This window comes from Ooceraea biroi, chromosome 3 (assembly GCF_003672135.1).
Source record: "Ooceraea biroi isolate clonal line C1 chromosome 3, Obir_v5.4, whole genome shotgun sequence".
Lineage (NCBI taxonomy): Eukaryota > Metazoa > Arthropoda > Insecta > Hymenoptera > Formicidae > Ooceraea > Ooceraea biroi.
This window is the reverse complement of record NC_039508.1, coordinates 5,406,892-5,645,428: the sequence shown is the minus strand read 5'-3', so window position 1 is coordinate 5,645,428 and position 238,537 is coordinate 5,406,892. Positions and strand designations below refer to the sequence as shown.

Here is a 238,537-nt window from a genome sequence, read left to right as displayed (position 1 = left end):
ATTTAAAAATATTGCCCGTTAATTTAAAAGAAGAATAACATTTCGCTGATTATTCGCATCTTTCGACAAGCGTATTGTACATTATTTCAATTTTCATCACTAATTATTGCGAGAATACACGGGTTCGCGAATCTCATGAACAGCCTAGCAATGAGTTTAGCGACCGTAAATTATATGCGTAAGCCATATTATGCTGTTGGTAATTCGAATCATCCGGTCGAATGGCTCGGGACTTTTTATCAGCTGCCAGGATTGCTGGGAGGTAGGATCGGAATATTGGAACATTTTCAGGAGAATTTCTTCGCTATGGTGACGACAATTGCACCCATACTACCTCAGTCCGGATCCTTAGGGATCACCCCCGGTTCGAAAGATTACGGTCGACATCTCCGACTACAGTATTTCGATGAAATCTTTCCCTCTCCGCGGTGAAAAACGGGAACCCCGATAAGATTGCATCCGACCGGCGGAGTGGGCGCCGTGATATATGTACCTTGTTCACTCCAAGTCTCTTGATTAATTATTATGAGAATAATCTCAGTAAGATTATCGTTCCTAGCGTCTCACGGTTCGATGTGCTTGCATGCGCGATTTTATCGCGTATTTCGTCGAAATTATCTCTCGCCGTACGTCCCACATTATAAAAGAGGAATGCGTTTTAACCGATGGCAATGAGGGATTCTCTTATAGCTCGCCGTTTAAAGCAGAACGCGATATCCGGACGGTCTATTAAAGTACCTGCAAGATATTGATGTATCGACTGGTACTTGTCGAATATGTCGCATGCGTGACACATATTTTAAACGTGACTGACACGTACACACACGGGAAGAGTAAAATTCTTACTTTGCGTGTCGTAAATAAAAAATATATATGTTTCGCGTTGTTTCCTTCCCCTGCGGATTCTATCATTCGACCGTGAATGCTGCCATTTTTAACCGGAGGCAAACAGACGGATACGCTCTAGACATTGCCAACAGACTGGGCCAAACTATTTTGGAAACATGATTTCAATGCTCTCTAGCTTCGTATTTGAATAAGAATCATAAAATGAGAACATCTCTCATCGCAAAGGTATGTTGATGAGCATTCCATTAATGTGTATGTGCGGTGATCGTTTATTAAATAGCAAATAGAATGTAACTCATTAACAACTATTACGCGGAAACATACGCCGAATCTTGCACGTAGAAACTTGCTTTAATTCGTTTAGGAAGATTAGGTCAGCGTGCAGCTCGACTGTTGAAAGTTCGTCTGCAAACTATCTGGGCACAATTGCCGGACGTCCTGCGTGTTCACATTAGAATTATGGTGAAATAGTTCGGCTCTCTCGCTCGCGATGGGGACGTAAATACTATTGTGCAGTGCACGTTCGAAAAACCCTTTATATAAAGCCGGAGAAGTAGAAGATGGAACGGCAAAAAGGAACAGCAAAATCACCGGCTCTGAAAGTCGCTATCCTGGCACGTGTTTGTCATGATTGGCCTGCTTTTTCTTATATACGTATTTCCTGCGCCAAAAATATCTCGCGCTATGATTTTTCTGTTACAACAAGCGTGAAGATATCTGGATCGGTTTTTACGGCGCTGTAATAATTCTTTATGCGCAAGAAAACGTTAAACTTTTACCTAGTCTGTATTTTGCAATTTCACTTTTAATCTTTACAAAACACTTTAATTACTACAATAATTTAAAAAGCTACGGAAATAACATAGAAAAAAAGGTGATTCGATTTAAGAGAATAATTAATTTTTAATATTATCATAAAATATCGTGCTTCTAAAGACGCGCTATTTTAAATAAGAAAAGGAATAGTTTGATTATTAATGTTCTTATATTCTGCTGGCGTTCACGCAATGAATCGAGTAATAATTAATAGTATGGAAATAAAATTCCGCTTACAAAATCGATTTATCGCCAAACGTGTCGTCCATTTAAATGTGCATGGACTGCACGTGCGAATTGCATATCAGAATATAGATAATTAACAGACTTCATTCAGAGGATGCAGATCGTCAATAGCATATTTTTACTACGTGCCTTATTATTATCAATATAATAGCTTGTCCTTATATTTTACTGTGCATAAGTAAGTAGCAGAAAATTTAATTTAATTTATTGTACCTTGGAAAAATATTCAATACGACAATGAAGAACAAATACCTGCCTTATCAAGTCGGCAATTAATCAATTTAATCACTATGGCAAATATCTTTTGTTAAATAAATTTGCATATTTCTATTTTTTTATTGCTTCCAGAAATACAAAAGAAACAAACAGAAATAAAAGTGTTTATCGAAAATGTACTTGAGTGAAGAGAAATGTCCACTTTATTTTAGAAACATGCACCAGGACACTTCGTCTTGTATATTTCGTTTCGCGCCAAACGTGGCACGAAAATATCTTTGTTTCGGACTTTTAACGTTTCCAAACAATACCTCAACGGTTTATATACCGCCGTGAAAGCATTTGAAATACAGAGAGCAGTTAGTGTCGCAAGAACGCAGACGCTATTTTGCGCAACAGTCCAGAAAGGGGGTATCCACGGTTGGATGCACTTTTATGTGTGGGTGACGTCCGATCTTCTTTTGCTTTAGCAATATTTTTCAGTGTCACAAAGCGTGTCACGCGAAGCACGTATACCATTGTATCCGGGCCAGGATACATCTTCACACGATCCTCAGTATCACGCCCAAGAGTTTCATTTAATTCTCGCGGAAAAGCGTACAAATCCAATCCTCATATCGTCCATACGCGGCACGTTGCTTAAAATCGATACGTTTAGCTGCTTACAAATAGGATAATGCTTTTATCGGCTTTTATAGATTGTTTACAACTTTTGTTGTTTCGATATGCTCATCGAGAAAATGGTGTAAATAACTGGAATCATCAAGAACGATGTTCTTTATCAAAGTTTATTTGATTCAAAGAACAAAACAAAAGTTTATTTGATTTACGAGAACACGTTTGAATTTAAGAAACCTTCTTTTATTGGTGAAATAAATTGCATTTTTGTATACGAATGTAAAATCTATTTTCAACATGATAACGCAACATCTGTTAACAGTTACGTTCGGTTGGAACTTTGTTTCCCACTTACCAATATCAATATCATTTTTTATAATTAAACATTTACATTTTATAATTAAATATACTTTTATATATGCATTGACATTATAATATATCATATTCTCGCAAATGAAACTTATATGGACATTTTTGAAATTAATCTATATGATTCATTAAAAAATAGTTATTAAATTCTCGACTACCGTTTCTCATAATTTCAACAACGACTTTGTTAACTATATTAATAATAGCAAAACTAATAAAAGTTAAATAAAAGGAATTACATTCATTTCTTCTCATTACAGTATGAAAATTACAGTATGAAAATGATTAGATAGAATCATTAAAAATACTGATTATTAATTAAAATTAGTAAAGTAAGCATTTTATATTTACTACATGTGATTGAAGTGAACAAAACTTTTCATTCTTGGTTTTTATTAATAATAACTTAATAATTAATCAACAATAACGTTTTAATGTAATTAAAAACGTTCTTTCTCGTTAGAGATCTAAAATTTATATTGCGGCCAAAGCGTAATTAAATAATCTCGAAAATGCACCGCGCTCACGTGCTACCATTTATCGAGAGTATTTCAACATTAAAAATAAACCTTTCATCCCACATCGTTATATATAAAAGTAATTTAATCACGTGGCGTGTCAAGCGCATCGCAATCACGCCGACCTCAGCCTCCGCATTCGTACCGCGCCCCCGTACGGTCGTACGATCTCCGAGTGCGAGCGCGACCTACCCCAAGTCCGCCCTTGGCATCAATCGCTCGACGCCGAGGGATGAGTCAGACAGCAGGGTGACTTCTCCGCGCACTCGAGTGAAGCTGAATCGTACGGAAAATCTTAATTTGGCGTCCTTTGGTGCACCGGCATCTTCGGTGTCTGTAAGACGCGTTCCGCCACCCCGCCCCCCCGCCCCCCCCCCTTTCCACCATGAGCAACCCTACCAGTGCCCACCCGATTGCATCTTCCCCCGCGTCTTTTCCCACCTGCAGCCGCCCGCATCCCCCTCGGGGTCGGACGAGCTCCTCTGGCAGCCGGTTGTCGGCTTCCCTCGGTTAGGGACATGCGCAGCGACCCGCAGAACGACAGGTGCGCGCCGCGCCGTCGGCCGCGGATCGCTTAGTTTCGGGTAAGCGCACGATTCGCCTCTGCCACTCCACCTCGCCTCGAGACGAGCCGACCCGCCAGTCGCTCGCGACTCTGTCTCTGGCTCGGTTGCACGCTCCCGTCTGACAGCCGTCATCGTCGACCTCCCTTCTTTCACGACCGCCCACGAGTCCATCGTAGGGAGAGAGATCGGTTCCGGCGAGAGATCGGAGGCGGTCTCGCGTCCCGCGTAAAATCGTCCTCCGTCACGTCGTTCTCGTTCTCGTCATCGTCATCGTCGTCGTCGCGAGAGGATCAACCCCGCGCGATCCCGCTGTCGACGCCCCGGAACCGTCCAAAACCGAAGTGGAGAATTCACCGTTGCTTATCGAGCGCGCACGTGTTCTCCTCTCCTCCGTTCGTTCCGCCGTTCTCTTGCTACTATCAGTCTTGTCTCCCTCGGGAAACCGACCGCGGGCTTCGATCCTATCGGAAATACTGAGTGTGCTCCTCGCGTTCTTCATTCCTGTCGAAGAATCGTCCCGCTCTCATCCCTTTGACGTCGATCGATTTTCGCGATCATCCCTCGCGATCGTACTGACATCACGATTCCGGAGTGCTGGTGCGGGTTCCCACGCGAGTGGTGGTCCACGTTTGAGCTGACGAAACAGTGAATCTGCCGGTTTCCGGTCATACGCGCGGTGATTGTGGATCGCTGTGGCTATATTTTGGTGAACGCCGTCGTACGGTGCGCTCTTGATGAATGTGGTGCGCTAGGAAAGTTTAGACCCTTCGACAACCAACCCGGCAATCCCCAGCTGGATTCCTCTCGATCATGCGTCGGGCACAGGGTCCCATCCGCAGGACCGCGGCGATCGTTCTCCTGTTCCTCGGCGGATCCGCCGTTCTGCTGCGCGAAGCCAAAGGTGAGTTCTACCGTTCCAAATTTTCCGCGCCTGATCGATCCGCGAATAAATCCGGGATTATCGGCTGGGAGGGTTCGGATCCGGATACACGCGTGATGTGTAGCACGCGTGACAGCTGCTTGTCCAAACAGGCCGCGCGATGTGGCCCAGGATCGCAGGAAGCTCGTGAGCAGAAAAATTCAACGTGTCATCTGAAATATCGCAGTAAAAGCGAACGTGCAGAAAAATTCGCGCGCGCGATTGGTGCCAGCTTTGCTTCCATCAGGTTCTAGAATCAAAATTACGCCCTCCGAAAATCACGATCATTGTCGACGTGAAACTTCTGCCACCATAAAATAAACTGTGCCGCGAAATCTACTCCAGCGAACCATCTAAACGACGTTTTATCATCCATAAATAAACGAACGTAAACGGTTACGATGCTATTCGCGGAGCGGGTTTTCTCGGTAGCTGTTAGTCACTCCGGACGGCACAGTTTTCGAACGCTGAAGGCTACGAACTGCCGTAATACGTATCTATGAATACTTTGATATATATTTAATGATGAAGCAACAGAAAAGAACGGTGAGAAACGAAGTTACGCAAACTCATGTATCTAAGCAACAAAATACTTGGAACGTATCAATCTCCGCGACATTCTTGCAATTTATCTTTCTAACGTGTTTTGTCAACGTGGTTAGAATTATTTGAGATGATTAATCACAATACCTTGAATCATTCGTTATATTCTATTATCGTATTTCATTATTATTACATATTTGTGTATCGTTACGTTACAAAGATAAATAAAAGAGCTCACACTGAAAAAAATCTGGTTGCTTTAATTAAAAATCTGATAAGTTTAATCAGACTATCTGTTGGAAAATGGACAAATCAGAATTCCTTTAGGTAATTACCAGATTATAGTAGTACAGTCTATTAAACGTTCTAGTTATAAAATATCCAGTCCTATCGTGATAACTAGAAATTCTGCTTGGTTTAACCAAACTGCATTCTATCATGTATACGTCTTGTTGGTACAACCAAACCATTCTTCTCAGTGCACTCACGACTGGCACTGTTGCAAGAAACAGGACGAAACGGATGTGGATTTATACAATACATGACATAATATTAATCCTGTTCGCGAAAATGGCCTAGAATGAGGATAACAGAAAATGCACGGCAAGCTTAACAAACAAGTTGGGCTCCTTAATGTCTCCCCGAAGAGTTGAGAAAGCCAACGGAAAGAAACGGGCCGACGAGCTGGGAAAACAATGACGCTCGCCGAGCAGAAATTCAGAGAAAAGCGCTTTTATGTGCACAGAGTATAATTTCCCTCGCGGAAAAGCGGCGTCCGTTGTCTCACCTGCGAAACGAGATTTTAATGTTGCACGAGTGGCGGACGCGCGCGCGCGCGTGCGAGTGCAGCGCGAGGACGGACCTCGCGTGTTCAAGGCCGTGGAATAATAGTCAACGTTGTCGCATACAACCCCCGGATGTATGCGCGGCCATTGAAAATCAGATGAAAGGGAAAGAAACGGACACGATATCTGCACATCTTGAGGGGCTGCGGAAAAAATTCAAGCCGCACGTAACGTCCTACGTCGGCATTCACACGTGCACACATACACACATACCCGTATGCACCCGTTATTCGATACGTCCGCGCGCATGCATGCGTATGCACTACCGCGCTCGTAATCAAACTTCTGTATCGACCGAAAAAAAGCTGTCCGCGATCGCGCTTCACCGTGAATTCCGATATCGCGAGAAAGAGCGGAAAAAAAAAGGAAATATTTTCGCACTCCGTTTTCCCCTGTATTCTTCGGTATTTCCTCGAACGTGTCGTTACACCACTCGACGCGCCAAGGTGCGGATTGAGATCACGGATTTCGCGAATATCGAACTACCCTCTCCACCTCCCCACATCCGGAGCGAGGCATCATTCCCCATTGGAATTTCGCGTACAAATTTGCCGTCAATTTTTTCCGTAAGACTTGCTGTTATTCTGGCCGACTTTACATCAATGTTTACTCATTCGTATTTTGTGTAGATTTTCTTTTTCGTACCTCGCGAAATTACCACTTTGCGCTCATATACGTGGCGAAAAAAGCATATCGCAGGATAAAAATTAAAAATAGGGATACGCAACTAGCACGTCAATATACTGGTGTGGCGATGAGCGAGCTATTTAAATATACCCGTCGAGAATAAATTTAGCGGACCCTTTCTACGTTATTATGCGATGCATACATAGATGTTATCTCGTGTGAAAAAATGTATAAATCGTCACAAGTTGGTTTGGCCGTTGATGTGTATCTTTGCATATAAACGACATCCTAAAAATCACTTAGCGATATTCCACGGTGTTAGTTCTGTAACTTTCGTTGCACGAAACAATTTGGAACTATGTGCGCATGAGCGATATATCATCGCGTGTCGCTCATGTGTTTAGAGAAGAGTTGTAGGTACCGTATAATTAAGTCACGGCTAAAATTGGGAGTAAAATAATCCGCGCAATTCTTCAAACATGGAAAACGTTGCACAAATGATGGAAAAGTTATAATAAAAAATTGATATTTTAACGAGTAATATTTAATTTCTTATAATCGGCTTATAATACAGAATAACATTTAATCTTTTACAGTCAACTTAATGAATATCACATAGTGTATAATATGAAATAATGTAATATTTTACACAATTCAATAATTGTGCAAATTCTAATTATAGATGATTTTGCAATGAAATTACGTATGAAATATGCCGAATTTAACTGTTTAATAACTGTTTTGCCAATGCTTAATGAACACTTGCACGAAAGTTTACAAGCGGTTCGTAAGGATGGTGCCTCAAAATAAAGTCTTACAATTAGATGTGCATTGCATATGATCATCTGCGCTGCACTTATGCACCGTGCGCGCAATTATGTGCGGAAATACTTGAAATTCTGGTAATCTGGAGGCGGGTCACGTGTTGGCCAAGTCCCAAGCAAGTTCTAAATCCGTGTGGCCGTTCTCGCTCGCGAACTAACAAATATAATACGATAGGCCCGTGAAGCGCATTCGCGTGCTAATGCGGCAAACGCGAGCGAGCAAGTGCAACAGAGGCTTTCTAAAAGCGGCGTCGACCGCTTGGAACGCGATATGTCGCATCCGCATAGCGATAATGCACAAATGTGTAGAATAATGCAAATTACGGGAGTTGTATTGCTTGTTGCTTCACAGCGCACAAAATTAGAAGCTGGAATCCGCCCGACCCGATGAAAACGGGTCCCGATTGTAAAAATGTATTGACATAATTTCTTTATATATGATAAATTATATTTTTAATTATTTCTACTCACTTTCTTCTTCCTGCGAATATACAAACTTTACTTAGCAAATATATGACGCAGAGGTACAAAATGTTTAAATCGTGGCCGATTTAATTGCTTTAAAGTCATGTATAAAATAGAGATTTTGTTGCCTCATACTATACGAATACACACGCCTCTATTAAATTCGGTTTAAAATAAACCAGCAATCGAGAAGGGATGTCGAACTGGATATATTTAATACGCATGTTGGGATAATTCCAATAATGGGTACGCGCACATATTACACAATCAATAAAAACTGTTACTCAAAACGAGATTCAAATATATATATATATGGATTTACCATTGTAATATTCTTTTTTGTTTGTAGTCATGTCAAATATTTTCCACGTAGTTTTCTATACGCTTGCAATATTATCATAGCACTCTATAAAATAGCGGAAAGCATTTTGTTTATCATTCTCCAATTGTGAGCTTTCTTATGGTAACAATGCCATATTTCCATTTTTACAAAAACGTAATATGCAATTGTTTTAAATTTTATTTTTCAATGTCTTTATATAAATTTCAATTTAAGATTGTTACATGGTGGCAGGAAAAAAGTTTATAAGCTGTAAATGCTTATGACGATATGGGAAAAATATAGTGGTCGAAGCGTAAACTTGTCACAAAGAAATGTCAAAGTGACGTTGCTTGCATGTACGAACATATGTAAATTCCACATTTCACATTTTCGATGCATGAAAGTTTCCTGATATTTTCTGATATTTTCTGGACGACCACACCCAGGCTGTACTGTCGCGGAAACGGGCGAGCTTAGTACAGCAGCCACAAGTGCAACGGATACTTGTTTTAGAATACGTCTGAACTTTTAAGTTTCATAAAAAATATAGCAAGAAAAAGCATTATTAAATTTAAGAAAAGAAAACTTTAAGAAATACAGTATCGCATCTCGATACAATTGTTTCATTGATTATCGTTGAAAAAATGCACAATGAGAAATGGATAACATTTGATTAGTCATAAATCACAATTAATAATTATCATATCGCAGCATGTTTGAGAAGTTTCCAAGTTGTTTTAAACTAAAATAAAACAAAAATACTCTGGTATAATGTGTCAGATATATGTGTTAAATCGATAAATATGAATAAAAGTACTCGTTCGCACATAATATCGCATTCGAACTTCCGCAACAGATGTTTCCTCAAGTGCAAGCTCTTAATTAATTAGGAATGTCTGATTGCAAATTGTTAATATCAAATCTCTCCGGAGTGTACCGTGTAATGAGACATTAACTTGTCTATAATTACGTAAATTACAGCACATCTCGTCACATGTTCTCGCGACTAACATGATATCATTGCTGTCTCTTGTAACATTATTTCGGTTTGCGCGATACACGTGAAATATGATATAACGGAATTCTCATCAGAAACAGTTTGTCAGAAATTTCGTTCCAGGCTTTGTTTCGCGACTATCAAAAGCTCCGTCAGCTCGTGCAAAGTTTTATCGATTTACATTCAGAAGGGTGCTGTCAGGGAATATTTAATGATAGTCGCACCACCAGAGGAAACCCTAGATCTCTAAAGTACTCTCCTTTCTTGGAAAACTTTTGCATGAAAGTAAGCAAAAGTACGAATTTTCTTAACAATATCCTCCTGCACTCTTTCGAACATTATTCTTATAATAGTAATAATAAGGAGACAGTATCTCAGTATGGAGATACTGTCCACTCTTAAGAAAATAGCGGAACGGTCGGAATAGCTACACGAATCAACGAACCGTGAAAAAGTGGGGTCTGAAAATAAGAGGTCTGGATTCCTCTGTATAGAGCATTCCACACGTTTCTTTCTGATCGCAAATACCTGGATAAAATTACAATTTATTCTTCCTTAGCAAAAATTTCACAGAAGCTCATAATGTTTGCTTAAATAATGTTTTAATAGTTACATCTGAAGATTCTACATACAAAACCTTTGTTTTCAAATGATTGAAAAGTTTAAAACTCATTATTTTCTATCTTAATTATATGCATACATAAATTTACGTATGTCAGAGAAGAAGCGAATAGTTCTTGCACTTAAAGTTAACTTTAGTTTCTCCTATTATGTCATTTACGTCAAAGAAGTTACGAAACTGGCGACAATAACAACGGATACGATGTAAATTATCGCACTTAAGGAGTTTCCTCGAAATTTTCAGAGATAGAAAAATAAGTACACTTTCCTCTCTCTCTCTCTCTCTCTCTCACGTTTTAAACACACACCGGCCGGATATTCCTGGTTCGTCCGTGATAAATTCGATCGCAGTACTTTCCGGGCATATACTGTACATTAATCAAACTGACCGCGTGCGAGCACTCGAACGAAATAATTATATCTCAGCCGGTGATCCCACAAGTTTTCCCGCTCGCTCACGTGCCCTTACTTAACAACAGAAATACGCGAAAACATTGTTGCCCTGTTTCACGCTTATCAATCCCGTTAGCTTGGAAAGTTTAAATGAAATAAGTTTTCGGGCGGATGTAGCGTGTATGTGCCTTACATAACTTTGGCGTCATCCCCGGCTCCGGCGCCAGCTCGTTTCGCGAGAAGCGCGCTGCTGCAGACGGAAATAATTACCCTTACCGCAGGTTCACACGATAATAATAATTAGACGCGTACTTTTCGCACCCGGTACTCACCAACGATGCCGGGTATCGCGCACATATCTTCATACACCGAGTATCGTTCAGTAAAAACCGCGAACTTCCGCTATTCCAAGGGTCTTTTTTAGTTTCATCGTGAAAAACTGTGACTTTTACCTCGCGAAATGCACGGTGGGTCCGAATGGCTTCGCGAATCGTGCAATTTAACAGCAAACGCATTTACCTTCATTTACAGTTGCGCCACTTACGCGAACGATTGCGGTCTTTCGATTTTCTGTGTAAATTTGCACTTAGAGGATTATCCTTATCGAGACGTATCAGGCAGGCGATACCAATTCCGGTCGATGCAAATTGTAGGTAAAGCATCGATAGAGAGAGTTAGTTCGCAAATTCGATGAATAGTCTCACTATACATGTCTATTCTGAGATAAGAAGATTACATCGACGTATGTGTACTCTATCCATACGTATAAAGTGTACACCACATATTTCCGATAAACCAAAGCACTTGTGCACAAAACTTCACTGCTTGTAAAGTTCCCAAAAAATACGAACGATAATCGCGAATTCCGTGGGAAAAATTGTGATGTAACTAATGAATTATACATTTATCAAAGAAATATGAAAATCGGTTTGTCTAATATTCAAAAAATGAGTGTGCCATCTATTTTATTTCAAAGAATTTGTAATTCCATGAAAGAGGTAGGAAAGGTTACGACGATAAAAATCAAAAGATCGAAAACACGGGGACAAATTTATATAATAGAAAATTTCCTCCAGAAAAAGAACTAATGGTTCGCGAGGCATTGCTCCCGGATTTAGTGTGACGCCATATGTACGTGCGTATACTCATGTGGAAAGAATTTCCGGTTCTCACGAAGGGTTGTCTGAAACGGGGAATTTTCATCGGAGCATCATATATCCGTAATGTATGTATGTGCCAGCCGTGAACGGTCGGGCTGAAATTCCAGGTCGTAAGGCAAAAAAGTATCACTTAGCCCGTAATATTAGGAGATGATGAAACATGGCTGTTGCCTGGCGAGAACAAGGCGGTTAATGCCGACGAGAAACGACTTAATTAATAACATTAACACGTTAAGGATGCAGCAAGTCGGAAGTTCACGCATGCGATGCATCGTGAGGCGCGCAAGACCTGAAAGAATGAGATCCATGACTCGTATTTTCCGCGAAAACGGGTGATGTCGAAAGGGATTTTAAAAAGAGACTTTCCGAATAAAGCGGTTTCTGAATGACGGATCCTGCTGTTCTCGTCGCGCAAAAAATCCGAAGAATCTTGATTTGTTTGCGCAACTGCATGCAAATCGCGTTGACTGTGAGATCTCCAGCATCCACGAAATCACCATAGCCAGAAGATTCTACCTATTGCTGGACAAGAGCTGCGGCCGCGCCTTGAGAACGTTCGTTTCCCTGAAGTATGCGGGACGGACTGAACTCGTCCGCGTTACCTCAGTCGAGTTAAGTTGCGTTACGAGCAACTTTTCGCATTTTAACAACGCGAACTATTCCAGCGCAACACCCGACCGAGTGAAAAATGGACTTACTTCGACGGGATACAAGACGAGTTAATTAAACATCGCAATGAACCGTTAGAGAAAACCGTAACATCGCGAATTTGCTTCTCGTTCGCCTGGCCAAACACTTTCGAAAGTTCAACGGTCAATTGGCGCATTATGACGTATTTTTTTGTGTGTTAAAAAGAAGAGAATAAAAACTCTTCAAAACTGGAATAACTGACCGTTCTGCAACGGCTTATCACACGGAATTAAAGTTTAATTGACGTGTAAAAACTCATCCATTCGCATCGATATTTCATGTAAAATGCAATGTAAATAACATTTCTCGCACTATATGATTTACGAATGCATTTCTAATTCTTTTATGAGTTAATGAAGGAAATATAATATAACGTAATTTTCGCGGATTTGTCGCTCATATGGCGAATTACTCGCTGAGGATTAATACGCGAATGGTGAGTTACTCGTTGAAGATTAATACGCGAAAGTGAGAGCACACGTTGCGCGATGAAGAAGTTATCGCGCACATTATGAGCTTGATATTATGAATCACAATATTTATCAGCATCACGTCGGCACGTAACTATGAATTAGACGTGCAGATTGTGATACGTGCATCGTATATTATTATCATGCGCGGATGTGTATCGATCGCATTTTGTAACGATGAAGATGCAGATTACGAGCGTCAGTGTATTGGCCTTTACATTGCATTTATCGCATACGAAGATAGATATACATATTCTCACGCTTTCATGACGCAGCGTAACGATATTATGTCACTCGACTCGTAAATATATGCGCGGTAAATCAGATTATTTAAATGTTTGATTTTTCTCCATGATTTGCGCCCATACTGCATCATGTGTATATGTGCATATATGCTTTCCTGATTATTACTTATTACTGATATTATTTTTCGACAATATTGTACATCGATGAGAGTATTAATATATATATATATATATATATATATATATATATATATATAATATTAAAGCAAATAATGGGCATTAGTTCATTATTCGCTAGATAGTAACGTGCATTCGTGCATATTACATTTGCCCATCGATTTTTATTATTATTAATACACGATGAATTAATTTTATCCATTTATAAAAACTCTCAAAAATGTTAAAAATGGAGAGACAAGTGAATGATTGATGACATGGTTGATAAAAGCATGTTCACGTCACGTCAGACCATCCTGATATCGAAGACAAATGATTATTAATGTTATGACGTTTCATGTCACGAGAAACAGGATCTTAATATTGGCGAGGAAACGTTACAAGTATAATGGATCGTTATTCTTCGAATTTTGACGACGCGCTTACATAAATTATAATTATGAACAGGAGAACATTGGACTCTTCTGTTATGCCATTTTCTTATTTTCATCGAGTCTCGTTACACTGAAATATGGGCTTGCGTTCTCCAACGCGTAACCAAGTTAGTTGATTCAATTATATTCAGCGATTTATATACTGATAGCTCAAAAGTTTTTCTTATGCGATCGTGTTAACACGAGACGTATTATTTTTGCTTCAATCATCGTTGAAATACGCAGTGAAAAGTCAACACGAGAAGAGATTACATTGCAAGCTCACTTCACATTTACTTGAGTGAAAATTGTTATGGACTTTCATCGTGTCGTTTCTCAATTGCTGAAACAAGATATAGCACGAATAACAACGAATTTACATATGAACGTGGACAATTTTAATCTTTCTTTTTACAGTTCTTTTTACAGTTTATAAATAAAATATACGAGCAAAATGCCATAATAAATAAATATTAACTATATGCCATAATAAATATTCTTCGAAATTCCTCTTGCAACATGCTCTGCATAAAAAAAAGGAGACAGAGAATACGAGAGCGCGCAAAAAATGCAAGATAATGTACGTAAAGTAACAAATCTGCCGAGATTAGTTTCAGGAGCGAAAATAGTAAAATGTGACTTGATGTTCTTTAAAGCGCTGGTTTGCTTTATCAAGATTTCTGGAAATCCAATTGGAATATTTAAGATATTTTTGAGATGTTTTGTTTACTTGATACTATTTTGTCAACAGTAGCAATTTTTATTTTTCTGATAAATGTGACAGCGTCTTTCCAATTCTTCCATAATTTCATAATTGTTTAGATACGAAACTGTATCGTAATCAAAACAGAATACTTCGTCTTTAGTTTTATGATACAAGAAATTGGATCTAAAGAAGTGGGACCGAAGCAATTATAATGTTAATGTTATTACGCCATGGCAAAGTCCTATATCCTGGTTTTTGATCGAGTTATTGGAACATCGTTACATGCCGATGCACGTAATTGTATTGGTTTTCGTCGCTTTCTCTCTGCGAAAATAATGAAGTCGCATTCGTTAAACCATTCATTCCATTTATCCAATTTTTATTGACGCTGTTTGCCAACTATTTTTTGATACCGTTAAATTAGCTTATTACTCGCATATATGCACGGATTCGCATAAATTCCAATCCCAAGTATTCTGCAGAATGTTATTCGAGAATAATGCGTTTGTTCAATTACCAGAATTCCATAAAAGTGCACTGTTGCTGAATATATTCTGCGAGCTGATAGTAAAGAGAAGCTATAAAAGAAAAAATAATATCTCGTAAAAATAGAAACAACGCAATAAATGCAACTATATGAAATTTTTAAAATTGACTCAAAGCAGAAGCAGAGATATCTGAACGTAAGTCATTTGTACGAGGAAAAGAGACTAGACAAAAACGACATAATGTTACTAGCATTTATACGTTTTTCGAGCACCATCGATGAAGAAAGCCGCGAGCGTCAGAAAGAAATGCGCGTGAAGCAGCGTAGTCGCGCTCATCCCTGGCGAGCATGCAAATTTGCGTCTTTGTCGTGCTATTTGTCGGCGTTGCTGCCGCTCGCGCGACGAGGAAGACCGTTCCATCCACCTCCAGGAAATTTAAACCCTTCTCTCCGCCATTATCGTATGACGAAAATCGGTATCGAATTTCTATAACGCGAGTTATTCGTATTCAATCGAACGCACCGCAATACCGCGCGCTCGGAAACTCGGAAAACTGCAACTGCGATCGTGGCGATGTAGCCGATGTACGCATTTTATTCCCGGGCGCTCGGTATCGACGTGTATGAAATGCCGTTGCATTATTCTCCCATGTCCCTTAAAATATACGGTATCCGTAACAACCTGGCGTTATGCATCGCTGAAAATTTTTGTATGTCACGTGCCATGCACGCGATTCCATTTTGCTTGCGTCGGGGCCGCATTTCTCGGCGCCCGGCTGACACGTTAATTTGTAAGCGTGTCAACCGTGGCCCCGTTCGTCTCGTGTATGCTGTTAATTGCGAGCTCGCAGCACTGTCAAGTGTGCTGAACGGCCTGCTTAATGATTATATTAATAGATTGCGCATTCTCCGAGAGTGTCGCGTAAATTAATCACACACCACGAGTCGAACTCTCTCTCTCGTCTGTTACGAGATCGATCCCTCGCGACGAGCCGGAGGATGCTGACAGGCGCACGCACCGCTGCGCCGTGCGTAAAGGATAAAAAAATCGTAGACCTTTGTCCTTCAAATCAGACAGTTTTCTCATATAATACGGACCGCACGATCTAGAAATAAAATTCTGTTGCGCCAGAGATAGAAGCACGCGTGCGTACTTTCTGGATAAATTTCTCCCTTCGTTTCGCACGCAACTCGTCACGCTCAAATGCGGTTAACGCATTAATCGCGAGCTCGCGCGTGAATATCCCAGCCGATGTATCGCGCGATGTCGACTGACAGATTTAACAATAGATGTGCTTTTCAAAGGAATACTGTTACACTACCGCTCGCGCGCGAGCCGAAGCCTTAGGCAAAATTTTATTATTGATAGCCGTAGTCTTCAAAGCTGTTGTAAATCCGACATTGCTTTTGTGCACATTGCGCAAGCACGGATAAAGAAACGCTTCATAAAGCTTCTCTGAATGGACTTAGTCGAGAAGCTCTTCTCTCTTTTCCATCGCGTAGTCGCCTTGCAGACGGAATTATGAAAGAAGCGGGAGACAAGTCTGCAAACGCTCTATTTCTTCATTAATTTTTAATGTCTTAAATACGCAGACAAGGATTAAGGAGCAATCTCAAAATAACGAATTCTTTATTATACATATTCACGAAGCTGCAGTACGCAGCATGGGATTTAAGTGATAAATTAGCAAAACAATTAAATTGAGAGAGAAGAAGAGAAAAAAGTAAAGAGGAAGATAGAGAAAAGTATAATATTACATTACATAAATTTAAATGACATTTCGTATTTCGGAAATATATCGAGAGATATAACATTTTTTCGAAACGTATCTAATTCAGAGCATCATAAATAAGTGCGATCAATTGTTCAATACCTGTTTTCAAATTCGCACAATTAAAATATCGTAAAGCAGTGTTTTGAAGAATTTAATTAAATAATACTTTGGAAAGATAACTAATTATTAATAATTCACGAATATTTGATAAAATGACCGCAAAGCGTAACAACGTGACTATTTCCAGCTGTATTGTGAACATCTTTCGTCGCAGTATTCTCGGTTTCTCTTACTGTCTTTCTCTCTCTCTCTCTCCTTAATTTACACTTCGTTTTCCAACGTCACCAAAATCAACGGTTAGAAACGTTCTACAGGATGGTCTAATTAACATGGTCTGCGCACAGAACGGATGAATTTGGTGAGACAATAGGAAATGTTACCCTCGACGGTAAAGGAGACACTGCAAAGTACATAATGTGTGGGTAGACATACTCGATACTCGTGATGTACGATTATACGATTGCTAGTAACGACACTGTAGCTTTCGAGGATTAAAACGTCGATCAATATTTCTCTCTTGCACAATGTATTTATTATTTAGATTAACGTAAACAATTTGCCATAACGCTTACTGAAATAGACAGATACTATAAAAAATATAATACGTGACAAACCGATATGTCTCTTAAAATTAAATAAATTTTTTATTTCGAGATATTGATTGACACGAAAATATTGCATGTGCTTTTTCTTTCTGTTAACTAACTTGTTGTATTACACATGATACATGTTAAAAACTACAAAAATAAAAACTAATTTAAATGAAACGAAAGTTTTCATTTCGGAGATACGTTTGTTTCGAGAAATATGATATTGTAAAAAATGCATTTTTTGGGGAAAAAATGCAAAACAGTACATTCTGTGGAATCGTATTGGAACACATTATTTTGGACAAAAGTTACTACTGAGACTCGCAACTGTCGCGAAGTTGAATGCGTAACCGAGTTTCCAATAGTGACCGATATGAGGTCACATAACTTACGCTAGTTTAGATTCAGCCAAACTTTGTTATGTGAAGTTTGCCCACGCTCAATGCAGGCTTAGAGATTGCGATAACGACAACGAGTCGTTAGTGCGTGGGAGAGGGATAGTTACCGAATCGCTGTGATCGTATCGATTCATAAGTGGAATAATGCAGTGTGCTCCACATAACGTATAGATATCATGTATATTTCGATTTGAAATTTTGATCTTCACCGATTCGCGTCACGATGACATACTATATGCAAGAAGATTTGACCTAGTTTTGACAATCCGATCAACACTGAGTGCAGAGGACACGACAGATATGCCAGATGTCTACCGAAGTAATGCGACACGTTCCACAACGAACACCGTAATCGAATACTGTATTAAAATTAAATATCCCTTGAAAATCATATCAAATTTTCCAACATCCGGATATCAATTTATCGAGAAACAATATTCGAAGAAAAATGATGGTTAAAGAATTATCAGATTTTCGTCAGATAATTCCTTCATCAAAACTGTTTAAAATGTAATCAGAATTAAAGTTGGTGTTACCAAAAACTCGAGTACTCTTAACAAAAAAAGTGCAATTTGCACACCACTGTGAGTGCAAACAGTTAGTGTAGAACTCCATGACAATTACTGTTCCATTAAATAACCTCGACGCATTCAACTGATTACCTGTGCGCGTTGACTTCCGGGAGATGGAACCTGGAACGACGAGACGTTGAGGAAACGATGAATCTCGAATGGCGAATCTACGTGTAATGAAAGACCGGGTTCCCAGTGCGGCGGTTTGCTAACCTACACAAGAAAAGCAGGATTTGCTAGTTAACTACTTTGAAATATATATAGGTATATGTAATTCTCTTGGATTGTCTCTTGCGAACAAACTCTCCACACTGTGTGTGTGAAACAAATACGAGTAGTCGCTTGAACATCACAGCTGCAGCACAAAGAAAAAAGCTAACTGTCATATGTCTATTCTTACCGAAATCCGACATTTATAAAGTAACAGTTTGTACAAAAAAGTAATAATTTTATTAATGAAAATTATCGTGAGATTCAACAGTTTCTTAATTAACTTCCAGTCAGAAATTCGATTATGAACTAACATTTTATAACATGTTTTTATACTAAAAAAGACTAAAACCTTCTTCATATTAATCCTGAGATTAATTTTCAGCAACATAGTTTAAAGTAGCAGATTGTGCATATTTAATTTTTATAATATTACAAGAGCGCTGTTTTTGAAATTATGTCAGGACGGAAATTTTTTGATGGAATAATTTTTGACAGAATGATTTGACTGATTTCGGAGCGTAACGTTTTAAATTAGATCGTTTTGCACGATAGCGCAGATTTTGCAAGGCGCACTCGTTATTTCTGCACTATAAAGCATGCGCGCTCAACGTCGAAACCCATATATCGAAAATTTGTCAGTTAAATTTCCAATGATTTATTCATCGTATATCGTATACTGCTATATATCTCGGCGACGAAACGGAAAACATCGATTTTAACGATTAAATGTATGATGCGAATAATCCATTACAGCTTCATGATGAGATGGAGCGTGACGAGTGCATTCATCACACGTACTTAGTCACGATACCCCATTTCTCGTTTTTGATATACTTGAAAATTTTAATTATTATATAGAGCAAAAATGATATTTGTCTCGATCGACATTGTACATAACATTGTGAAATAATTATCATAAATTTATCATAAATTTACACGAAACTAAACGCCTCGCAGGTTAATTATGCAAAATGCAATTTAATACGTGTAAGAATAAATTAATACATTATTATTTTCGTTCTGCACGAGTGTTACGCCATCGCGTGCATGGCGCCATGTAAAAAGAAGCGCGACGTAAAGTTTATGCGTTTAAGCAGCTTAACTCATTAGCGTTAAATCTCGAGACTTCCAGCATGACCGTGTTTTTGCATAATGCTATCAAATAGTGTAAACACTATTACGATATACTCTGCTCATAAATTCTTCTCCATGGCGTGCATCCGTAATCCCATTTTCAACGTCGAAGTTTACTTATGTTGCATACTTATTTATTCCCATAATATCCCCGCGAATAAATCGCTTTCCAGACGTACCGTGCTTTTACCAAACATGCAGTCGGACGTCATTTCATTCCAAATGGATCGGAACTTGTAGAGGACGTAGAGAAATACTCAGAAATAAATTGCACATTATTAATGTATGAGTCTTTTTAATAGCAGCTGGATATCATCGTCGGTCAGTAAATCATTTAACTCGCTTGTTCCTAATCCCCGTTACTCAATGGCGATATAAACTTTCCATGAAGAGTTGATTGCTCCAATAATGCCGCATCCTCGATAATTGAACCTTTTCTCTCGCGTGAGAAATAAGAGAGGAAACCGACGGTGAAGTATTGAGAGAAAAGTTTGTGATCTTGCACACGAGCAAAGAAAAAGGCGATGACGTTCATGAAAGTGGCCATAAACCGCGAACGAGGAGACGCATAGAAAGATGTATTTTTCTCTCTTTTTTTTTTAATTTGACACAAATGACGATGCGCGACTTAGCGCGAGTTCGGTCATTTTCTTGCTGTAGCAATATTATCCATACGGAAATGTATAAACGTACGACGCGGTTGAATATCCAACAGGGTCTCGATATGGACCGTAGTATGGTGCGGTACTTTAATGAAATCCGGCACAGACCCTTTCCCTCGTCCAACGCCATTTATCCCGCAAGCAATGCGGGGAATTCATGATATGTTTGGGCTCGAAATATCCATCATTCACGTAAATAACTTAAAGCCACAAAATAAAATGACATGTCAAAATTTGTTTTTTGTAACAAACTGACGAATAATTCTGCTGAACAAGAATGTGGAATAGTATAGGAATAGTAGGAAAAGAATAATTAAAAGCATTGTCAAACTGTGTCAGGAAGAGGATCTTCCAAACCTTTCCATCACTATTCCCGACGGCGTTTTAACCCCGATACGAAGCACGGAATAAAATGTTGAAGATACGGAAGCCTGAAGAACCAGTCACGTCGAAGAACAACGACAAGTTGCGAATACCTTAGACACGACTATTCGACGTTATTGCGCATACTGTCGCCAGCTCGCCGTCAGTTCTTGCTTTCGTAAACACGTCCCAACAGCCATGGACGTAAACATCGTTCATGGCATTTACCGTAAGTGCATCCTTATTTACGGCAAGTCGTAATTGAAGCCGAGGCAATAACGCAACGCGAAATAGAACTCCGGGTGTGCGTCTTTATTCAAAGCGGCGATCCACCCCTCCGATCTGCTGCACGGTGAGCCGGCACGCTATCGGAAATCTAAATATTTGGTAAACCGCCGGTAGAGACTGTGCCAGCATGCGTGGTAGATGCGCGGATGCAACCCCCATCGTAACCTATCACCCCGGAGCTATCAGCCGTCGGCCGATTCTTGCTCGGTTGGGACTCAAGACACGAACTCAATTCTAGATCGCTGCGAGCACTCCGCCCACTTAGGAACAACGGCCGCACTCGATCGCGCCGGGGCTCTACCAAATCCAGTACAGAGTGTCCTGGAACTCTCGCCACCATCGCGACCATTTCATTTATGTATTCCTTCAGCGATACGAATTCAATTCTTCCGTGAGACAAATATCGACGATCGAGCCAGTCATTCCTGAATTATGAATGACTGAACGCGAAAGGATCTCGAGCTTTAAGAGACGATCTGTGATGCGAATAAGTGCGATCGAATGGACGGAACTTACCCGGAATTTCAAAATTTCATCAATTTGGAATTGAAAATGTGACATGGTGCTAAAAGCGAATTTTATTAAGCGAACTGTACCTCGAGAGACATTTAAGGAAATTTATGGTGAAAGATGCGTATATATAAAATGACGGTAGTTCTGGAACACCGCGTATGTCGACTAAACGGAGACTTATCGCTGTTGGAATTAGGTTCGCGTAGAATAGAAGAACGCCGTTACATCATTACGTTAGTTCGTTGGTCGCTACAACTCGGAATCTTCCTCGTGATTGTTTTTGATGCTTACACAGATAGATAACGTAAATGATAGTTACCGTGAAAGATACCCAATATTGATCTTTATTTTTATGCCTTAGAGGTAGCTAAGGGATGATGTATGCCGCAAGGGCTAAAGCATATCGCATTAAGAACATGTTTGAACATGTGATGTGTGCTTTTTCAGATAACTGCAGAAACAGTTAAAAAAAGCTTACATCTCTCCAGGATAAAAATAGCAGAGAAATTAATACGAAAAATTAAAAATTTAATTTACGAAACAATTTTCTTCTTCTTCTTGAAAAAATAATTGTTTCACCTTTCAGTCTTTTAGTTTAGTAATTTACTCATTAAGCTCTTTGCATTCTTTGCATAAGTGATAATTGCAATGTTATAACAAGCTGCTTTTTTAGAGTTAGTTTAATAACAAACGCACATTCTTGTAAACGCAAACGGTTCCATACAAGTTAGTACAGCAAAGTAATTTTATCCTCTATCGAACTACGTCCATGACAGGATAATGAGTACGGCGTACTTGTACGTTATCCAAGACTGAATGTCGTACTTTGGGTACAGCTTGCTGAGGAAATTCAGGCGTAACGAGCAAACGTTTGTCTTGACAAAAAACAAAGTTCCCACAATTAGAAAGTTTTGTCCGCGAGAAAGCGGAGACTTTGCACACGGTAGCCAAAGGTACACTCGCCGTTGCTTAATCCGCTATTTGCCGAACGCAAGTGGACGTACGTATTCCCGACGCAAGTAAATTTTCTGATCGAGATCGCGCTGGATTAAAATGCTCCCCGCGGAGCATATAACTTTGGCGATCGTGCGAGTGCGATGAATCGATCGCAAATTTTTCACGCGTTTCTCGCAGTTTTTCCCTCGTGCACTTGCGCCGTATAAGTCGACTGATGAATGGTGCCGGTCCGTAAAAACAAAACGAGAACGATAACCCGTTTACGTGACGACTTTTCACGTGTGCTCGACGACGTATATCTATACGTAGGCATGTCGATCGAACGTTCGATCCAGTTTTACGATATATTTTTATAACACATTCGACGAAAGTAGCACGTCTGTACATGATTCTGTATTTCTGTATATCCTTTATAACCGCTGTTTCGCGGTCGCGATCGTCCGCATTCTGCGAAAATTTAATTAGCTTAACAGAGTTTCGTGAATATCTGTAACGGTATCCGGGGATTATATCGTTGAACGTAAATCGAATTACACATCGAAAGTTACTCGAGCGGTTGCCTAAACCACCGGTGATTATCGATCGATTTTAATCCGCCCGCGACCCAGTTGGATTTCCATTAAGAAGAGATGTTTTATTTTCCTTGAATAATTTATGCTATCAAAGTTTCCTAATGGGTTTCCATTAAGCCTCTCGTTCTCGGCAATATTTTTTTCCAGTCCTGCATTGTTCTCTCACGAATAATAAACTTTCGAAATGTTTTAATAATGAATACGAAAAGATTTATTGTTCGTGTAGCTGCTTTTCTCATCCGACCAAGTTAGCGAATGGCGCGCGCAAAGACAAATGATGAACGAGAAGCGATGGCTCAAAATCGGTTCTCTCTATTGTCGGAAACAACGGAGTTTGAAGCGTAATTCATATCTTCGGGAAAGTTACGCTGGAAATGTATCGCTGCGAAACTTAAATCGTCCCGGTGCTAAGCTTAAAGATAAACAAGCCACTTTAGCGCAAAAGTGATCTCCTCTGTCATAAAGATCAGAACGCAATTTGTCATTCCAATGTTCGATTCGGAGCTTGCCATTCCGCGCTATATTTCGGTTAGATACAAGCGCTTCTCCTATTTCTCGAAAAACGACCGTTATTGGGGAAAACTCGTTCGCGGACAATACTCCGGACAAGTGCGCTCGAGCAATCAGCGCTATGTCATTTGTGCGCCTACTCCATTCGTTTTACTGGGAACACGAAACAGACACGCGACAACGTGAACGCAAAATCCCATATTCCGACACATACAACCAGGCCAGTTAGCAGAGAAACGCGTTTTGTTACAGTACCGGAAGACCGGAGCCAAAAGTAGCGTTAGTTACGACGAAGTTATTCGTCGTCGTTGTTCTCGGACGTGACGAAAGTTGCTTCGCATCTGGGTGCTCGATCCGTCACCCTACCACGAAATGTTCCTATCTATATAGAAAGGCCGCAGAATCAGCGTCCTTGAATATCAACCTGGCGAACCGGAAATGTAATATCCGCTACGTATCTCACGGATGTCAGTAGATACCTGCGCTCGCACGGGGTTACGACAATGGGGCGCATATGTTTTCCGCGTGCCGGAGAGAATCGTTTTGCGCGGAATGGCAGATCTGTTTCCACGAGAGGAGCTTGACGGCGGGCTCCAAACCGCTAATGCACAATGGAATTTGACAGCTAGTTTATCCGTGCAAGATAGAAGCGATCTTTCTTTATCATCGAGGACCGAAATGAGCGTGCATATCATCGCGCGTACGCTCGAGAATCAATTTTTATCGCGCTTTGATCATCCACCGAGGTGCAATCTCCGGAGCTCGTCCAACCCACACGCGGTTTTATCCGCGTTAGTTCTTCTCACGAAAAATTGGAGCGCGAAATATTATACTTATGTCTGATATTCTGATTTCTACCTTGCTATGCGAGAATCACAAGTGCTGTTTCCTTGCCACGTTAGAAACGCTAGAACGCTGGTCGACTGCTTCGAATATTTTTCGCGACGAATCAGCGTGTCAGAAAGACGTATAGAGTTTCATTTGCAGTGCAACTGAAAGAATTCACAAGATGACGGAACGCGATTACCGTGCAGGGATATTAATTCACCACACTTTGTATTATGCAAGCAAGATTAATGAGCAATTAGTCAATATAATTATTCGCTATAATTCGTATATAATAAATTGTAAGACTAGATAGTTTAATAAATTCGTTGTGGCATAAATTATGTATAATTATAATTGTTCTTTACTAATGTACGTGTTAGTATTGTTATACATACATTAATTTTAAAGATAAATACTAGATGAATTCTATAAATGTATTCTGATGAATTGAATGTCTTTTTCAATCGCGACATATCATTTATTCATGATTCACAGATATCAATGATTCTAACGTGGATTACATGGATGGAAAGAATAAAACATTGTAGAAATTATTGATATGTCACTTACTCGATTCCTATTATTCCATTTTGTGAAATGCGGCTATTTGTAACAAGATAATGATATATCATTTTATTATAGGAGAATATAAAATATTTTTATAATGAAAGTGCATTAAAAATTAAAAATACAAATCATTTCCGAGTTTTTAACAGTGGCGATTGATTCATGAGGTTTCAAAGTACCATATAGTTGGATTGTTACTGTTTGATTAAACTTGGTGGTATTTTGTTTGCGCGTGAATATGACAGTGCCGATTTATATCATTGTATCATTAATATTAATAATGTTTAAGCTGTCATCGGAATAAATGACTACCATTAATAAATGATGTGACACACTCGTGCAAGCAATATACACGAGCGCACTCGCTCGTTTGCTCATTCGAGTCTTTTTATCGTCTCTCATTACACTTAATACTGCTGAAATTCGCTTTTCCAAGTTCGCACAAAGTATAAACGATAAAAACGTTTTGCACCGCTCCTTTGGTTTGCGCGCTTACGAACTTATTACACGTTTCAGACCGTTTTTTAGTCGACGTTACTTCGCTCAACTTTTCCTGCGATCTTACTCGGCGAAAAGTCCGATGTAATCTCATAACATCGATGTCCAGTCGTATTTCAGGATCTGCGCGTTTCCCGGCGTGAGTATTAAATGCAATTACATTTACGGTTTGCGCAATTTGATTCGGCGACGAAACTTCGCGTGTATAACGGACGGATATGTCTCTCGCAGAGAATAAATTACCTATTTCCGTAAACAAACGTATTCCTCATTGAGGCATCGCTCGTTTTCTCTCTCATCTCACTTCCGGGAAACCTTTTATGGTTACTGCCGTGATGGGAACATCGAACGATCTCGCTGGCGAGATTTCCAATTGTGTCCCATAAAGGTTCGGAAACAGCGTTAACAAGAGTGAACTTCGGTCAGGTTATCTAATTTTCTCTTTATCTAATTTCCCGCGTCTTTCCCGTGGACGATTCTCAAATCCCTAGCCGTTCGCGAACCGTAAGTTCGTTGATCTCAGTTTGGAATAACATACCAACGCGTCATCGAAAACGTTCAAGTTTCTCGGTCTGCCAGAGGGAGTGAAGTCGATGAAGTATAAATGCAAAGTCGAAAGTGCTATAAAACGCTATCGTAATAACATTACGAGTTTCAAAAAATATACGGAAATTAAACTTGCTCTTTCACAAATTAATAAAAGTAAAGATTAAAACTTAACTACTTTAATTTTGATACCAAAATTTACTAACAAGTAAACCTACGGAAGTGTCACTCTCCGATTTTTCTGAAATTTGGATATGTTATAATACATGAAAAACTAAGGGACACGTATTTTTTTTTAGCGGCGGAAAAACATATTTAGGGGGTGAAACGACCCCCCAAAATGGGGGGTAAAATGGAAAAATTGCGATATCTTTGAGACCAGTGAAGCGATTTTAATAATTTTTGGTATGAAAGTATCTTTTGATAGAAGACGAAAATCGGCCTAGGTATGTTGGAAGGGGAGTGAAAATTAGGGGGTGAACTACCCCTAAAGTGACCAATTTCTTGCTGCAAAAAATCAGTTTTGATCTGATCGAAGTAAAATCTATTAAAACTTTAAGAGGAAAGCTAATTAAGGAACACGTATTTTTTTGTTTTGTTTTATATAAATATTCAGGGGGTAAACAATCCCTAAATTGCCGCGTTCGTTTGGCATTGCGCATGAAACACCTTGTGAAACTATATTTTTTAACTGTTCGATCTTTTTAATATATTGGTTTTTTAAGTCGCTGAATCCGAATCTGAAATCAAATTTTCAAAATTCAATATGGCGGATCCAATATGGCGGACGAAAACTCGAAAAATTACTTTAATAGACAGTAACTCGACATGCGACTTTCAAAATACAATAAAATCAACTTTTGACATTTATTGTTAGTTATGTGAAGTGAATTAAACATGTTAAAAATATTAATCGTTTATAACAAAATTGTTTAAACAATGTAGCTAAAAAATTAAATGAAAAATGATTAGAGTGAATCCCCTTGCCTCTCACTATTTTCTGTAAGGGGACTCACTCTAATCATTTTACATTTCATTTTTTAGCTACATTGTTTAAACAATTTTGTTATAAACGATTAATATTTTTAACATGTTTAATTCACTTCACATAACTAACAATAAATGTCAAAAGTTGATTTTATTGTATTTTGAAAGTCGCATGTCGAGTTACTGTCTATTCAAGTAATTTTTCGAGTTTTCGTCCGCCATATTGGATTCGCCATATTGAATTTTGAAAATCTGATTTCAGATTCGGATTCAGCGACTTAAAAAACCAATATATTAAAAGTAAGATTAATTAATTCAGATAGTTTATAGGAGATATCTATGATATATTTATTCACGAAAAAAGAATGTTAATAATAATCCTAATGTAAATTATGTTATATTTTACACTTTATTACTTTATATAGCGCACTAAATCAATGCACGAATGCATCTTTTAAATTTTAGTATATCTCATACGTTACGTTCTTTTTTATCTCCGCGTAACGAGCTTGTGAAAGGGTACTATCCATAGTACACATATTAATCGATAAATTCGCGTATTGGCAAATTTAAAACTGACATCTATTTAACAATTTATATCGCGAAATGTCAAGTGATCAGAATCTGAAGATTTAGCGCACATTAATCATTTCTACAAATTAGAAATAAGAACATATTTTGACGCATCAATCTGAAATATTATGTGAAATAATAAGAACGTTATTTTATAATTTGATGTTTTATAAGGCTTTGGAAACAATATTAAAAACTTTTATACATTTAAATTAGAAAAAAACATCGATTATAAGAGTTAATTATTGAAGCAAATTAGCTATTATAAATAATGTATACACTGAGCAGTATATCATTCTCCACGCTTGTCATACGCAGAAATACATCCGCTAATTTTAGACCGACAAAATTATCGATGAAATCGGGGTGCGCCGCACCCCTGATGTACGTGAAACATAATCGCTGAAGTATGCACGGGCAGGTTATTTAATCATTATGGTGAAATTCAGTAGAGATATGCACGTATATTATACTACGTATATATGCTACGTACATATGTTACAAAAATCTCTGTCGGATAATGGCAGCTGATAATAACGGCCGAATTTTCTGAAAATTCTTACATGAGGAAAGCATACACACACACACACATTCCTAGTAATCACAAAACTCAGAGCAAGCACTTTCTAGCATATCATATTCACCGTGACGTATCATGCCATCGACCATTGCTGCGCGATGTGTCGTGCAGTTTATTTCTTCTTTTTTAATCAATTTGCTACGAGCAATGCAACACGCGTTGACAAAAAAAACGTCGCTCTCCGTGACGGCTCCGGACGGATACAGCGCACATATGTACGTATGTTTTAGCGGGCGGAGACATATGTTTCACTATTTCTATTTTTGAAAACAGCGATAAATAGCGTGACACAGAAAAACGTGACTTTTTATACTATTTCTGCATGTAACGTGCAAAAACATGTTTAATCTGGGTTTCAGAGAATCCAGCAATGTCATAAGCACGGTTATCAAGAATTTTTAACGAAAATTCTACTGGTAATAGATTGTTAAATATCTTATTATTAGATGAAATTTATTATTTTAGTTGATCCGTATTTATTAATATCCTCGGAGTAACTAAATTACTCACTTCATCTACTAAAAGTCATTTCGCTTGCTTGGCTCGTGTCATGATGGATAAGCCGGCAAGCTGTAAGAGCAGCGATAAAAATCTTATTTAGTGTTACGAAGCACTAGACGACACGGAAAGATTAGCTACAGTTCATATTGCAGTAATTATGAAGATGACGTCTCGTGCTAGAAAACTTTCTAACGAAGCCGAGTGTAGATGTTGAACTTTGAGATTCCTCGAAGATGTATGCATTCGCACACCTGTGCATAATGCCGAGCGACGGACCACGCGGTAGGTGCAAATAAGCGAGGAGCAACGTGAAAATGTATGAACTTCAAGCCGAAGTAATCACGATTAATTAGAACTAACTAGTTGCTGCGTCACCAAGCACTTGAGCGAGATTTCTTCCCGCGACAGAGAACAGTTAATTAATAGATGAAACTATGAGTAAAATCCGCTTTCATTTAAATGTCACTAAATAATTCAATATTAATCGAAAATCGTGCAACTGGCAAAGCCAATTCACCAATCAACGCGAAATTTGTTATGCTATAACGATTCAGCCTGATCAAAGTTAGAACGCGACTACTGTAACGTTCATTACAATCCCTCGCGACAGGGATGCACAAGTTGGCAAAGGATCGCATGTATATCCCAGATTCAATCCCTAATTGTAACCGCGTAATCCTCGCATCGTGCTGAGTGTGAATGTCATTTTAGATAAACGCGATTTGGAAGCACGGGCGTCAATTAGCTATAAAGGAATATAGAAATACACAGCTGCACCCAGACGCTGCACTAACGTGGACTAGGGTCATTATAGAATTTATATCTTAGAAATTTATTCAGCTTTGCCGTGTTATTCAGTTTCGCGGCTGCAATGAATAATTAAGTAGGTAATCGCAAAGTGTCATCGAAGCTCGTTTACAAATCTGATGAAATCATTCTCCAAGCATATTCCGCATACTCGGGTCAGAATAACGTTACGTGTCGTTCGCCCTTGTAATCCGCGCAAGCGGCGCGCAATAGGAAGAGCGAATTTCGCAGTTCGCACGCGATGGAATTTTAACTGGCCGCTCCCAGCCCCAACTACCACGAAACATAATCGCATTTGCTCGATTGTCTGGACGGTAATCGGCAAAAGTGCCGTCCGCTACGCCCGGATTAATCCCTACGATCTCGGGCGAAGACACGAAAGCACGCTGTCGCTGAAATAGCGAAACGAATCCATTTACCCCACGATACACATCCCGTTCGACATGAGCGCCAGGCAATCCCGAAACGTTCCCACGTGGGAATCATTATCAATTCCCGCGCTGCCCCCTCCCCCGTAACAAATTTCGACCGGAATGAAAACCGGTCTCGTCGATTTCTGATCAAACGATCCCGAACGATTCCTGTTATCTATTTCCGATGCAAAATATCCTATCGATGCAATTCTGTCTTGTCGCGCTTTTTACTGTGAAAAATGGATATCAATTTTTCGGTAAGATCTGAATCTCTCCCTTCTCGTTTTCCTCTACGTGATGTGATGATGCACAGATTACCCGCAATTCCCGTGAAAGTTTCATAAGACGGAGCGCGCCGACCATTTAAATTTTACGCACTCGACACACACTTACGTCGGTCTCGTTTTAAACTAATTATAAGGACGGTACCTCGCCAATGCACTAACAGTTATCTCTGGTCGGAGATCCAGCGGTCACGACGTCGGACATCGTCTACGAATTTTCACTTTGACGTGACATCGGCTTTCCTTGGCTGCTGCCGTACTTACCGCATCATAGTTGACTTAATGGAGTGCCTCGTCGTCCTCATTAGCGAGACTGTAATGAACAAGTGCTCCGTTCGCATACATTTCCCGCATGAGGGCTCAATCTAACGCACGTATTTTTACACGACGTTGAACAATCTCCCTTCCATGTTAAATTATTCCGCAACCTTCATCGAGCGTACTCTCGATGAAGGTTTACAATAGAAATTTTGAACGAACGATATTATATCGGGAAGAATCTCTCTTAATTTCTTGTTTATTATTTTATATGTTTTCCGTGCCACGGAAATGAGAATAATAGTTTTTTGTGATGCAGACTTCGTAACAACGTTCGTTCGTAAACAATATTTTAATGATTTTTATTTTATAATAGTTTGATTAACACTGCATGCTAATCTTATATTTCTATCTTTCATTTCAGTCAAAAGCTTTTTGTCTTTTAATCTAAATTGCACAACATAAATTCTTTCCTGAGGAATAAAGTTTTAATACAGTTTAACAAGTTTCATTAAGTTTTAGCATACGTCTTGCTCTTTAATGAATTATTGATTGACATGAAAGAGCGCATTGAATTAGTGGCATTACTAATGGAACGGGAACGGCGGCAAGAACATTTCTTTAAAATGGTCACTATACAGATTGAGCATTTCGTGTCGATAGAAAAAGAAGAACGATTTCCCACAAGCACTCGTACACCCTCTCTACTTTTGATATACGGCCACACTTTTCTCGCCACGCTTTTCATCAAATCCCGCTAATCTTTACCGTGAAGCTTTTCAACCATCCAGTGAACCTTTTTTTATTCCTCACCTCAGGCAGTAACATTGTAACGCTGTAAAGACATTCATTCATTCCGCGCTTATTCAGATGGTAAGATCGAAGCTGCATTGCGATTTTACGTCACTGCGATTGCGCTAGAGAGAAATTCAAGACAAGAACGGAACATTTGCGCGTGAAAGCTTCGCTATGCGGCTGTGCACATTTTTATTGCTCATTTTCTTGTGCGGAAGCAATTAAACCCACACTCGAAGTAAGCGGCATACAAATTTCATTATGAAAATGTCCGCCTGCTATTATCATTTTGGGAGTCTCTCGATGTGAAAGCAAACATCCTTTCTAATGGATTTCAAAAGTGAGACATATTTTTTGAATCTCCCGTCCTGCGCATTCGTGCAATGTGATTTAATAAAAAATTCAACAACGCACGAAAATGGGACCGGCGCGTTATCAAGTTGCTATGGCTGTTGGACACACGAATATTTCAACGTGAGAGAGGCGCGACGTTGTTACGAACCCATTTTCAATTTATGCAAAGCAATGCATCACCACCGGTCTGCGGATGGTGCAAACGTTTTCCATCAGCCTCTGCCGATGCGTCAATGGATATTTAAGAAATCTGCACAAACTATACAGAAGCGACAACCGTGCAAAAACCAATTTTGTGAATATTGTCGCGAAAAATTGATGCTTCAGAACGACATTAAATTGCACTAATGGTAACTTAATTTCGTTTTGCAACCATTAAAAATCGCAATTCTATTGGAAGCGATTATTCTTTAAAATTTCCTTAAATTATGCGTTCCAAAATTGTTAAAAATGATTTATAATATAAGAGATAGAAAAGTATTTTAAGTTTTTCAACTTTTTTATAGTTTGTTCTTTCTTATTCTTTTAATAATTATGTTAATAATATTACATACGTAAATACATTATATAAAATAAGCCTGTTCGTTTCGAAAACTGATACATAGATAAGTAAAATTTGAAAGGTTAAACTTTGCCGACAATGAAACGAATTGAGTGATATGTTTTAGCACATTTATTGTTTTTTTAGACGAAAAACTTTGTGTTGCAGTTTGAATATTCACAACGCAATGCAGATGTTTCTTTCAAATAAATTGCTTATATTAGCTTTTTATATTTCTGTCAAATATATTAATATTCGATTTATGTATTTCCTTTCAGCAATTCTCTCTTCGACATAGTATACATTATTTCATAGTATGCATTATTTTATAATACATGGATTCATCTCGAATATAAATCAACCCGCGGGAAATATTCAAATAGTTTCGCGATCTCTATCCGTTGATGATTTTCATGACTGCAATTCCGCAATTCCGCGAAATTATTCCCATTTCCAAGCGTAACTCATATTTCGTCTTGAATTTATGTAGGAAACTTTTGGTATCAGTATGAGATTATAATTGAACATCGCAGTTACTTATAGCTAGGTGCAATATAATGCGTCACGAAGCCTTTAATTAAAACAATGGAGGCATAAAATTTACTTGCTAATCCGGCCGGTAAGTGCAACTTGCTCGAACGATGTTACTTCCGGAAGGAAATGGTGGGAAATGGACTACATCGTGGACTGATCCGGTTGAGAAACACATGCACAAGATATATGCATTTCGCCGACATCGCAATTTTCATTCCGTGCAAGACATATCTCTCAGCGATACTCAGCAAGATTAATCCAGCATATCCTGCGTCGATATGCAAACTAACAAAAAAACAAACATTAAAAAATTACATAGAATATGAACAGCGATAAAAATATAGTTATACCATCTCTTACCGTACATTTCAAGTTTTGCATATTTATAAGTAAAATGGAATTCATAGATTGTGATGGATTGCAATTCACAGATTGCAAATGGCTCTGTCACTTCGCACGTATGTACATGGTAGCCTGCAACTACGTGCGAATTGAATTCCATCGCGCAGACTCTATTCAGCCGTAAACGCTACGCCTAAATCATACCAGACCGTTATTCAAGTGCCTCACTTCGTCTAGAGAGAACCATCTTTACGTGTCGACATCGCACAGGAAGGGCGATGCAAAATTTCTTTTAATTACTCGGCTGAGCGCGGAATTAAATATACCGTTGAAAAATACCGTTATAGGTACAGCAAGGCTAAATATACGTTGTTCTAGACCGCTGTTTCCTGTCAATCACGCCGTTTGCGAGGTTCATTTATTTATAATCAAAACGATCCTTGAAATTGCCCCGCTTAAACGCACATCATCGGAAGTATTGTCGGAGAACGGCGGATGCGTGTTTCGATGAATATCGCAAGCGATCGTTCAGGAATGATGTTTAACAGGCACAGAATTTTAATCGCTTGTGTGGCACGAAATTACTCTTCGTTCTCCCCTCATCCGATATCTATCCAACCAAATCCTGAGTAGGCACTTTAGCTTAGCCGGTTCTTCCTCGTCAAAATGCTTTTTCTTCTCGAGCGCGGCCGGCTCGCGAAAAACGCACGTCAGCAATGCCGCGAGATTCAGTAATATTTAAGGTTTACTTAGAGACTCGACTCGGTGCAATTTTTATCGGGCCGGCGATTGCGGGTATAATTGCTCTTTGACGATTCGGCTTTGAGTAGCGAGCGGGAGATTTTCACGTCAAAATGTTCGGAAACAGGTATATTGCGAGGCAAAAATTTAATATCGGATATGGAGTACGGTGATTTTGCGGCATGAAACTAACGATCAGCGACAGACTGGAAGAAATTCATTTCAAATGTTAAATAACGGCAGATGGAATTTGTCCGCGTTGGCTCGAATTTCGACAGAACACTGTTATTTAATTTGAACGAAGCGCGCAGTCACTATCGGCAGCGACTGCATTTCACCAAAACGAGCGTAATGTATTATACGTAATGCACGTGTGCCGTTTCATAAATAGTATACGTGTTCGGTAGACAATGCATCCCCTACGCGAATCAAACAAATGGTCCCGGGCATTCCTTGCAACTGCGAATTTTTCGCTGTCTCGTCGCTCTTTCGAGCGAGCGCATCTTGCACTTATCTTGGTGAACGATATTTTTAACGTGGAACGTCTGCATTCTCCCCTGGTTCCTCCGCGATGTCACGCATTTTTCTTGAGATTCTTCTAGCAAATAACGTAACACGTAACAACATGTCCGCGCAACGAAAACGTGGAAGATAATCCCCGGCGCTAACGTAATATTATAATATTAGCCGTGCATCAACTAACTTGATAGGAGCAATTTGCTTCGCGAGAGTATCACAGACGGTGCATTGCTACGGATCAAAACCGGATGAGCGCGATTCATTGCCAACTCGATCGTATTGTACAGACTCCGCACGCGCGTACGCCCGCGCTTTGCCTTCAGTTTTAGTTTATTCAGAGACGATGATGCAGCTGCGTCAAAGTGCATTCGCGTGTATACCCAGCTTGTATCTTTGGTCGACTGTTCGAGAATCTAAAGCTGCTGCTGTTGCTGCAGCAACAGCAGCAAAGCGTATCCGCGAGGAAGGTGGTATTACCACTACCCACCTTCGTAAGCACCCAAGAAATCACTAACGAGGAAACTCCGTAAGCGGCTCGCCCGATTCGGAGATGAAGATTGCAAATTTGCGGAGCGTTACTGCACTTCGTGCCTAGTGAAAAACCACTGACAAACGACCATTAGATATTTTTTGCAGAGGATTTCGCTTTTTGCCGGGATTGGATGGCAAATATGTAACGGCTACTGAAAAGCAGGAATATTCCGTGATGAATTACGGCGATCATTTACATGGGGAATATTTTATTTTAAAGTTTATTACCGCGTTCGCGCAAGCTGCGCGCTTGCGAACTAAATAAAAATAGAGAATTGAAAAAGTGAGTTAGTTGGTGGAGCCATTTTTTAATCGTCAAACAGCGTTTATTTCGTAATGGATTACTACCAGGGAATGTCTACCCTGCGAGATATAAGGGACGCAATTTTTCGCGTTTATTCCGCATGTTCTCGCTAGAACGCAGACATGAGCTGAATCCTCGCTTTTACGTTATCGTTCGCTCGATGAGACACGCCGCTACGCTCGTTTATACGTACTCAGAATTCCATGATGTAGCAGCTTGTTACACACAGCTTTGCGTAATGCTTCACCCGCGTAAGGTAAACTTTTCCCCGTTTGATCCCCAAAATGTTCAACTCGCAAAGATTCCTACGTCGATAACCCGTCGTCAAAGTTACGGAGAGAATTGCAGGTTGTTCTGCGTTCTCTTTCGAGAAACGCAAACGTGAAATAACAAAGCGTAATTATTTCAAGTGCGACGGGGATATTGAGAAACGTAATATAGTAAGTTTACGGTGCTGCACAGTCACGCTGATGCATATTTAATAAGTCTGGTTATCTCGGGTGGTAGTAACGCGTTGAAACTCTGCGTGGGTTTTTATTTTTCATGAAAATACGTTCTCCCGTGGCTACTTAAAGTATTGCTCTTTTTCCCAGAAAACATAGAATAAACCTTCCGGCTCTTCGTTCTGCGCTTTTTTCTTCTTCTCTTATTTTGCCAAACGACTCTTTAAGATGGTCGCTCTCTGCTCGAGGGGAGGAATTCCCTCGAGAATTATGATCTGGATTCTTTTTGGTGCATCAGTATCCGGCTACCCCGTGCGTACCTATATCTAGATCCAGTTGAAGCACGCAAGAACCACAATGCATACATGTGTAAAGTACATTCTTGTCCTCCATTTAATATTTTTTGCGCGGAATTGTCTCTACGATTGTGCACTTTCTACTAATGAATTTTAAGATCGTTGTCAGCGTGTGGTTATCCCAGAGATGGAGCGTCTAACTAAGCGAGCCAAGCGATCTCGCTCGGTTATGTACGCTTTCAAGAGTCAAAATGATTTCGTGCCGTCAATTGTGCGGTCAGACGCAAATTACTGCCTTCAACAATCGCTTGTTTGTTGGCAGAAAGAGGGAGAGAGACAGGAAAACTCGTTAACATACATTTTATTGACGTGCACTGCTCGCAAGTGCTCGCGTTACTCACATCTGACTAGAACGCGTCGTACCAGTGGGCAAACGTTCTGCCTGCGAATTAGTAATTTACGCACAGCATTAAGAGCTACGGACCACGTATAGCCGCACAGTAAAATGTCAAAGTGCGCATAGCACCGACTGCAGTTGACTCTGCCATGGTTTCACGCTATCTCTCTCTCTCTCTCTCCTCTCTCTCTTTCCCTTCCACCTGTCCACTGCACAACCGTATTCCTTCCGCGCTCTAACGATTGCGTGTCATCGAGGTAAATAGTTAAGCGGTGAAACAGTTGAATCGAAAGATCAATCAGTATTTGGTGGTTAATTCATGCTAATGACTCCACCGCAGTCGGCCGGTGCCGCTCGATTGTCTAGGTTGGCCGGTATATCAATTGGACGGAGCTATAGCCGGATTAAATGTATTCTCACCCCATTGTGACGCGCTTGTGCAGCTATGTTAATCGAATATCGGATGGAAATGCAAAGTGCTGGGTATATTTTTGCGCGTGGAGGGGCGTTGCGCGCATCAATACGGTATATCAATTGCACGCGGGGGAGAACCGTATCGCTGTTTTCCAATTCCGAAAAATATAAATAAAATTGAACGCAACGATGTGTGTGCGCGCTCGTAAAATATACGCTACCGCGCGTGTATCGTGCATTACATACCATCGGGAAAATCACGCCGGAACTAATTTCCTCCATCTCGTCGGAAATGCGAATTGCCCGCTTTCTTTTCATCGCGATTCGATCCTCCCTCTCGACGTCGCTTGGACAAGGGTGAGAGAACGCGAGATGTCGAGTGCCAATGACGAGTGAAACGTTTCCATTCAATTATCTCGAGCAAGCCTGGATTGCGGCTTAATCGAAAAAGAAGAGACGAAACTTTGCTTGGCAGGGCTATTCTATCGCGCGAGCTCGTTATAATTTCGTATGACAAACTTAATTGGCCGACCTAGATAACCGGCTCGGATTAATTTAAATTTTCAAACTTCGCTGCCGCTGCATTTTCGTCGTCCTTCCCGTTATCATTCATTTTTCTTTTCTTCGTCGAGAAGTCGCTGGACGAGCTCTCGGCGCGCGTTAAAACCAATAAACGCGTTATTAATTAAATATCGATACACAAGACTAATGGCATACCACATGCGTCTAATGCGCGTTGGCGTAGTTCTAGGAGCGAGCTGTTATTGACCCGATTAAGTTATAGACATCCTAGAGCCGGAAATTGGAAAATTAGCACGTCTATGTTGTATCTAACACGGACGATTTAGAATCACGAGGATTACGTCGAATGCACCTTACCCAACGATGAGTAATGAGGCCGATTCGATACTGACGTACTCATTGAGTACGACGGAATTTGGTAACATCGGTGCTAATCGAAGCACGAGAGGCTTCCACCATTGATACGTGATAACGTGAAGTTCCGATCAGAGAACTACTCGCTTTTCAGTATTCAATTACATTACTAGAGTTTAAAAATATCACGGATTAAGATGTTAAAATTAAAAGGAAGCGTATGCGAACACTGGCATTATTCTAAAAATTATTATTTACGAAGACTTGGACGAGCGACAGATAAAAAGGAAAAAAGTAGCGCGAGAAATACAGAATCTCCGAGGTGTAACCGGGTTAGCGAAATATTCTCTCTCTACAAGACCGAACGCGCCGTTGAAATAATGCATAACAAACATGCAACTTGAATAATATTAAAATGCAATGCGAGCGTGGCGGCATGGCCTGCTCCAATTTACATGCGGTAAAAATTATGCTTAATGCACATGCCACTAATCTAATATAGAATCGCGATTGTTATCACGGCGGAACAACGTAACGTAACGTTGTAACGCCGCATTTAATAAAGTTGATAAAAGCCTTGCTGAAGAAAATGCATTCGAAGCACGGACTAATCGGTTTTTATGATTCGACACCACTAACAGCAAATCCTGAAAGCAAAGCCGGCTTAATTATATGACAGGGTGTATAGATGCGATTCTCGAAGGATGCGAAACTCTACGCGTGTATTGGATAATTCAAAGGGTGGAATGATCCTGGCGGAGGACGGGCAGTTAGGCACGATGTTTCGAACAGAAAACGTAAGCACTCTTTTCCGATTCGCTGCCGCTTTTCAGTCACAATGAAGCGAAACTTTTAAGACGATTAGTTCAAGACGGTCTCCGCCAGCGAGTGCAAGCGGTTTAACTGTTTGGACAGTCGTAAAACTATCTGTATATTTGAACTCGTACTACTCTCATGTATAACGTCCACTGACAGTGATCATCAATTCAATTCAAGAAATGATCGTAAAAGAAAGACGTGCTCAGCAATGTTCGACAATAAGAGTACCGTCTACTAAGTAAATGCTATAATAGTAGTCGTGAAATAGTATTTCGTGTCTTTTAATATACTATACACACACGCACATATATATCGATATTTATACATGTCAAGATTTGACGATTAAGTGCTTGATATGACTCAAAAGCGATAACAAGAAAATTCATAGTGATATAGAGAAAATTCATGTTTATTATAGTGTAATCATTTTTATAACCGTATTTTCTTATCTTTTACATATATATACATATATGTAAGATATAAGATATATAGATTCCTCTCTCTCTCTCTCTCTCTCTCTCTCTCATTCACTTTGAGATAGGTGTTCATATACATACATAATCGTGCTACGTTAGTAATTCTCCATTAACGCAAGCTTATCGCATTAGACATCACGTCCGTTGATGGTAAACACGTAGACCATATTGTTGCATAATGTGTTGACATGCAGGAAGATGGTTTTAACAGCAACAGTGTTCCAGTAACAATCCCTCACGTGGGCGTAGCCAGGATGTGAAAATACACTCTCCAATCATCCGTGTAACTTTATATCGTATTGTTGATGCGCGAATAAGAAGTAGACATTACATCACGATAGATATATATTTATGCATACATACATAAATATAATAGCGTAAAATGACACATAATTTTTCATTGCGTTACGTCGTTATGCATTCCATTCGTTCTCCATTCCATTGCGCGTCATATATTTATTACATTCGAAATATGCGAAATATGAAATCCTCACTCTCCACCCGAATTCCCGGCTACGCCTCTGCTGCATCTCAGACCGCGACTGCATCCACATTACAAACGCGCGAGTGTCACCAGCAGTTGCTGCCGCAACTCGGCGCGAGTATGCATCTCTGATCGTGTCCAGCAAGTGTATTACGTTACTCTCACTGTGAGATATAAATATCTCGTTGTTTGGTACACGCGTCGCTGATCGCCCGGAGTTTGTCCGACACAACTTATGACAATTTTCAGAGTTCTCGGTCCGCTAAGCGCGCTGCATAAAAATCGAGCGCAGTCGATCAAGCTTCAACATGGGAGAGTACGCGCTCATCGCGCCCGCGGCGTACGATCCTTTAACTCAATTTCGTAACTGCATACATTTTATTTCCGGGTGTGTTAATACCCGAGCGCACCCCGACATGGTTCGAAACCGAATATATTGTGCCGGTCGGAGGTACTTTTTTCATGAATCCAGTTCGCGAGATTCATATCGAATGTGGCATAAAGTGACTCGCAGACACCGACGTGAGACGCATAAAAATGTGGCTGCGACCTTTATGTAAAACCCCCCGGGGAGGAGGCGGACCGGGAAACGAAGTGGAAATTGGATTTAGGAACAACCGTACTAACCTGCTGTAAATAGCGGTTTCCCCTTGCCTCCGAGATACGGTGTGATTACAGTGATTCAGATTTATGATTCCTGCAATTCCCATTCAAACAACGGCACGCAATAACGATATACAGTGAGCGAACTTTTACCACGACGCTAAATAACATTTCTTATAAGATACATGAAGCGGCTGATACTTGGAAGATACTTGAAAATATACCGCGATGTAATTAGAAAGCGATCGCTCGACGGCGATAAATGCGGCGCGAGCTTGGAGAAACTGAAGAAATGGGTCAATTATGGGGGTTAATGCCTCAGGAGGATTCGAATGGAGGAATCCTGTTTGACGCGCTGATTTATTGCAGCACCAGCCAAGAATCCTAAAAACGATTTAGCACCTGAAATACCATCCTGTCAGCGGTAAATCTTACTTTGTCGAATGGGTGAAATTAGAGATTCCTTTAGATTAATGTCACTCGCTGCAAACGTTGTTACAAGTTGCAGGGGTCACGGCCATTATTAAATTCCTTATGTACGAACGGAAAATAAAAGCAGAAAAAGATGTACCCTATCGAAGAAGAACTCCTGAGATACAAATTATGATTCTTATATCAAACTTTTCGGCGAAAAACGTACACGTCGCCGCGTTATTGGTCCACGAAGGTACGGAGTCGTGGACCTTTTAATGAGAGGGAGGAAATGTACGACGTCCCTTCGCGATCAATCCCCCTGCGCAGGGGCGCAGTCGGGAGCGCCGGGTCAATTGTGCTAGGTCAGTGTCTCGAGAGGAAGGAATTGTAACGGTGACATATCGGCCCACTGCAGTACAGCCGCAGTAAAGCTGCGCGCACTCGAGTTGGGAGACCAATTTTGGAAGTTCCTCGCATCATGTTCCATGCATACGAGCGGCGCGAGTGCGCGCACGGGTCAGCGATCGCTTTCTGACGATTTGGCACCTCGACGTGGAATTGCATTAACCCGAACTTCTTTGTCGCCTGGGCGTAGACCAAGGTAGTTGTTTTGGAGTGCACAACGATGCGAGGACCTCGTAGCTTTGTATTTCTCTTGCAGCGTGCAGAGAATGAGCTTATTTTTAGCATTGTTAATTATTTTCGTCTCATTCATGCGGTTAAAAGGTATATAAAGATAAATCTGTGCGGTTTTGCGGCTACTGTTATATTTATTAATATATAAATGACTCGTAATATAATGTGCACTTAAAAGAGATTAGTGTTCTCCTACAATTTCCTCGTTATACCAAACAAAATTTAATTGCAATGTAATAAATGTTTGGCCTCTGTTATCGGGTGCACGCAATGGAGTCTACAAATGTGTTTATTTTACGCTACCGATTATTCAACTCGTCCAATCAGGTTTTTTCCACTAGCGCCTCATTAACTTAAATTGCAAATGGATTACGACAAACGTTTCGCGGCGATGATAATTACTTTATCTAATTTAGAATACAAAATGGTTCACTCGCACGTTATGTCCATTATAATTACTGCTTTGCATTCAAGTATTACATAAATTTGGTTACGAAAATTAATGAATATTAATTCAGTCAGGTCATTTTCAGAGAGTAAGAAATAAAGGGATTTACATCATATGCGATCGCTTAATAATTACCTGCAAAATAATAAATTTTCGTAATGCACGATATAATAATAAAAATTCATTACTTGCAAAAATGTAATTTAACATTAAAGCAAAATACATCGCGGTATGGGACTGTTAGACTGAAACCTCGTGCACCGAAATATCTGCTGACCAAATATCTTGCTAAAATAATATTGGCACAGCGTATTGCTTACTCTACTCTGAGGAGATTAATGCTCGTTTACCTAGAACGTGTCTGAAATTTTCTTCATTCAAGTTCTCGTTCGCTTTAGGTCCTCAAGAATCATCCACGTACCTTAAGTTATTTGAATTCATGACACAATGGTTTGATACAAACGAAATTACTTATGTGCGTACGGAATTTACGGACTCATTTTGAACATTGTAAAATGTTTCACGTTTTTATTAATCGAATGATCAAATTATTGATTCCAAGTTATGCTATTATTCATAATAATCATAAAAATAACGAGAGCGTTTGCGTGAATAATAAACATTCCATTTTAGAGAATTGACATTACGTTTGCATTCTGATCGTTACTTGCGACCTGCTCTCGCAGTCTCAAACAAATCGAGGCCAATATCTCACACGATTAGTCGACGGTTTTCGCTAATTCAATTAGGTTCTTATGAGACCCAGGCCGCAGCCATTTGTTATTGCGGAAAGCAGAAAAGGCGGAACTCTCGAGGTGGATCTCCCGAGCGCACAGCCCGTTTGGCGCCGCTCTGTCTGGCAAAGTTTCAACCCCTTAAACGGACTGGGAAAGAACTTTTCCGCCATATTGCATTAAAGAACTGGCTCTGTGATGAATTCATTTTGCCCGACAATTTATGATTATGAATACCAAAACGATAAGAGGAGCGTCTGGATGTTTTCAGCCGAGCGTTTCACCCGGAAATAGCTTGCGCGATGCAACACGAGGGGGACGTCAGTTCCCATGGGGGGTATTCGCATTGAATTATTGTCTCGTGCTCGCAATATAATCAGCAAATTAATAGATTTAATTCATCGCATACGTACAGTTAGTTATATCACAGATCTATATGGATGTACACGTGATCCTAAATATATTGTGTAAATATTACTATACTCTTAATATAACATCATAAAGCGTTATATATAATATATGAAACTGTGCGCGCACACTGCCTTAGGCGTTATCCCGATTGCGTATGCAAGCCAATAATGCAACGCATAAATTTAGATGGTGACGTTAACGTGCTTTCGACTTGCATGGCTCGGAGTATTTCGCGTAGAACGGTTGTTTAATCGTTTAGGCGACGTTAATGTGATTACAGTTGCGAAGCAAATCCGCGTACAGTATCCAAGTAACTTCGACCAATCACCTTTTGCGTCGACAACATTAAATGATTGCGTTGCGCATACAACCGCAGGTGTGTTTCTGATGCGTGCACAGCGATTGCATATCCATCTTTTGGGTTTTTCGGCTAAATCGTTTATTTATTTAAGCGCATCGCGCAAACGGGCCGCGTTAACTTCGAGGACGTTCTCATATTTACGCACATAAATCACCTCCTCTTTCCGCTTGGTAACATTTTTGATGCCGTGAGCTTGCGCTAGATACGCTTTACGTACGGACTATACGTGACTGCCGCTGCAAGGATTCTCTCCGAAATACAAGATTTGCTGGCGGTGGCGGATGTCCTTTGAGATACGGATAGTGAGGCCAACCTCGAGAAAGTCACATATATAATATTTCAATGTCAGTACATTGACTATCAGTATAGTCGCGGACGTATTCCACGCTGAAAGCTTGGTCGCGAATCAATCAACTGTCAATCAATCATCGGATCTCTCCGGGTTTTATAAGAACCGTATGTTAGTTTGTGTTAGCCTTATGTACCCATTTATCCTGTTGCTGCTTTCCTAGGCGCCATGCTGACTGCATTTAAAAGTCCGAGCACTCATTCAAGTGTCAACGTTAAAAGCGATGCTACGAGTAGGAACCGATGGACCCTAAAGAGAAGCAAAAGAATCGTAATAAGGAAGGATCTGCGAGCGGGGTGAAAGCACGCCTCGTGTGTCTGCGAGATTGTCGTGCTGCACTGTGATTTGTTGCAGTCTCTGGGGGACGATTGTACTCCATCTTGATGAATAATTCATCAGTCAAGCACACACCGAGACCGCGCGTAAGTTCCGCGATTGGACTACCCGGTAACGTGTCCCAAAATGTTTCAATAAATCCTCCGTCGCGCCGCTGCCGTTACCGGCGTTACTGCCATTGTTCCCGTTCCGAAACCGACGGCTGCCACACCGTCCTTAAATCTCAAACAGGATTTTATCTCCATTGATCGCGACTTTATGATGCACTTACTCATAACTCGTCCTCGTTATTCGTCGCGCGAATTATAAATAAAAAGTAAATAAATTATTGGAACGCGCCATGCGACGATGCGGTGCAGTGTCAGCTGGAACTGGAACGTCAACGGCTACGCTTTCCCGCTTCTCTCCATGCGTTCCACAGAGAGCCATGGCCATCACGGTTTCACCGTTAAAATCCTACGATTTTCGCGTGTCTCGTAGCGACTTCTAATGCCGCGACAAACAGCCATTCACTTCACATAGTACCCACGCGACAAAAGTCCGAGCGCGTCCCCGCGAGTGGATGTCGTCGGGCAAACGTTGACATCCTGTAAATCAATCTCTCGTTTCTTTTGCGCCCGTCTTCTGCCGCACGGAAACTCGTTCCCTCCGCTGTTTGCGGAACTTCGTGCAGGAAAACACTCCGGGAAACGTCCTGTGCGCGCATACACCGACGGATACCCCCGTACTCTCCACCTGCATAGTACTCCCCGCAGCACCATTTCCCATTTTCGAGAAGATTTGTATCCTTGGGTGTGCGGGAGACTCCTGTTCTGAATTTCGCGATGTACTTTATGTGTGTTGTCGCGGATAAACGTGTAACAGCGTAGACCCTTAACTAACGCGGGGCCGATTCTCTTGCGGATAGGGTGCGCATAGGGAGCTTAACGAGAGGAAGGAGAGAAGAGTTTCGCGCGATTAATCCGTGGCATACCGGCCACCTGTACTGTATCGTAGTAGCACGAAAGAGGCACTAAAGTTGAATGCTCGTCGGCGTACCAGCAAGAAATTGCACGAATACGTGGAATAACTCGTCGATCGCTTTGCCATTTGCGCTCGTGTGGCTTGTCGATAATTACGTTCGCAGGCAGATTTTAATCGGTGAATTCTGTGAAATATAGGAAAATTGCAAAGTATTTATCGTCTTCCTTTATTTGCGCGAGCGTACTGAATCGCCGTGGGCAGACACGAAATGATTTAAATATCGAACTGATAGGATGTAAATCGAAAATGCCCTCCGATTATCGAAATTAATCCTTTTGTTTTTGTTTGTAATATTGTACTCTCGAAAAATTGCTGCAAAAATTTCGCATACATAATCCAATCTGGACTGATCTGTGATTCATTTCAGTTACATGTAAAAATATTCTTCTTGTTATAATCAAAGCAATCAATCAATGAAACGTGTCGCGATTAAGTATTTATCGATATTCATGCAACTGAATACGCATGGAAAAGAATGCGTACAAAATGGTGATTTAATGCTCTCTACGATAGCGTGATATTTAACGAGCGAATTAAGTAATGCTGAACGTGAGATTAGGTTATTCAAGAAATAAATTACGTTCCCTTCGTCACATAAACCATAAACTCAACGTACATCCATGAAATTCTGCGAGGTCATTTCTCTTCGTGATGTACGAATATATTCTACGAGTGAAGGCCTTGAGGCAGTAACACGCTAAACCACGTGAGGGAAAGCCGTGCGAAACTCTTACTTTACCTTAATTTACGAGTTCAGAACAGCAGCAAGCAATTCGAAAGTTCCTGAGAAGAATACTACATCTCATTAGCCCTAAATTACCAAGTCGATGCGAAAAATATATTTAAACATTCATTCTTTAATGTAAACTACTTTTCCCGAATTTTCCTAATGAGACCTATGACATATGTCCATAATATCCATGTCAAACGACATGATTTTGCTACATGGATATTTAATGAACAAACATTAATAATTCATGATACACCTTGCAAATGTTTGCACGCCGAATTTGCTCCACATAATTCTGCCTCTGTGCTGTTGTGTCCGAAATATCCTTCGATCTTTTAAAAATTCATTTCGTTTAATGACAAACACACAAGAGATTTCGCAGCGCAAATGAACATTTTCGAAGGACCATATGTAAACGTTGGCAAACAATATCTTCGACGAGATTTCGTATTTTTTGCAAAAAAGCATCTGCATCAATGCTAAATTAACGCTGTCTTTCAATGTTCGTAGTCGTGCAGCGAAGCACGCACGGTTTTATGAATCACGTGCAATTTGTTGCATTTAATCCAATGGATGCAACATTCTTCGACGTTTCCTCGCGTTTTTTTGCATAGACTGGAAAGTTTCCTTCCCGTGCCGATACTCGACGGACACGCTTAACGACTCAATAAATGCTTCATTATTCAGGAGAAGGTGAGAAAAAACGCACTCTGCTCTCGCGAGTTTCTTAAACTTCCATCGAAGTTAAAAAGGTCTCGCTGATTTATAAGAAACAGTCACTGAATATTAAAATTTCCCCATTCAAAATTCATCGTTTTACGACCAATGAGTTTCCTTTTTCTGCAACTGGAATCCGCGTTCTCGGATTAATCCTCACTGCATTACTGCGATGCCTTCTCATTAATATCAGCATCCTGTATTTTTTCACGCGAAGGGGAACGCACGGAAACTTACAATACTAGCAATCGAGAGTCAACGAGAGGGAGAAGGAAACAAAGATGGCGAGGAACGAGACACGAGTGTGATTTCAAGCCTGATATCAGTTGTGAGACGATGACGCTTAAAAAGCCCGACGCTACGCTCGTGCAGCCGTAAGTTGCTCGCCTCTTCGACTTGGTTTGCCGACGCGATGTGCGATACCATACAAAGCGGTGGGAGCGGTAATTGTTCCGATGCAACGGGCCTTCCTAAGCAGAGGCGACGTGCGGCATGCGAGGTTCCCACGTGCAGGCTTCCTGTATATTCGGACGCAGTCAACGACACGTAAAGTCGCGCGCGTCTAGGGTCAGACCGGCGTTCCCTCGAGCGTGGTTCCTTCGGCTCGGTTCTCATCGACCGGCCGACATACCTTTCACGGCTACGCCCGAGCTGCTTCCGACGGCCTCGAACGTGTCCGCGCTGAAACTTTAAACCGGCAAAGTGTCTCGAGGCGGTTTTGACACGGCGGCGTGCACCGTAAGTCCCGGCCGCGAAATTATACATGCAATTTGTTCACGTCTTAGGCACCGGCGAACGACCGTAGGAAACGCGGTAGGTGGACAATTGTAAGACTCGCTATCTTTAATTCGCAGCTATGACTCGAAATCAGGAAAAGAGAACTATTAAAGAACGCTCGAACGATTATATAAATATAGATTTGATAGTAAATGATTGTAGGATATAACGCAATAAAGTAAAGATTCTTTTATAATCGTGTACTGCTGAGTTAAATATTTAAGGCTAACTAAAGGTGGAAGTAACTCGAAGTGGAAACGAATGGAAAACGAGGCGAAAGGAAAAGGAAGAGATTTATTCTGTTCTGGGAATTAAATTTCCTCAAGAACAATAAGAGACACTGAAAATAAGAGAGATTTCAATAAGTACAAATGAATTAATAATGCAAAAGAACAGTCTACAGAAAGAAAAGTATCAAGAAAGCAATAAACTATGATAATTACAACGATAATTTGCAAACTAATTGTTTTAATAATGAATTCAGCAAAATGTATTATTTTTGAAAATATCTTTCTGGAAAGTAGGGATAGATCCCTGTTAAATTTTGCTGAACCGGAATTTAAGGATAATGAGCTAAAAAGCGGCTATTATACGATTAAGAAGGTGGTCGGAATTGTCGCAAACTTTCTGCATTCCGTTCCTATCTATTTTCTCCCACGTCACTAATAGCGCCGTTTCTTCGTTTCTTGCTCTTTTCGGGAGTTAGATCACGCCGCATCGCCGAGGCGTGAAAAGGGTAAGAGCTAGAGAGAACGAACCCATCTAAATTACTCCTGGGACACTCGTGGAAAATTTATACAACCTTGATTACGTGAGAAATTTATGCAAATCGGAGATAGGGAGTCTGGTAGAAGCCGTACGCTTTGCTACGGAAAATAATGTTACGGAATCAGAAGCAGAATATTGTATGTCAAGCGAGTTTCCGGATTAGACAATGGTAGGACGTCTTTTTGTTCGTACGACAAAAATAGTCACTCATCACGAGTGGATTTATAATGGAATAGTTAATAAGGAAAGTTCCCATGAAGAAAGATCGCGAGAGATCATGCTCGCCATTTCACAGCAAGATAATAATATTGTCCTGAAAATTAACAATTTTGCAGTCGGATAAGATTTCGTCGCCTCGGTGAAACGTGAAATCATGGCGCGGTTACCATTGAGGAAACGTGAGTCACACCGAACAAAGCTGGAAACTTGCATGAACCGCGAGGGTGCTCAAGGCATCTTATTAAAACCGCCGGCTTTGATTAACACCTCCGTCGATATTCACCACGCAAACCAGAATAATCACAGTCGCGTACCTTGAGGCAATGAAACAATGCGCGTGTGGTTTCCATCAGAGATTAATTCTCGCGCAACTTCCGTAGTGAAGACTATTTTTGTGTCACAGTGTGCGTGTGCGAATCCACGTGCTGTGCCATCGCAACAGGCAAGAAAGTTTTCTAATAAAAGAGAAATTCGAACTGTATTTTGAACGACAATAGTTTCGCCATAATAATTCTTTTCACGCGTGTATCTGTGCCTCGCAACAACGTAACAATAATAATGAACTAATGTTTCTCGTGTGTGGGAGATGAATCTTCGTAGCACAGAAGTAATGAATCCTAACATGAGTCATAGCACTATACATTATGAGTAAACGTAAATATCTGGATGTTTTACATTAATTCAATTCGCGTAGAAAAATTGCACAACTGCGTTTATTCGCAGACACAGCGGTTCGTTGTTATGACGTTCATTTATTGCGTTTTAAGTTTAATAAGGCAACAGATAAGCGACACGGAAAATATTTCTTTCTCATCGATCATTGCAGCAAACCGAGCAATCCGAGACGAGAAACTTACTCGCCGCTGATCTCCGGACGATTTCCACACGAGAAACAATGGTGCTGATTTTCTCACGATACCAGCTGCGCGGCAGGATGCAGCTTTGAATTTAATTCAGATCGGGAACGTGCGAAGTGCAATCTGTTATCGTCGCGTATACCTCACCTCAATCGCGAACAAAGTAACGGTCCATTTACCTCCGTAACAATGGCGATGATATATACATAAGCCCGTCGAACAGCGACGAAGTACGATATAACGAACACGCTAACGTTACAAATGGAATGAAAAAATGGACGTTAATATATCCGCGTGACGTTACTGCAAATAATTGGAGAGTTAAAAGGAATTTAATTACTTCGTACTCGCCGGGATACGCGGAAATTTTCAAACGTTCGCTTATCACGGAGAGATATTTTATGCCTGAGGAAAATGACTTTGGCCACCCGGTAATACTCCCGCGGTACTTTCTTAGGAAGTTTCTTCGGAAAGTTTCGCGACTGCATCCCGTCCAATTCGCATCGTAATGAGGCTGTCAGACTGGCCATCGCGCGGTGTTAACTACCAGCCCGACCCGTGATCGCTCTTGTAAAAGACGTACCCCACACATAGGAATTAGCCGAAAAAAATTCGAATTTTTTTCATTGCATTTTCCTACTCCTTAAAATGTAATTGCGAACCAATTTCACCGACTAGAGATTCTCTTTAAAATTTCAAGCAGCTTGTGGCTTTATAAACTCTCACCAAGTGTGCTGGCCCGTTGGGAATATAACGATTAAATTTTTTCCTTGCAAAACCAGCATTTCGTTCAAAGAAGCTTGGATAACAGAGAGACGTCAAAGGAATAGCTATGCGCGAGATGGCCATATTTGTGAGTCGTTTTCTCGTGTGTGTGAGAGATGAATCCTCGTAAAGTATAACAACTTTTGAGATTCGGGCATTGCGTTTCGGCATTATATTATTCCGACCACGCTTTGAGGTGATGCACACAGGCAATTAAATAGCGATCCCTTTGTCAGAGAACATGTTGATAAGATTACACTCGGAAAATGAGCAAATAAAATGCTTATGAACATTACGACTGTCAAAGAAAAGTCGTCTCAGCTCTTATAAAACGAATGTAGAGAGGACGTAAACCAAATATTTTATTTACAAGGATATACACCACAATTTTTCGTAAATGTGAAATGTCAATTTCAGAGAGAAACAGAAAAAGAAAAAGAGAGAGAAAGAGATAACTAATGCATCTGATGCAAAATGGATAAAAATACTATCCAGTTAACTTTTGAACATCAATCGTAACAGCAATTTAAAACTTTCGATTGAAAACCAATCATCGAAACTGCCTTAAATTCGATATGATTTTTAACGTATGTTGCCCATAGCGATCGGAGCACGTCTCACACAGAAACGTAAAATCACATCGAATGATTGTTAGCAAATGTTGTTCAGAGAAGCTTGTTTTTCAAAAGAACTTTTATTTTTTTTGTAATGTAATTTCATATATTGATTTTAGGATCTTAAGATTTTAAGATTTTATTCACTAATTATTGATAATATTTTTCTACGTTAAATGAACTTCAATATTTCAGTAATTGAAGCTCTCATAATTGAAGTTTAATCAAAACGGTTCTCTAGTACGAGGCCCTCACTAAAGGTTTTAGTGCACCGATTATTAGTTACGGCCGTCTAAATGTAGCAGCAACGATGTGGTAACTTCGTTTTCACCTTTGAGCGTTAAGCGAATATAGAGTGTTCGTCCTGCAATTGCACCTTCGGGAATTCAGTGCCGACTTAAATTAGACTTTGATATCACTTCAACTTGAAACTTGGCAAATTTAAATTGAGAGAATGTCGAATTATATTGTGTAAAAGACATGAAGATATAATAAAAATATTTCTAAAATATTTCAGAAATTCTTAGTTTTATATAATGCAATTTTCTTTGAATATCGATGTACATCGACTTGCGTTTCGTTCGCGGTATCTTGCGTCTCAACTTCTTAAAACGTATCGACGCTCGTTCACGTAAACGGCAACTCGTAGAAATTTCTTCTGGCGGCGAGATAATCTCCGAGATATTAACGGTAATGTTCACTTACGAGATATAAGCGCATCGATATTAACGATAATGAGTGCATAAAGAATTTGTATTATTGGAATTAAATGCTCGCGAAGAAGGCAGTGAAGTGAATTCCCGTTACGAGAATTTTCCAGTTATTGGAATTAATATATCACCCAGCTGCTTCGGATAAATAGAATTCTCTGGCCTGGATACGATTGTGTATAAAAACATAGAGCAATATTTATGCTTTACTTGTATGAGTTACCATCTGCATGCTTTATGATATCATAAAGGTGCAATTTACATCGCAATGATATGCAGAGCGATATGACACAAAACTCAATATTCTTCAATTGAAAACATGTCTGTTAAATTAGGCAAACGTACTTTTTCGAAAAATTATTTAATAATGTACTCAAAAAACTAGTTTTTTATATCTTTTTTATACTTAAGTCTAAATCAGTATAAAACGCAGCATACAATTAAAAAGTAATTTAAATCATGTAATAAAAACTATAGTTTTATAAAACACAGCTGAATCAATAGATTTTTATCACTTCTGAATTTTTTGTTAAAATAAAATGTGAATATTATTGCATTTCGCAAGAGTAAAAATTTTAAATTGTCTTTTGTCTCGAAACATTTCCAGTGAATTCTTCAACGATATAATCAATTTTTCATTTCAATGTTCTACATACATGTACGATAGATTATGTAGAGAGCTGCTGCATACGTGTCCAGTTTTACTTCAGTACATTTAGAAATCATTTTATTACAACACATATTTCTTAACTCTTTGAAGCACAGGATTTTACAACAACAAAAATGTCTAGGTGCACAGGAATTTTATTTGTATAAAATGTGACAAAATAGTTTTATTTTAATTATTTAGAATACAAAATTACACAAAATAATAAAAACAAAAATAATTGACATCTGACATCTGTTGAGAGTCTCTAACTATATTAAATAAGTGGGACAAAATGTAAATCTTTATGCTTCTAGTAATTTCACAATTTAAAGGTGATATGAATAACATCCCATCATGCACGTTCAAGCACTAAAAAAAGTGGAACATTTTTCATTTTACTACTATGCTTCAAAGAGTTAAACTGCAAATATTTTATAAAACAAGGGGAAGACTATATTTATTCGAATAGATCAAATAGATCAATTTCCTAAAATAAACTTGGTTCGCTGCAAGAAAATCATCGTAAATATATTTGATTTAGTTGCTCTCTACATGATAATTTGATATAACAGTTTTTGTCTGTGTTTCTTTAGCACAGAAATAAAAACTGTTATATCAAATTATCATGTAGAGAGCAACGAAATCAAATATCGTTAAGATGCATTTTATATTTAAGAGCCAGCGCTATGTGATACATCTCTCTCAGTTTCAGTGCAACCGCGTCAAAGTGAATGCTATAATTATATGCATCGACCATACCGAGATGACAGCATTTAATTATTTACATATAGTTAAATTACTTAGACATTATTAAAAGTAAATGCAATCGCGTAAGGCCGCAGTTGCTTGCGTGTAATCATCTTACTATATTCACACAAGGATTATTAATATACAGTGAAAAAATATGATAACAGGCAACAAAATAAATATTGTAATACGATCAATCGTGTAATACCATAATTTTGTAATTGATCTCGTTGAAAATGTTACAAACACGAGTTATTTATATCTTTAAAAAAACTATGATTTCTAAAACGCTACGATTATTTGAAATAAAAGATAGAAAAAACGATGACATTTTATTGGCAAATGTGACACCTTAACATTTTTAGTAGTACGACATACGTAGCAAATTTTTTCTTCAGTTTGCATTTTATTTATATACGTATATCAGTTTGTCAGTCAATTAAAAGTAATAAATCAAGTTGTATGTCAATCAAAAGATATTGCATGTAAATAGAACTAATAAAGATATAGCTAATATAGCTTCAAACTTTCTACTTCATTTATATAAACTTTACTATTATAACAAAACTAAACGTAAATTGAAACTAGATTGTAAGTTACAAATATTCATATGAGTTCGTATCTATTATTTAAAAAATCTGCTATTTTTTCTTTCTTAAATTTTTTTGTGTTGCCAATTTCTTTGTGATGTTTTAACCGCTGCTCGAACAGCAATAAAAATTTTTGAACGTCAGTAACAGTAAATAGATATTTGACTACAGAATTTTACCACGCTATTGAAAATAATTGCCGATGCAAGCCCTAGCGCGCTTGCTTTTTAATATGAATTCGCAATATCGATGGACTAGTGATGTATTTCATTTAGGAACTTTAGGATTACTTTGATCGGCACGTGCGTACATTTCCATCAATCCATTTATATAACTTTCCGAAACTTCTAGGATGCGCGCCGACAGGCAGAAAACATTTATAAAAATTTATAAAAATAGAATAAAAAATAGAATTTTAATAAAATAGAGTACCAAAAATAAACTTGTCAAATCTTATATTACCAGTTTTTATACCTTCGCATGGTGCGCAATCTACAATACTTAATTGTGAGGAAGATTAAAAACTTTTATCCTCTTTAGAAGATTTTTTACGTCATAATACTTCGTGAATTAAAAAGTGCTGAAGGGGTTTGGCTATTGATTGATACTTTCTTAAGTTAGATTAATTGCTCTTTTTTGCAAGACATCCTTGAGTACCTTGACTCGACCGACTTCTTTATTTAGCTACATCAGTTGTACGTACTGGAAGTGGAACATTTAAATTGCTAAAAGGTAGACCTCTGTTTAATATCGTTAGCAATTGAAGAAGTTAAATATTTTTAAGTTAACAATTACTTCAGTATCCATTATTTCATTTCTATTATATATATATGTATATACGTAATTTCATTTTTATTCAAGAGATTTAAGCGGAAATAGAAAATCAGTACCTTGCACATACTTTTCTTTTGATTTCAAATATTACATTTTATACATTTTATTAATTTTATATATTCATTTTACATTTTCAGAGGATATTTATCTTTTTTGCCAATTGATATAATTTTCGCAAAAACAATATCCGTCTATTACAAACCGTCTCAATAATATTATATTCCTAAAGTCCCAATATCCTAAAGTGAAATGATATTCGTTTTCCAATAAAAGCATGAACGTTTTACTGGATATATCGTAACATGAAAATTGACGGACATTTTAAACCCTGAATCTCTATTTGGTGGAAAAATTATTTAACAATCGTACAATAAAACATACAATCAAACATCAAAAGATATTTAATACGTTGCAGAATATATTATACAGAATTATAATCTTGACTAGGCTTTTGAAACTGAATGCTTCACGTGTAAGAGCGTAATACCTATAAACGTGGAACGCGTCTCAATTTCGACCAGAAATGATCTCGCCTAAACATCCGCCGCGGTGCACCCTGCATTGCATTCTGCAGCGCATCGCTGCATTTGTCGAGCAAAGGAACGGAGACGTAGAGCATCGGGCACACGCAGATTAGCGGAACATATCGATCGCTCATTTATGCGGTTTCATGGCGGTCTACTGTGCGACCATCCCCGGAACGGGAGACCATCTCTCCCTTTCTCTGTTTCTCTCTCTCTCTCTGCCTCTCATCCTTCTCCATCTCTCTCTTTCGATCTCTGGGTCCGCGACCTCCACCTATTTTCGTATAGCAAGAAATTGGCATGCCGCCACGGCCGCAGCGCCTGTCGGTCGCTCGACAAAGCCACCGTGGCTGACATCTGCTGCCGTTACGTCGATTACATCATGTGTCTTTCACGTCGCCGCCACGAAAATACATTTGGTAGCGCGATTTCGCATGAGGCCGCGGGTGGTCTTATTTGCGCGATCGCAAAGCCCTTTGGGGACGACGACAACGACCATGACGACGAAGATGTCGATGACGACGATGCGGACGGGACTTCCCGATTCGCCTCCTCGACCTCGCAATGATCGTAAACCGCTTTTTCGACGGAACGGTTTCGGCTGCCGGGGATCGATACTCTCGCGTCTCGTCTCTCCAGGTTCCAGGTTCGAGAAACGCTCTGGAAATTCGAAGAGATTTACTTGGGCTGCGCACCGAAGGGTTCGTTTTATGCTCCGTTCGATGCGCCCGTAGTTCATGGATAAGTTCACCGTAACCGATGCAAGCTAATGGATGCGTTACACTTGGACCATTATGTTATCGCGGGGAAAATATTTGTCCTGAAGTCAAGCGAGACTTTCAGCTTCAACGATTTTTAGGATTACGGCAAATTATAGAATTACTGCTCATCGATATCGAAAAGAATATTGAACGCAAATGTTACTGAGATGTTGGAGATCTTACGTTGAATCTTTTTCTAATATTGCTCTATAAATATATTAAAAAATTTGATATTTGGTCAACTTCCTCTAACTATTATTTAGAATATTGTAATAATTTTTTTCATGTTACAACTCCAATTGATATTTTAGAAATGAATTAAGCTCACATTACATTATGCGGAGAAATGTATAATATTATCTATATTTTCGCCAAAAATATATTTTTAATTTTTTATCGTCGTAAGAAGTGAAAGAAAACAGATTCTACTTTAATACAGAGAAATAATTTTTATATCTTGTTAAAGTGACGAATACCATATCCGTTTCCATGACAGTGATAAAGTAATAACCAAGACGATAACGGATTATGTGCAAAATATAAATCTTTTCTATTAACATTTGCAATTAATACATATTACTTATATATTACTTCAAGTAGCAGATTTCAGGAAAGAAAATCTCCAGAAAAAGTACGTTTTCATAAATTAGATTGTATTATTACATTATCCTTTAGATGACGAAAGTCTTTTATCACTGAAGTTATTTGGTGTCCGGATTAAACAAAATGTTTACATGCTTTTCATTTGCAAGCAGAATTAATATTGAACGAGTTGACCATTATGTGGCATTTGTGGTAAGCGAAAGCTTTCGCAAAACACGCAGATATGTATGTATGTATATTACATTAATCCACTCCAATGTAATCAGCAGTCCCCGCGTTACCCAACAATTTTCCGAATATTTAAACTGTTGCAAAGCGGGAAAGCAAAAAAATTAGGACGACTGCGTCGACATTTTTATTAGAGCAAATGTAAAATCTCGAAAAACGTACAGATGAAGGAAAACAAGAATGCGCTCCGCGCATATATTTTCCTCGACGGAGTTAATTCAACTTTCATTTGTCTCTCTCTCTCTTCCACCAGACAAGAGACAGTACGTATAAGCTTCTTTCAATAGGGACGTTTTCCGATTTTTCGTGAAAGTCAATAAAAGGCGGCGCGGGCAATACGCGTGAGTACGGCGGACTTTATTTTTCCTGAGCAAATTTCATTCGAAACAGTCTCCGTTATCCCTCCAATCCACGACGTTATTCGTGCCGATCATATGAGCTTGCACAGCAGGTCTCATAAGCAATTCATGTAGAATGGGTATTTCGACAAGACCGAGATACTCGAATTTTGATTTTTCCACACGCTGTCCGTGACATGGAATAAGCAGGGTGGCGTCACGCGCTGCATCCGATGCGCCCTGTACCTCTGAATACGTTTATTAACGATTTTTTCATTGCCGGTAAAGGCGTTGCCCGCGCTGCGCCACACGTTGTGTCGAATAGCGAAATCGCGTGAGGATTATCACGAGCGTAATTTGCGTGTGCCGTTATCTTTCTCGTCAATAATATCCACAGGAGCGCACATAAGTGTAATGAGAAAACGACTTGCTTCTGCGTCTATCACAGGGCAGCGAGATCACGATAGCTGTCCGTATTATGAGTATAATTATAAAATAATTACGAATGTTTCGTTTATCTGTGCCATAAAGTCCTAAGAGCCACCGTTTACTGCCACAGATACCAAAGAGAAGAAGCTTAATTATACTTGTACAATATCACGAATTTTATAATCACTAAAAATTAAATTAAGATAACAATACATGACGCATGACAAATGCAGAATTAATTTTCTACATCTCGTTGTAATAATGTAAGAATGAAACGAAATACCACGATGAGTTCTTCCTGTGTTATACCTGACTTAAATACATTCCATTTTCATTCGCTTTGTCCACATTTGCCACGAAACAATAGCTGGAATATTAAGCTTGGAAGAAAGAGCTCGAATTGTAAATATGCTTTGTCTGATGTAAATGTGGATGCAGAGAAACTATATGAACGTATCATATTCGTTGAGCCGTTATTACAACGGATATGCTCTTGCATAATTTTTTATGTAAATGTATCGTCAGAAAAAAGTTCTTGCCTTTTTAATTATATATAACTTCAATTATAATGAATATATGAGATGATATGATCTTTGAACCATTTTTATCTTTCGCTTGTTATTTTTCATTCTATTTATAAATGTGTTACATTGAGCTACGGAGGGGTATCTCCTATAATTTTACAGAGTTATATGTATACAATACTCGTCAATATGCATAATTATACACAATAATGCGTTGCATTAAACTTCTATCTCCATTTCCGGTTAAACATGACTGGAATGTAATATAAGATGTTTTTCTTTCTTTCAAGAATCTCTCTCTTCCCATGAACGAGGAAACAAAAATCAAGTTGCATGCTTGCCTGAATTAATAATTCAATAAAATATTTCAATAAATGTGCGTCAATCGCCCTTTCAAAAACGTTGCAAATTTCGTTTTCTTAAAAATCTCAAAAAGCTTTTTCCTTCTATTGTCGGGTGGAGGTGCTCAAGCGAGTAATCGCGGTTGCGACACACGGTCGCTCAGATAGAACTTCATCCGCTTTCCTTCTGCCAGCGACACGGTATAGATCTCTTCCTAGCCAACCCTCTCGAAGCGATGAACACTCGGCATTCCAACTTCGCGTACGCATCACACGACTTTACGAATGTGCACACGGCCGATCGAACGACCGACCGATCGGACACATGAATTTTGGACATCAGCCAACGTTGCGTGACGCTACATCTGCATTTCGCGGATGTGAAAATAGCGTAACCCCCGCTAATTCGTGTCCGCGTGACATTGGTGACTCCGATCCGCATGGCACTTTCCTAATCCGGAAACGGAATGACGTATCCATTTCACGGCGTGTATCGCGTGTTCAGGCATCACTGAAACGAGAGCGGTGACCGAATAGGTATAGAAATTGAGATATCGGAAAAGTTCTTTTGCAGTTGGCGATATAAGTCGAACAGACTGTAATTTTTTGTGTGTTTAAAGCAAGCCAGAAAATGTTGATATGTAATGTAATATGTGATCGTTAAATTTATGTGCGCCTAAAGATTATTATTCGCGGTTTTATAATGTACTGCATATAATATAAATAACATATAAATTTGCATTGTTCGCAATCTTTTCCAGTTACATAAAGTTATATGAAGCTTATTAACTATTAATTATAAAGAAAATAACTATTATAGACGTCTTAGTATAATCTCATAAAAATCTAAATGAACTTTTCGATGTCTCATGTAATCGCAATTCAACCGACTTTCCGCGACTCTAAATGCGCAAGTTTGCTTCGTTGTTATATATAATCTATGCACACGGTCGTCAGTGTTCTCTTTGTATCCTTGGTGTTTCTATGCAATAAAGATAATAGATCAAAGAGAAGCATATTCACTTTTGATATCGGAGAAGAGAGGTCAAAACAAAAAGAGATCCCATTTTACGATGTTTCAGTATGAATGAATATCATAATATATGTATACTAGTTGTGATACATTGCTCTTTCTTTTTTTCTTTCTTTCCCTCGACCTGGAGGAAAATGTTCTTTCTGCGATTTTCTTCGTACGGTCGACATGGCCACTATTCACATATCTCATTGTCAGTTTCATAACTTTGCATCAATGCCATGCTATGCACAATGAATTGTATAATAGAAAAGTTAGTTAAATCTGTATCATCTAAACTTGACTACAGCGTTTACAAAATCATTTGTGTTACTTAATTATTTCGTATATATTGAATGCAATATACGCAAATGTTCCTGTGCACGTAATGAAAACATGAGCTTGGTTCGATAAAATATTTGCCCATAGTTTTAGTGAAATATTGATAAAGCAGACTTCTTCGCAATCTATTGAAAAGTTTACCAAAGAGTCGAACGACCTCATTTAAATTATCGAGCAACTCAAAGACTCTCGAGAGACTTGAGAATCGTCAAAGAAATTTTATCGAAATGTGTTCAGAAATTAATTTAAAGCGAATCGGAAAAATATGCAATAATTTAGTTGGAAGTCGACGACATCAAGATATGATTTGCGCCGTGAAGAAAAAGACGAGAATCAAGATACGATTCCCATTTTTCTTGTACGGCAATTTCAAACGGAATATTCTTTCTACTACTACTACTACTACTACTAACGAACATCAAGAAATTAATATAAGAAATAATTCAAGTTGATGGTACATTTTATTCCATTGTTCAGCAACATAGGCAAGTAATTCTGAAATTTCGTGCGAATTTAATAATGTACCAGCGTGTGTTGGCATAAGCGATGAAAGTTACTATTTTACGATAATAAAAATATACGCGATGCGGGCGATTTTAATAGCGACCATGAGTTTAGAACGGTCACATTGTGAAATTAAGTAGATTACCGAGGCAGACCAACATACCAATTAGATTTGCGAGAAACTCATTAAAACGTTAACAATTTCATGGCCAGACGCGCGTGGCGCGTAAGCAAATTGTCGCGCAAGGGACCATCGCGTTAACTTATTTAGCACTTAATTCGATACAAAATGCGCCTTTCAGCGCGCGCATATGTCATCTCAGTACGTTATTCGCCTGCAATAAAATTTGTGTGCTGCGAGAAGGATTTGCAGAATCCAACGACTCCGACGATTGCATGGATTTAATGTTCCAGTGCATTCGCAGCAATGCCGTTCTCTTTGAGATGTTGCTTTTAATAAAACTCGTTTTCCACGGACATCTCGCGATATCCGCAACGTCGTTCGACGCAATACTGTGTCGCACTATCGGCATATTGCACTTTTCGTGACTTTATTCGATTTATTTGAAATATTAACGCATCGCCGTCTCAATTTTCCGACTTCGACATTTTCCGTAGCCGCCAACGAACTGATATAATCGCGACTTGGCAACAGCTTCTCGCGCACCGTGGCGCACCCATTTGGAATCGGAAGTACCGCGACCGGACGGAAAGAAATATTGCAATGACAGACAGAACGATGGCTTAGATTACGGCTTTCCGGGACATTAGATACGCGTGAGTCAAGCAAGCACTTAAGAAGCCGAGAGGAAAGGCATATTCCTCCGATCACGTTATATATATCGTTCGAAGTATTGAAGCATGCATATAGATTGATGGCCAATATCGGAGAACATTACTTGATGCAATTTTTCAACGCAATAGTCTCTTTTCCAATCAGTCCTGGTGAGCGTGTCTGCACAATGCATGACGGATCACGCGCGAAGAAGCTAGTGTCACGATAGTGTTCGTGAGCACCATGCAAAAGTTTGATAATAACGTCGTGGATGAAGGAAGATCGAGCGCCTATTCGAGTCACGCGCTGCTACATGCGCATAATTTTCTCTCTAATATCCTATCGAATTCCGGTCAGTTGCAGTTGCTCTCTCGATGAAACAACCGATAGAACTTGAGATTGCTATACTCGCAGCACCGCTGGGAATGGCCAGAATTGTATCCTAGATCGTGCGATCGCCTAGACCTTGATAATAATTCCACGAGATTGGTCTCGGACTCGCAATTATCCAAGTCAGAAATTAGTCGTAAGACTCGAGAGTCACGGTGGTGCGCAATCGACAAGAGGGAAGACGTGGATGGTTCGCGATCGATTGCTTGAAGTAGACATGTCATAATTCAAAGGAAGTTTATTGCTCGAGCACTGAAAAGTCCCTCTGCGATTTCGACGTGAAAATACTTAAAATGCAAGTATTAGAGAAACCGAATATGTAATCTCGCGTTGATGTTGGCATGTTGCGTGAGAAATCACGCACGGCGCGTACACGGGGGAGTAAAATGTTACGTTGATCACAAACTGCTTTACACGCAATGTATCGGCTTGATGAAAACTTTGCGCGAAACCGCGTCTCATCCAATCTGTATTCGAAACATCCCTTTCGCTATATCACTTTTACAAATATGATGATTGATGTGCGGCCTTGGTCCTTAGGTCACACGCTATTTCCAGGCTTGGCGTTACCGTATAATTTCCGGCGCGTATCCTTTTATTCTATGTCAGCGTTTGGATCCCGGCAGCGCCCTATACATCGTTCTAAGATCAAAGAGCGTTCTAACGCGAAATATGCCTTTGCCCGAGAAGCTACATCATGCACTTCAGATTAATAAATCTTTCAGACCTTTTTACTGTATGTGGATTATACCTTATCAGGCTATATTATATACCAACTATATATGCTGCTTCTCTATATACTTTTAGCTAATTGAGCAAGTTATTATCAACTTTGTGAAGAATGGGATTTAGGAGAAACATTAACTTTGAACGTTTGCGAATTAATATTTCACTTTGATGAATTTTTGAAACATTTTAATAGCTGCTCTTCCTCTGAAACGAAAACACTCGTAATTATTTCAGAATCTTTTTGATCGTAATTACAAGTATAAGTAATATTACCTTCAAATTCATTAACTTTAGAACTATCCAAATTGTCGCTAATTTTACACCGGAGGAAACCTAATCTACCCGTAATCTTTAATCTATATGTTAATCGTCTTCTTTGCTTCGGATTAAAAACATTATTCTATTCTCTCTTTCCGAGAGCATTTCCGCTCTCGAAGGCGCGGAGTAATAGAACGCAGCCGTTTTAACGTCTAGATTAACATTATTATTTTCTGTTCGATATCAGTGCCCTTTTATATCACCCGATAAAATTGGCAAATGCGAGACGGAAAGGCATCGGGCGTAAAAATGTAATACACGAATACTGGAAAGCACCAGGGTATTCTCACTCTGCCCTTCTTTCTCGCTCTCTCTCTCTCTCTCTTCCTTCGGTCGCGAGATCGAAACTCGAAATATCGTTCTGCTCTTTAATGGCGGTTCATCGGCGGTAAGCGGTGGAGCAATATCTGCCAGTTGACTTTGAAATAAAGCGATGTCTCCACCATTCGGCAAATGGCATTTGGCTTCTGCTTCGACGTTCGTTCCCACGCTGGTAGTCGCGTATCCGTCCTCTCGCTCGTTCTCTCGCGCGGTGCAATGTGCACCGTTACGGCTTCACGCATCATATGCGCTGCCGATCTGCGGAAGAAATTTGATATATCGCGGCTGCTCTCGAGCTATCCGAGTTGCGGTGACACGGCTCTTGTAGGACTTTTCCCGTGTATCTTTCCTGACCACCATATTTTCGCTCCTCTGCTGCCGCGACGTGTAACGTTACAGGCAGCCCGATGACATTGTGCTTCCGCCGGCGACTTTTAAAGACGTATTGACATTGTGCTTCCACCGATTTTAACACTGCTAATCCCGATGTAATACGTAATATCAATTTTGTTTCTTGCATTAATATGTAAGTATTGTGCAAGTTGCTTTATTTTATTTGCATTCAGCACTTCTATAAATAGTTAATAAAATCATTCCTATTTATGTTTTTTTTCTAAACCGTCTCCCATGCGGAAATTCACCCGTATATGGGTGACACGACAGTCCAAGTGTTAAAATGTGTGCCAGTAAACTGGCGTAAGTTCTCGCTAATTTTAATGACGAGTTCTTTAATCTTATAGTCAGATTTTTCTCCATGAAAATAGTCAGATGTTTACAATTTTCCGTTAGTAGATCAAGGAAAACAATTCTGGGATATTTTACTTAAATGAAGAAAATGTCTATATAAAATGAATTTGAACTTCGTACATTTCACGGTTGATTTAACGACGCGGCTTTAACGTAAGTTCGCAATTCCAATTTCGATACTCCAACATTCCTTCGGAACGATCGTAATTAAATGGGGTGCAATTTCAGCAAGGAGCGTAACACGATATGTAAGAAAATTTTAGCACGCACTGCACAATAAAGATATTTTATCATTACGATTTTTGCGGTCTTTGATACTTGTTTTGCATGGTAGTGCAGTTTTAATTTTAATCTCAACTCTTTTTTGGTCATCTTGGTTGAAATTTTGTTATCATTTTGCTTTTCCCGTGTAAGGCAAATACGATGAAGCAATAATCCTGTGAAATTACTGGCTAATTAGCAAAGTTGAGGATTACTAGCTAGTCAAGCCGCAAAGGATTTGGCCTGAAGAGTTGCCTTGCACTAATATCGCGCCAATCAATTATTTACATATTACATAAAACTTATAATGATTTAATGAAACCTGAATCAACACAATTCGACGTTAGTATTCAAGTTTTATACCAATAAGTAAACATATAACCAGCTTTAATGAACGTGATACGTTTTTCATTTACGTTACTCGTTGTGCGGAAATAATCTCTCATCTTGCAAATGTGATTACTGCAATATTTAAAACATTCATGTTACGGTAGTAATTGATATAATAATTGCGATGAAACAAGTTTTGTTCAGAAAATTATATCGTAAACAAGTCATGTATACGATTATTATTTCACTGCATGTATAAAAGTTTAGAAACATAAAAAATATCTTTGATCAATTGTGTAGAGAAAAGAAATTAATTAATCAATTTAATTTTTGCAATTAAGATAAAAATGAAAATTACGTTTATTATGAAATTTATTAAATTTAGATGAGAGAAAATTAAGTAAAAAATATATAAAATTCTTGCAATGTAATAAATATCGATTTTTACGTTGCAAGTAAAAATGTACATAACATTTTTAAAGAAAAATACCTAAATATTTACTTGCTCTCTATGTAATTCCTATATGTGACCAGAACAATTCTTAATATGAAGAGAAAATTATTCCGATATAAAATCTATGATTGTAAAAGAATATACAAATCGTATTAGTACGGAACATTTTTTTTTTAAACTATCGACGGTAACATTGCGCGGTGAACAATAGGAAAAACGATACCGCGATTGATCACTCTCTTGATAACTGTGCACGTTGATAACCGCATGCGAAAAAACATTGTAGGTTTGTACCTTCAACACGTTTTACACAGACAACTGTGATTTACTGTATAGAGACCTAGGCGCGTTGCTGTCGGCTCGATCTGCCAGCTCGATCGTTTTAATCCGAAATTTCGGCGAACAATTCGTGACGGTATTTCACTGCGTCACAACGTATTTTTACTCCATTATTAAACAACGGATTATATAATCCGACCTGGACGCTCTTAAGCCAAGACTAGGTTGAAAAGCACAGCGAATTGTTCTACAAAAACAGACGTAGCGAATTGTCTTGATATTTTGACAGTAATATGGACATCACAAGACGGTAGCTGGAAAGATAGCTACATGAATAAAAAGAGGAAAGACGAAGAACGAAGCGGAACATGGAGGAAAAAGAAAATGTCAGCTGTCGCAACAGTTATGATTGAATAGGTAACATTATATAGATTAGTAATGCGCGATGTTTTAATAAAAACAGGATTTGAACGCATAAAGCCAAATTAATTTAAAGAATAACGAAATCGGAAGATACGACGAATTATAATTGATAATTGGCAAGTGATTTTCCCATTGCAGTAAATTTGATAAAGTGTTTACGTTAATTACATCAAGTATGTTTAAAATATAACGGGCCTCGTTACATAACACGCGGCTTATATACGGAAGACAGTTTGTTCGTATGTATAGCGGAAGTAATATTACGATATATGTATTTGTGATATTTATTCAGAATACATACTGTACATACTATACACCTCCGTGCAATAATATACTAATACATTAAATTTGCCTAAAGTTATGAGTAATGAGAAAATAACAGCCGTAGGGTATCGTTGTGCATCTCATCTCTCCCGCTACATCTTAAACATAACGAAGAGGAGCAAGTCGTCAAGTTGTTTGTGCCCTACATCAAGCCATTGATAAACAACGATGTTCTCGATATCACGATATCACGAAACAAGGATATCTTGAGACAGTAATTTATTAATTTATTAATCCAGAGTTTGATAAAATCAAAATGTTACAGCAGAATCAGCAGTCATACTAACTTCGCGATATTACGTGAGCATATCTGGCAAATACTTTTGTTATAATTTATTCTGTAACGTTGCTAGTGACCATGACGTTTCAGGTAGCTTTTACTTTCCTCTGAATTTTCTGAGATATTTCGAAAATGTCACCACAAAGCAAACGTAATGTATGCGAATTCGATCTTCTTTTAATTGCATTTTTGATGAAGGCTAACGTTGCACATTTAAGAGAGTACTTCTATGAATACGGAAAGCTCAATCATGAATTGTAGCACATACTTCTACGGTACTCGTGCTCGATTGGAAAGAGGTGCAACGTAGAGATCCTCCACTTGGATGACCTTGAACGATTCCTTTTTTCTTCCCTTTATCCTCTTTACCGATGAATTGGTACCACTCGATAGTTCCCCTTGTTCTAATTTTTAAAAAGCATTGAAAGAACGGAAGAGTATGACGATTTCTCCTCTTCCATCGGGAATATAAATTTGCTGCAGAATCTCGAAGCGTGATTCATTGACTAACGCAGAATATTTTATCTAAAGATACACCATTATCTTTTTCTATTGAGAAATTTGCGAAATATCTAGCTTTATAGAATTTTATAAATTTATATTTGCGTGTATATAATTTATAACAAAATGTATCTAGAAAATATCCAAACTTTTAACTATCACAGTGTTGTCGGAGAAGATGAAATAAAAAATAAAACAAGACTTTGTAAATCGATCAAAAATCACTTATTTCTTATTTATCTAATGATGATGATCTTTTCATATAATATTCATGTATAATATTATAGGTATATGCATTGCTTTAAATATTATACATTTTATAAAAGTTTTTTACAAATGTAGCACGAATTCTAGGTGCAACATAAGCATATCCCAGATTAAAAGAACGAATGGTAACCGGTATGAAATGGTTTCTACGTTACGAGAAAGCTCTTTCCACGCTCTGCGTTCTTACTTTTCTAACTACTGCCTTCTAATGTACGTTACTACATGCGGAAATGGAACTAAAGAATAAGCCTGCTATTTTTCCCTCCGTGACAGAGCAAACTGCAAACGCAATTAATAATGTTGTGTGGTCGTAAACAAATGTATAATTAAACGCAGCTCCGATGGAGAATATTTGCAACAATACGATATATAATTTGTAATGCAAATAGTGAGACTAAACGTCATTCATTATTTGATAGATTTATACTTGTATGATAATCCTATAAATTCAAGCAATGAAGTAGCGGAAAGAAATTTAAATAAAACGCGAGAACAGACGATAAAACATTTTCAAGAGCTTTGCTTTACATTATTCTTTTCTCCCGGAAACTGTACTGTCGGTGTAAAACAATGTGGGACTTTAAATATTTCATGCTTCATATTTCTATATGCATATAAGAGCGAAAGAGAGAGAGAGAAAGAAAAGGAGATTGGTAACGTAATTGAGTATATCGTCAATTGCCAATCATGCAACCGCAAATTCATCCTATCTCACATACACGGACGCGACATCGCGTATATAAAATATATAACAGCGGTATCGAGAAGTGTACAGCCATTTAACCGCAGGAAAAAAACGCTGAAGTAGTGATATATGTGTGCATCGGAATAATAACTACCGCACAACAGCGAGTCTAGGGGAAAAAAAGAGAGCTAGAACGCCAAGCCGCGCATACATTTTTTGGTTAGAGATGTATGCCCGTGTATGAGCGTGCTGTTGCGAAACGCGTAGGTTATGAAGCTTAATCAAATTTAATTGCCCGTTTCCTATGCGGACATACGTTAACGCTGGCGAGGAATACGCGCGGTATAAACTCCGGTTAAATCTGCCGCTTCGCATGAGGATAGCCGGCTTTAATATTAACATTGTTGAAACGGTTGCTTTGACCGCAAAGTATGTACTCAGCTGGCACCCTTTTAATTAATATTGTCGATGACTTGTCTGAGAATTTCTTCTTTGAACAAAAAGATCCTTCCTCCACAGATTCCTTCACACAATAGACTAGGCAGTACTCTTTCTTAAATACGCACAGACTTCCGCCCGTTTTAATCATTAGAAGAGCCGGTCTGTTGCGCACGAATCCAATTATCAATTACGCGATTCCGATAAACGATTCAGAACAGACGACGCTAATTTCGTTACTCATCATCGCGGAAAAGACGCACGAAGAAATTAAACCGTACCGATTTAATGTAAACATTATTATCTGCTTGAGTCTTTTTCCGGCTTCACCAACACGAGAATGATGATAATCGTTGAAATTATCTCAGGAGTATTCCGCTCGAGCTCGAGTGATCTTATCGGCTCGAGAAGATAAACAATGCTTGAGAATGTTATGCTCAGAATTTGGCGGAAGGACTTTCCTCGTGGCATCATCCGCGTCATTGGAAACGTCACGTTATTGATCACGACTGCCATCGTTCCAAGCTATTCGTCCAACCCAAGCAGGAATCTGCGTTGCACCGTTTACTTACACCACTTCGGGAGATCTCGCGGTATACCTCGACAACAAGGCCGTCGCACTCGCTCGACGTCATCGTCGCGACGCTCAAGTAGCCTTAACCGACAACTTGGGATGGAAAAGTTTTCCCTGTCGTGGACGTTTCGCGCTATTGAAAGGGGCGAAGGGTTATTGCAGATTTCACAGACGCTTCCTGACGATGTCGCGACACGATGCGACACAAGTGTGTCTGCCGTTACAACTATTTCTCAAGATATTTCTATTTTCCCGGCGCGGGAGATAGAGGAAACAGTGACTTGACGAGTGTCGACTCGCGGTACAGAACAACGATTGTTGGCCGAATCCCACTGGTTCTCGGTAACGCGAAGAGGCGTGCTTGATGCAAACGTCGTTATTCAACGATGATCGATGAGCGCACGAGCGTTTTTCCCGGCTAGACTCGATAGACTTGTTCCAGAACGAACTAGTGAGAGAATCGAGTGTCTGTCGGTACTCGCATCTCTGAGCAAATCGTCCAATGTTTTCGCAGTAGGTATTCGAGTGAATGCGATTGAATCGACAGCGCATTGAGCACTGAGAAATTAATGAGAGACCATTATAATGAAAACTAAATTCCATGAATTAAAAGTGAAGAGGCAATACACAAGCTAAACGTGAATGATGACAGAGGACGGATGACAGAGAATGTTGAAATCAGTTTCAACGATCAATAGAATGAAATATATTGAAACTCACAATATACATTGAAATTTACATTTTTGATTAATCGCTCTGCCAAAGATACATTTTTAGAAACATTTTTAAAAACGTTTTTTGACACAGAAAATTACTATGCTGTGAAATTCCAGCAGTAAATACCTAAAGGATAATGCTCTTTTGCGGAAAATTCAGCAGCAGTTTAATCATTTATTACGTGCTTTTTGCGCTCGGCTATTGAATTTTCATTTACTTGCAGCGTAATTTTTTGTGACGTACATTCACGCGGAAATTCGCAACCAAAAGCTAGCCGCGATACGAACAAATGTTGAAATAATACTGAACTTTACAAGAACAGATTAAACGACGGGGTGTAAATGCCGCGGTGAAATTCGCCGCACAGTCGTCCGCACAGTTCGCCGCGAATGGTCAGTGGTGACTGTTCCGCGCAACAGAACAAATAAACGATCGTACGGAGAGAATAGGATGTGCGTGAATTTCCTGATTTTCTCGTAAATTGTGGCCGCTCATAAACGACCCGAATAGTGGAGCGCCTTTAGTTAATTATACGATTAGCCTGTGTTGCACTGCTAATGATCCACTGAGATTTTGACACGGTTAATCGCGATTGGCAATACAGATGGAAATTATCGCGTTGAAAAACAACAACAATTTGATGACTATTGGCGACGTTATTTTTTCGCTGTTACGTGTTTTTCAAGAAATGAGGGATTTCATAACAATGAGTTTTGGAGAGTTGCAGGATGAATGATCCCTCTGTCGGTTATATTCTATAAAAATGGGCCATGCATCGGACTCTGGGAGCTTTCCAATCGGCTGCAGTGGTACAAGCGAGCTTTTGGTGCATCGCGGTCTCCTTTGGAACAATGGATATTCGCAGCGGTATGCGGTCGACATACACAACGAAATGCACATTTCATTATTACTCCAACACGGAATCTCTCGGTTGCAGCTCTGAATCCAAAAAATATTACGCAATTATGAAACGTGTGTATGTGTAATATGCAAGAAAATTACAGTTCTTGGTTTATCATCGCGGCACACCGACAATGGTTGAACGTAATTAATTAACAAAGAAATACAGAATTATCTGCTGTGTTATCTGTTTCGATACATTATTAAAGTTCTCTCTCTCTCTCTAGATTTTTTAATATAATAATACACGCAAACATAAATAAGTACTTTTACATATCGTGGAAAACCGAGAAATATAGAAGGCATTTTCAGTTCAGATATTATTTTATATAATTGTTTTTTTTACCAGGATTTATCGTATTACACTCCATATAATTCCGTGAAGAATATCTAGCAATCAAAAGAGATATGATTCTTCGAGGTAACTTCGATGGCATTAATAAAAATGCTATTGGCATCGGAATTAATAATGCACGCTATTAGCACAAAAGGGATACTGTTAACGGTAGATCTTTCGAGAGAGAAAAGTTGGAGATGCTTGTACAATAATATCGAGTATTCAAGGCAAGCCGTTTGATAGAAGCGATTGTATTTAAATGAGAAATGATCGACGAAGTCGGGCCATCGGAGCGCATATATAGCGAGTAATTCAGCACAATGCTGTAAGCAGTGTGGTTGCTGCATCCTTTATCGAGCAAACAGACCAAAGCGGACTATAAGAGACAATGATTATTTCAATATCGGTTCTTTATTGTACGCAAAGGCGTATAAAAATGTTTCGATTAATTTCTCTTGAAAGGTGCCACTTATGCCTATTTAAATCATCATTTTAAATTCAGCGTGCTATTTGCAAAAGATATCAAAAAGCAACATGTAACGTTTTTTTTTAATATGCGTTGTTAATATGCGATGTATACTCTGCATTTTCCATATTAACTTACACTTGTGTGATATTGCACGAGAAAACATCGAGAAAAAATATGCGCGTCGCGGTTTGGAAATTTTATAGATAGACAGATAGTAAAACTGTCCTCACGAGTAAATACCTATCGTACGGATTGTATTTGTCCATCTCCTTTTCACGCGTATATTGGGTGGACCGGAAAGTGTGCGAATTTTTTTAGCAAAATTCAAACGCAAAATTTTGTATTAAGAATTGATTCTATTTAACTAAAAATATGCATCATTTTTTCGATGACTCATTGCCATCTCTCAGCTAGCTGTATTATATCACTCTCATAAAATGCTTGAATTTTATCGACGAGAAACTGGGCCAGATAATTTTTGAGGTCTTGTGAGAATGAAAGTATGAAAGATTCTGCAGAGTTAATATGTACAAGTTTTGCATTTGAGTTTTGTTAAAACCATCCATACGAATCTTCCAATCCATCCAATAAATTGCTGTATATTGACTTTAAAATAATTTTATTATAATTTTTAATTATTATTTTCAAGCTTATGATGCACGAGAGAGAGAGAGCCCATTTCGCAACATATTTCGTTGCAAATCCGGAATGTAGGTCGCCCGGCCGACTCCGCTCAAACAGAAGCATTTGGGAAACCATTCAAAATTCATTCGTCAAGCTGGATAAAGGGGACTTAGAGTCCTGATAGCGTGATATCTGGAAAATGGCTGCGTCGGGGTCGGGATAGAAAGAGCGAGCTCCGAGTGCAAGCGCTCATTATCCCATTCTCGCTGTACGGATATGCACAACTTTCGTTCGGGTATTTTTCACGTTAATGCTTACTCCGGGCAACTGTATGGTCTGATGAAACAGTTCAGCTCGCGAGCACGCTGTATCGCGGCGAATCGCATCAACGTCGATAACGTGCATGATCAAATCGTTATAGACTATAGAGTCCGTATTTGCTTTTAAACGAATACAACAATATTTATATGTCCATGTTCGTTCGTATCGGGTGCTAACTCATGCGGCATGCTCTTGGCTTTGCGCTGCTCTCCGCAACCGTCGAACCGTGGCTTCCAGTTCTTCCAATTGCGATTTTAATTTTCATGACAAACGAACGCGCTCCCGATCTCACGCGGGGATCGCAAAAGTTCTGCTGCTGCTTCTTCTGCTTCCATTCCGGATCAGCGATAAGACGACGCGTATTATCGCCTAACGCCCGACAAGCGGGAGGCGCTTTTCCGCGCGGTGAAACGTGGCGGCGCGTTAGACACGCTCGTCCGGCGAAAAGTAATCGCGGCAGGATTAAATGAAAACGGAACGGCCGTTTCGCGAAATGAGGAATTCTGCAGCGGAGATAAGGCGCTGGCCCGCTCCCGTTTCATCGAGATTGCGAACGTAAGACGGTGTCGATGTCGCACTCACGACAAATGTGCAGCAAACGTTGCGCCGCAGCCAGACGCGGGAGCGCACTTACTCATTGTCAGTCCTCTCTCTCTCTCTCTCTCTCTCTTTCTTTCTCTCTCTCTCTCTCTCTATTTCTCTCTTGCTCTTCGCACGTATATGTGTTATACGGGCATAACGATCTCCCGCAGGAGAGAGGCCATGAGTACACGCGGTTGTGCCAAAAGTGCATTGACCCAGCGGCCAGCGCAATACTATTCCACGCGCTAATACTTCGCCACGACACCGAATATCGCTCTATAAAGCGCCATTGGATGCGCCGCGGAAGTTCATTCGGCAGCGCAGCATCGCGAAACGCTGACGCGAACCAAATAAAACGCCCTACAACGCATAACGTATACAGGGTGTCCTTCTCTTCCAACATCCCCGAGCACACATCCGGAAATGCATAATCCGCGAACCGGGCGATTCCGAAAGCTTCCACGCGCGCTAGATCGACCGCGTTCCGTAGGATTGACGCCAGCTCCGAGCCGACATGAATTATCGCTAACTCGGATTCACGAAATTTTATATCGCCTTTATGTTAAAACAGATTTCAAAAGAAATTCACAAATCGTAAATCGGGAGTTGATTAATCAGACCATTAGTGCAGCCATGTATAGCGATCAATGCGTAACATTCATTTAATAACTTAATAACTCGACGTGTATGATGTATCCCTTTCAGGAAAATAATTCTGTTTATTACGAGGACCTTTGAAGTGACACAAATATTTTTCCCATGCGATATTTGCATCGAATTTACCGTCGTGTAAATCTCGCTTCATGCAAAAAGGAATCGAAAAGCTATTGTAATGCGACATCAATTTCTCGTGATTAAACAACATGAAATTGGAGCGTAATGTAAATCCATCTGGGTTAAAATGGCTTCAATTATACATCGAATTACACGCATGTTGTTTCGTGCCGAAATGAAAGTCCAAAATTAATATCGTCAGTGAAACCAAAGAGAATCCTTCGAAAGAGGGCTTTATAAGCGTAGCTTCACATTACGTACAATTAAAATAATAAATACGATAACGTACACATACGTATAAGATATATTTAGTTAACATAATTGCTCCACTCCCCCCGTCCCCACACGCAATAATCACAGGCGTATGTGCGTTCACGTACACGCAGCGTTATGTAATACTTGCATCAATCCAAGATCACTATATTGGGATGCGTTAATTACGGAAACATGATCAAGCTCTCGTACTTTGAGTGTCGCGCGGAATGCACAGAGCGCTTGGCAGAATACATCTTACGACATTGTTGAAAAAGGAAACGCACACAGCATGCGTCGTGCATGTCACACACGCGCGCGAAGTACTTCAAAGTTATCCCTCACCCTCGCGACGCCACAAAACGCTGGAAGTTAGACGATGCTCCCGTGAGGTAATTACTTCCCCTTATGGGATTAATGGAACTGTATATCTCCAGACTATGTAATTGCTTTGTCTCGTACGCTAAGCAGAGAAATAATACGTGTGACGATTACAAGATTACCATTACTGATCATGATGTTTTATAAAAACTTCAGAGCGAGGTACCTTTAGCAAGAAAAGCATGTTATTTTATCTTCGAAATTTGACTGTTTTTTTTTATTTGATTTTATTAATGGATAATTAGTGATAATTAGTTTAAAAGTTGGACAGATATGTTACAATTACTATTCTAATAATTAATTCATCAAAATGGTTATATAATTACAATATAATTATGCTTCATTAATAGATCTCTAATTCAAGAAATATTCTCAATGCTTTATGCTTGATACAATTAATGAATTTCCTATATTTCTGCAGACAGAAATTTAAAACGTTAAAATATAAATATAATTTAAGATTAAAAATGACATTAAAAGGCGAAGTTTGCGATAGGGAGCGCAGGAAGCGAATGTATTAAATAAGATTTTATGAATCACCGAACTTCGCTGAAACATCCATAGTAGACGAAGGCAAACTTCTTGTAAGGCTCGGAACAACTTATTTCGGAGGACTTCGAACAAGATTTGATATCTCCCAGTGCGAGCAAATGTTGAGAGTCCGAGAACGCACTTCAGGCTCTCTTTCTCGTATCTCAAGAGAGAGAGAGAGAGAGGATCCGTTGATATTACTTGCTGCCAAACTTCTCTTTCCAACCGAAAACAAATAGTCCTTCTGTCACAGCGTATCCAATGTGCTGCGGTGCAACATTTAATCGGATTATACTCAAACGTATGCCGCGGAATATAGGTCAGGATTAAATCATATTCTGAACAAATCCGTGCGACGTGAAAAACACAGATTCAATATACGACGGTCTTAGCTATTGCAGTGCGCAATCAATCTGATTAATTGATCATCTCATTGCCATGTTAAATTTGAAATTACATTTTGTTTACCAATACAATTGATTCGGACATAATATTGCGAGAGATTTGTTAACCGATTTTTAAGATCGTATAGCTAGCATTTTGATTTTTCGGATTATGAATGAGGAATGTTGCAGGTAAATACTGCGCTATTTTTACGCGCAGTTGATTTAATAATGGATCAGCGCGAGGATAGTATACGTGTACATTCTGCAAAAAGGGTAAGCGAGATTAATGACACTCGATGCAGCCGAGCATATTTCGGGCGACGAAACGGTATTTTGAGTAACTGAGCTAGTGAAATGATTTTTAACGCGAGCTTACACATTCAAGAGCGGAGGCGCTCAGCATACTGTTCAGAAAAACTCGCAGTTATATTTTATATATGCCGGAAATAATTATATATTATCACGTTCATAATTCATTTCTCATCCTGCAGCATTTTAAACCGTGAAAGCATCCTCTGGCCGCGATCGATTTTCCGAAATCCGGGCCGCCCGCGCTAATCGCGCCGACATCTTCCGCGAGCGCGATTTGCATTTATATAAAAACGCGCTTTTCTTTTTTTCTCCAGAATCTACAACGTCGTAAGAACGGCGATATACTCTACCGGGCTCGTATCCTAACTGTTGTATTAGCTGACAGAAAAACGCGGCGCCGTGAGAGACGAAGGACGAAAGGAAATGAGCGTTCTTTTTCGGAACGGAAAATCTCAACTCGATACAATAACCACGCGCGATATTTGCCGTGATCGCAATACTCGCAATATCTACCCGAAGTCCGCTCTCTTGCAGTTTGAGCTTTGATGCACCTTCCCGACTCGCTCGCGAATATAGATCATGCATCATTGCACCGTATCATCGTTCCTTTTACTTTCTCATTCTTTCCGCGTCGTCGCGAGAATGTATGCACGAAGGAATTTTGCCGAACAATTTCGTATAAGGTTAGTGACGAGCATTTCATGACAATATTTGAACTGGATAGAAAGAGAGATAGGAACGTATCGGACAAATCGTGGACTTTTCATTTTGACCGTCTTTAGAGACGGATGCGAACTATAAACTTACGCGTCTATAAGCTTACGCAAAGAGCGAAACTTGTGCGAGCATCTCGATAATGCGTTAACATGATAATCATAATGTAACAAACGTAATCGTATATTAATTTTCGTACAATTTTTTAAAAGAATTCAATATATTTTCTTGATTGGCAGGTAAAAGCATAGTCGGACACATTCTGAACGCGAAAGCGATGCGAAAAGATGCGGAAAGATGCGGAAAGACGTGAAAGGAAGATTTTTTAATTTTCGACAGTTTACGGCATCTGGGTATGCTACAAGCTACAAAGTATCTCGCCAACGAAAATTCCTTATCCAGGAAACTATTTCATGGCGCGCAGGTGCATGCAACGATCCTTTACCATTTTACTCTCGATGAGTTTCGCTCGTTACACGCCGAGCGACGGGATATAATACCAGACTGTTCGATTCCGTTGTAACGAACGCATCGTTCTCATTTAATTTTGATTTCCAATCGATAAGAGAGACAGAGACAGAGACAGACAGAGAGAGAGAGAGAGAAATGTTCGTGCGAGTGTTTCAATCGTTGGAATTAGTTCAATCAGTATTTTCAAACGATGCACTGTCAAGTTATTCATGATGCGATCTACGTGACAAGTGATCCACGTAACATTTGACATTTCCAATTATATCCACGCAATGTTTAAAAAACTGAAATAATGGAGATACATGATAATTGCTGTTTTTCCATAAAAAAAAGAAAAAAAGAGGCATTGCATCATAGAAACATGCAGTTCACGTGGATGTAATAAAATATTATTCCCTCAGATAGTAATAAGAAAATACGTTCTTATTTTAGTTCTGCGAGAAGTTTGAAATTACTTTTCACGACTGTGAAAGGCGACTTCCGCCGTGAAACGGAATAACTTTATTCTCTAAAGAGGCCGAGCTTCAAATCTTATAAAAGAATAAGTGTTATATCAATGTGATATATGGTTTTATATCGAGTTCCTATTCTACTTCTTTTATGCAATGTATAATTCTAAACTTCAATATAAAATTGATTTATTCTTTTAAAACTGACTTTTCATAAAAATGACTTTTGTTCTTTTTAAAATATAAATACAATAAATTTTATATTGTGTGTGGCTTTCTTTCCTCAAAATTTATTATTTATTTGTTAATTGCGAAATAAATAATAAGTGTAATAACAATAATGTTCTCACACTACAAAGCCACAATGCTTGCAGCATTAACATTTTTGATACAAAAAATCGATTGAAAAATAAACTGTAGCTATTACAAACTTTGCGTTTAAATATATTATTATATATAATGGAATAATAGTTAATCAATACCTAATTCCACGTAAATTATATAATTTATAATTTTATAATTATGCAATTTTTATATTCTATTATTACGAGCAATATAATAAAGCTATTAATATAAATCATACATCAACCATTTATTACATTTACAAATTTAGTATCCGCGTACATTTTACGATTTGTGTGTGATAATGTATATTTCCGCAAATAAATAAAAATAACACTTAATATACTTGAATTGAAAGCAACAGGCGAGAAAAAGAGGCGAATAATGAGATCGACCGCGAAAGACGTGGAAAATAATAGGAATCGTGCTTTGTGATTTACGAGCCACTACACAGTCCCGAGAAGTAACGTCAGATTTACTATATAAAAGCAATATTTCTCAGAGATGCTGCGTCTCGAAATCGAAGCGATGAATTTCCTCGGATATAACGGTCAATATTCTGAAATATCGTTGTCGGCGCGGCACTATTCTCTTCGAATTTTTAGCCGTATGTAAACGAAGTTTACGTAGAGCTGTAGAATATTGCCATTGTCAACGAGCATCGAGTGAGATCATTTCGCATTGAGCGAAATCTCGATTAGCACTTGAACAATGCACAAACAACTCTATAATGATGCGCTAATAGTTATTCCTCGCGTGCTAAATCGCACATTGAATTCATATTTGTATATTCGACGTACTACTGTGAGAATTGGATGCATCAAGAATTGATTAAATATTAATTTAGTCCCTATTACATTGCACTCGCATGCGACATCATTCCCATTATCATGGTAATATCGTGATATTGAAGAATTACAATATTAACGCAAAATGACCACACACTTGGCGATCCAAATTTATGGACGACATTGCGAGTAGTGTCTGCTATAATCCGAGTTAGCATTGCGGCAATGTGGGACACGAAGATCGAGGTGCGGATTACACGGCGCAACACAAGCAACGTTCCTCCAAGGAGAGAAATTTATTACGGCACGGGCGTGTTCCATCCGTGATGCTAAACCCGATCGAGGCTCAACGCGACGTTGAAAATTTAAAGCAGATCTGTTCCGCATGACAGTTTTTACACTTAATCCCCCGTACAATGGCAATGGTTTTAGCCCTCCCGATCCCACCCATTCTCGCTTTGTAAATGTTTCGCACGGGCTTTTTATCCCGGTCGTTCCGCGCAAACTATTCTCGCGTATACATGGTCGTTTGACAGAGGAGAATACTAAGAGAATACTAAGAATAATGCCTTCGTTTGTTTGTCATGACTCATTTTAAATGCCTTCGTTCCATCATCGATTCAGCCCGCCGCTATAATGAAGCAAACAATGCGGATAATTGCGCATCCGCTGCCGTTATTGAACGCGCTAGTCAGAATGTCGCGAAAATTGCATCGCGTTTCTCCCTTCAGCGGCCAATCAAAACAAGATGGAAATAGCTCGTTTGAGAAATTACTTCGGTCGCCCCCGTGCCATTCAAAGAAGAGACGAAATCGATTCGCATTTCGCGCGAAGCGTTTTTATCGAGGGTCTTTGCGCGCGAAGAAGACGCGGCGAATTAATTGCATACTTATAGCAGAAAATTGTCGATCAATGCGCGCACGGATACAAAAATAATATTAAGTCAAAAAAAAGATAGTCTTTATGTGCAAGTAGGGGTGACATAGCATTGAACCAATTTGCATACGTAAAACTTTTCGTGTGTAAAATAATTATATGATTTACACATTTATACATTATACATGATTAAGTATAATATATTATTTGCGCAAATCTAATTTGCGGAAAATCTAATTTATCTGATGATAACGGGCACACACAAAGGAGCATATAACTAATTTCAGGGCTGACACTCGGCGTGTTAATTAGCTACACTGCGCCGTATGAGACAACCGCAGCCTTGCCTTTTTCGGCGCGAAACTGGGCTGGCGCGGCCGCTATAATATCTCGCAGCTGTTACAACGATGTTAGACTGGTGTTTGCATCCATTTACTGCTTTGTCTAAACGGGGCCTTTGTGTTAGCTGATTATTTTACTAATTTATCACCCGTTATAATGAACGAAACATATAATCGATAAATAAACAAATAAATTGATTACGAAAATAATTAGAGAACAGAAGCTGATTGAATATTTTTTATCTAACCAGTGTGGCAAGAGAAAAGAGGAAAAATATACTTGCGACAATATACGCGCATTCACGTACATGGTTATTAATTTTCCGTAGAATTGCTCGCTTTGAAATGTTTGAAATTTCTCGCTCCCGATGCTCCCTCTGATAACAAACAGGATCAAAGCCCTCCGAAGGCTTATTACCTGATCAAGCCAGCAGGATGTTTGTGGTTCCAGTGAAAAGCCGAGCCGAATCTTTTGCATCGTTCTATCTAATACATTCAGATATATACGAGTATATGATGTGCTCTATATACATGTACATGTATCTACGTACTCTATAAACATGTATGTACATAAATAATATCTGCAGGAAATAATATCTGGTAACAATATCCATTATCAACATTCAATAATTAACAATATTCAATAATAAAAAACCTATAAAAACTTTTTCTAATTTTTATACACATAATATTAATATATAATAGTTTTATACAAGCCATCTCACGTAATTAAAAATATTCCGGAAGACGAATTTATGTTTCAATAACGCATTTAATCTGTCATGTAATTTCACAAATGCGATTCTCCTCTACATGTAAGAACCTGAAGTAAATCCCAAAGAGATCAGAATCTCACCGTGTTTTTCCTATAAAGATTGCAAGAGTAAGAGATACGTGTAACTCTTAATGTCGCGCTATATTTACGTGATAAGACTGAGAGATTACGCGATTAAAGTCGCTCGTGCTTCCGGAAAAGAGTGGAGAAGAGATTAAACGTGCTGAGCCAATCTTCCCTTTTTCGCGATCAACACACACGATAAGACATACATTTTAATTGAAGTGATTGACTTAGCCGGAAGGCGGTCGACGACAGGCACGCCTGTCATCGGTCTTGCGGTTGCAGTCGGTTCTCCGATATCGCATTGAGCCACATCAATCGAATCGCACCGTGGATTTTGTTTTAGTTACAAGCGGGAACGCGCGGGTGCGAGTGGATCTTTCATGTCCAGCCCTCTCTCGCTCGAGAGCGAAATTGGATTGTAGCGAGCCCGAATACCACGTGGCTAGAAGCCTTTGAAAGGATTCCATTCTGAACGATCGATGTGACTCCGTTCACCTCCAGATCGTATGGACCATGTATGAAAGAATCACTAGCAATCGGCGTATGTTATATGCAGGCTCTATGAAGGGTCAGAAACTTCCGTGCAAACTGCGCTCGTCATATGGCGGTAAAAGGAGAAACCTATTTTCGCGCTGCGTGTTCGGCTAGATTCGTATTACGCATGGCTTCCGACTGCGACCGCTGCCATGGAGAAGTTTGCGTAATAATCAGAGTCATGAAATATCTCGGTGTCGCGCAATATGTGCAAGCGTAATGCACTCGATTGGCGATTTAATAATAATATTACGAAAATATACGTGAGGATAAACGGATTTTCCGATTATTAAGCGAGACAAATTCTCTCTCTTTCTTTCTCTCTCTCTCTCTCTCTCTCTCTCTCTCATCTCTTTTTCTTGCTTACATAATGTTTTGCTAAATCTTGGCGCGTTGCCTGACAGGCAGATTTTCGCGAGTATTTTGTTGCCTACTAAAATACGAATCAACGATCGATCGCCGCGTTGGCTCCTGTCCAAATACAGTTCTGTAAGAAATCAAATCATGGCGGAAACATATTATTCTCTTGTTTATTACGTAAAATTATTATAACAATATAATCGCAAAATTTCTAATATCATCGTAATAACTATAAAAGAAAGTAATAACTATAAAAAACATGGTGAGATTCTGATCTCTTTGGGAGCAGTTATTTTGGGTTTTTGTATGTAGCGGAGATTCGCAATTTATGAAATTACATGACAGATTAAATTTGCCAAAATCCAATAAAGCTAGCTTTCGTGACTATTCTTTTATTGTTATTTATTTTAATGTCATATCGTTTCTCATCGCTTTCATGATTCGCAATATCGATATTAAAACCTCTTTTATATAAATCGTATGAAAATAATAGCCTATCATATAAATTGATTACTTTTCGTGCAGAAATTTTTATTATTGTTTATCAGTGCAAAAAAGCTCGATATATAAATTTGCCATTCCTTCAGTGATCTATGATGAAATCTGGGTAACATTTCTGGAGCCATTACCTACTGGATATGCACGAAATCAGGATGTCACTGTCACTATGACAGGAATGCGTTAGCAATGTCGACAATCTAGCGAATGGATCACATACGCGCCACTTATGGCACATGCAACATCAATTTGTCAGAGCAAGCTGATGTGTTAACACATTATTCCTGAGTATCACAAGATACATACATAGTACTTTTTTGAGAAAGTTTATACTTATCACGCAAGGTTGCACACGCGATAGAAATTAAAACTTAGTCTTTAAAAATCTCTTATCTTGCGCGTCACACCATACAAACAAATATTACAAGAAAATGTTGGCTAAATAAAATATCTCGTGCTGACGAACATGCATTTAATATTTGGGATTTATTTCGTCACGCGGGCTATTATCCCGGTCGCGGACAGATAAAACTTCACGTCCGACATTAAAGAACAGCAAGGCCGGGTAATCAAGCGCTGATTCGGCGCTTTATATTTGTCCGGATTGCAATTTGCTTTTACGACACACGGAAAAGCCGATACACCCATCGTCCATCGACGATTGTGCACGCGCTCATTTCGTGGGGGGGCACGTACCGTGACTGACGTCACGGCTTACGCATTCGCAGATTAAATTTCAAACGATATTGAAATTACAATAATTTACCAGTAAATACAACGATTTGCAATTTGATCGTAAGTGATGTCAGTTAAGCGAATGCGGAATCCGAGAATCGATGTTAACGATGCACAACATATTACATCGTGCTTTAATTTCCTTTCAACAGTCCCACATAACGATAGTAGCCTCCATTAGAAGCTGCAGCCCTTGTTTTCTGAGATCCTTGCGGATTCAGGCGTGCGATGTATAGCATAGTATTCCAGAAAGGGAGGCGAACGCAGCACTACCGTGCTGAATAAGAAATTCCGTATTAATACCAGCAAAGGTACATGGCGCTTCTGACAAAGGACGAGGCGCGAAAGCCACAGAAGACAGCACTTAATGCGGCAAACTTAATATACCGTCTCGTGTAATTTTCTGAAATGCTCTCGAACGTACATATATATATATTTTACGCGCAGAAATCCGTTCGTGAAACTAACATCGCTCATGAGAATTTACGTGGGACCATATGGCCGGGATCGTGGGTAGAACGGAATAATTAACGGTGAACCATGAGGGGCTACATCTTTCTTGACGATCATGAAAATTGGATCGTGACGGGGTGTGCTCGGAGCTTGTCTACGGATGCGGATACAATTATAAATAATACAAGATAAGAGAGCATATTTTGGTCTTAAATATGGTAAAAGTATTTTTCCTCGCTTCTGAGTAAGATTTCCTTCGCTATCGTAAATTACACACTTCCGTACTCCACGAACAATGTGTTAAAATTAAATTTCGGTGAAATAAAACTCCTATGGCTGTAAGATGTTGACGGGAGTACGGATTTCCGGAGAAACAGAGGCGAAAAGTCAAAACGTAAAAGCTGCGAATATTTGCCGAATCCCGAAACTCGGCCGTACAAACGGGATTCCGAGACAAGAACGCGGTTCGATCGCGGCGTCAGACATGGATTTGCTTCCTCCGGGCTATTTCAGGGATGAGAAGTTGCATTTTCAGCTCGCGGAGACGAGCGTGAACACGCATTTGAAAGTCGAAAATGCATCGGGAGAAAATACAAAAGCTGTATCGTTTTATACCACGGCCATACTACACACATGACTCCCAGCGAATGTAATAACGAAAAAAGTGGTTCTTTTCCGAAGAATGTGAATATCGCGTAATATCGAATATCAACGAAACGGTGGAAACACTTGAAAGTGAATCGTTGCAATTCTCGCGTCTTTAATGGAACATCGTCTGCATAATTATATGATATTTCGGTAGGATCATGATCTGACGTCATTTACATAATCGAATGACTTTCCGCGGAATCAGGCTCAAGATCATAATCTGCTTATTACAGATAATCCAAGTTCTGCACTCTCTACGATGCTTATAGATAGGATGTAGAAATAATTTTGCGCAACATCTTACCGTACTTTCTCTGCTGGTCTTCTTTCACTTTTCTTTAACTGTTCTTTCACTACGTCCGTATGAATTCTGAAACAAATATATAAAATAATTCAGACAATTTTATTACTGATTTAAAAGAAGAAGTGTTTAAAGTGCCAAGTATAAAGTTACAAGTAAATGTGCTACTCCTGAAATGTTTCTTCGCGTACTTTTATACGGTACACCTTAAAAACTGTATCCTATTGCGAGCTAATCCAATCACGCTTTAGTAAAGCCGTGCCTCGTTCATAGCTCGACCACGAAAACGTGAAAACCGTATGGTATCGGATGGTTGGAAGTCGTAACGCTCTGCGAGAAGTGCCGTCTCTCTCACAAGCCCGAAGGCGCTAAAATATCTGCCTGATATGCTCATCAGGCATATCTCACCAAGTCACTGCAGACCTTAAAGCTGAATTTTCGAGCCTGAGATATATGTGAATACAACTCATGCACTTCCGCCAGCGCGAACGCATCTCAAAGAAAAAAAGGATAAAGTAGCGAAATAAGTAGAAAAGATCAATCTTATTCCGACAGACTATTGCGATAGCGTTAAGGTGTGTGGTAAAATATTGAAATAAGATTTCCTTCAATAAACTTATTATATACTTACTTTTTATACAATTTTACATAATTTTTTTCTATAATATCTATATGACTGATCTATGTAGTTGAAGAAATATTCAATACAAACTATATACAAAATCAATGCTGTTACTTTTCGCATACAAAATATCGTAATTTTAGTAAGCTAATTTGCTGAACGTAATACTAAACTTGGAATATTTCGTTTAGACTGAAGTACTAATTTTACGTCTCTTTAAGTGAAGTTTTAACGTCTCTTTCATTCTGTCGGGTATAATTTTGCGTTTAAAGCTTTAATCCACCTCAAAGCGCCGCGTAAATATACTAGTTCTAAAAAGAGACAAATTAAATGAGTATTTCGCCACAAATTATTAGTGCCAGTAAAAATCGTGGTACAGTCACGATATAAAAACGCGTTCATTGTTTTAATGCAGAATTGTATTTGATCTGATCCGACTGAATAAACAAATTATATTTTCCCAGAGATATTTTAGGTGAGGCTGCTTTACAGAAAAGCTTTTTAAAAATATATATTTTATTCAAAGTAATGTTGAAACAACACTACCATGTTACCAAATATAATATTTTGCACATGCAAAACAAATGGCATAACTAAAGTTCATAGTGATTCGGATTACTGAAGAAATATTATATCTGTGTTGCAATTTTCATTGTTTTCATATTAATAATGCAAAGCAAGTTAGGAGCAAGACTGTTATCTGAGTCCAAAACAAACGATACTACTTCCTTTTTCTTGACAAGACCTCGTCTTCTTACGTCTCGACTCATCAGTCCAAAGTTACGTTTTCGTCTTGAAAGTTCCCTTCGAAAACAATTCTTCAAACCGTGTTCGTAAACTTCCCGAGTTAAGAGTCGAAGCCGTATGCTCCGAGCATCTTCAAATCTTAATTAATTCCGAGGGCATATATTATACGGTTCTGGGACTTTCTGCCAGTAGAAGTTCCTCGGACTTCAGCACTGCGAAGCAAGTTGTTTACGTGTGCGTTCTTCAGAATGGTCGGTTTTCTCTGCACAACGGCATTCGCCCGTAAAGTTTCCTGGGATGCGTACAGCTTTAGTGGAGAGGCAGGGCGAAGCTTGCTTCTCGAGGGCACGTACCATAATTTTTTTTCAAGTCCCAGAGCTGCGGCGTTTCTTGAAACCGAGGGGACGCTAAAGTTTCGCCCTAATGCCATAAATGGAGCAGGATTGCCTCGACTCGGCCACCGCGTTGCCGTAAGATCGCCCGATGTACGTGCGACGTTACCCCGAGATCAGACGGATAGCGCGAATGTATCCGGCAAATTGCCAGCGTTAAGGAATACCGTTATATTTCATTGAAAATTTCATTGGAACGCCGTATCGCCGAGTGATACGCCATGTGTTGATGGTTCCAACGCTCGGAGGATGATAAATTGAATGTGTTTTAACGGCCCGTGCGTATTATCGACGGCTCGTGTACACAAAACCGAATCGATGTATAGCGGGTGTGCGTACACGTCGGGGTGAATTCGATGCAACGCGCGTCCGAGCGCGTCATGCGAATGGGCCGTGCCTATGTACGGCTACCGGTGAAAACACGCGTCGATCTGTGCCGATGAAACATTTTGACACTCGTCCGCGCACAAAGAGCCACCCAGAACATGCTAATTACGCTATATCGAAATATCGTTTACCATAAATGTTTCGCACATTGCGTAACGCGTATTATCTTGATGATAAATTGATTGATATTTCCAACATATTTGATGGATGATGAAACGTAATAGCGAACAGAATGGCGATCTCATCAATTTTTCAGAATGATGTGTAAAGTGGACAAGGAGAGATGGACGCTATTGAGTTTCGATGATTGTTCCAAATTACGGCGCGCATAAATTTATCGCGTTATTATATCACATTTGCATTACGCAAATTGGCATGTTATATAAGCGTTCATTAAAAATGTCAGGATATTATGCGGACATTATAATGTAAGTTCTCATCCGGATTGCGTTCTCCGGATTTCCATTAAACTTTGTGATTTTAATATATTGCTCTTGTAGAAATTACGCGGAAGAAAATTACGAATTCACCGTGCGAGACGTGCACGAGGGAGGAGAAAAGTTGATCGATTAACGCAAGACGTTGTGAGTTAAAGTTCGTGCACATTGTGCAAGACAGTTTCTGGACACTTACGTGACGTCGCAGTATTATTGCGGAAAACACTAGGCGAAACCGCTTTTGCGGTGCGCCGCGCTTGCTGCGAGATGTACTACCCATGAGGAATGCAAATTAAGCATAAAATGAACCGACATTTGCGATTTAAAACTGGGTCGTTGAATCTGTAATTTATGCTGCCACACATTTTGCCGAAAAAGAGAAAGAGAGAGAAGAGAAGGAGAGGGATATTTGCAGAAAGCACCCGAACGATTCATTTAAAAAGAACGATATACCATTGTCGCTGATATCGAATTTACGTTATGCGTTTACCGCGTTCGTGCGTATGCACATTATTGCGAACGTCACGTGTAACAAGAAAGCTCTGTGACATTTTCCAGTGATCCAGAGAGCAATTATGCGTACAAAAAGTAAGCAAATAAAATCTATTATTTTGACGAAATATCGCGTTTTGCTCTGCCAACTCTTTTATCATATCTAACTTCTTTTGTACTAAGGAAGAAAGCACCATCTAAGCTACTGATCGGGTCCCCGGGAACCAGTTTTTCCGCCGGAGCTTAAGTCCAAGCTTAAGGGACTTCTCGTTCAAGCATATATGTGTACGCGTCGTTGCTTGAGACGCGTATCCTGGTGTGCGTTAAGCCTTCGCTTTTAAAATGGCGGAAAATTGATGTTCCCGCACAGATCGATAATCGAAGTTGGTGCAACTTCTCGCAGTACGTGGAGGTCTTTTGGGAACAATAAACTTCGCGAGGACATAAGGAACGAGATGGGAAGAGCTTCAACTTCAAAAGAAACGGATACGCAGGAAACTGTGTTATATTCGAAAAATTTAAGTTGGTCAAACAATTGAAAGAAAAAAACAACGCTTGGACGTGTGTAAAACTATGAACGTTGTTTTACGACGTGGTATTATAGTGGGGAACCAAAAGAACGCACGATAACAAGCGTGAAAGTACGATAACTAGTATGAGAGTCTGATTATCGCGCTCGCCACACAGTGGCTGCAAAAAAGTAGTTTATTCGGTCAAACTATAATTGTCACACTTTATTAAGTGGTCCCAATTGCACCGCGCGATAAACAGGAACCTCTATCGCCACTTCCGCGTACTGCGTATTTCCGCATTTCTTCCACAAGTTTCGTCGCATCATCGCTAACAGCCGCAGAGGCACCATTATGGAATTGTTAAAGAGATTCCACCGTATTACGCATTACCGTAAAAACCGCAAAATATTTTACGAAAATTTTTAGCGTTATTATTATTTTTATATAGTGCATCTCGCATAGGCCGATTAAAATGAAATAATGTTCAAAATGAAATAATGTTGCAAAATATGGAAAGATTTTTCATTAATATATACATAATTCGATATTAATCTTTTAATGTAGGACGTAAAAGGAAATTGTATGTATGCACGTAGCGTTTGTAGTTATTAATGTATATTAATGTAATGCATCCATATGTTAATTATGTCTATATATTATCTATAGATAATGTTCGATAACTGTGAAACTCTGTATCGCAGCGTTAACAGCTGTATCACTTTACGATCATTAATGGGGTAGAATTGAATTCATCAGCACTTCCAGTGATATTATATATATATTATTAGATATGTTAATACTATCACAGATGATAGGCCAATGTACTCAAAAACCAAAGCACATCGTGATGGCGGAACATAAATCGTAACGTTCACGCTCCGTCGCATTTCGTTAAATCGCCCAGCTCGGATTTATCTCGATACCATTGTTTTAACTTCTTCGAGACCTAATGCTTTTCCGATAGAGCAAAAATATTCTCTATCTTTAAAGGTCGCTCAACTTACGCATGAAATGTAAAGAATTGAAGAGAGAATATCTTGACGTCAATAAAATGGACATTGCATTATTACGTATATAAGTATACGTATCGATAAACATTACGAACGTATGACATGACGAGCGAGTATATAGAAACTATGATTAGAATATCGATATATATATCGATATCATCAATTTACGCTCGCGTAAATATATATATGTAGAAATGTTTACACTGTTTATACCGCGAGCGTAAATTGATTGTAGATACCAATTAAATTTCAATTCATCTCCCTTTTTTCTTTTTTCTCTCGGTTTTCCATCGTGAACTTGCCAATTTTATGTCGCGCCTCCCCATAGAAATATACATTAATAAAGAGCTTTTACGCGGGCGCAGCCTTTCACAGAGCGCGTAAGCCAATTTATCCCAGAGTAGACCGTAATGTCTCCCCTTTGAACAGCAATTTTACTATTAATTTCCATTATGACAGCAATAAACTCTTTTTGCGAAAGTACGCACAGCCACTTAATTCTTGCTGGCACTTCGGCCCGATGCGTACGCACTCTACGTGTGACTAGTTGCTTAATGTAACACAATAATAGACCCTTAACGCGAGTCTGCACAAGTTCAATGATTAAAGACAAGGAAAAAGCGTATGGCGTGTTATCAAAGGACGTCTCGTAACTTTTTTCATGGAGTAAAAGGTCACGCAGCTAGTCATAGCATATACGGGCGCGATATAAAGTTATTCTGAAGTGATATCCTTGACCTTATATATGCAGTTAATCGATAATAAAAGAAAGAATTTAAACATATATGGATATTTTCTCTCTCTCCGATCTCAAAAGCATGCGAAATCGGGCGGAATTAATTGGATTCATTGCCTTTAAAACATTGTATTTGAGAAAAGAATGACAGGTTCTCATTACGATGTCTATCAACCATGTCAGAAATTGAATTTCTTGTTCGGACACGTTGCCAAAAAGATTCATGTCTGTCACGTTCCAAATTAGTAATCCGTTACGCTTCCAGCTCATATCCCCGAATCCCCGAAGGCTTTTCGAATGTTAATTCCAATAATCCTCGTAGCTATCACAATAATAGTTCGCATGAATGAATACGAACAAGTGTTACTGTATGTACTGTGAGCATGCTTCCAAATTTTCGTAACAACTCACTATAAAGATAAAACAATTTTATCCGATATAAGCAGCTTTGTCATTACAATCTCCACAGACTTTTAGCTAACTGAAAAAAAAACGCAAAACTGTATTAACGACTTTGCGAGTGATGAAAACGTTGGAACATAAAATTGCAGCTTCGGAAGTTACGATTGGTACACGTGGTGTGCCACGAAATCGTGCAACAGTAATATAATTCTCCGAGATGTTATATATAAACTGTTTTCCCGAGAACTTCGTTAAAACTATATGTCGATACGGTGTATCATTAAATTAATATGAAACGAGAAAGTTATACAGAATCCTCTCTTTCTATATAAGAAAGGGTCTAACGAATTTTATTGAACAATATCGAAAATTAGGATGCCTTGCAATCATGAACTTGTAGACTTGTAGAACAAAATATATATTTCTTTGATATTTTCCTCTTTACGAGTTTTATTGTTTTATTCAGGTTTTGAACGTATTGTCTGTGTACGCTAGCCTAATACTATTATTTAATTTTTCCCTGTCGGCACATCACGTAGCTTTGTTCTGGAGCAATACGCGGACGCGGTAAAGGATACCGCAGACTGACGTGGAATGCGGGATGCGGGAGAGAACAGATGGTTCGCGGGGAAAAATGTTATCTAAGGCAGGGAACCATACGCGCTGATATTTACGATTCATCGTCGATTCCGGTAGAGATGCTTTTCCGGTTCAAAAATGCGCGTAACCGCGGATTTGCGTTATCATCGAGGTCGCGTAATCACACGCGGGACCAAAATTTGCTGCATCCGCTAACAGGATCCGCGCACTGGATGCCTCATCAGACGCAATGTACAACCATACAACAGTATGGTGGTGTGCAAAACGCGCCTCATAAATTTCCCGTTTCGATATATTTATATGCGCATCGTTTGTTCGGTCCGCGACGCTAAATCTCCATCTCGGTTAATTCCCGTCTCCGGTCGTCTCTGTCTCCCGGCATCGGTTCTATGCTAATGCAGCGTGCAATTTGTATAATTTCGAAATGGGTTAAGCACGCGTCGGAGCATCCAGAGGTCGATAACTTTTTTCTGCCCTCCCCGCGATAGAACGTCGTTATCTGCACGTGCTCTTCCGCAACGGCGCTCGTTCCAAAGCATAGTGCTTACTTTACATTTTAATGTCTCCGGAGTCACGTCGACATCTCGAAATGCTACTAATTTCATGGGCCTTTGACTGTAAATTCCCGGTAACATTCGCTACTTCGGTAACGGCATGGCGAGTAAAATCACCTGGCGATAAACACGCGTGCTCGCACTTGCATCGATCCCTCAGAAAATCGGGAATAGTCGCAAGCTGGCTTTGCACTCAACTTTGATGTACAATCCCCTGTAATCGCGTGCGATGACTGAACATCGTAGAAATACGATTGCGATTCCAATTGGTTGAATTTCAATGGCCGGTGGCTTTAGTCATGAAACATAGCATTAACGGTATTAACCCTGGTTGTTGAGGCGTTAAGATGCCACGATATTCAGTCGATTTATTTTACATCTATGTGATTGCCGTTTATCTCCATTTGAAGCGCGATATTTATCTAAGAGAAAAAATAATTAGCAGTAACTCTCCAACGCACTCTATACATGGACAACGTAATGAAGAGATGAAAATTCTGCTCAAACAACATGCTCAGGAAAAACATGATGTTTTCCATTATGAAAAGATATTTAAAATAAAGTAAAAACACGCAGAAACAAATCTGCCAATCCTTGTTAGTTATATATCTCGGTGCAAAATATATAGAAAAATAAACTCCAGAGAAGAATGCATTTTACGCTTGTGTGATTTTACACATCTACGTAACCATCTGTAATTTTCATTATTTTCTTTAGTTTTTCACACTATTGTGCGGAATGACAACGCAGTGCACGCAGACACAATACTGTCGAACGTTTCATTTTATTCGCATCTAATTCTCTGTGAAATTATTTTTATTTAAAACTTGAAAAAAGTTTTCATTAAGATTATTATCAAAGATCTTGTCAAGCCCACCGTCAGCAGTAGTGGGAATGTTATATCAATTATTTAGTTACTCGGCTAACGAACTTGAAAGACGACAAAGTGCGCGTGTAGTATCTCGCATTATCGTACTTGCGTGGTTTCCTTCATGCAAGAAGTTTCAGTCAACGGAAACTGAAAGTACCATCAAGTGTAATAATTATCGTTGTTACATTCCGTTTCCGCACTCGTAAAAACTTTATGCATACGTGGCAAGATCCAACTGCGAGAGCTACTAATTAGTAACGTTAAATGCAACGAATGCTTTACAAACAGTGTTTGCACCGCGATATTTCAAGCTTTTTAAGATATATATCTTGTTCAGCATTCTATTTTTGCACAAATTAAAAAGAATTAATAGAGGATAATTAATACTATATTTTCTGATAAGATAAATGTTTCATCATTCAACTGTGTCGCATCAAAAAAGAAATTTTTTGAGAAGTTTTATAAAATCAGAACTTGTGATAAGATATTTATTATAATATTGAGCTTTTTAATTTTACAAATATAACAAATTAAAAATAAACCTCGAATAAAATTTAGATAAAGTGACATTTTATTAACTTCCGCATTTTTTCGCTTCAATCTTTTTTTTTACTAACGCAATATCTCGTAAAGTCTCAACTCCGGTCAATCTCTTTATGTAATATTCATAAATTTGCATAGTCGCTTCGCGTGTGCTGATGCAAAAAGTTTCGTGAGGATCGCTATGGGGAAGCAAAGACAGAATATAAACGACACGTTAGATTAATCCGGCACAAATTTTTGTATCGATTTTTCGTAATGAGTCGCGACACATGAATACGTAAAGCGAAACTTAAATTATAATACTAAGACCATGGGGATTCAATCGACAGTGATGGACATCCATGTTCGGCCGATAAATCACAGCTTGCAGATATTCGCGCAAAGCCCATAAATCGTAATCCTTCCGTGTTCGAACGTTCATGCGCCATATGTTCTCCCGATCTTGTGAGCAACACCAGCTGTTGCGAAAAGTCACTGCGAACGCGTTATCTATATCTCGTTTTAACTATCGCTGTAAATTTTCACTTGTTACATAAACCTCAAATGCATGTAATTATTTTAAGAAGATAAAAAAATATCTGGAAAAATTTCCAAGAGCAATAGCAAACTACATCGTGCATCGTTAAAAAAGTGCTCGATAGCTCGTGTTTATCAGGACTAAACGACGGAAAATGGGCTTGTTTTCTCTGCGCCTTGCCACGATTATTTTTCCGCGGCACACAATGCGTCTGGTTTTAGCGAAAGGGCCCGTGATTACGCAGCGCATGTAATATCACTAACATAGAGCGACTCGTTTCTCTCCTCTCAGCAACGCTTTTAAAACTCAATTTCGTACCTCGGCAATGTTAATCGCGACCGCTCGCAAGAGAGAAGAGCGACGTTATTTCCGGAAGAAAAGCAGCTCGCGGGTTTTCCCTGTGACTTTTGTACGGAGTTTGTGCGCTCAGCGAGATGGATTTTCCCTTGTCGAAGAAACACTTCGGAAAAGAGTAAACGAGAAAGAGTCATTTTGTAATATCTATGCTTGAAAGCGGCTAAACAAACTTCTCACACGTACGAGAGAACCGTAATGCGATTCCCTACGACATTCTCCATTATTCCCCACTTAGACGTAATATTTACCGTGTCATACGATACGATATGGCTTCAGATTTCGCGGTCCTTACGTGAAGTAATCCGCCGCGCGCGCGTTGATCTAAGCTTTTCCGCTCTACGATATCAGTTATCGTATCAATTAACGTGCATTCTCTTTCTCTCTCTCTCTCTCTCTCTCTCTCTCTCTCTCTCTTCCTCCTTCTCTTTCCTTTTGCCGACCAACAAAGACTTGCCTGCAGTAGCGTGCCTGAGCCACGATAAACTTAAGTCACGGGTACAGTAAATAACAAAAGAAATTACCGTAATGGCTCATATTCATTTCTCATCGAACGTACGATCTTAATGCTAACGGCGCACGAAGCGCCGTTAGTAAAATCCCTCAGTAAAATACGGCATCGCGTGATGAAACAATTCGCTCGCTGATTGCGTTTTTGTCGAGCGTTGTCGATACATTCGGCACCGCAATTGCGGACGCAAGTATCGTCATTAAATCCGCATAATGCGTTCGTTTCAGGAAGCGGCGAGCCGTGGTTGAGGAGCGAGAAGCACGCCGAGTTGAGTACGGAGGTTCTACTGCCGTGCGTCTTGAAGTCACCGCAATGCGAGGGCCTACACAGCATCAAATGGTACCGCGGACCCACGCGAATTTTCATATTCAGCGAGGATGCCGGTATAATACGCGGCAACAACGATATCGCTGCCAGGTAATTAGACCGCCATATCGAGGCGATTGCACAAGGCTAAGTGGCTTCAGCTCATGCCTCGACTTAATTAGGCGACTCTCTTGTATTTTTCCTTTTAAAGTAAACAGGCAGCATCACGGTGCTGCGCGGTGTGTCGTATAAATTTGCTGAAAATCGCGACACAGATGACTAGCAACACCGTAATCTAACTGACAGTTTCAATAAAAATATTTTCGCGCGTACTTGATGATGGGAAAAATATAATTTATTCGATGCGCATCGTTCATAAATTTTTACGTAAAGTTTGGATGCGTAGAACTGTGAAATTTTTTACTTTGATAGATATTTAAAAACTTTCTCGAGAGCGTTGCTCTCATTAAAATTTCTTTCACAAATGGTGTGAAAAATTTCACAGAGCATTATTTGTACACGTAACTTAGCGCCTTTACAGGCGACATAAAATATTCTCTTACAATATCAACGGTTTTGGTTTTGGTAATTTCCTGTTTACACGTGGGATTGTAACTACCGCGATTATGTCCGCTCCAGGATTATCATCATATAATTGCATATTGTGGTTCACGGTCTATATTTGGGAAACTTGGTTGGTGCCTTCTAGTTCCGGTATATGTCGCGTGTTAAATATGCACATCCGAATATTTAGAGCGCGAAGCCACAGATTATAGTGATTATTATCGCAATTGATTTTCGTACTGTTCACAATTATGTCGATAATTCACTTGATATTAAATATTTATTTTTGCGCGTAGAGTGAGTATGTATCAATATCTGACAATGATATCAAGTAATTTTGCGAAAATTGTTATACTGAATTCATTTAACAAATTTCGTGCTGTGCGGAAAATTTGTATGTACACTGATTTAACCGCAAATGAAGAAACTTCGTTAAGGCATTAAGCCAACTAGCTACATCTTTCAATTGTGATTCGCCCTGCCAATACGGGCATTTACTTGGAGCATTATTGCCTCGCCTCACGCTGCAATTGGCGTGCAAACACGAGCCTGAAGTGCATCTACAATTCCTTAGAGATTTCGTTCAATAGCCGAGAGACTGGGAATAGCGCTGTCCTATATCTCAATTCGTGTAAATAATTAAAACGGATTCACCTTGATTAATTAATAATAAATGCGGTAATCGTCATCAAGTAGAATAATTTGCAAATTCATGTTCATCCATCTTTATTTTAATTAATATCTTAATGAAAAATTGGATACTATTCTACCTCTTCTGTATTATAGACAAACATTTAAGTTGAACAAGAATAATTTTTCTTTTAAGAGAAAAGACGCGGAGGTATTACGGGATATCTCGTTTTTAGATATTTATAGTTAAAAAAATATAGGCATATTAAATATATATCTCTGGTGCAATTAGCACCGGACTATCGACATCGTGAAAAGCACAGATTAACTGTCAATAAACGGAAGCTATTATTTAGACGGTCAATTAGCACGTTTAACGCTTCAATAACCATTATCGCTTTTTCTCTTTGGCCATGCATACATTGTCTGGCACGACGGCACGATGCGAGGTAAATTTGTGCAGAGCGCACGTAATTGCCGTTTTTTTTTATTATGGAGGAATAAAAGTATTATACGTAGGAAGCTTATTTTTTATGCCGGAAAGATTCCCAACAATATGCGAGAAAATATTCGGTCTGCGTTGCACGTTTCACTTGTTTGGTATAACGCGCTCGTTGTATTCGTCAAAAAATAACGAGGTCGTCTACGGTGACGCGATGATAAAAGGCAAACGCGATTCATACGTGCGAAAGACAATCCCTGAAAATCTCGTTTCGAGATACGCGCTTCAATGTAACGTAGCTTTTCTTTCATTAAAGAATACATGAATTTGCGGAATTTTTATTTGTTGACCGGTGATCGCTTGTTTTCGAGATTTTATGCATTTTCCCTAATAATCTTTACAATCTTTTTGTGACTCAACGATGTCTTATATTGATTTTTTATTTCAGTTAGTGTGATGGGTACTAATTGGATATTGATTTATAATCTTGTGCGGTAACTTCATAAAAGCCTGTTTGTTGCTAGTTGCCATTATGGGCTCTTTAATACTCTCACTTTGCGGCAAAGATCTTCAAGAGAAGCGGTCTCCTTTGACGAGCATTAAACTCTTGTTACGATGTATTCTGTAGGCCTCTCAAGGATTTAATGAAATGTTACAATGGTCGTTAATCGTCAAATGCAATACCGCTACAACCACAGCTAAATGCGTTTTGCGCAATTGCATGATACTTGATTAAACTGTCATGTCGTAATTAAGCTACATATCATAGGCTTTTATGTATCTATCTGTTGCAGTGAAATAATTTAATGTTTTACATGCTGTTATACGTACTTGTAATTGTAGTTACAGCTCTCTCCCATTCGCTTGGATACTGTAAAAACAAACACGATATTTCCTGCATAAGTTTTCTTCATCGATAAACCACGCATCACTGGCCCTGATAAAATTACTGTTCGATAGATAACCGTTGCTTTTGAAGAATTACGGGAAAAACGGACATTATAATTTTCCGTGAAAACTGTTTTCTGCTCGTTAGAGCGAAACGATTATATGTTTTTTCAATAAATTTGTTTCCCTTGCTATTTCACGTCACATGGATTTAAAGTAATTTGAGGCAATCTACTCCTACGCATCACTCGCGCGGGTAGTACGATAGCGAAGCAATATCCAGTAATTATGCTTCTGAATTATATACACTCGCGGTATGCTCGGTCGTTCGTACGTGGAAATTGTCGGTCGAAACTGTCCGTAAAAAATTCCACTTTATTGCCGTAGAAAATACATTTAGTCAAAACACGGAACGTGCTTTTCATCAATTCGATAACAGTATGTTACAATATGTGCGGAGTTTAAAACAAAAGTGCAGTGCAAACAGTTTGAGAATATCGCGTGATTTAATGTACGTGAAGTAAGCACCGCCATTTTGTAAAAAAAAAGAAATGAAAATTGTGCTATGTTGTGCTATATTGTGCCGCAAGAATTAATCGAATATCACAAAAAACAAAGCGGTAGATCACAAAAATCACTTTTTTGCCACCGCCGTCATTTTGTTTTTTTGACAAAATAAAAATTGTGCTGGATACAGCTGTAATTACTGTATATTGTGCCGTAAAAATTATAAGCGCATTTCTTCTCGTTTAAAAAAAATAAAACTGTTAATTTTTCAGATGCAAAATTCGTAGCCTTGTAACGTTGAAACCGCGACAGATAATCCAATTCCGCAACTTGTGCTGAATTGTGCTAATCGAGACGAATAAAAATCATACATAAAAAGTCTCGCTACCCACGAGGGTTAGCTACAGATCGTTTCAAAAGGGGGTGGAAATAAACAAAAATTGCACATTTGCGCAGTTTCTCCACTTGTGCCAGATTGTGCTGAGCGAGTGTAACATCTTTTCATAATGACAAAATGTCCTCAGATCGTTGGTTTTCGCATTACGAACGTCTAAAGAGAACGTCTAACATTTAGAAACTCAAAACTTCATACCCCTATAACTTTTGACCTGTAGCAGGCAATCGGATTCTGCGAGTTGTGCCGAGTTGTGCTAATCGAGTGCACTAAAAAACAGTCAAAGGTGTGTCGAAATATGCAGAGTTTTAAAAAAATAGGCCAAAAGTAGTGGGAGTAAAATAAAAATTGCACATTTTCGAAATTTCTCTATTTGTACTGAGCGAATGCCTTATGTCATATAAGCTAAATAAACGTAATTAAATAAACGTAACTAAAGAAATTGTATTGCATTCTATGACTTAGCCATACGCTATATGATTAATAAGCATTAAAAAAGAAAATAAAGAAAAATATTATTTTTAACATCTGGATTATGTGACCACGCTCATCAATTATTGCATCTATTTATGCTCTATAAATATTTAAAAAAATAAAAAGGTATACGTAAAAATATAATTTTATATTTAAGTTGTAACGTATAATTATTATTAATAGAAGATCATTTTTTTATTTTTATATCTATTTTTTTATATAAGTTTTTTGTCTATATATTCTATAAGTTTTTTTTAATTTTTTAAACTTTTTTCTGCTGCAAGAAACACGTCAATGTGAGATATCTATATATACTAACCATTTTAAAAATTTTTATTTATTAACATTTTTTTATATCTTTATATATTGGGTCGTCCGGAAAGTTCGTGCCGATTTTGAAGGAAAATTCAAAGGCAACATTTTTTTATGTCGATAAATATTTATTGACTTATGTATGCACCGTTTTGTTTCACAACCTTTGTCCATCTTTCACGCAACTGGAAGATTCCATTCTCCCAGAACTTCTTAGGTTTCTCGGCGAAAAATTCCTCAAGGTGGTTTTTTATGTCGATCAAAGAGTTGAAGTTCTTGCCGCTAAGAGAATTTTGCAAAGACCTAAATAAGTGAAAGTCTGAAGGTGCAATGTCTGGTGAATACGGTGGGTGAGGTAGCACATCCCAGCCAAACTCCAACAATTTTTGTCGGGTAGTCAAAGAAACATGAGGTCTGGCATTGTCCTGATGGAACACGACGCCCTTCCTATTAGCTAATTCTGGACGTTTTTCCTGAATCGCTGTCTGTAATTCGTCCAGTTGCGAGCAGTACTTATCTGCATTTATCGTTTGGTTGTGTGGTAGGAGCTCATAATATAGGATTCCTTTCCAATCCCACCAGACACAGAGCATGACTTTTTTTGGATGAAGGCCGGCTTTCGGAGTGGTTAATGCTGATTCATTTCGCTTACCCCAGGATCTTTTTCGTTCTACATTGTTGTAAATGATCCATTTTTCGTCACCCGTCACTAATTGCTTCAAAAATGGTACGTTTGCGTTGCGCTTGTACAGCGAGTCGCAGATGGAAATGCGATCCATTAAATTTTTTCGGCCAAATTATGCGGAACCCATACATCATAGTGACTTACGTAACCAAGCTTCACTACATGATCGTGGACAGTGGTTTTCGATATTTTCAGTATCTCTGCTAATTCACGTGTCGTGTAGCGCGGGTTATTCTCGATCAGTGTCTTGATTTGGTCATCATCAGTAGTAGAGGGTCTGCCCGAGCGTTCTTGGTCTTTAAGGTTAAAATCACCAGCTCTAAACTTAGCGAACCACTTACGTACGGTTCTTTCAGCTAAAGCGCCTTCTCCGTAAACAGAACATATCGAATTTGTTGCTTGTGAGGCATTTTTGCCTTTCCGGTAATAGAAAAGCATCAAGTGTCTAAAATGTTCTTTGTTTTCTTCCATCTTCAAAAGAGTACAAAACTGACACGAATCAATTTATCTGAAACAACTTTTTTCCTAAAGATGCGTTGAAATGTCACCTTTAAGCATATGTATATAAATCGTATGTTTTCAATAACATTGATATATTGAGACATGTTCCAACACCATCTATTAAAAATCGGCACGAACTTTCCGGACGACCCAATATTTTATATTTTTTATATAATTCAGCACAATTCGGCACAAGTTGCGGAATTGGATTATCTGTCGCGGTTTCAATGTTACAAGGCTATGAAGTTTTGCATCTGAAAAATTGACGTTCCAATTTTGGCTGTATTGCGAAATCTAATCATCTGACGTCATTTTGCCATAAGGAAAAGTTGTGCTCGACTAGCACAATCTGGCACAAGTGGAGAAATTGCGCAAATGTGCAATTTTTGTTTATTCCCACCCCCTTTTGAAACGATCTGTAGCTAACCCTCGTGGGTAGCGAGACTTTTTATGTATGATTTTTATTCGTCTCGATTAGCACAATTCAGCACAAGTTGCGGAATTGGATTATCTGTCGCGGTTTCAACGTTACAAGGCTACGAATTTTGCATCTGAAAAATTAACAGTTTTATTTTTTTTTAAACGAGAAGAAATGCGCTTATAATTTTTACGGCACAATATACAGTAATTACAGCTGTATCCAGCACAATTTTTATTTTGTCAAAAAAACAAAATGGCGGTGCTGGCAAAAAAAGTGATTTTTGTGATCTACCGCTTTGTTTTTCGTGATATTCGATTAATTCTTGCGGCACAATATAGCACAAACCTAGCACAACATAGCACAATTTTTATTTCTTTTTTTTTACAAAATAGCGGTGCTAACTTCACGCACATCGTGATTTAAGGTGGTAACGATAGGTTTTATCGACGCGGAATACGTGTCGCAAATTACGTGAGTAAGACGCGTAAACTGTAATGCTCTTATAAGTTAATGAAAAACATGTCCGCTATTTGTGGAATACCTTATAATGTGGCATATACTATTATCCGGATTAGTTCAGAGCCCCGGTTAGAGTTGGAAAATATAATGCAATGTCCCCGTACGTTGCGTTCGCCGTACGTATGCGACTTTATTATATCCCGCGTGCCACAAAGAATACGTAACGACCATCCTACCTCCGACAGCGTTACTAGCAACGTGAATACGAATTCACGGTATTTTTTAAATTCTAAAAATAACGCAATTTCATTTAAAGTCGCGCATACGAAACCGCTTGTGACTGTAAAACCATTGGTGCTTCGGTATTTTCGACATTTCCAAAGAAGTGTCAACTGCAGACTAGTCGATGTGATTGCGTTCGTCATATAATTATCATGTGAATCATCATATGTTACGTTAATTGCGTGCAATTCTTCTCTCAAATTGCAACTATTATACAATGCACTTTGAAAAATCTCATAATTAAATTTCCAAGATGTATATCGCACTAATGACGTATATAACGGCTGATAATCTAATTACGCGCGAGCATAGGAGGAATAATATAGTTTCCTGCTGCATGTTATCGCTGATTAGCGGTGCAACACATTGTCGTATCAACAATGCGCTAATGACGCCGTAAACGGTTCGTCGATCAAACAACACGCCGAAACGTCGGTTGACCGCGATTACCTGCATTTCATAGCGGAGTTTGTGGCTTGCAAAAACAATGACTCGTCACGCGTTATATGCCGTGAGACTGGAAAAGCGAGAAATAAAAGCGACACTTGCATTTCATTTACCAAAATTGCTCGCGGCAACATTTTAATCTGGCTAATAAAGGTGCTGTTGGATTTAGTGACACCATATGGCCATATACACGGCGTATATATATTAAATTTGTTTTGCCATTCCGACTCACTCACGGACGGTGTCAACGTTTTTCAATGAACCATTCATGCTTGGCGCGACGATTTTTACGAGTAAAATGGAAAAAAGAGATAAGATCTTTAAAGCTTTTTCAGTTGAGTGTATTTTCACATATTCCCAGTTACGTCATTAAATAATTTTTAAATTATGAGCCATCGATCTGATGAGGATGCAAATTGTATCGAGTAGCGGCGGGTTCAATAGCGCCACTGAATACACCGACTACCGTATTCGCATGGTATACATGGTATCTATTGACGGAATATCGAACGCGACCTACATACACATGCGTATCTGCTTTCCATTTATGGATATAAATACCAAGACCTTCAACTGTAACGTCTCGCTGTTCCATTATCGCACATTAACGGCCCTAGAACAAAGACACCTTCGCATTGTCAGATCTAATCATGAGCATTCAGAAATTTCCTGCTTCGCATTATGCAATACGCGAGATGTTCCTTGTGCATGTTTTTTAATTATCTTCGTTTATTCCCGCAAATTATTAATATTCAATGTCAAGGACCATGGTGTTCCGATTCCGTTATTCATGTAACGGAATACAATACGCGCATGCACATATGCATGCGTGTAGACACATCATGTGCGTGTGTGTATGTGTAATATGTAAATACAATTGGATCGAATGGTATGTATACGCGTGATAACATCGCCACCTTATCGTCGCAAATGGATTACGCGACTCAGTCGGGATAACGAGCAGATTAATCTCATTGATTGCCCGATTCATTACCCAGTGTTAATCGCAATTTGAGATTGACATTACGTGAGGTCATTATACTTGCACCGGCATGAGCCGTACCGTCCAACAATCATTAATAAGGTGCGCATACAATCGGCCCGTTATACAATTGATGAAAATGTAACTATTGTGGATGCACCAACGCTAATTACGCAAAAATGAAATTGACATAACGCGTCGAGCGGGACTTATCAGGTTCCACGGTGTTATTGCCACGTGAAACCAGACCGGTTGAATGAATCATTCCCGTAATGTCGTATCATGTATGCGCCACTGAACTTTACGCTACATCGTACGAAACAGAAACTGAATTAACAAGAATCGAAACCACGTCGATCGTAATTAATTTTTCATCAGCTGAAGTCTTTAAATGTTTGAATCATGCTTTCAGTATCTTCAAGCTGTTCTTACCGCAACTGTTTTTACCGTCATGAATGTTTCAGAGCCGACATAGACTATTCTACGAATTCATCGAAAACCTATCTGAAGATACCGAAAGTTAAGTTGGAGGACGAGGGCCTCTACAAGTGCGAAGCTACATACATGGCGGTCAACCGCGAGTGCAACAATGTGCAGCATATTATCCTTAACGTAACGGGTAAGTCATACTACATTATGCAATGTAAATGAATATTGAGTAAATTTCCATATTTTTATGACGTAATTGATATACCAAAATTTATACTTTTACTTTTAAATATCTATAAAAAAACATCGAAGTTGCGGCGCGACCTCTTGATATTTAGTAGCCGAGTATATAAAGATTTTTCGGATAATTCATAGGGGGTAATACCGGAAGATTTACCGAGGCCATTTTAAGAGAACTTTCCGCGTAACGTTGCCGTAAATTACATGCAATGTGTTTAGATGCACGATCTGTATGTTATCTCTCAAGTACGCATTACTCTCGTATTTCAAAGTAGTCACGAGTGGCCTGCATTATTGAAAGCGCAATAAGATATACAAGACGTACTTCTTCACTTGAAATTAAATGCAGATGCAGTAATCTGCTTGTCGATTTCCTTTTTTATTTTATTCTTTGTTTATATTTACCATATTGTCCGTGTCGTCGTTTATATTTAACTTACTGCGTAAATTAAATATAAAAATATTTAAATATATTTAACTTACTTTTAATTAAATATAAAACTTTGTTAAAAGCACCGATATGTGACTCGAGCTATTTATATTCTTAGAATTTTGTATGATACATGAGAGTACATTTATAATGCCTACACCACACACACAGAAGCGTGAAAATGGCATGTGCAAATCGGGACACACGTGAAACTTGCGACCGATAAATCAAGCAATGTTTATTTTAAGCTAACGGTTACACGTGATCGTTTACGCCGATATTTCAATTTTACGCGATACATTTATGCGATGGGACATGCCCTTTTGCAAGATTGTAAGCAATGATCTGTTTCGTTTCGAAACATGTCTGTATTTCGAAAATAAAGATCTCATTTACATTTTACGATCACACTCGTTGCATGACAAACAATAATTTGCACAATTTGTGTATTTTCAACCTTTTTACAGCGCACAGTGATGCATAAAAAACGAGATTAGCCGCGAGAAAGAATTCTAATTATACGACATTCGAATGACATAAATATTACAGTATTTATGGATAGAGACGGTTAAGATCAGGTGCTTGAAATCTTCCATATTCCATGCGCAGTGAACTTTCAAAATGCCTCTATCCGCAGTTTGACTCTACTTTGGTACAAGTTCTCCACGTAGTTTCAAGTGTTTTTCTACAGTTATCCGTGCTAAGTTGGTCTGCAACATACTGGATCCAGTATGTGTAGGAGAACACTTGGTCGCGCGCACAAAGTAGTTAATTTCTGCGGAAGCCGAGGGACCGCTGCGACTCAGGTTAAACCCACGTCAAATTATACATCGATAACCCGAGTTAGATCTGATACGACTTCCAACTTTCGAAGAACCGATGTCGACAAGTTGAACTCAAGAGTTAGACCGTCGCCGAAGTTGTACCTAACGTATCGCGGCTACTACGCGAGTCCTCTGGTTAATTCCTCTAATTCCTAACGTTCATATTAATATTAAAAACGTATTTAGTACACGTCAAGCTGTGTCGTACTTAATCCGTGTTAACTTATCTCGCGTTAAATCTGTACGCACGAAGTCTATGAATATTGAGCAAGCGTGGAAGGGCTCTAGGAAGAGCTCAAGTTACAAACCGTTCAAAAGATTTAATGTGTATGCAATATGCATACACTGTTATATGTGTTTCTGTATATAATATATAATAAAATAATAAGAATCAATAGAAGCTTTTCGTATAACTGAGAATTTATTAATTCTCACTCTCAAACTTGGAAACTACATATATTAAGGAAGCATACAGTTTCATATATTTTCTCTTATATAAATAATACTAAAAAGTAAAACAAAAGACACTTAGCGTTAATAAATAGATAAATACTTTATTCATATAATAAACATGTTATTCATGTAATAAAAATGTTCGACAACTAAAAATAATAGGTAGTGAAGGAAAAGCTGAAATATTATTCAAGCTTCTCTCGCTCCCGCAATTGGCGGAAGCGACATTGGCGCCGGAAGGAATTAGTAGTTTCTAATTATGCTGCACGGAGTCGCAGGTTAATTGCGCTACTAAGTAACTCCGTAATAAGACCTCCGCTTAAATTTTCGATAAGGATGAATCCTCTCTCAATTTATCAGGGCAAACGTTCCGTCTGCCAACCGCGAACTTTTTGAGGCGCGTTCTCCATTCAAATATATAGTCGTGTCGCGCGATACTATCTTGGGTTAGTTATCCTCACAAGTTTATGAGGAATGAGACAATTTCTCCGCAGCGGTTTATTCGGTAAACGCGGCAATTCTCCGTGGGCATGTCCGCGAGCCGTCATCGCGGTGGACGTGAATAGAATCACTGCATATACGAAATTCCAACTGCTGATCTGTCTTCTTCGCTGTCGTACGCCATGCCTTGCGATATCACAGCGAGTTAAACGACTGGGGCGGAGAGGAGTTTTCAAGTATAATCGCGACACAGTACCTGCACACGCGCGTAAGCAGTGTTCAGAACTTTCGTCTCTCATAATGGAGATGGGTGGATGGAGGAGGGGGATGATATCCTTCTTCAAGTTCCGAGCACAGGGACTATCTTGACAGAAATTAATTTTGAGGTTTAATTAAAAAGATGAGGTCCTTCGGTAATCAGTGCCGAAATTTCTTAACGGCGAGAAGTGGATAAACCGTGGAAAGCACAGCTATTTGTCAGTTTCAATTTGTATTTCTCATCACGACATTTGTGTATTATATACATATATATATATATATATATATATATATATAATCATTTAATTTATCCCTTATTATTCCTTATTATCCGAAAAGTGGAAACTTCATCGCAAATTTCTTATCATGAAACATTTTTAAGTAAGGACGTTCTTTTGTGAGTTCCAAGAGATTCTCCAACTTTTATCGTTTTGGTTGCAAAGCCAATTGAAACACGGATGGAACACGAAAGAACTTGGAGGGAAAAGTTGCTCTTGACGCATAAGTGATCGCGACCTCAATTTGTCGAACCTAAGCCGCTGCCTCGCGAATTTATATATCGGGCTGCTCCTCTGCAAGGACGAACGCCTCTTGAATTTTATCATGAGGTCTAACCATCGCTGTATTTGCCAATTTAGGGCTCACAGCACCGTTCTTACAATATGGAACGTGTTCAGATACTTAAAAGTTGTGCACAGAACATTTCAAAAGAATTGTACATTTTTCTTCAAGAAATTATTATATATTACAAATTAGAAAAAGAAATAACATTTCAGTATCATTAGCTCTCTTGAAAAATATATGATACAAATAATTTTCAATTGATAAACAGAATTCTAATTTGAGACAATTAATATTGAAATATAAAGTAATAATATATGAGAATAATAATAATATGAGAAAACAAATTGTATCTAATTAAATTTTCACTGATAACAATTGGAAAATAATTAAAAACTTAAAAAAATTAAAAACTTATTTGTAGCAGCTATTTAAATTATATCTTTTTTCTTTATTTAATTAAATATTATAGTCAGTGGTTTGAAATTGATAAATAACTTTAATGAGTATTTTCCAAGTTTCCCTCGCGTGCAACGCAATGTCTTACAAGTGATCTCAGTTGGACAGCAGAAGAAATAAAAGAAAGTTAAAAGAAGAAAAATACGTAACATTATTTTTCTCTGGTCATAATTTAATTAATCTAGTAGCCACATACTATGTCTTGTGTACACTATAAAAACAGAACTGCTTAAAGAAATAAAAGGAACTATTCTAAGACAACAATCATAAATTTCTATTGGATTATATCAGCTCGGTGAGATAAACAAACTAATACATATTTCATGAAAATGTTCTTCACAAATAGCAAGAAGGATGATAAAAATATAAAATGCATTGAATAGCAGTTTTATCGAAAGAATATCAAACTCTTGAATTTAATATCTATATTTTGATCGATGTAATTTCTACTTATATCGAATGGAATGCAGCTAAAATTCGTGGGCGACGAGAGCAACGCCGAAAGTAAAAGTAAAAGCGGTCGCAGTCAATAATTTAAAAAAATTACGCAGCCGCCTCCCAATCCGTCTTAATTTCCAAGATTAATATTTACGAGCGACTAAATAGCAGCAATTTCGATAAAATACGGGATATACGTCGTATCCATTATACCGCAGCTAGGTAAAGCGACGACGTAAAAGTAGCCTACGAGCTCCCCTGCGACAGGCGTCGACATTAATCTACATAGAAGAGCATAACACGAAGCTGTGCACGAAACGATATCGCGTATCACACCAGTACTTGCACTTACTTCATGCACACCTACACACGCACGCTCATCGCCGGATTATCCGAACACGTCATTCTAGTTAGAACATCATATTCTCTCTCTCTCTCCCTCCTTTCCCCTTTCGTTACAGATTTATCGTCAAATAAATTATATTATCGAGAAAGTAAAGTGCGTTATCGAGATCAGAACAATTTCCAAGAAAAATGTTCAAATTCGATTACTTTTCAATATTATAAAGACAGGATTTGTAAGAAACTTTATAATTTTGCTAATATGTTTTCTTGAAAATATATAGCAGAAGATACATAGCGAAATCAAAAATTTCACATCGTGCAGAGATAAATTACGCGCAAGAATTATCATGCCGACGTTGCATCATGAGGAATCATGATTTTTTTCTGTATTTTTACACCCAACTTTTCTACAACTACCATAGAGTATTACGTCTTACATCACGTCTCCCGGCTAGGGCAGCTCATTTGCTAGATTGTGCCATTACAAACCCAGGTAAAACTCCGTAAAATAGGTGCAGCTGCACGACACCGGATTTTAACACGACGACGCCGCACGGATGCGCTTTCATACCGACATTAGACAGCAAGTGGAAGTATATAGCGCGCGATGCGCTATTTCTTCCTTGGTCACGGTACGTGCTCCGCTTCGCGAAGCGCCTTCGTCTTCAACTCGCGAAGTTACGAACGGTTGCGATACTTTTTAAAGCTGTGATGGATCCGAGAGCGTCGCAGACTCTCAAATTTGACGTCGGCGAACGTCTCGGAAGATCCTATCGAAATCACTTTCGGGAATACCGAGACGTAAAGCATCCGCTCGTTAAATTTACGATCTCCTGTGATCTCCTTTCAGTAGATGGTTATCTTTTTCCCGTATTTTTTTTTTATACAATTGTATTTTTCTGCATCGTAATTCAGGGGAGAATATTTCTGCTTGATTGCATGTGCGAGTCTCGTAACTTTGATTTTGTAAAACAGGCGAGACCGATCTATTTTCACAGTATTGATTCGTAATTAAAATTCTGTACAATGTAGTTTCCCAGTTATTCAGATGCGAACGTACGTACTGTTACAGCGGATTGCACATACATGCATAGAAGGAACCAAAGGGTGAAACTCGGATCCGCAACGTGATAATGTAAGCTGCTATCCAGCAGAACAATAGAATATACCTGTACACCCTGTTTCTCTCTCCTTTTCCGATACGCACGAAAGATCGTGGCAATCGAACAATGCACGTATCCGAGTTCATTGGACGTAACTATTGCGAGGATCACTGTGCGCATTCTGCATCCGCATCAACGGTATCGTGCTCAGGATTACAATATCAATGAATTCTCTCTCGTTATTGAATAGATAGCAACGAAGGACGAGCAACTTTGCGCTTTTAACGGCCGCTGCTAACTAAGGAAATATCGTTTCGCCAACTGCCGTCCAGAGGCGAGCGATAAAGGATCGCAAAGTTCGTGCTAGCTTCGTAAGTTACGCCAATTCCGAGCAGCGTGGGAACGGGAATAGCGAGAAACGGGTTCAGGAAGCGAGACGAGCCGGGGGAAATCCAGAAATCGTCCTGTAAAAAATCGCGAAAGCTACTTACGATCTAATGATACCGCCGTCGCGCCTTTTCCTTCTTCAACCCTGCCACCCCTAACCTTGTCCGACCCACCGCCACTCATGGAGGAGTAATCTCTTTCTGTAGTAGTACAAAGTTGCCGTCGTAGCTGCGGGCTGTCTTGGGGCGACTTTAAAAGTCATTTTTAAGTATATTATTCATAAACTTTATCGTCGCTGTTCAAGTGCGCTCGTCGAAATGCTGGCGGACCGGATCGCCTTTCATCGTAATTTTCTGGAAATGGCAGAGCGCGACAATGACAAATCGGCCGCTGACCGGCGACGCGCGGAAAAGGGGATTTCGTGTTCCTGGCCTGGGAGTTTTTTTTCGCGATTAAAGGAGATCGGATGTCGGTTGCGGCTGGGTTACCAATTGAACGCGCGCACCTCTCGCAGGTCAATGCGAATCGCCGACGTCCACGAGCGTGTTGGAAATCTACGACAACGTTATAATTGCAATCGCGCAGCGAATTCACTTGAAATAACGAGTCGGTCGCTTTCCGTAACGCAAGAAACGGTCTATTTGCGCGTGCGAAAACGCGTTTTCCAATAATCATCGTGGCAGGCCGCCGCGGTCACCGTTGCGTCGCACCACTCGCAATCGCGCGAAAACAATCAACCGTATGACCACTTGAATTAGCGGCGGACATGTAAAATGGAGAAATTAATGCCGCGCGCAACGTGCGACGTTTCGCGTCTCTGCTTGCCACGATTCGCAACCATTTTCCGGTCGTGTGTTAAGTCACATTGTCTAGCCGATCGATTCATTTTTTTCACGCAGAACCCCATGGGAATATCGGATATTCGAAAGTGTTAACGTCAGGAATAAAAAGTTACTGCGCTACGGGGAAAATTTCACTTCAATTTCCTTGTCGGGCTCGATTCGTTTCGAGAGTAATTCGACGGCTTCGTGTACCTAAGGCTGTTGAAGCTTTTTCGTTTGCAATCGTGTGCACCACCTGCTGTCCAATTTCGTTTCTCGCACTGACCGAAACGGGAGTAGATTTTTAATCGGTGATAGCAGTCGCGCACTTTTTCGGGCATTAAGGGATTACAGCGAGCAACGTGTTTGACGGATTCAGCTACGCGCGTCAGCAGGCAGATTCACACGACACCGCTAGATATTCATGGAACGGGTTCTGTTTCGTTTAATTTCGCGAAAGGTGATTGAACCTCTTTGCGGTTTTAGTCCTTTGCATGTCGAGATGCACATATCTCCATTGTATCTAGAAGGACTCATTAAATTAATAGAGTTATTTTAATAAAACACACTTCTATGTCTCTAAGCGTTGCCTTAATTACAAACAAATATGCAAGATGTGATCAAGTACGATAACGTGCAGAAATCCCGAGAAATACCCGCGAATTAAACACATAAGTCCGAGGAATCAGACTATTGATATCGTAATGCAGTCGGAATACATGAAGCTTTCATGTTTATCGCGGGAGAATGAACTCGTATATTTCTCAGAATATTTGCGTGTGCGCGCACGATTAAACCGCAGTAAGCTATTGCAGTACTTGGACTCGATATAATTAACGGCAGCAAATTAAAGACACCATTAACGAGCAGAATAATATTAATCTCTCATGCTAGCATTAAAATTTCACTCCCAGAATTTTTAAATTTGTGCGATTCGCTTACCGCTTCTCACGGTTCTCTTTTCAGCTGCAATATTAAATTGCAGAAATTATTCAGTAATTCCAAGTTACTAATATTCGAGGCAAAAATATGACGTGTCCAACAAGATGTCAATTATTACACATGGACCATGTCTTTGAAGTATTAATTTCATGCACAAATTATGATCCATTTTATGCAGTCCAGCCGAATAATTTATTGTGCGGCGGTGAATACAGTTCCGACTGGTTCAACGCCGTTTCGGCGCTATTCAAATTTTATGAAGGGCCACTTGCCTAGCGACCGATGCAATTGAACCTTCTCCACGACTGCGAATTGTGGCCTCAGGAACATGGAGCGTGAACTCATCCAGTGCTTCTGATTGGAGGAGCACCCGTTATATAGTCTCTTAACTTAATTCATCGACGTGATTTAATGTGACTGCATCTTATTAGAGCACGCGTCAGGAGTTATCGCAGTGGATGAATGGCGTGAAGTATAATAAACGTGCATCGTGGAATTTTCGAGTTGCTTCTCATCTAGTAAAATAGATGAAAATTGTTGCTAACAAAGAGCGCGCGTGATAAAGAACGTGTATACTATAACCGCGCAAACGTAATAAAATTTGTTATCAATATTAAATAGAACGGAATATTGTTTTCCGAAAATGAAGGACAGTACACAAAAGATCGGGAAATACAAACTCTGTGTACCGAAACTCGTTAACGAATTGTTTAACGAGTCCCACGTGTCGCGTTTCGCCAAATATCGATCAACATTTGCAACTCGTTAGTCGACTTCACGATAGATCTCTCGTGTTTTATTAAAACGGCAGCTTCAAAGCTTATCATTATACTTCGATAAATCATATCGAGCAGCTCAGCAAAAATCATATAATATTCATGTATTAAAAGAAAGCTGTTTTATCGACGCATCTTCACTTGGATGAAGAACTTTTCAAATGGATGTCATAAACTTATCGAAAAAATTTATTTAAAGATTATTATCTGATTCAATAATCGCGATTAACGCGCAATCGTTACAATTTATTATTGTGCCATCGTGTAATTTGTTCGATAAATGTTTGCTTAGGCGAGAGTGACGGCCGATTTTCTCGATTCAATCGCTGTTTCTTTCTCAACGTATATCGGCAGGGTTTCCGGAGTGCTGCAGAAATACGTTGAAGTAACTTTGTATTTCATTCTGTATATCAACGGCGTGTTGATGTAATTTCCTGGACTCGCGAAGAATTGCAAAGACGAATTAAAGTTACACAACGGCGTGCGCAACCGTAAAAATTTACGATTTTATCAAGAGCGCCGCTCGCAAGTTCACGAGATAAATTTTGCTGAAAAGAGTTATTTGATATTCAGCTATTTGAAAGAGCGATATACCTACATGGTCCACTATTACGCGAGTATGTTAAAAAAATCGTAGCATTTATACTTTGCTACTGCTGGACTTAGCTGCAAAAAGGGTGTACCATTAGAATCCTCTCAATGGCGCATGTATTAAAAAGTTTATTTGTATTCGTATTTTATTCAGCTTTAGATGAACGCATGAGTAAATACATTTTTCGCTTCTATCTAGCTATTTTAACCGGGAGCTTTACAGCATTTTTAGCCATTTTATGGTCAAGTTGGAAGATCGCATTAAAATAGCAAAAAAATAGAATTAAATAAATTAAAGAAGACAGCACATAATATCATTAAAAAATATGACAGCATTTGAAAAATCTCCGTACGTTATACATCGAATTTTCTAACGTCTATAAGTGTTTAATAGAAGAAACATTTCCCGCGGAGACCATTAAGATGATGGATGTAACGAAAGCTTGTTCTACAAGTTATTTCTGCGCAAAATGCATATGTCTACGTACTTTGCAAGCATTATCGATCCCGTAACTCACATTTGACAGTACGGTTACTCTTAAAAATGGTATTTACGCGCAAATACTCTGCTACGCCGGGCGCATACGTGTGAGCACGCGAATGTCTCTCGTAGATACGGTACATGCATTTGTATGTATATGCGTACGTGTATACCGACAGCTAACATAATTGAACACTATGGCCTGAACGTATTCCGTTGGTGTTGCTCTGATTTATAGTATCCTGAGAACATGTCGCGCATTCGACAAGTAAAAGTCACTTTACTCTCGTAGAACTTGTATCATAGAAAGTCAGAGAATTCTTCGCATAGGAAAATCGATACAGCGATGACTTAAAATCTCAGGACACGCAGTACTCATCTTTCTTATATCCCGCGACAAAATGAAGATTCATCGGATCGAATGTACCAGGAAAAGAGTCACGTGTAATAGCGCCTATACACGCGAAAATACTTATTAAGAGAGTTATAGTGTAAAAAGAACTTTTTAGACTGATACAATTGTAGTATAATGATACAATTATTGTATCAGAAAAATTAACATATATTCACAATTTATTACGCACACGCGAATTCTGACCAAAACGAAAGCAGTAAATTCGAAAATTACCTAACTTGGTAACATCAAAGTGAATGACATTTCCGTAACGGATAAGATATGATGGGATTTGTATTTATATTCCCAGACCGAAAAAGATATATGAGGCAAATATATATCATCTCGATTTGCATAAGACGAAACGCTCGAAAATGTCGATACAACCCGCATTTACAATCCCGCTACATTCGGGCTTGCGTTATTTATTGTGGACGAACGCAAATACGACAGATTAAGTTTCGGTGTTGACGCTTGTGATATTTCGTGCATCGATCGATTTGCATGTAAGCTTTCGATGAAAGCTGGATGTATCTATAAATACTTTATTTATAGCGAAACAACGTGGATGCATTTCTTTTGCAGGACATTTTCGTTATTTTCTTAAACATCAAAGTGAAACGGTTCTCCACAGAGCACCATCTTTATGCATAACAGAATATACGGCGTGTACATTCTTGTTAAGAAAAATTCCGTACTACGAAATAAACGTTATTCCGTCAAAGGAAACTTGTTTAAAGAATGCGTTTATCCGGAGAGATAACGAACATAAAGAAATATTTTATCGCGCGAATTTGGAGTAACAAGATTATTTGATGCAAGAAAAATATTGTGACTTATATGTGCGTTATTGAATTTCGCATATACGTATCATATGAAATGTACACAAGTTCGCTACAATAAGCAAACATTAAATCATGTGATATTCAAGAGGTAAAAACGAGTAGAGATAATCTTGTGATAGGGAATGAATTTTGATGCGAGCACATTATATATGTTACAGTGCAACCGGCATTCGTACGTGTCATCGATGAAAATTCGAAGAATACTCTGAGCACTGGTGCCACTTTGGGGCCTATAAACGAGGGTTCGCCAATATCGTTGTATTGCGAGAGTGGCGAAGGCAAACCTGTACCCACGGTCCAGTGGTTTAAAGGTGACCAGCTACTTGAAGGTAAGATTCGCAATGCATCACGCATTCTTTGAAACCGATAAGGCTATCAAATATCAAATATCAAATTTATTCGCGTATTCATATGTGGTTCTTTCGAGAAAATTTCAAACAAAATGAACAAAACATAATTTATCTGTTTCTCTTTTTCTGTTTAATTAATAGTACGTATCGCGCGTATATAAAAATGCACACAGTATGTAAATGTAAATAATTTTATTTCCACGCTTTAATGAAATTAAAGTAAATTAAAGTAGAGAACGATCATTTTCATTGAACCATTACGCGCGCACATTGAAAGACAAAGAGCATCTTTGATGTTGTTCATTAATCAGTTAGTCGATAATGATCGTACTATCGTGGCACTATTAAGAAGCCCTTCATTTTCGTGAAGTTATTAATTTTCCATACGTATCATTTTACTACAAACAATATTCCGTATATTGGCGATGTTTTGCTACGTTATATTCCGAAATGTAACCTATCGTAAACGTGTGGACGATGTTTTTAAATATATAACTGCAGTTGCAGTTACATCCTCTCGATATGTTTGTCAAAAAGTATAAACTATTCCATTTTAGCGACAAGCTCGTCCACCATTGCTGATACCGGAATAGGCACTGGCAGTAGTTTACTGGAGATGCAAATTACTCGGGAAGAGTTAGGCGCAACGTTCACGTGTAAAGTCAACAGTATCGCTCTCGTGGAGCCACTCACGGTTGATATCAAACCAGATGTACATGGTGAGTACACATACACATTCCATGCAAGGATAACTTTGTAGAATATTCCTATTTGCAGGCGGAAAAGCATTTGTAAACTGTACTACAATATCATTAAAAAATCTTCCAAGATCTCCGTTCTCGTTCAATATTTATTATATCATATCTGCAAATTGCAATCATTATGAAAAAATCGTTAAAAGTCTTTACTCCTCTGTAGCTTTTATTGTATCAATCTAGTTTTAGTAATTTACATGTGAAGAAACGTCCCTCCATACGTTATTTTTAGTCACATTGCCGAACTGACAGTCTCCAATACTTTTTTTCAATATTAATACACTTCATTCTATAATGATACAGTTTTCCATGTGATACATTGATAGAAATTTATTAAAATACGTTAATAAAACGAAAAAAAAAATGTTTCAATCGCTACTTTTACGTGAAATATATGTCAGCTATGTATGAAACGATTATCGCGTATTCGAGATGAGAAATTTTATTATATGACCGGATCGTCTACAATTTCGATCGCGCACTGTAATTTGCACGCAATATATGCAATTCGATAACCGTCTATATAAACTCAATATGAACATAGGAGCAGCATGTGGATACTTTGACCTAAATTTACTACAATTCCGCCCAGTATCGTTTATTCATTAAATCGAAACGTGAATACATTGGGTAAACGTCCGAATATGAATATGAATGATATCGTGGCTGAAGAGTGTTATATCAACGCGGCCGAAACGATTTTTGTGCGAAGTGAGTTCGCCGCGGAATATACAATCGACTTCAAGTCTTGAAGTTGATTAACGTTTCCTAATAAGATCTCGAACGATTTATGCAACATCAAAAGATTAAAGATTAAAGCACTTGTCTAGCCTCGAAGGTAATAAAGAATGAAACCTTATTTCTCAATTTCCGAGATTTTGTTCCATTTTAGACAGTAACAAAAAATTATTTAACGACTTATTTACTAAAGTGTCATTACAGTGTCAGTGAAGAGAACCTACTCACTTGATAAACGACAAAGATATAACAATATATATTTCTTATTCTGAATATCCGTGCCGGATATCGAATATCATACCTTGATGGCAATTCCAATGCGGCTAAATTATACAAATGTCCGGTTATAATATACATGATTTTAAATGTGGATACGCACGGTACTGATAAACGTTTACATATAATATATACAGCAAAAATAGTTATTATCCACTTATGAGAAGGACTTCTTGAGAAAATGTTTCAATCCTTTACATAATTCAACACGCACGTTATACGTAGATGTCTGATACTTTCTAGCCTCTTCATTTCCGATAAAGCGCATTATATCTATTATAATCTGGCTCGACAATACGCGATTGCGTCTGTACGGAACTAGCTCAACGTGCGTGTACTACCCATGTATACTGTATACACGTATACACGTATAAAACGCGGTATGTGTGTGCATGCGCTATTAAAACGCCCCTGGAACATGGAATTCAGACATGTCAAGCGGCCATTCCATTCCGTGCAACGTAATAGTCTGCTTAAAGGGAAGGTTTCGTCCTTATGTTACGCATACATCTAGCACACAATATCGCAATACTATTCGAGTTAAAGTCATTTCGCAGTTTCGCGAAAGCTCCTACTAGCGTATTTCGTCGGATTAATCGCGAGAAACAATCGATGAAAGGAAAAAAAGGACCGTGTTGCGTGCCCTTATATATTATCGAACAATAATGCAATTCCGAGGATTTATGGACACTGGGTTCGGGATTCGCTTTGAGGGATAGCTACGCGCTTAAATCTCTGAAATGCGCGCAAAGGACCGCGCAGACTTCGTGCTTTGAAACGCCCCGCGTAAAACGGGAATACAAGAAATTCGATTTGGTGCGCGGGAAAATGGTTTACATCTCCGGATTTGAATTCCGGCACGGGCTGGAGAACTGTATACCAGTTCCTAAATCTCTCTCCCATCGAATTTTTGCCGGAAAACTGGCAGAACATATTTTTAAACTTTGTTATAGAATTTTTTATGGAACATAGCCGGTACGTTTTAAAGCGAATAGAGCTAATTTTACATATATAGCCATGATATGGAGTATGTTGCTACATGTATAATTTCGTATTTCTCGTATTTTTCACAGCGATGAGAAAATTTCAAAGTATTTTTTCGTACTCATCGATCGGGTTATAAAACTCTAAAGAGTCGAGATATCAACTATTCGTTATTCAATACGCAATTTTGTATATTCTTAACAAGAAAAAATGATTTATCGAGTATACATAAAGTACTTGCATTTTTACACACGATCTGGTGTAAATATACATGTTATATTGTGCTACTTCGCGTAAAGCATCAATATAACTAATATTTATAAATGAAATAAAATATACATTGCATGCACCGTCGATTTCTGAACAAGAAAACGCACTTAATTGAATCACAGAAATTACATTCTACATTACATCGAATCATCGCAATGCGAGGTCATTACCCCGGTGTCGAAACGATGGAGAGACCTTAATGGGTTCGTTCCATTAACTATACGCTGTATCGCGTCAATGCGTAATTTAGAAAAATGTTCTACTTGACCGAGATATGCCATTTCCGTGTGAGTGTCGAGCGATTTTAATACTTCGCCCATTGGCCACTTACATTAAAAACTACCGAGTCGAGCCATAAATTACTGACGATTACTAAACGCGATGTATCCGTGGCAGGCTACGAGTACTTCCATAATTTTAACGACGTACGAAGGAAACCGCACCGTCCAAGTAAGAAAAAGTCCTTTTTCTCCTCTTGTCCTTTTAACGCTACCACGGTAAAAACGGGGCTAGAATATTCAGGAATTTAATCGTTTCTTCAGCACTCGCATGCACGGAGTCGTACACGGAGTATACCGAGTAAAGTACGCGGATACGTTATTACGGTAGTGTACTTGTAATTATGTCATTCCCGCCGGTCAAGTATCCGTTATTTAAACGCACAATTGCGGATCTGCCCGCACGTATTTCCTACATCGCAAGTAATTATACACGTCCATCATTTTCGTGTGAGAAGTGATTTTCTCGCACGTGTACGCGGGCGCGTGTAAGATCGCAAATGACGAATTTGTGGAACTAATGCACTCCATTACATGCTCCATCTCTGTTTGCGAGATTAGAAATCTGTTAACAGTAATCGATTCTCACTCGCGTGATATTACCACGTAGTTTCATCGCGGTTATCATTGTACAAATACGCGAATCCGCATAATTCTCGATGTAACGATACACGAGCGTTACATTAACTTTGAAGTCGAGATTAATTTCCTTGTTATTATGTTGAAACACGTCGGTTAATAAATTTGATAAATTTTCGTGCTAATCTGCCACATACATTATCAAATCATATTTATTATTGATCCTGCCGCAGTGATTATGCTCAATTGATATGACACTGTGATATATCGAAGAAGAAATTAATGACTTATATGGCTCTTTTAATATTTTCATTATATACATGTGAAAGCTGAAAATATAAATGTGATATATGAATTAATTTCTCGTGATGATTATTTTTGTCTGCCACACTGTAACTATATTTGGACTACGATTTGCATAATTGTTTGCGTAATTTTGATCAAATAAAAAACGATCTATCTCTAATAAGTAAATCGCGCAGCTAATTCTGACACATTAAGTCGACGCTTTTAGTTCTTATTATTCGCGCATAACGGATTCTTTTATAGCGACTAGAACAATGGTGCATGAAATTATTACATATTAAGAGAAATAATAAGCCGAGAACATGTTGCGTGTACCTTCTTTTACATACCTTAAAGCGGTAATTAAAAAGATTAATAACATGTTATTTAGATGTAGGATTACACTAATATTAAAAACCGTTCTATCATGAAAAGCCTCGCTTTTGCCGAGATAAAGTCATGAATTATAGGTCAGCCGTAATCATATGCCGCACGCAATATTTAATGGTAGTGGATTTTATTAGGCTAATCTTTTTATTCCACGTTGAACTTTGAGGAGTTTGAAAAGGCGAGTATTTTCCAGTAGCGTACTACCACCCGCATACATTTTTCAGTAACATCACAATTTGCGATGGCCTTGCTCGGGGGAATTTTCGTTATTGCTATTAATGATATTTTCTCTGCGCTATACAAGATCATAAAAAACGATATTGCGTTCGACGCTTTCACTAACGCGTCGACGCGGATCGCTTCGATCTCACGTCGTGAAAAATGGCCTGCCAGCATGATAGGAACGCAAGCGCGAACAACGTTAAAAATACTTGAAAAAGGAAGAAGAGAACATCAGCGATACCGTCGGATTCCAACACACTTTGAAATTCTTCAACGCGCGCGTATATGGTCAGTTTCATATAGAAGATATAAATATGAACTCCCGGCGAGCCGTTCCTAACGACCCGCGGTGAATTTAAAGCAGAAATGTCGCGAATGCCCGTGGGATATCTGCGAAAATCTCACGGCTCCGCAGCTGCTCGTTGAAAGTCGTGGAAGCAAGGTTGCGGGAGTGACGAGAACTCGCGAACAGGCACCTGGCGGAGTTTTCAGGCGAGCGCGCTTCTTATAGGCAAACAAAACCAGGAAATCGCATTGCCATCGGCTGCAGACTTAAAAAGTCTCGCGGTCGGCTTATCGGGTTGCGAACTCTCAGGAATTTTCGGAAGAGGAGGAAATTGGTTGAATGGCGAATTTTCGCAGAAATAAAAGAAGAATTCTTCTTTCCCCTCTAGCACGTTAAATCCGAAATAACGTTGTGATACTTATGAGTTGTGATCGCGGAATTTTTTTCCGAGTTTTTAACAATTTAATCACTCAAGCTCTACAACCTGTTACAGCTTTCGGAAAACTAAAATTTTTAGATTCCTAAATTTATCTTTCCTCATTTGTTATTTAACATCCCTTGCACCGTACTTCGAATACTTGTGTACGTGTGCATGAATGTTCAACGTGCCTGAATTACTTCAGCAGTTTAGATTAATGCATTCCGAAGTAACAATTCAATGAGATGATTATCTGAAAGCGGGAAATATTTTCGCTGACTTGTCGAACGATAAATAAAAGCGCAATTCATTTGTAAATTTTCACCGAAACATCAGGTTATATTTTCACATCGAACAATGTATCTACGTCACTCTTCTGTAAGCGTAGCTACAATAAAACACGTTCGATAATGCAATCCACTACCGTTCGTATGTATTCAAAGTAAACGTCAGCGGGCAGATTTGTTCCAGGATCAAAAGCGTCAGCACATTCTCCAACGAAAAAACTATTTGCGCAAAGGAGACGACTTTTTACTCCGTTTTTCTCGCTTTCTGTCACCATTCCCTTCTCCTCCTCCGTAGCTTTGCATCCACCTTGCCATCGGGTAGCGGAGGCAGTGCAGTCGGCGCAATTGAAGGCAAATGCAATTCCCGATATTAGATTCGCCATTCGCTCTCTATTCCGATCCTGCGTCTTTTCTTTTCGTATTCTTCTTGTATTGAATGCCGTTCACCGAGTTTTGCCGGTGAATTATCGGTTGGTGCTCTTCCTCCATGACTTTGCGAGAATCAACAGTTAACCCATTAATCGAAACCGTGTGCAATGATCGTGTATTTTAAATAATATTAATTCTGAGGAAAACTCGGCAGTAATATAAAGCTTTAAAATATATAATCAAAATTTATATTATTTTTACTGAAAATAATCAAAAATTGCGAAAATATTAATTTTTTTCGATAATTTTCGAAAACTTTGCTGGAGGGTTAAAAAATCCTCGCCAAAAATTCGCTGGAGAGTACTGATGTACGTGACAATCTGCCGACACGTGTGCGTATACATGTACACGTGATTAATATAATAATATTTATTAATCCATTTAATTTGTGACTACATTGTCGCGAGGTACCTCACAAAAATCCACCTAAATTTGCGGGCAATGCCCCGCACAAAAGGGATACGTGTGATAGCTCGAGGGAAACTCGATCGTGAATCTCATGGTACACCGTGATGTACGTGACGGCCCGTTACCCGAAATCCATCGGCGCTAATGGATATATCTACATGTGCAACGACGAATACATAGTCGCCGGTTAACACGCTTCTATAAGCCATTTTTATTACGGGGTGCGTCCTCCATAGGAACTTCCGCATCAATTTAACGATACCAAAATGACAGTTTTCGAATATTCCATTAACCGTAAATTTCCAGAACAAGCATGCTACTATAAGCATTGAAAAGTTGTCGATCATCCACCGACCAGCCATTGACATCTGCTGCTTCATCGACGTATACAAAGTGTATCTCGACCAGCCAAGCTGAATACGCAATTCGTGCAGCGTGTATCGCGTTGACGCATCATTGGCTCTTGATCATGATGGGGAAATAATTTAAAACGCTCGATTTTGTGCAACGATATCACTTCCGGTAAAATTCGAGAAACCTTTAAAAATCTGAATTACACGTATCTATCTAAAAGCTATTTAAGAGTCAGAAAGCCGCTAGTCAGAAGTAATTTGATAAATATTAGGGATTTCTGAAAAGGATCGCACGCGTCCATCAAACTGTGCTCATATCTCACTGGTTTCTCCCTCTTAAGTCAACCGCGCGTGTTTGGAAAGGGGACACATAACTCCATTGCACGTCAGAAGACATCAGGATGATACCGAAATTGGCGTTTCGTACATCTCACGTGTATGTCCAATCCGCGCGTCGCTTCATCCCGATTACGCGTGCCAGCCCTAACGTCGCTGCAGCGGCCATGCAAAGCCGAGATACCGCGCAATCATCATTACATGACATCTACGACCCACTGCCAGCGATTCCATTCTGTATCCACTGGCCGATATACGGAAATGGCAGTACATTCAGCATCAGATGGACAGCTACGGAAATCGCTGAACGCGACGCGCGAACTTGGTGACTTTACTGTGCACACAAAGGGCTGTCCATAAACGATTCGCGATACGACATTCAATGCTCAAAAATCACAACCGCAACAAACACAATTTAAACTACAAAGGGATATTTGCAGTCTTCGTCAGCTGTGAAGATAAACGGATGAGGATATAAAAATATAGCATAGACAGTGACGAATATTTGACTATTTACACGCTTTTCTATCACTGTCGACAGTTTCCGTTGTGTTTTCTTCGTGAAAATACAGCGGAAACCACATATTTCGAACACGTGCACATTGCTGAATTACTATCTATATTTATGATGGTAACATAATTGTGATTTATGTCATATAATAACCGGATACATTAAATTTAAATGTACATATTTGCTTGTAGCTTGAATTGTCAACATGCATATTAAACCATGTTACGTTAAATGTTACGTTTGTTGATCAAAGAAATACAATCTCCGGATTATTTCAAATTAATAATATACAAATCGGAAAAATAAAATATCCCGGCGACGTGATGTTTAGTCCGCTTTAATATTTAAAAAGCTTTTTAAATATTAAAGGTAGTGGTTACTCTTTCAGGTTGTAATATATTGTACGCTATTAACAAAGTTAAAGACCCACGGTAACTCATTTAAAAATATAATTTCGCGTGAAAAGCGATTAACCTTTAGAGTCACGTCAATGTACCATAAAAACATCCTTCCTTTCTTGCTGCTAAAGAATAAAATAAAAGCATGATAGCCAGAGCGAATCAAGCCGTCTTCCACAGCTATTTAGGAAAATAGAAAAATGTTGAAAAATGTTATGAACAGCGCTAGTTTACATAATTTGTCCATCTTTTCATTGTGTATAGAAAATGCAAAGTTTTACGGAGCATCTAATCGCATTTCTTGCTCTTTTATAGCAAGGCTTTTATGCAATGTTGTTAAACGGAACTGCACCAGTCTTATACAGCTATTTATGGAGACATCAATTTTAATATCGCGGCCGCGCGTTTAGCCGAATAATATCACGGTTTTCTTACGCCACTATTATTCTTGCAGTGCGCCCGCTGAAGATGGGCTTAGCCGGAGTGGTTGGTCATGTCGTGCAGGGAACCAAGATCTTATTGCAGTGCAAGGTAGAGGCAGCGCGACCCGCCGCCAACGTGACCTGGCAGAACGGAACGCAGTTCTTAAACGAGAGCAGCGAGCGAGTCGAGATGTTTGAGACGAAAGTACACGAAAACGTGAGTAAACACTGCGATATTGTATTTACATCCAGCGCAAGTGACTTCCGTTCCAGTTCAGCTAATTTTCCTCGTCGCCAATTGAAATAACTGCCCGCCTCTATGCTTATCGTTTATTCAGCAATTTATTTAGTACTTGAAAGACGCAAAACGTTTTACATCTCTACAAATTTCAAATATATTTTAATATACATATCTCTCCTTGTTAATGGAGGAATAATGGTCCTAACTTTCGGAACGACATTATTTGATGTTTGCTAAATGCGCTCGTTACCGAATATCGCACGTATGAGAATGTTAATATAGTTTCTTGAGAGGTCAGAATTTTGAGAATTTTGCCGAGTCTATTTGCCATTGCATCAAAATAAATCTACAGGAAAGGCATATTTGGTAGCACGCAACAATGAATAGTGCTTGGCAAAAGTTTTAATTCGATTACTTGTTCGCAACGAGAGCATGCGGACTCGTAAGTACCGCGAGTAACTACGCGAAACTACGCTTCCAGAAAATTTTGAATCGATCGGTACCGGGCACCTGTCGTACATTTTAATTCCCATTGAGCGTTTTTGCGGAGCAACAAATTTTCGTAGCCGTGCCGGGAGAAATGGCGGGAGTCGAAACGAATTTAGAAACCAGCAACTTGGACGATTTAGGACCGATCGATTTACCTCTCGAGGTTCCTCTTCGAGGCGTTACGCCCAGTTTTTATTAGGCACGATTTAGGTTTGCTTAAAGCCGGAACTCCCCGTGTATATAAAAAGACCACATTACCTGCGATTTATCTTGCCATTGTTTCGTCTGTACGGAATAGTCGAACAATCTCTTTCAATTCTAGTAAAAACTGCCGGCGTGCATACAATAGGCAAATGCTTGCAGAATTTGAATGAATTTGAAAGGAATCGCGCAGAGAATTGAATTCCTTCCCAAGAGTTTGCGAAAGGAGGAAAATTCATCTTGTGAATTAATTTTTAACGATGAAGAGACGAAATGACACGAGACACAATAAAAACGAGTGCATCAAGAAAATCGTCGCTTACTTTCAAGTCACGTGGCTTTATTTTGTTCTCGACTTACAAAAAATCAATTTCATGCTCGAACAAGTAGCTGCAGAGGCGCGGCATCGAAAAATCATTAGACCACGCTATATATCGTGCGTCGTATTGCACTATCGCGTATATGCATGTGAAAGTCATAGGCGTCACGCAGCTATCATAAATCCATTACGGAAGTATCTGAGGCTATTAAGCCGCTTGCACGTAAAATGACTGCATACAGAATCACCCACACGTACGTGATACAATTAGTGCAAAAAAAAAGGAAAAATATAAACGTCGCCACAGTTAAAAGTCATAAAGTGGCCGGAATGGCGCGATATCTCGATAACAAAAAGTTCTTTATTGCTAAAAAAAGTGCTGTCCCTCCAGTCAAAACGGCTGCGTCCATCGGCTACCTTTATTATCTTGCTCTTTTTGTGCGATACATACACACATCATGCACATGCACATGCACTAAACTAACTTTGATTGTATTAGAAGTATAATTAGATCAAATATAAAGCTATATATTACATATGATATTAATTTAGCGTGATATAAAATTGATAATCTCAATTTGCAATAACACCATATCATTGCGATTCATTTATCCATTTGCACAAAACATTTCCGCGAATAAAAAAATGAATTTAAATAATAACATCAAAATGGATATATGAATGCAAAATAGCAGGATAACACGTACGACAAACTTAATCCATCGAAACGATGGATGTTACGCTGTCAATTAACGTTAGTTGAAGAAGAACCAACGGCGCGGCGCTTTGGCAAACTTAATGAATCGTTGTTGATTGAATCGTCAGCTACAGTGCGCGTCATTCGCGATTATTGATTCGCATTTCTAATGTTTGCAATTACGCGTGATCGCGATATCATAATTAGTATTGTTTACTAAGTGCCTGATTACGGAACGAGCGGCCGCGGCATGACTAAATCCGTTGACGACGCTGCACCTGATAGCGGACCGGTATCTACACGGCGAGCAATTACATGCCACAAATTCCTACCGATGTGAGCGTCACGTTATAACGGGATTAAGCGGATCACATTTTTTGGGCTTGATTACTCCCTTTCGCGCGAAGCGGGATATTACGGACTTAAACGGGAGGTAGCTTTACAACGGTCGCTCGACAAGTATTGTCTCGTGCTCTCCTTTATATAGCAGGCTTTTATGAATCTTCCTAGCGAATTGATTGGCGCCATACTTAGGGACCGACAAAACGTTTCGCTCGATTAATAAGAAAGAAGATCATTCAAGAGACAATGAAAGGAGAATATGAACACACAATGAGATCGATTCAAAGCTGAATGCTGGAGATATATTGGTCTCCTGTTCACTTTTCATGTTAATTGTGATATTATAAAAGAAAAAGAACCTAACTTCTGTATTAATAATTTTGCTTCGAAACACTGCATGAAGTAATATGATTTATTTCGTGATGCAATAAAGTGGTGTAATTAATGCATTGAAAATTTGAATCGTGTACGTTAAATTATTTTGCAACAAATAAACAGACTGTACAGTTTTGACATGCATTTGCAGAATAGAATATCACCGAACGTGTATACAATTTGCACATTTTAATTATTTTGTAATTTACAAGATTTATCCTAAACAATTATATAATTTATTCTTAACATTATACATATGTCATAAGAACGAAACTTAATCTACGAAATATCACAATGTTTAGTTTCCGGTTTTAATTAATAATAAGAACATGTTGTTTTCAATTTACAATGTAATAAAAAATAAAAGATCAAAGGAGTGAAAATCCTGCAACAGGCTAACCAAGCGAATACATCCGGACAAAAAGAATGACATTTTATATTCTCTATATGAAGTCGTTAGAGCTCGGCGTAAGTAAACATGACGTGTAATGAACGCATCTCTTTTCACAGCGAGCTCTGACAGAAATCCGAAGCTTTGCCACGTTAGCGAAATGCATCTATCTAGTCAGTTGACGTTCGTTCTCGTTACTTGTAGCATTCATTAGTATCTCTTTTTTTACGGACTGGTACCATAATTAATCTCTAAATTAAATTCTTCAAGGACAAGATTTAACCAAATTTTATTAAAAATCACTAAAAACTACTTTCGTCAATTCTTCTTCTAAAAGCCATCTCTGTGTTAAAACAATCTTTTTGTTTTGCTAGATACGATTTTATAGAACCGTTTACGATGCTGCATTAGGTGTGTAGTAATGATGAAACGTATCGTTTCACCGGATGAGGACGTATATAAGTGAAACTTGATCAGCTTTATCATAGTGGTAACGAGCTGTATCTCGTCGTTCCATGCAACGTGCGGACTTATTAGTACATTTTCAACTGCGCCACGCAATTACGGAATCATTAAGGCTACGCGGAACTCTGAATTCCGTGCGTTGTACCGCGCCATTTTTATGCTTCGCTAATTGGACTGATACAGAAAATCCAACGGTTTTTTTATTGAATCAGGGATGTCCGACGGCGATCAAAATGTACCACGGAATTGTGATAGCGTGAACATTCTCAATACGCAATACGCACACGCGACTGAGTCAATTAATACCGTTAAACCCGTCAAAATGATTCAAACCTGATTGAATTCATGTTACGAGATTTTACATAGGTTTATTTGGGAATCATCGAATACAAATTCATAATCTTTGTATTCTCCCGTCCATTATATCAATTTTGTTGCCCTCATATTGAAACAATTTATTTGGCGATCTAAATTATCAATTAGTTCCTTGTGGAATTAATATAATTAATGGATTTATGTAGAATCCATCACGTAGTAACGCTCATCAACATTCATAAATACCATTCTAATATGGACACTTGGCCGAGATACTGCAGATCTGACAATTTAAATAAATAAAATATTATTTCTATCGTTCAAACTTATTCTGTTCGCAGGAGGACGGTACATCGGAGACGAAAAGTTACCTCGCTTTTACAGCATCGGTGTATGACAACGGCAAAACGTTCAAGTGCTTCGCTGAGAATTCGGTTACTCGCACCGAAGACTTGAAGCCAATGAAGGAAGTGACAACGATCGATGTGTTATGTAAGTATTACGAGTCGAGGTGACGAACGAGCCAGCCAATGTTGGCTCCAGCGATTCTGCCTTCAATATTTTACGATTCCATCCGTACGCGGTACCGCTCTCTTTATGGTTATACATATATTCTATCTTTCACGAACATTTATCTAAAATATATTTTTTCTTTTAAATATTATAACTTATAATCAGTCGCGGGAAGTAACAGTAAATGAAATGGTATTCTTGAGTCCCACGAGAAGTGAAACCCAAACACACAATCTGATATAAGCAAATATTTTGTAACTTTATGAACAAGAGTTGGATCAGATAATGCCGTTCTACCATTTTCATAGGTAATAGCGGACAAGCCGCGTGGTCCGTAATTTTTAATTATTACAATTAAAGTTAATAACATTGAAACGCAGCGACTGTTACAACAAGATTGCATTGTAACCCGAAATTCATACATTTGCATTCTGTGGCGAACACATTCTATTTGTCTAGACGAAACTGCAAGCTGCAAGGGCGGTTATTAACATTTGCATGCATTTAGCCCTTATGAATTAAATCCTTAAAATAAATAATTCCACACACTCGTACGTTATTCATCAGCATAATTCTATGTAAAATAAGCTTCGCAAGCGAAGACCGTCGGAAGAAGATATCTTGCTTGTATCCGAAAATTCATCCCACGTTCTCCAGCGAAACGAAATGTAAAATGTAAAATTTGCGTGCAATCACTATAACCCCAGCGGAAAGTCGATTTCAAGGCGTAATCCGTCATTTTTAAATATAAAAGGAAGATGTAATAGGATTGAAGATGTACTCCTACCCATCTCTTTGGCGCAGAGTTTTGCAAGACTTCCGACGATCTATATCTCTCTATTCAAAGTTGGTAACCTATCGAACGAAACGAAAAGAACTTTCGAAAATGGGAGATCACAATTCTAATAAAAAGTAAAAATAAAGATACAATTGGAGATTTCCTAGACTTTGAATTACGTTGCAGAAATCAAAGCAAATACGTTTAAATAGAGTGAAAATTGATTAAAAATTGTAAGTAATAAAAAAGTTTCATCGTTAAAAATATTTTTATTTTAAAAATATTTTTCACATCGCTGTCTAAATATTTATATTACCTATTTTAGAAAATATTCTATACAAGTCACGCAAAATATAAAAACACCTGCCACTATTGGAAAATAGTTACAAATTGCAATTAAATGTAAAATTATTATTTTAGATTATACCATTAATTGAGAAAATTATAATAATACTCTTCTCTAGCTCAATAAAAACAATATACTGTAGTCGTCTTTTCAATTGAAATATCGATCGTTAGCAGATCTCCGAACTTGAAATCAGGAGTGCAGTTACGATTTTTTCCATTTAAAAATGCGACATCTTGATTACTCGAGTACGAAGAGAAAAGTAAAACAAGAAAATGGACGGTTGTGTATCTCCCTGATGTTTCCAGTTGCAGCGCGAAATAGCGGAGAAAGTTTCGTTTTGCAGACGGGGCGAGGACTATCTATGGATTGGAAACGCGAAACTCCAGACATCGAGTTTGGCACGTTTCCAACATTCTTGCCAGCATCATGACAGCCCACTCTCGCATCTACGTACTTACGAGAATTTTAGTTTTATATTCTTCTGTCGCGTTAAGTGCATAATATTGTGACCCAAGCAAATTTAAATTTTACATGCAATTTAAGTTTTTCGCTATCTATTCTGAACAGAAAGCACTCATGAAGATAAAAGGAACCTTATGGTCTTGGATATCGAAACGATCGTAGAAAAGGAATTTCATCCTTAAAAGAAAATGTAGATTATAATTTACTGGAAATATAGCGGAGATACTCAAGATTTCAAGAAAGATTAACTTGACGTCTTGCAATTTCTCTTTAATGACATATAACATTCAAACTGTATAATTTCCTATATTAAGTTTATGAAGATACGATCTGAACAATTAGCATATTCTGATATAAAGAGCCTTTATTAGTTCAAGAGAGAAAGATAAAGAACTATTTCCGTTCAATTAGATACTTCATTAGATATCGTCACGTTCTTTTCTTTTCTCTTCCTTAATATTTTCATCGAAAGATTTCCATCTCTCTGTGACTGCACCTAAATCCCGTACATGCTTTCATCGTTTGTAACATCCGTTTTTATGTGTTGCAGATCCGCCGATGATTAAAATAAAACCAATCAACATAACGGTTAACGAGACAGATGATTTTCTGATATTCTGCGATTACGAGGCAAATCCAGCTACGTTAATAAAAGTGACATGGTGAGTGATTTCCTCTCAAGAAATAACTGCTGGCATGAGTTAACTGGATTTTAGTTATTTCTTGCAAGAATTTAACATTATTAAACCCTATTAAACGTTATTAAACGTTAATTAACGAAAGAACTGGCACATTTGACGCTTCATTGTTATTACCTCCACATTATGCTAAAGCACAAGTTATCATTGCCTTCGTTTTGTTTCTGTTAACCGGACGACACAGGTTACGAGACGACGAAGAATTAGTATTAAACGACGACCATTACGACGGCGGAGTCACAGAACAAACAGCGCTCACGGTGAAAAACGCGACTCCCAGCGACATGGGTTCTTACAAATGCATCCTGGAGAACGACGTCGCCTCGTCGGTTTCCGAGGACACCGTGGAAGTTTCGGTCTTTTGTACGTATCACAGCAGCCATCGCCCTGAACGCGCGCAATACGTACAAAGCGCCCGATACAATCCGAAATCGCTAGGATTCTGCGCGCGGATCCTAAAGCACCGGATAATAATAAATCCAAATCCGGAAGAGAATGCCATTGTGCGTGCACCTCCGACGAAATACCTTATCTTTCGTGCTACTCGGAGCGCAGCTCTCGGCAAGACGCATTTTATCCTTTTACTAGAAAACGCGGTAACGTTATCGAAAGCCGCGCGATTACATCGAAAATGAAACTGGCGAGAATTTGGAGCGCGGCGTTACTTTTGAGACTCGCTAAGATTTATATCTTCCTTCTTTCTCCGTTATGTACCACGTTATGTGGATATATACGTTTATACACGTCTCATTTTATCGTACATAGACAAACCGGTGGTGGAGGTGATAATAGACCCGGAGACACCTGTGAACGAAGCGGATCGCCTGAACGTATCGTTAACGTGCGAGGTCGATGCCGGTAATCCGGCGATGCTGACGGCCGTCCGTTGGTATTTGGACGGTGATCTATTGAAAGAACTTCCGGACTGCACGAGGAACAGCACTGCCATGACAACGACCACCGAGGAGTCGTTGACGTTCTGCGACATCGACCCCAGCAAACTGCTGCTGGAGGCTGTCGGTCGCTCCTTCCACGGCAACTATTCCTGTGAGGGGAGAAACGAGGCTGGTTGGGGACCGATCTCACCTAGCACGCCTGTCATAGTTTATTGTAAGTCCTCTCTGTCACACGTCACTCACGTGCTATGATCGAGGACAAGCCAATGGCTGGCGGGGAATATTCATTACGTTTTCGGTCAAAACTCGTGGCATATATACATATTATATTCGTACGTATTTTGGATTTTGTACAACGCGAATTACGTAAACCACTATGCATTCAAATTTATCATACCTGTCTGCAAATAATTAAAATCCAAGTTCCCAGTGAGAATTTTCGCGATAAGCGATACATTGTTTTCATAATTGTGAGCCTCTACAACGCTCTATCACGCCAATATCGAGTATCAATGTAGGAGCGTTCATTTGCAACTAATGCTAATTACACGTGCGGTGTCGATAAATTATCGAACACGGACTTTATCTTGCATATGTACGCAACACCGTTTGCCGTATCTTCGATACCGTATCTTATTACATTAATCGGATTATATTTAGCACGGACGCTAATCTCCCTCGCGCTTCTCTACCTCTCTTCTGATATTCCTGAAACATTTTCACAGATAAGCCCGGTCCGGCGTCGATATCGTACGAACCCCGGAAAGTGGTGAAGAAGCATCTATTATCCATCACTTGCTTCGTTTTGGATCCCGGACGACCGAAGGTGTCGGGCTTCAAGTGGCTGCGCGGCTGGCATCGACTTCCAGACGAGAACGACGCCACGCTCGTCATCGAGTCGGTTAATTTGGAAACCGAGGCAAATTTCACATGCCTGGCTTATAACGAGGCCGGCGACGGCGAACCAGCCACAACGTTTATCGACGTATCCGGTGAGTGATGCGTGTCAATCCGCTCGAAATTACAAGCAACAACTAGCGAATTGTGTAGCGGCATTTCAGGAACCACAGATAACAGCGGTAATGCAGGGAATTCGGACAATTTTTCAATACTTTTTCTATTATAATTAAATAATTCTCGATATATTCTTGATATAATTCGGATTACAAGTTAAAGATTAAACTCCAAACTTCTGAGGCATTTTCAGATTATCTACGCCTCATTCGTTTTCTCATTTCTTTTCTTTAGAATACGTTACATATTATATTTTCCGGTCTGTGAACAAGTCTGACATTAGACAGAGCTCGTCTCTCTCATTGCATAACGCGGACCGCCCGACATTTTTCCTGATTTTTGAACGACAAATGCCATTATGCTTAACCAAATGATCGATTCTCATTAGCGGCGCCAACGTTCATTAAGAAGTTACCCCCGTATTACGGTTACCTGTACAACGCGCCTAACGTGAGCATCATGTGCTGGGTCGAATGCGCCCCGATCTGCAATATTTCCTGGCTGAGGGATGACATTCCCATGGACTTCTCGAAAACGAATCGATACTACGTGTCGAACGTTTATCATCCGCCTGACCCAAGGACCAGCGACTTCGAGAGCATCCAATCGACCCTTGTATGGAATCTGACGGTCTGGCCGAACGGTGAGCTCGACCGTGCCGAGGATAACAGCAAATTCACCTGCAAGAGCAGCAGCAACGGGATTGGCCCAGGCGTGGAGAGTAGTACTTACTTTCACGTCGAGTGTACGTTTCGTTCCGTTCGAGGATATTTTTTGCACATACCACTTTTACTTACTTATGACCGGTCGTATAACAATTAATTCTTTTGAAACGATTACTGTAGAGAGAATAATGATCTCCTTTCGTTTTCATCGCCAAGAGGAATTCTTATATTAAAAAAAAATTGCGCAATTATAAGAAACGCTTGTGCGTAAAATATTTTTAACTTTTGATGTTCGTGTAAATATGAAAAATGAATGAGTCACTGTACTTAATGTAGGAGTAGTTGAAAGCACGCGAGAGACATTTCCATAATTGGAAAAGGAAACATATCATTACGGTTAAAGAGGGATTCATTTCCGATGTAAAAGATTGTTGATCCTACTATACTCTTTCGTGATGATGTAGATGTAAAGAATGCTAACCGTTTTTTCCCATTCAAGTCCCTCCGGAAGAAATTATAATATCGAAGAAAATAATCAACGTGACGGTGGACACGATACCGGAAACCGTCAAGTGCGACGCGAAGGCGCGACCGAAACCGATCTTCCGGTGGTTCCGCGAGGGATCCGCCGACACCATTATGGAGGGCCACGTGCTCGACTTGAAAATGCCGGTACCCCGGCGTAGCAATGGTTCTTACTACTGCGAGGCGTCGAATCGTCACGGTTCCCTGAATATCTCGATGGTCATGAATGTGCAATGTGCGTTCCACTGCATTTTTCGATTTTCAAGTGAATGAGCAAACAATCCTGCGAGAAGATCTTTCAATTGAGTAGCTCAACTGAAAAAGGGCGTAGGAAAGAAACATGAAGTAATCACAAATCGTCGCAACAATTCCTCTTCTATGTATTCATTTTTCAGTTCTTTTAGCAAAGAATTATTTTTTTCCTTATGTTTATTGGAACTTACGCACAAATGCTTGCACAAGCTTCAAATTTTTCTAATTTTGTTTTCTCGAGATATCGTTGCATTAATTGTACGCCCTTTTATCGGATGATCTCAATTTTGCTGCTTCTCGCCTGCAACGGTTTAATGACGCTGGCCTGTTTTCCATGCAGTTAAACCCGAATGCTACATAGAGAAAGAGCGATTCGAGGGACAGGACTACGTGGTTTGCTCAGCCATTGCCAATCCGAAAGAGTCGGATTTCGTCTGGTCATTGAAAAGTGACAATGATACATTGGAACAAGTCCCAGAAATGCGGAACGGGAGAAGTTACATGCTTCTCGATACTTCGGTTACTAATTTCCGGACGTACATATGCGTGGCGAACAATACAATTGGCCATTCTGCACCATGTGAACGTGATATACCAGGTTGGTACGATAACGGAATTGTTCATATTGTTGCATTAACTTCGCGCCGCGTTTATATTTGAAAAAAAATTTTTTAGGACATTTCAATCAACTTTATTAAAAAGTATTATTATATTTCGAAATAATTTTTTCTCCACTCATGGTAACATAAAAAATATATGCGAGCAATGCTCTGATATAATATAAAAATCTCTTTGTAGCGGCCTATGTAGAATACGTGAGTTTGCATTTTATCATTGAAAAGTTGTTGCGACCAAAATAAAGTTTCCTATATATGCTCTGTAAGCAAATTTTCCGCGTGTATAAATATGATAAATTCAAATATCTCTGCGATAACATCGCGGATACAACATAAATTTTTAAATATATAAACTAAATAAAATAATCTGATAAAAGAGATCAGAAAATTCAGTTTCACCGTCCCCATTTAACAGATTTTGTTGCTTTACAGCCTACCATGGACATAAAAGTAAGTTGCGTCTACATTACTTCAGGTTTCGTGTATAATGTATATGTGTAGTTATTATTTGTATTATAATAATACGCAGCCGTTCATATCATCGTGATACACAATCGTCGACAATTACAATTTTAATAAAATCGTATTTTGTTACGTTAAAAAATAAGATGCGTTAAATTTTGCTATTTTATTACCACATAAATAGAATATCTTTTCGATAAATCAATTACGTATACATAAATTGGAAACAGGATACATGACGTTTTTTCCAATTATCCGATGTTTTTTTAATTTATTGTTTTCTCTTTTTTAACGTGCATTTTCAAATATTTCCTACAAGTTTACCGATATTCGATATACTATGCGTAACAAAAATCATATTTGTTATTAGCGAGTCAAGCGTAGCATTTCTTTGTTTATCTTCTATCACGCTCTTTTCGTTCAATATTCTCGAGATGCATAATTAACGAAATTTCTTTCACGTGCATTATTATTTACGGCATGTTGTTCATATATTTCGTTATCGATTATTGTATACTGTAACCTATCACGCTGCAGGTCATATACCCTGGTGGCATCAATTGGAGGGTAATCTGCTGCTGATCATTATCGTCGTAGCTGTGGTCATCATACTGGTCCTAATACTGATCTGCGTGGCCATCTACATCGTGTGCCGGCGGAAGCACAGCGAAATGAAATGTAAGTTACTTCTAATATATCATGTTGTTATCGATCGTTTGCTCACGCAGCGATTTGCATGTCGTAGATCGTAAACTGGGATTTCTTCAAGCCTTAATACATCAGGGGAGAATCAATATAACGTACATTATTGTACGAATACGTATGAAAATAATATAATTTTTATATTTTATCGTGAAAATGATTTATTTTATAACGTTGCGCACGTGCGTCGACAGAAACATAAAATGTTTCGACAATAAAAATTAGATTCTGCATTTTCGATGAGGCTTCGAAGGAATCCGATCAACAAATTGTAACTATTCATACAGTCAAGTATTTTACATAAGAATGTACAAGTTGTTTTGATACGATCGGTACACAATCGATACACATTACATGTATGACTTACATCTGTACATATTATATACATATGCAAAATGATCAAAATCGTGAATATTACCTTACAACATGTATGATTGTAACTTTATAAATTAATTTTGCATAATTTGTCGAGAATTGCAAGAATTAAGCATCACAACACATTACCAAAAATAATTTTGCAATTAATGATTATGTCTTTTAATGTATCGATATATAAATTTCTTTATTCTCACCAGTAAATGTAATGTCTCGATATTTGTGCCCTTAATATATATCGTATACTTTTATTAATATAAAAATAACCTCTCGAAATAATTAAATCATAGCAACTTCTTTCTTCTTGTTTTAAAGGCTATTAATTACGTGTGTGTATAAAAATTATTATTTACTTGTGCTTATTTTACGTTTTATCGTTTGCGAACATAACTAAATTTAACTGAGATAAAAGAGTCGTAACAAGTAACAGCTTGAATCACACATAATCGTAGGTACGTAAAAGCTACTTTAGTCACATAAATGTACAAGGGCATTCGTTAAACTGATTTATTCGTCTGATAATATATTTTTGCAAAAGAAATGAATTATTTCAAAATGTATTTTACCTTTCAGTTTAAATCTTTGCGCGTGTAAACAGACAGTAGATATATTACACATTACGTATAATATTATATTACCTTAAATAGTTTATGCTAGATAGAATAAAAGCATGCTCACTATTTGATATTTCTGTATAAAGTAGCTAAATTACATGAGATTTTCATTTAGATGGAGATACATATAAACAATTGTTAAGAAGAAACACGTGCTATGCTGCTATAACGTTGATTAGAATTAAATTGATTATATTTCAGTATTTAAATTTTTTGCTATAAATATAATTCAAATATAATTCAATGTCGATTACGTAATAATATGATGTAATAATGATATTAATTTTTTACATTAGTTCAGAAGTATGTAAAGAAATATTAGTTCGGTATATATGTAAAGAATACATAACATGTCATACTATTTAAATAATAAGGTATTATTACTATAATCATAAAGTATTATGAAGTATTATGAAGATAGATTAAACATTATCCAGACCATTACCGCTTTGAAATAGCTCAATTTTGTAATAATTGTAGAAAACAGATTTTATCTAAAATGGACATTAATCTGTCTGGCAAGCTAATTAACCCAAAAACCTTTCTCGAGTCGGATAAATTCCCGCTGTCTTAATATAATTACTAACTTGATATGTTCAAGAAATCTATTATACGACATTTTTAGTCAGTCTGTCAGTTTGAAAAAGGTCATTCTCTCATTATATATAATATTCTTATATATTTTTACGATAAAGAAAATTAGAAAAACTAAAATATTTAATTTACATGTAGATATAACATTAAATATCGATAAAAAATAACGGTCCCATTGCATCAACTTCATTTCTTGATTAAAAATCAAATTGTAATGTAGTACAATTCCAATCGCAGATTCTGGATTCACTAACACAGGGTGTTTGTGCCACGTAACAAATTTTGATCGAATACGAATCCAAATAATGCAGTACGTCATGCACACAAACGGATACGACAAAATTAACGTGCAACGATCAATATGCGCACAAATTCTCATTCATTGGAAGACAATATTGTTCACTCTCAATGTAACTTCGCAAATTTAAATTTAATATTTCCAACTGTAATGAGTTTAGCGACAATGTACTTGAAGCAAAATCTTTTTTCAGCATCCATTTAGTACCACTACCACTTTAAGTTATCCGTTCCGTAATAATTGCCGTACTAATTAATTGCAGAGGGTTTTTCCATGCCGTTTTTCCGACTTTCTGCGATTACTTTAATTAAGTGCGTGTAATTTTAATAATTTTGGTAAAACAAGTATAAATATAATTGGACAAAAATAAAACGAATTAATTAATGAATTGCTACTTACAAAATCCTTGCAACAATTATTATGCTGCCTCACGATACATGAACATTCAGGTAATGAATTTTATATTATGTTTGATTCATGGTTTTAATTGGTATGTTACCTCACGATACGTAAGTATTCGAATATATTAACTTCAAATTCTATTTGTTCAGCGTTTTTAATATGAGCTATTATATTTCTGCAAAACTCCGACATAATATAGAAGTAAAAAGTAATATTCATTTTGCTTAAAACATAATTTTATGCACTTTTATATTAATTTCAAAGTCTGAATTTGCAAAACAATTTTACAAATGTTTACTAAAAAAATATTCATAGAACCTCATTCATAATTATACGACAATTAAACGTTATGGCAGCGAGCATGCGTTCGCTCAGTAGTTTTCACTAACACGAAACTGATTCGTTTCTGCTCTACTTTTTAATTTGGACTTGCTAAACAAAACACAGACAGTAATCGGGTGGTCGAGCTGGAGGAACGCGAGCAGTAAGTACGAACCGCAGCACACTGTGTTTTCTTTTTTTATTTATGTTGTTTTAGTTAGACAATCGGTCTTAATTTGCCGGCGTGGGGTCAGCTTTGTTCAGCTTTGTTCGCACATAAATGCAATACCATGAAAAAAGGCTGCCAGCTTGCTCTAAAGGATCGAATGCATTTTTTGCCTTGTGAAACACGTAACTCTCTGTAGTTAGAATGCATGCTGTATTATTGTTTGTACATAGTCATTAGTGTATATAGTCTAAATTATTGTCATTCATGTGTTTCCTTAATTTACTAAAAAATAATAGGACCTAGGGAGATTATTACCCTAATCAACTGACTATACAATAATTCTTATCGAATTTTTAAAAAAGTTCTTTCAGACCACGATCGATTTTTAGAAAACTGGATAGGTCATATCTGTTAATTATGTTACACAGAGATAATTAAAACGAATAAAAATATCTTAAGAACTATATATAATTCGCATATGTAGGACAATATGATTGTGATTATTTCCGCATCTGTACATTTTTCATTACTGTAATATCAAATTGTAATAATAACTTCGATTTACAATCAGCAAAGCCAAATAAGTTAATTAACATTTTTATTTACTTAAGAAATTATATTATATCGTTATTATATCAGGATCAATGTGGAACTGTGTCAATATTGGATCGCAATTTTAAATCAACAATTAGGTTAAAAATACAGTCCTTTATTAGTTTTGTAAAATATTGGCAGGTACTCATTACTAGGGTAGCACACTGCAAACACAAAACAAAAATATATCCGCACGTATACAAACACCGCAATTGTTACCGCACATCGACTGCAGTGTCATCGACTGCACACACACATTTACATCGTTCGGAGTGCAATCACTACCGCGAATTACACGTGCGCTCTGTATCTCACTTTAACGACCAGAGTCATTCAGATGTTGTCCATGTGCATGATACATCAACACCTCGCATTAACTAACAAAAGTAATATTTCACGCTTGGTGATCGATGAATGCATAAAGGATGGCCGATTCCAATGTACGCTCGTATATGCGATGGCAATATGGCATGCAAGTTTGTCCTCGATCTGAAATCTCTCTTTCTCTCTCTCTCTCTCTCGCTCGATCGCTCTTTCTGTATACCTGAATACGTGACCCATTGCATTATTTAACGGCTACTTCCGGCCTCTGGTTGTTTATTGTCAACTTGGTACACGCGTAAGGTAGGTAGGTAGTTGTTCGCTCGCGCGAACGGGACGTTTTACATGGCGATCTTTCATGTACTGTAGTTTCCATGGGCGTGTATAATAGCTTGCACATAATTCAACGAAAAGACCGCTTGTAATTGTGAACATGGCTTGTAATGATCATGCAACGTTATCGGGGATATCTTCGGAATTACAAGGTAGGTGGAGGGTCGCACGGATTAGGGCAAGCATTTCCCGGAAGCCGCTATCGATCTTGAGGATGGTTGGTAGAAATTGAAAAATGTCAGTAGAGAGCTAACACCAATTCAACGAATTCGAAATTGCACCAGAACGCGCGACGAGCGCCCGATACCATTTCATTTAGCTTTATACACCAAAAAGTGCGATGTAACTGGAGCCCGATCGAGTAGAAAGTTCTCTCCGTGACTATTCGTGACTATTTACGAAGATTAAAATTATCCTATTTTTCTACACTATCTATAGAAAGCCGATGTTCTCTCTTTCTCTTTGGGAGCATGACCTTTTGTTGTTGGAAGAGTGCGCGCCATGAACTCCTTGCAATGTAACGTTACAAGTTACGTTGTCACAAAAGAGCGGGTCGGAAAATATTTTTAAACGCGAGCGCTTAAGGCCATTTTACTACGATATTTTTAAAGAGAACGCATCCGCATTCTCGCCATGCAGCTCTCATCGTACGCGTAATCTTTCTGATACACGGGCCATGCTTTGTCGCGCGAGTTTACGAGCAGTACCGCGTCGAATTTGCATTTAATTTAGTCTTATTCTCGTATCAATGTTGATTCTGTTATCCTCTTGTTATCCTTGCGTTATCCTCGCGTTACTTGGAGAATTTACAGAGAGTCATTCATGACGCGGATACACTCTATGCATACAGTAAACACATATGTAGTATTTTCCGATCTTACGAATGGAACGTGGATGAGAAGTCAGCGAGATTTGATTTGGAAAAGTAACGCTCATATGGGAAATTGTTCAGTGAAACGAAACCGTTTTTATTCTACCGTCACGATATAATTTCACGATGTTTTATTGTTGAACCACTGAAAAGCGCGAGAGAATTTTTAACAATCATATTCCTTGCGTGATGGAGAAACGTCGCGTGACTTGCAATGACAAGAGGGAACTGCAAATTGTTTCCACGGATTTAGTCTGGACGCGGGATGCACTTACTTCTGCATGAGATTATCAAGGAATTAGAGATTTATTCACCGAATTTGCGTCAGCACAAAGTAGCAAGATGTAGATGCACATTTTTGATTGCGAGTATTAGAATAATGAACAACTCAAGAGTGATCGATATTGAATTCTGAAAACTGCGTCATGAACGTTGTTGGAAAATGCAGTAACCAATAACAACCTTGTCGAGAGAATTCAGATCTTAATTAAAAATACAGAAAAATAAAAATACATCCGCTCGATAAACGCGTCACTTAAAGAAGTTAGTTTCTTTGACATTTTCCTTTTCAAGCGTTATTCAGCATGTGTTACTGGCAAATGTGTATTTTTGGCTCGAATAGATTGGGGACGATGTCGATGGTGTACGTAAACCCTACAAATACATCAGCCTGTACGCGCCAAATTAAACGGCTGCGTGGACGCGCAGCAAACATTAAACCGCGGCACGCGCACTCTAATTTCGCGCAACGAGTGGGGCGATAATTGTTTCATTTTCCGTATTAGCTCGATTTCACGGTTTAACGTGTACGCTTCCGTTCGGTATCAGTCGATCTCTGGAAACGCGCAATTTCGCGGATACGCAATCTCATCGTAACTTCTTTTCCGTGTCACTCATTTGTCAGTGGTCTGTGATAAATCGAACGAGAAATACGCTCACGTATGACATCGCGATAAGTCCCTTTTGATGGATTGCCGCTGCGCTCAATGCATTCGGTACACGTCGTGCACTGTGTCTCAGTAGCTAGCTCGCCGTCGTCGCCGCATGCCGCTCGCATTCGCGACAAATTATTTTATTTCAGACGAGCTTAAAGGTATATATATATATATATAAACCTCAACCGGCCCGATTTAGCGAGCACGAGTCATTAAATTAGCCCCGACACACGCGCTTGCACGCCGTGCACGCCGATAATTGCCATCCGCCGAGCGAAGTTCGATCCACGAGCGATGTAACGCGACGCCGCGACAGGCTTTAAACGGGGCATGCAATAAAACTGTAAAAAGTGCCGGGGAAAAGCCTCGGCACGAAAAGCGAGGGAAACGTAATGGCGTAACTGCCGGCCCTGAAACGAACGGAGTTGAAGAAATAAGGAGAGAGCGAACGAAAGGAGATAAAAAATTGAGGAAAAGAGACCGGGAGAAAGAAAAAGAGCGGAAATAAAAAAGAGAAAAGAGTGAAAAGGAAATGAGTAACGCGAGGAATGGACGATGAAATGGCAGGAGAAATAAAGAGCGAAGTAGAAGTAGAAAGAGGAACGGCGGGAGGAGACGGGAAGCGGTGACAGAGATCGACGCTGTCCGAAATGAAAGGTGAAGGGTCCTTTAAGTTCCTCCGACGGTAGACTTCCCAAACGTCGGCTGCATCATGCGACCAGCGGGAAATATATCGAATAGGAAACGCACGGCGAATCGCGCTAGAGCAATCGCAGTCTTCCGCAATACAATCTTTTATATCTTATGCGCGCAATATGCGCGCAATACGCGCGCGTTTCACGACGATACCTCCTCGGCAATGCTTTTTCTCGGCGCACCGGTGACGATATTTTTCTATGGTTTTCCTTCTCACGAGGACACAGTCCCATGGAATTCGAAAATTGACCGCATATGAAGTCCGTATGCAGTTCCAGCGACGATCGCAGACGTCGTTTCGAGAGTCGCCGACGCTTTATTGAAAAGATTTTATAACATCTACATCGTCGAGAATCCAGCTACGGCCCCATCATGCTGCTAGAAAGGAGAAATATCTTTTTATCGTTACACGATTTTGACATCGTCTCCCTTCAGTTTTCGGCGTTTCGAGATAATCGGCTTTTTGACGACACTCGTGTAACTTACTCCGTAGACCGGCCCGACTTATCCCGGTGAATTTACAATTGGATTAAAACGCATATTGCAACGCTACGCTCCTCGCAGCACAATTAGTATAAGCAACTTGCTTAGTCACGCTAATTATATTTCATGCTCGTTATACGCGCGACGTCTAAACTGCGCACGATAAAGCGGAAAATACGCGGACCATTAAGCTTTGTACTCTTACATTCCAAACTCACGTAACGAACCCTGTTGCTTATAATCGCAATAACGTTATTTCACGTGGGAATTAATCTATTTGCGGGATTGAATATCGATCAAGCTTGTACTTTATCAGTAGCGGGATTCCGTTATTTCGCGAACGGAGACGAAAGACAAACGCGCTTGTAGAACTACGGTGGGTTTCTGCGGCGAGATTTATTTCCGTCTTTAGGTTCTCTGATCCCTCGAGAGACGCGACACGAGACACGCAATGTACCCTATTTAGATAATGCAATTCCGGATGTACGATAGCTGAATGCAAAAACATGCCGTTGTAGCTTGAAAATGAAACGTCACTGTGAAACAAAGAAAATTTTATTCCACGGATGAATTACCTTCCTTTGGAGAGATATGAACTCATTCATCAAAATTTTCGTGACGTTTTGTTTAGAACGCAGGACAGTATTTTTGTCTGAAGAATTGTTAAAAACGCATTTATATATTATCTTGTCAAATGCAGCGCGCTTGACGTGCCTGCAATTGATCTATCTCCCCGTTGATTCTTTTACTCGTTTGATCTTTCGTCTCTCTCGCTCGCGCAACGAGCTCATTCTGCGACATATCCGATCGGACCGGATAATTGAGGTACTTGGATAAATGGAACAATGTAATGACTTCCCATCGATAAATAAAATAAATGTTACTTTTTTACCAATTTCTTGATGACTGTTAAATAAATGTTTAGAGTTTCTACGAGAATAGAAAACCGAGATGTATATAGAATGAGAATTTAAAAACGTAAACTTTGCTCTTTTTAAAAAGATCTAAAAATTCGGAATGTTCTGCAAAATTGACACGTGAAATGTTTTTTTCCTCCGCGTCCAATTTTGCATCTATGTCACATTTATTTTGAGGCCATGTGGAATCGAAACTGTAATGAAAATCGATGGTTATACGATCGACTATGTCTTCTCCGATTTTATCCCTGAGAATTCACCGCGCTGTCCCGTTTATCCAATTATCCGGCTCGATTATTCCGTGTGATCCGAATCGTTACACAGTCCAGACGGTGGACCGCCCAGTCCGACGGTATCCTCGCACTCGGTGCAAAGCCCGGCGCATCCGACACCGGCGCCGAGATGGCCCTTGAAGCCGGGCGTGCTGGTGCACATCAATCGGACTCACAGCCTGCGAGCCGGCTTGAGCGTTCGCGCAAACGAGGCCGGCCTGCGTAACGAGCTGATGGCCAAACACGACGAGCCACTGGGCCAGAGATTTCTCGACGAGACGCCGTTGTCGTCGATGGGTCGTAATCCAGCGCGTGTATTCCGCCGCGGCCGAAAAGACCAGACCACGCAGATGACCACCAGCATGACCAGCCTGCACGAGGACGGTATGCTCGCCCGGGCCAACAAAATAAAAGCCATGTTTGGCGTACAGCTGAAAGAGCAAGCTACACTGCCTGGTATATCCAGAGAAAAGACAGGTAAGTCATCGCCCGACGCGACGTTTGCTCGCGGTGGACCGCGCGATCCAACATCGATTCGCTTACATTCGCAACCACTTGCTCGCAACCGGCTCTCTTTCGCGCATTTTTCTGACTTTCTACGGAATTTTGCACAGACCGTGGTAAAATATTTAAAGAAAGTGTGAGCGTTTCTAACATTGCCATACACATGAAATCACCTGCACCTGACGTACCGTCTGACGTGCGCTTACGGCGATATGAGGTAGATATGCGACCGTGCGCCGGCGGTGTGCAAATGTTTGCGAATGCAAATGGGTTAAACAAACGGGCGTTCCACGCCCGAAAGAACGCCGAATGTACCACCGATCTCTTCCGATATCCAGGCATGATGTAGTACTATTCGCGCAGTAAGAGTCGAAGGACCTTTCCATCCCTGTCGTCAAGCGACATATATAACGGGGCCGTTTTGAGATACGCCGCAAACCTTGGCGACCGCATTATCAATTTTATAAGCATGTAGCAGCAGCATAGTTCATCGATATCTTTGTTGTATTATAAGGAACGTGAGGCACACGTGAGCGGTATTATCCCGTTATCTCGTTCAATATCTCGCGGTATTGATTTTATGGTACCATCACCATCGACAGAACCATCGAGTTCCACGCTTCCCGCGGTTTCTTTTCCAACCCCGCGTCGTCGGGTAATAATAGACCTTATCGCTTTATCTTTCATTATCGGCGACTCTCCTTTTTGCTACTTTTTATGCACTTCTATGTTGGTAATAGTGAAAATATCGCCGCGTTGGACTGGAAAGTACGTGGTGCACGGTACATTGTGTATCGTCGTCGCGGACAACTTTGAAATCTCATTTAGCGTACGGCTGTGTACGCGCGGCGCGTAATTAACCCTCTTTTCCGCGCCGATGCCAGTGAGAACTTCGTGTTCCGCGGAATGCTCGGCCTTGCTACACCTCAAACGATGCTTATTTAAGAGCTTTAGCTCATGGGTAAAAAAGAATGGAAATATTCGAGACGAAGATTTAAATGTGCAGTATGCAGAAATTAAACTCATTGCATTCACAAATTAATCAATAAATCTATATCGAATACCATTTGTATCATATGCATTTAATTCATAAAAGAATATCAACGCACAAAAACGTTGATATTTTTTATTTCACTGTTATATGCGCTATAAACATAAAGTGCCTGTTGTTAATGTGTTCATGTGTATTTTACAATGTGTATATTCACAAAAGTAACTTGCCATTTTATAATAAATGTACACCTCAAAGAAGTGCAACATATTCCTTATAAATAACAATGTATCATTGAAACCGTTGATATGGCTCTTTCGTGTTTTTCTCTGCAATTGCATTTTAAAGTAACATAAGAAATTTTTAATTTGAGAAGGTAGAAAAGCCAGAAAACTGAGGTCATATGAACATATGTTTCTGCATTTTCTGTAGTTTGCAATTTCCGTGTAAAAACTTTCATTTCAAGTTGTAAAAATGGAAACAAAAGTAGATATTCTCTAGAAACAGTTTTCAGATATAACCTTTTTCCACATGTAGCGCTTTTCAACATAATTACAATCTAAGAACTTGAAATGACAGAATATCTTCCGTACTCTTCATCAACAAATAATCATGCACCGATTTATGTTCAAACAAGCTGTTGCATGCGAGATGCTTTATATGTTTGTGACACCTCGCTCGTTGTTGGTTGTATGTTCCTTAGCTGTGACTTACAAGAGAATCGTGCCGCGGCAGCAGATACTGCACACCGTGGAACCATCTCGCGAGCCAAATCGCGTCAACGTGTCTCGTAAGCGAAAGAAACCCGGTGCAGGTACGTATAGAAAAGAGATTTTCCATAACACGCATGCTTTGCGTCTTGCTCGTATTTAGCTTCGATTTGGTACCCACTCCGAGATTGACGGATTACCACCCTAAATCTATGTGTGTTACTTTACCGCTGTTCACGCGAATTCATATTCATCGCTGGACAGACAGGAAACACACACATATATATACATATGAATGCAAACGCACAGGCAACACGCAGGATCGTGTACGACACGCGTGCAAATGCCGCAGTCATTAGAGAGAAATAGAGGACTATTTAGCCATAGGTGATCGCACACGCCGCACGCAAGAATTCATAGTTCCACATAAACGGAAAGTACACACGGCAGCCGACCACATAAATTTCATTTATCGCAACAACTATTAATCACGAATATTATTCATCCACTGATTTATACCGTAGTCATAATTTCGCGCATTCCTTCCGCAGCAATGTTCATATCGCGATATTATTCCCGCGATCTTTTCCACGTTATAAAAATCATAAAAAAATATCCACCTGTCCGTGTGCGATCGAAATCCCTTCAGCGAGGGGATCTTGTCAATGACGTCACGAACAGATAATGACAATTATCAATAGCGAACGTGATGCAACATTATTATTCTGTTGAGTATCAACATGTCGAGCGAATACTATGCCCATAGCGAGGGTTGTCAAGCGTGAATCAAACTGAAAATTCGAGCTATAGCTCAGGATTGAAACCGAATTGAATCGCAGGATTCAGAAATTCGTGAATCTGGTACGAGAGAAGTTGCACTGATTGCGATTTGATTGCCTGGAATTTTTTAAAGCCCCGACTACATCTTGGAATCCAATTCGGAATTGCAATCTGTTCTGTGATTCAGACTTTACGGTTATCTCGTTACACCGCTCTGTCTTTTAAAAGTTCGCCCTTTATTGGATTAAATTGGGATGAGTTGGTCGGTCGCGGAACTCCGAGTCCATTATTATCGCCGACATTTTACGCTACGACAATTATTTTATGCAACATCACTCTTTCTTTGCAATTGCAGATCCCAATCAAGCTGCGAATAACAATCACGTGAACAGCGTGTCGGAAGGTCTTGCCGACTCCGGAACAAAGACGTTCTACGAAAATTTACCCTTCCACGGGATCCAAGCGCCGCCTAATAAGGTTAGTATAATAATCGTTTCATAAAAGAAGGGAAGCAACGATTTGTCAGATCGCATGAGTTAAACTCGCGACTTGTGCAACTTAAGTAGTAGCATGGAGAAAGGAATAATGACGGCAAATATATGTCAGTCGCAGAAGATCAATTTGTAACATTAAAGTCCAAAGTCCAGACTTTAAGTCCAAAGTAATATCGAGAACTGTAAGAGAGAAACTCTTCCAACGCAGAATTCTCTTTGACTTAACTAATATTTGAACATCTTTCTGCGCTTCTCAACTCGCTAAGGAACATCCTCGGTATACCAGAAGGACGGTGCAATTCGAACCGAGAACTACACTGAAGGACTTAACATGTGAGCGTGGGTACCGATATCCTCTCGGCGCATTCCCACCGGTTAGCGTCGAGTTTCGTGAACAGCTTGCCGATTAACAGTGTCTCCGTCTAGAAACGTTCAAGAGGCGATAGCGAATGAAATGCGGTGAGGGGCTAAAAGGGTAGATATTAATACGACCCTTCTCCCTTGCCGTTCAACCCTTCGAAGCTGAATCGAAGACCCGCAGCACTTAGGAGCGCCTCGCTACTACGACACTCCTCCGTACCACTCGTGGCTCGCTTTGTAGGAATTACCGTACTCAAGGGAACCCCTTTCGGCCCTTATAATGGCGTTTATTTCGCAGTGACTTTCCGTATCGCCGTTCCCGCAATTAAGAGACCAGGACTAACCGCCGGGTTCATGATATTCGCCCACCTTATCGAATTACCGCGCCGGTGCACTCGCATCGTCCCTCTCCTGCCATCGCTTTCCCCGCGATCCTTTTTACACGCGCACCCACTCCTTGCTGCACGTTATCGCGGTTAATTGATTTGCCAGGCAGACGTTTAAATAATTAATTTCGCCACTTTACAACTGGTTTCTCTTCTCGCGTTCGCGTTTGAATAATCGGCGCTCGAGGTAAGGTGACTCATTTATACGTGCCAGAGCTGCAAAATCTTTTGGGATAACGGACTTTGCGGCAAGTAAATTATGCATACGATGAATTTATATAGCGGGAAATCTTAAAATACTAAAAGATATGAATACAAATTTTTCATTGAGTTTTATACGCAGAATAAGAATACTGTGCTATTTGAGGGAAAACATCCTGGAGAAAAAATATTTTAGTGACAACGTATTTGATCTTAGAAAGACACTTCTTAATCGGCAAGTTGTTAACAAAACTCGAAAAGTTCGCAATAATACGTATGCTTTTACATAAACCTCTTCTGTTTTAGAAACGTGTACTTGATTATATCGTTTAGATCTTTACGATGAAAATTCCGCCGTCTCAACTAAATCCACGGCGCCGCGTTTTCTCAGCGAGCAAATATTCTCTTGAATTGTCGAATATTCTACAAAGGATATTCTCCTCGATGGTATCAGACTCGACAAACGTTACGAAGTCCTTGTGTCCGGATCTCTGTCTTGATGGTTACGTTCTCGAATCGATATTACTTTTACGATATTACGATATTTCAAAAAGATAATTCTTTACAATCTGTCATTTTATGTATCTTTTAATATCTAAAATTTGTTTTTTATTCTGTCTCTCTCTATATTCGTATATTATAAATTATTATTTTATTTTATAATATTATTTGTATAAAAATCCTGATATGAGGAAACGAAATTATCTAATAATAATGACTGACAATTTGCTATCATTATCTCGAATCAGCAATGATAGATACACAGTCGTTGCTTGTCAATTCAATCACAAAATTGAAATTCATAATCGCCCCGCTTTTAGCAATAATCGTACAAAAACGATGTCGCTGAAATGGCATGTTGTGTGAACCATTAATTTATTTGGCACATCGTCGAAGCGTTTCAATTATTGCATACTCGTGTAAAATTTCATAAAGGTGCTCTGCACGCAGCAAAACAAATGCGGATCAGAGAGTCAGATAAAATTTTCATTATAGTTAATACATGCTTTCGTGAGTTGTGTGTCACATTAACGTCCACAAGTTTATACAATGTTTTTTTCTAACTTTAGAGTCTCTTTAATTCCATTGAACATTTATGCACTTCACATATTGGCTGCTCTGCTGCTTGTCACGACTTCACATTAATCATGTATACTGTGAGATAACATTCTCTCGATTGTCTTACAGATAATTGCAATACCAATAATTTAACAGCTTGATAAAATCGCGGGAGTAATTTGCCAATGAGAAGTAAACAAAATTGTATTTGAGTTCTTAGCAAGTAAGTGGCTATGCTATTAATTTTTCGCGCTCTCTTTCTGACATTTTGTCATACGTTTCTTGTGAATTCCCGAATACGTCTATTAGCTATAGAAAGTCCCAATAGCCCGAACAATATAATGGGGAAAAGAACACCGCAATGGACAGGTAATTTAGTGCTGTGCGATTGTGTAACGAGCATTGCTATTTTAGCAGAGATAGATTCATCACTCATTTTTTCCTTATTTTTGTTTTAATTATTAATCGTACTAACGTTTTAGAATCGTAGTGACGAGATTTCAATAATATGCGACAAAAAAACACGAACTGCTTCGTGATATTATTTGAAATCAATATACATGGTTTTGTGCTGACTAACGTACGAATCGTTTGCTCGCGTCACATACCTGATGAAAAGTGACATTGACGTCACGCGTATTTTTAATTTAAGAATGTGATGAGAGATTCAGAGTTTTTATCGCGCAATTCGATATCGGAGAGTTAAAGTCGCGATGGCTTTCAGTTCATCGTCCAATTTAATAAAATGATGAGATTACTTCGACACGCGCTGAGTCTCGAGGCTATTCGTGCAAACTGCACGTAAAAATATTTGACTCGTTTAAATCAATTAAAAAGTTCCACTAAAACATATATGCGTTTCCATCGTACATAAATATCAGTCGTAAAAATAACTGTGTCTCGTGTGTATTATATTATTTATTATATTAATGTGTAGCAAATCGGTAATAGTAAATAATAGCTTGAAATTAATGATATCTTAATTAATATATATTACTCCTGAGTTTTCAACACACACAAGATATATAGAAAATGTCAAAAGTCCCTTTCTATTTCTATAGTCAACGGACAAGTAGATAGCGGATGCTAGATTTGTGCTGATAGAGTTACGTACTTAATTACTTAGTTGCTTTTGGTATAAATTTTTTATAGAACTATAAATCCTGTTTTCTAGTGTACCGCATTATCACGCTAAATCCTAATTACGCTGATGAACTGATTTTATCTAACGGAAAACACCTCCTGTCTCACATCGCAAACATCCATAAACGGAAAGCTCATTTTGGCAAGCTCGCCGGGCGAAATTAGCCGAATCGGTTTACCTAATTCGCTACTATTCACAATCCGCGCGCAATCTGAATCAATCAACGTATAATTCGATGAGAGGCAATAAGCACGGCTGCTGGCAGGGGGCATTCGATAATTAGGGCCGATACCCAATGGATGATTGTCCTAACGCATCGACAATCCTCTCGGTACGCGCCATTTTCCAGGGTGTTGCCATGCCATACATTTCAATTAACAGTAATTACTCCGAAAAATCATGTTACCGAAGAAACTTTAACCATTTATCCGTTTTTTTATCGACAAGACAAAATTCGGATTTTGTTGTTACAAATGCAATTAGTTAATCAGAAATAATATTACTGTCTTCTGTACTGAATTATAATTCGATATTCGCATAATCTGATTTCTTGGTGTAACGAAGAAAGATCTGAGAAAATTATTTTCAGAAATGATCAATATCATTGATTCTATTTCGGATATTTTCTTCGATAAACCGCGACAGCTCGGTATTAGTATTGGTTAATTGACATCAACGGTATATAAGTTGCTAATATCGTTACTATCGCGAACCACTCTGAAATATCGTTACCAAAGTGCATAACTTCCTCCCTTAATCGTCACAAGGAAGCGACGTAACTATATCAGCGATCCTCTTCCGAATGCCAATAGCAACAGAAATTGACATAGATTGCCTCCTTATGTCCTACGGCGAGGCGAAACATCGTTCCGGCCAATCTGCTACACGAGGCTTTACCGACTTTACCGTCGTTAATTGAGTCATCGCGATCGCCGAAGCGCTTCATTACCCTCGAGGGAGTATTCAGGAAAGAGGGGAGGGGTGCTAGTGAAGGGTACGCGATAATCGAACATTAGTCAGCACCGAACCCGAACCGAAGGCCGATGGCTATCGGATAGCATATGTATGCGAATGTCCGCTGGCTGCGTTTTGTTTTAGTTGGTTACTCCTAAGTTTGCCCGAGTTTCGGCTTTGCATGGCACGTTGCATCAGTCCGTCACGGCCTCACCGTGCTCCTCGCGGCCACCAAGCAGAGCTGTTAGCCTCTGCGACGGCAGTTCCGGCTACGAGTCGACCATGAGCCACCTAGGGCCCCACTACAACATCTACAACGTGCCCAGGAGCAATTCGCCGGTGCTCAAGTACAACACTCTGAAACCGCGGCGGCGCAAGCAGAAGCACTCGCAGCAGTTCTACTCACTGCGGCTGTGCCGTCGCCACGAGAACATTCGCAGGAAATACGAGCTGTACGCTATACCGATCTATAAGACGTGCCCGCACCGGAGCGACAGCACGACCACGATCGCGACGATCATGCGCTCGATGGAGGACGCGCCGTCGCTGACTCTGAGCCAGGCATCAGCGTCGATGAGCCTGATGACACGATCGGCGCCATCGACGCCGATACCACCGTCACCGACGACGCCGCCGATACCAGCGCCGAGGACGTCCAGAAAAACCGACCCGTCCAAACACACCTACCAAAATGTTCCTCCCCCCGTTTTTCCACCGAAAAACGCTTCGTTGCCTAAGCTTAAGGTTTGTCGACTACTGATGTGATCTACGATAGGAAGACCCCGCATCTATATAACAACCGCGGACGTTGCCGCGAGAGCAAGCCTCTCACGATCGATCCCGTAGCTATCGGCTCGTATCGTATCGAGTGATCTTTCATTGATCTTAATGCCGATGCTTAATCTTATCTTATTAATCTGCTAGTCACTATCGTGATTTTTGCACGCGCGTATCGATTCACGTGCATATACAGACATGGCGTTAAGATTATGAAAAGATACTTTGGAGAAATTTACTTTACAAGAAATTTTGGAGATCGTTATCTTAACATTAATTTCAAACAGAATTGTCTTCTTACTTAATTTATGCTTTTCTAAGCAAGAATATTTGCATATAAGGCATATCACCGTGTAATTGATAGAATTGAATTGAGGAAATGCTTGGAAGATATATACGAATACGAGAGAGATGTGCGTTGGATTCAATATTTCCAGAAGCTTTAGCTATTTTGATATATACCACTCTCTCGCTGCTGCAATTTCATCAAATATTACGAGCGAAACATAGTGCATTTCGAATTCGTAAAATAACGATGTCGGAATTTGCGGACTATAAAAGTAAAATAGTAAAAAATATATGAAACATGTTTATAAAAAAACCATTTAGATCATTTTTGTTCAATTCTATTAAATAACATAATTTATTAAATACAATAATCAGATTAGCGAGAACATTTGGAACAATGTAACAGAGCACCTCATTAAAATGAATAATGAACTGTATTTGTTAATTAACAAACAGAAACTAATACGATTCAGCAATAAGCCATGTCCAATTATTCGACGTTAAAATTACATAAGAGGCTATTTATAATTAATTTATAACTAGCCTTTCAAAAATAATTTAACTCAATTTGCTTTGTAATAAAATTTGAAAGCGAATATATTTTCACTATTACTGTACATATAGTAATCTTTAAAAGATTACGTTATTGTACAAAGCTTCTGCAAAAATTGTATATAACCATTTGTCTTGAACACACAACATTTTTAGCAATGTGCCTTAAGTAACGCAGTGCCGAGTTAGTCTGTGATAAAAACCATTCCTGATAATAGATATAGCTTTCTTATCGTACTTAGCAATTTAATTATAGTTTGATTTCCTCAAAAAAGACTGCGATCATCCATTGTGACTTTACGAGCGTCACATAGCATTATCACAATTCTCTCACGAGCAAATACCAACTACTTTTCTAATTTCCTTGATCAAATTATCGATAATTAATCGTGGAAGTTACGATCGGTGCGGAGCGGCAACGTCCAGCGAGCGAAAAAGCGACCTGTCCCATTTTTAAGCACCGAGTAGCATCTCGCGCCTACTGCATGAGTACGATTTACGTGTCCGTAATAGATATAAAACAGCAGCTTCGAGCAAGTAGGAGGTAGAGTTGCTGGAAGCCGAGTTATAATCGGAAATCATATTTTCCCTGCTAAGCTGGATCCGGGCATCTATGTAGCGACCGCCCTTGTGCATGTTGGCCGCGTGTCAAGTAAGTTTCCACTGTCACACACGCTTAACCAACCAATGACTCGAGCTCTTTATCGTTTCGAACACGGACGGGCCTGAGGTATTACTTCGAAGGTTTCTGCAACCGTCACTCGATTCCATGTATTTATCCGTTTATTTGCATTTATAGGGCAAACAAGTGCACATTATGATCTACTTTCTTCACTTATTGATCCGTAACATCAATTTTGTAGTATTTCTCTTTAGTATCGTTGTATCCGTTATAAATATACATCGCTAAATACCAATGAAAATTCTTTGAATTTAAGCGAACGCTCGAAGAGAATAAATATTCACAATTTACTGTGCGCAACCCAATAGCTAATATAAATTCTTTAGAAAATGTATTTTGAAATATATACGCTATTGAGGTAAACCTATGAATTTTGAAAAACTGCACTTAATGCATGGTAAAACCGTCCAATATAAAGTTATCAAAGAACCATTGCACGAACAACCTGGTAATGTTTGTTTTGGACCAGTAGATTAAAAAATATAAAATATATATAATTCAGAATTGTATATAATGTGATGAAGCTATAAAGCGCTCTCCTTCGCTACTGCCATTTCAAAAATATATAACGCGGATGGTACGTGAGCGAATCGCAAGTCAACTTACGTTGGCACATCGTATTCCCAACTGCTGAAAAATCCCGTGCGCCCTTTGATCGAAAACCTCATGAAAAAAGTATGTTGTATAGACACGTAGAAACTTCATCCAAAACTCCATACCTCGTATCTCACGATGCGAAATTCGCGACTCACTTGTACAGATCTCCTTCTCAAGATCAAAGTACGGAAGTAATGTCTCAGCCGTCCAATTTTCTCACGCACACTCTCTAAGTCACGTTAACCACTTCTCTTACCTCCCCCGGGTCTCGCCTGATCCCAACTACTAACCGTGCTTGTTGCAGACCGACAGCCTATACAACTACAAAGAGCATTACCAGCAGCAGCATCGGCAGGAGATGCAGCAGTACAGCTACCCCTTACCGAGCAACAGTTCGAACCAACTAACACTGCCACTAACGCGCAGCCTCTACCATTCCTCGATAGTTAGTCCCCTGCAGACCTCCTTCGTCCACACTAACAGCAGCCGGCCGTCCACCCTGATGCACCACGAGACCGCCGACGACACGAGCAATCATCTGCCCGCGGTGCATCGGGACGAGGAGCAACAGCAGCCGAATTACGGCAATCACGACGCGAGACAGTCGTCGCGTCGACACGTGACGAATCGGCGGAACGATCGTAACCGGAAGTACCGGAAGCACGAACGCACGTCGACCGATCGAAGCAAGTCGAAGCAGAGCCGACAGAGGGGTGACGTCGCACCACCCCGGCGCAGCGACTCCTTCGTCGGCTCGCCCGCCTGCGAGACCAGCTTCCACCAGATCCCGGATCTGGGCGTGCCGGAGACGATGTACAAGATTTCGTATCCGCACTACTATGAGGACGACATCGCGGAGTGCTCGACAGACTATCATCGTCCTAACTCGGCGATGGCGCGACAGCAGCTGCAGCAGCAGCAACAGCCATGGGAGCGCCAATCGAATCGCTGCATCGGTAACAGCACACAGCAATTCGTGGACGCGGGCGATGCGAAAAATCGCAACAAAACGCCGAAGGCGAGAACGATCTCCACGGGCCTCGGCGATTCCCGCACGCCGTCCGCGCCCACGATAATGCAGTATGCCGAGCTACACTTCCGGGATGTCGGTCAGGAGATCGATGTCTAAAGGTTAGTGACCCGAATCCTCCTGCTGGTGCACGGCGACGCGGATATTCCCTCTGGAGAACGCGGCACGGCGACGCTCGCGCGGGTGATCGCATTTTTTTCCGAGGAATACCGAGTGGCGATTTATTTAGGGCCTCCATGGCACCGAGGTACCCTTCTACCACGTCTTAGAAGTAAACACATCCGCGCGTGCCGAACACGTTCCCTGAGATGTTCTCTACGTACGTCGTGTTTAAAGGTAGGGCAAATTAATATATTTCCTCTTTATTTCCTTACTATCTGTGCTTACACTCTGTGAGATTCCAATGTCTTCTTTCAACGGATTGGTGTCTCCTGAGTTGTCTGTCTGTCTGAAGTCTTGGTCTTTAGCTTTTGCGTTTACTGATTTGATTTTGTTTGATTTTCAGATTCTAAACTTCTTCTTCTCGCATTTGGACTAATATCTTTATCTTGACTACGCACAGCATATATAATTTTACGCTTTCATAAGCTTGCAAATGGATAATTTTGAAGATATTGTGAAAGGATTTGCGTAATTTATTTTCGCGCAATATAATTTTGTGCCATCATAATAATATTATTGATAGCTAGTATCACGCAACGTAATATCGCTGTCATAATATCACTACCTCCGACGAGCATCCCTTTCTAAAAAGATACGCTATCGTTTTCGATGATGCACACAGCGTGGTTCGATGTTTCAAAAAGGAATCGACGATAGCGTTACACATAAATTTTTATTCGTCCTCGCTTTTGATTTTAGCGCTACTTTTGCGAGTTCTCTTTGATAAACCACGCGCTGTAAATCAATATTACGCTATATATGTAAAAAAATATATAGTAATGCTGAAAACGACGAAAAATATTATTGCATGTGATGCGCGATCAGATCGGCTGCCCTATCGCTGATCGACGATACACGATAATATTTTCAATATATAAAAATCAATTCGAAACATCCGAATCCCTCATAAAGGGAAAGCCTTGCATGCGTATACAAAGTTGCATATATTGTACAAAGCACGTACAAAGTTGGTACAATTTCACCGGGAACGCAAAAACATAAAAAACCGGCAGGCGCGAAAGGGAAAAATCAATGCCGCGTCAATTTGAACATCTCTGCCGTAGAAAATTGATAAGAGGGACGATGCAATACACAATAGCAGATGCGCGACCACGCGTATGTGGCTGACAGGGAACTGTCCAATTTGATACCTATAACTCAACGCAAAATATACAGGATGTCTCAAAAGACTGAGCGATGATAGCTGATACTCAATATCGGATTTGAGACTGTCGTCGAGCTTTGGGATATGCTGTGTGTAATATATAGGCACGTCGTACGTACGATATATACTGCTGGCGCGCGGTTTGTTCCACCTTATTTCGTTGCTGTTACTAGCTCTGCGAGATACCGTAAGACTTTTATAGGTAATGCCGGATAGTCGTAAATTTTTTGCAATAAAAAATGGCGCGCACAGAGGAAACAGTGAGTACAATAGGGATTACCCATCATACGGAGACCTGAGAAATTGATGGAATACCGAACGATACTGCGAGATCTGTAGAGTATACTTTATCTCGCGATAGCATCGCCTTATCGATTTTTCGTCAAAATTATTATTTATATTCTTTTGATTTCCTATCAATAATTCTGTGCCGTTCTCAATCGGATCAAATCCGAATTGACTTGTCAAAAGCAATTTCGGTCGCTGTGCATCATGCATGCCTCTATACGTTCCTCTCGAACGTTGCCCGCGAGGCAGCTCTTAATACAGAGAAACGCAATGAACGAAGCAAATAAGAAGCAATATTTGCATGCGTATCATACCAATTATATATCTCAATGTTTGTTCATAGGAGGGTCAGCCGACAAAGAGCGATACGTACATTTACTAGGAATTCTGCGTCCGACAGGCCCTGTAGGTACATTGTACGGAGTATGTCACGTTACTTATACACATAAATTGAGATACTACATATAAAGAACAATCATTTAGTAAGAGAGGCAAAACTCAAACTTGCTTTATTCGTAGAGCTACAACTTCCAAAAAGCTTTAATTTCATCTTTATAAATAAATTATGCATATGTTGCCTACATGTTACTTTCTTGCAAATTCTTCTCAATCATTATTTCGTTGCTTATACAGTTTATGTGCATTAAATTATTTCTGTCTCGTTAAAGATGTGTACACGATGTGTTTAATTAATATCGTTATATTGTTACTGCTTGTAGAGAAAATATTGCTTGATAGAAAATCGTTTAAAGAATATTAATCTAAAAAAACAAAGTATCGAAATTACGGCCTATTATGGTCTCGCATTACGACACAATATTAATCGCAAAAAGAGAACCGTCTTCATTATGAATTAAATATGGATTACATCATTGTGCGTGTGAATCCTTGTCAATTGTCGGTCTATACCACATTCTACTCTCTAATCGTCGCTCTTGTTACGTACAACAATAAGGGCTTCAAACCAGTCGGACGACGTCGAGTATAATAGTTGGAACAATTCTCTCAATTTCGAACCATGCATACCGGTTTGATATTTGCGGAATGTTCAGCATACAGCATGATAACACTCGTCGCGTCTAAACTTAATCTTAACAATTGACGAGCTGAGAATTGTAAGCGGATTATCGGCCAGTGGGTTTAATGGTCGATAGCTCGCTTGTAATTCCAGCAACTCGTCAATGAAATCTCTGCCTAACTCACGTACTCGCCCTAGACGCCTGGTTGTCGTCTAATTGACAGACATCGATCATGAACGAGAAAGCTTAACACCCCAAATGGCACACGAAATCATTTGTCGATCGCTTGCGCAGCAGGTCTGTTATGAAACTTTGCGAACAATCCGTCGACAGCCCGCGAACAGTAGAGCTATGGTGTGCGTAATCTTTCGCGCAGTCCCTCTTCAAAAACCCAAACAATACGAAAGTTTAAGTAGACGTCTTAGCTCCTTACTGTCAAAACTTGTCAAAAGAGTTTTCTGTAGAATTATTTGAAAAAATAAGAGAGAAATATACTTTATGCATTCAAATCGCAACATATGATTGAACATGACAATAGATACAATTTAATGCAGTTGTAAACTCTATTATATTCTAGTTGTATATCTAGTTATTAAAATAAAAAAATCGGAAACGTTTAAAAACGTCTATAAAATATTCGTCTCGTCTGGGAAGTAAATCACTCTGATCCCGAGATATCCGTTACGCTTTTCTGTTCACGCAGCCCTTCAAGCCGGAGTTCTCGGATCTCGATTATGCGGACGTGGACTACAAGTCGTACGGCCCGATTAACTATAAAGCCGCCAGTATTGCGCTCCTCCAAAAGCAAAAACAGCAGCAACAGCCGCAGCAACAGCAGCCTCAGCAGCAACGATTTTTGGATAGGAGGCCGCAGATGTACGGTGCTTCGGACGATAACGAGGAACTGCTTTAACTCTCCCCCGTTCTCCCTCCCGTTGCCGTATTCGATAACAATGCAGCCTACCTTAGCCTATCTTAGCCTTCCCGGAGAGATGAAAGGATAAGATATATTTTGTAAGCGAGATATATCTCGATAGGAACTCGCTAGAACTCGCTAAATTCGATTTCTATGAGACGCACGTTGCCATAATAAATTTATAGGATTACGATTCTCTCATGTAAAATGAATTTAACGAGTTACGGATAGGTCTCAGCGCCGCGCGTAATACGTTTGTCCATACGGAGATGATAGGTACACATGTCGAGAAGTTTGGATGCGAGCAATCAATTCAGTTATGAGGTAGGTACTCGATTAGAGCACAATAAAATGGAAATTTGAAGAGACGTAAAATGATATTCTTATTGTTTCTCATTTCGCTTAATACAATTATTCGCTGGGAAAGCTTACGTTTAAAAATCCAAAAAATTTCAGCCGTTTATTTTGATTTGATAATGGAGTGATTCGAATTTCCCGAAGATCTCGTTGAAGAAACACATGAGTAAAAGAGCACTCGCTTTTTATTTAAATTTATTGTAATTCTCGAGACGTGTGTTACGTCACTCGCAAAACAAAACTTGCTCCATTAAAAGTCTTTGCATTATTGAAATGGGCGTAATGGCGTCCAAAAATTTGGCATCCAAAAAACTATAATTCCTCGCATTGCGGATAATTGAGATGCACGTGTCTACGGCGTGTCTATCAGTACGCAATGTCTCGCTGCATGCTTGTTGATCAATGGGGCATTCTGTATAGATAAATATACATGTACTCTCGTGATATTTTTTAACATAATGCGATTATTTATGTTACATTGCTTTCTCTGCCATATTATAAATTAGATTTTCTTAGATAGGATTGACTCATTTTGATTACGCGTTCGAAAAGAAAATCAATAAATATTACTCGTCCCAATCTTTTCGCATCGCCGAAACAATGTTGTAACGAAATTAGAACATGCGACAAAATTAACAAAAAGAACAAAAGAAATATTGCAAAAATTGTAAATTTATAAATACTTTTATATGAAATTATTGATATATATATATATACTATGTACATTTATATAATGTCTATCGACACGTGTTCTGGGATCAAATTATCGAAATAACGCGGCCGAACCGTGGCGATAGAAAAATAAAACAGATCTTGTTAAATATCGAATTAAAAAAAAAGAGAGAAGTGAAACATATCGCAGCCAAATATAATTAATCCCCATTTATCCGTTCCGCATTATTGTTATACATATGATTATTAATAAGCGGCGCTAGAGCATATAATTCTGTTGATATATATATATACTACTCTTGGATATCTTTCTAATATATACGTTTGTAAATTTGTAAGCTACGAGAATGACGGGCAGTTGTACAGATCGAATAGGCCGAATGCTAGCGAATGTCTAACCGCGGATGTAGTCCAATGGTCAGGCCATCGAGGGTCATCGTGTAAATAATGTAATCCTCGTAATCGCGTTAATTAATATCATCTACGGTCAGCGTTTGTGAATGATCAGTTACGCATGATGCGGTTCATCAAGTGTCCGTTTGGAAGAACCAATTTCTCGATCGTTTGCGTATAAAATACTCGAAAACCTTATACTTGCGTAAGTTGCACGAAAGAGGAAACGTGAATGTTGAAGACGTACGTTCGACGATGCTGTAATATAATTACAGTTTGTAAAAAGACTCGATTGCGCCTAAACGATACGGATTAATACTTTATATTGTATTTTATATTGTTTACCGTAATGTGAATTTTAGATTAGCTAGAATGAGACCCGCGCGCTTCCATGGTGATACGACTTATCGTATCTTTTTACCCATCAACGTCCCTCCAGCTACACGGTCCATTGGATTTCGCTTTTCTTTTAACGCTTATGTATTCCGTTCAGTCAAGTCTCTGCCTCGGAACCATGATTCACTGTTGTTCATTGATATACATATACTGGATACCTCATACTAGGCGTTCCTGTAGAAACCTCTCAGTATTTTTTTTCATTTATGAATTCTTTGATCACAATTTGAAATCGATCCAGCGATGACGGAAATTTTATTGAGTTCCAGCCTCTTTTTCAGTCTTTTTTGAACTTTCAATATATTTAACATGAATATTTCCACATTAATATTTTTGATGAATTTCCAAATTACACAATATATTTTATATTTAAATATAATATAATTTACTTTAAACTGAACAAATCTTTAGATACGCAAAATTTTTAAGATTCAAATTTTCATTATCAAGATTCTTCTGAATATTAATATGTTATATGTTCTTCTGAATGCGTTAAAACATTATGGAGAAAGGTGGGTATAGCTCAAGTTTTCATTCTGAAAAAGCCGATTTTAAATTTGTTGAAAAATGTACAACTGAAAGCTTGCTCGAATAAATTTCGGTGTTTCTATACATTACATGTTTTTACAAGAGCATATCATGCACAATGATTCTAACTTTTTTAACAAAGATATACAAAATAGTTAAATGTAAAATTTAATGTTATTATACGTGTGTGTGGAATACGTGTACATGAATGTTTTGCAATGTGAAATGAACCGGGCAAAACGTATCAGAAACAGTCATCAAAAAAGATTAGGTCTTCCAAGATTGGATGAAAATTAAATAAATGATAAATGTGATATGAAATATATCGCTTTTATCGATATCCAATTAAATATTCATTTAACATTCATATAGCAGTTATAACAATTTGCATTGTTACCATTGTGTAAATAATATATGCGTTTAAATCACACAATTTATAAAAAATAAAAACTGCCTCAACTCAGAACCAATACTGATACAATACAATCAATAATAAACCAATAATAATTGAACTGCCGATCTTATAAACGACTATATGCTCTTGTAATTACGGTATCGATTTTGACCCTCTTCCTCGAAGCACATTGCAGGCGGTGCTTTTGTGGTTAACACTATTTAAATTATCCGATATTATAATTATTTGTTATTATACTGCGCGGTCTGTGCAATTTATTAATTAATTATTGATTAATTAATATTTTCCACCTCCATGGAACCGCAACTCCCGAGAGATACTCGACACAGTGATCACGTCGATGTAAAGTGTATAAAAATAGTCTCCCTAGTGTAAAGAGAGTTTTGAAAGTTTTGGAAGTTTTTGGATCTAATTTAAGTCGCGATACGTCCGGCCGACGATGACACACGTACACTTATTCGAAACTAGCCATCTAACGTAAACGCGTAAACTTGTATGGTCGTATCTGTGTAATAACTTATGCTAAGAATGTAAAGTGATTTTTCACCACTTTTTATATCTGTGACATCGCCCTGTGAACTGTTGCTCGGTGAATTGAATAGTTTGTAACTCGCACTGTATACATAACGACTAGTTGCCGTGAATTGCGATCCTAAACGTTCAAGAAGTGTGAGACACTAAACCCTACGTGATAAGAACTGAATAACCGTTAGAATATGTGTATAGACATAACAAAACATTTATGAGGCTCCAGACGATCATTTCTTTAAATTCTACAGTAATAGCAATCAATCTCGTGTGTACCATATTTATGCAAGCTCCCATCGATGACAAATAATCGGAGGATATATGTAAAATGATAAAGGTATAAGGAAATAACGATAAAAGTTCTGCGAGTGCAAAGAATGTATTAAGACGTATGCGAAGTATCCCGTTATACATGGAAGCAATGAGCACGAATCACATATTTTTACAATGAAAATGTACGTTTCTACGTATGATGTTTCCTTCGAATTTCAGTCGTTTCTTTAATACGCATCGTCGTACACAAAGTACTAAAATAATAATGCATTTAAAAAAATTTTTAAAGAGATTTTAATGAACGAAGAGATTACATTAGAGATGTTTAATTTTGTAATAAACTGTAGATTTATGTAATATTAAGAAGATTACATTTGCGTCGCCTTTATTGTTAACGTGTAACGTCCAATAAAATTCTGTTATATGCAACAATATATTATATTATATTACCTTTCATTTCCCCAGAAGATCAATGGAAAAGAGCACGCAGAAGAGAATCATAAAAATAATTTCTTGATATTTATCTTATACATGAAAATTTCTATTAATTTACAAATATCTTTTTTCAGATTATATATGATATTTTATGTAAAAATAAGAAAAATAGTTGCGATGTGAATAATATTTTCTACGAATAGATATTGTATTCAGGTACAATTATTATAGCAAACCGTATATCCATGTGATCTAATTCAACAGAATTAGATTTTTTTACTCGCTTGCGTTCTGAAAAGTTGCTGCAATACCTACTATTTCGTCGATATAAAACTGGAATATGAATCCGTAATATACGTGTATATAAAAACATACAACATAATTGCAAACATAAAAGAGGATGTCGCATGAATTTTATATCTTTATCCATTAAACCGACAGTGCGCGGCGCGTTCGCAATTTCGTATCCGGATCACCACATTGGAAAAATGAGCTATATTGAATCCTATACGATGTGACAAAATTCTGACGTGCGGAAATCCTCACCCCGATGAGAAACGTATTGCGTGTTACCTGTACATCCATTCTCACAGAAACCCATGGGGCACGGCCGATATCGTAATACTGAGATATCCTGTAGTGCATTGCGTAAAAAGTTCAATTTAGTAGCTTATCCCGTGCACGAAATAAGATGTATTCCGCAGGTTTCCATAGAACGACGTATGTTTGCCGACGAAACATGAGTATCGCGATATTCTCTCATGCTGTAAATCGCCCGTAGTAATTTTCAAATTCCCAAGCGAAACATATTACAATCAAGCCGGTAATAAGCTGTACTTCACAGCAATCGTACGTAATGTTTTCCTTCTGACACTAATTGATTCCCTATGGAGCTATTTCCTAACTGCATTGATATGATATCCATAGATATTTCATAAGCCGAAAGTGTGCACGTATACTTTGCACGGATAATATTTTAAGTACATTTTGTATATTACATAACGCGATAATATGTATAATATTATCCAATAATTGTATTAATAATAATATTAATCGATAATAATTAATATCTATTATAATACAAATTTATATCTAATATCAATATTTTGCAACAAATAACGAATATACATATAATGAGTTTTGATTAGAAGTAAATCCGATATGAAGTATTGGAGAAAAATATGTTTTGAATAACAATTAATTTACAAATGCTGAAATACAACATGCCATCTCATATAATACATTTATTAATTATATTTAATCAAATGTTACAAAAATATGACGTGGATGGCGTGCATATTGTCTTTAAGCGGTAATTAAGCACAGCAACCGATTCCGATAAAAATCGCGATAAAATTAAGCATACGGTATACAAATTGCCGGTTAAATCCTTCTTAAATCCTTCTACTAATAAAATCTATTTGATCATGAACGCAGATAAGATATAACGCTGTGACGTATCCGACACTACTGGCTTTGTAATGTAAATATTACCCGTGTACAATCACGTTGCTTTCGGATCATCATCTTTTTATCGTCGTTTCGAAATCAATTCACGGAATATTTTGGATCATAAAAGACATCCCTGAGCGCCATGTGCCGTTTTACTTCATCACTCAAGATTTCACGAGCAGACTTCTGATACAGTGTGATCGATACTCTTCCAGAAATGTCGAGCGAAGATATCTGGGGGTGTTCATCGAAGAAATAATTCGAGAAAACCTGGTTCATTCCCTTTATCGACACAGGATCAAAATCGTGATTGTACCGAAACGAACGGACCAAAGGTACCTGCGCACCGTGTCCTGAGAAAGCGCGAGAATGACGGTAATGGAAGATAAAAGTCTGAGCGAAGTGCTCACTACAAAAAGTCCGACAGAAATAGTAAAAGGGACGGGCGAGCAGCAGTCCGCCATGGAGCCCTTAAAATTGAAAGCCTACAAAAGAAGGTGGCTCACGCTGATTATCTACATAATTTACACCGGAGGAAGCACATATCAGTGGATAGAATACTCAATTATAACTAATATAGTCACTAGGTATCACTTTTCTCTTAAGATCCAAATAATCTTAAATGTCGAGGAGTTAACCCATTGTATGTACTTCTTCGTATATTATTCAGGTACTACGGGGTGTCTTCGTTAATGGTCGACTGGACTGCGATGTCGTTTATGGTGTTTTACTCGCTGTTCGTATTGCCGGCGACATATGCGATAGACAAGTGCGGCCTGCGATGGACCGCCATCATAGGCAGCGGCATGAGCTGCCTGGGTGCCTGGATTAAAATCTTCTCTGTACAACCCGACAGGTTCTATCTCGTCCTCATCGGTCAGTCGATAGTCGCAATCACGCAGGTTATTCTTAACTTTGTTTTACATTTTAACGTATTATATCTCCTATTTGTCTTCTTACTTATTGTTTCTCTTATTCTTTTTATCATTATTACTTCCTTGTGCTCTCAGTCGTGTTCTCTTTATGATGTAATAACGCTTCATATATTCTTCGCTGCCTATATTAGACTATGATCCTACCAATACCAGGACGCTTGGCTGCGCAATGGTTTCCTGCCAATCAACTCTCGACCGCCACGTCTCTAGGTATTTTTGGCAACGAACTAGGAATAGCGTTGGGTTTCTTCCTCACACCTATAATAGTGAAGAATCACGAAAACCTAGATGACATTGGCAATGATCTATTATATTTATGCTGGGCCATTGCAATCGTTACTACAATCGGATTTGTTCTAGTGCTCATGTGTAAGTTTATTGCAAACGGGACTTGTCACTTATGAGGTTGCTTGTCCATTTATTACTCTCATTGAAATTAATGCAAATGACATTTTTATAATTTCTTCATAATCTTGTGCATAATCATTTTCTTTAACGTAATAAGTCATAAAGAATACAATTATTACTTTGCATCTTAATTTCTTAATATAGAAGATCGCGTTGTTTAGAGAATAGACACGATTTCATTGATATATTGATTCGATATACACGAAATTTTCAATGTATTAATAAAATGATAAGCTCGATATTACATATCGATCTTATTTTTTTTCTTATTGCATTTATCAAATTTTCAACATGACTAGATGCAGACTAGATTTTCCGATGCAGCCGATAATCTGTTTTAATCCCGGCTCCTCTTCTTTTAGTTTTATTTTTGTTTGCGTTAGTCGACCGCGAGGAGATGGACTAATTAATTAAAGATCGCACACCAGGATAGGCTATCGCGTTTTAATCTTCTCAACGTACTCTCGCGCCAGTATTTCAGGACGAACCGAAACTACCGCCGAGTGAGACACGAGCACTGCAAAAACTGAATCGAACGAAGAAAGGGATCCGGGAAGAATTCATCGCACCGATTAAAAGGCTCTGCAGAAACAAAAGCTTCATCATCCTCTGTAATTCCTACGGTCTGAACATTGGCGTATTGAATGCCGTAGATACGTTACTCAATCAGATATATCTCGTGCACTTCGAGGTGAGTCGATGAACTGCCAACAATGTGGTAGAGCAAACATAAAAAGAACAGAAAATTCTAGCGAATATTTGAAGTTGTACGTAAAAGGGATGGAGAAGATTTTTATACATTTCAGAATGGTGAAGAAGATGCGGGAAGAATCGGTTTACTTATGATTATCACCGGTATGGTTGGCTCCGTTATTTTTGGTATCATCCTTGATAAAACACATAAATTCAAGTACGAAAGATACTTGCTATTATCTTAGAAATCGCGACTCAAGTTTGCTCTGATAGCAATTATCGCAAATCATACATATTATATGTAGTATGTACATATACCAACATTTAATTAACTAATAATTTATATTTTCAGAGAAATCACTGTAACTGTGTACTTTTTCACGTTGTGCGGTCAAATATTGTTCGCGATATTCACCTGTACCGGCATCAAATGGATGGTATACGCATCGTCAATTTTTCTAGGGTAATAATGCAAACTACTCATATATTTCAAAAACTAATAATTATTTTCAAAAAAGCCTCAAAACATATTAATAATAAAAATTTATCGCTTAATATTTTAATAAAACATAACTGATTTTTATGACAATCTCGGTAAAGTTTAAAATTTTCCATTTAATGCTTAGTAAGCAAGAGCTGCGAAGTTTTAAATATATTTTACTGTATTTTATTTTTTTTTTTTAATAATTTTATTATACTTTATTTAATAATTTTATAATATATTTTGGACATTATTTTATCATATGTTGTTATAACTCCTGGAAATGGCATATTATTCTCTTGGTATTATTTTTGTTATAGATTTTTCATGTATGGATACCTGGCGCTGGGATATGAAATGTGCACCGAGTATACGTATCCAGAGTCGGAAAATACATCTGCGGGAATTCTCAATATAGCAAATAATGTTTACGGTATTATACTAGTTATAATATTAGGAATACTGTTAAAAACATACGGCGACATCGTAGTGCACGTTGGCCTGTGCTTGACTCTGTTACTCGGTTTTGTTTTAACCGTTTTAACAAAAGATGAACAAAGACGACAAGACGCAAGGAGGAAGGCTCAGTACGAGAAAATTGCGAAGCTTAACATCGACGGCCTTGCAAAAACCAATCATCGAACTTAAGATATTAATTAATAGACACAAAACATATAGAACTGTATACATATTATACTTGTATGTAACGAATTCTTGCACGATTGTTTCTTTTTATTCCTGATTTTTATCATTAGGTAATTCCGGTCGTGCATTAATCGTTTAACAAACAAAAACAATATTTTTATGAGAACACACAGGATCGTACATCAAATTATTTCACGGAACGAACTCTTGGTAATAAGTAACATGACTTCGATATAGCTTTTACTCGTAAAAAAAGGGAATGAGATTACTTTATCAAGATTAATTTTGCAGAATATACGATAGAGAAAGAGACAAGAAGCCTAAGCAAATTTAAATTAGAAGTTGACCAATTTTTTCTTAGATATCGTAAAACATGCAGGTTCTTCTAACTTTATTATTCTCGAGCTTAACATCGTGGTAGCACCTGCTTCATTCATGTAATTCATGTAAATCAATGATAGTTGCAATACACATTGCAGTAAAATATATGCATATTGTATCTGATGTCACGATTTTTATTTTTAATAGAAGTAGATAGATCTTGACTCTTTTATGAACGATATATTTGGAAATTATAAACTGCGAAAATAGAGAAATACATACTTAAAATACAAAATAAATTAATAAAAGTTTTCAAAGAATATATTTCAGATTTTTAAGCAACCTATTTTCTGAAAATATAAATAAATGTTTCAAATAAAACTCCAGAGTTACATAAATCCCGTTATCTGATTTTACATAACACATTTTCATTTTATATAAATATTAAAATGTGTCACTTAAAACTTGAAATCTGCCAGCTGTGTTTGTATCTAATTGCAAAAAATAAATATTATCTTCGTATAAAATAGTATATTTTTGCTGCGAATATATAATCACGAGGAAAAATATTTTTCTATCAGAAAATTCTACCTTTCTGTTCTCTTCAGAACCCTCTCTTTTTATTCTCCCCTTCTTTTATCTTTCTTTCTGCTAAATGATCCTACATTATGCAAATTTCGATCTTTTATCACATATTCTGGCTAAATTTGATCTTAGTGCCCTTAAATATTCAACTCATCGACAATGATGTTGGAATGCGAAAATTTCATCATATCGATTCTACCATGCGCACATCAATGAATAGAAAAAGCCATTTCGAGTGCCAGCGCGGAACTTTTATCGATGGGGAGGAGGGCATCGCGCCGTTGTTTTTAGATAACACAAAGCCGTGTATGGAAATGAACGCTGCATAATACGCTGCATTTGACGCGTGACGCGTGACGGACGCGTCCACCACTTGTTACTCGACCGGAATACTTGATATACTCAATCAGAGAACAAAAGTTCTCTCGACGTGCGGACTATTATATCGCATGCTTTCGATCAACCCGACACTCGTGCCGTCTGCCTGCGACAGCGTTGTTATCTGGATTTCGCGAGTCGCGTGATAGCGAGTCATGCGGTCGCCTTTTCTATTTATCTTGCTCGTCGTACAAACGCGTAAGTTGGACGACAGAATTTTTCAAATAAAATCAGCTGTCTTATTCACAGCGAATAAACGTGTACTTTCGAACATCCCTATAAAGCAAAGAAATCCAATGTCACTCCACTTGTCGAGGAAAATTGTACGGACAGATCTTAACCCCGATTTGTCTGTCATTTATAAGTTAATATAAAAGCAAAATATAATCAAAAATATATCGTTCTGATGCTCGTAGAGACCGAGACATGATTAATAAGACAGTGATTTAATGTGACGTAAATTCGACAACGAGAAAACTCTGACGAATGAACAGTGGATGTCGCGAGCAAGCGTCGTATTGCGAGATGTTAAACGCGCGATCAATGACAGGTGACAGTCGGCGAGTTCTAAGCGTAGGACACCCAGAATCCCAATTAGCATCGTCACTCAACTTCACTGTCAATCCAGCGATTAGTTCGCACACCACGTTTCTGGATCGCGTTGGGCGGATTCGTACAGGCGATCTACCGATCTTGCGAATTCATGGGATATGCATTACGGTCGCGCGCGATCTTAAATTCCAGACACGTCCTTAATTCACGTAAGCCATTACAACAACCGCGACTACAATGGATGTATGTGCTCGTGTCCATGTTTAAGACACCCGAACGACGGAGAATATCGATCCGATATCAGAGAAAAACGTGCGTCGCGCTATTACTTCATCGTTTCATTTCCAAACAGTACGAATGAGTGAGAATTAACTTCTCGTTTCTCGAAATGATCACCGGTGCTCTTAAATTCTTAAGTGCGCGATACTATATTGAAGTGAATCATGATTTTGTTTTCATTCTTTTCTTTCCTCTTCCATTTCATTTTATCTTCCACGTAAAAAACGTTGGATATTTTGTCTTTGTGAAAACTGTAACTTCTGCAACCAGTGTAAATTTGAACGCAATGTTTACCAATATTCGAACTGTTAATTTACTACATGAAGAAACGCACCCTTAAATGTATTCCGTAATTACGTTATATCATCATTGCCTGCTTGCAGACCAAACATTGCGAAGATACAGAGAACAGTTATAACGAACGCAAGTATAGCAGAAGAAACCGATGTTCAGTGATTACACTGAAGATTCGTATTTTCCCACAATTCCCAGACCGCTTTCCGAACAAGACGAAACTAAGAGTAAGTTCCATTTGGCTACCGCGTCTATGTGAGTGTCATTTTGTGTCACTATGTTACCCACTACAGATATGTAATAGAATGATGCAACCGCTAAATGAAAGATACTCTAATCAGACCGCACGTTTGATATAAAACCGATGTGGATCTGAACAACGTCATTCCGCCGGATATTCTTAACACGTAATATGGATAACAGCGTATTACGAAACGACGACGGAACGGCAAACGAAATCGTTCCCGTCTTCACCTTCTTTCGTATTCACGGAGACACTAGACGTCCGATCCCGTGCACGTCCCTTAGCATATAAAGACGGAACAGGCGTTCGAGCAAAAGCCAGTCGAAAATTTTTCGGTGCGCGCTTAACAGCAGAATTAACACACCGGCGAAGATGAGGGAGACGGTAAAATAGCCCAGTAAAATAGTAGCCATTCGTGCTCAAAGAATGCTGAACGTGCGCATTACGCGGATGAACGGACTACTGCCTCGCTAACAGCGGATTTAACACTCCAGGAAAAACAGTGTGAACAATACGATCGCCGGATAATAATATTAATGCAGCGATCGTGAGCAGATTTGCAAGAGAGCTAATCCGTTGTTGGTGAAACGGTGATGTACTTGCTGTACGCGTTGCAAAGATACACTCTTATTTACGAAATTACTTGAAACAGGCGAGAGAATTTGCAAAATGTTACACTTCATGAATTCTCCGATTCCAATAATGAAATCGTGAAAGAGAGCCTTTTGAAATGATGCTGCTGTCTAATTTCGAAATTCCGATATTCGCTCCGTTTTTACTTGCTCTAAATGCGGACCCGTTCGAAACGAAGTCTAAACATCGTGAATAAAAGAAAATAGTTTTTCGATATCTTCTCCTATCACATATAGCTTGCGAGCTCCGAGTGCTTGATAAACGAGCGAGAATAACACCCCCGATTCGTTCGAGTTTCGCCTCGTTTCCACGAGTTTATTAAACCGATTTTGTATTTTTTTTCCAGCTCATCCTTGCCCTCCTTTATATCGGACTGGCGGCGACGTCAGATTTATCGGGATATAAGCCGAGGGGATGGCGTCCTAATGGGCCACGCTTTAATCCCAATAACAATCGATTGCATGCATATTACGGTACCCCGGGATTGCAAAGCTATGGACCTCCGAATACCGTGACTACCGAACGCAACCCGTTATTCGTCACTAGCACAACCACGATACGACCACGGACCACCGTGACCACCACCGTAAAAACCACCACGACACAACGCAGCAGGGAACCGACAACCGCGGCGAACGAGCAGTCCGAGGATGATTTCGACACGAATCCGGCATTGGCAATCGCGAATTCCTTTGCATTCAATCGACCGATCTACATCTACAATGGTTTCCCGTTTCTACCGGCTCAGATCATCGCGCAATGACACACAGCGAAATAAGGAATGATCATATCACTAGATACGACGCGAATGGATAGTGACGAATACTGAACATCTGATCGCTGAGAAAAATAGCTTTGTCTTTATATTATCAAAGATTGGAAAGCACTGAATTTGTTTAGCGACTTAATTATTATTAATTAACATATAAGAAAATTTAGATTTATCATTTATGTTTGTATAAAAAGTAGGATATAATTTTTTATATATGATTCTTGAGAAAAAATTAAAGTTAATAAATTGTTTGATCGTAAGGCTTTTTTTCTTTACATTTTATCATAATCGTTGAGTAACAATTCTTGTTTCTCATGCATAATTCAAATGCCGTTATCTTGATATTTTCTTTTCTAAATATATTTATTATAAAATAGATATTTTCGAGTGAGAATTAAAAATCTAAAGCTCATAGTAAATTATATAAACAAAAATACGAAATTTTTCACAGTAAAATACGTTCAGTAATTATCCTCGGAGTAATAATTTACCTTCGAAGAAAAGTTAACAATAGCAGATTACCTAAAATTACTATGTCGATAACATTACTGCTGTAGATAAAACAGCGAACATATATTAAAATACTCCTATATTTCTCAAGTATTCTCGATAAATAATCACATTGAAAATCAGCAGTCGTGCATAAATTTTCATGTTCGTCTAATGGACTTGAAAATAATCAAAGATCACTAAGCAATCGAATTTTACTTTTTATATACTTGTGCATCTAATATATGTATATCTTTGATATTTGATACAACTTCATTTTCTAACTCAGCCATTTTACGAAACTGCGTTACCTTTCAGGATCTCTAGTTTAATAAGAATCTCTCGGGTTCAAATATATACAAACGACAAGGTTCAAATATATACAAACAACAAGGTTCAAATATATACAAACGATAAGGTTCGAATATATACAAACGACAAGGTTCGAATATATACAAACGACAAGGTTCAAATATATACAAACGATAAGGTTCAAATATATACAAACACAGCATCAATTTTATCAATTATTATTACCTCAATGTGGTGTTTGTTAAACTCGCTGAATTACTGATCACTTCGAACTCGCTTCGAAAACCTCGCTGCAATTATTCTCTGACGGGCCATCACCAAAGTGCAATGATATACACGTATCCTGAAAGAATCGAGAAATGAGAAAGGATTAATAAGACTCCATCTTGTATAGTTACGATTTCGTGATCTTCAATCGAAGACCGAATACGTACTCGTAATATTGATCTTTTACGTGATGTACTTGGCGAACCGATGTACTGCAGGTTGAAATGACATCCAGCACTATATGAGAGACGAAAAATCGTGGAAAATCACTTTCACTTTACACTATTTTGCGAGATTTCACATTTCTCGTATTCGAAACAGCACGAATCGCTCTACGCGGACGGAAACTACGTCAGTACCACGGGAAATTTCAAGATGGGCAACTTGGCAGTGCAATGAACTCTCGACGCAAAGTGCAACCGTAATCGGAAGCAGTGCAAAATCAAATGCAATACATATAATATACATAAATTATATAATAAGTTTTTAATATTTTATTTATTTAAAAAATAAAATAATTAATAATAAATTATGTAATAAATGAGCAACATTTTCAGTCAAAATTTATTATGTATGCACTGAGTGTACTTTATCGATATATCGATGTATCGATATATCGATAGTTTGCTTCATCGAGGAGCCATGTGTTGCGCATTTCATTTCAATCCAACTGCAAACACGCTTGTATATGGCTGGATATCGTTCGTATTGTGACCTACCGAACATGTCTCCGACACTGTGTTAATTTCTGTTAATTTACATATAAACCACTTGCAATACAAAGTAACTAACTCTACTGGATAGTAGAGAGTGGAACTATTTTGTGGAAAAGCACAGACGTCCGTAAAGAAGAGAGCTGGAAGAAGCGCGCCGTATAGGTTAAGTTTAACCTCTCGCGACGATCGTTGTTTCTCCTCGGCATTTATCATCAAATCGGCGAACATAATGGGAAAGCACGATTCAACAGTGAGAAAGCACGACTCGACGGCGACGAAGAACGTACCCAAGACTGGAATTGTCGATAAGAAACGAAAGAAGAGACGTTCTCACGCGCAAATTGCCAAGAAATTCGCTCGGCAGAGGAACATCACAGGTAATCTCGACAGGCAGATATATCAGTACATGATAGAAATCCTCGATACACTGCGGACGGACTTCGCTTCGTCCAGCGACAAGCTCCTGTTCGTGAACAACGTCTACGCGGAGACGGTAGGTCAGGAGGTTGAGTGCGCGCGTAATCAGGTTGCATCGCGCGTCATGGACTCTCTCCTGCCGTTTGCCGGCTTGGAAATTATTCAGAGACTAGTCGAGGCGCTCGAGCCTTCTCTCAGGCAGCTGAGCGGCGACAGATTCGCCAGTCATGTTCTGCAGAAGATCATAGTGGTCTGCGCGGACAGAGGCAACAGAGTCCCCGCAGAGTTAACTGTTAAAACTGAGGCTGAGGATGAGAAAGAATCAGGATCCGAGAACGACAATCGACTCGTCGTGGAAATTAAGCCAGACGAGGTGAAGATCTACAACGATATTGTTCTCAAGTTGAGCAAGTACTTTCTCAATAATATAGAAGAGTTCGCGTTCGACATTTATGCCAATCATGTGTTGCGCACGGTCTTACAGTGTCTGGCTGGGCTGATAGACATTTCCGATGATTCCAGTGCTCGTAAAAAATTCAAGTTCTGTCCTACGAACAGACGTCCTGTAATACAAGAGTACGAGGATCTGTTAATACAGAATTGTCAACGACTGCAACAGTGGCCACAGCTCTGCGAGTTTGGATTGAAGGATATTACGTCCGGCTTGGTACAATGCGTCCTGTTCTCACTGAAAGATGTCGATGCGGATTTGACGAAAAACATTATCAAGAAAATTCTGCTGGAATCGCAAGACAACGAGAAACGGTTGACAATATTCAACCTGGAGAGTTCCGCTAGGCTGCTGGAAGCCTGCCTGATGACATCACCACCGAAAACTTACTGCAAATTGTACAAGACGTTCTTCGCTGACAATTTAGAACATCTATGTCAAAATCAGAATAGCAATTACAGCGTACAGAGATTATTGGATTCCTGTGCCTCCAAGGACACTTTCGAGGAAATATTCGACAAGGTGGTGGAACACTTTCCACAGATTCTCAAACGAGGCTTCACCGGCATATTAGTCAGCACTGGAAATGCATGTCTAAAATTGCATACAAAGCAAGGCGCATTCGTCAATGCGATAACGAAAATGCTGGATTGCGCGGATCAGGCGCATCTTGTGTGGTGTACAGCGACCCTCAAGACCCGATCTCAGCTGGAAGATAACCCAAGTGGTGCGCAAGTGCCTCTCAACTTACACGGAAGTTTGATAACGCAAGCCATGTTAAAGTTCAATAAACCCATCGTGATCGTGAAGTCATTACTGCAGATGAGCAACGAAGAGCTGTCGCGATTATTCGATGATCCAAAGGGCAGTCGAATTCTGGATGCTTTTATGGACAGCGAGTACGTCGGCGAGAAAAGTAGGGAGAAATTGTGCAAAAAATTGCAAGGCGTTTGGGCAGATTTGGCTAAGAGCACGCACGGATCTCGATGCTTGGACAAGATGTGGGAGAAGGTGAGTGAGACTCAGAAGATATTCATCATGGAAGAATTGGCTGCAGCTGGGGAAGCCTTAAGATCCACGAAATCAAGCCAGGTTATTTTCAAAAAGTTGAACGTATCGTTGTTCGCGAAAAATAAAACGGAATGGAAGTTATCGCAATCGAAGCAACAGAAAACTAAAAAGCTATTTGCAAATATTATCGGCAAGAAATAAGAATTTGAAAAATTGTTGCACCTTCTATGATTTTTTATACTTGTATTATCGCAACAGAAATATATATATATGCTTTTCAAATAATCTATAACACTAGCAATGTCGTTTCTCATTAAATATCTAGCATTCTTTTAGCATTTCTTTTTCCTCTCTGTGTAAAGTAAATAATAATTTTACGTAAAGAAACATAAAACAGAAATAAATTATTCTTATGGAAATTATTATAATGTAGTATCAATGTAGTAAAATTAAGACATTAAAATTGTACGATATTTTATCGAAATATAATCAAGTCTATCCTGTAATCTCGTTTTTATCAGACACTAAAATTGATTTTTTCTAATACTTTTTAATAGTCGTAGGATATAATAAAAACCACCTGATATTATTTCTTATACGTTCTGACATAGAATAATTATATATTTTGTTAGTTTATAAATACACTTTATAGGATCCATCATACATCCCCGCAACGCAATGTGCCTAGGAAAAATTACAATAATTCGTAGTCTAGATTTGAGCAAAATTTCCTAACGCGTATGATCGATAAATCCACTCCATCTCTTCCTGTGACTAGACTTAAATGTACGTGATAATTATATATCCTGAGGTGCGCGCGCGAAAGTAAAGATTTCTCGATTCTCGTTACATTATATTAGCAATTGTTAAACCTATCAATTGACTAGGATAAAATCGATGTGCTTCGTTCTTCGTGCACGAAACATCGAGGTGAGCGTAGTTACGCAATAAAATCGAATAATTGCTGTGTGTATGTACATATCGTGTGTATGTACGCGTCAGTTTCATCTCGCAATACATAGCAGTTTCGTAACGATATTTTGCGGTGTTAATATTGAGACACGATAAAAAGTTACATCCATGATAGTGAGAGAACACATAATGCTCGATCATCTGACAGCAAGAAGAAAAACTAACTCGTGCAACGTCATGATTTTATTTGCATAATATATATTATATTCGACCGATATTAAGAGTAGCGAAAGTTTTGTGCTTCACCAAAATTGTTACGAACAAGAAAATGCATTTTCTAAGTTATGTCTGTATTCGCTAATTCTTCTGGCTTCCTTGGTTGGAGAATATTGAGAAATTTCATTTGTGAAATGAAGAAGTGTGCCTACGTGCTAATAAGATGGATTATTTCATAATGCTATATTTACTGCTAATATCGATTCAGAACAATACGGAACGCACATCTGCGATTCACTGATCGGATTTACTGTTACCTATCATTCTTTCAATTGCAAAAAGCGTTTAAGACGCGCATTATTAATCTATTGTTCGGTATAATCCTAGATAATAAATGGATTGGAAATCTGCGATTCGAAGCAGAAGATGAAAAGGAGAACGGCTGGCACAATGTTGATAAATGTATACATTTACGATAGTGCTGTGCATATTTCGCCGGTGCTATTTATCCAGAAAACGCAAACGCCTATGTGGCCAGTTACGCTACTTGACGTGAAATCAGTTGCCCATTTCATGTGTGATTAATTGATAAAGTTCTAAAACACATTTATCACGCCCGACGTTTCACTCGAGACGTACGAGTATAATCAAGTTACCTAAGAGGTTTATTTACTCATCTATATGTTCGTCCATTTTTAACGTTGACCATTTTTGCTCATTAACTGACAGTATAAAGTATAAATTTTATACTATCGAGATAGTAATACAAACAATATAAATTGTTCATTTTCAAAAACCCTTCACTTTTTAGATGCCTTTTGCAGTTTTATATTCAAGTAAGTAGAATTCTCCAAAATAATTGCTAGATATCGAAATTATTGAATCGATTTATAAATAATATTTTCATATAGCATTGTATATTATTCTCTTATTTGAAACGCCGGAACGAGACGAGTACGGATGAGTAGAGATGTATCTATTTAGGAAAATTGATCATCTAACCAGCATATGTCCGCAATTCTCATTTATTAATGCTCGTTTAATTATCAATTTTCCTTAAAAAGCGAATAATCATCTAGATAAATTTTTGTTCAGATTCACAGATCGTCCAAACTTTTCCAGATGTATTATGAAAGAATTCTCCAGTCAGTTTCATAGAAAGAAAAGGATATACTGATGAGTATATGCAGAAGATGTATGATCGGCAAAGGTTCTGTAGCAAATGGATGAATTAAATGGGATTGATAGCAACTTTTGAATTATTATGCGAACGCATCAAGTTTTTAAAATTAACAATTTAGCTTTCAAACCGTCAATTTTTTTCTACCTGTATATTTCCATGAAAAATGAAATAAATCTGGCAAGTGATTTTATACCAATCCCTAATGGCGAGAAGATCAGATATTCAATTTTACAGAAATGGACTTCTCTCGATTTCTTTTAATTCATCCAACTTTTTACAGAAGAGAATCCTTGCAGGAATGCGCGATTAGCGCGACTCGTAGTCGGTCGATCTGATCGATCGGTGACCCGAGTTGTTCCTCGCACCGCGACGTCACTTCCCCTTCGCGACGCCAGCAGATGCGACCGGCGGTGCAACGTCCACTTCGTTGACGCTCGTCGAGAGATTCGCGGCGATGACTCTCGGCGGACTGCGTGAAGTTGATCTTCGTGGTTCTCGCGGCGGGAGATTGTTATTACAGGTTGCGTGATGACTGGCCTCCCAATCGCGATGCTGACAGAAGAAACCACAGTATCGGGCGATGCCGCAACCACCGCAAGTCTCCAGGGCAGGCCTGCCGCAGTTCCAACAGCTCTGGAAGAGGGATAAGGATTTGGGCGTCTTTAATTGAAACTGCTGGTAGAATTCTATTCCTCTTTTATCACAATTCTAGTCATAACTACTCACAGATCCCATCATGCTGGTGAGATGTACGTCTTTCTCGTCTTCCGTGGACGCCGAATTTGGCGTCGTCGTCGGCGTCGTCACGTTCCGAGCGCTGGTCTCCACCGCGCTCGAGCTCCCGTGAACCCTCAAGAAAGGGCCTTGACGAAGGCTGCTGTGATTTCTTTGCGACACTGGCAGGTCCAGCAATCGGTGGACTCTCATACGTTCGTTCGCTCTCGACTCTGCAACCGCAACCGCGACGGCGCGTTGCACTTCCGCTACTGCAGCCCTCTTCACTTCTAGCACAGCTTCCTCTGAAAGTATCAACAAAACCAAATCCCCATTAACATTAACTTCTTTCATTATTTCTTATCATTTTATTTATTTATTACATCATTCCTACTTTAAAAGAATTATTATTAGTGAAAAACAATCAGGATACCAACCAGCTCTCCGTTTAACTTCGGCCACCCTGTCCTCGGTCGCCCGGATCGTCTGCGCGACGATTTCACCGGACAGTCGCTTCAGGCTGCCATCCCGATCACTGGTGGATGACTCGACCTGCGCGCCGTTAGTCGACGAGGGATTGTTATTACTGTTGCTGCTGCCGTTGTTGCTGGTACCGTTCTGTGCCGTGACTACACCTGGCGGTGGCGCCGCAGCCGCTGGGCTGGAACACCCACGTCGCTGAAGGATCGCTAACGCTCGCTTCGTCTTTTCGACCATGCCAAGGATGCAGTTGAGCATCACATGGATGTTCTTCCACTCGTCATCAAGACTGCCGCCGTTTTGGACCTGCAATCCGTGGCCCATCGGCTGCTGCGGTTGCTGGGTCAGATGGTGCGGCGCGGAAAACGCGTTTATCTGATTAATCTGCACGAGACTAGGCGGTACAGGACTCGGCCCGTGACCGTGGCCGTGCGCGTGACCTTGAATCGATCCACCCGAGGAGTGCAGCGGATGATACCAGCAGTAAGGATCCGTCGGTTGTTGCTGCTGCTGTTGCTGTTGCTGCTGATGGTGATGGCTCCACAGGTTGGTAGGTCTCTTGCCGTAGACCGGCATGTCATCCAGAAGAGCACCGTTCTCATAGTACCTGAAATTAAAATTCGTTGACATTAATGAAAAGAAAAATTAGAAAATTTCAAATATATAGGTACCAATATAATTTTCAGCCTGATGACGCCAATTGCAGTACTATGATAGTTATAATAATATTAGAGAAAAATTAAAAGACGACTTTATGGCGCGATTTAATGATCGAAATGCGAATGTGCTTCGGCCATCTCGGTCACCGTATTGTCCGTTATAGAACGCCTCCGCTTTTACACGGCGGATCGTTCGGGCATTCAGCATCGCGCGAGGGTTGCCTGCGAATCAAAGACGTCCGTCCATGTGTACGCGCGTACACCCACGTTCATCGACACGTGTGCCACTGCGTTGCGGTGTGTATTAGCAGGATGCCGATAGGCACTCGAGGCAAGTTTGCCGGTACTCATGGGCGAAGGGGTAGCAAGCTGTGCGGGGGCGCGGTGGGGTGTTCAGGAAAGGTGGTGTGCCCGATGATATATGGAAACGTCACCGGCAGACATATCGAGAGGAGGCCAGGGTGGCATTGCCAGGGCGCACACCGCGTTTTGTCGCCTTCGTATTCGCTCCACGGCACCCCTTTCCGTCCCACCTTCTCGCCTGCGCGTGCATATCATCCTGACCGGAAATCCTGGCCGTCCGGCACTGATTTCATCAACACTTCGGCTCGAAATGCAGATGACAAGCGGAACGCATGCATTAAGAAATCTCGTTTACCTCGAAATGATCGTTCTTCTTTTCCCTTCAGAGCATTTTAAAAAATTGAAGAAAAAATTTTAATGCATCGATGAAATAACAGAAATTTAATTCACCAAAAAGTCGGCCTTTAAAATTTACCAAAGTTATTACTTTTGTAAATATATCTTATATATAAATTACAAATGTATGCTTAATCATTGAATATTTTTTTCAGCATTAGCGCTTTAACATACATATCAGTATCGATCTGAAGTGTTGAACATCATGGAGACAATTTCGTATTAATAGGTGCTTAATCGCGATAAATATCGGCGAGAAATGCAGGCCGGCAGCCAAGATTTTTCTCAAACGATGGCATATTTGCGGCTTGGCAAACGTAGTACGCGCGCGTGTACGCGCAGGTGCGTGGCGTTCGTTATCACATGAATTATCGCTATGGATGAGCGAAGATTTCACGCGATCTTGCTGCGGCGGGATCAATTTGCACGGTAATTTACGCGTCCTCGTTTACGCTATTCCGTCTAACGCGGAGAGAATGTATCGTGTTTGCTTTTTAAACCAATTTGCAGATGCCACTCACAATTACGATATCCTCGCGTATTAATTCTTAAATGACTTATACAATGATCAAACACGATATCTTCATACTTAATAATTTTATAAATTCTCACGTAGTCTTCCCAATATACTTTCTTTTTTTTCTTTCTCTCTTTATTCACTTTAGCATTATATTTTCATATCATCAACCACCGCACAATTTTCCCCAGTAAACGAAAACCGTATTTGGCTCGCATGTTCTATTATTCAAGACCAAGTTGTATCGCAAGGCCAGTACGAGGAATTCACAATTCATACTATAATTCTATGATCTCTCGATGGATCAATAACAAGGCAAGATTTCTGACGTTTTTTTTTTAAGCTTAAGATTCGGCCTCCTTATTTAGTGCGACCAATCTTCTCGCAGTTAATCGGAAAAAATTAAATTCGGGTCGGCCAGCGCAAAGATTTACGATAATGTCTCAACGTTTCATTTCCGCAGGATTTTCCTCTGAGGATCATGAATCGCGATTGAGCACCCTCACCCTAGATTTACGCGAACTTCGAAATGGTGCGTGTTCATACTCACGGGGTGTCGGAGGCACGGCGTTTCGGTGCATGAGCGACTCCAGGATAATGGTGCAACGCGCCCGCGGCGTTGCTGCCCGCCGTGTGCTGAATAGCGCCGACGCCAGGATTAGAATTTGAGCGCATGGCGTAATGAGCGGAGCACTGATTACCACCACCGATCCCGTTCGCACCCCCGTGCTCGCCGAAGACTTCGACGGACTCGCCGGACGGGACCAGCCCTACGGCCTCCAAAACGGCGGATTCGTTGGACCGGAGAAACTGCACGCAGCTCTGCAAACGTGAAGAGAATTATGAGTCTCTTTAATCCTTTCACAGGCAAAGTATATCCCTTTTTTACAATATGCAGAAATGGAATATGTAATTTTAGAATCATACGCTACAGTGGTCTTCCACATATTTAATTAATTTCACATATTTAATTAATTTTTCTGGATAGGATAGTAACGGACTGTCAAGATTTGGCTACGTAACAACCACTGTATGATATAATTTTCATTTTCCATCATAAAATGTGGAATAAAATGTGAAATCTCAAATTGTAAATTGTTATAATTTTTATATCAATTCTTTCCTCTGATATAGTAATCCTAGCTAGCAGAAAATCCTAATACACGAGGAGTACGTTGGATCTTTTCCCGAATCGGGTCGCGCAAGCTGGAGACTGATTGGCCCGCCTGATCACATTGGTTTCGACTTTTAATATTCGTTTCACTGCTTTCTTTATCGCCGTTCCCGCCACTCGCGCCCGCCCAGTCCAAGTTCTCGTCGAGCCCCTTATTCCGTCGTGCCCTCTCTTGTGCTGCCAATACCCGAAGTCGGCATGGCAGGGTGGGATTTATCGCTTCTAATTCAATATCGGTACCTTTCAACCTCCTCCCGCATTCGCCTCGCCACCTTTCATTCCCTTCCTTTCGAGCTCTTTCGCTTTCACGACTCGCAATTAACGATCATCGATCGGTGGACCAGGTAGACGTGATGACCTCTTGCGCAGCGTGTACATGTGCGAAATGTTGGAAATGAGATTTTGCGAGAGACAGTCCGTCAGTTCTAAGCGTTTTCTTTTTTTTTCGTTTGAAATTTGACGATAATGAGACTCTTGAGAGATGTTCTGAACTCGATAAAACAATAAAATAAGAAAAATCTTTGAAATATATAATATAATCAGTACAGTAACGAGAAATATCAGTTTCTTACGAGAAGACCAGCTATCTATGTATAAAATACTGGTAGTCTATATTTCTTACTGTCTCTTTAATAAACTACCGTTTATTGGAAATAGTGACTAAAGAGTGTTGTAAAACTGCCTCAATTCAATGGATACAAACTCTCAACTAGCTGAAACATTTTCGGGGAACAAGTTTCGTAAGAAACATCGAGGATTTACATGTATATGACGTCGAGTTTCGCGTCGGCGGAGATGCCCGCAGGGAAAACCGGAAAACCAAGCCGTTCCGCTGCACCCGCGACTTTCGATCCTCACGCGCGCCTTCATCGCGCCGGCAGAAATGTAAATGTTCGCTATTAATTTGCAATTCGTTACCTCACCGTGAGCGTTCTGTCGCCCGGCGCGGCGCGCTTCACTCTTTTCGTTTCGCTCGCCTTCGAGACGGGCAACAGCTGCGGGCAGTAGCGTAACCGGAAGGCTCCTATTAATCCCCCGGGTGTCGAATTTCGCGACGTCGTGGAAATTAAAGGGTGTGGTGTGTATCGATTGACCGAAAACGAAGCACGACGTCTGTCACCGGAAGTACCGTTACACTAGTGTTCGCGGTTCGTGAATTGTTCGAGTTGAAGTAATGTTCTATGAAAAAAGATGTCACAACAATTATTCTAAGACGCCGTTTTAAACATTTGCAATTTGCAAGTATAAATTTATAGCACCTAATTATTATACAATTTCGTTACGTCACTACTGCTCTTCGTGAGATCGTTTTATCGTGCGATATTTTCACAGTTACGCCACTGACTGTGGATCGTTCTTTTGCACATCTCAGAAAATATTCCAAGCCTCCCTCACCCCTCAGCTTATGCGGTAGCGAACGTTCGTGTAAAGTCCAAGAAATCCCCCGCAAATACTCTTAATTTTCGTACGCCACAGATTTGTACACCCAGCGAGAACGCATAAAGAAGCGCTAATGCATCCTCTCTAACGTTAATTCCCCGTAAATTCGCATGAACATTACCGTCCGATATAAAATACGACGTGGAACATTTCTCCCCTTTTTTTTAACGAATACATAATTACGAGCTCCAGATTCGAACCAAGCCGATGCATACATGGATGACCAAAGCATACCGGATTAAATCGTACATCCGCGGATTTAGTGCGGGGAATTGTATGCGAGGGATAATTTTAAGAACGAGATTATGTACGTTACAGACGAACAGTTCCGAGCTTCGTTATATGTAATTCTCTGAAATGCAGCGTTATTTAATCGGTCCATCCTCGAGCAATTCTTCCTACCAAAGCCTAAATTATTTCGTGTAAAAAGATTAAGAAAAAACACGGTGTACTTTGCGTAAATTATAAGCACACGAGTTTTAGGATTTTTAATTTAGCGCAGCGGAAATTCAATAAGAGAGATCAAATAAAGCCACATGTATCTTTCACCCGTTATCGTCTAATTATACACTTTGCGGAAAGCGTACGTGTGATCGCGTGTCACGTATCACGCATAACATCGCGTGACCATCGAATACCGTATCTCGCGTGTATCTCGGCGTGTATTCTTGTCGCTTCAAGAGATTCGCAGGAGGGTAAGAATCATACAGCGTTTTTTTTCACCACCCCGATCCACTCTCGTCTCATTCGCTACATTCCGAGTCGTTCATCCATCTTCGAACAGACTGGCGTGCTCCCACCGACGATCGGAAAGTAGCCTGGGAAATTAAAACAGTCCGCCAGCCGGGCAGCTTTGCCTCTGTTGATTTTACCAGGTCCTCCCGCGCTCCGCGACGCTCTCGTTATACAGAGTGTCCCGTACCTAACACGCAATTTTTCACGTAGATTCCACGGCATATTTAAAATCGGCCTCTCTCCCCAACAATGATACGATGAAATGCCGCCGCTTGTAATTTCTGCATTATTCAACGTTGAATACTTTGCCTGATGTAGCTTTGATACACAACTGATTGAAAAAATAAAGCACCGCTGATGGTATACGTAATAAGTTTTTATTGGATAATACCTTGTATAATTCTTAAACAGTCTGTGTAATGTCGATTTCACAATCGAATTAGTTGTAAATTGCAGGAGGAAATAAAGTGATGAACGCATTGCCGCACGGTCGCCGGTTCGGAAAATGAATTTTATAATCTGGGAAAGTAGCATCTGTACGTGTGTGTGTGTGTCGCTCAGAGACACACTGTTTAAAATTTAACTAATGAATAATTACCTCATCATGCAAAATGTTAACGGAATCTAAATCCAAGCTGCAATGACATTTAAACATTAAATTATTCTTAAAAAAGGAATTATTAAGATTCATATATAATAATAAAATTACTGTCAGTAATCAGTTATGTAAATTTACATTTAAATTGCTAACATTTTCAATTAATGCTATTTTTTAAGCTATTAAAGAGCAGATTTTCTTTCACGTTCCATCTCAAAAATGTATAAGAAAAGAAGAAAAATGCACATTACTTTGTTAGTCTTCCAACGATTTGGCCATTATCTTGAAACGGCATACTTTGGTGATGCCATCGCTGCTAGCAGTGACCACAATGTCACGGGGAGGAGGCAAACGCGTGAAAGAATTCGGGGTGTGCGGCTTGCACTCACCCGAGCGCACAGTAGTGCATACAAATTTATGGGTCCACGCGCAACCCAAGAGAGACATCAGGCACGTGCGGCATCTTCAAGGGGGTGTGGCACGGGCCGGTTCCCGCATAACAAACGCTGCGGACGGTGATCCTCCGTTTCTCGGGGATGCCGCGCGATCCGCGGCCACACTCTTGGAACGGGAATCGGCTACGTGCGCCATCGATCTGCCATTTAGCAGCAGTGTAATGTCGCGTAGACAACCATGTCACCCTCGTTCGTTGAGATATTTCTCAGAGAGTAGAATAAAAAATTGCGGCATATTATTAACTGACTGTCTGATCGCACGATAAGTGTAGATAGATGGTGATACAAATAAGACATTTAAAAACAAAAGTGTATATATAGATATCTCGAAAATAATAACTTTCAAGAAGCTTGAACAAATTTTAAAATAAATATATAAAGAAAAAAAAATATATGTATTAAATTATCTTTTTTAATTCTTAGAACTTAGAATTAAATTGTCTTTTTTAAGTCTTAGAACATTTTTGCTCATTTAAACAATTTTATGTAAGAATTAGAGTATTTATGTACATTTTTCTATTATAGTGTGTACATATGTGTCACATATTTGTATTAATGATTTATTTTCTAATTGCGACAGAGTCTAGTCCCGAAGAGGAATTTTTGCGACGCGAGGAATGTGTGTCTTCATGCATCGTTACGCGCCATGTTGCACAGGGGTGCAGTGATTTATGGCGGCCGTGGTGACTCCAATAAAGTATCCGGCTACTTACGGATCAGACGTCACCCTTATTCTCGTTGCACTCGCGTTTTGTTAAATCTGAGAAAACTCATATGAACATCCGTTTCCTTGAGAACTCGGGTTGCCGATATTAATCAAACCTCTCGGAAGAACAATTTTCGCAAGTAACTGTTAAACAATCATATAACTCTTGAACGGATTGCGCGATAGAACAAATTAAAATGCAAGAAATGCTTTAATTTCTTTTCATGTAACTATCGTATCGTATCGATAGTTTTCTACATATATGCTACCACCGACAATTTTATAAAGATGCACCGTCTAAACAAGAATCCGCATTACATATAGGCCCCAGAAGATGTAAAACTATAAAACATTACAGTATCATCTAACATCTGTTTCTAGAAAACAAATTCCGTCGGATAACAAACGTGAAAGTCAATTTTACCTGGTTGCTCGCTCTGGCTGCGTTGCTCAAGTCCCTCTGCAAGGACGGCAAGGTATGCTTGAGATATGGCAGGACGAATCCTCTGAGCGGGAAGTTGGTCGCTTCCTGCAACGCCGAGTGAAACTCCTCCGCGGTCATGCTGCCGCTCTGCAATTAACGAGACACAGCCGGACGGGTTAGTCGCCGCGTGTAATTCCACCTTCGGCAAAAAGATCGAATACTGAAGCGAAACGCGTTTCCGCATCCGCGGAACGAGTTGCGCGCGCGGCTTCGGTCGGATTTGGTTTTGCGTTTGTCACGTGCCGCGATCGTTTTACAGTTAAGCACGGTCACCAGATGTCACGTTTCCGGGACGTATGCACGCTCGGTACACACAACGACATTATGCATTATGTACGTACTTTGAATATTTACGAGCTGTTTAACGACACGGTGCGTCCGGCATCGATTAACTATGCTTTTTTTCATCCCGCGCCGCCACGTGCACACATCGCTGTCTGACGCTTGTTAGTCGCAACTGGACCTCGAATTTGTATAAGTTATCACTTAAAAAAGTTAATTAAAATTTACCGTCTCAAAAGATCAAAAAATTAATACTTTTGGTTTTATTTATCATGAATTTCTTTCGATATAAGGTACATATTTATCTTTCCTCTCTCTCTCTCTCTCTCTCTCTCTCTCTCTCTCTCTCTCTCTGTTAGTGGAAAGAAAACTATTTAATCAAAATATTAAAAAAATATTTAATATTTAATTTCAAAGATATTAACTAATGTTCATCACGGAAAGGTTGATGTCTTTCAGGGTGCATTTAACATACGTAAAAATCAACACTGCTGCGTATCACACATTTCCGCGATTTCAGTACGTGACAGCAAACTCCGTCAGCTGGTACGCATATGACACTTATTGTTGGTACTGAAAGAGTTTGTAAGCCTAAAAAGATCCTTCGCGCATTCCAAGAGAATACTCGGCGAAATACGTGATACAGTATGCAATAAACTAACAGAGCTTGCATAATTTACGTCCCAGAAATCGTCTCACAAATGCCACATAAAAATTTCCTAAGACTAGCAGAAAATTGAATAAACTGCAAAAGAAACTTTTTAATATTCTTAACATTGTTATCTTTTCATTATGATAAGAAATTATATTTGTAAGCATTTCTTTTTACAAATCGAATACTGAGTAGCTGCACGTAAATGTAATCTTTTCAATTTCCCTCGTAATCTCGGCAAGTAGACACATTGTTCACTTACCAAAAGCGCGAGCACCAGCGTGCGCACCGTATCACCCGTGTCCGTGGAGATGTCGGTGGCGAATTGCACCAGTGTGCCCAGCAGCCTCTTGAGCTTGCCGTGTCCCGCGAAAATGCCACTGACGCATCTGGATGCACTGGCAGTGCCGTTCGCCAAAGCGGCGCCTTCACTCTGCTCGTCCGTCCTTTGGGGCCCAGCATTGACGACGCCGGGTCCTTCCTCGAGATCAGGTTTGAGCGACTGCGTCGGCAATGGACTGTCGTTGTCGGAGGACCTGGAGCAACCGGACGCACCTTTGTACTCCGAGCGAGAGCCGTTCGTCTGCTTCTGCTGACCGATCCTTTGATGCTGCTGAGAGGAGGGTGAGTGCGCCTCGGGCTGGACCGCTTCCTCCCGCGTGGGCTTCTCCCGGGACGCGGAGGACGCTGCAACAAAAATCAGACGTTAATTCAAACATCCTCTTTTAGAATTGATTGCAGCAAGGTCGCTCACAGAGAACACAAGTTTAGTTAATTTTATAATGATATGTAGGCTCAACAAATTAATCAAATAATAAATTCGCTGTGAGCAATGCTGGGTGTAAGTGCAGTAGCGTTTATTCTTCAGAAAATTTGTACAAACGTTTGTACAAATTTTCTGAAGAATAAACGCTACTGCACTTACACCCAGCATTGCTCACAGCGAATTTATTATTTGATTAGTTAATTTTCTATAAAATTTTATATTTGCGAAAGCAAGATCCTAAAGCTCATGATTGATCGCTATTTTCTTGCCTATAGAATCCCTCAATTGATTATAAGATATTTTATTTACTGTGACAGATTTTCCATTTAATTAACTAAAAAGTATTACCGCAGGAGAATCCAGCTGACGTGAAATCTACAACGTTTCATCAAGTCGCCGTTCGACAGCGCCTCGATTGGGATCAAGAGTGAAGAGTAATTCATCGCGCGGCTTCATCCACGACTCTGACGACCATCCAATAAAGCCGCGGACGAGCCTCTTGAAGCGTAGGCGCTGTTTACACTCGAAACCGAAAGAGGACCATTCAGCTCGGAAAGGCTCGGCGCCGCCGCAAACGTCCTTTGTGTCGTGTATCCGGGAACGTCAAGCACGGAGACATGTGTGCGCATGTATGTATGTATGTATGTATGTGTGTGCGGAACGGGAGCAGCCGCGCATACTCTTCCGTACATAGACGTGCACGTGCACCCTCTTGCGTACACACACGCGTAAGGTACGCACGGGCATCATCAAGGGTGCACGCGGGCGGGCACGCCCACGCGTGGGTGCAACGGATAACATGCAATTACGGGCCGTGTCATCCACCTTGTCTTGTTCCCGTTCTGTGCGAACGCGTGCGCGCGCGCGCGCACAGGGTGCGTATCTCCCGTAGAATGCCTGCGGCATGCGTGGCGAAAATGACGAGAGCATGACCAGGTATGTGTGCCGATAACGAAACATTGCAGACACTAACCCTTCCGTAGCGCGCTTAATACAACAGCAAACCCCTGCGGGGTTCCTGCGGGAGTAGTCCTTCCGGTTGCAAGGCCGCTCGACGCGCCCAGCTACCCTTGCTGCGATCGCTCGATCGATAAGATCGTTGCAAAACCGTCATGAATTTGCGCAAATGTTTGTACTCGATTGCGATAAGTTTTCGTTTGGATAACGGTAAAATACCGTCTGAAATTCGAATCGCTAATTTGAAAAGGAATGCTAATTCTTTTAATTGTTCTAATTGTTCGTCAACTGTACAAACGTCCGGATTTAATGTACGGATTTAAACAGATTCTTATTTTTCCATATGATTCAAACGAATATTTTATAAAGCACACTTAAAAATGGAATATTGGAAAAATTAATAAAATTCAAAAAGGTTGAAAGCAGTATAGTTGTGTACAAAAAGTTATCGCATACTGGAAAAATAAAAATCGTTTAAAATACAATTAATAGACTATATATCGTTTATAATACAATTAATAGTCCTGCTTTGATACCGTATTCAAGAATAACTAAGGTGCGCGTGTGCTGGACGTATCTTCACTGCCTTAGTTTTTAGGGTACGCAAATGATAATCGCGACGTTGATATGAACACAGTCGTACCCGCGAAGTGTCACTACCATAATTCGCACGTCAAGGAATTTCCGGCTTTACTGCCGTCACACCTGTACACACGCGCGTGGTTCGCTCATAATTGAGGAACAGCCGCAGGTATCTCATAAACTTGCGTTAAAACGCGTAACATAAGGCTATAAACGCTAACGCGAGATACCGCGCGTCCGATGCAGCTGAAAACTCGACGAACTCACAATCAGTTCGTTCCACGTAAAATGTCGAAACGCGGTTGTAACGCTCGTGTGTGCTTCGCGTATGTAAATTTCGTAACTTTAAACGCTTTCTTCAATTATAATATAATAATGTTACTTGAAAGCTGCATCTTTTACTGTTCGAGCCTCCACATTAAGCAGCGCGGCATAACGAGGCGTCAAATAATTAACGCAAGACCCAACAACAACTTTACATAACACACGAGAGAGCCGCCAAATAAGACGGCTGATCTATCGACTGAGAGTGCCAGGATGGTCGCGTTAAGCTAATGGAACTGATCGGCACGAGGCATTTTTGCGTGGACGCGTAAATGCACGATGGAGGTGTATCGAAGGAAAGAGATGAGAAGAGAAAGAGAGAGGGTGAGTGGGCAAAGGGAGAAGGTGAAGGAGGAGGCGAATGAGGAGGAGCTCGACGTTACCGTGTCACTACCACCTGACGCCGGTAGCCAGTAGGTAATTACCTGTACCTGAACTCCTGACAAACTAAACTACCTCACGGCTTACACGATATGACGCGGGAGCCTGAGTACACACAAGCGCCTTCCGTCGCTTGCATAAGGGCGAGCTGCGGGGAGCTTGCGCAGGGCGCCGTCGCGATATGCCACGGAAAAATCTCCCCGATGGCCCTTGCAATCGGGCTGTCTCCGAGAGATTGCGAATAACGATTGCGAGAATGGCGTTTGCACGCCGATGCCGATGCCGACCGGCTCGAAAATATTTGTGAAAAGTGCACGTCGTTTCGCGGTTTCCTTAATCAGCATTTCCCGACCGTGCCCGAGGGTATAAAATTATTTTCATCGTTTTTATTATTTAAGCTATCCCACGTGAGCTTTTTCCCGCGATCGTAACCGCGAGCGAGTTAATTTGCCAATTGATAGGCAAACAGGTAGAACGGCATTTAATTGAGATCCACACGTTTGTAATAATATCGTTCGTTTGTTACAGGCTATAAATATGTATCATAAATGCTGCCCGCACACACACACTCTCTCTCTCTCTTTCTCTCTCTTCCCCTGCTGCTGATGTTTATTCACCACATCGATTTATAAACGTGATATCGTTTATTGCCGCGTGAAGTCAAAGTAAAATATCAGGATTAAGAATTATGTTTGAAAAGCAGCAGCGCCAAGCTTTTTCCATTTAAAAATTTTATTTGCTGCAGTATTTTTTTCTAAAAATACGATAGAAATTATGCAACAACCTAACGATATTTTGATATTACTCCTTGTGTTGAAACGATATTATCTTATCTCATGCTTTCTCCATAAAACCAAGCAGCACGTATACTTGGCGCCTTTCTTATACCTTTTCAAAGAAAAGGTAAGTTTTATATATCGTACATACGATCTCCTTTACGCTTTACGCTCTTTACGCAAAGATTGAAAACGATATAATTTCCGTCAGCATTGAAAATGGAACTCGTCGAAATTACAGCGGTTTCAAACGCTGCTTTGAATATTGTACATTTGGAGATGAGTACAAAGAACAGGGCACTGCGCGGGATGTAATAGAAAATGGAAATATATATAATTTACCTGCCTGTAGGGCATTTGGTCCTTGCGTCACCGTCATTTGTTGCCGGTTACTCTCTCCTTCTTCGCAGCATCATCTCACTTATGACACTTTCCTGGCCATGGATCACGTCCTCCAAACGCGATCTAACATCACTAGTGGCCGCCGCTCGGGGCGGCAATCGTTTAAGCGCTTTTTTGCCTTTGTTTCAATTAATCGAGCGTTTTCTCTTATAATATGCACGAATGCAAGTTCCGTCAAATTTATTGGGATAACTCGTGCGTTTTGCGATTCATCACGATTAGGTAGAACCGGGCGGACTGATAGGTCGGTTGTCTCTCTAATGACGATGACTTTACGATACGAAATCGTGGCGATGCATCTCACCGCGGTACAATGACGGCAGCGCGATGCGGGTGCAAGCATCCAGGATCCATCCATTTTCGAATCGCTATGTCTCAATGCGCCGATTAAGAGGGCAGCGCGATAAAACGGAGATTAATTATTCTCGGGACGAATTCGGCTCCGATGGACCGTTCCTCATCTTTTCCAGTCAGTCCGGGTAGCTTGCGCGAAACGCGAGTCGCGTCGATCGGACGCCAAATAAAATTATAATTACAATTATGCGCGGCAGCGTTATAATAACATGCAAATAATGCACGAACGCCATAATTATGTAAATAGATTGTAATGAAGTAATTAACAAACGCGATTATTGTCATACGACTGCTGCGGTATTATTATCCCGTTATTGCGGCGACAAAATATAATAGTAATACAACAATCGTATCTGTGTGCCATTATTCAATGCAATGTTACGCGCGACAGCCAGCGAGAAATCGCGTTTAACTGCGCTCGAAGCGAACTGATCAGAAAAATTCGCTCTATCGAACGCGTACAGGCGCGCACGCAGTTACGCACAGGTACACGCAGGTACATCATCAGGTACACTGCCGAAGCCCTGCACGAGGATAAGACCGAGGGTTAAAGACCGTCAGCGTGCGGGAGCATGTGCGCGACACGCGAATGTTTAATCAACGTCGCGTTGTGATTGCACGCGACTGTCACTCAACCCCCGCCGCGACGAGTGCAATCTTCCCGCCGATGCAGCGTACGTCTTTCGCTCGTATCACCGATATACGAGCGGATGTGCGTCTGTGTACTCGCATGTACAAGAATCCCGGAGAGAAGAGGTATCTAGCCGGGTGATGGTAATGGTACCGCGCCGCTGTGCCGGCGCCGCTGCTGTTGCTGATGTTGCTATCCCTTCGGCCAGCTGTTACTTCCTGCAGCGGTTCTCCATCCTGCTCCCGCGTCCGTCGTCGCAGGCTTATCAGGGAGGCGGACGCGCGGCGCTCTCCTTTGCCGATTTCGTTTGATCGTGACGGGCATCCGCGTCGCACTTGCGCCCGATATTGCCGAGCGGATGTGCGCCATTTTTCATCGTAACAATAAGCACGGCCGGGGAGAATTAAAATTAAGAGCCGGAGATTCTCCAAAGGAGAACCGAGTACCGAGCGCGCGGATGCATCAATGACAAAAAAGATATCTGATAATGCCAAGTGTAACGTTTTCTTCGTCTGCTTGGAATAATTTTGTGAAAATGAGTCCCAAGCATGGCGGACGATCCATTTTCATCCCTTTCACTCGCCCGTAATTAATGCGATACAAATATGTTTTTTAATTCGCGTGACAGTCTCGCGCGATAAACAAAATTTTCGCGCGTATGCAAAAGGAGACGTGTGCGCGCCATAGGAAATTTCAGATAATCGCCATTTTTCCGCGATGACCCGTTTGTCTTCGTGACAGTAGAAAATCAAAGTTTACCCATGTGGGCTGGCCTTGCGGACCATATGCGCGCACACACGTGCACAAACTCGGGCGAGAGGCAACGTCGCGTCTGAAGCGTCACGGCCCTCTGATGCCGCGGGCAAACTTTTCTTTGAGTTCTCCTCTCAAAGATATCCATTATCCCCGATATTATCTGCACACTCGAAAAAAGAGAAAGAGGGCAATATATAATTTCATCTACAAATCTGTGTCACAGGAAATTGCGCGGAACTGATTCACCATGCGTTGTCCGTCAACTTTTACTTTGATTTATTTATACGTGAAACTTTTAACGAACGCTAAATATGATTGTCCCATTTTCTATGGAAATGGATTTATATCGTCGTGCGCTCTCTACTGATTTTCTTCTTTGTACGTTAAATCGCTTTTTGCCGGGATTCTTCATTTCGTCGTTGCACGCATCCCCAGCAGACACTTTGCGGTCGGTTGCGGTTGGTGAACAAGTTCGCCGCAAACTATTACGTCAATCAACCACGCCTTTCCTGAGTTACTTTTGGTCGACTGACGTAGGCACCCATACAATTAGCCATTATGTTTCGCATAACACCTACCGGTCTCTGCCCTATCGTAAAGAAATTTATAAATTCATAAAACGGCAAGATTTGTACGAGTTCTACGTTGTACTTTTAGTACTTTGTAAGATTGATCATAATTTAATCTCTTTTTGTAAACTTTGGGGTTTCGTAAATGATGGTATCGCTACAAATGATCGTTATCAACGCTGAATCACGTCGGGACGTGCATGCGAAATTGAATTTTATTCGTCGACGGATAATCTCCTCGCGGCATTTGGCGACGCGAGGAAAAACGCGCGCTATTCACCAACCTCGCAAGCTGCCGAGTGCAACTGCTGCTGGGATTAGCAGCCGGTGTTACGCACCGGAACCGTGCGCAAGGTTTCGTATGGAGCAAGGTGGTCTTCGTGGGCAACGTTCGACGAGGCACGAAGAGAGAGATCGATAAAGCGCACGTGCTCCAACACGGCTGAGAGTCCCTGGCTGGAAGTAAGTACGGTGGGACTCAGCTGTCGCCTCCTAATTGCCGGGACAATGCAACAGATGGCTTTGATCGCAATCCCTACCCCCCTTGGTCTTCCCACTCTCGAATTCTCCTCCGGTTATCTTGCGCACCCTCCCCCGCACACGTTCTCCATATAGCTTCGCGGTCTTCTCTCTCTCTCTCTCTCTCTCTCTCTTCTCTCGCTCCTCCGCTCCGTTTTTCTCGCATCCTTCCTCTCGCGAGCTTCCTCCGCACCGTTCGATCCGACATCACGCGACTCCATGTGTTCGATTTCATCTCGCAGACAAGCGTGCCACTTAGGGATCCACGAGGACGTCGGGATTTCATCCCGGTCACTATCTCAGAATCCCTGATCGCTCGCACACTTGAGAGTCAGCGCCCGACATCATGACCCACCCGGTGCCTCTTTTTTTCAACTTGGATTTTTTCAACGCGAAGATGGTGCATATGTGTGCGTGCACTCGGGCTATTCTAGCCCTGACTATCTTAGTTAAAAATAACTGATCCCGAATTTCCCTTCCTCTTGCTTCTCCATCAATGTCAACTAATGTTAATCATGATTTAACTAGTCCTCTGTGCTCTTCCAAAAACAGAACTGCAACGTAACGATAAATTCATTAAATTCCAATTAATTTGAGCTACTATATTTACAAGAAAGTTGCTAAATCCAAGTTGATAAAAATCCAAATTTATCAAAATGGCAACATTATTTTTTACCAAAACATCAAAAACTCGATGTATCAGACATAGCTAACCGGAAATCACATGATCAAGCGACCATTCACCAATCTCTCATCCCGAGTAACATCAGGACTCGCGGCTCGACCGCTAACATATTCACCGTCACTGTTCAGTGCTACGTGTCTTCCGGTTCTACGAAGCTCGAGATCGGGAAAAAGAGGCCGGGGACGTGGGCTCTAGGTCGTAAGCCGCGCCCGTAGGTACACGCGGTGTGCGGGTGACTATCGCGAAATACACCTCGAAAACGGAGCGGAGCGTCGAGAATGCCCTGGCGGCGCGGCGGATATGATATCAGCCCGGAGCAGAATCCCAGTGGAAGTGTTGGACGTGCCTTATCGCGTCTGGACCAGGCAGTCAGGCGGCGCACGAACCTAACCGACACACACCGGGCCAGCCAACCAAGTTGACTGACTGCTCGCAGGAGTTTCGCCATCATCCCCCACGGAGCACATTCTCTCTCTCTCTCTATCCCTCCAACTTTCTATCTCTATCACTGTCTCTTTCTCTCTCTTCCTCCCTCCCGTCTGCGAAATATTGCGCGGGTATGTGTACGTATGGAGGTACGCGTGCTAAAGGCCGCAAAGAGCATATAGAGAACCCGAGCCCGTTAAACATTAACCATCAATCGCGCGGATCCTTCAGCTAATATAAAATCGACCTTTCCTCCGAGAACTTATTCTATGTCCCCACGCGACGTGTCGTCGGCTCGATGGAGTTTCTATCGCGTTTCACGAAGGATCCTTAATCACATCAATCGACGCCGAGTGGCATCACCTCGTCGACACCTCTGTGATGATTTTATGCAGCGTTGCGTCAACAGAAGCTGATCGATCCCGGGACGAGCGGAGAAAGAGAGAGACAGGGAGAGAGAGAACGAGAGAGAAAAAGACAGAGAAAGGGAGAGGAAGCCCGCGCTTGGACGCGATGACGGGGCTTTGATGTGCCAGAAGGGGCTTTTTTCCTGAGCCCCGGTTCCCAAGTTAGCTGCGGGCTCGCCGCCCGTCTAGATAACTGGCTCGGGCTGAATGTACGATTGGAGCGAGAGAGCGAGAGAGCGGCCGCGTGGACTGGATATACGGGTACCGCCATGCAATATTCCGAACTAATGTACGTCGCGCGCCCACAGCGCGGGCTCTCGCAGCGCGGACATCGGCGAGGTCGTTCTTTTCAATTTTCAGTTTCGAGGATCGGGGTCAACTTCCGCGAGGACGTTACCTCGGGAAAGAGGGTCGCGCGACTCACCGAATCCAAGCGGACCTGCAAATCGGGCTTTGAGAACGGCCAGATGAAGGTTTCTGTGCCGGTTCTATGCTGCTTTAACTAGTAAATGATGAAAACGTCGAAAGAAATTGCGCCGCGTGTATGTATGCTCGCGTTAAACTTACGGAATTTGTACAGCTCCGAGCGACGTGTGCTTTGTGCACGTTTTAATTAAAATTTTATTGATTTTTACTGTTTTCGTTTCTGCTAACTGACCAAGGGGTTTTCGAGCTGAACGAAAGACTTAATAATTTAGTTAGCGATTTAAGATTGATCGCCGTTGTGCTGTCTAATCCTAGCAAGTGACGGATCGTAAGCGACAGGTCGACAGCTGACAGCTGCGCCGAGCGCTGAAATCCACGTTAAATGTAGGAAAAATTAATGTACCGCGATGCGAATCTAAAATTAGATAAACTGCACTTAGCACACCTGTGCGCTGTGTGCACCGTCGACATGCTCTCGAGCGAGAAACGTCGATATATCCCGAATTAATAGGATAGCGAGCTCGCGTACGGCACGATTCGACTGAGTGCCGAGTTATTTGCTTTTTATAGCGAGCGATAGATCAAACAGGTCAGAGTGATCGCGCTGTTAATTTTTAAACGACACGTGTCACTCCGTCGACGGGTTATTACAACGTACTGCCGATGGGGATGGAAGTGAAGGGGGTATTAACGGCTCTGAACGTCACATATATTCCGCAACGAGATACTTCGGATCGCCCGGACGGTTTAATCATAATTTAAACGTGAAGGGGTAATAATAATAGGCAATTGTTCGCGTTAACGTAACAGCAATTAAAGTTTCACGTCGTTCAATTTCAACTTTATTTTTGCGCTTTTCTATGCGACGAGGGGTCTTTTCTGCGATCGTGCAGTTGGCCGTTGAGCGTGACCACTGCAATTTTTCCGATACACCAGGCAGAACAGAGGTCTACTTAATTCTACGATGCCACTATGTCTCGAGTGCTCGCCGATACTTGCACTTACATTTTGTAAAGCGTGACATTACGTGAGACCGGACCACGTGCAGAAATCAATAGATCAATACAAATTGATATTTACACGTCGGCAAACGGGCCGACCGATCGATTGTCCTCCATGAAGGAAGAAATATTCCCTCGCAAAGACCACCAACTTCGAAGAAGCAGAAACAATCCCGTTTAACGCAACCGACATCGACATTAAAAAGCAGGGGTAACAAATTTCTCTTTTATACATCACGCGAATCGATAATACTCCCTCCTCAAGCATACACGATTTTCCAAGATGCAAAACATCTGCAGTACTGTTGACTCATCGCTTGGTTATTCCGTCACGCAGTAATATTGTTTTTATTTATTAATAAAAAATTTTATTTAGTGTAATAATATATTTTTTTAGCTATGCATGCGAGGTATGCGCTCACCCTTGCTCTTGGCCTTGAGATCAAGATCGACTGGGAAGGAGTCGGCGGGGTTGGAGACGGTTGTCGGCGGATGGCAGATAATACCGGAGGACTGCTGCAGGGCGGGGGTGGCAGGGACCACCGTGGTGGTCGTCGATGGACTCGCGCCCACGGTGGAGACGCCGTTGCTGCTAGTGACGGTCGTGGTGATCGCCGTCGCCGCCGAGACGGTGAGCGTCACGACGGTCGTGGTGGTCGCCGCCGACGTGGACGACGGCGGGGCCTGTTGGTAGCATTCCTTCTCTTCCTTGACCTTGACCTTATGGAGGACCGTCGTCGTCGCCACTCCGCCCTCCACTTTCATGCTCGCGAGCCGCGTTCTCACCTGCGGGCGATACGATACGAGTTATATGCAAATTATTTGATTGCTCCTCGTGTTGGAACCTTGGGGCATTTAATCCAAACTGAAATTAGAGATAACTGACAGCGATAACGCAAATAAACATCAACAGATTTCTAACAGTTATTTCTAATAGAAAAAAGAAAATTGTCAAGCGAAGAAGAAAGTTATTTTCCAATGCTCAATGCCGCAATCACAATACATGATTTATTCATTGTTCCTTCAAAATCATCCTTCCTTCCAAGCGAGATCCACGGAAGGCTTCTTACGTCACCGAAAACATAATAGAAATATTGCAATTGATATGGAGAATATGGGGAACTATAATTGAACATTAGCGATTCCTTCTGCCCAGAGCGACGTTTTCGCGGGAGGGTGCACCTGCTTTCAACGGGATTGGACTCGAGGACGCGCGGAAAAACGAGCGAGGGGTGGACAAGCCGGGGACACCTATATGCACGTCATCGTGCGCGCGATTCATATTTGATTGATTCCATTTCATGAGAGCGCCGCGCCGGCCGCATGTTTCATCTACGTGCCTGGCGAGACGAGACCGTCGCCGCGCATACCGATGGCCGTTTTAATGGAATGGACGGACGTTAGTTTTACAAACCAACAAAGATCCGTCACGGCGCGGGAACACCGGAATTATTGGGGATTCGCGAGCGCTGCCGCCCATAACTGATCGCGCCGCCGCCGTCATTTTTGGTCGCACTCGGCACGGCCTACAAATGGACCATCAACGGAAAAACCTCCGCAAATATTCCCAGCAATAAAACGAACGTCGCGGATATCGCGAACCACTTCTCACCTACGTATTCTCTATGCTGGTGTGAATTTTTTCATAAGAATTTTCCAAATATACATTGCTTTTCATCTCAAATCAGTATCACGTGCGTGAGCGTCGTGCTTGCTCAAATTCTCAAGATTCTCATTAGCGTACGAAGCGTACAACAGTCGGGAATTAAACGAGGAATAAAATCTTCTTCTTTTAATTTCGTTTTTAATTTCAGCGCAATCGGAAGTAAGAGCTTTTCATCCAAGTGCTGCGCTGCTCTTCCTGTCTCGAGGCGATTTTTCTCACCGCGCGTCGGCGTGTAAATACCGTCGGGATGTTTGCCGGTTGCGAACACGCACAGTAGTCGTAAAAATTATGAAGATTTACATCGGCCTGACAGGTGGTACCGGGGGGGCAATGCTGCGCCGCGTAAGCGTCTTGCGTTTTGTACGCAACGCGCGTATCCGCGCGGCGTCTAGCAGCGTATTTAGTTTCTTTCCTCACGTCCCGCTCGCGCCTTTTCTTCTTTATCTCATGCTTACGCTGCAAGATCTCGTTTCATATTTATTACGGTAATCGCGTTGCTGGGACTTTTACGAGCGCGGTGCTCCGCACCGACAGCTACGTCCGGCATTAAAAGCAGTCGAACGTTCGGTTCTTTTTTCGTATTTTCCGCGCGAACAAACGTAATGCACGAGTAAGGGTGCGTTCGGGGAGACGCTATTAGCGCTATGTAGCGCTGAAAATCTATAGTATACGTGACATGACTATAGAGTTTTAGCGCTGATAGTGAGCTCCCCGAACACAGCCTAAATCCTCTTGTCCTCCCCTCCCCTTTCGGCAAATGCCGCAATGTTAGATCGCTAATTGTATCTATGCTCTACATGCTGCGAGATGGATTTTCCATTAAAAAGGGAGAATTTGTTTCAGTCGAATTACACGACGCGTTAAATGGAATACATCATTGAGACCATCGATTTATTTCATTTAATGTAGACGTATACAAATCGAATTACGTTTCAATTCGAAAATACGATTACGTCTTTCTGTGCAATGATATCAATAAAAGTAGAGATTAGTACTATTCTTGATGTAATGTATAAAAACTTCTGTGCACAGTGAACCATGTGAGCTATTATTCGGAATTAAATTGAAGAAAGATAACTACCGTGAATTATTTCTATTACCATCGTCATTAGCCAGTCCTGCGTAAAGAAAGTAAAGTTTCCTCTGTCAGGCAAAATCAATATACGTGTATGTACTCCTACGCATGACATTATACCGGATGCTACAGCGACATTATCCCGAGCAAAGTGCATCACGTGCACGGTTTTCCTGCATGTACTAGTCGCTGTCCGAAGACAGAACCGTATCACCGGAAACGGCATGGCTGTAAGGAAATTGAATGGCGCCCATTGAAGGAAGTGATCATCAACGAACAATCCGACAGCTGCGCCATTTTTGCTGAATATATCGAGTTACAATAATCGATCTTTTTCTATACGCAGACGTACACGAAAAATATTGTTTTAGAAAACACCGTCGCGTGAAAGTTTTCAAACTTCCAGCGCTCGATTGATCGACCTACGCGAACCAACCGTCATCAGAGAGTGAAATCATGAAAGCAAAAATTGATTACGTCGTGTGTCAGTATGTAATCGATAATGGAATCGGTGAAAGGATGCGGTAGACATTTGCATGATTGCACCTCTAATTCATGAAAAAAGTTACATGTTCTCGGGATTTATAACGTCTCGGACGTAATCCGATTTAGAACCGAGCGATTTGCGTGAGTCCCGTAATATTTTCGGTTCGACGCGGGCAAAATTACACGGGCAGGAAAATTAAATGGCACGAATGCGGAAACGAGAGTAATCTTTAAGATCCACGTGGCGCACCGCCGCCACTCCTACCGGATGGAATTTTATTTTATTGACGCGCACAGCCCTGGCACAGCAGGCTGCCTTCGGTGCCACATGGTCCCGTTATTAACGTGAAATGCAAACGAGCCCTTCGTTGCGTCCAAGAAACGGCCGCTCGGATGACTCGCTATAATTTTTCGCGCGAAACTGCATCGCCAAATGCCGTCGAGTTTTAACGTGTTTGTAACTGCATCATGGGAAATTCAACGCGAGCCTCCGTTCGGTTTCCGAATCGCGCGACGTGTTTGGGCGATAAAAGCTGTGCTAATGACAAACATTCGTAACTATCACACTCCGCTTAATCGCGACAAATTCGTGAGAACGCTCGGCGAGCCTAATGCGATTATCCGTAACAGCCTGCTCGTAAACGTAATTTTTATGGCCGAGCAATTAGTCGATTTATTTAATTTTGTACAATAATGTTCGTGACGGTCTGTAAAATGTAGCGATACTGTTGTACCAAGATATTCAAAGTAAGACAATAAATTTTATGAAATTTTCAGAGATTATGTCTTATAACATTATTTTATTATTCTGTGCGAAAAAATCTTTGTCTAACCATGTGGGTTTTCAATTAAACGAGGAAACATTTTTCCTCTTGGTTTTGTAGAATTAAATTACACGTAAAATTTAAACGAAATTACTTTTCCTCATTTCTGTTTAATTGATTATTTGTGTTTTGAACAGTTCAGTATTATTTTTGTATAATATTATCCTTGTCATTATTATTGTCTAGTTAGAGGTAATTAGATATATGTTACTTTGTAGATTAGGATCGCGATTACTACCGGCTAATAAAATCGTCAACAGTCCATATTTCGGTCACGTAACAACGCTCTCCGATTCTTCTATCGCCGCACTCATCAATCAAACCACCCCCGTATTTCGCGCGTACGATGAAAAGAGGCTGTGCTACGCAGTTTCGGCGGATTTACGCACGGTTATACACAGCAATTCGCGGTTGCGACATGTCGATCTTTATTGTGACAGATGGTCGCAATAATTTTAATTGACGCCTTCTCCTGTTGTTACAGATGTTCGCGATTCGCTCGTCGCACACGCACAAGTGTTGTAATATTTGCGATCTTCTGGCAGCCCGTGACACATATTGCTGCGATAATAGTGAATGGAATCTGTTCTTTGATTGATGAAGCAGTAGTACTACTTTTCAAAGATCTGTACTCCATCGCCGTGTAACGCCGCATGGGTGAATTAATTAAAAATTCTTGCTTTATCATATATATCTTTTGTTAGTACAGCTTATGAACATCACTGATCGATGATTCTCCGCGAGCAATCCAACATTTTCTAAGATAAGTATCGTGATGCTATTATCATTTGCAAAAGTTTGCAAAACTAGAAAACAGTTTTCTCTGTACTCAATTAACAGCGCGAGTCAAATCTCGCGAAAGCGTATTTTCACGTTACGTCGCGAAAAGAATTGCTGTTACAAAATAATTCTGCGTACTATTAAAAAAAAGCTTCTAAAAAAAATATTGTGGAATATACCTGCGTTTGACGAAATTGAAAGTACCATAAACTTTTAGCCCGTAGTTTAAACCTGCCGACAGGCTGAATATCGCAAGCGCTGCTGTACGCGTATTTATACTGAAAATACATTTTGCGCGCGACGACATCGCGAATATATTACTCTAATCTCACGTGTGCTCTCACGGAAGACGCAGCGACGTACAAACAGACATTTCTAATCCAACCTGATTAAAATGTAGTTACGGGGGAAGTGTTCGAAATTAGTGTTGAAATTAGGATCGAGCGAAGATGATTGCACCGTTTTCTGTATACGGCTTTAAGTATCATTCAAAAAGGTTTATTAGTGCCAATGATATCTCTCTTCAAGAATTGCACGAGTAATTCGGTTGAAGTATCTTCTTTCAAAGATGCGTGCTTCGAAGCGTAAAACAAAGAGCCTATCTTCAACCTGGAAACATTTCATTTAATCGTCGGGCTTAACGCTTCAAGTAATTAAATTTTTACCATTCACGTAAAAGAATACTTCTTTTTCCTTCGTTCGCGGCCGTCATGTAGCTGTCTGTTACACAGAATGAAGCAGATAAATGCGAAATGTGAACAGAGCTCGGTTACTTCGAAATAATATTTGACGTTACACGTCATACGTAGCATACGCACGATACAACGATGATAATGAACTAATTACATTTAAAAATTTTTCTCCCCTAGAAATTCGCGAGATTAGCTCCTTCGATGCTCAAGTCGTCGATTCATCTCAACAGTGACGGAAGGATACATACAGGCGGGAGGAACAGAAAATAGCGGGTCAATTGTCATCGCGACTGTGCACTATTCGCGTATTCTCGACAGCATTCGGTAGGAAAATACACGGCGGATCGACGATGCCGCGGGCATTTTCGCAAGCAGTCGCAAACTGCGAGATTGCGCGTGACGCGCAACGTCGAGAACGCAATTAACTCGGATGTCACCTGCGATCGATCGCCCAGCGTAGCGGAGCGTCGTCGTTAAGGTGAGCTTTGGCCCCGACTTGCCGGAGACGCGCGTCTCCGGCAATTCGTTAAGACGCTTAGTTAAGCAAACAAGAGCGGGGCCGCTACCAAAGTGATATACGTGCCGCGGCAGAAAATCCACGGCTCTCCCGCTCGTAATTGCGCGCAGCTGTGGTTACGCCGCGCGGATCTCGCCGAACCCTTCGTCTCGCGCACGGACCGCATGGTCCGGAAACGAAAGATCGGAGTTTTATCCACGTGGCTGCCCGGTGATCTGCGCGGTTTCCGGTCTGCTCGTTACCGGGACATCAAGGCACCAATTTTCGATCGCGAGGGGGTGCAACGCGCGGCAAATTGCAAATAACATCGCGACGAGACACACAGCGCGCGGAATTAATTTTATTAATTATACTTGCAATCGATGTAATTATAAAGGGCGTTTATTGTCGAGCAAATATAATATTACAATGACTGTGGGCCAAATTTAATTGATTGTATTTATTAATATAATTGTAACGACCGTGTGTAATAAGCAGTTGGACAGCTCTCCCTATCCTCCTCTCTCACGGTTCTTCCCTGTTCGATTCGCGATAGTACCTTTCGCGGATTTCCAAAATAAAGGGACCCACTGGGGATGACGACGACTCTATCAAGCGGTTCGCTAAATTCGCTCCACTTTCGACGGTGGCGCAAGAAAGGAGAAAAAAGCGCCGGACAGGCCAGCACAGCCGGTGGGAAAAAAGCGGCGTGTGGACGAATGAGAGAAGGATAAATAGTAGATAGATTTATTCCATTCCGGCCAAGAGAGAAAAACTTGCAGAGAAGGGAAATCGTTCATTAAGATTTATCCATTGCTTTATTTTACTTTATTCCTATTAAATTAGAGAGAATGAAAAAACGTCATTTTAAATCATATTATGTACTGACAACTGACATATACTACAATCCTTAGATAATATCAAAATTGTCAATTATATATTAAAATTCAAGGAAATTTCTTCTCGAGCAAACTAAGAATCATCACGCAGCTCCACACAGCACTCGCAATCTGGAAATCTCTCCAAAGAAGAGTGACACCGAACAAAAGGAGGAGACCAAGAGGAAGGAGGAAGGGTGCGAGCGAATAATCGTAGATCGATCGCGGCCGCGTTTTAAAGGCAAAGGCTTCGGCGTCTCGCGGTGGATCGGGCTTATGTTTATACATATGTCCCGCACATGGTGCGGTGCCCCCGTGCAAGAGGAGAGGAGGCGGCCGCGGAACCGGCGCGGAGACGTACTGAAATTTCCAATATTAGAACGGCCAGGCGAGAGGCAGGCCAGATGTCTACCGTACTGACTGCCGAGAGAGCGTGCGCGCGCGCGACGTGCGTTTAGCATGGTTTCATTACAAAAATGTCACGCACAGAGCCGCGCCACGACGCGACGCGACGCGCCGCGACACGCCGCGCCGCTCCGCATCCCGCGCTTGCACCATCGCCGCCGACCTCTCGACGATGCGTTCGTTCGCCTGTCTTTCTCGCTCCCCTTGCTCTCTTTTCCTCTTTTTCGTTCCTGTCTCTCCCTGTCATTGTCGTCACGCTGATGATGAGAACTCGCGAGGCTGTCGACCTGATCTTGGGTCGGTGGACCCAACAGCCACCATCAATTATCACGTTCGACGGAACGAAGCGCGTGAGTCCTAACGAGATGAAATCACCGTCACCACTTTCAGAGGGTGGATTTTTAGGTACCGGTGAATAACGTTTACATTTGCAAGGGTTTACCTCGTGGCACCTGTGACAATTTTTTATTTCATCGTCGGATTGCACATGGTAAGTATATTTAAGTTCGATCCAATGTTTGACAGATAATTTGTGATAACAATCGAAACAAATTATTCATGCTGTCCAGCGCAGGTTTTTCGAGTTCACCGCAACCTTCCATCTCTGTTCTCTTGAAAGAATGCACCGGCCGATCGGCTTCGCATCACAAGTCTCTTGTGACAAACGAAGAGAAAGCAAAAAAAGAAAGGGAGGAAGAGCGAAACGGACGAAACGGTAAATACTTCGCTCTTTGGAGTCGACGTGAAACCGTTACATCGTTAATGGTATCGAAGCTTTACTCCGCGAAGGTTCTGCTTGGTTTCATTACAAAGATGTCATGCGCAGGTACGTCGCAGTTATACCCGCTTTTGACGTCCCGGCCGCGTTGTATACACACTTGGCGTTAAACCGGAACGGCCGGGGAACGCCGGGAAAATTATGAAATGCTAAAACGGAAACGAATTTCGCGGCGCCGAATATTGTTCCGATATTTGCAATTAATTCTTTTATTCGCGCGCGACACGCGTTTCAACAACGCAATCCCGGGCCAGGCGTGACAATATTTTCCGCGATCGAAAATATCGATAACTTTACCAAGAGCGCCGATTGCGGCCGCCTAATTCCGCTGTAAAAAAAATCCGCGCTTTCAATTAACGAAACGATTCGTCCCCATTTACCGGCTATATCGGGTTAGCAGGACAGACGCGTTAATTGGACGAACTTTTTCCGTGGGAGTAACGAGAAGATAATTGAGGGTGTCGTCATCGCGTGCGCGGATAATTAATTACCGCGTTGGTCCATCAACGTTCGTCACCCCCTGCATCTACACAGTTTTATCTCTTAAATAGGCTGTTCCGCAGATAATCCGTGACCACTCCATGATCCACGACTAATGTCAGCTCGGTTATAAGCGATTGTAATTACGTAAGTCCGATTGATCGTGAGCAGTTTCGCAAAAAGCTTGATGAAAAACTTTCTAGGAAATTTTTGAAAAAATGACATAGAATTTTGCAGCTTTAGTAAAACTTGGATAATATACAAAAGTTGATTTTTATAACTCAACTCGTATCAGCTCAATGAATCTTAAAGTGTCCAAGTGTCTTTCATTCTCGAATGAAATGATATTTTAATCGGATAGATTCTGTTACCCAATGTTGGCAATAACAGTCAACAATTTGGAGATTGCATATAATTATACGTCATTCCTCGTTGATAATTAAGCCCAAATTTCAGCCAATTTCGGTTTCACAGCCGTCATAGAATTATCATAGCCGTCACATCGTAGAATTATTATAAATACAAATTTGCGGCTTTGTGGTGAATTTCTTTACATTAAATGTGCGCAATAATACATAATACGAATCTTGTTAGTTAAACTTTTAGTCTTAACTTTGAAAAGTTTATGACTTAGAAAGCGACAAGTTTTCTTTAATGCTAATTTCTTCTACTTTATAAAACTTGATAATTTTATTTTCACACTGATAGAATAAAGGATGAAAAGAGTTTCACCCACCAATATGATGCGATATTGATTATGCAATATATATATTTTGTAACATTCACACGCGCTTAATAACATGGCTGACTTTTTCCAAGTTATATCCATGCAGATGACTGACATAACGATCGATCGATCGGCACTTAATATATCCGTGAAAATATCGGATGGCGTTCGCAGGTGCGCCGATGGTGCGGCCGGTTCGTCAGTGTCAGCGAAAATTGTCGGACACGTGGTTAACTACACGCGGAGCTGTTAAACATTTAGGTACGCAAACAGGTAGCGTCAGTATAGTTGCTCGGTATTTCGATAAGCTAGTAAAGTATGAATCTATTTCGCTATTGTGCATCATGCAACCAACTTGAGCGACACGTGCAATTCAATCATCCGCGAATTATTGCCGATAAAAATCTCGATAGAGCGACATGTACAATACTGTTTGAGTCATAGCGGCTGGCAATTCACGACTTTTCATAACCACTTTTCCTCAGAGAAAGAACCGAAGGCGATAAAAAAGAGGCACGAGCAATAAAAAAGGATTACGGCGCGTTATGGAATTAAAAAACTTATGCAATCGTCTATTGCAGATGCTAGTGCTGCTTAATTAAGCTGATATTATTTATTTTCGAAAACGTTACAATTTTCTATCTTTAAAATGTGTTTTATGCCGTTAGAGAAGTAATCACCTCTCACATTAATTCTCTTAAACTCTGTTTTCTACGGCTATTTTGTAAGTAATTTTTTAAGTACTTTTTGCCTTTCTCTTTATGTATGCTAATTCCAAGTATTTCTCAGACTTGATAATTATATGGTTGTAAACTGTAATTATCATGCAATTGTTTTATTTTACTCCTGCATCTAGCCTCAGGATGTGTGTAACAAACACTATTTTTATCCACAGAACCATCCGGAGCTTTGCGATGCAGATGTCATCAGTTAGCGCAACTTACGTGCCACCATAAGCGCGTACTAATTACGTGTCATCCGGAAAAGGCAACGCACACACATGGATGGTACCAGCGCGCAACGCAATGCAACCGGAGGTATCCGGCGAGAGAGACGAGAAGGACGTACCAGCTACGTACCGAGAGAGCGAACGGAGATCAAGTCTCTCTCTTTCTCTCCCTCTCCCTTCTCTCCGGCCGTAACTCTTGATTCTCTTTGAAGCGCGGAAGCTGCCCGCAACACCTGACTGACTCGACGGACGCGTATATGGCAGGTCGAGCGGAGCAGCAGCGGCAGACAGAGCTCGCCAGGGGGTGGGTGAAGAGCGAGACGAAAGCGGAAGGTAACCACCGGGGTGGGCCGCGAGAGAACGAGGAACGGAAAGGGAGAGAACACGAGAATCGGGGAGAGAGAAAGAGAGAAAGAGAGAGAGAGAGAGAGACAACGGGCGCGAGGAAGCGAAAGGGAGGCAGAAAGAGAAAGATTAATAATATAGGAAAGCCAAAGCCACGCCGCAGCCCCTGACAAGCTTTCCTCCGCCTCTCTTCTGTTGCCAACAGTTAATCGATATAATACTTCGGTATAACACGCCGCACCGTACGGCATACGTGCACTACGCGTACGTTCCTTGCCACGCGCGTGCACACACCAGCGTGGTGTACACGGGGCATTTTTATCGGGGTTGTGGGATAGACGGGGCACCTCGTAAACATGAGCACTCGAGGGCTCGTTTAACGAGCTCGTCGATACCGCCGCGCTAGAGACCACCGGCGGTTCTTTACCTTTCGATTTCTGCGTTGGCGATTTTTAGTGAGACTCTAAAACCCTCGGTGCGGGCTTCTTGAGCGCAACTTGCCTCGCCTCGAGAATACCACGACGGTACTTGACTCGAGGAGTTCCCTGATTTCATCCTTGACGAGCATAATCATGACTGTGTAGGATAGATCCTAACTTGATTTCGAGTGATACCCGATTATGATACGTCCAACGGAATTGTGGTAAAATAGCATCGAGGATGCTTGATTCTCTCTACATTTTCATCAACAATTTATAATGATGATCGTAATAAAACGTAATAAAATATTGCTCGTATTCTCGATGATGAAACACATTAATTTATTATTATGTCAATATGTCGGAATATATCAATTCTTATTTCAACGTATCCATATTAAATTGACACGCTGTACTTTCACGTAATGATCGGAAAATAAAAAACTGCCGGGGCGAAACCGCAGCCGCGCTATTTACACTATTTATTGTAAATGACACAAATCGCCGGGGCGCGATTCATGCGGGGGATGAGGGCACGAAGATCGACAAGCGCGGTTCGCGCGAACATTGCGGAAGTGCGCGACGAGCTCGAATTCGTAGCGCGTTTCCGCCATGGTTTATCGTGACGTACGCTATACGCCGGCGGGGAACCGATTATTGGCAAACACCGTGCGAAAGGGTGCACCTGACGGGGGTTTTCGTCGCGCTGTATTCGGTCCTTATCTCCCGTGCTCCCCGTCGAAGAAAACTCGAAGTTCCCTCCGGTAGTCTTTGCCCCACGGCGATTCATCCACCTGCCCCCTTCGCCGGCGTTACATACGTACTCTTCGCGCTTCGATAGCTCGATTCTACTGCCGTTCGACATGGTGAGTTCCCCCGGCGGTATATTCGCGAAATGTCTGGCAGGTATATCGCAAAAGCGATTATTTCTCACGGTCCGTTCGGTTTTAAATGTAAAACGATAAAATACATGGTTAACGTGAAGATTTACCGGTGAAACGAAATGACGCATTGTTAACTATTCGTTCGCGTTTCAGATCTTCTGCGGCTTGTATTTCCAATGTAAATGACGTCTCTATATTTTGTAAATATTTTCATCATGGACAATTCAGTCTTTTGATTGTTTTTGAGCGCTCTCAAATTATTGCATGTTATACGTTTATTAGAATCAATATATTTATTATAATTTAAAGCAAAAAGAATTAACGCAGTTTGAATTTTCTATACAAAATGACAAAAAAGCAATACTTCGTATCATAAATTCGCAGATTAATGAGAAAGTGAAAAATTGAGAAAGAAAGGAACCGAAAAACTCAAGATGTGTATGTTCAATGCGTAACACGATTGGTTGATCCAACAGCAGAATTGTATGCTTTTTTCAAAATTACAACATAGCCGTAACGTTGCAGTGACGGGCTAAATGACAGTAGTTTTGTGCAGCACGCGATTTCCTAGTTATCACGTTCCCAACGTTACGAGGCTCATAGCTTTGTAACGCGAACTTTACAGACATATGGTCACGTGTGGTTATACGTGTCTCTTATTATTTTATTTCAACGTTCGTGGCACCCCATATTCCGAGAAGAGTTACGCGCTGTTTCTCAGACAGTAATATAATCAAATAATTATTTCTCGTATTGCAAAAATACTATTATGCAGATTAATGTTCACGGTGCACATACAGTGTCACGCCAGCCATTTATAATATCGTCCCACATGTGTCTTGAAGACCTGTCTAAAGAAAACGTGCACACATGCACTATTCATCTTAATAAAACTACAAACACATGGAAAACACGACTTCCATTCTTATCTATCTAAAATTATCTTTTATTTACTAACTCTTTATATACCAAAGTACATTTCTCCGAACATACGTTCTCCGAATCTTTTCATAATAAGTCCATGTCAAGGTAAGAATCCTTGAAATAAACAAAATAAGTTTTTGACCGACTTTTGCTTTAAAGCATTAAACATTTCATCTCGAATATGATCTTTAATCTGTTTGCGTAGTTCGCAGGGAACATTTCGGATAACTAAGAAAAATCATGCCGCACGATTCTCGCATCATGAAGAACTTTTGCCGCAGTGGTCATCGCGAGTGTTAAAAAAAAACGCCCGAGAGGGCTCGAAAGAACAGAATAACTGTAGCAGATTCTCACCTCCTGCCTGATCGATGTTCACGCAGCGTGTCAGATTAAACCGCAAAAAAATCCAGGGAAGGCAGCGCCGGCTGTCGATCAGTCACAGTTTCGCGATCACGGGCTTTCACGAGCGCCGTAGGTGCTCACGCGAGCGAGTGTCGAGGATGCGCTTCATCATGCAGAAATGCACTCGTCTCGTGCTTCGAGTTTCGTCGGTGCCGCGATACGAACGCGCGGCCCGCGCTTTAAATCTCAACTCAAGACGCACGAAAAACGGATTAATGAATTCGCGCGAGTGCAAGAAAAAGATTCCGAAAAGGTGCGTGCGAAGATGCAGGCAAAGTCTGAAAACACACGGAGATGGTGGCAAAATTTCAAAACGTGCAAAACGACAGTGCTCCGAAATTGTGGAAAAATTCACAAAAATGAAAAAAGAATTCTGAGGCAAAGGCCAGAGAAAATGAAGCGCTCGAGTGGCGTTTCACTCGAAAGTGAAGGGCTCAAAGGGTTGATACCGAAACGCGTGGAGGAACGAAAGATCCGAAGAGCATAACGGCGAGCAGAGCGACACGAACGAACGTGATGCACGAACGGCAGTCGACGGCCAACTGAGTGTTTCGCTGGAGAACCGAAAGGACGACGGTAGCCAGCCAGCCAGCCAGTCGGTGGCGGAAGAGGCGAAGAGGAGGGAGTTTGCTACCCTCCACCATGCACCGACCTCAACCTGCGACGATTCTTCCTGCGGGCGCGGTGTTCAGCATCCAGTGATGATCTCGGACTGATGGAAACAATTCGCGGGGCACCTGGAGGAGTTATTTCAGATCGGCTACGCGCCTACGTAGACATACACACACATGCACACCCCCGTTACACCCCGCGTGCCGCGGATTCGTGATCTAGATTACGCGATTGAGACGATCCAGCAGGTTTCGATAACGCACGCGAGGAGAAAGAGTTGTTCCAAGTGCCGCAAATGTATATTTGAAAGGATGATCTCATGAGACGGGTGTGTCTTCTCGAAAAGTTTGTCACGTGGGATAAATGGCTAAAAGTTTATTCCGTTCGCGTTTGAGACCGCGGAATGGTTGCCGAAATAATGAAACGTGACGCTTACTGCATTACGTGTATACGAGCGAACGCGATATCACTCGCACTTTCTTTAAAAAATGAATATTCGATACTCATACGAATACTTGTAACAAATAACGACAAGCAGAGTATCGCTCACTGTTGTAATAGTTTACAATTTTTTCTGCCTTTGGTATAATGATATTATACCAAATCACAAATGTCGCGAATTTGTACTTGTTCTCAGAGAAGTGATTTCCGAGAGTGTATCGCCAAGCTCATTTTTCAGGACGATCCAAGGGGTCGCGATCGATGCGAGATCATCATGGAGCGATGTTTCTCGCCGATGAGGCGCGAGACGGTCGAAATGTAGGCGCGCGCACGTTCCTATACGCGATATTGTAAACGGGCCAGTGTGCTCCTGACGTGTCGATATATTCCCGCGAAGAAAGGCTCTGCCGCTGAAGCTGAGAAATAGCTTGGCCTCCCGTGCCTCGCGCACCCCCGACACTACGGGGGTGCAAGCCTCACCTCACCTCGGCGCTTTGAATCCTGCGCCGCTCCTTTTACCGCTTCGCTTTCAACGACGCGCGACATCGATCACTGCCGTGCACCGAATCATTGCGACGGTCTTACCGTGATCGTGGAACTCGGAAAATCTGCGTACATGCGTAAGTTGATTATTACGTTGCACGATATATTGATAAGTCCATTACAAAAATATTGCACGTAGAAAAATAAATATGGAATGATTTCTTTTGCAAAACAATGCAACGTTAATCAAGTATTTTATGAGTAGTCTTTGGAAATTCTTATGACACGGAAGTTGTTCAGAGATTTACTAATTTGGCAATTTTCACAGTTTGCAGCCTGATGTCTGTGCTGAAGATTGAGGAGAAACCCGCAAGTCGCAAGAGAGTGTCAGCGGGCGACGACATTCCTCGATTTCCCTCTATCGAGCGGGCCGCCCGCGAGAGCACCGACCCGTGACCGATTTCCGAATTCGAACGCAGGCGAGGAATGCTCGCCGACCCCAATCGCACCGGCTGTCTTCGCGAAGGACGCGGAAGATGTGGCACCGACTATAACCCACTCGGCTTCGACGTCCGACATCGATCGATCCACGCGGGATTCTCGAGGCTCATCATCTGTCGCCGCATCGCGCGCTCCGAGATTAATCCCTAACTTGTAGAATGAAATAGCAGAATTTAAATCTCGTAGTACCGCATAAAAATTGTAGAATGTGCGGAAAGAAATCTTTGCCATATAAAATTCCATTGATTGAGCAGAAAATTTTTCTGAATTTTTAAAATTACGCGCATTGTTTACTAATTTGCGAATTGTATGTCGCGCTTAATTGCAGACTCGAAGTGCTGAACCGCAAATCCTAATTCAACAGTAAGAGGGTTGCTTTCAAGTCCGTTATATCGACAGAACTTCAATGTTACGAAGGATTTATTTCGATTTGAGAACATACGTAACGCGACACTTGCGGATTTAACATCTCCGAATGCACGGACACGTGCATGCACTCGTGCCTCGTTGCTCAGGGGGTGACACGTGTGCACGTACGTGTGGATGCCGAGATTGCAGCAGGGTGCAGACGCGCGCGTTTATCGGCGGGAATTCGCGCGCGCGCGCGCCTACACACACACACATACACATATCACATCGCCGACCTATTATACGTATTATTAGCACTCCGTCACGCCACCGCCTGTCATCGCCACGTACACACTTGTGTTGTGCGTACGCGCGCGAGATTCCGGGATCCCGTCAACGCGCGATCAGATGCCGTCACGTCGAGCTTTCCTTGAGCCCCGGCTACAACGAGGGCCGATCCGATGAATCGCCTGCGATGAATCCGACGACTAACTCTATCCATTCATTCTTAGAGGGAGGGAAAATATAATGTAAGTTTCGCAAGGCGTATTTCTGACAAGAGACGCTCGAGAGAGTGGAGCGGCTCGTCTCGCACGAGTCAACTGAAAACTGGGTCGCCCTGTTCTGCTCGCGGTTACGCTGAAGCGACGAAACGGGCGAAGCGACAAGAATCGAGCTTGCTTGCGCTGCTAGTCACTGTGAATGACGAAGCGAGCTGCAGGCACGTCGCCGTTAATTGGACGGACGGCGAGTAATTTATCGAGCCGCTTCAGGTATGACGCGCCGCGAGTTTCGACGTTGAATTAGCGCGCGCGCGCTTGGATAGGAATTAGTCGACGAAGCAATCTAAGTTTCCCCGGGTGGTTCGGAGCCGCGCGAATAGCGAATCATTCGACGGGATACAGACGTTACGTATGTACGTACGAAGGTCGAGCCTTCGCCGCGTAATTCCCCACGCGTGATCGCCGAGTTCTCGCCGAGAACTATGGATCGCTATGGTAAACCGCGGTGAACACGATCGATTTTCGCGTCGACGTAGAAGGCCCCGAGAAGTCCTCCATCCCCTTGGATGGCACGAAACTTTCATGATGATTCTCAGTCATTATGCACGCGTTGATAGTTATGTATCCGTATTTAAATCTACGTTTGAATATTCCACACTTGCACGAAATGTCATTATAAATTTTCAAAACTGGTTGTGATCGGGGATAGTCTTTGCTTCAATGAGTAGCTTACCAAAGAGTAGCCGAGGGATTAATTAAAAATTTTACATTAAGCAGGGATCGATATTAAAATTCTGTCGAATAAATTATTTCATTATTGCAATATACGTTAACATAAGTAAAATAATCTTTTTCAAGATCCAATATTTCGAGGAAAAATCCATTTTTATTTTGTATCAATCGTCTTTCGAAATCGCATCATGACAAACGTGCCATTCTTCTTCATCTATCTATCATCCACCGTCTGCGAACATGAGTATGCGACATGAACGATGCAAATAGATACGTGTCACTTATAGATTATGACAACGTCAATCAATTTGAATACATTATAATAAACATATGTGCTGCATACGAAAGAATCGTTAAACACGATCTGAAATTCAGCACATGTAGCTGAAGCTGTAAACTTGAATAGACTTGAATGATTTCAACACATGGAACATAAGGGAAACGGTAAAAGAATGTCGGAGAAATGGAACAAAGAATGGTAAAAGAGAAAATAAGGAAAGGTAAAAGAATATTTGGCTTTATTTTGACTCCATGGGCAGTGTTGTTGAATGCAGTGCGATATACCCAATGGCGAAATTACTGTGAAGAGAGAGAGAGAAAGAGAAAGAAAGTATACGTAAGGGCAGAACGTCGAGGACGAGTTCTCGTCCGTGCGAGTTCGCGGCAATCCGCGACCGGGAAATTTCGAGACCCAATTACGGCGGGGCGCATATCGAGCGGACGTACGTGATTAAACGCTAATTCCGATTTATTCGACGTATGGCCGTAAGTTTCGGTGGCGCGGTGATGGCGTCAATCGCAGGGCCGACCGCGGCCGCGTTTTACACGATCGTCCACCTACGTGCCCGTAATTTACGACTTATCGACGCCGCGGCACGGTGTAATTTTGCAGCGAGTGCGAAAATTACACCGACGCAGAGCCGACGATCGCCCCGACGGACTACTGCGCCGTATGCACCCTCTCTCTCATTCTCTCTCGCTCTCTTTCTTTTTCTCTCTCTCTCTCAGGCCCTCTAATTCTATCCCTCTCTTTCTCTCTCGCACGCTCTCGCTCTCTGGAAGTGACGCGAGATCGTGCTCCCGGCGCGGGCGGGCATGTACCGGGATGTCGATACCACGAGAAGCGGATGTCAATAGCACGAAGTCACTCCTCCGGCGAGGGAGAGGCCGCAGCATCCGCCGATTTTACAAAGCTCTCGCCGCTCTGTCGCCCGTACGCGCTGCAGAAAAAAAGGGAACGTCAGTCGAGGAAGCGAGAGCGACGGAGGAGTCCTTACCTTCGGGAGACAGGGACTGAACGAGTGGGTAGATTTCGTTGCGCCTTAGACGCGCGAGATGCGACATTACGTGTATTAATAATGCACGTAAAGAATGATGCTAAAACATTATTAAACGGAATATAATAAATCCCGTGTTCATTTTTAGCGCTAAATCCCATCCCCGAGCCCGACCGTCCAATTTCGCTACGCCGTGTTAGGACGATTCGCGATTAAGGGAAGCGGACATTTCACACATCTGGATGCCAGAGCCACGATCAAGGAAAGCAGACGTTTCTACATGTGGGCGCCAGAGTCAGGATTAAGGAAAGCAGGTACTTCAACATCTGGATGCCAAAACCAGGAAAATGCAGAGCCGGAATCTGGATCCCAGACACAGAGGTCCAAGATACGTTCCTCTCAAGGATCCATTGCTGTAACTTAACGTAAACATGTATGTAAAGTCTGGTGAGCACGCGAGAGAAGAAATGATCACTGTAAAATATAAACAGTAACTCAAAAATAATCTACTATAAGCATAATATAAGCGTATTACGGATATGGAAATTACACAGGAATATAAAGCAGGTTTGTCAAAGGGGTAGAAAAGCCCGCGAGCTTACACGCGCACACACACACACACACACACATACTCACTCGCTAGCTAGCCATTCCTCGTGAAACCGCCACGGGCGAGATTTTAATCGTTCCTGAGTACTTTGCTCTCTCTCCCCCGAATGCCGCTTCTTCTGGTCCTCGTCCTCTCCTCTCGGATAAGACCCCCGCGCGTTTTCTTTAGCCCGGCCGAGGCTCTTGGAAAAGTTCAATCCGAAGTGCTGCCGGTGACACTCCGCGACGAGTTAGCGGACGTGCTCCGAGCACGCTTTTGTATTACTTTGCATCGGCCACCGTTGTACCCGCGTCAACGTACCGTGGCCTGGGTACCGGCGCTCGCGAGACGCTCGCCGTAAAAGAGGATATCCGCGGCCTTCGAAAACATCGTCGGATTTTCAAAGGCCTTGGTACGCTCACGCCTCTACCGCGTCTCTTTTCGTTCCTGTTGGTCTCTTCGCGTAATGCGCAGCGTATTCCGCGCGACGCTTCCCTCCACATTGCGGGGATTACTGCAGCTACTCCTCACCCATTACAAGCAAGTTTGCGAAATTTGTGAGATTTATATCGCCACGTTAAATACATTCCTCCCTCAACAAATCGCTGCAAATCCGCAAATCGCATTGATTTCGGAGATAAACGGTCATTCCGAGAAATTTACCGTGAAATCTGAGGCTTTACTGTGAACCAACGAAAAATATGTATGATAAATATGTTACATCGTTGCGTTAAATTTGCGCAGCAGGTCCGAAATATTTCGTGGTAGCAGACATGTGCCACAGCCCGCTCCTGTAGCTGGAAACAAGCTTTGTTATGCTTCTGTCAACAAAAGACGCGTGTTCCAGAGGCGCGTGCTGCATGCGACGCGCTGGAAGAATGAAAGTAAATATCGAGCGCGCGGCGCAGGTGGACCGGATAAGATTAAACAGCTGTTTCCGCGTTTTATCGGGAGTGCAGTTAACCGCCGCGACCGCCCTCCCTGCCGCCCTTACCCCAAAATACATTCTTCTCGGGCGCGTTAGCACGCGCGCGTGCAATATCCGCGATGGCGGCCCGCACAAATGAATTGCGCTTTTGCGCAAGCAGTTAGGACGGGACTCTAGGAGAGGAAATAGTCCAATAATGCGTGCGATAAAACTCAACGCGAAATATACCTCGAGTATTGCGCACCTCATTCCGTTGCACTTGCATATTTTAAATTTTTAAGTCACGTGTACGTCGTCAATGAAAGAAAATGAGGCAGGAAAAGCGAAATTAATAAATAGACAATCTTAAAAGCAGCCTAACTGATGAAATAATCATTTCCGTAAAATGATAATTTTTCAGACGATCGAAAAATATTTTATAGTCATAATCGCCTTAATCACAGTGTTGTTTCTTGAAACGTAGAAAAATTTACAAAATCAATGTGTATTACGAATGCATCGTGCGCGGAACGAGTTTTCCTGCGCGCACAGATTGAGAGTTGAATTATACATAAATCGCCGCAAAGTAAATTCCGCGTAACCGCGTATTCGCATGTGTCGCGTCTATCTAGGATTTTATTTTGAAGTGTCCAATCGTCGGGAGAAAGGGAGCAAGAGAGAACGGATAGAAAACAGCTGAGGCGCAGCTGGTTTCTGGCATCGCGACGGCTGGCGTCTTCGCGCGCGGAGGGCGCGTCGCACTCCGCACGTGTGTGCGTATGCACGCGCATGACGTCTGTGTATAGCACAAACCATCGATGGTAGAAAGCAGAACCAGAATCGATTCCCAACAATATTTTATCGCGGGGCGATAACAAACCGCAGAAGAAAAATTAACATTCGCAACCGGCAACCGGTGATTCGCCGGTAACAGTCTGCTGATCTGCCGTTAATCTGTAAATAATTACGACGCCGGTTACAGCGTGATTACGCCGATTCGCTGAAGAATACGCGCAAAAAGCTAAAGATTTCGCAAATATTTGAAAGCAAGAAAAGCACCTGCGAATAAAAGGGGAGAAATTTATAAAAAGAGAGAGAGAGGGGGGAGAGAGAGAGAGAGAGAGAGGTTCCCACAGAATTGTTTTTAAAACTATAAAAGTTATTTCGGGAAAAAGAATCAAAGTTTACTGCAAACAGGAATAAAATCATCTTATCCGTCCTTTCTTTTCTTCTCTTCATCGCTTAGCTTCCAAATTTTGCTGCCAAATTTCTTTTTCTTTTTTTCAGGATTGAGCTGTTCGGATACATTCTCAGGCTGCCTGATGAAAGATTTGAATAATTCAAGTTTCGGGCTGGAAGTTCGGGTATACATGACTATTGGGAAACTCCGCGGGCTCGTCCGCGGGAAAACGACTGTCGTCTTCCCTGATCCGCAGTGAGTACAACTCCTTCCAATTTTAGTATCAACGAGTCAAAGGAACTTCTGCGCGACTTGTGGTACACCCACGATGGAATCAGGACCGTCGTTACTTCGACGAAACGGGAACAACGTCGCTTGCTCTGCCTCGTCGCGCTGAACACGTGCGGTGGACACTTCGGATGTCTTCCTCCTGAATTAACGTGCTGAAAGAAGTCACGTGAATCTCTCGTCCAGACGCGCGCGTCGCGCTGGCTAAGTATAGCGGCCTGCGTCGCGCTCTTGCGCTCGCAAGCGCACGGATGCAGTCGTGAAAAGCATTCGCATTAATCTCGGCGCCACCTTTGCCGGCTGGACGAGTGAAATATTTCACGGGACGGCGACGGCTGGCCGCGCCGTCGCTAATGAAACGTCCCAGGTGGTTGGTCGCCGGCGATTCTCGACTCGACTCGCGAATTAAAGCTCCCGGTTGCCCACGGAGGACGTTTCTCTCGCGTGGCCCTTTTCTTTCTCTCTCTCTCTCTCTCTCTCTCTCTTTCTATTTTCTGTTGTTCTCCCGCACGTGGATGTCTCACGGTATAGAAGTGATCAACATTGCTCTGCCGTGTACAAAGAATTTATTTTTCTCAACATTGACAGCATTCACAAGCTCGCAGCTTACACAATGACATCAGGATACAGTGTACGTCGTACCGACGATGGTATGTCGACGCGAGTTTCGGCCACGATATCTCGCGCTCTTCGAGTCCCTCATCGCCGATTGATTGGTCGTTCGAGTGACTGGTCACACGCTCGCAAGCATCATTCGCAAATATTCGAAGCGGCCGGTGTGTGAATCCGACTTGGGGCATGATAGTAAGCCTTTCGTTCTCTCATTCTCTCCTTCTCCCTCCCTCTCTCCTTCTCTCTCTCTCTCTCTCTCTCTCTCTCTCTTTCTCTCGCTCGCTCTTTCTCTCTTTCTCTCATTTATACGGCCCCCCGGCTTTCGTTCAGCCAGTATCGGATGTGCAGGACGATGTGTCGGCGTTACTCTGATCGTTGTTGCTCTCCGTCGACGAACTGTCGTTACTCTTTATTCGTCGTTTGCGCAGCTTCGCGAACTGAAACTCCTCGACCGGCACTGTACAATTGAAGTCATGTCATTAGTCTCCTGGCTAATCATCGCTGTTTTCTTACTGTCTTATTCTTTTTTTTTTTGTTGCAGGAAAGATGGGATAGCTTAATCGGGATGTGTAAGTGTATGTGTACGTGTGCATGTAAATTCGCAAAAAACGTGTGGAAAAAGGAGAACATTGATATATTTTTCTCTTACTCTCGGCCAAAACCGGAACGCTTTACAATATATATATATATATATGTATATCGCACTGTCTCATTGCAATAAAAGCGCGCATACAAAGGATTTGTTCGAGCACCTTGAGACGACTCTGATCTCGGTCCGCAGAGGATGCAGCGGAATCGTGAGAAGATGTCAACGTCGACGTTTGATGCCAACATCGAATTTCAGACTGTTAAACCAACACGACAACGCACACGTCTTCGTCACGCGCATTTTCGCATTCCTCTCGCGGAACCGCAAGATACACCGGGTTGATTCAATCTTTCGAAGCTCGTGCCCGAAGCTCGTGCCCGAAGCTCGTGTCGAAGCTTTGCAACATCGTGGATTGGTGCCCGAGCTGGCTTCGACCGTAACTGCGAATCGTAAATAGACGTACCTATCGGAAGTAGATCGTGAGACAGATGATTCTGTACGTGCGACGAGGTAGACGACGAGAACGGTCTTTATTTACAACAATGCATTATGTAACACATGAATAAGCTTTCTTGCTATGCGCTGATAGAAGCAACAGATCGGTTTGTACATCGAAAGCATGTTATGCGATATGTACATACTTACGCGACAGGTCGATGAAATACGTAACAAGAACATTTAGAGCAGTAAACTTCCGTACTTCTCGATGTCTCTATCTCTCAATAAATCGACGCCAAACGATTTTGCATCCAGCGCGAACCGATTTCCCACTCGCTGTTCATAAATTACTTTACGTTATTCCGATAAGCGGCTACTTTCACAGAAATTAACTAGTATGGAAATTTACTCTGTACCGCTCGTATATTGCGATCTTGCTTGTCAGTAAACATAACGATCCAACTTTACATGCGAGTAATAACTAAAAAAACTTGCGGAAACTATAATCCAGTCGCCATTGCAATCTTGATTTACTTTTTACAACAGGTTTTTTGTACTGATACTCCTTTCCTCCCCTCCCCTCCCCCCTGTCCCCCATGAGAGCAAATGCACGAGGTGTGAGGTAAAGCGCAATCGTAAGAAGCGAGATACGTTACTCTTCTCGTTAACATCGATTTCCGTAGTAGAAATACTCTCTTTAAAATAGAGTCTCTTGTGCATTCGTAAATATATATATCTAGATGTATATACAGCTAATAATGTACTTACACATACAATTCGCAACAATAAAATCTCAATGGTTAAACAATCGATTCAGACTAAACAGGAATCTCCCTAGGGAATCTCACAACAAAGCAGACACGCTCGATCTCCGCATCTCCCATATCGCTCAATATATATACATATACATGAGAAATGCAACGCGTTACCTGAATTAACTGCCTGCTCATTCATGTGCCGTAGGTAATTCTACGAAGTGTTTTTTTCTTTTTTTTACACTTTGAACGAACGCTCATCGAAATCCGCGGATCTACTCCTTAGCGAAATGACTAGTTTTAGTGGAGGTTTTATTACCATCTGAATCGGGATCACGATCGGCGGCGGCTGCTGGCAACGGCACGATCTCCGGTTCGAGGGGCTTCACCGGACAATCGACGTCCTCCACGATGACTTCCTCCGCCAGGCTGCTCCTCACCGCCTCTACAGTACGTTTGCAGTGAGCACAAAAGTTCCATCTCTCCTTCGTTCTCTTATACCAGAGCTACATTAGCTTGCCTAAGCCTTGCGATTGATTACCATTGAACGCCTGTGGATACTGTTGGCTCAGTTTGTTCTTCACCAAACGGATCCTCTTGAATATGTAGTCCAGATCTCGTTTCATCTCGACCAGGAGGGCAGTGTGCTTCTTGAACTCGGTACCAGCCGTTTTCAGCCTGTTTATCGACAACTGATTGCAGTTGGTCAACATCTCGTTGGTCTTCTCGAATCGCTGCAGCCTGCAAGCGCACGCGAAATACATGAAGATTATTTACATGATAATGAAGCGACGCTTACGCTTATAGGAAACAGCGTTGCAATTGGCACTCACATCTGTTTCTGAGCGCGTATCATGGACTCCACATCCTGCTGATCGACAATGCCAGCTAGGCCTTGCACGAACACCTCCGGCGCCGTGTAGTTTCGGAAACACTCGAAACTCCCGGTATCCGACTCCGGTGTGCCCTGCGCCGCTGCCATACTTTCGTTATCTCGGAATCAGCGGGCTTCGGACTTCATCGAACAGTTCCATCGCATGGCATCGCCCGATCTGCCTGCTCGTAATCGTCGCGACACTTCTTGCTCCGAGAAACGCTTCGAGAAAAGTGTTGCTGCGTCCAACACTGAGCGAGCTTCTCCCACGACACTGCTCGCTAATATGCAAATTCCATTTCGCTCGTGTTTCGCTGTTCAGCACGTAGTAGCGATCTGCAACGTCGAAAATTCAATTATCCTGATCTACCTCACCGTCTTCTTAAAATTGCTTGAAGTTCACTGCCTCACCATCCTCTTAAAATTGCTCGAAATTGTCGCAAGCGGGAGATGTCCGGCGGCCGATCCAGCCTGGAGCTGTCGTGATTGAAACGCCCGTGAAACCGCAGCGTGCGATTGGCGATAGTTCAGCAAACGACAGCAACAGTGAGGTTATCTGTCACCGAGGAACGCTCGAGGAATCCAAGCGATCTTTATTGTCCGACGTATGAAGAGGAATACAGGCGTTGCGACAATCCTACGCGGAGGGAACGATCCTCGCACAAAGCCGAGAGATCGTGCGCCGACGGACGGCACACACGCGCGCGCTCAACGGAGTGAAGTGCGCCGCAACGCGCCGCCACTCGATGCAACAGCTGTTTCTCCGCTCGATGTTTTCAGGTCAGATAGTGGCGCGCGTGTAGCATTCAAATTTCCGCTGTGCTGTTGTGACTCGTCGGCAAGGCAAAGACGGAGCTTCGTCCTGTCGGAACGCGATTCCACCATTCGATCCCTGAACTTGAACGGTCGGCCTTTCGGAAACACACAGTTCAGTGTCCCAGGATGGCGCAGAACGTCAATCCGTTCAGCTCGACGCAGAACACGCCAACGAAGGCTGCCGAGGAGAAGCAGCTTATGCCGAAGGACAATCATGCGGTCAGCAAACGGTATGGAAAATTCGAGTTTCTTAAGAGTACGTGAAGACTACCGAGTCGGATTTTCCTCCGTTCTTCTTGGTGGACGAATCAGCTGATGAGCCCTGACGATCCACCAATATTCTCGATAAATGCTTCAGAAATTTATGATACAATCGTTGTCGCGTCGGTCCGCACGCTGGACGCATAACCCTAGCGTCGGACTGGCGTAGGCTCGAAAGCTGGCTAACCGAGTCATTATCGCAAGTGTTTGGCGTTAGAATTTGATTTTGTAACATCTCGGCTCTACCTCAACGTGGCCAGTTAGAAATGTCTTGTCCCGCGACAATATGGCCGTGCAGTTTATCTGTTGTCGTTGTTCAAGGTTGCAAAAGGAGCTGATGGTGCTGATGATGAGTACCGAACAGGGGGTGTCCGCCTTCCCGGAGGGAGAAAATTTATTTAAGTGGATCGGAACTATCACAGGACCAAAAGACACGGTAAGCCAATTCAATTAATCTTAAATTACTGAGTTTTCTAAGTCTCGTGCTTGATATTCCTAAATGAGGAGAGAACCTAACGCGTTTCATTGGGGATTTAATGTTACAGGTATACGCCGGTCTTACCTACAAATTGACTCTAGAATTTCCACATAGTTATCCATATAGCGCTCCCATAGTACGTTTTGCTACGCCTTGCTTTCACCCAAACGTAGATCCAGTTGGTAATATCTGTTTGGATATACTGAAAGACAAATGGAGCGCCTTGTACGACGTGCGTACTATTTTACTCTCCATACAGTCCCTTCTTAGTGGTGAGTAATAGACAGGCAGACAGAGACGTGTACTGAATTAATGTCAATTTATGATGATGATGATGACTACTAATTAGGAAATCATATTGGAAATTGTATAGAACCTAACAACGACAGCCCCCTCAACGTCGAAGCAGCGGAGCTATGGAGAAACCAGACGAAATACAAGAAATATCTGACAGAGGAATATCACAAGGCACGCGAGCGGGCACAGAGTAATCGTAACCAGCAGGATTCATGATAAGCCATTACCATAATTCGCTCTTGATCATTTAATATCATTATTCTTCTCAGTGGTAGGCTTATGATTAAGTGTAAGATTAATTACAATTTCTGCGCACTCTTTAGAACACTGTCTAAGCTGTGTCTTCTTCCTTTCTATCTTCTTTCTGCTCGACATAATTATAACGAAATTTTAAACGAATTGCGAGGGCATTGCATTGCACTGCGTTCAGCTTGTATTGTACCTCGCGAGATTTTTGTAGCTACTTTTGTGGAAATAATTACAAATTCACGTGATCATCGACATTAAGATTATTATTGCACTGTATGAGAATCGTATTTATTTATTTACCATGTAGGGACATATGTGCATTGGTTCTTTTGATCATTACCACCATTGTTCATGCGTTTTCACCGACGCCTCGTATCTTTCATTTTTATCATTATCACGTGTAATTCTAAAATAAATATTTTAATGATCGTAATCAATCGCTGAAAATCTGTTACCCGTCCCTGTCAAGTGAAAAATAATTCATTCAACATTGATTTTCTTATCTTCTTGGTGTATTTCTTATAATCTACACTTTACTACACTTAATACTGTTAATTTCTAATATCATATGGAAAATAATATGCTTTATTGGCGTTTACGATGGAAAATACCTGGGAGACGGAGTAAAAAGTAAACATCACTTTCATACTTTTATTTACGAAACCAAACTTAAATTATCTTTTTCAGTGAAACACAATCTGCACCGTTATCATTACATTATTATATTAAACTGATATAAACTTATATAAAACTGATAATAAAATAGCACATAAGGCTACCAATATTATGTTTTATTCACCGTCAATAGCGAGCTTCCTACACACCATCTACATTTATTATCACATTTAGCCATATACGATACACGTCTTCTCTACCTATACGTATATGAAAAAAAGCTTTATACGAAATAAATTATATTAATATTTCATCCAAACTTAAATTATTACTAATAACGACGATTATTGCACTTTTAGCGCGGATAAATAAAAAAATAACACGATTTTAATAACAAAATGTTATCACAGAATTGATACGGTAGGTATATCCACGCATACAATCACTGTAATAATAGACACACGCAACGCAAAGCAGCTGGAGTCGTACGTCTGCGAACCGCACAATGTTATCGAGAGTGTTTAAGACGTGTAATCGCGTCACATCATTGGCGATTCGACAATCATCGACGATAGGAGGCAAGGCCCGTCAGGTGGAGGTAAAATTTCGTAAAAAAAGTGAAAACTAACATTGCAGGCCGAATGAAAATTGGCACATGTCCGTGTCGAGTATAATCTGCCATGTCACGATTCATCCCAGCAATTCCGTTTATAGGAACGCAAGATTCAGGTGGATGACATAAACATCAATTTCGCTCGAGTCGGCACCGGTGATCATCCGGTGCTGTTGCTGCCTGGTGCATTAGGTGAGTGATGATTCGTAATATCGCGTAGAATAATAAATGTTGAAAATTTTCGTGATGAAACAACGCCAGACAATTACGCATTTTACGCGTTCGACGTTTTACTGATATTTGCTGCCATCTTCCGAGTACCAGCACGGCGCGACGGATACACACACCGATGCAACATTCAAGCTGTCCGATAATAGACAAAGTAGCGAATTTTCTCTCTCTTGCCCGATTGACTACTGATGGTTATGAGGAAAAATGTGTCTTTTTCTTAAATAAATTTTTGAAAATTGTATCATTTCAATGATCCACTTTTTGGTATTATAGTGACATTCCGTGACAATTCATATTGCTATCGATTGTCGTTGTGTCATTATATGAATTATCTGCGATGACTCTGCATAAAATTCCAATCAACAATTCTAAATTTTTTATTAAGCTTCATCAAATTTGGGGAAAAAAATTGAATGAAAGATTTTTCTTGCAAAAAGATTTTAAGTAATAAAAAATAAAGAAATTAAAACAAGCGCAAAAAAGTGATGCGAGGTAAAATTTAGATCGTCTTTAAAACTGGACGTATGTTTCAGGAACGATATGGACGGATTTCAAGCCGCAGATCGAAAATCTGGACACCGAGAAGTTAACTATAGTGGCGTGGGATCCACCCGGTTACGGAAAATCACGGCCACCCGACAGGACCTTCCCGGATGATTTCTTTGAACGCGATGCCATGTGGGCGCACAATCTCATGAAGGCCCTGGGCTACTCGAAATTTTCCTTAGTCGGCTGGAGCGATGGCGGTATCACGGCGCTTGTCCTTGCCGCCACGTATCCTGAGAGCGTCCGCAAGATGATCGTGTGCGCCGCGAACGCATATATACACCCGGACGAGACCAAAGCGTATGAAAGTACGATATATTATTTATTACGATACATCGCGATACGCTACATGTCATTTTCAGTATCCAAGCTAATGATCCAAGCAAGAGGAGATTCCTAACTGACTTCATGAAATAACTCTTCGTGAAATATCATTGTCTAGATATCAGGGACATCAACAAGTGGTCAGAAAGAATGAGAACACCTATGATACAAGCCTACGGTGAAGATTATTTCAGACAGACTTGGACGAATTGGATAGACGGTATGCTAAAATTGTATGACAAGCAGAATGGTGACGTATGCAAGCAGGCGTTATCGAGAATCAAGTGCCCGACATTCATCATTCACGGAGCCAAGGATGCGTTGGTCCTACCGGAACATTCAACGTACCTGAAGCAAAATATCACTGACTCAAGGTATTCATTTTTATAGATTTGAAATAATAAAGACAACTCTACAATGAATTATCAACTTTGTTGTTGTATTATGTTACAGATTACACATTTTCGAAAAGGGCGCACACAATCTTCATTTGAGATATCCCGAGGAGTTTAATAAATTGGTCACGGATTTTCTCCTGGAGAAATCGAAAGTGTGATAAAAAGTTTTTACTAAGATATTAATCATACGTACTTCTGTCATATATTGTGTGTGTGTGTGTGTGTATATATACAAAGAATGTGTAAGATATGGATTAAAAAAAAAACCGCTACAGGGGGCAGAATATTAAACATTATGATGAAGGGAGTATGAGGAAAAATAAAGTGCAGTATAATTATCACATGCAGAATTATATTTTCATTACAATCCCCAACAACGTTTTGAAGCCAAAGTGAAAAGGAAAAAAGCTCTCTGCTGATTATACCTATTATAATTACATCGTAATAAATTACATTATAAAACTTTTATTTAAAACAGTTTTTGTATCTTTTATCGTTTTGATAATATTCGCTTACATTTAGAGAGAAAGTTCTTTCAACATAACCGAACATTATGAAATAATACTTATCAAATAATTATTATAAATAATACTTTGCAAGAAAACCATAATTGCTCTCCTTAAGAGTAAAATGCAATCCCTTGATGGAAATGTCTTTCCGTATTTCTCATATATCCACATCAGGTCCGAACTGTCCCGCCAGCCTACCGGCCTTCGAGCCGGTGCACGCTCTGAACATGTAAGGTCTGTGCCTTTTTGGAGAACCCAGTCCAGCCCTGATCGACATAAATATTTTTAAAAACGTACACGCATAATATTACGTGATTGTATATTTGTATAATATAACATAAGAGCTGCGTTTCTATAATTAGATACAACTGAAAACAACCATTTCAGCTTGATCGACTTTTCGTAGATAAAGGGATGTACGATCGCGGACGCTTTGAAAGACCGGTGTTTCAACTTAACTGAAAAAATAAATTATTCAGATGACAAATATAATTATAAATAGCTATCTCATTACTAATAAATTAGAAAATTCCATTAATCAGTCTTGGTACGCAATATAACAAAGTAAAATTATATATTATTACAGAAATTATAAACTCTGAGGAATTTAAATAAATAAAATTAAATTCTTATCCGTTAGTAACTATGTCAGTAATGTCGACCAATGGACAAAGACACTTACTGTACCGCACAACGTATGTGATATGTCAATACATGTAACGATAACAATAACAGACACCGCATTTCGGGCAGGTCGAGTTCAAGCTGCTTGTCGCAAACCGCGAACGTTCGCAGTCGGGAAGCCGTCCGATGCAAATCTCTCATTTTTAGTGATTTTACATTTGACAATATCGACGATGGCAAGCAACGATCCCACCGTGGAGGTAAAATGTTCATGAAAACTCTTTTTACATCGTAGTACGAATGCAATATATGACATGTCTCCGTATCAAGTATCATTTGCTAAGTCACGACTCATCCAAACCATTCCGTTGAACATTGAACGAACGTTTTACAGGAGCGAAAGATTCAGGTGGACGAGGTACCCAGTAAACAAACTGTCAGCAGTATGTCAACAGATTGGCAGCAGATTCAATCAGAATAATGCAACAGATCCGGTACCATCTGTGTCCGCATTAAGATTGTGTTCTGCCAGCAGATCCTGCTAACATGATCTGACAGCAGATTGGCGACAGAAACCGAGCAGAGCCTGCCGACATAACCTGGCGGCAGATTGGCGGCAGATTGGCGGCAGAAATAGAGCAGGATCTGCGCAGTGTAGTTGGCAGCAGATTGGGAGCAGAAATCGAGCAGGCTCTGCGAGAAAGTGCCGTAGTAGTACAAATTTATTGGAGCAATATTGGTTAACAATATAAATCTAATTTTTTATGTGGGGTATGAATTAATTTCTTATATTGGTCCACTATTGTAATCTGTTTTTTTAATCAATACTTAATTTGATTAAATGGGCAAATTTAATGCCTTCAGATTGCTTGCGGCGTGTGTGGACGTTGTCCGTGAGAACCTCTGTGCCGCAAGTGCAAAAATTCTTAGAAAAATTAATACTGTTATGTCAAGACGCGTATATTAACTTATATAACTGTCAGGCTAAATCTTAACGTCGAGTAAGAACTCAACATGTTCACCACCTAGCGGTGCGGAGCGAAAACGCATATTCCTAGCCGTGTAAATTTGAATAGTGTCAAAAGCTGCAGATCCTGTTCGGTTTCTGCCGCCAATCTGGCGCCAGGTTATGTCGGCAGGCTCTGTTCGGTTTCTGTCGCCAATTTGCTGCCAACTACACTGCGCAGATCCTGCTCTATTTCTGCCGCCAATCTGCCGCCAGGTTATGTCGGTAGGATCTGTTCAGTTTCTGCCGCCAATCTGCTGTCAGATCATGTTATAAGCAGGATCTGCTGGCAGAACACAAGCTTAATGCGAACACAGATGGTACCAGATCTGTTACATTATTCTGCTTCATATCTGCTGCCAATCTGTCGGCGTACTGCTGACAATATGCTTACTGGGTGGATTTTGTACCCAATCTGTGGCCTCTCTGCTCACATATTTTGTCGAACAGATTTTGCCAATGTCTGTTCTTCGCAGGTTTGGCTGACTGGGTAGATATCAATTTCGTTCGAGTCGGCACGGGTGATCATCCAGTTTATTACTGCCTGAAGTATTAGGTAAGTGATTGTTTATGTTATCATGTAGAATACTAAACGACACAAAATTTTTTCATTGAGATAACGTATTTCATGCATTTGACGTTTTAGTGGTATTTGTTGTATCTTTCGCGTTCTATTCGATGAATATATGACCACCGACGTGGCATTTAAATAGTCTAAAATAGTCTAAAATAAGAGTCTTCTTTCATCAAACAATTTTTAACTAGTAATTAATTTCGATTACTCTTTTTTGTGTTATTGCTCACAATCAGTTATGCCTTATTGTTACCAAAACATTTGAAGTACTATTTATTGCTTCTTAAACTGAGTGTATATGTTTCAGGAACGACATGGATGCGTTTCAGGTCGCAGATTGAACAGCTGGACAGAGAAAACTTCACCATAGTGGCATGGGAACCACCCGGTTATGGAAAATCACGACCACCCGACAACAAGACTTTCCCGGATAATTTCCATCAGCGCGATGCTGCGTGGGCCCACAGTTTAATGAAGACCCTAGACTATTCGAAATTTTCCTTGCTCGGCTTTGGCGATGGCGGTACCACAGCGCTTTTGCTTGCTGCCACATATCCTCAGAGCATTCGCAAAATGATCGTTTTCGGTGCAAGATCATACATACATCAGAACGAGATCGCACACTGTGATAGTACGATACATTATATTACTTTTAGTATTCGAAGCTAACGCAAGAGGATCCCTTTTTAACTTATTTTATAAAATAACTGTTCGTGAAATATTGTTATCTAGATATTGGGAGGCGGATCGAAGATTTAGTACCTACAGAAGTTTGTACGGATTATTTTCAAAAGACTTGGACGGAGTGGGTAAACACGATGAAAAGATTGTACGTCGTGCAGAATGGTAATCTGTGCCAGGAAGCTTTAGCAAAAATAAAATGCCCAACGTTGATCATTCATGGATTTGAAGATAAATTTGTTGTTCCAGATCAGCAATTGCACTTGTCACAGAATATTGTCAACTCAAGGTATATCTACAGATTTGAAATAATGAAAATAATCTATAGTTTATTAATTTTTCTTATAGTATATATATATTACAGGACATACATGTTTAAGAAGCCTCCCCATGATATTTATCAAAAATATCCCGAGGTGTTCAACCACAAGATGACAAAGTTCCTCTTAGAAAAATAAGAACTGAGATAAAATTTTTTACAAACCTATTTTAACCATACATAATTACGTGTATATATTGTGTATATAATGTAATGTAGTAAGGAATTTGTTCGATATGTAGATTAAGGAAGAAGAGGAGCGCTATTGTACAGAGCAGTATAATAGAAACTGGTGGAGAGAGTTTGAAGGGAAATAAATTGTAGTGCAATTATCACAAAATACAAAGTCATTTTCTTTGGAATCCAGAACACAAATGAAGATGCCCAAGGAAGGAAATTATTTGTTGCGCATATACTTGAAGTTAAAGATAAATGACATTCAATAATTCTATATAAAATTGCTACAGAATATCATTATCAAATAATACTTTAGAAGAAAACCGCTCTCCTCAAGAGTAAAATGCAATCCTTTGATGGGAATGTTTCTCCTTATTTCTCCTATATCCATGACCATAGATATTTTTAAAAACGTACATGCATAATCTCACGTGATTGTATATTTGTATAATATGACATTAGAGCTGCGTGTTTACAATTGGATACATTAAACATTCATTTCAGCTATCGATTTTTCTAGACATGATCCCGGCCGCTTTGAAAGACCGATTTTTCAACTTAACCGAAGAAATGAATTATTTTGAGATGACAAATACAAATAGCTTATCTAGTTACTAATAAAGCCCATTAATCAGTTTAATACGCAATATTAAAAAAAAGAAAATTATATATTATTACAGAAATTATAAAATCCAAGGAATTTAAGTAAACAAAAGTAAATTCTTTTCCGTTAATAGCTACGTTATTAATGTTAATTGTAATATTAATTTCAAACGATAATAGGCAAAGAGAATATAACGCACGACGTATGTGGTATGTCAACACGTGTAATGGCAACAATAACCGATACTGGATTTCGCACAATAAAGGACATAGGGCAGAGGATGGTAGACTTGCTTGTCGCACACTACACGTATATGGACAGCGTTCGACAGACGTTCAGCAGACGGTTAAAAGGATTTCAGTTTTAGTGATTTGATATTTGATAGTTGTCGACGATGACAAGCGCCGCAAGCGAGGACCCTACTTTTGTACTTGAGGTAAAATGTTCGTGAAAACTCGATCGGTTTACATAGTACGAATATGATATGACATGTATCCGTATCAAGCCTACCTATCATTTGCTAAGTCACGATTCATCCCAACCATTCCGTTAAACAAAAGATCCTTTTACAGGAGCGAAAGATTCAGGTGGATGATGTAGCAATTAATTTCGTTCGAGTCGGCACGGGCGATTATCCAGTTTTATTGCTGCCTGAAGCACTAGGTCAGTAATCGTTTGTATTATCACATACAATAATAAATGGCAAGGTAAACGGCTCAAAGTTTATATATTGAAGTACCGCATTTTATGTACTCGATGTTTTAGTGATATTTTTGTTCCCATCTTTTGAATTCGACTCGATGAACATACGCTCCGACGTAACATTGGAACTGTCTAATCATAAAGACAGTAGAGTGTTTTCTCTTTTCTTTAATTTCTAAAAAGCTGCGTTCTTTTGACTGGATAATTTCAGTTATCCTTTTTGTGATATTACTCAGTGATATTTTATTGTTATCAATCTATATATATAAGTACCGTCTGTCTGTCTGTCTGACCGCGAACTACTCCTTGATTAATGAACCGATTTTCTCGAAATTGGTACCAAAAGTTTGCAAATTTTTCAGAAATGGTTACTATGTGGTTTTTTTAAGTTTTATACTACCACCCACTCACTCACGCATCCACCCATGCATTCACACATTTATTGACGGAAAGCATTCACACACGCACGAAGCTCGGTCCGAAACGCTAGTTATCAAATATTACGATGTTGTAATGAATTATGCGTGACGATTGCGTATATAATCATCGCAAGGGCGATTCCAACAGTTTTATTAAGCTGCATTAATGTCAGCAAAATAACGTAAATGTTAACATCATGAAAAAGAAAGTAGTATGAAGTAAAATTTATTGTTCTTTAAACTGAATGTACGATATGTTTCAGGAACAATATGGACGAGTTTCAAATCGCAGATTGAAAACCTGAATAAAGAGAAGTTCACCATAGTGGCATGGGAGCCCCCCGGTTATGGAAAATCACGGCCACCCGATAGGACTTTTCTGACTAATTACTTTCACCGCGATGCCACTTGGGCCTACGGTCTCATGAAGACTTTGGGTTACTCAAACTTTTCTTTATGCGGCATAGACGATGGCGGTATCATGGCGTTGTTTCTCGCCGCCAAGTATCCTGAGGACATTCGCAAGATGATCGATCTCGGTGCAAGATCATACATACACCCGGATGAGATGAAAAAACATGAACGTACGATACTTTATATTACTTTCAGTATTCGAAGCTGAAGAGAATCGGTTTTTTACTTACTTTATAAAATAACTCTTCGTGATATATTGTTATTTAGGTGCAAGGGACACTTTCGTGCATTCAGAAAAAGCTACGGCTTGTTCGATGCAAATCCCTGATTTGAATTATTTACGACAGACTTGGTCGGAATGATTAGACACTATGCGAACATTGTACAACCTGGATAATGGTAATTTATGCTGTCATATTTTACGGAAAATAAAGTGCCCAACATTGATCCTTTCTAAATCTAAGGATAAATTGATCATGCCAGATCAGTCATTTAATCTGCACCTGAATATCATCAAAGCAAGGTATGTTTATAGATTTGGAATAATGAAAATAAGCAAATGATGATTTATTAATTTTCCTTATTGTATTATAGGATTCACATTTTTAAAAAAAGTAATGCTGTCTTGCAATATTCCATGGAATTCAACAAGGTGATAACAGAGTTCCTCTTAGAAAAATGAGATAAACGTTTTTTAGAAAGATATTGACCATACATAATTATACATATTTATATATATTTATATATTATAATATGATGAGGAATTTGTTAGATTTGAGAATACGGAGTTAAAAAGAAAAAACGCGCTATTGTATAGACCGATATAATAGAAACTAATTGAGGAATAGTTTGAAGAGAAATAATGTACAGTGCACTTATCGCATACAAGATTATCCATTGGAATCTATAACAAAAACTTAAACTGACAAAACTAAAAAGCAAGGTAACTTTTTGCTGATTACATCTGAGTACATCATTAAAGCATATTATTAGTCATAAAACTTCAAAAATTTTAAGTATTATTTAATATTTTGACAATATTCGCTTGGAAAGAAAACATTCAATTTGTGAAAGAGTTGTTTGACATCTTCTATGAAATAAAATGTTATTAAAAAATGTCGACTTCTTATTTTGAAGTATATTTTGAAGTATATTTCAACACATTCCAAGCTTATCAAATTGGAATACATTTCTTAATGCAGTTTTAATATATTTTTTTACCCTCCTCAAATATACAATTATACTTGAATCTAAAATGTTCAGGAACATAAAAATGTTACGTATAATTTCCAACTAGGTTTGTACTATAAGAGATTTAATTTAAAAAATGGCCTTATAACTAAATGTTCGCATGAACTAAATGTTTATTGAACAAATAAATTATTTTTTACTAATAAACATAAATCTCTTATCGGTTTACTAATAAATTAATAACTTTGAGTAACCAACCTTAATACATAAAAAATAAAAATATATCATAAATTATAAAAACTGTGGAATTTAAACAAACTTTTTCTTATCTCTTCGTAGCATCGTCACTAACATTAACGCAGAATTTATATGCTATGTTACTACATATAATGACACTAATAATAAAGACGGCAATTTACTCAACGAAGTAAGAATTACTCATTCGCAAATTACATATATCGGGAAGGTTCAAGACATGTTCAAGGCACTTCGTATCATTAGCAACTCGACAATCATCAGTGATGGAAGGCAAGGCTTGTGAGATGGAGGTAAAATACGTAAAATTTTTGTGACAACATCTCAGACGAGATGGTCTGCAGACCGTATAAAATGGCACATATCCATGTCGCATATAATCTGCCATGTCACGATTCATCCCGTTAAATAGAACGTTTTACAGGAAGGAAAGGTACACGTGGGCGACGTAGACATCAATTTCCTTCGAGTCGGCACAGGCGATCATCCGGTGTTATTGATGGCTGGAGTATTAGGTGAGTGATTGTTTGTATCATTACGTAGAATAATAAACGGCAAGGTAAATGGCTTAAAATTTTTTCATTGAGATAACGTATTTTATGCATTCGAGTGGTATTTGTTGCCATCTTCCGAATAGGTTTCGAGGAATACACATACTGACGTAACATTTACACTGTCTAATAATAGACACAATGTTTTTTCTGTTGTTTAATTCTTGCTCGGTACGAGGAAATGTAACTGCGTCTCATTCTCAAACATTTTTTGATTAGATAATTTCGATTACTTTTTTCTGTTATTATTCATGATATTTTATTGTTACCGATTATCATTGTGTTGTTATGAATTACGCGCGATGATTGTACAACCGCAATGGCAATAAACTTTACCAGTTTTATTAGACTTCATTAACTTCGAGCAACAAAGCACAAACGTTGACTTATTAGACGAAAAAAGTAAAGTAAAGTAAAATTTATTGTTTCTTAAACTGAATGTACGATATATTTCAGGAACGACACGGATAAGTTTCAGGCTGCAGATTGAAAAGCTGAACAGAGAGAAGCTGACTATAGTGGTATGGGATCCACCTGGTTATGGACAATCACGACCACCTGACAGGACTTTTCCGGATAATTTCCATCAGCGCGATGCTGCGTGGGCCCACAGTCTGATGAAAAGTCTGGGCTATTCAAAATTTTCCTTACTTGGCTGGTGCGATGGCGGTACCGTGGCGCTTTTGCTTGCCGCCACATATCCAGACAGCATCCGCAAGATGATTGTACTCGGTGCAAGATCATACGTACGCTCTAAGGAGATTCAAGTATTTGAAAGTATGCAAGATTATATTTCTTTCAATATTGAGAATTAATGTAAGAAGACACATATTTAACTAACTTCAAAAAATACTTCTGTCAAGGCTTAAGAGACATCAACACGTGGTCGGAAAGACTGATAACCGATTTGCTACAAGTCTATAATATGGATTATATACAAAAGATTGTGTCGGAGTGGATAGAATATATGCTAAGGGTGTACATCAAGCAGGATGGCGATTTATGCAAGCAGACTTTACCGAAAATAAAGTGTCAAACGTTCATCATTCATGGAGAAAAGGATGCGTTGGCTGTACTAGAACAGTCAAAGTATCTGAAACAGAATATCGTCGATTCAAAGTATTTGTATAGGTTCGAAATAATGAAAATAATTCAATGATGGTGTATTAATTTTTCTTATATTTCAGGTTATACATTTTTGAGAATGGTAAACATAATCCTAATCAGAAATATCCCGAGAAGTTCAATAAATTGATAACAGATTTCCTTTTGGGAGAATAAAAAGTGAGAGAAAAATTCTTTATAAAACTATTAATCATACTTATGTGTGTATACGTATATTATAATATGGGAAGGAATTTGTTAGATTTGAATATATGGATTAAAAAAGAAGAAGAGCACTATTGTACAGAGCAGTATAATAGGAACTGATGGAGAGAGTTTGAAGAAATAAAATGCAGTATAATTATCGTATACAAAATTATTTTTATTAGAATCTGCAACGAAAAATTGAAACATCTAAAGTGAGGAGAAAGGGAAGTTTTGATTATATTTGATTACATTACCGGCAATCACATTGTTATAAAGCACTTTGCAAGTCATAAACATTTAGTTTAAAATATTTTATCTAAAATTTATCGATTTGACAATATTCGTTTAGTAAGAAGAAAATCTATTTTTTGAAAAGATTGTTTGAACCTTTTAACATAAAATGACGTGTCTCTTATTTTGTGCTGTATTTCAATGTATTCAAACCTTATTAAAGTGAAGACGAGGCATTTCCTTATGCAGTAAGTATAAAATTATATTTGAATTTAAAATGTATGTTCGCAAATACAAAAGTGCTATGTGTAAATTGTCGACACAGTTTGCAATACATTGGATTTAATTTAAAAAGATAACTTTACAACAAAATATTTGCATATCTTTGAACTCTCACAATCCACAATCTATTAATCTATCAAGTTTACTTTTTCAGTATCATTGATTTAACATGAATAACTCTTATGACTTAAAATAACAAATAACTAATCGAGTGTTTCGATACAAAGACTACTTGATTCATAACAGTTCGATAATCAGCTTGTGCTATAAAAATTGCCTGATCCAAGTGTCCATTGATGTTTGAGGTACGTATGTTAAGAGGGTGACTAACAAGTCAATACACTCCTACACTAACGTATCATAATCCGAAAAAATAACTTTCTTAGTAATGATCAGATGTCGGTCCATACGAATCTCATGCTGGCACTCGACGTACCGTGTTCGTGAGATATATACTGAGAAATCCTTTGCGCGCAGATAGAAAGCGGTCTTGTGCCACTTATTATACAAGTGCCTTCATATCCAAAGAGGGACAACGCGTGCGGCAACGTTTTTCGCCCTTTATTCGCAACCTGATCCAACAAAATCGAATCGGTCATGCATTGAGTTAGATTTAACCAGATCCGTGCTACAAACGACCTGCCTTTCCAGATAATACTTCTACGAGATCGCTGTAATTAATAGTAAAATGTGTATCTTGTTTCTCTTATCGCTAAAATGCACGATATATACAGTTTATCATTATGTCTTTCACGTTGCAAGCAAAAGTAAAATAAATGGTATCCGATGATTCATTGTGAGAAGTCATAAAACTTCGAAATTTTTTTCATAGGTGCAGATACAACCATTTTCCGAATTTCATCTATTGGGAACAGGCACAAATGTAAAAAAGAATGACGCCAAGAAAAGAGGAACTGATATTACTTTTATTAAACATGTAATATTGTATATAATTTATTGAATATTATTTATATTCACATGAAATCCAACGAGATTATCGATTTTAAATGATTTAAATAGACATTTCGTGTAAACATTGGAATTATATTTGCAATCATATTGTAGACGCCGCAATGTAATTTTTTAACCATAATGTAATAATTTCTATTTTAGTTATGCTTCCGTGATTTTGATATTTGTTGCAATCAGTAATGCTGGAGAAGAGAAAACGATTTTCTCAGTAAATTCAGGTATGAAAGAACTGGAACAGCTGTAAATAATGTGCAATATATCACCGCAGGCGTACCTCTACTTATGTACACGAAAGCGAACGACTTTACACTTCTTATATCGACATTTACATTTCCGCTGAATTAGTACGGACTTATACTGCCCAGGGTGTGGGTAGCGCGCGTCTCGATTCTTCGCACTGTGCCCACATGGGTGTTTCTCGTATACGAATTACAAATTACTCTGGTGTATCTCTCATGATATTCTCTGAAAATTGTGTTTAACTTATTTTTAGCAAAACAAAAAAATAAGGTTGCTCATGAACAATTGGTCTTCATTTCATTACTTTTCTTAAATGGTTTACTATCAATTCAGTAATCAAACTAATTATTGTTTTGCACTTAATTATAATCTACATGTGGCGCAGCGCGTAAATCTCGCGGAATTTTTGAGAAAAACAAGTTACGTCGTCGATGTGATAAAAATAAACAGAGGAGCAATGTGCAAGCTCCGGTCATGTTCGCTGATGCAGCAAAGGAGCGTATAGTCGATCGAAAGAAAGCAAAAAAATACACGGAATGTAGACCGCAGCGGGTGTAGCCAAATATGGACAAGTGGTTTCTCGTTTCGATCAAGTAAACCTGCGTCCCTCTTTATCCTTTCTGAACTCTCACGCGCGCTTCCTTCTCTTTCACCTCTCTGAAAACAGCAAGGGAGGAGGACACTTAAGAGAAGCGTGCCAGGGCCCGCAAACGTGCTGTACGAAAATCCTCGGTTCTTAATCTCGAGGACCATAACGATAAAACACACCGAGCCATCTCGTTCCTCGCGAGAATCGTACGGAAACCAACGAAAGTTACGATGCTGCCGGCATACGACGGGCACGATAAATTAATCAGTTTTATTCTGTGAATTTCGGGTTACTTTGGCTGTCTGACTTCGCATGTGGGCGTAGTCGCGTGCTTTGCCGTCGCAAATATAAATTGCAATATATTTTTTTTATTTGTGCGATGTTCATTAATTCATACACGTGATTTCCGATAACAATTTATTTATGACAAGTGGAATGATGATAGTTTTATAATTTGTACATGCATCACGAATGCGTCCAACGTTATTTATGATTTGTGATTTAATTTGATTCCTTTCATTTCCAACAATCGGATGTCTCACGATGGATCACTCTGGATTTGGATTGCTCCGCGCTCTGCATTTCGCCGATGTGGCATTGTACAAAAGACTAGTAAGACTAACGAGATCTCCTTGTACGGCCCACACAACGTCTCGTTTTAGGCGACTGCTCACGCAGCGTGGAACCTCTGGCTTCTCCATCCTTTCTTTATTAAGTGGGGGGCCTTTATTGCCTTTAAATGGCATCGATGGCACCGACATGACGCGTTATGTAACTTTTAGTGGTCGATTTAAAAAACAATGCTGCGCAGCAGCACATACCCATTATCAATATCTGTGTCACGCAAACGATAAATTACAAGAAAAAATAATGTCAGCGGGACGTAATATTTTATTTACGCAAATGCAACCTTGACTCCGTTATACATGGAGTTCGCAAACATTTGCATTGACGTCTATCTATCACGTCAACGTAGCATAAATATATTTTTAATAATTTTTATAATATAAAAAGATGAATCGCTCATCTGTCTCTTTCTATTGTTTCATTGGACCACCTTTTTCTGGAAAATCGAGGACGTGAGACTGCACTCCTTCTCGCCGCACGCAATCCTGCCTTTGAATCAGATGAGCGAGTCGCCGATTTCGTCCTCCGTCATCGCGACATGCTGACGGCCTCTATAGCGGAAAACGATGCCATTTACGGTAGACATGCAGACATTGTCATCTGTTTTCGAGTCTCCGTATCGTTCGATCCAGCGAGAAAGTGGCTGTGCGTCAAAATCTTGGCCTGAATATGAACCAAAGCCCTCAGTATCTCCAAAAACGCAGTAGAGGTAGAAGCGAGTCGTACGATTTCGCTGCTGATTGTCAGTGCGGTTTTTGTCTTTCGTGCACGTGACATGTATTTAAGTATGTGTTTAAAATGCAATTTTATTATACTGTCTCCTTTTCTGTTGTGCAAAGAAAAACTAACAATGTCGCGATATTTCTACGCATACATTTTTTTATGTAAATTAGAAAAAATAAATATATTAAACCGGACGTATTAATTCTTAGGCATCGAATTGAGAAAATTACTTACTAACGGACTTACTAATATATACTTAAAATCTTTTAGAGACTCCATAGTCCTCATGTAATAATACTTTCAGACTAGAATTCGCTTACGTCAGTAATGAGACAAATGAACGAAGGCATACGCCCGCGGAAGCATTTAAGTGTATCGGTTGTCGTTCACCTTCTTAGGATCAATAAAGTGCCAGGCGAGGCAAGGTCTATGTGGCGTGTTCATCAGTCTGAGTCGATTGTCTCTTCAGTCGCTACATTCAATTTTTTTCTATCCAATTTTATTAAAACGCCGTGATAATGCGACTAAATGTCAACTTTCACTTTTTATTCATAATTCTCACGATTTTAATCCAGATAATATTACGTTATAATCTCTTGTTTAAATTATACATATGTTAGTCAACGAAACTATAGATTTTCCCAGAGTTGCTTCCCCTACCTACTTTAAAAATCTATCCTTAGCATAAAATTACTCTTGATACACCCAGCTATAAAGTTGTACGATAAACATTCTACGTCCGAGATAACCGCCATCGACCGCAATCGACCAACTGCCAGCTTGTGTGCGACTACCATTTACAGAAATGGAAACCGCACGCGACTCACCCCGCGACGACGGTATACATAGACGATATCGATCCTCGACGATGACTCAACCGTCGGCCGTGCTTCTGACTCAGGGTAACTTCGTGCAACAACCCCCTTGTTGCAATTGCTTGACCGAAGCGCGCGTGGATTCTTCTTTGTGGAAATTCCGCGTCGGCCATCATGTCTCCTGTGGGGTGGTAATGCATCCGCGCGAGCGCCCATCCACCCACCCACCCACCCACTCACCCACCCATCAAGGTCGATAACCATGACTCATGCTTACCCCCTGTGACATGCGTACAGAATATCGCGAGTCCGCCTGTTACCAGGTGCGAATTCGGCATCCACGACACGCTTGTCGGCCCGCGATCGAGCAGGCCTGACATTGGAGGCTGAAGGTTGATCGTGGGAGTACCGGGTCTGGGTTAAGGCGATTAGTAAGTCGCGCCATGTATCCGGATCTCTCTATTTCCTGATTCACGGAATCGAAATGAATTCCGTCGCGATCAATTGCAACTTGTCGGGGAAATCTCGACTGAGGCCTGACCCCGAGTAATGAGTTTAGTGATCAGATTTAGCTAATTGCGCGATGAGGTCACTTGTCTTCTGCGTTATAAATACTTGAGTGCAACGCGATGATGCTTCTTGTCGACGCGTGCAACGAGAGAGATGCAGCAGCAGAGAGACAGCTGATTTTCAGCGCACAGGCCGCTGGCGTCAAGTATCATTCGGTCGATACAGATCGATCAGTAATTATCTCGACACGTTTCTAATGACGCCAGCGCTGCTTTTTCCTGCCGGCGCACGAGTACGTGGTTCGAAATTGGACGTGATGTCACCGGCGTTTATGCTCGCGGGCCCGCTACTTAATAGCAAAGCTAGCGAAGGACAATGGGAATGGGGCATTAAGCCGAGCGTATCCACGTGGTTCTTCAGTCGGACGTTATGCAATATTCTGCAACGAGATTGACGAAAGGCTTTTCGACTTATCGCCGCGCTAAGGCATACCTCGCAATTTTATCAACAGCCAAATATTTTAAATGACACTCGAGACGATCAGTAATGTTTTTTCTGCTTTTCATTTTTCCAACGCAACCCGCGTTAAACAACAGATACCAGTCTCTTCCTTGGTCTTACCACAAATATCGGAAAATAAAAATAAAAAACTAAAAAATAAAAGAATAAAAAAAATAAAAAAGTAATTTCGCTTCCACGTCGTCATGTCCGCGGTGAATCTATTCCATCAAGGATCGATAGAGCGAGCATCGCACGTGGAAGTCGCCGAAGGAAGCGGCGTTTCCGCGGAAGCGGATGGTCGACGCATTTGCGTGTCGGACGCTGTCCCTCCCGGCGCGTTGTGCCGGTGTGTATGATTCGAAGAGGGAAAGAAAAAGAGAGAGACAGGACGGTGATCTCACAATTACTCGGGGCCCCGCCCCGTAATAATTACGATAAGCACGGCGGTGTGATCGCCCGTGATCGATGCCGGCGGCCTCGTTACGCGCAGCGCGTTTATCACGCGAGACCACGAGAGTCGCTACGCGTGCGCGGGCGAGTGCGTGATCGCGCGCGTGCACGACCTTTTTTTCTTTTTAATCTCTCCTTCTCCCCGGGACGGTGCGAGAGCTTGATCCATACAAGGTAACGACCGAGGCAGGACCGGCTACGCCGTCGTCGTCGCCGATCGCGCCTTCTCTCGCGCGCTCGCTCGCTCCTGATCGCGAGCATGCACCGCGAGGATAACGTAATGTCAAACGATATGTCGAACGCTGGATGCAAGAACACTTGATCCGCCGCGGCGGTGATGTAACTCCTT

The 238,537-nt window shown here is 40.1% G+C and overlaps 9 protein-coding genes, 1 long non-coding RNA gene and 1 pseudogene across 22 annotated transcripts; 8 read left to right on the top strand and 3 right to left on the bottom strand.

Moving 5' to 3' along the window:
- Positions 1-4,212: 4,212 nt before the first annotated feature.
- LOC105277484 (hemicentin-1) lies at positions 4,213-155,463 on the top strand. 7 transcript variants are annotated; one of them, XM_026968369.1, is made up of 23 exons: positions 4,213-5,099; positions 92,263-92,452; positions 100,794-100,948; positions 111,706-111,876; positions 112,455-112,616; positions 120,555-120,739; positions 124,699-124,849; positions 127,010-127,121; positions 127,342-127,520; positions 127,923-128,267; positions 128,779-129,045; positions 129,456-129,812; positions 130,232-130,492; positions 130,850-131,107; positions 131,559-131,576; positions 132,126-132,266; positions 135,021-135,057; positions 140,538-140,962; positions 142,684-142,794; positions 143,826-143,947; positions 148,213-148,812; positions 151,269-152,095; positions 153,953-155,234. In XM_026968369.1, the coding sequence occupies exons 1-22, from the start codon at positions 5,009-5,011 to the stop codon at positions 152,091-152,093; spliced, it is 5,163 nt and encodes a 1,720-aa protein (XP_026824170.1). In that variant the 5' UTR covers positions 4,213-5,008; the 3' UTR covers positions 152,094-152,095; positions 153,953-155,234. The 7 variants fall into 7 exon arrangements, 4 of the variants coding, with proteins under 4 accessions (XP_026824170.1, XP_019886592.2, XP_011334169.2 ...); XR_893627.3 differs by lacking the exons at positions 135,021-135,057; positions 140,538-140,962; positions 142,684-142,794 and adding an exon at positions 155,332-155,412 and having other exon boundaries at positions 4,216-5,099; positions 153,953-154,014; XR_002193148.2 differs by lacking the exons at positions 135,021-135,057; positions 140,538-140,962; positions 142,684-142,794 and adding an exon at positions 155,332-155,346 and having other exon boundaries at positions 4,216-5,099; positions 153,953-154,018.
- Positions 14,673-169,637, bottom strand: LOC105277487. Its single transcript, XR_893630.3, has 4 exons — positions 169,449-169,637; positions 169,240-169,357; positions 82,352-82,417; positions 14,673-18,710 (listed from the first exon to the last, which is right to left on the bottom strand). It is a non-coding gene; the product is annotated as an uncharacterized LOC105277487 (long non-coding RNA).
- Positions 160,639-168,414, top strand: LOC105277485 (feline leukemia virus subgroup C receptor-related protein 2-like). The gene is made up of 8 exons (XM_011335870.3): positions 160,639-161,580; positions 161,664-161,895; positions 162,060-162,297; positions 162,810-163,027; positions 163,143-163,246; positions 163,382-163,492; positions 163,831-164,134; positions 167,788-168,414. Exons 1-8 carry the CDS (start codon positions 161,363-161,365, stop codon positions 168,202-168,204), a joined length of 1,842 nt encoding a protein of 613 aa, XP_011334172.2. The 5' UTR covers positions 160,639-161,362; the 3' UTR covers positions 168,205-168,414.
- A 298-nt stretch (positions 169,638-169,935) lies between the features above and the next one.
- On the top strand, positions 169,936-172,379 carry LOC105277482 (nucleolar protein 9). Its single transcript, XM_011335862.3, has one exon. It carries the CDS (start codon positions 170,227-170,229, stop codon positions 172,075-172,077), a length of 1,851 nt encoding a protein of 616 aa, XP_011334164.1. The 5' UTR covers positions 169,936-170,226; the 3' UTR covers positions 172,078-172,379.
- Positions 172,380-172,469: 90 nt separating this feature from the next.
- Positions 172,470-207,459, bottom strand: LOC105277481 (protein CBFA2T2). The gene is made up of 8 exons (XM_011335861.3): positions 206,907-207,459; positions 194,167-194,530; positions 184,045-184,469; positions 182,789-182,935; positions 177,807-178,078; positions 175,339-175,988; positions 174,914-175,206; positions 172,470-174,820 (listed from the first exon to the last, which is right to left on the bottom strand). Exons 2-8 carry the CDS (start codon positions 194,507-194,509, stop codon positions 174,560-174,562), a joined length of 2,391 nt encoding a protein of 796 aa, XP_011334163.1. The 5' UTR covers positions 194,510-194,530; positions 206,907-207,459; the 3' UTR covers positions 172,470-174,559.
- Positions 207,460-211,074: 3,615 nt separating this feature from the next.
- Positions 211,075-218,770, bottom strand: LOC105277480 (kxDL motif-containing protein CG10681). Of its 2 annotated transcripts, none has more exons than XM_020031050.1 (5): positions 218,495-218,770; positions 218,043-218,419; positions 217,751-217,950; positions 217,529-217,654; positions 211,075-211,794 (listed from the first exon to the last, which is right to left on the bottom strand). In XM_020031050.1, the coding sequence occupies exons 2-5, from the start codon at positions 218,189-218,191 to the stop codon at positions 211,760-211,762; spliced, it is 510 nt and encodes a 169-aa protein (XP_019886609.1). In that variant the 5' UTR covers positions 218,192-218,419; positions 218,495-218,770; the 3' UTR covers positions 211,075-211,759. The 2 variants fall into 2 exon arrangements, with proteins under 2 accessions (XP_019886609.1, XP_011334162.1); XM_011335860.3 differs by lacking the exon at positions 211,075-211,794 and adding an exon at positions 215,366-215,884.
- Positions 218,771-218,891: 121 nt separating this feature from the next.
- On the top strand, positions 218,892-220,615 carry LOC105277479 (ubiquitin-conjugating enzyme E2 C). Its single transcript, XM_011335858.3, has 4 exons — positions 218,892-219,129; positions 219,482-219,596; positions 219,706-219,910; positions 220,012-220,615. Exons 1-4 carry the CDS (start codon positions 219,026-219,028, stop codon positions 220,149-220,151), a joined length of 564 nt encoding a protein of 187 aa, XP_011334160.1. The 5' UTR covers positions 218,892-219,025; the 3' UTR covers positions 220,152-220,615.
- Positions 220,616-220,748: 133 nt separating this feature from the next.
- LOC105277478 (valacyclovir hydrolase) lies at positions 220,749-223,252 on the top strand. Its single transcript, XM_011335857.3, has 5 exons — positions 220,749-221,397; positions 221,514-221,604; positions 222,177-222,497; positions 222,632-222,887; positions 222,967-223,252. Exons 1-5 carry the CDS (start codon positions 221,305-221,307, stop codon positions 223,067-223,069), a joined length of 864 nt encoding a protein of 287 aa, XP_011334159.2. The 5' UTR covers positions 220,749-221,304; the 3' UTR covers positions 223,070-223,252.
- Positions 223,253-225,303: 2,051 nt separating this feature from the next.
- LOC105277507 (valacyclovir hydrolase) lies at positions 225,304-227,082 on the top strand. The gene is made up of 4 exons (XM_020031027.1): positions 225,304-225,606; positions 225,932-226,255; positions 226,357-226,594; positions 226,670-227,082. The coding sequence occupies exons 2-4, from the start codon at positions 225,943-225,945 to the stop codon at positions 226,761-226,763; spliced, it is 645 nt and encodes a 214-aa protein (XP_019886586.1). The 5' UTR covers positions 225,304-225,606; positions 225,932-225,942; the 3' UTR covers positions 226,764-227,082.
- A 717-nt stretch (positions 227,083-227,799) lies between these two features.
- On the top strand, positions 227,800-230,054 carry LOC105277477 (annotated as a pseudogene).
- Positions 230,055-230,581: 527 nt separating this feature from the next.
- On the top strand, positions 230,582-236,104 carry LOC105277475 (valacyclovir hydrolase). 6 transcript variants are annotated; one of them, XM_011335852.3, is made up of 8 exons: positions 230,582-230,679; positions 230,811-230,901; positions 231,394-231,714; positions 231,801-232,056; positions 232,125-232,221; positions 232,304-233,066; positions 233,148-233,434; positions 233,594-236,104. In XM_011335852.3, exons 1-5 carry the CDS (start codon positions 230,653-230,655, stop codon positions 232,216-232,218), a joined length of 789 nt encoding a protein of 262 aa, XP_011334154.1. In that variant the 5' UTR covers positions 230,582-230,652; the 3' UTR covers positions 232,219-232,221; positions 232,304-233,066; positions 233,148-233,434; positions 233,594-236,104. The 6 variants fall into 6 exon arrangements, with proteins under 6 accessions (XP_011334154.1, XP_011334152.1, XP_019886621.1 ...); XM_011335850.3 differs by having other exon boundaries at positions 232,125-232,727; positions 232,916-233,066; XM_020031062.2 differs by having other exon boundaries at positions 232,125-233,066; positions 233,594-233,698; positions 233,875-236,104.
- The last annotated feature ends 2,433 nt before the right edge of the window (positions 236,105-238,537 follow it).

Bases quoted from the DNA above. Each gene is read 5' to 3' on its own strand.
- LOC105277479 (XM_011335858.3), top strand. From the start codon at position 219,026: ATGGCGCAGAACGTCAATCCGTTCAGCTCGACGCAGAACACGCCAACG. The intron at 219,130-219,481 runs GTATGGAAAATT...TCGTTGTTCAAG, and splicing joins AATCATGCGGTCAGCAAACG to GTTGCAAAAGGAGCTGATGG. The intron at 219,597-219,705 runs GTAAGCCAATTC...TTAATGTTACAG, and splicing joins TCACAGGACCAAAAGACACG to GTATACGCCGGTCTTACCTA.
- LOC105277485 (XM_011335870.3), top strand. From the start codon at position 161,363: ATGACGGTAATGGAAGATAAAAGTCTGAGCGAAGTGCTCACTACAAAA. The intron at 161,896-162,059 runs GTTATTCTTAAC...TGCCTATATTAG, and splicing joins CGATAGTCGCAATCACGCAG to ACTATGATCCTACCAATACC. The intron at 163,493-163,830 runs GTAATAATGCAA...TTTTTGTTATAG, and splicing joins GCATCGTCAATTTTTCTAGG to ATTTTTCATGTATGGATACC.
- LOC105277482 (XM_011335862.3), top strand. From the start codon at position 170,227: ATGGGAAAGCACGATTCAACAGTGAGAAAGCACGACTCGACGGCGACG.
- LOC105277484 (XM_026968369.1), top strand. From the start codon at position 5,009: ATGCGTCGGGCACAGGGTCCCATCCGCAGGACCGCGGCGATCGTTCTC. The intron at 127,521-127,922 runs GTACGTATCACA...TATCGTACATAG, and splicing joins CGTGGAAGTTTCGGTCTTTT to ACAAACCGGTGGTGGAGGTG. The intron at 148,813-151,268 runs GTTTGTCGACTA...TGCTTGTTGCAG, and splicing joins CTTCGTTGCCTAAGCTTAAG to ACCGACAGCCTATACAACTA.
- LOC105277480 (XM_011335860.3), bottom strand. From the start codon at position 218,191: ATGGCAGCGGCGCAGGGCACACCGGAGTCGGATACCGGGAGTTTCGAG. The intron at 217,951-218,042 runs GTGAGTGCCAAT...GTGCGCTTGCAG, and splicing joins ATACGCGCTCAGAAACAGAT to GCTGCAGCGATTCGAGAAGA. The intron at 217,655-217,750 runs GTAATCAATCGC...AACGTACTGTAG, and splicing joins GTATCCACAGGCGTTCAATG to AGGCGGTGAGGAGCAGCCTG.
- LOC105277475 (XM_011335852.3), top strand. From the start codon at position 230,653: ATGGAAGGCAAGGCTTGTGAGATGGAG. The intron at 231,715-231,800 runs GTATGCAAGATT...ACTTCTGTCAAG, and splicing joins GGAGATTCAAGTATTTGAAA to GCTTAAGAGACATCAACACG. The intron at 232,057-232,124 runs GTATTTGTATAG...CTTATATTTCAG, and splicing joins CAGAATATCGTCGATTCAAA to GTTATACATTTTTGAGAATG.
- LOC105277507 (XM_020031027.1), top strand. From the start codon at position 225,943: ATGCGTTTCAGGTCGCAGATTGAACAGCTGGACAGAGAAAACTTCACC. The intron at 226,256-226,356 runs GTACGATACATT...ATTGTTATCTAG, and splicing joins CGAGATCGCACACTGTGATA to ATATTGGGAGGCGGATCGAA. The intron at 226,595-226,669 runs GTATATCTACAG...TATATATTACAG, and splicing joins CAGAATATTGTCAACTCAAG to GACATACATGTTTAAGAAGC.
- LOC105277478 (XM_011335857.3), top strand. From the start codon at position 221,305: ATGTTATCGAGAGTGTTTAAGACGTGTAATCGCGTCACATCATTGGCG. The intron at 221,398-221,513 runs GTAAAATTTCGT...TTCCGTTTATAG, and splicing joins GCAAGGCCCGTCAGGTGGAG to GAACGCAAGATTCAGGTGGA. The intron at 221,605-222,176 runs GTGAGTGATGAT...CGTATGTTTCAG, and splicing joins GTTGCTGCCTGGTGCATTAG to GAACGATATGGACGGATTTC.
- LOC105277481 (XM_011335861.3), bottom strand. From the start codon at position 194,509: ATGAAAGTGGAGGGCGGAGTGGCGACGACGACGGTCCTCCATAAGGTC. The intron at 182,936-184,044 runs GTAAGTGAACAA...CGTTAATTGCAG, and splicing joins CGCTGGTGCTCGCGCTTTTG to AGCGGCAGCATGACCGCGGA. The intron at 175,989-177,806 runs GTGAGTATGAAC...TTTTAATTTCAG, and splicing joins CGCCGTGCCTCCGACACCCC to GTACTATGAGAACGGTGCTC.